Genomic DNA, 285942 nt, shown 5'->3' with positions numbered 1-285942 from the left:
ATGATTGGTAGGAGATAGATATTGATTGGTAGAAGATAGACATCGATTTACAGAAGATAGATAAGCGTGTGTTTTTGTTGATTTTGTTGATTTCGCAAATGAAAAATTATTTTCAATCTGCAAATTTATAATGCATATTTTAACATTGGGTTTACAAATGAATATCGATCTATTTAGCAGCTTTGATTTGTTATGGCTTATCAAATCTCTAAGAATTTGTTTTAGTTTATTGCAACAGTCATGTTCTGGACCTTTGCTTTCCAATCAATTTATACAGCGTTATAATTCTTGTCAATTTGTTGCAATTTAACTTACAATCAATTGAGAAAAATTAGAAAAAATCTTTTATCTCATTATGAAATCGATTATAAAAGTAGTAAATGTTCTTAAACAAATTTATTCTGCATTTTAATTTCCCTTTTTCTTCTGACTTTTATTAATTTCAAAAAACAGTAACATGGCTTCCTACTAAGTAACAAGGCTCACAAATGTTTTAAAACTGAAACTGGTTGCAATTTTCTGCTCAATGTAATTTGACAGCAAGTAATATTCTAGTTTTTGAATATTTTTGAAAAAATTGTGATTTATAGACTAACTTTCTGCAAAACCATGTCCAGGTTTGTGAGAAAGGCCTAATACAGTTCTTGGCGTACCTTTAGCTGGGATTTTGTTACGTTCAACATTGCATGCATCATCCCAAGTTGCTCAAAATCCTCCTCCACATTGCTCCAGTCATCTAAATTTTTAATGCATTTGTCTAGTGTCGCAATAACGGCGCGAACGTGCAATTTCAGTTCAAGACTCTGGCCATTAAGCTCAAATTTGAAATAGCTCTGCAGGTTTGGCTGTGACTCAAACAATCTGCAAGAAATATTTGATTCCTGTTTAAGGCCAGAGCCAAGAAGTAAGGTGAACGAAAAGTCAATGTTTGTAAGGAAGATCGATGGAATTAAAATGAAATGCCAAAATCCAACTTTATTACAACCATCTTTTGAGGGCATTGTCCGGAGAAAAGAAGAAATTTTTCTGATCTCTGAATAAAGTCTATTCTCTATCACTCTTTCTCCTTGCCTCTCTGCTTCTTTATAGATAGCCATCTTTCATAACATCAGCAAACAGTACCTTGTCTCCTTTTAAGTCCATTGTGGATGCTTTGTATGCTCAGAATCCGCTCCCTTGATGGCAACCAGTTATTCTTAATCTGTGACTGTCTCTGAGGTCTTACGACGTATATTTGTGGGAAAGTGTATTAAAGCTTAAGGGAGGCAGTGCCGATTAAACACAGAATCTCTTATAGGAAGCCGGTTATTTTTGAAAGCGCATAAGATTGCAAGAAAACAATTATATCTTGAGGGAAGTTGGATAAGATGATTAATTTAATGCGCAACATACTTCGAGAACATCAGCATTCCTGCCTCTAGACCATCCTTCTTTTCCAACAATGTTGTCCAGCAATCCTTGATCATTTTCTTCTGATTTCCAGTCAGGTTGAATTCCATTTTGCTGTCTGCTTACTACCAAATTGATAGTAGAAAAACCCTGTTACCAGTAACAAATATTATTCATAAACTTGAAATAGGACGGTCAGAATATTCTTTTTGGTGACAGCTCCAATTGAGCTAGTGAGAGTCAGAGGGATTTCCATATAATCCCAATATTTCCAAATATGAAAGAAGAAATCAGAGAATCAATACTAAATGGTGGTTGGCACTGTTGCATTGTTTTTGTATTCAAGTCGTATAATATTAATTAGAATTAGCATCTAGATTTAATGTAATTACCAGTATAAAACTGCTACAATATTCTACGTCACATGAACTTGTTCCATGGATATTCAAATTAAAGAAAAACGAATCCATTAATCTGATACTGTAAGTCTGTAACCGCGTATTTTCAAATGTTACCAAACTTATACGCCTTTGGTTATGTTCACTATTATGCATTGAACTTGATTTGCACTTGATAAATATCGACCTATCCATATTGCAATGACGAGTACACAAGACTAGATTGATAATATTTGCATGTGTGTTAGTGTCTGTCTTTTTGCATCTGTAGCAACGGCTGATGCTAAACTTTCCTGATAACTCTAAGTTGAATAAAATACGATGCTCTTACCTTGGCATTAAACACGAAAATTAATCAAAGATGCACAATTCTGAGTCTGCATTAGAGTTAAAGCCGTCCAGAATCACCTTAACTGGAACAGAAAGATATTTAGGCTGAGAAGAAAGACTTACAGTAAGTTGAGTTCTTCTGGTAGTGGGATCAGCTTGCAGTTGTATCGGCTGCATCAATGTAACAAACGTTTGTCTTCTGACAACACCTTGGCATTGCATAGATAAAAGACCAAGCAATGACCTTTTGAACAAAATACTTTAATGCACAGATGTCTATCAGGTGTAAATATTTTAAACAGACATTCAAAGATATGCCAACATTAGATTAAAGGGATTTTAAACTATGCCAACATCACGCTGAGAATAAAACTCATAGCGTTTCAAATATAACTCAAGTATCATTTAACTGGTGACACTTGAAAACGTCAAAAGGAGCGTTAAGCCCAATCTCCAGTGAGAAGAAAATCAGCGAAATGCGAAAAAGTTTGCACGAAATTCGTCTTGGGCATGCGCAGTGAACTTTTGCTGGGATTTCTCGCGAAGAATTTCTCTGCGAAAAAAAGTTAAAATGAGTTTAACTTTCTCTGCGAAAAAAAGTTAAAATGAGTTTAACTTTCTCGCTTTTCGCTTGCGAAATCCTTCAGAAGCCAATCATATTCCGTGTCTCTTTGTCACGCTTCCAAACTCTACAGTCCAATATCGTGAGGTCAACAAAAGCATTCAAAGGTATTTGTTGCGTGAGGTATTTCGCAGCGATATTTCGCAGGACTTTTTCTCATTGGAGATTGGGCATTACGTTTCTTGTAAGCTGGCGTGAGTCTAAGGATTTTTCAAATCATTCAAGGCCAGTGAAATCTTTGATCATAAAAGCCATTTGACTCTCAATCATTCCAGTATGAGACTGACCCAGGGCAGTTGGTTGCTAAATTTCAAAGACGCTTGCAAACCTTAGGCCCAATTCAGAGTGTGATGGTGAAAATTGTTTAACCATGTCCACTTAAGGGAATTACCTAGAGATCCATTCAAAAGGCGCTTTTGAGGCAATCTTCATTTGAAATTCTAGCGAAAAGCAATAAAATTTTAATTCTATTAACAGATCCTGTCATTGGATAAGATTCTAATGCTTCAAATCAAGGAAAATTCTTCTCACACCTTCACGGAAATTGGCGGTCGCTACTTTGCTGCCCAGGTCAACCCGGCCCAGTGCTGCTGTATCATATCACGTTCCTTTATTAGATACTATTCATAGGCTCGGGTAACTTAGCTAAATGTTTAAAGGCGTAAGAGACATCGGTACTGGGATGGTTGCAGTTCCTCTAATCAAGCAAAATCTATCGCATATCAATTGTCAGACTGCATTTGGGCAGCTCTATCTCAATACAGCAATAATATTCGGGCAATAATATCTTTATTGGTTCTTATTAAGCTCCAATCCACCGTCATCAACGTGTAGCATTTGCTAAACACATGTCAATGTTGTCAGTGCAAGGTCGTTTTTAGTTTTTTATGGCACAAAAAAGGTCATTAAATATTTTGTGTCGGCGAATTAAAAATGGTTTATACATTTTCAGAGTTTTTAAGGAAAATTGTCTGTTTCTCATAGAGCACCATAGACTTTCGTAGACTAGGCAATCAGTAAAAAATTTGTTCCCAAGCTTTTTCATTAATATTATTCAAATATTAAATAAATATTAAAATATTATTCAACGAAAAGCTGAATAATTTTCTTGATTTATTCTTGACAGAAAATCGTTTTGAAGTAGAAGAGGTTCTTCAAGAATCAACTCGAAGTCGTTATTTGAGAGGTCTTCAAGAATCAATTCTTCAAGAATCAACCTCGAGTTTATCGTGCCGTTACTTTGGTTGCAGCAGGATATCTTTGCCCTAATTGTTTACATTGCAAAAAATTTCTTTAGGGTCAAGTATCAACAATTCAGCTAAGTGTCTTTAATATTTTTAGATCTGAGATAAATTTTTAGGGGCTCAAAAAAAACCAGTTTGTAATTCAGATATCTACAGATGAGCACAATCGCATTAGCGACGCAACTAAAAGAAAAACTGATAACTTTTTTAATGGCATCTTTATTTCAAATATGTGACGAATGAGCAGAGGGTATTGCAACAGATTGAAAATTGCAAATATTTAATAATAGGGGCAATTTTTATGCACGAAAGCAGAAAGTTCTTTCTTTTGCTATTCAGCTTGATAAAATCATCAAATTACAGAATAATTTAAAAAGGTATCAATATCAGATTTGGAGATAGCATGGGATGACAGAAGCGTAGCATACTAAAGTACTTTTCCTCTGACACACTGCAAAGTATGCACATCGTGTCATATCCAGGTGCCGATTGAAAGTAAAGTAATAAAAATAGTGACACGTTTGATTGGTTTCTTGTTTTTGATCTTGTTTCTTGTTGACAAAGGATTAGTAGATTGTTTTGACATAAATACATCAAATTAATGTAAACTATTTTGGAATAAAGGATAAAATCCAACTGATGGTAACCTCACGCATTGCACAATGTAACTAGCACCAATCAAAATAGGTATTTGAACAATTATACAATCTGCACTTATCACAAAGCATTTTATCTAAGAAGGATTGTTTAACTTTACAAAGATAAATGATAGTTTTCCAAAACACTAATAGTGTGCTTAATATAAAATTATACATAATTTATAAGTATATAAGTATTGATACAGCAACTTATATCATATACATAGGAGTCAATAAGTACATAGTGAAACACTGGAATGGTGCCAATAAGAGCTATGTTGATCAGTTAATCAAATACCTCTACCTCTTTATCAAGAGATATGCATCACGATCAATAAAAGATACTAAATGCACAAAAACTTACCAATTGTAACCGGTTTCAGTGATAAGTGCAATTATCCTGGATGAAAAACGTGTCTGTGTTCAAATCGAGGTTATTCCATTTATGCATGAATATTCTTCCGTGCTACGCTGCGAGGGAGTTTGACCTCTTGCGCCTCGCTTGTAATGCCATTAAACCATTATAGCATCAAAATCGAATCAATTTGGCCTTTGCATTATCAAATGAATCAAGGTTTTATTAAAATTTTTCCAATAGAACGCCAATTTAAATATAATTCTCATTCATAATTATGCATTTGTCTTGGGTCACCAAAAACCTACGAGAAAAATGACATTGTGTGTCTAAAGAGGAGGACTTGGCGAAAGACAGACATTACGAGGAAAAGGACATGTGGATATGTGAAGTGCAAAATAAGAAAATGAGTTTATTATGTTTAAAGAACATGGGCTTGAATTCCTTCCCTAGCAGAAAGATCTAACGTTTGGAGGAAATTGATTATCATAAAAGCATTGAGAATAATTCTCAAATTATAAACCTACTTTCAGAACTGTTTGAAGTTCAATAGCAATTCTTGATTAAAAGAATTAGAGATAATGAAATAAACTTTGGGAGAAAGCCATGATAGAAAATAACCTGTCACCAAAACAACTGTGTCTACACACGCCTTGAGAGTTTCTCTCCATTGTCCATCAACGACCACGTTGGGATGTTGTTTTTATTGCAGTTCTAGTGCAATTCTAGTGCCATATCGTATGCCCAAATAACCTCAATTTTTCCATCCAAACACAAAATTTTAGCTTTTTATTCTTTTGGTATGTTTAAACATATCAATGCTCATCAAAACTTCTGGTTTTGAAGCACACTCCTGTTTAATATGAGTATCGGTAACATTGTTAAATCTATCTGAAATACTTCGACCTAACAAAATTTTGCGTGAGTTATAAAGAATAAACAGGATTAACTTAAAGAAATGGATCTTTGCAAATGATTAGAGCAAATTTTATTTACAGCATACGTCCTGGGTCTCTCTAAAAACAACTGTGAACGAAGGTATGCATAGGAACAAAAAAGAGTCTTTTAAAAAATAACGGGTCTTTTCTAAGTAAGTTCATAGCCAAAGTGTTTTATGTTCATTGTCAGTCAGGAAAATGCTAGAAAAATTTCTGACGCATTCCACATGCACACGGCACAAAGTACAACGCCTGACGTAATGCAGGACAACCGTCGCGTGAAGTCAAAGAACAGCAACAGCAACAAATGTTTCAGTGACTTATCTATTTACAATATTAGCTTCAGCAATTGTTTGGGGCTAAACCAGTTTTGTATGTCAGAGCTCTTGCATTGTAACAAGTGACGCCCTTGGACGATCAGAGAGAAGAAAAGACAAGTTACCCTGTAAGAACCTGAACACGATACACTTTTGAGAAAAAGAGTCTCAAAAGGAAGTGAAATTGCATGCAATTGAAAGGCAGGGTGGGGAGAGAAGCGCTTTCTCTCCTTTCATTACTACTTGTTTTGGTTTTACTCCTTAGAGGCTCCGGTACATGAGATAGTTTTGTCTTGATTGGCATCATTCAAACCTTCTTTGCATTTGCCCTTGAGCTCTTATATACATCCACAACATCCAGAATCCACTTCTCCATCACCGTAACAATTATGTGATTATGACTGTCCTTTAGCCAAACTGCAGCCTGTAAGAATTAGAATATTTACGAACTCACTTCTCGTACTCTGCCTACCAATATACGCACAACGTTTCTCAGTCATTTCGGGTAACCTTTCTGAAGTTCTGAAAAACTCTCTTCCTTTTTTAGTTTCAATCTTTTAGTAATGATAATAATTTCACTTGGTTCGCATGCCAGATCAGCGTCATTGTGCAATAGTTGTTGCTATTATTGTATCTTTGTTTATTTCTGGTACACAATACTTTTGCGGATTCTAGTAGAGTCGTCAAGCTACTCTGAAGAATCCCATAAATAGCCTTAAGGATAAAGTCTTGAGCAGCATGAATTCACAGGCCAATATGCTACCTTTCTCGGAAATTCAATGTAGAAAGTTAATAACAGAGAAATCAACAGTGAATTAGAGGTAAGGGTAGATGTACTCTCGACAAACTTATTCATTCAATTATGATCGTTGACAAAATCTACAGAACATTAAGCAAAGAACAGTGACTATATTTTGCTGGTCACGCTAAATACAAATTTGCAAATGACAGCCCACAAGGATGCAATACGCAAATAGATGCAGACATACAATATAGAAATTACAGGCCAATTTTAAGGGTGGTTTTGAAAAATCTTCAATTTTTTTCAATTTTAAAAAAGATACAGGCTGAATACAAGTAGAAATTGGCTACTTTTCGGCATTAACAAGGGGACCTCGTCACCCTGAGCCCCCTAGCACTACACCCCTGAAATGAAGACCTTGCCTTGATAATTGATAAATTTTAAGGAAATTTAAAGAATCAATGAACAATTGAATGCAGACAAAGGATACTTCGGCTGATATACTAGACTCATTCAGGACTCAGTAACGTAAATGTCCATTTAATATCGCAATTTCTTGTCTCTTTATTGTTTTTATAGTCTTTCCATAGCTCCATAGTTGCTTATAATGGAACATTGAAGGCGTCACAGGCAACAGTATTCAAATACACATTGCTAACGGCAGAAGCGGAATCTATGCAGTTGTTTCAAACATAAAAGAAGTTGTAATTTTGTCTTATTATTCGATTTTTTGGAAGCCTCACATGCTTTAGGCCAGGTTTGTAAAGCCTATTTTGGCTGAATTTGCTCTATATATGAGAGGATTATTTTTTCATAGTATGCCAAGGTGAATTTAATAGCTTCTACATTCTATTGTGACGTAATTTTACAATATGATTGTTTCGATAATATTGAGCATTTACACATATATCGAATACACTTAACTTAACATAAAAAGTCTTCATTAATACGCAAGGCAGTGCCAATATACAGCAACTTCAATACCTTTGTATTTTCCTCAAGTACAATTCATATTGTCAGGTTGAGACTCATGGCCAGTTACGTTATCAAAAAGATATCTTTTAGGAGTAGTCCATAGATAGTCGATTGCCCTTCCTAAGCGAGAATTCCCTAATTTTTGTAACAGACTGTTTGTTTGACACCAATACTTCATTAAAGAGACCTGGTCAAGGAACCAATCAAACCAAATCGCTCGAAGAAACAAGTTGAGTAGCAGGTTTAACGGTGTAATAGTATTATGACTATGACGTCTAAGAGTTTCCATCGCTTGAATTTGCATGTCTGGTTCATTAAGCCGATATGAGCATCCGTTGTACGGGGCGAAATAAGCTGTAAAGCCATCCCTTGGACTGTGTTTGAACAGAGACCAGTAATCTGGGTACACACAGCTGATTTTGGCGATATCGTCCAAGTACGTATATCCTTCAACAAGTGTTTGAAGCCTCTGTGACGTATTCTTGAAGTAGTTTGACCAAAATTTAGCGTCTTCCTTTATTTCTAGCGCTCTTGTCTTTGAATCTGAAAGTGGGATTTTATTACTCCAAACTTTAGCAACCCACTGGGCCTGCATTTCTGCGATGCTTGGAATCGATCCAACGATTGGCCTAACAAACCCAATGAACGCTAGGCTTGGATCCTCATGACTGAAAACAAACTTGTAGTTTTCTCTGAACTGCACTGATTGTAAGTTTGAAGGCAGGAAAGGGAATTCAGTTATATAGCCACTACAAAGAATGATGTGATCTGCTTCAAGGATATCACCATCCACGAATTCAATTTCTTTTCCTTTCGCAGATGCAATGGCTCCTTTGGGGATGACTCGTTGGTAATCAATGAAATCCAAAACATGGGCATGCTTGTTTATGAATGAGTGAAAAAACGCGGCATTATTGCGAAACTCTGGTATGCCGTGGCCCTGGTATGCGAGAAGAGATCCCATCGTTGTCCACTTGCAGACCCATGCCAGACCTAGGAAAATAAATGGATGTTGAGAGGTTTTCGCCATTTCAAAGCAGTTTTGAATGCAAATGATATTAGGTTAGCTAACAGACCGTGTCTTCTAGACAAATCTAGACAAGAAAGCTTACTCTTCCTGGTAGAGGTAGTGCAAGAAGAAAAAGTGTTTTTATATGAGGTACGTTGAGTGGAATTTTCCAATAATATGTGCATTGCTCTACAAACAGTTGGTATTATCATCCCGCAAGTTCTATTCTTTCTTAGATAGATTCATTATAGAAAATATGAGGCATTGTACCTGGTTTGCTCTTTGCGTGGGGAGAGACCAATTTCAATGCTCTTGAAGAAGCTTTGTCCAGAGCCTGAGGATTCCGATTAGGAAGAAGTTTGGCGTACTTTCTGAAGAAGTGCTGTCCACGAGGTATGCACCAGATGATTTGCTCGCAATGTGGGTACCAGGCATCTAAAATATCACTTGCCGTTTCACCACCTCCAATTATCAAAACTTTTTTGCCACGGTGCTCTTCTTGGAATTCTTTAAATTCACCCGAATGGTTTATTGTTCCTGTGAAATCTTTCAGCAGAGATTCCTTAGCAGTGAAGTCTGGACGCTGATGTATTCCTAATATGAGGAGAAAACGTTTGTTAACTGACCCAGATTGAGAGATGAAAGTAACCCAAAAAATTGAATGGCATAATAGTTATCATACTTTTTTAACGCACAGAGCCTCGGCTGTTTAACGATGTATACACTGATGCTTAATGTCGATGCTAAATTGTGCAATTTTTGTCGTTTGTTTCTTTTCATTGCCTTTTTTCAGTCATTTCCAAGACCCCATTTTGCAGTCGCATCATTATGAAGTGAATAGCTAAAAAAAGGTTTCTTTGCGTTTCAACGCATTGCTCTGCGTTTTCCTACGTTTCCTTGTGTTTTCCTACGTTTGCCCGCGTTTCCCTGCGCTTCAAAGTCTTGTTTCTCTTTTTCAGCATATTCAAAGACAATCCAAAAGCCCTTGACGATTTTCTAAGTTATCTTATAATATTTTGATTGATAATGCAACATGTAACTGAAAAGAGAGCACACAGTATAATTAGATAGACAGGGCTTAAATGGACGTAGAAATAAGTCATTTGACAACCGTATCCTTTCTCCACATACAAACATCAACTTGGGCCTATGTGCTTACCGCTACAAACTGCAATATTCTTTGATCTGTAAATCTGACCATCCTCTACCTCAATGTTCCAGGATGTATCATATTTCCTGACGCATTTGACCTTGCAGTTGAAACGAAAATGATCCTTCAGCTTGAATTGTTCCACGTATGAGTTCAAGTACTTATAAATGTCATCGTGTTTCGGAAATTCTCCGATCTTATCTGGCATGGGGAAGTCACTCATCTCAGTTGTCGTGGCTGAAGAAGACGTTTTTGTTGTTTTCATCACCGTGGTTACAGCTGGATTTTCGGAAAAACACCAAACGCCACCAATATTTTCGCGCTGCTCCAGCACTGCAACCTTGAGACCGTGCTCCTTCGCATACTTGCAAATGAGAATGCCCGACCAGCCTCCGCCAATAACGACAACATCGAGGAGATCACTGTGAACCGAGGCCATTTCTTGAGACTAGAGTGTCAGCATCCCTACAGATAAAACAAATGCATTAAGCAAAGCAAGGCGGTTTCCCTACGATTCTGCATGCAAGCAAAGTTTATTGTGCTTTTGTAACTTTTGCTTAAATCGTAAAAGTTCCAATTGATTTCCGCGACGTCCTTGAGCAGAAAGGTATTACTTGCATCTGTCCTCAGTAATTCACAGCTTTTTAATCGGCCAAAAGATCCTTATACTTACTATACGCATAGTCTAAATACTAGATTCTAACGAGCTGACTTGCAAAAAAGAGAAACATTTACGTTTCATTTTTTGATGAGTATCAGTCGCGAAGCTGCACTAATTTCGAAACTTTTGCTTGACAGCAAAATCCTTCATGACTGATGACAGGCATCATTTCATCATTGAAAATGTTTTAAAATGTACAAATTTTCAAAAGTGTGCCGTAACTCTTGTTAAGCCAACATTTTCTAAACATTTTTCAATTTTGGGCCTAAATATATTTTAAAATTATTCTTAAACAATACCGTAGGTAAATTCTCAAAGTGTGAAGTCCAAGTGCAGTATGTTTAAGACCTGTTCAAAATTTCAGATAGTGTTTTGCTGTTGTATTATTTCAAGTTTGAATAAATATCGAAAGTTCACTAACTTTATGTAAAACTACCAAAAACTATTGATAGATACTTTTGAAAAAGTTTGAGCTTGGCGAAATATTCGTAATTTTAGCAGCTTTTTTTCTTACTATTTTTCTAACTTGATATTCTTACTGTCTACTGTTTTGCAAAAAATTGTCAAGTTATGAATTGGAAAAGGTAATCACACCACAATTATTGCGGAAAAGGTAAATATAGATCCCTGACATTAGAAAAAACATCAAATAAAGTATCTAATTAAGAGAATAAAAACGATTAAAAACTCATTGAAATCTTTAGCAGCCAAATTATCACAAATAAAAAGAGAATACCAAAAATTTGATGCCTTTAAAAAGTCTATATAAGACGCATTATTGATGCACGATCACAGAGAACTAAAATTAAATTTGAAATTTGAATTTATTGTATAAGTTACATCTAAATACTAGAAGCAAAATGCCTTTTTCAAACAGTTGATTGTTGTTAAACTATTTAAAATCGAAAACGGAATGAAATGAAACACCCTAAAGCTTTTTCACCCTTAATGGCTAACTGATATTCAAAAACTTATCTTAAATTCAAAAAGTAATCTTCAAGGGAAATCTTCAAGGTAAAATGTATCTAGGCTGTAACCCGAAACCAATTGCCAATAAACTCTTTGGAATGCATGCTGATTGTTCTACTGTTTTAGTCTTTAGATTTTGCAATACATTTAAGAGAACTAGAATACTTAAGAAGACATAACATAAACGGCGCGATCAATACTCACAGAGGTTCTACTTTGTGTAACATTCAGGACATTACCTGTTTTATCAAAAAATGGTGATGCGGCCTACGTTAAACATGCAGTAAACCACACATATGACCCTTTCAAATTAGCACAGCTTCGGGTTGTATCTCAAATGTGTTTGTTCAAATATTATCATACTATATTGGATTTTTGATAGGCTATCAATTTTATTCATTACAAAAGGGCTCAAATATGTAAAACATTTAGAGTCAACTTAATGTCATAAAATCTTTCACATTATTGATGACCCGTGTGGTGAACATACAGTGGCCCACAACGGCCACGGCGCAATCATTTTTCACGGCACAGTTACATATTTCTCATGCATAAAGTTTTATTATTGGCATAGAACAGCAGCGCCTCCCCCCCCTCCCCTCCTCCAATACAACACCCCCCCTCCCCTCCTCCAATACAACACCCCCCCTCCCCTCCTCCAATACAACACACAAATCTCGATTTGGTGAGATGCAAAAGAGAGACGAGGCAGTTTCATGCCATATTTGGCAACCATTTTTATTCACCCTTATTGTTCGGCGTTTCGAACAATTGTTCTACCATATTGTTTTCATGTTCCTGCTGCACCGTAGAAAGAAGAGGTTGTTGGAGAGGCACCATTATTGACAGAAACAGAAGCAAAAAGGAGCAACAGGAGCAACAGGAGCAAAAAGCATTGTCCGTCTGAAAAAAGGAATGTTACTGTTCTTAGTGGGGCACGAAGCCCCGATAAACAATAGCAGTTACGGCATTATACTATGGCCTGTTTACGTTTCAAAATCAGAATAATTTCAATTGCAGGAGCCGAGACCTGAACTCCAAAGATCATGGGTCAGCGAATAGATAAAATTTGATTTAATCAATAACTTATGATTATTTATCATCTCAATATATTTTAAGACAAGTATTTCAGTCAACTTCACAACACAGAGTTTAACCTCTTTTGTTATGAAAATCTATTCCTTCAGAAGAGCTTTTTTTGAAGAAATTCAGAATACTGTAAACATTATCCAATGGCCACACGATGATAGACAGCTGAAATAGAAACACAGTACACATTGGTAACAATTAATGAATTTAATTAAATACTAACCTTCTGTGTGGTATATTTCCTCCACATGAGTCTCATATGTGAAGGTAGAATTCGAGGTAGGTAACAATATATATGCTTTTAATAAGAACAGCTTTGTCCTGTAACAATACGTTGTCATGCTTGGATGTTCTTGTTGCAGGCATAAAAAGAAAATTCCACCCCTCCTGCAGATCCATTGATATCCCCAACGACAGCAAGCTCAAAGATTAAAAGGAAGCCTTCGTGATATTTCAATCAACGTTTTCTTAGTTGACAAAGAATCGTGACTGTAGTTTCAAGAAAGGAATGACAGTAATTTGAAAGTCGCATTTCATTTTATAAAACACTCTCCTGCGTCCTTTAAAATGTTTACAAATTAAAACAATGAAACCATGAATAGAGCTTGTATGTACTAAAAAGATTAATTAGTTTTGAAGGATGGGTCTAAGATGGTTCCATGCGAAAACCAAGCTCTGTTGTTGAATAAACATTGCCACTATGAGAATCACGCTGGCCACCATACCAGGTTCCCAATTTTTGCTTTTCTATTGCAGGACAACGCCATCACGATCTTGAAATTGTCAATCAAATGTTCTCTGAAAAGAAAATTGAACCTTCTTCGGGGGCTTTAAGGCAGGTTTAAAATTAGGGAGAGGGGAAGAGGGGACTTGCAATTACTACAAAGACACAAAAGGAAAAACTTTAGTGTACATCGAAACGACGATCAATGTAGTCACTAAATAAATCCATCCATCGATTAACGTGTCTTTTCCAACCAGTGCTGTGTTTTATTTTACATGCAGAGAACACGGAGCCAGAGAGAAACGATGTGCCTATTGCGTGTCTTGATTCTAACTGAACTGAACTAAATTACAATACACATAAAACGAGGGGACGCTACGAAAGTGTTGTTATGTTACTGTGGATACGGAGACAATGGAAGGTGTTAGTGACATTGATACAATGGAAGACGCTATATCAACATCAATGCTATATTTTCTAAGATTGGCGAAAATTCAGAAAATTATCAAATAGATCATTTGATAGTCCATAAGATGATAAGATGGAAGGAGCATGATGTAGCAAGAAGTTTGATTGTAACAAAAACAGTTATTGCAAATTGAATTTGCGATTATATCATCGTTTATATGATCACAGTTGTCATGCTTAAAACTCGTTTTGAAAATTTCAAACTGGTATTCAAGTAACTTAAATCAAAAATGAAATTTCTTGATCTGAAAAAGAGAGTGAATTTTGAACAACGGTTTAAGCGGAACTTAATATAGTGAAACCTGCATTGGTGACAAAACAGAAATAGATTTAGTTTTCAATAGTATAAAACTGCCAATATTCTTTAGGAAGTTTTTTGTGTCTTAACAACGTATAAAGCCTGGTTCCCACTTGGTCGTTTGGGTCGTTTGAGTCGTCAGACTCATTCCTGAAAGACACGAACGACCCAAAGAACACTTTGGTTTCCACTTGGTCGTTCGAGTCTTTCGAGTCGTTTGTTGTTGATGCTGTTCATTGCTTGCACCATGCATCGCTCATTCAATTTTGACGGCATGCGTGGAAGGAACGATGGTAGCATTTGATAAACAACAACTGATGTTGCAAAGTAAACTATTTCTACCTCTGGTGACTTTGTACAGACGACGATGCTAGATCACTAAATTTCAGTGCAATAGCTTGCCATGATTTGATATTTTTGTATTTATTTTTAAAATATTTCCAGTAATTGTTATAATGGCACTCGTATTTTTGAACTTCTTCCACAAAGCTTTCTGTGAAATATTCAGCTATCTTGTTCTTGTTCTAGTCAAACACGCGGTTACAATAAAATCTCCTATTCTTGAAGAAAAAGTTACTAAAGCGTGGGTCGTTTGAGTCGTTTGTCGGTTTCCATTTGCAAAAATCATTCATGCGTGGGTATTTTGGGTCGCGGAGATAGAATTTTTTCTATCTCTGCGACAACTGTCGTTTGAGTCTTTCGGGTATTTTGGGTCGTTGGCAGGTCCGTTCCCACTGTGTCTTTTCAGTCGTTTGGGTATTTTCCAACGACCCAAACGACCCAAACGACCAAGTGGGAACCAGGCTTAACACACAAGATCTTTTGCAAAATCTTTTGCAAAATTTTTTGCTCAAAACTTTACGTCACTGCGCGAAAATTTTCATATCTTGTTTTGGATACCACATCTACAAAGGCAAAAAGTAAAAAATCTCAATCGAAGACTAAAAGCAAAAAATCAACTCAATCGACTTCTCTATTTAATGATTGTAGAAATTCCCCCTAATTAAATTCTATCAACATCTTCTACGTCAACAACAAATTATTAACGTGCTCTACTTTTTCCAACATTCACAATATCTGACATTTATTACTTCTTTTCGAAAGGAAATTAACGTTTTCAAAAGCATTTAAGAACGACCTATTAACGAAAATTTTATAATACTACTTCGGATTTAATGTCTTCAAATTCAATATATCATATAACTGACTAACGCAAACAGAGCATTGCTAATTTGTTTCGATGGAATGTTGGAAAACCTAGAGGTACAAAATTAATCAAATCTTGATGAATCTATTTACAACATTTAACGTTTTGTCTGCGTCGATAAAAAAATCAAAAAATTACACAAGTTTAGCCATAACGTGGCCTTTTGGCAAGACTGAGTCAATGCATTCTGTGAAAACTATCCACAAAACTAATTTCTGCATGGAAAATTTTTAACGAACAACGCTATTCTTATAGCTGCTACAAATCTAAAAACGGAGGATAGAAATGGGGAAAGAAGGGGACCCGATTATGACTCTGGACAAATGATTGTGAATCTCGTGACTGTTAGGCCCTAAATTTTCACTGCACGATAATAAGCAAAATAATAAACTATAAAATCTGAATTCTGATGCGTTGTAATGAAGAATCAATCCAGTAAGGAGCTTGAATGTTGAATCAATGTTAAGGTAACTATGCAGGTACCGAGCGATCTTGTTGATGGTTGATACTTTGAGCTGCTATTTGATCAATAAATCAACAACATTCATAGATCATGGTTTATAAGATGATTGAGAGACAAAGAGAGGTGCCCATTCACAGTCCATATTTAATGGTGAACTAGATCTCTGGCTGAATGTACCTATTAAAGCTGGCAACACGAAATCTACCTCATTTGGTCGGTAAATAACTTCTTATTCAAAAGATTAATTTTTGTGAATCTTTGTACATAATTCAGACAGTTTTCAAGATATTTTGTTTTCAAACAAATAATGTTTTGTAGCTCACAAAGTCTTTTAGGTGATATGAAGAACATTTTTCTTTAACTAAAAATTATAAATGTTGGGACATAAACAAAGTTTTACGACGACATTAATGAGAATGCTATAAAATTAACAACAATCAAATATTCAATTTGAAAATCTCCCCACAAATTTCTAATATACAAAAATACAATAAGTTCTCTTGCTGTTCGTTGCTTTAGTGCCTGACCAAAATATGCAACGCTTAAAGGTCTTAGCAGACATAATTTTGAAACGGAAGAAAGCATTTTGCAAACGGTTTGCAAACGGAATCGGCTAGCACATTAATTATTTCAGCCACCCATTGCAGGGTTCTCTGAATTTGTCGGGCTATCGATGCATTAACACAGTTATGCATTCAAGCATCCATGTATCCAAAAAATGCTTTCCAGACAATTCTCCGGATAGGAATTTTAACATGCGGTATCAATATAATTGTCAACTTAGGATCATTTTTATGAGGTATTGATAGTAAGGCAGGCAATTGCAAACCCTGTCAATTGTCCATACACGCCTTGGCTGAATGAAAATGTATAAAAGCTGTTTTGCATTTTAATTCTTTGCGAAGTAAATATACAGCCTCTCTTTTTATTTCAAGAGCACAATTTTATATTAATGTACAAGACAGCTAACTTAGAATATGAATCAGTCTGATAATTTAATTTCTATTTCAAATCAGCAAAAATAAATTGCCTAAATCAATTTGACAAATTTTTGCAGTAATCCCCATCGATCTTCATTCAGACATTTGTTTTAGATGATCTGGAAAGAAAAACGAATTGACATTAAGATATTGTAGAAAAATAGCAAATGAGCTGTTAAAGGGCTCCATAATTTAGATCCGTTTTGGTACACATCCATTGTGAAAATTCAGATAAAAATTTTAACTGAAAAGCTGATTCCTTCTAAAGAGATTTCCAAAAATGAAAAGTAAAGGGAAGATGCAGGCATTTACCTTAGATATATATTTGCATTAATTTGAGGGCAGAATTGCAGGCATTGATCGGTCGTTGGTAATCGTTTTCTTTAGCTTAATTCCAGCAAAAGGGTTATCATCAGCATTTTCATTGCTATCACTGCAAAGGAAGAAAATAGAAAATATACGCAATGATTCTTCCAAAAACGTACTAAGGTTTTCAATGTGGCAGCTTTCCTGTCATTGACATATTTGTGGCATTCAGCTCAAACACCATTCTGACTGTACTTTCTAACAAACCTACAGCTTAAAAATTGTTTGCTGTGATCAAGAGCTTCTATTCTACAAAAAGTTGAAACAACTCTAGGGTTGACTGTGCTCTTAAGATATGTATGGTATCCCAAATAACAAGCTTTTTTTGGGCTGACTTCGTAGACTTGCAAAAATTCGGTCTATGTACGACACAAGCTAGCAAATAGTGGAAGTCTTATTTTAACGAGGAAAAAGCTCAAACAGATCCCTGTTAATGAGGTTAAAAGCAACAGTTCAGAATTCGATAACACAGTTTTCTGTCTATTAAAAATTAGTAGTTCTAATCAGTTGAATGCATGACCAAACTGTGGTTCGTCTCCTACCCTGATATCTGTAGATGTGTTTCATTTCTTTCAATGTTTTGGCAAGTTCCTAATGGGTAAGTACATTTGTCCCAATAAGTCAAATTCAATAAGTATTTTCATTATGTTTCTCGCATTATACCAATTTTAAGGTTTCATGTAGCTACAGAGTTGATAGAATGGGGTTTGGCTACGTTTCTGAATATGGCGAAAGCCTGAAAAAGGCACATCTCCAACCTGGGCAGAGCTAAACTCGAGGCTTCTTTTAGGTCCTGGTTTAGAATTATGATTGTCGCGAACGTAGGGTAAATTGTGTAGTAGGTTAAGGACTAGTTTCTGACACCTCAAAGCAAAGAAAAAACAATACAGGGTTTTATGTTACATATAATGTTTCATTTACAGACTCCTACAGCTTTGATCTAAGGTGTCTTGAAAAACACAAGCATTAAACATTTAAGATTTTAAGATTGTCAACATAATGAAGGAATTGACAAAAGACAGATAATGCATAGAATTCATATCAGTTTAATTTAGTTTATGCGTACCTTGTATTGCAAGCTAGGCTCTTTGTGAAAAATTATAGGCCTGGGCTAAAAATTCTACCTCTATATATATATCACAATAATCAGATGAAAAAAGAACGCAATACTTACGGGGTTTGAGGAACGCTTAGATCAACGTCCGGGGGCGGTGGCGGGAAAGGCATGGCGACAAAGTCTGCTGGCGGCGGCAGTTTCGGCGCTTCATTTACATTCTCTCGAAAATCTGGCGGAGGTATAACAATAGGTTCTTCATCAGCAAACGTGACAGTGATCTCTTGGGAATCAGTCAGGCCCGGGGCTGAAGCAGACTGGTGAAGTGCCATACTCTTGGCTGAAAGAAGAAAAGATTTCTTCAGTTGATATGAAATTTGAAAAGCATTGTGTTGGGATTTTCCATTGATGCTAGCGCATTTAATATAGCACTGCAGTAGATGCTTTTCGTGTAGAGATTTGCTTTTTCTTCTTGTTAATTCATAGAGTTGCTTGCGTAATTAATGTTTGTGTAGGTATCCGTAATAGACTTGGTTAACGGCGTTTTGGGCTGACTCAGGCTAATCATGGGCTGACTCAAGCAATTCATCGGTCTAAACAAACAGCTTAACGACATTTATTAATCCGTATATGCATTTTAAAGTTATTCATAAAAAATCTTTGACGTAAAATTTGTATCCTGTTTTTTTAAATGCTGATTGGTAGACATATTTAGTTCGTGTAGATTAAAAGTATATTATCGTCCGATTGTAAGGTAAGAAGCAATAGAGACGGCGATAGAGAGATAGGTAATCTGTACTGAGGTGTACAATGAAGAAGGATTGGATGCAACTGTTGTGTTTCCTTTAGCGTTCTCTTGGTGGCACTTTAACATTAAATCTCTGAACCAGCAGATAGTTCTGGTGTTGGTACACTAGATAATTTCTACACATTGTTAAATGAATAATTATTGAAATATAACTGCAGACAAAATTTTGCAGAAAGAAGGATATAGAGATTGAGGAAGGAAGAACGAGATTGAAGAAATAGAGAGATAAAAACTTCGTAAATGCTTGCTTTTACACTTGCACACTTGTCTCAGAGTTTTCAGACCTTTCAAGCTAGAGATTTTAATATACCGATAGTTAATATAACTTTTCCAGCGATCTGATCGACAATCGTGCATTCAAACCGGAAAATACCTTACTCTACTTTACTGCCTAGAATAAGACATAGAAGGTTTAATAAGATAAACATCTGATCTGACTAATTTGGTACACGGAACGATAAGAAATCGAAATGGTCACAAACCTTTGCTATTGTTTTTAGTTCCATTTACCAAGGGTGCCTTTGATTCACCAAAATCATAGTCTGGAGCAGGAATGTACGGTAAGCTGACCGTGCCTGGCGTAGACACTCGACGCGTTTTCCCCCTTTGGGTTAAAGGCGAATTATCTTTCAGGGAACCGTGAATCACTGGAATTATCGGGCTTGGCACAGGCCTAAAAGAAACGCGGTAAGGTCGCTTTTGAGAAACCTCTTATTCATAGTGAGAAAATTCATCTTCAGCAGTCCACTTAAATGCGTACACCTTAAGCAAATTCCTTCAGAAGTTACCATGAATTTAAATGAGTCTCCAGCAATCTTTTACATCAGAAAAGGTAATTGTTCTACACAAGAGGGTATTTATGAAAGATCATGTCTGGGTCCTAGTGGTGTAAAAAAATGTGTTTTGCTTACTTTTTCGGTATAGCCTCAGCATATGCTGTAGGAAACCAGCCTGACCTGAAACATAAGAAAATGTTAAATAATGTTGCAACATGATAACAAAAAAAGGGAAGAGGAAGATGACCATTTAGTTATTGTCGAATTTCGTGAAACTTGAAATATGTCGGTACACTTGAGATGATGTAAACAACCTGTCTCCATTGGCATTTTTAGCAAATTGATATGAACTACGACTTGCTCTCCTACAGAAAATTGAAGATTCTTTCACGGTTAACCACTGGTGTACCATGTTAAAGAATCAAGAGGCCCTGGAATCGGAGTTAACTCCTTGCTTAGGCATCAGGACAATTCAAGTAACGGGTAAGAGGGCAAGCGACCGTTTACTTCGTTGTAACAGAAGAATCAGTCAAAGCTAGCCAGGTAGCCACGACAGAATTTCGCAAAGTTCACATATCAAGAGTTTAAAGTATTGTTTTTTCATGTAGATAGAACATGACGTGTGTGGGATATCTATTACGGAGGAGGCTTATTCAAAACCTGAGGCTAACGAGGGGGCCTGGCTTATTTGTGAGAAGGGCTTAATCAAGGAGGGGGGCAATCAAATTGTCACTGTGTATAGCCAATGCAGGTTGCATCTCACTGGTGTATATAAATCCAGTTGGAATCTGATTCTAATCTAAAACAACTTCTAACGGTGTGGGTAGACATTTGTAATAAAAAACATGTAAAGCATACGACCACATGCAGTGACGTACTTTCCAGTTTTAGAATTTGCACCATATTGCCATCCTCCCGTTGACTCTCCCATTGCATCCAGCAAGTCTCCCTAAAAAGTTCGTTTATAAATAACATCAGACGTACCGACAACATACAAAAAACATCATATATATTTCGTTGATATATGGTAATTATACTTATCTGTTGCGTTCTTCACTTTAAAGAGCCAGTTCATAATATAAAATATAACATTTCAAAACATTGGTCAGACAAAAGAATTCATTCTTTATCAAACCGAAATAAATAGTTGCTAATCAGCTTATACAAAATTTGAAGCTATAGAAGTCTTACAAACTAAGATAAAGCTGACAAAAACGGAGAGAAGATTGTCGGAAGCGCAAGATGAATCCCCAGTGAGCTGCAGGCCGAGCTATATGGTAAAAGAGTATATATTACACGCTGTATACCACATAACATAACGAAAAGACCCGTTTTCTTGCGCTCTACACTGTCAGTAATCGCTGAAAGGACAGCGTTAAAAAAACATAACAATGAAGTGAAATAGATAATAGATCCGGCCTATCAATTCAAAATGAACTAAAATGCCATGGAAATTGTTACATGGAAAAAACTTGGGAAACTCCACGACTTTATAATGACATGATCATAATGAAAAAGGGCAATAGTTTGAATCAACACTTCAGTAAACTTCCTGGTGCAAGAAAAGAACAAGAGGATACAGCCCGAGCTTTTAAGTCCAAGTACACATCTCAAATCCCTGGGCTCAAGTTTGACTGCAAATTTGATATCTTTCTTTGCTGTCCTAGATTTTCTGATTTAATTCAAGTATGATTTCCCAACGATCAGAGCCCTTTGCATCCTAGTATAAGTCGCTTTACAATTTTACATCTTTGACGTCTTTACATAAATGATTTCTTTGTGCAAATACCGTTTGAACATGATCCTGTAGCTGTCATCTAAGGCACAGCTATTGTGTCTGACTCTCGAACAAATGTAACTATACGAAAAAGATTCATCCCCTTCCCCCAAGCAGGGTTATAGCTATATAGATTTCGACCCCCAACGGGGGGGGGGGGGATCGAAATCTTATTATATGTCCAGTATTGTAGGATGTGCTTACGAGAATGACAAGAACGTCTCAAAACAATATATTCTAGTATTGATTCAGGGTGATTTGCTGATAGAAATCTCAGATTACAGTGCTATAAATGAGTTGGTGCTACATGATCAACGAATACATGTTTGTTAATGGTGAATGATTCGTGGAAATAAAAACAAAATGAAACAGCATGACATCCAAACATTGAAATGCACGAAAGGCGAAAAACTGTCTAAACTGAAAAATGACAAGCAAATATGATGATCTAAAACTAACCTTGCAAAATGACAGCTGTGAATTGTCCTTTCCTTTGTGATCATAAATGGCCTTCAGTTGAACGCTGAATGAAAAAGAGAAACAAAAAATGGAAAAACTTTTCGGCCTAAATTAGCTGAGAAGCCAGCAGCCGTAAATTGAGCATTCATTTTATCTCCATTAGTTCAATCTAACAAATAGATGTTAAAGAAAACGCAATGAGAATGAATGGTCTATTTACGAAAATCAACAAAGTAATCCTCGAATCATACCCACAAATACTTAATACCATTACAGAGCTTTTCATAATTAGTACCAAAAAGTAAAAGAACAAGTCTAATAATGTCAGCAGATGCTTATTAGATACATTTCGTCATTGATCTAATACAACTTGACCAATCAGTTTTATCATAAACCTAACGTCATTGTATAGCAGCTTAAACGGAATATTATAATAAGGAAACTGACGCGTTGGCCTTGGTGGGGCTCTCCCTTCCCATTTTTGAGCAGTTTGATCTTTCACAAAAATCCCCAGCTCAAATATAGCAGAAATTACCATTCACATTCTTTTCATGAGAAAAAATAGCTAGCTTATGAGCCATTTGCAAACAAAATGAGTGAGCTATCTTTTATTTGTGGGAAAGTTTGAACATTCACCGATTAAGTACCCCTGAATAGCAAAAAACTATACTCAGACTAAATCATCTCTAACTGTTTTTCCAAGCAATCTCGACAATAATACCCGGCAGTAGTCATACTTTCTTTTAGAATTGTGTTTTAATTAGTTTAAATGCTTTGGTGGATAACCAGGAAGATTCTAATAATCCTCCGACTGGCAGCTCTGGGTTGCCCTGTTGTATACACTAAAAGATGTACCGTACTGTCATAACAGATGCTGTGTCGGCATTGAGACCGACACAACAGACCGGTTAACTGTGATCTTCATTAGGTTGTATTGTAGATGTATAGTTAGCACTATGGGTTATCTGATAAACCTTATTGCAATAGTCGTGTTAAGCACGGAATCGAACTTGCAAGTGAATGTCAGCTTACCTCACTTTGCCATCAACAGCCAGCTCATTTTCTTCCAAACGATCTGCAATCATTGAAAATCTCGCATTTCCATTCAGTAGTTTTTGATTAACTGGCATCGCCTGGCTTTGGGAGCTAATATGACCGTTTCCAGGGTTATTGATTTCTTTGATCTTTTTGTTACTGTCATCTTTGGCCTCTTGACTTGCCGGATTCTCGACTCCATCAACAGCAGAATTATCTTCTGTGGTCTCCCTTCCAATCACAGATGGCCGACTGCTATTCATTCGCACGTCAATAGTATTGTAGCGGCTTTGACTTATAGTATAATGGCGCTGGTCTTTTCTCTTCATAGTGGCAGTCGTGTACGATGATGGATTCTAATAAACAGGAATATAATCATTTTAAATGCAGCTTCATTCGACAGCATTTAACGAGAAACCTCAGGTTGCCTTTACATTAAAGACTATTGAAAGGCAATAAAGTGACTTAAGGTATCTGTCTATTAACTATTGACCAATCAACAAAACTGAGTGGTATCGCGTTAAATGATTGGCCAATGGCTTAAGCAACTTCAGTGTCTGATGAATGGCGTTAAGAAGGTGATTGCACGTTTAGGATGGAAGGTTGCATTTGTAAAAAGAATAATCCACATACATTTCTTGCAATTTTACAGTGAAGAGAAATATAAAAATTGTAAATGAGGCCACTTTATACTTCGCATAAAGTAATGGCAATAACATGATAAACAATCATTTGACAAAAACAGTTGCAACATACAACAAGAGTAGTGGCTTGACATGGAAACAGGAGAGACAGAAATTTTGAGACAAGTATGGACAATCAGACAAATAGGATCTGGAAAAATTTCAGTGGACATTGCAGCAGGCAACGATATGTTGTGGTTTGAGCGCTCTAAAAAATGTTACCAGTTTAAACAACATTCTATAATTATAAAATTAACAGCTAAGCAACATTCTTTAATAACAGACAATATGAAATTACCGTTATCATATTTTCACTTTCTGAAGGTAAATCATCAGGGTGGCTAACCACTTTGTCCCATATCGCCATTTTTTCAGTCAACATGGCTTCGATCTGTTAAGCGAAAGAAAATTAATGATTTTCAAATGAAAATTTTAAAAATAAACTAAATATCGCCCCATTGGTGTTGAGCGTGGATTTTGTATACAAGTATATTTCAATATCAGCTGGTGGAAACATTGATGTTCATATAGCGTTTGGCACTAACTTATAACTTTGCAACCCGATAGTTGTTACATGAAATTGAAAGAGTCGAAAACCGCCAGAAAATTACAGCTTGAATTGTTCGTGAATCGGGTCTTAAAGGCAATCGGTCTCGTTGTGGATTGGTTAACGAGAACAATAGCTGGAACAATAGCCTAAACACGATTCCAGCGCTCCGCCATATTTCTTACAATGCGATAAATTAAAGGGGGACTGGAAACAATAGAAATCCCTTTGTTCTTATAACCAATCAACGTCGTGACAGATTGCCTTTAAAACATGATTGAAATTAATGGTAATATGTTTGTTATCATTGTTTATTAGCAATTCATTTACAATGAAAAAAAAGTTTGGTTTTAAAACGCTAATAAACAAAACAAAAATTAAAAGGAAAGAATATTTATAAAACAAGCTGAAATGAGCTCTTCTACAACTTTGAAAATTTATTTTTTTGGCTTCCAGGTACCCAGTCCTTCCTAGCCCCTAATCTGATTTCCATTTTCTTATGTAGTCTATTGTGAGGTCCGAGTAGTGGGCTGCGGGGTTTAAGGAGTAAAACCTACTCAAGACCTTGCTAGAGGCCCGATGAATTGAGAGCGAGAGGTTTCATGACTTGAGAGCGAGAGGTTTCATGGCTTGAGAGCGAGAGGTTTAATGACTTAAGAGCGAGAGGTTTCATGACTTGAGAGCGAGAGGTTTCATGACTTGAGATCGAGAGGTTTCATGACTTGAGAGCAAGAGGTTTCATGACTTGAGAGCGAGAGGTTTCATGACTTGAGATCGAGAGGTTTCATGACTTGAGAGCAAGAGGTTTCATGACTTGAGAGCAAGAGGTTTCATGACTTGAGAGCGAGAGGTTTCATGACTTGAGAGCGAGAGGTTTCATGACTTAAGAGTGAGAGGTTTCATGACTTGAGAGCGAGAGGTTTCATGACTTGAGATCGAGAGGTTTCATGACTTGAGATCGAGAGGTTTCATGACTTGAGAGCGAGAGGTTTCATGACTTGAGATCGAGAGGTTTCATGACTTGAGAGCAAGAGGTTTCATGACTTGAGAGCGAGAGGTTTCATGACTTGAGAGCGAGAGGTTTCATGACTTAAGAGCGAGAGGTTTCATGACTTGAGAGCGAGAGGTTCATGACTTGAGAGCGAGAGGTTTCATGACTTAAGAGCGAGAGGTTTCATGACTTAAGAGCGAGAGGTTTCATGACTTAAGAGCGAGAGGTTTCATGACTTGAGAGCGAGAGGTTTCATGAGTTGAGAGCGAGAGGTTTCATGAGTTGAGAGCGAGAGGTTTCATGACTTAAGAGCGAGAGGTTTCATGACTTAAGAGCGAGAGGTTTCATGACTTAAGAGCGAGAGGTTTCATGACTTGAGAGCGAGAGGTTTCATGACTTAAGAGCGAGAGGTTTCATGACTTAAGAGCGAGAGGTTTCATGACTTAAGAGCGAGAGGTTTCATGACTTGAGAGCGAGAGGTTTCATGACTTAAGAGCGAGAGGTTTCAAGACTTAAGAGCGAGAGGTTTCATGACTTAAGAGCGAGAGGTTTCATGACTTAAGAGCGAGAGGTTTCATGACTTGAGAGCGAGAGGTTTCATGACTTGAGAGCGAGAGGTTTCATAGCTTGAGAGCGAGAGGTTTCATGGCTTGAGTATGTATATGATAAGAAAGCGTTATACCCGTTTACTATTTGCTGCCATCCCTTTTCCAAAAATGCATATCTTTTCTGCGACAAAACAATAAATTCTCCTCTCTCCGATCAAAGCCTGAGCAAAGAGAAATAAGAGAAAATTTAAAACATGAAAATCAATTCTTCTTTTCATGTCTTCGATAAAGTATTAAAATTTTAAGAAACCTGAAAAATATTGACTTGTTAAGGTATCATAACATTTCTACAGTACTAAGACACAGAAAAAATAACAAATTAGTAAATGTCAACAGAAAATGGATGATTTGATCGAAAGGTATATACCAATTTGATGGATGGCTGCTATCATGGAACGATCGTGTTGGCGAATTTAGCTGATTCAGTGTCTTTTGTGTATTAATACACTATTAAGAAATTCTCAGCGTAAGGCAGAACTTCCATCTTTAGGCATATTGCCATCAAACAGAAAAGTATCAAATACTTTTCCCGGCAAAAATTTATACTCTGGACTTGATGCGAGAATCGATCCTTACCCTTCTTAAGCCATTTTCCCTCAACTCACGCAATTTTTTCTCTGAATTTTGAAGCCCTTCCAGCATCTAGAATCGAAAGCCACACTGTAACAGGGACTCAATCTAAGAACCGATTTAAAGCAGAAAGATACGAAGTGGTGCCCACATGCCCACATGCAACCATTTCAAAACATTCTAGTGGAAAATTATCATTATAATATAAACATTGCATGGCCTGAGGTTGTGAAATTCTTGTACATAAGTGGTAAAACATATTGGTCGTTAAACAACACGTAATAAACTTACAGCCTAATCACGCAATTAAAGAAGTAAAGCTTTGGTATGCAAGAACTACTTGCCCAACTAAGTAACTACCTTAATAGCATTTTTCTATCGAATAGATCCCGATTAACAAAAGGAGATTTCGAAAGGGATAAAAGCAAAGTGGGTGAGGTGGGGGTGTAATGGGAAAGGGGCTTTTTTCAGGATAAGTTCTTTTGAGTGGATAGTGACACTGCATGAAATCTAAAGCGGTATTGTCAGTTTTAGCTCGAGCACAGTGTGCCTACTGAGAAAAAAACAGAAGGGAAAATTCTGCAAGGGCTTGCTATCGACGCAACTGATCAATGGGTTTATGACCTCAAAAGACGGTTTCATAACACCAAGCATTCATTTCCTATAAAAGACATTCCATATAAACTTTGGTTTGAAAAAGATTTAGTTTGAAACTCCATATAAACAAATTGAAATGAAAATATATGGACCTTCCAGCTGAAATATGAGTAAACTCGGGCCTATATTTCTGACTGAAATTAAAAGAAAAACAAAGTAATTGCGATGAAAAAGCAATCCACCTCTTCCTCCTTTTTCTCGTATTTCCCCGCCTTTCCTTTTCTTCTCTGGCTTTTCTTTCGTAGCTTAACGATTTCTTGCGTGTATTTATTCACAACCTATCAAAAACCAAACGTCATTTTAGCAATTTTATCATTATAATACATAAATTAAGATAGTGCTAGCATCTTTAACTTAACGAGAGGTGAGTTGGGGGGGGGGGGGCAGCATCCTGCTAAATTAAACAAAAATAAGGGGAAAACAAAATCTGGGAATTCAGAAATTTTTTGAAAAACACTGAATTCAAAGTTTTTGAGGGGAAGCTGTAGGCCATCTGTTCTTCTGTCAGTACAAATGATAAAAAAATCTTCAAGGAGAATAAAAAGCGAGTATATATATAATGTGAGTCAACTAGACATTATATCATGTTGAGCTTATAACCCTATTTTTTAAAAGACCAAGAATTGTCAGTCAGTATTCAAGTTCTACCCTCGTGCATTCATCAAAGGAAACAGGATGCAATTTCTAATAAAATCGTCGACCATTACTTTGCGATTCATAAGAGAGTAAATACTGTCACATCCCACCGGATTTAATCTGCATTCAGGATAAAATCTGATTGGAAACTGCGTTTTGACAGTGTTAGACAAAAGTAAATGTACAAAACCTCTTTATCATTTAGCATTCTATGAATTGAGAATTCTGTGAAGTAAGCAATCCGAAGCTGAGCCACATGGAATAGAATTTCATGACGTAAGAAATCTCAATTAATCCTTTTGCATCACTGGTGGTGAACAAAAGCCTACATGATCGGGAAATTCGCTACTTAATATTAAATTACATCGCAATATCTTTAAGACTGTACTGCCAAATCCTTATATTTAATAAGTCGTGTTGCTGTATAATATAATGCTATGATGGAGTGATCCCATAATTCTCTTTAACTCGTAGAAGTCTTGTGTTGTTGCGACATCAATTTCACAATATTATTCAGCGTCTTTTTAGAACATTAGTACGTAAACTTGAATACGCCTTTGTGAAATTAAACACAAGCGTATCGTGCTGATATTGTACACAAGACCAAATTCAATGGCTTTGAACAATAATAAATAAACATTTACACTAATGGGGGTACTTTGACATAAAATGAATGGGGAAAATCTTTGATTGAAATGAAAACACAACAACTAAATGGGAAGCAAACAGCTAAATGACTCACCGAAAATTTATTAATTTTAGCGAAGAGCATTGTCTTTGTTAGTTCAAGTCATTTATTTTAAAAAACCTTATTATGAAAATGAGCAATCATCACTTAGAAGAACGTCACGAAATCAAAACTATATTTCTGCAATTTAAAGGCCCGCGCGACAAGGGTGGGGGGGGGGGGGTCAGGAAAGATTCAGATCGGCACAGATATTTAATAGATAAATCTTTAGATAACAACAAATACATTGAACCAAAGTAGCTAGACAATTAAAACAGCGTCAGGAAAATGTTTGCCACAATTGGGGCTAGAGGAGGTAAGAGGAATTTTCGTTATATTGTTGGTCCCTCCAAATTAGGATCCGTGGAAAATCACCATGCGGAAAATAATATATCAACATTTTGGAGTCTCCAAGCGTTACTTCTTCACAGAAACTACAAAACTGTCCCTTTCCGGACCCGTATAGTTCTAGGCTTTAGCGAGTTTCCAATTCAACAGTAAATTTATAGGGCGGGTCAAAGAGGCCAATTTTCTGACAAAGTTTGTAAGAAGTGTTCGAGAAACAATCAAGTGTTGATACAACCCTTTATTCTAGAAACCCTTCATGCGAAGTTCATAATTTGAAACTTTCGAAAATCTAGGTCACAAACACTGACATGAAGTTTCTATGACAACAAGTGTTGTTTAATTTGAGCCCACGTGTCTGTGTTAACCAACGATGCTTTTGAGTGGGACTTTTTTAGGGTTTGATCAAACGGACTTAGGTCAATATGAACATTAAAACAGTTAAGAGATTGAACCAGACTGATATTTCTTTAAGGTGGAGAGACCTGATCACCGCACTTCTCCGTCATTATTCGACTGCATACAAACCGCGCGCAGCTTTGAAACTTTCCAAAAAAGCGGAAAATATGTAAGGTCCACATAGGTTACACAGGAATTTGATAAAAACACAAAGCCTTTTTAGAGATAATAAATTCACAGAAAAACATTGATATCTCTTACCAGTCGTTTAAAGACGGAATCCCACAAACAGGGACCCTACATTGTACAAAACTTCGCACGTTTGGAAAAGTCATTTTCTAAAACTTTCTGAAATTTCTAAAAACAGGTGTTTTGTCAGTTTGAGCGAGGTGTGAAACCACAAGTTGAAAAGACTGCACATACCTCTGTTTGTATTTTATTGTCTTGCAAATATTGTTTATGCGCAAGCTACAAAGCAAATACATTTTATGGCTTGATAACAGGTATCAAAAGCTAAATATTGCCAAGTTAAGAAGTGGGAGGCTATAGTCTCTGTATTAGAGCAGCAATAACGAAATTGTTCCTTTAGATAGAGCTGTAGGGCAAGATGAATTTAAAGTAATATTGATTATAAACATTTCAGAGATAAACAACAGATAATGTATAGTAAATGACACTGATTGTTCTTTATTTAGAATTCTTAACAACAAAGGCTGCCTTTTAAAAAACCAGGCAGCAGATATCATTTGGAATTATGTAGAATGTAGAATTGGTTCTATTTGTTGGGTTGATTTAAAAAAAGATTGTGGGTGCTTTCTAGATTTGTTCACCCATCTATAAACAATTACTTGTTTGTACTAAAATTACAAAATTACTAAAAAGTGATGTAAAAGGGTTGAATTTTTAGGAGCATCATTGTCTGAGGACAATAAGAGCCAAGGAATTGTTTATTGGAAAAAAAGTTTTTTCCGGAAATTTTTTTGGAGAGTGGTAGAATCCTCAAGAAAATCAGTAGCTACATCCCTGATAAATGAAAAATAAGCTGTAAGCTGCTATACCTTTGACATATTAACCTCTTGCTCAGCTCGACTCTCCAGTGGAGCAATCACATCTTTAGCAAAGAGATTCATCTGTGAAATTAGAATAAGAACTTAGAGGTCATTCCAAACATATATACTATGTTTTGTTTAGAGCTTTGTGTAAGTAATAGTTATGGATAATTTTTTATTGACCATACTGCATGGTAAACACAAGTAGAACTTGTACTCAAATTGAACTCAAAAACTTAAACACTAAAAGGAGGGTGTTTAATTGGACACATGACAATATTTTAACAGCTTGATGACGTTGATTGAGGATCTTTACAGTCAAAACAGCGGGGCAGGTCTTCACTTAAAATCATAGACAAAAATAGCTCCTTACAGGCCATATGGAGACAGTTGACTAGTTCTGAGTGAGTACAGTAGCCCTATGTATCTAACTAAGTTTGTTGTAAACATTTTATTATGTCATACATTGTCTCTTCTTCTTAACAAGAAGAAATCTATTGTTTTCGACTTCAGGTAAAAAATGACTTTTGAAACACCCTTACCAAGTCACCTTTCATAGCTTCAATTTCATTGAATATACTTATGATGTCTTTCAGAGTTTCTCCTATTTGAAGAAAAAAGCAATTGCATATAAAAAGTTATAAAAATTAAACAAAATCATTGTTTTTGCAAAAGTGAAAAAGATCACATCTTATTTATACACAAATCCAATTCACTTAACTTGAATAAACTTTGTTTGTTAAATCCTTGTGTTGTATCATTGTTTGAAGGAAGTGGGATGATTTATTCAATGTTTTAAAAAACTTCTATATATAGCTCCTATAACAATGAAACTAAATATAATCATAGCATTTATAAATGTAATACCAGAATTATGCTTATTGCAAACTCAATATGATTCAAGTTTCTTTCAATTTATGTTGAATACAGTTTTAAAGTCCTAGCCTATAAATATATTTAACAATTGGTTTAGATGCTTGTTGAAATGGTCATGTTATACCAAAGAACTTACCAATGAGTTTTGTGGCCCCATTGGCACACAATGCTGATTGTGCAAATGCATCTAAAGACTGAATGAACTGAGTGCCCAACAAAATTGTCCCTTTGAGGAATAAAAACAAAGTGTCTTATATTTAATATGAATGGCAAGATCAGGTAACACAATTTCATGCAGCCAGTGGATACAATTTTTAATAAGATCAACAAAATAGTTGTCAATAAAGTTGTTTCCAAAATTATAGGAAGTTCTTGTTTTCATTTGCTAACTTTTATATACATGTTGAAGGGATAATTATACCAGTGACAACAGATTGCCAAATGTAGATTTTCATGGTATCTTTATAGATATAAAACTTTATTAAAAGCAACTGGCCAAACATTCTTTCAAAATGTGTGATGTCTCCTTGCCTTACTCACAAATAAAAATAAACAACCAATCGAATCTCACCTTGATATGATCTGTGAAAAGCTTTGGAACTTGTAATCAAATTTTTTATATTTGGGGTTATTCCTCCGATGTTCTAGAATAAAGCAGTCACCGTTGCTAAACATGGCAGACATTTCAAAAAATATCAAGGAACAAAAAATATCAATATATCACAAATTTCGATGGCAGATTGATAATGTCAATTTGATTTCGTGAATATTTCATTAGAGTCTTGAGATATATTTCAGAAAAAAGTTACGAGTTATTCATATCTATGTCACTTCGAAGGACAGTGAAATGAGACCCTGTGGTTTGATGTAAGGCAAGTCACTGGAAAGTAACAGTTCCTATGGCGAGGCGAGCGGTTCTCAGTACAGTACAAAGTGCGAAAACAAAAATTGAATTACTAGACGGTAAAGCTATAAAATATAATGCATCTGGATTAATCAAAAAATCATTAAATCGTTGCCAAAGCTTCCTAGCTGAGGAAGTAACATGATCAGGTGACAATCAGATTTATTCTGAGATAAGGTTTCGTTAAGAAAAAGAACACGAATATGTACGTTTTAAAATTTTTCGAAGAGAAATGCGAGGTTATGTATGGGAAGTGGTTCAGTTTCTACTTGGCCTTGCATGAAAGCACAATACCGGGTTGCGAATTGGATAAAGCCATACGTAAGGTGGGTTGTCAAGTAAATGGGTAAATGGGCTCAAGTAAGGGTGGAAAATGACGATCGTTTAAGATAAAGCATCAATACAAGGAAAGTTTATTTCCTTGCATTCGAAGATCTTTATCAGACGGTGCGCAACAAAAACCTGTCTTTGCATGATGATGACTTCAATAAAAACACACGCTGAAGTTATTGTTTCTTACCGTAAACACAGACGTTGAAAGCTGGTGGAGATCGTTTATTTCCTCTTCCATCTTCAATAGAGTGACTGATTACAAAATAATAAACAAAACAAATGCAAGATGTTATTTCGCAGGCTTTATTCTGTCCATCACAGCGTTCCTTCCGATATGCATCCAAGACCTTTTGACCTGGTAATTATAGAGTGAACAGATTTTAATATGAGCTTCGGCCTCAGACCTTAGCCCTCTCGCCCGCTCTCACAAAAGCCGTTGACTCATTAAATTTTCTCGTTGGACACAGTGCGTACTGCTTAGCAACGCAACTGAGGATCTTTTCTGGGCCTTTGTACCAGTAGTAGTGGTACAAAGTTTGTACCAGTAGTAGTGGTACACTGCCAAAGTTTGGCAGCGTAGAGCCAAAAAATGTAGAGGGGGCCATAGCGCTTTCTGTATATACTATACAAAATGAACGTTACAATTGTTTTTGTTTGCATGCCTCCTCAATATCAATTTCTTCCCTTTTTTCTAGGGTTAAATCATATTTCAATGTCTACCTGTTACTTGAGTAGAAAATCTTAAAAATAAAAAATTTAAAGTAGTAAAATTTTACCAGCATTTATTTATTTTTCAGTTATCAATAGGGCTATTTAGGTCACTCATGAATGCAAATTTAAAAAATTAATCAAAGATTTCATCTTGGCAGAAATTAACCATTATATTTTGGAACTATCCCGAAAAAAGAAAAGGGGGTGCAGCCCCCTTCGAAAAGTTAAAGGGGGGCTGAGTCCCCCGAGTCCCCCTCTTCTACAGCCCTTCTTTGCACCCTTATTTTTGCAAGATGATACTGATTATAGTATTATGCGTTCCCCAACTTGGGGACTACGGGGCATATCACGGAATGGGAGGGAGCGAAGTTCTACAGGGGCTTAAACTGAAAAAAGCAAAAAAACACGATCACTTTGTATCATTCTAATTTTACATTATCAATATTAATAAGCATACTATGGGGCCTGGGACTTAGGCCCCGCAGCCTCTAAGCTTCAGCGGTCATTGCACCAACTTGTTTTGACAGCCATTTTCCAAGACCACTAGGCGCAACCAAACAATTAAATCCTATCAGATAAAATTCAAGGTTTATATTTCTTGTTTCAAAAGAAGGTGGTTTTTCGATTAGGTTGTCTGAAGCATTACTTTCGAGTACAGTACTACCTTTCGAGTACAGTACAGTACTACATTTCGAATTACCTTTATAACGGACCATTGGCTCCGACGCAGGTTGAAAAGTGGAGGGGGCCAAGGGAAAATTTAACGTCCCCCTTCGTCAGATGCCCTGCGGACTATTTCTAATGAAATGATTGACTATCATATCAGTTGGTGTCGAATTTACGGAAGTGGCGGCTTGAGGGCATGGTAACTCTGAACCGCCTGCCATACGTCACAGGAAGCACCAAGTGACTCGATGTTCAAATGCCCTCTTCGTGTTGTGACATGCCAGTGCCCTACCAATGTGGGCATCCTTTTGCTGGAGCCGTAACCAGGACAAAGCCTTAAAACGAGACAATAACACAAAAATTTAATCTTGAGATACTCACCAAGCAACGCAAATCAGTCGCACATAATCACAGTCTCTCATAATAATGGCAGGAGTCACAGACGGATCAATAACAACAAAATAAGAAACGTCGAAGAAGTAATGAATAGTGGAGCTTACTGGGGGTACAGTACTCAATGTCTGGGGGTACTCGACTTATATTTCTTATAAAAAATTAGTGTTAGCATTTCAATACAGAGATCAAGATGCTCAAAACTGTTTCTTCATTTTAACGTTATTTATTCAGTGCTTCACTACGTTAGGGAAAATGTACTTCAAAGATCAACTCTCTCTTTACTTGAAGATCGTCAAAAAAGAAGTAAATTTTGCTTCTGAAGTAATTATTTCTTATTCAACAAGAAATTAAATTGGATATAAACCCATCGGCAAGGAAATTTCTTTTCGAGGCTGACGCAGAACAAATAAAAAGGCTCTAAGAGCCCATGCTCCCAAAATTTCCCATGACAAAATCACTAGGCGTGCAAAAATTCCGGGAATACCATTATTTCTCTTTATTATATTCAAATACCATATTAAATTATCGTTGACAATTTTGACGTGGGCATAGAAATGACGTAGACTTGCTATAGAGTCATCAAAGGTCCTTTATCTTAGGGTGCTTAGTTACAGACATCTACTTACTGCCCGACAAAAGCATAATTACTATTTGCAATGCAGCCTCACTTAGATTAGCAAATATATGACGTTGCCTATTGTGAATAATCAATGGCGATAGGGTCCTCTGTTTCCATGGAGCAGAACAAATCCCGGTTTCCAGGCAGCTAGGGTCAAAGCACAGGATACATAATATAATATATAATACACAGTGATAGGAGATGAGGGACAGTACCCTAAGGTACCAGAGCCTCGAAGTAACTAGGAGTAAAGTATTGTAGACCAATGTGGTGGCGCAGATTGAGTGGATCTTAAATAAACATTTCTGTGCTTAGATTTGAACTACATTTCTGAAACTAAATTATGGAGACATGGAGCACAGGGTTGAGGGACAGAGGCTGAGATTGCTCCAATCTTTTTCTTATACCTGCCATATTTTGGGTCGCCATCTCAATTCCTAGCACTACATAGGTTGAAGAAATTATAGGGGGTCGGGGACAACTGTCTCTTAACTTAACACATTTTGAGAAATATTGGCATACAAACAGAACAAAAAGTCCGCAGAGACAAAATATCTGCAAAATTCACAGTACTCAGTCGTTCCATCTCAGTGAAGCTTTCTCTTTAATCCTCCTAGTTTCAGTGATTCCTATTAGCAGTCGAGAAATGTTCAACTTGAAACCGTCACTTGCTTGCACCCATAGGGCAATATGGTTGAAAATTATTCATAGTACTTCGATATGATGGGGTCCAACACAGATCTAAACGGGATTCTTTTGTGAGGTAGGAGTGCAAACTATAATGGCGACATGTTTCGTATTATTGGTAAAGCCCGTTCGTCATTCCATCTAGCAGTTTTTGAATCTATCTTCATTAGCACGAAAAAACCGCTATTTTGTAGACAAAAGGAGTTCGTTTTCATCTTAGGACTCCATTGGTAACATTCTCAATAGGCAAGCGGCACTGATTGGTCAACCTCAACAGTCATCTCAACAGTGCTCGCGTTTCTGATTGGCCTATTTCGATCCACAACTGGGTATATATATTTCCTAGGGTAGAGTTTTCGATCTATGTTCTGACGTTTTAAACTCTGAAGAGTGTCAGACGAAAGCTTTAGTTTACTCAAATGTTTGCTTTTTTCAAAGAAAAACTCTGACAAAGTAAAACCAGGCTTGAAAGGCTTGAAAGCACGATTTTTCCGAAAATGATAAAAACGGGGCTTTAAGGTAGGATAAATGGATTTTAGATATGCATTAAGAGAGACTAAGGCAAATGGTTCACCAGATAAGCCGCTGTATCCCAGCCTCACAAAACGAGTTCTTGCTACTCAGAGTGATAAACAAAAAAAAATTTTTCGCTCTGGTGACATCTTAGTTTTCAAATAAACAGTTTAACTGAACATTAAACAAAATATTATATACCAATAACTGTTTAGATTGACGAAACACAATGCTGTTAAGAAATAAAAACTATTATATATTATTTACAACTTAAATCTAAAATGTGAAGTCGTTGTTTTGTGAAAGAAAAAACAGAGCAGTAGAGCAGCCGTGGTGTAAGCAGGACCTGAATGGGCCGGAACTTTGATTCTGTGACGTGGCTAAGCATCCTTGGGTCTTCTAAGATTATATCCACTGTTAGCATTACGGCAATATTAAAATAATGCTGTTACAAAAGTAAGCTAATTGTATTCTTCCTTTAGAAACCAGGTACCCTCCCCGTTTTCTTTTCTAAAATAGCAAACGTGCTTGAGCATCTCTTTAAAAAGAGCATTTTTGTGTCCATCAATTTTCGCTTTGAACTCTTTCAAGATTTCTTGCGTCGTTGCCTGCCCTGTATTTCTTGCTCGTAGTGCAACAAAATGCCTGATCTCTTTAATTAGTTCTTCTTCTTCCGAACCGTATGCTTGACCTTGAATACGATACTGATTATAGTCCAATTCTGCCTCCGCTGAACGTCCTTCAAGTGCCTTACGAGCTCGCATTTTATTCAACAAACTTGCCGATGACAAGTCTTCAGTATTTGCTTTCTCTATTAACTCTGAACCATCGAAAGAGGTCTTTTTAGAAGTTGAAGAATCACTAGTATTCTGCACAAGAGATTTTCGTTTCATTCCGAACCGGGGTTTCTTTGATGTAAGCCCAGCTGATCCGTTATTCCCCGTCCAGGTAGGGACCCCAATTTCGGCGTTTCGACACAAAGCGCGGGACTTTCGAAGAGCATCGGCAGCATGTTTCGCCACACGCTTTGCTTCGTTTTCTACGAGAACATAATCTGGGTTTCCTGATTCTTCTATTTTGTCATGCTTCAAAGCACTGTGTACACCTAGAACAAACAAGATTCGAAAATGATACTTTTCGAAATCAAACCATGAACTTTGAAACAATCATGGATGAATACTGTATAGTGAGAAGGTATAAGACTACAAGTAGCTAAATATCAAATGTCCAGAAGAAGGTTTGTAATGTTTACAACATTTCCAAAGCGATATAAATTTGACTAACTTCGAGTTTGATTTAAATGAATTAAAATCATTACGAAAAAATTCAGGAGTAAATTGAAAAAACAGGTGGATCAAGTACAATTGTACACGATTTATCAATTTATCAAGAAAATACGAAAACGAAGAGAATCTCGCTGACGTCATCAAACTGGAATGCTGACGTTGCACCGACGTCATCAAATGTTAATATTGGTATGTCCAGCTTGAGCGCAGCGTAGTGATGGCCTACTAGACAGTACAGCCTTACGTTGCTGATTGGACACGTAGCAATAGGTCTATTGTGTAGTCTAAACACTTGGAAATTCAAATGGCCATCAAAATGCGTCGGGACATTGCGCGTTTAAGTATCTAAAGAAACTTGAAAGATGATTATCAAAAGCAAGTCCTACAGGATATTGGCTGAAAAAGTACCTGTTTTATCAAATATTGCCATTAAGACATCTTCATCCTTTTTCTTAACATCTTGTTCTTCATCTTTGTGTTGATGCCGCGTGTTTTTATCTAAAAATTCAATTTCTGTCCCTTCGACTTCTGCATTTTTGCGCTTTCGTTTCTTCCTTTTCTTCTTTCCTTGCTCAATTATACATCTCTTTGAACTACTAGCTTGAATCGAGTTCTTTGCTAAGATCAAGTTTTTGTCAGTCTCAGAGTCTTTTTGTGGAAGCTCACTAGCTTCTCCATTCTCAGAGATGTTTCGAGGTGTGCAAATAAACCTATCCGCAATTTTTGAATGTGCATTACCTGCATCTTCACCTACAGCACCATCTTTTGAAATCATCTCACCTTAAAGATTAACCAAATATCATTTTAGAAGTTATATTTTGATTCGATTTAATGTGCCATGGGACTGTAAAAATCGCCATCGCTCCATGCTTAAAGGCTCCGCACACTTAGTTTATGACTTGTGGCATGGAAGATGGACAAAAGCAGTTAGCAGAGAAAACTAAATTTTACAGCACAAAGAAACGCAAAAAATATGAATCAAGGCAAAAAGCTACAAAATTTAAAGCGAGCTTATGGACTTAGTTCAAATGTAATTTTCAAAGGTAGCACATTGCCTTGGTAAATATTTTTGAGTTGCTAGAATTTTGCCAATTGAGGAAATATTTTTCGATTTTGTCTCGATATTAGACAATTCAATTTTGGAATGAATATTAATTCAATAAAATATTCCCTATCAGATATTTTACAAATTTTTGGCTTCAGCTAAAAGCTCAGTAAAATCATGTTACCTAAATGTGAAATTTTTCTTTAATAAAAAACAAGCCCCAGATTTTTGATCTCAGAAAGTAAGTTTACTCACATTGAGCAGGAATGTCATCCCCTCTTATCGACCAAACATCTTTTTGACAGTTCGAGGTGTCCTTTTGTATTTTATCTGTCTGAGTCCTTTCTCTTTGTTTTTTATCGGGATTCTCCGGATCTTCGGTTGAAATAACAGTTGACGATGTTGCTTTAACAAATCTCTGTTTTGACTTTTTCGTAATATTTGTCCTAATGTCTTTTTTTATTTTCTTTACTGCTTTACTTCCTACTTTTTGCAATTTATCCTTGTTTCCCCCAAGTTTTATTTCTGACCCAGTGCCTGCAAAAATTGCATTCGTCTCTGTGTTATTCCGGGGTCCTTCGTCTCCCAAACAAAACAGTTCATAGAGGTCATTTGACTTGAAAAACCTTCTTTGCGCTGGATTTTTCAAAACCCGATTGGTGAGAAATTGTTTGAATATTTGCCTAGAAATAGATAACAGTCATTCAGAATACATTTAAATGATAATAGCGGGACGAAGAATTGTTTGCTACAGAAATAGTAATTGAGAAGTCTATAGGAATGGTAAGTAGACCAATTTTTACAGAGCTTCTGACGGTAAAACTGAAGTAGTTAAGAGTTTAAGTTATGGAGTGGCCACTTTTCCCTCATCTTTGAAGGCTCTCTCCAGCCTGCCCGAGGCACAAACGAAGAAAGCATAACTGATCCGGACAATGTCGAGCTGTACCATTATAACATGCTGATATCACTCACTTACATAAGACGATCAAAAGCAGTGACAAAGGAACAATTTTAATGGATTCCAATTGATACATGTTACCAGGGGCGGACACTTATTGGGGGGGGGACAAGCCTATTGTTTTAATAAGATGACGTCACATTTCCCATTGTTTTGGAATAAAAGACCATTGTCCTCTAAAGTATTGGGGGGGGGGTGGTCGCCCCCCTCGCCCCCCAGGTGTCCGCCACTGCATGTTACAACAAATCAGCATTGGTTTAGGCTCCACTGTTCAAAACTGGCAGTTGAATTGCTGAGGTTTTCACAGTTTTTAAATTAATATTAGAATAAAAATATTTTCAATTTACAGTATTCAATTCACTTTAAAATGTTTTTGAACACTATCAAAAGCTTTTCAACAAAAGCCAAATCACTTTCAGCTTACAAATATTTTCATCGAATAGAGTGAAAACTCGCAGTTAAGAGTCTCAACAGAAGTCGATTTTGAGCTCATAAAGGAGAATACCTGCATGTTTCCTGAACAAAGCAGTAAGGCAAAGTTGTTTATTCTGAAAAAGAGCGGTTTTCCTTTAATCATTGATGCAAATTGGTATAAACAAAATAGAATGGTTGATATCATACCTATGGTAGATTTTCTCTTCAATAGTCCCGGTTGTTAGCAGCCTGTAAATGGTAACATGCCTCTCTTGTCCTATCCTCCATGAGCGCTCTCTGGCCTGTGTGTCTGTACTCGGATTCCAGTCCGGATCGAAAATAATCACACGATTAGAACCGACCAGGTTGACACCAAGGCCACCCACGCGAGTAGTAAGTAAAAATACAAAAATTGATTTGTCCTGTAACGAAGAGAAAATGCATGGAAATTAGGTATAGATACGGAAAATAGTCCAATTATTGTGAAAGTCTAGAAATCTATCTGGTTATGTGCCCTCTATGAAGACAAAACGCTACGAAAAAGTCTTTCTTAATTATTTCCCTTTCAAAATATTTGCTGTACAAGATGGAAACAACGCTCCCTGCATCAATGCTTTAAAATTCATTCGAAATGAAACTGATACGGTACCTGGTTGAACTTTTCAATCAAAGGTTGCCGTGATCCAACAGATGTGGAGCCATCCATTCGTAGGTAGGAATAAGACGATTCCTTGACAAACGATTCCAAAATGTCCAGCATCTAGAATATCAAGAAACAAATGACTTTGATTTTGACAAGACTCAAAATTTTGACAAGACTAACCGAAAAGTGTATTTACTACTCTTGCAAGCGTAAATTTCAATGATACATACTAAGTTGGTGATCGTTTAAGAAAAAATTGCCTATTTACTGATAATCAATTGTGGGGATACGAGCTGGACACAACTGTGAATGTTGGAGTTCAGTTTCTTTCTATTTTCATTGCATTCATCGGGATTCATTTTCGTACCAAAGACAACGTCAAGGTTTGACTATATGCAGTTCTTTTTTCATCTTCTTTATTTCCAATCTACAGACAACGGAAACGTTTTAATAAATCTAGACTTACCTGTCTTGTTTGGGAAAACAATAATACTTTGTGGTTCTGCTCTTTCCATAATCGCAAAAGGGATTCTACAACTATCATTTTTCCTGACCGTTTCCAGAATCCATAATCACCTCCACGTTTGCCATCAACATTTGTTTCAGATTCAGCAGATTCTTTTGATGAATTCATCCAGTCAAGTGATCCAGCAGAACTAGACAAATCTGGATGATTGCATATCTTCCGTAGCATAATCAGTCCAGGGAAAACCTGAATCATAAATCATCACTGCTTGATAATCAACAACAAAAAAGACGAGAAAGCAAATCAGGCTTAGTTTACCTAAGAAAAACAAGCATCACTGATAAATCTGAAACAATCTGCGGATATTCATGGATTACACTCCTTAATACAATGCATCCCATCTACTTCTACCATGGTTTTTATTAATTTTGAGGGTAGAAGGCTCACATTTTAAAGTGGGGGTCTATAAGTTTACTAAAGTTGTTTCATTCTCACTAAAGTGGGGGTAAAAGTAGGGGCGATGGTTTGGTGAGTAAGCGGAGGGACTCGCCGGTTGCCAGGTTCTGATGAAATTCCTGGAACTGGGCATCCATGAAAAATTGCTTCTAATGGCAAAAGAAAACACTAATCTGCCAATTTCTTCGATTTCATATCATAATCCAAGTAATTACGACTCTGCATTAAAGTTGAGGCAATAAAAATTTGATTTGCAGAAGGAAAGGACACAAAACATTTCTCAATCAATTCATCTTTTGTATAACCAGGAAAGCAGAAACAATTTTTCATGCATAGCGATCAAGAGTGAATTTTATTATGCAAATGTACCTTCATCTTTCCAGATAGAATTGAAACGACATCTCTTGAATTGATATATCGTTTGTACAAATCCCTTTGCTCTTCCGTCAAGCGACAAAACAGCACCTAAATTGGGCAATTTTTTTGTTTACAATGCTACTGTGAAGCTGGAATAAAATGGCTTTTAATAGCTTTGCATACCAGCTGATATTGTTTAGGCAAAACATTGACGTAAAATCGTTAACCAAAGTACAAAAAAGGGCACTATCTATACACTCATTTTTTATAAGGACAATTTTTCAAAGGAACAAAGATCACGAACCTGAAAATTGGTTAAAAGTTAAGAACAAATAAAGAACAAATTGAGGCTGAGCAACTGGAAGATGCAACTTTGAACAACGCTTTATCTTAAAAACGAGGATTTTTAGCGATGTATCGGTGCTTTTTCGGTGAATATTCAAACTTGTCGGCAAATTAAGGTTGTCTCACTCTCTTTGTTGGCAAATGAGGCCTGAACACCTCCCTAGAGCGAAAAGCTAGCAATCGCACTGCTAACACCCTATTAATTTAAGAACAATTAAGAACAATCTCAAATTTTCGAAGAAATTGAGAACAGTCAGTCTGAGCCTAAATTTACTGGTTCTTATAAAAAAAGAGAGTATGCGATAAACAAAGAACTTTTAAACGAATCACCAGAGCTTATCGTTATTTACCATTTCATTTATCTCTTTAGGGGCAGGAAAACTCAATGGGCGATATGTAACAGACAACACGACGCTGCTTATTATTATTTCCATAAACACAGAGCCATCCAAGGATACTTCTTTAAGCATGTCTGACTTCGATTTCGAATGCAGGCCAAACTTAACTAACACAGAGAAGAGAACCTTAATGTTCCTTCTTTGTTTCTTGCAATCTTATCATGACGTTGTTACTTCTTGTCAACTATAAATGAAAACAGGCCTACCTGTTCGTTCTTAGTTGGCAGATTAAGACTCGTGTTTACATCTTTCTTCATTCGTCGCAGTAAATAAGGACTGATAGTGTCTCTTAAAACACAGGCGCATTTGTAGGCTATTTGAACCTGAAGTAAGAAAAAATCAGGGTTCAGATTTGAAATAATTTTTTTTTGTTAAAAATTGCCTTATTCATCAAAAATAGACAAAACAAATAAGTAAATAAGCTTGTGAAATGAAGAGCTCAAAAAGAAATATGAGAAGATGTGTTTGCAAACAGAAAATCAGCATAACAGAAAAACCAAATGAAAGCAAGAAATGACAAATGCAATTTGAGTTTGAAAATACAGATTTCGGATCCTATTTTTGCAGAAATCTAAGTTCTGCATACAATGTATTACTTGCTTGGTTAGGCTAATTGCTGAACTCACTTGAACATCAGTTGCATTGGCATATCCACCTGCAGTTATCGGCACTGCGAACTCCGACATAAACACCGGAAGGGTCCCCAGTTTGCCAGGGTATATGAAATCGAACAAGGACCAAAGTTCTCTGAGGTTATTTTGCAGTGGGGATCCAGACAGAATGAGACGATGAGAAGTTGCAAACTGATTAAAAAAACAACTGTTAATGTTAGCGAAATGTAAAAAGAAATGTTAGTGCACACTTGCATTGCCAACGAACATTACAAAAAGTCAAATGATTATTTAAGGGAAGAGATCGCTGCGCTTCTCATTCAAAGCATAAAAGAAAAGATCTGTCAATATGTGGCAATGTATGGCACTGTCTGAGTGCAAAATTAGATAAGTAAACAGATGCCAAGCTAACGAGACATCAGTTCGAATAATAATAAGAAAATATTGCATTAAGATTTGTTTCAATAGGCAAACAAGATAACTCTCTGCTCACAACTGAAAGTTTATTTGAGGATGAAAACTGCAGCGTAAATCAGTGAAAGTATCAAAGCGGAATGATATCGGAATATAAACGCTTTTGTGACCGTTTAGTCTACAATATATTCTATTTACGAGCTGAGAATGCACCTCCCAACTAGTCAATACAGAACAAATAAAAATTTATCCACCCTGTCAAAGAAATGAATTGGTCTAGCAATTGATGCCATGAAATCACATAGTAATCCAAAATCTTGGTTACCTGCTTACAGGTAAGAGTGATTTCCGCATCCGGATTTCTAATTTTATGTCCCTCATCCAAAATTATGTATTCCCACTGATATCGAAGCAGCTCATCTTGGTGAATTCGCAGGTTTGTGTATGACGTCACAACGACACCTTTGTCCTTCGCAATGTGGTTTATGAGAGCTTCCTGTTAAAATAAGCATAGGTCTGAGAAAGGAAACGACAAATAAACTGCTTTTTTCATGTATTCATCATTGACATGATCTACATAGAGATCTGAGCAGAAAACGGGCTTTGATAAAAAATGATGAATGTTTACCTCACGAAAAATCTCAAATATATGACATTTTTCACTAACTTCACTGTAACGACAAAATGTGCTTTCAAGCTAGTTGTACAATGCTAACGTGCGAGAAAGGAAAGAAACAAGATGAGGAAAACACCGTAAAATGAAACTATTTGTAGGTAGAACGGGTAACCTGCATTATTGCTTTCGTCCTATATATGCTTGCTTTACAAAAGGGGTTTCTTGAATAGAGAAGAATAAGCTCTAATATAACGTTTTATTATTTTGAAAAACCGGAAAAAACAAACACCAAAAACTGGTACAATAATTGTTTGATCTTGTATCTTAGATCTTTACAAAGAAATTGATCATGAATTTGAAGGGACCGGAAGACCATAAATAAGTGAGCTAACCCTTCGACCAGCGAAAGAACCAGTTTCATGAAGAACTGCAACTCTGAACTCAGGAGACCACTTGTGGAATTCTTTAACCCACTGATGAAGTACAGTTGCTGGTGATACGATAATTGTCGGTCCAAACCTGAAGAAAAATCAAAATAACAGTTTTTCCACTGTTTATGGAATACTACCACTACGCAAAGTACCGAAGCAGAACTCAATAGCTGCTAGAGTTTCTAATTTACTACCAGCTTTACTATCAGCAAGTAGAAGAATAATGCTACCTTTACTGAGTGTGAAAATGGATCAGAAAAAGAAATCGGTTGCTGACATTGAAAAAATTATCAAGGATTCAGTTGAAGGAGATAACTAAGGACAGAGAAGGAGGTGTGTATAGTTTGAAAGGACATAGAAACGTAGATTCTCAAATCATAATTTCCATTGATATTGCATGAGGTGATAACTTAAACAGCAACAAATGGGAGAATAAAAATTCTACTACATATATTAGAACCATCTTATGAAATTTTAATTTGTATTCTACGACAGAAATGTGTACCTTTTTTATTTTGAGGAGTGGCCAAGATGATTTTAATAAAACAAGTTACCAATTAAAAGAATAAACTTTGAAGAGAAACAAATTCTAAAATGATTTCTTCGAGCAATTTATGATGATGATAATTAAAAGAATACAAGTAATTAGGAAGCTAAGAAACCTATATATGCAAATAAACTGTTGAAGTGCTAATATTTTCTTTCTTCATCTTTCAAGATTTGCCTCGAGCAAAACCTCATTATTTGATGCTATGGTAACTGAATTTAGATCAACTATATCACATGTCTGTTTTTCTGCTTCCTTTAATTTCATCTCCATCTTCTGTACTCTTTTTGCAGCCTCTTTTCGATACTTGGTCCCCATTTCCATCAGCTGTTCCAAATAACTGCCCAGTGCTCCACTCTGCTCAACCTGAAATTTTGTTTCTGTACACAATGTCTTGTTTACATTCACCAGCTTCAAATTCGCTTTGGCTAGATCCAGTAGCTGTTTCAATGGTTTGAAGATATCTTTTTTTCTCTCTTCTTCTAGCGATTCAAGTTCTCCGTGGTCAATAAAGATTTCAGGGACTATTTCACTACACACCTCTGCTGTTGCTTCGTTTACATTCACTGGTTCACGAGCCTCTCTTTTCAATTTTATACTGTCTTTCAAATGAGACCAAAATGTTTTCTCGATATGTTTGCCATTTTCGACAGGTCTAACTGCATTAGAAAACGTGAGAGATTGTGATTTTTGCTGCACTTTTTGCAAATTCCTATCAACTTTATGTTTTTCTTGAACAAAATTAGCGGTGTTTTCCTCCTTATCCATCTCATTAAATTTCGCTTCACATCGTGCCAGTTCGTCTTCAATCAAAGCTGTTCTCCTTTCTGTTTCACTAATTCTCTTTTTCAGACTTCTTACCTTCGCTTCAAGTCGATTACCCTTAGTAACCAGGTCCTTTTCGTCTTGTTTCCAACAATCTAGTGTACTCTTAATACCTTCATCGATGCTTTTTTGCTCCCTCATTTTTATTTGCATTTTCTCATACTTTGCTTGGCTTTCGCTTAGTTTCAACTGCACTGACATTAACCGTTTTGTCAGATTTCGCTTTTCTTCCTTCAGTTTCTTCACTTTTCCAGGCTGTTGAAGCTGCAGCTCTACGTTGATATCCTTCTGAATATTTAGCATATCTCGCAAATGGGTTCTCTCATGTTTCTCAAATTGTGCCTAAAAAATCGAAAAAGTGTTGCAAATATATATGCAAACCAAGACGAAACCCAAAATTCCTCGTTTAGACACAACATTCAGTTAAAAACTCATTGATGCAGAGGAAGGTAAACAACATTTACATCAAATTGGCAAAAACTATTTGGAAATAATAACTCCCAAGGCAACATCAAGTAGCCATGAGATAAGAGACTAACCATGATTTCTGATGACTATATTACGCAATAAGACCCAGGCTTTCATTTAGATACATAGCGAGAAAAAATTATCTCATTTCTATTCAGACCCTATCCATGAACTAGGCTTATATGAACCTTAAAGTTCGTCGCGATTCGGGGATTCATCAAGACATTTATAGTAAAAAATTAAACAAACTTTGAGTAAAGAATCAATGCATCTCAAAATATTCCTACACATGCAGTGAAAACCATGATAATTTACTACCTCTAGCTCTTCTTTCTTTTTCCTATCTTTCTCCTCCACTTCTTCAATTTTTCTAAGAACAATGAATCGATAATGATCATTTAAAAACCATCAAATTTAGCGAAATAAAAAGGGAAAGAAGTTGAAGAGTCCATTTCTCTATCAATAACAAAGATGAATACATCGTGTATTACTTACTTGGTTAAAACAAGATTGATACGTTCCACGCTGGACAATTCCAATTCCATTTCTGCCAAATCATTTTCATATCTTCTTATAGAGCTTTTCACAATGGTTTCTTGCGAATTATTTGAAGACATCATGCACCATGTATGCACAAAATCGAACGAAATATGAACACGTTGATATAAAGTAACAGTGCTGCCATAAAGCGTTCGAACCTTGAACTTAGCTCAGAACACAGAGGCGCTCGATTTATAGGATTCTTAACAGATATGACGTCAAATTGAAACAGTTCGACGCATCACGTGACTCTATGGAAAATCACTCACTATCTGTGACGGCTGATTGTGTGGAAACAGATTATGACGTTGATGTTGGATATACTAGATTTCGTAATGTACAATGTAATAGAATAAAACTTGGAATTTAAGTAAAATTTTACTAGGAAAAACAAACGAATTTCTATATAACGTTTCGTATCGAGATGTCAAAGGAAGGGTCATGCACCAAAAGATTTCAGCAAGGATTTGGTGGAAACTAGCAAGGATTTCAGGAATATTTTTCTGTCTTTCAGAAAATTTATCAATAAATTTTCCAGTGACTGTTTATGACTTTCATCAAGGAAAGCAAATTTAACAACATTGCTTCCACTCATGAATGCAAATTTTACTTTGTGCTCTCTGATGCCTATAACTTTACATATTTCTAAATGACATAAACAACATATAATTTTGCTGATTTACGAAAAGCTTTTCAATTTCATGTTAACTATAATGAAAACTAAATGCAAAGATAGCTAGGCCTACCTGTTATCTTTATGCAGCAAATTCCTAAGGCCAGTTAAAAATGCGATAATTTGGATGGTTTTTCCCAGCCCCATTTCGTCCCCTAATATCCCTCCAACATCCTGACAGTGAAGCTCCCAAAGCCACTTAACACCAGTCCGTTGATACCTTGGACGAAAAGGATACCTGTAAAAGCTTGCAAGAAAAATTCAGCCACAAAAGCATCCGTGTACAAAAGCATTCACAACAGATATAAAATCGCCAAAATGGACAACATAGTCCAACCACAAAAACAGTAACATTTCTGGGAGTGAGGGGAGAGGAATATGATTCGAAATAGCTAGCATATGTGATTCCTTTGATTTTGCTACATTTGTGGAAACTTTTACTTATTGCCCTTTCTTCTCAAGAAGACAGAAAAACTGGAAAATAAACATTATAGCAACCCAAGGGTAATAAATCAATTAGGCGACCCCCGCAATCATTAGCTGGAAAATTGGAGGTTTAGTTCAGGCTTCTGCATCTTTCAGACTGTGACAACTGTCTACCCAGCTTGGTCCATCATAATGTATTTGGCTTGAATACCAGAAGTTTTAACCCTTAAAAAAGCTTTCTTAGCTTCGGTTAACAGAAAAAACTGCATTCCTGCAATGCTCTAATTTTAAATTTAAGCTTAGTAAAATCATGCGCTCCATAAACATTTTAATAAAGATTATAAATAAAATGCATCATTTCTCTGATGCAATGCATTTTAATTTATATGTAACAAACAGTAATAAACAGTCCAGAAATAAACAGTTTTCCTTCTAACCTTTTGAATTTTAATATGCATTGGATAGCTCCAGGTTGTACACTGTAACTGATGCTGAGTACCTTTTCATATGAATAAACATATCTGGCACTGCTCTGTGACATTCTGGTGTTTACAAAACAGGTCCTAACGAACTATCTTCTTTTTCTTCCTTACGCAAATTAAGTATTATATACATAAAAACGATGTTCTCTGACTTACTTGTAAAGTTTCCTCCATAACTTAACAGGGAGACTGAATCCTCCTTTTAATGCGATCTCTTTGTCATCGTTTTCTTCGTCTTCACTCAAATCAGAATCTGCAACTGTATCGAAACTACCTGTCTTTTTAAGACGGGTTTTCAGCCTCAGTTCTTTAAGTCGTTGTTGGTATGCAATTATATTTCCATCGTCAACAACTTTCTTTGGTGTTTTAGACTTTTTAGATTTAAGCTTTGCTTTCATTGCCTTGTGGTGCATTCCTATTTCTTGTTTTTGCTTCTTTTTAGGGATGTAGGTGGCTTTGGATCTTAGATTATTATCTTCTTCATCTCCTTCACTTGTTAGATCGTCACTTACTTCGTCTGGGTATGGGATATACTCTTCTGATGATGAATAACTATCGCTGAACTCATTTCGAATATCTAGCTGCCTTTTTCTTCGTTTGATTCTGTCATATTTATCAACAAAATCGTCTTGCTCAAAACTTTCCTCTTGACTCTGTTTAGACGTAGAAGGTTTGTTCACGTGAAATTCTGTATGTAACTCTTTCGTACCTTCGAAGTCGACCATTCCAAATTCTTCCAAATCAAAATTTCTGTGCTCTTTAACAGAACCATCAACTAAAAGGCAAGTAAACTTAAACCTGGATAACTTCATCATGTCAAAAACCTTATATGTCGCAATGGAGGAAAATATTTGCCACAGTAATGATATCAAAGGGGCACAAAAATCAAGCATTTTAATTTCATTTCCATACCTTTATTCTCATTGATCTTTGAAATAAGCTCGTCAAGGTCTTTGCAAGCATATTTTTCTCTGGCACGAAGCCTCTCAAGCTGCTTTACCTGGAAAAATAAATTTTTGAAGCATAGATGAATTAATTTCAATCCAATATTGTAATATAATAGGGGCCTTTAACATAAAAAATTCAACATTATCTGGAAGTTTGCATAGTCTTTATGTTGCAAAGCAACTGAAAACAGTTGCTGCATAAAATGTTTTCTTAAGTCTCTGATCATCCAAAATGCTGAAACTTTCTCCATTTTCTAGTAGCCTTTAAAAATTACATCAAATTACATTACCAATTAAAACAATAATAACAGTATTGCAGAAAAGAAACATGTTTCACAATTGCTCACCTTCGTTTCTTTATGGCTGTTTAAAGAGGCCAAACTCCTTTTAACATGATAGTCATTAGAGGCAGCACCTTGACATGCAGATATTGCTTTTTCTACTTTCTCTATCTCTGCTTCAGCTGATCTACAGCATGGATCACAAGAATATACTTATAACAAACATTTTAGAGAATGCATCCTTAAATTTATCCACAATAAATGGGAGCAGTTGCAAGTTACACCTGTTAAACATAAAAGATAAAAAACAACTCACTTGATATCATCTTTTATATTTTGAAGATTCTTTTCTGCTGCTTTGATTGAAATCCTTCTTTTCTGTTCTTCAATGGCATCATCAACTTGCTGAAGCACACTCTCTTCAAATTCTTCTTGCTCATAAACGCTAACACCCAAGTCTTTCAAGGCAGTACTTTGCTCATTTTCAGGAATGCTCTTGATCTTCTGACGGTCTATTTCAATACCATAGCTTCTAACTTTTTCTCTTTCTTCAGCTTCATGGTCACCATCCATTGTCAGTTGACAAGTCTGATCCACTTCAGAATTCATATCAAGCTTTTGGCTATAAACAGAAGAAATTGATATCATATACTCTACTTACACTATGCAAGCTAGCTACCCATGTGCAGCACCATTGGCTAAGCTTTATCAAATGGGGCTGCTGTTATCAATATGTTAGGAAGTGTTGGTTAAACATTTGAATTTTTACCCTAGTATGCAGAGCTGATTTATTTTATTGATTCTTTCAAAGATTAATCTTTTTCGAAAGTTTGTCCTTTAATTTTTTTGGTAATGCTTTTTCAATTTGTGAGTTCCTACATATCTCTATTTTAAAAACGAAGAGGCACCCTTCTCTTGTCTTTTAACATTTCTTCACTGAAGCACAAACTTAAAAACTTGCTTGTGAAGCTTCAGAGTGATGCATATAGGATAGTATCACTTTCATTAAACTTCAATTTACAACTTCAAAATACTATTTTCAGCAAAAATCCAAAGTTAATTACAAAAAAGGTGATGTTAAGAAATACTACTACAGTACAACAATACTGACTATCTTTTAACAATAGTGACTTGCTATGTGTTAATTTGTGCTGACATACAACATGGAAACAACTAAAGTGTGGCCCTAATTCTGCTTTTCTCTTTAATTTAGAAGCAACTTTAGGGTTTTTTAACTACCATAATAATTTGATTAAGCACTGGGGAGGCTTATTAAAAATTTAATGTGGAAAAAGAGCACAAGGTAACATTTAGAGGAAAATGAGTGAATATGGATGGTGAGGGATATCTTTGAGATAAGCAGGTATGCCAGAGCCAGTGTAATAGAGTTTTATGTAGTTAGAGAGCAACAGCAAGACATGGTGTGCAACTCATATAGAGAATATAAACTGATTCTTTACAGCGATTACAACATATACAAACAGGAAGAATATCATAAGCATTAGCATAAATTAGTATTCAGGTTCCAGTCCTATTACACCTGGGGAGGGGGGGGGGCTGTAGCACTATCACTTCTTTGCTGAAGTATGTTATCATAATTATGGCACCAAAGATAATGATGACAAACTATCATAAAGGTTTGTAAACTTGTCTTGAGCAAAGTTGGCAATGATGGCAAGCATGGTAAAATGCTTTTGATATCACTCATAAAGTAAAATGATTTTTGCTCTCATTTGTAGAGCTTCCATCCTATCCTTTCAAACTTCGGCGGGAGCAGGCACAGATCCAGCCTTAATTCTGACCTAGGCAAAAGTTGTCAGAAAGAGAAGCCACGCCCTTTTCAGTTGGAAACAACAACTTTTTTTCTAAATAAAATCATTATCACTGATATTGAATAGGGGGCTCCAAAAAAGGAATCTAAGGAAACAACTTGCAAAGAAAAGACAAAATCTACCTCAATTCGAAGGAAAAAGCCTCTGAGCTGCCTGACCCTGGGAGGATATGAACCATGATCATCTACATCCCAAACACAGTGGTCATACCACAACACTACAGAACAGACACTGCAAGGCTGGCTGACTGACTTAGCTAGTTGCTTAGCAGGAATGAAACAGTGATTGTCAATTTCCATTTCATTGGTTGCAACAAACAATTGCATAGGTCCACTGTAAACAATTGCATAGGTCAACTTTGATTCCTATTGTTGTTTGGCTGTGCAGAGGCAAGCTCAACTTCTGATTTGATAAATCAAATCTTACCTATGCTCACTGCTAAAGATTGCAGAGGTGAAGTACACTCAGGTTGGCTTACAAAACGTTTGCATAGGTCAAACAAATGGTGATTGGCTCTCGAGGGACAAACAAGTTTCTGGATTCAGAAAATACAGACCAGATAAATTCCTAGAATCACCACTCAACTATTCTGTGTAGAGGCCGAAAGAGAGTCAGCAAAATAGATGTCTTGTCTTCTGCATGTTGTTGGTATCAACGGGGGCAGAACTAGGACAAACATTTATAAAGAATTTGCCCAAAAAAATTACTGATTAAAAATTTTGATAGTTTCCATTTTATTTTTTGTTCTAAAGATCTGACTCATGCTTCTGCATAGGTTGCTGTAGTCTGGATCCACCTTTGATGAGCCCCAGAAGAACTTAGGATGAATAGTTAGCACTTGATTTTGTATGAATAGTTTTGTTTTGTATCCATGTTTTATGCATTAACATTTTTAGCTTAATTTAAGTTACAGGCGTCAGCACTGTTATACACCCTAGGAAGTGATTGGTGGAGTTAAAGATGTGTAATCTAGTAGAGGACACATGTCCGCAATGATGATCCTCTCGACTTCACATATACAAAAATGATATCAACTGGATTGTATCCACATGACAGGATTTGTGTTTCAAGTGGTCCAGATAATAAAAGAAATGACAAAGCTTACGAAGAAGATAAAAATCTATTACTGGTGCCAGCTAGCTCTTTTTGTCTGAACTGAATTCTGATAATAGCGGGAAATAATTGGAATTTGTCCCTCGCACATCAAAGTAGAATCTTGTCTTTTTTATCTCTCTCGTATTAACTAGCATCTTACAGGCCAATGAAAGAGGTATCACAAGCAACATACCGCTTATTATCAGCATAACAAATTTAACCAAAGAACATGGAATGTTATCCACCTTCTTGTCTCGTGGTCAGTCCTCTCCTTTCTCCCGGTTATTTCTCCATGTTGTGCAACAACAAACCTGGTTTTTGAAAGCGAGGCGAGGTAAATATAGCTGCCAATCAGGCTCGAGGCTGCAAAACATGGAAGTTGCTCGCAGTTCATACGTCTCTTTGTTGTTTTATTTATGTATTAAACTGCATTTAGAAGCCTCTTCAGTAACCATACAAGGTAGGGTATGCATCAGAGTAGTTTAAGTAGTTTTTGCCATGTATTTTCAATTTCTGTTATGAGTTAAAATGAGCTGCGCATCCATGCTGCGATGCGAGCGATGAACCATCAATCCAAACAACTAAAAGCAGACAGAAAAAGGGAGTGATTTGACAGGAGATCAAATGGCCAAATAGACTATTTCAACTCATTGCAGCTTTTTAAGTTTTATAACTAAGATGTGCTTGAGTCTTGCAAATCCAAATCAACATCCATATTTTATTCTGTCAAGCTACAAAATGAATATACTATAATGTTATAGTCTCGTATTTTGTTTTGTTTTGTATGCATGTATTAGTTGTAAAACTCCTAATTCTTCAATTTCACGAAAGAGCTACTATTTGCTCTAACTGATGGTTGAATTTTCAATATTTTACAAACAACTCAGTGGACACCACACCAGCACTTTTTTTAAACATTGTACTTAATACTTTACTCTCATTGTTTTCATCTAGCTCTTCTCTGTCCCTTTTGTAATTATTTTTTAACTATCCTTTAAAATCAATTTTCAGTACCTCTTTTATTTTGCAAAAGATGGTCTTATATGCAGGTTGTTTGACTGCATTTGCTGAATATCATAGATTTGGTGTAAAACAAATTAAAATAGAGATGTTATTTTCACTTTGCAAGCAGCCATAATTTTCCCCACTTGGAAAAGCAAAACCCTTTTGCATAGCTGCAAGGAAAAATATTTCTGAGCTGTCAGTGAAGGTGCCCATGCTTTGCTATTACTGAAACAGCAATCAGTCAAAATTCATTCACACCCACCAAACCCACCTGTACCTAGTCTGCACTGCATCAAACATGAAGCCAGCTGTAGCACAGGGACAGATACAGAATAAAAGTTGACAATTGCACATTAAAATTACTCAACAAGGGGTTTATGGGGCCTCCCTCATGGTCAAGGGCGGTGACATAATGGGGGCCCAGCTCCCGGGAACCAGAGCAACTAGATCTGATTTTAAAGGCAATACCCTTACCTTTACCATGTTGATTATTTCAACCACCAAAAATTGAAAAAAATCACCTTGCTCAAGAAAGTCATCTTGATTTCTGGTCTGAAATATTATTTTCATGTCTTGTGAGCGTTGATGTTTGAAATGCAATTTGTCCTGCTAAGCAACATTGATACACCAGTGGTATAGTGCTATCAAAATAGCAAGGAGGGCTCTTGTAGAAATTAGAAAGTAGATATTTACCAATTTTTGGCAACAACAAGTCAAGTCAATTTTAGGCATTCAAATTGTCTTTTTCATCAAAAATTTCTGCCCTTAATAAGGTTTTTTCCATTCCCCAGCAAATCCAACATGCAGTTGAAAATTTCTTGAGATCCAAAAGTTTACACCTCCAGTGCACCTCCTCAGTATTGATAAAGGAAATTGGAAATATTCGCCTTTACAACTTCTAACCTAGTCAACTTTCTTCCCATACCAGCAGTTGTGCAGCACAGTAATCTAGCATAGTCTTTACAGACTTTTTGTACCACATAATTATTTACAGACTTTTCAGACTTGAATCTTTATTGGTAAGATTTGGTAAAATATTTGCATAACAAAAGCACTGCATATTTGTGCGGCATGAGCAGCATGCTTTAAAAACCATCCTGCTCACAGTCTGGGATGATCTTTGAATTTCTTATATTTTGAATAAAATCTTAGCATGGGTGTTATTGGGTAAAGAGAGTTAAATGTATTAACTGTAAGGAGGAAAATAAAAGATTATGGTAAAAATAATTGCCTAATTTTAATGACTGTGCAACACCCTGTATTCACCCATGCTGCAGCAAGCCTGTTCCCACCTCCACAATCCTGAACATGTACATTTTAGACCCTTTCTCTAGAGTTGTTACTTTCAAGCTTTTTTACAGGAAGTTAACATCTGATTCACAGCAATGACACATTCTTGATAAATGGAAATCCCAACTGTTAAAATAAAAAATCAGAAAGCACCGAAAAACCCCCAAAGGCAATACCCTTTTAATAGGGGTGTGAGGTATGATAGTTGTCTTGGAAGAAAAAATATTAGAATATCCTAAAATGATATCTTGCTGCAACAAAGATCAAATTATGAATTTATGATAAGAATGATAAGACTTATAAAGTAAATTTGTGGTAAATTTATTTTGAATATTTTTTAGCTTTAGCAACACTTACTTCACTGATGCTCCAATGCAAGCTTACTAATAAAAGTATGATATTAACTCAGAATTCTTTGAATTTCAGATAATAAAAGATCTCCAGAGCTCACAGAGTCTTTTCAGGATCTTGCTGGAAATGGATTCCATAGGTATGATTTTACAGATTTGTTTACTCAAACAATAGTCACCAATAGCTCCCCTACGAAGCCCGCTACGCATGCTTGCCAGTGGCCCTACGGCAGGGTACATAGATTAGCCTCGGAAAAGACAAGAGGTGTATTAACCTCGATTTAAAAACAATTGGCTCCGCACAGGTCACGTGATCAAAAAAATTGCTTGCACTCTTGTGCGCATTAAATTCGCACTCCTGTGACTATCGCTAGGAAGGGGGGAGCCTCTACCCCCTTTCTATTTAAGGCTTACTTTACTCCTTTACTCGGTTAATACACCTCTTGTCTTTTCCGAGGCTAATCTATGTACCCTGCCGTAGGGCCACTGGCAAGCCCGCGTAGCGGGCTTCGTAGGGGAGCTAGTCTTCCGTTAATTGAAAGTTGCTTCAAAACATTTGCAAGCCCAGGTCTATTCGTGTTCTTCGTTTAAATATTTTAATGGTTTACCACCTAAGTAAGCCCCCCTTGCATAAGCCCCCCTCGAATTAGCCCCCTGGGGGCTTATTTATTTTTGATATTTTTGGATGGGGGCTTATTCGAGGGGCGGGCTTATACGAGGGGAGGGGCTTATAAAATTATTGTAGACATTAATGATGGTTAAAAAAGAGTGAAAATTACATGCTTTTAGGGAGACTGGGTGGAGTTTGCAGCCAATAATTTTGAATCTACAATGCATCTGCCAATATATCAGTGAAAATTTTAAGTTTTTGTTATATAGAGGGTGTCCCGTGGGGTACCCACACCACAGCATGGGCTCCAACACAGGTTGAAAAGTTGGAGGGCCAAGGGAGATTTTAACAATCACAACAAAAGATTTAAAAAAGCTTCATTTTTATGCAAAAATGGGGGGCCATAGCCCCCTGCCCCCTGCCTTGGTGGCACTGCATAATGGCTGAGCTAGCAGGTATATGCTCAGAATGAACTGTGGGAGCAATTTACAGTATTTAGTGGAAGTATTCATTGTCTAAAGAAAAACATTTCTCCACAAAAATTTGATTATTTTAAAAATATCATATCTATGTCATGACAAAAGGCTATTCATGTGTTGAAGAGAAGAAACTATCAAGAACGTTGAGAAGTCCAAAAATGATAAAAATTCAAGCAGCAAACCAGGCAGTATAAAAACACGAACCTAGAAACTCAGGTGGACACTGAGATATCAATCTAGCAGGAAAGTCAATACACGCTACTAAGCAGTACAAATTTCTAGTTGGTTACAACATTTCTCCATTTTATTTCAATAGGAACATCTGGTATCATTGGGTAGTACAAAATGCTGAAAACAAAAGCTGCACATTTATGATCAAACAGAGAATTCCAGCTCATATGTACATAGATATGGATAAAATAAAAAACTTGGTGGTATATGGTGGGTCAATGGTTGGTAACTCAGTAAAGCTATCTATAAATTACTTTGGTATTAAAAATACATTTGTTAAAGCAAGTTTAGATAACAGTTTTGTTTTAATTCCTGTAGGTGCGTTTTTGCATGTGACTGAAAAGTATTTAAAATTGGTTTAAACATTCTTTTCAGGATGACATTGAAATTAATGACTTTGTTATTATGATAGTTTGCAAATGTATATTTTGATGAAACAGTCTTGCGAATCATATACCAGATTCATTCAACTCAATTATTTTGGTTTAATTTGTGAGTGGCTACAATCTGCTTGCATCAAAATATTTTTGTTATACAGCCAAAAAATGCTGAACACTACTTATTCTAAAAAATTCTAAACTTGAATCTAAATGTCAGTTAAATTTTGTTCTAAATCCTAATCATGAAATTTAGGGGTAAGTATGCTGTGAAACTGAAAGTTTTAACATTCATATAGTTTTAAATCAATTTAAGATCTGTCTTCCCTGTTTTTTCTGATTATTAAGCACTCAGTTGTTTTGCTGTTTCAATAAAAGCACTGATTCTATTTTTGCAAAGCATGACACATTTAACCTTTTCATCAACTTAATCCAATTTTTTCAATTTCTGATTTTTAGGTACTGACAGAGTACCATTTCAACACAGAGAAGCCAACTTATGAAAGTGATAATCAAATTGTAACAATTTACCCAAATAAAGAAAGGTATGATAGGTATGCAGACAACGTATTTTAAGAACAGTTTTTAATAAACATTTTCTAATAATGTGCAACATAAATTATGAATTCACACCTTGTTATATCGTACCCTGTTTTGCATGAATACTGAATTAATTTCTTTACCTACTATCTAAAGTTTTTGTCTGAAAATTCCTTTGTTTTTCTTGTTTTTCACATGCCCGTTTCAGCATTAGATCAATGTGAAGCATCCTAGAGCCCATGGTGAATTTTTTCAGGACTAACTCACTTCTTTGCCCTGTTAATTTACAGCATGTCATCAAACTTTACTACTTCCATGCCAGTACATCTGAGGTACCTAATGCCATCTGAAAAAGGTGGGCAAGTAACCCTGTCGCTTGAGGCTGGGTCTCTGTACAGAAGAGTCACCAAAAAAGATTCAAAATGTAAGGATTCCTTTAAATATATCCTATATCATTACTAAAAATGTTCTGATTTCAAAGATTTGTCATAGCAAAACATCTGTGGTTATGCCTATCATGTTAGATCGATATATAATTACAGTTTGCATTTATTCACATATTACACTTACGTTCAAAAAGTATTGGGACGAATTCGATAAACGAATTGTGGCGTTCCGTTGTATTCGGTTTTGCAACGGAAACTTTTTCAGATTTAGGCAGTCTTTCTACAAATAATCTAGGCCCAAGTTACCCCAAAATGGAATAAAAAGTTAACAAAATGCTTCAACTTATGAAGATTAACCAAGAAAACACAGGATTCTTTCGATTTTCCTGATTATAACAGCAAAATATGCAGAAGGGCTGAATGGCCTAACAATGGCAAAGTCACATGACCTTCCAAAAATTTTAGAGCTGTCCAAACAAATACAACTTTTTAATTTCACGTTTGCATAACAAAAAAAATTATTAAAGAAATTATAAAATCAAACTTTTAAGCTTCAAAAAAAGTTTACTTCATCGACGAAAATGCTACAAATTTATTAAATTATTGCATTTATTCAAGCTACTTTTAAAATTGCGTAACATTAAAGGAGAAGCCATTGTACTCATCATCGATGAGTAATTTTTGCTTTGAGAGAGCATTTGTTTTTCTTATAACGCTGGAAAATTTGTATTTTTCATAACTTTATAGCCATGTTTTTGCTTATGTTCCATTATTTAGCTTCTTTTTACATGACAACACGATGCCTGGTAAGGATTCAAACCTATTACTTCGCAGTTCCCTCAGTAAAGAACTGTCGTCCCTCGGCGTCGTAAACTTCTTCGGTCTGCCATCCCTTGGTAAATTTTTTCTGATCTTGTACCGAAAAACTTTTTACACACCAGAAAATCTGCACTCAATGAGCAGCCGACAATTGATGCAATTTCACGAAATCCATTTGCTTTATTTTAGTAGAAAGCAATTTGTAAGCGCTTCTCCTAACTCAGTTCTTGAGTTTTCAGAGCTTCCATGTTTTCGTCTCGAGACCTATAGAAATTTTATGGTCGATGATTTTTTAATTTTTTGGCGTACATAAAAGGCTTCAAAATATCAACAATGTCTTGTGAAAATTTCATGGAAATAGCTGCCGTACTTTTTTAATGAGAAGGATTTTAAAAAAGTCTTTCCAAATTTGTTGCATAAAATGTCTTTGAAGTTTCGAAGTGTGTCCCAATACTTTTTGAACGTAAGTGTAGATGAATAAAATAAATCATAGAAATTTCAGCAGTTTTATGAGCTAGAAGCAAGTCAGTACATGGTAGCATTTGAAAAATTTAATCAAATTTTCGCGAGAGTCTGATATTTAATCTCTCTTTTTGTTTAATGTAAAATGGCAAACACAGTTTGAAACAAATTTAGTGAATAATGTTTCTTTGGTTTCGCTAGAGGCAATTGATACCATACATCAACCTATTAACTGCCATTTATTTGTTGTTTTTTTTATTTGTTCACTCTCTATTTTCAAATCCAATTTTTCTGTTCACTCAGGAAGCAGTATCAAAGAACAACTTTAATCATCTTTGAATACTGCCTCATCACATTGACTCAGTTCCTTCAGAAATCAGCATTCCATAATCATGTTGATATCAGAAATGGTTTTTAGACTTACATAAGTTGTTTATTATTTCGTTTAGCCATAACCATCAGGGACCAATGTTATGACACTTCTAAAAGCTTTTGCGAGTGGGAATTCTTAGGCAAGTTTTCATTGGTAAGTATTTTCTATATTAGATCCATTTTTTTCGATTTATCATTTATATAAGCACTTTTTTGTTCGGTTATGGAACGTTAAGAAGTATTGACGTATGTTTGCGTCATAACACCTTATAGTTAGAAATATTTATGCCTCTGTCATTCCAGCTTTTTGCTTTTAGAATGGCTAGCAATCTTTATTTTTTAGGATGGAGGTGGCAGGTCTTTTATCTTACCAACCGGCAATTTGGGTTGCACAATGACTGTTGTCATAACAACGATTCTTGTGAGTTCAACTGCATCTTTAATCATTGTACTAAAAACGATGAAGTCATTAATTTGAAGGAGATTGCCAAATGACCACTCTTTTTAAACATTAATGAACGTTTTGAATATACATTGTAAATTGTGTTTTTATATAGTTAAGTTAATTGAAGGTTAATTGAAGGCAATAAGAACCTTTATGCTGTATATTTATTAGATATCAATTTCTTATAAAAATCGACCTTAACCTGTCACCGGTTTTTTTCTTAAAAAATGTGGTTTTGGAAGTTCTGCTATTGTTCATAGAAAGTTCGAATAAATTTTGATTTCCAAATTGCATCACAGAAGATGTTAAGTAGTGTTTTACACGCTTGTATTTTGGAAAATTTCATATGTTAGACACGAAATGAATTTGTGTCGTGTCGATTTACTACAACCTATGCTGCCTGGAACTTAAAACATGGTAGATGAGATGAAAATAGAGAGAGCTATGTAATAATGGCACCGAAGCAACAACATGCTACTGAAGGCAGTTCTAGTTTATAGATGAGCAGGTAGGATACTGGCAGCTTGCAGCTGATGTGTAGTTGTATCGAATAGCGCTATAATAGAATTGCTCGTTTTATAGATTCCTTGTTTCTGACCAGTTTGTGATTGTCAATGCCTGACATAGCCAAAATGCAACATAGAGAAGACAGACTTGTCCTGTCTGCACAAGTTTGGGTCTTTCGTTGTAATAAAGACTGATACCAAAACGCCTTTATGCGAAACGACATAGCTTCCCCAATAATTCTGAAGTGTCGTTTTAATAATAATAATAATAATAATAATAATAATAATAATAATAATAAATCGAATATTTTAACAGGATAACCTATCAGTACAATATGTACTGTTGTCATTAGGGTCCTGATACTTAATAAATTAATGGTAAGATCTAAAAGCGGATTACAAAAGTTCAATACAGTCCAATCTAAAGATAAAATAATTTTACATCAATTAAAATGAGTTTCTAAAAATCGTCTAAAAATAGTTCTAGATTTAATCTTTCTTGCACTTAGTGGCAGGTCATTAAATTCCTTTCCTGCCTGATAGTAAAAACCTTTGCGTCCAAATTCTGTTTTCACTTGAGGCAACTTGACTAGATGTTTGTCATTTCTAGTATTTTTCCCATGAGCATTTATAACGAAGTAATCTGTCATTGCATCACAAACATTGCCTTGTAAGGTATCAAACACCAAATTACAGGACCTCTTTTTCACTCCTGCATTGATACTGGGCACACGCAAGCTGACAGACGTAACCTTGGTCGATCTAATAACATCAAGGCTTCTACTCTCAAGACTTTCAATTCTTTTCTTGTATGATGTAGACCATCCGAGGGACAGCGTACCACAATATCCAAAAACAGGCATTATCATGGTGCGATAGATCTTTTCAGCGCTCGCAGCGTCAATGGAGCTCCTAATGCGTCGAAGCAAATTTAATCTTCCTGTAGCTTTTTTAAAAACCTTGTCAAAGTGGGTTGCAAAGTTCAATGATTGATCTAGATGTACTCCAAGATATTTGTAACTTAAAGTCCCTGCAATCGATGTTCCATTTACTTCAATTTTCATCTCCTTTTTCTCTGTTTTACCTAGTCGTTTAGCTGTGCCAAAGATCATTGATTCTGTTTTTCCCTTTTTCAAGTTTATCAGTAGTTCATTTTCATCGAACCAGGCTTTTAGGTGTCCCAGGTCATTATTTAGCTTGCCTTCAATTTCATCTATGGAACTGCCTGACACAAATATTACTGTATCATCAGCGTATGTTATGATTTTAGAATTCTGTAGAACAGTGTGAGCCGCATGAAAACAAAATTTACCTGCAATACATAATAATAGTTTGATATTTACATACTTATGTCCAATTACTTCCAAAATAAATCTTTTATTTTATAAACAGCGACGTACTTTGCCCCTATCCTAATTTGTTTCTACATGCACAATTTATCAAATAGATATTTACACCTAGTCTCCTGACTGCTTTAAGCGACTTACAAATTGTTTCTTGGGTAGTTGTTACGATCTTTCTCCTCGTATTCGTCGTGCGAGTTGAATGTCTTTAGGCATGATAGTGACGCGCTTTGCATGGATTGCACACAAGTTTGTATCTTCGAAAAGGCCGACAAGATACGCCTCGGATGCTTCTTGAAGTGCCATGCGTACCACAATATCCAAAAACAGGCATTATCATGGTGCGATAGATCTTTTCAGCGCTCGCAGCGTCAATGGAGCTCCTAATGCGTCGAAGCAAATTTAATCTTCCTGTAGCTTTTTTAAAAACCTTGTCAAAGTGGGTTGCAAAGTTCAATGATTGATCTAGATGTACTCCAAGATATTTGTAACTTAAAGTCCCTGCAATCGATGTTCCATTTACTTCAATTTTCATCTCCTTTTTCTCTGTTTTACCTAGTCGTTTAGCTGTGCCAAAGATCATTGATTCTGTTTTTCCCTTTTTCAAGTTTATCAGTAGTTCATTTTCATCGAACCAGGCTTTTAGGTGTCCCAGGTCATTATTTAGCTTGCCTTCAATTTCATCTATGGAACTGCCTGACACAAATATTACTGTATCATCAGCGTATGTTATGATTTTAGAATTCTGTAGAACAGTGTGAGCCGCATTAAAATGCATTATAAACAACAGAGGACCAATAATCGATCCTTGTGGTACTCCACAAAATACTGGCGTGATATCAGAGGCACATCCATTACTTTGAACAAACTGGCTCCGGTTAAACAAGTAGTCAGTGAACCAGTTTAACTCAGTACCATGAATCCCAAAGGAAGGCAGCTTGTTTAGAAGGCTTGAATGACTGACCGTGTCAAAAGCTTTTGATAAAAGGATAGTAGGCGCTAACAACACATCAAGTTCATCAGAAAGTCTCAGACCATCAATTTTATTGGTGTAAATCATAGAAATAAGAAAAATGGAATCAATTATGATTCCTCAATCAAACTTTTGCAATATGCTAATAATTTTGAATTTTATTTTAGTTTTATTTTCTAACTTAGGAATAAACTACCAATGCAAAATAAAGTGCAAAAAGCTCCATCAGGAAAATATGAATTAGACATCAGAAGGCCAGTTATGAGGCTACCTCCCAACATCATCGAGAGCTAGTTGAGTCGTTGTTGTATCGGCGCAAATCGCTCAATCTACCATTAACCTCTAAAGGAAGGGATTTCTAAGGAAAGTTACAAAAATAATCCCTAAATTTCATCGATAACTTATGAACAAGAAAAGCCTCTTTCCCCACAAAAAGCCGATGCACAATTCCTACCTAATGGCATTAAAGAACGTTTATCAGCTTAAAAGATGCCTAAAGGCATGAGAGGTTTTAACGATGCCATAAAAGAAACTCAAAACTGAAATCTATACCGAAAAATAATTTGCCCATAAATGAACAATGAGGGAGGGAGGGTTGGAAAATAAACAGCAAACTTGCATTGAGGCTTCACCGCGCAAGCTGAGACCCACGCTATGACAAAACCTTAAGTACCCATAGATTAACCAAGGGAATGAAAACGCCACGAACCACACATCTTACCCTAGTATAACAAATGAAATCCTCAGGAGACGGAAGACTCCTCGAAATGCAATAAACTAGTAGAGCGGATACAAGAAAAGCGCGAGGAAGCGTGGCACAAGAGACCATTACGAGTAGCAAACAATAGCAATCGCAAGCGAATTAGTTAACGGTCAAAACTTTTGAAAGCCCCTCATGAAACAACTCTGATTAAATTTCATTCAATCATCATGTACAAATCTGATCTTCGGAGCTAAGTGGTTGGATGTTGGCTGAATCTCCAATAAATTGTTTCATTAATTTGTGCCTTTTCGTTGCTTTGACCTACATACTTACAATAATTTTCAATAAATGTGAACAATTTGTCAAAAACTTACACCCCAACAAGTCAACACGATAAACGGATAGATAGCGGTACAAATTGGGTGAAATAAGATGAACACTGATCTCAGGATTTAAAAAATGCCTGAATTTGATTTTTCTGCCTTCTGATAAGATAAATATGAACAAGTTTATGAGGCAAGGACTTTTTGATAAACATGATTTTCTGTTTATGAATTACATTTATAATTTTAGCTCCATGTCCAGAATGACCAAAGTTATTTATTAAAGTAGTTCAAAATATAAGACAAATATGAAATATAAGACCAATGATCTATTCCATAGGTAGCAGGACTGTTCTCATTAGCGTTTAGAGAGACTCTGTATCTGAGATTAATAAAAAATTGATACAACCTTTTCACATATAAATATGTCTGAAACAGGATTTCATAATTTGAAAAATAAAATCGTTTGTTAACTGCTGGTATCTTCGATAATTGTTTCTTGCTATCGGTTTTCAGTTGACAGTTTAACCCCAAATTCCGCGAATGCTAAATACAGTTTCAGAACCTAATCACGAGCGTATATTATTTTTATTATTGTTATTCAATTAAACCTTACCACTGATTGGCACTTTTTATTATTGTTATTCAATTTACCACTGTCGGACTTCAAAATTGATTCTAAGCAATGGTTCCAATTATTCTGATGATCACAAAACAAACTAAAGATATAAGGTCTTCAAGAAGTTTCGCAAGGTTTTAGTTTTAAAGAAAACAACAAATGATAAAGGCAACACAGCACCATGTTTCGCTAATGTCTTATGAAAACAAAATTTACCTGCAATACATAATAATAGTTTGATATTTACATACTTATGTCCAATTACTTCCAAAATAAATCTTTTATTTTATAAACAGCGACGTACTTTGCCCCTATCCTAATTTGTTTCTACATGCACAATTTATCAAATAGATATTTACACCTAGTCTCCTGACTGCTTTAAGCGACTTACAAATTGTTTCTTGGGTAGTTGTTACGATCTTTCTCCTCGTATTCGTCGTGCGAGTTGAATGTCTTTAGGCATGATAGTGACGCGCTTTGCATGGATTGCACACAAGTTTGTATCTTCGAAAAGGCCGACAAGATACGCCTCGGATGCTTCTTGAAGTGCCATCACTGCGGAACTTTGGAATCGTAAATCTGTCTTGAAATCCTGTGCTATTTCACGAATCAGTCTCTGAAATGGCAGTTTTCTTATCAATAGCTCTGTTGATTTCTGGTAACGTCGAATTTCACGAAGAGCCACAGTGCCTGGTCGATATCTGTGTGGCTTTTTCACACCTCCCGTCGCTGGAGCACTCTTTCGAGCAGCCTTTGTAGCTAACTGCTTCCGTGGGGCCTTCCCTCCTGTTGACTTTCGAGCAGTTTGTTTCGTTCTTGCCATTTTGTTACCTATATCAATGAAAAGTATAACTGCTTAAAGCGCGAAGATGCTCTCGAGACCCGAAGAGCAACAAAATGCAACAGCATGGTAAAGCTGAATAAATTTGAGTTTGGCAAGCCCTCAGAACAAAAAAGCGTTTCAAGCAAAAGAGACGAGTTTCTTACCTTCAAAATTATCAAGACTTCTCCAAAGGCGGCAGCAGATGCAGTGTTGCCGCCAGAAAACATCTGCTCTTTTATTGATGCCGATACCACCTCAAGGGACAATTGTGACCTTCATGGTTTGCCTTAAAAGGAATGGACTAGAGAATGCAAACAATCAAACTGGCCATTCTCTATGCGTTTTCACTTAGAAATGGCGTTTGTTTTCTCAACTGAATTTAATCTGAAGCCGTGTGTTCTGCCCTTGAGATTTGAAAATCCGTGATATCAAAATCAGAACACTTTTTTCCAATCATTCATTCAATCCAGCAATTGATGCAGTTCTTTTTATGCTGTTCATGTTTTCAACCTGTGCTGAAAAGGTGTTTTAGTGAAGTAAACAATATGTTCTCTGAAAATGGGTTTTGTACTGAACCAGATACATCACCGAATGCTAATGCTGTGTACGTTTAAATGTGCTCCTGAGACCTTGAAAGCTGCCAGTTACATTTTATCTACTTGTTCTATTTTTGTAATTTATGCATATTTATGCAGGGTTACAATTCATACATTACTACCTGCTTCACAACTGGTTCTGTGAAGAAACCTAATTTTAAGATGAATTTTTTAATATGAATTTGATAAGCTTAATAAATAATTACAACCTGAAGTAAAGAAACGAAGATAAGAACGGATTTAGTTCACGTTAGAGACCATTGTATTACCCAATCTAGATTTGAAGCAGTGGATAGAGGGTGCAAATTTGGTTTCTGTGTCTAGATCGTTCCAAACTTTGGCTGAACGACAGACGAAAGACTTTGTCCCATCATCGTTCAAAATGAACATAGCCTTTTTCTAAGAGAAATTAGCTGCGGGGCAAACCTGTGTTTATATAAACGATAAAAAGCCACTTGGGCTACAGTGGCAATTGCCCCCTAGTAACTATGCTAAAAAAGGCCTCGTTTTGCAGCTTGCAGTGGCGAAGCCAAAGGTCCTGCTTGTCCTCTGGGCAGGAACACAAATTTCCAAAGATAACAATTTTTAAAATATTAAAAATTTATTCATTTTATGAAATCATTATATGCCTGATTCAAAGGCATTTCTTGTCTTATTCTACACTTTTACTTCGTGGCTGTGCCCTTTTTCAATTTTGAGACACAGGGTGACTGGAATGGAATTTCGAGTATCCCGTTCATAAATTGATATCGTCAAAAATTTAGCCCTGTGGTCAGTCCTGCCCAATACTCGTAGGCAGGACTAAACCCTATGTTTGGTCCTGCCCAACAATGGGCAAACGCCTTGTAGCCCTGTTTTTGGTCCTGCCTCACAATAGAAGAAAACAATGGCACTCCTGCCCTTCAAAAATGGCAGGACCTCAGGTCCTGCTCTTTCATGAAGGCAGGACCTAGACTTTTGGAGCCCTATGTTTCGGTATAACTTGTTGATTTCCTGCACCGTGGTCAAAGGTCACAAAGAATTTTCACTCAGGCCATAGGCTTAACTATTTTGATATCATGGATAAAGCTAACTGTAACCGTCATGATTCTGCTGCTGAAGAAGTTTTTGCTGCTAGAAGCTTCGGCCCTACACTGCCGTCACTTGATTTATATAAGAATCGATCGTTTCAAAACAAGTGGTACTTATGGAAATCAAATTGTTTAGGGTCGTTCTGTTGGTCGTATTTACTGTTAAAGTCAAGAATATCACAGACATCGCGAGAAACCTGACATGCATATAGTTTTCTCTCAGACTGCAGAGAGCAAAGGAAGTCATATTCAAAGGCCTAATTATAAACAGTAGAAAAAGTTTGCCGACGCTGCCGAGAGAGAATCTTCGTTTTTTGTACCAGGAAAGTCGAGATCGAGGGGAGATGGAGTGTGCATTAAATTCAATTTCAGCAGTTCGTCCTCCTGCCTTAAACAGGAACTAACATACAATTCAGAGGTCCTGATCAAAAGGACGCTTTGAAAAGGATGAAAAGGAAAACAATGGTAATTACTGGGAGCTTTTGTACTCGGTGACTCAGATTGTATTGTACTGGCAAAATGTCAGGGGTCTCCTCTGATATTCAAAACAAATTGATTCAAGACCCCAACTACCGTGCATCAGACATATCCATGTTGTGACAGAATATTTTTACTTTTTTTAAATAATTTGAATCAATTATGTTTCCAGTATGTATTACAACTGTATATGCCTATCTAGTACAAGCATTTTCTTTTTAGTCAATGATTTCAAAATTTCCAATCAATGAAAACATTTTCAAATGTTACTTATTTTAGAAAGAATTTTTGTGATGCTCTTTTGACAAGGATCCGAATCTTCATCCCCTTCTTTCAAAATGTGGCAGTGAAAAATGTTTCACTGCAATCTTGATTTCAACATATCCAGAAGGTCGTTTCCCCCTTTTCCGAGGGTCTCTAGGGCGTGGCTTCACGTGTATTTCTGGGGGCTACGCTCCCAGACCCCTTTTGGGCAGGACCACCTGTTCTTGGTTAGCTTCGCCACTGGCAGCTTGGCGTCTTCGTTGCGAGCATTTTCATCGCTTAGTTCTGAAAACAAGCATTCAATGCAGGCTGCTCAATATAGCATTGCGTGGACTGGTGCGCAGTCGATATTGGCTTTTACCATAAATGCGCAGATGCACAGACTTTGTTGAGACCGACTTTTTCGACGGTCATGTAGACAAAAACATGATATTTCTAAATGTTGAGTCAAAAACATGTTTTGATCCTACAATTTTTGGACGGTCACAAAGGGGCAAACAATTCTAGTTGGGCGGGCAATGCCCCCACGCCCCCCCCCCCCCCCTTGGCTTCGTGCCTGAGTCAACATTTGTGTCATATGTTTTCGTGTCAAGTATGTCCATGGCTTCACGTATTCCAGAAATTTTTTCCATTTGTTTGCACTCGGAACGCCAAAAAAACCAGAGTGTACGCCGAAGATCTTCGGGCCTTAGTACATGGAATGCACCCTGGCAATCAATTCAGCAGCTTATTGTTATTAAGATCGATGTGCACTCTGAGCCAAAGGTCACCCTTTCTTTCTTTCCCCAACGCATGAATCCTCCCCTCCCAAATCTTTTCTGAGAATCAAAGATTAATGTGACGTTTGCGACGTTGCTACAGAGTGTGCTTATTTATTGTGCATTGGAGTCAGTGTCTACAATATATGGTTCAGTACTGCGACGCTTGCTACGTTGCTACAGCGTGTGCTTATTTATTGTGCATTGGTGTCAGTGTCTACAACATGGGGTTCAGTACTGCGACGCTTGCTACGTTGCTACAGCGTGTGCTTATTTATTGTGCATTGGTGTCAGTGTCTACAACATGGGGTTCAGTACTGCGACGCTTGCTACGTTGCTACAGCGTGTGCTTATTTATTGTGCATTGGAGTCAGTGTCTACAATATATGGTTCAGTACTGCGACGCTTGCTACGTTGCTACAGCGTGTGCTTATTTATTGTGCATTGGAGTCAGTGTCTACAATATATGGTTCAGTACTGCGACGCTTGCTACGTTGCTACAGCGTGTGCTTATTTATTGTGCATTGGAGTCAGTGTCTACAATATATGGTTCAGTACTGCAACGCTTGCTACGTTGCTACAGCGTGTGCTTATTTATTGTGCATTGGTGTCAGTGTCTACAACATGGGGTTCAGTACTGCGACGCTTGCTACGTTGCTACAGCGTGTGCTTATTTATTGTGCATTGGAGTCAGTGTCTACAATATATGGTTCAGTACTGCGACGCTTGCTACGTTGCTACAGCGTGTGCTTATTTATTGTGCATTGGAGTCAGTGTCTACAACATGGGGTTCAGTACTGCGACGCTTGCTACGTTGCTACAGCGTGTGCTTATTTATTGTGCATTGGAGTCAGTGTCTACAATATAGGGTTCAGTACTGCAACGCTTGCTACGTTGCTACAGCGTTTGCTTATTTATTGTGCATTGGTGTCAGTGTCTACAACATGGGGTTCAGTACTGCGACGCTTGCTACGTTGCTACAGAGTGTGCTTATTTATTGTGCATTGGAGTCAGTGTCTACAATATATGGTTCAGTACTGCGACGCTTGCTACGTTGCTACAGCGTGTGCTTATTTATTGTGCATTGGAGTCAGTGTCTACAATATATGGTTCAGTACTGCAACGCTTGCTACGTTGCTACAGCGTGTGCTTATTTATTGTGCATTGGTGTCAGTGTCTACAAATGGGGTTCAGTACTGCGACGCTTGCTACGTTGCTACAGCGTGTGCTTATTTATTGTGCATTGGAGTCAGTGTCTACAATATATGGTTCAGTACTGCGACGCTTGCTACGTTGCTACAGAGTGTGCTTATTTATTGTGCATTGGAGTCAGTGTCTACAATATATGGTTCAGTACTGCGACGCTTGCTACGTTGCTACAGCGTGTGCTTATTTATTGGTCATTGGTAGACAGGGAATTTTGTAGAAAAAACTAAGAAACTGCCTAACCTCAAATTTTATTACACAATCCCACTAAATCAACTATGGAGATTTCAAATTCAAGATGGGCCAAAAAAATTTTACCGGAAGTTACTTGTTTGATGACATTATGGGGGAAGTTTATCTGTTGGAAATATCTGATGGTGATTTGATAACTGAGGTCTTTAATGGCGAGACAAAAGGAACTGTAGGTCAATTTCGATCAGGGTATAGTATCGACATAAATACAGTGAATACTTGGGTTAAAACCTCACACATCCATTCACGGCTTTGGACGGAATTGCGAGAAAGAATAAACCTTCAAACATCTGCAGTTCACAAAGAGTCTACATCAGCAGGAAAGCTGCTTCATGTTAAGCACGTAGAAAAACTTAAAGGACAAGTGACACGCTTTTGGCGCCAAATTTTTTTTTTAACTTAAAGTAAAATGCTCTATGAGAGTGTTGTTGAAATATTTTTCCTTTCTGATTTCATTTTTCTACTTAAAAACCCTTTTCAAATTATGGCGGGAAATGAATCACGTGACACCGTGACGTAGATTGTGATAATTTGTTATTGCTGCTACTGGTATACAGTGCAATATTAACGTTTACAACACGCTTCTAAACGAATTCAGTTCGTCTGGACCTGTCGCGCCGTGTTTCGTAAACTCTCTATCAATGGCAGGGAAATTCCGAGTTATCACAATGTACGTCATAGGGTCACGTGATAAGAACCAAAATCGCGCCCCCCGCGCCCCCTGATTAGAATTTTTTGTTCTAAACCAGAAAAAACTCACTTCTAAATGATGATCTATAAGATAATGAAAAGAAAAGATAGGGTGAAAAGTGTGTCACTTGTCCTTTAAGCAAAACCTGCGAGATTATAACATAGATTAAATGGGTAAAGGACCAGCTCGACATCTTACAACCGGTAAGAAATTAGACCACCGAGTTGTCAAAGACCTTCTGGACGCTCTTGTGCTTGGTAACGAAAAGTATTTTCAGTTTCTGGAAGATCGCTTAGTAAAAGAGGCCGTGAATTTTTTTCAGCCCATAAAGAAGATGAAACTTGAAACAGGATTGTCCAAGAGGGTGAAGCAGCAAAAGAAAGTTTCAATTCTAAAGGAAGATAACCAAACTTTTGGAGATCTGCTATCCAAATCGATCAATATTGAAGAGGCTTTTCAATACCCACTTACCTCTGTGCCCTTGTCTATTTGCAACCCCCGATGGAACTTTACGGCCATAACAGAACCACCTTCGTCGAGCCTACATAATTGCACAGTCAGAGGCAACGACACAAGATTGTCCACAAAATGCCAGATGGTTGATAGATTGGATGGCTGTGAATGGTTCGTGTCCTTGTTAAAGGTCGCTGTTCCTCAAGGCGACCGTAACCCCATTCAAGTAGAGATCATAAACGACACTTATCACAAAGAAAGTGTCAAAAGCGGCACAAGAGCCAAGAGAGGAGATAAAGGACGAAGAGTTCACGTTCAAGGTTTGACCAAGAGATGCTGATAGGCAACGAATGGCTATCCTTTTTTCACAATATTGAGAATAAAGCAGATTTGATAAGAGTTCGTGCTACTTTTTTAAGAGTCAAGAAACAAAGAAGCATATTTCTATCCCGCTACTCTTCACAGACAAAGATGAAACATGGAAAATTACGAAAGAAAGCACAGCACCGTTGTTCAAGTGTAATCACGAAGAAGCGGACACACGCTTAATTCTTCGTGCTTGCTTAGAGGATACAAACGTAGTTATTGTCGCAAAAGCACAGAATTCTTCATTCGTATGGTGTACGCGTACTGTATTGACAGGCCCAATCGGAAATCGTACATGAAGATCGATTATGGCAGATATATCGACATTGAGAAGGTGGTGCAGTTTCTAGGAGAGATCTCAAAGCAACTAGCAATACATGCGCTGACAGGATGTGATACAACATCTTCTTTTTTGGGATTGGGAAGGTCAAGTTGCTCAAAAAAGCTAATCAAAAAGAACAAAAGCTTAATCTTGCTTCAAAATTTTGGTTTAGAAGAAAGTTTATCTGAAAATGCAATTAACGATGTCTCGAAATTTGTGCAAACATCCCTGTACAAAGCGAAGTTGGATGAAAAGCTCGTTCAAGCTAGAGTTCGACTGAACAAGGCACTTAATGTCAAGTCATCGGAAGCCATTCCCCCTGATCCTGACCCTATGCGACAAGGCATCTTACAGTGTATTATCAATTGTACTATTGGCTGCTTTACAACGACAGGATCATAGATGATATTTCTTTGAAAGATTATTGGTGGACTTATAATGCAGAGATTGAGCAAGTAGTTCCAGTATGGTTTGTAGGTATGACACCTTAAACAAAATATATTTGCTAATTTGGGTCTTTCTAATCCTGCATGATAAGCCATAAGCTGGCCCAGGGTTTCCATTTAGAGCTAAATGTTTCCTTATGTACTGCTTATTGCCCTAAGTTATATCATTCGTAAATGCCAATTGGTGATAAGGAACTTGACATAGGAATATTTACATTACGAGTTATTTTTCACCGAAATATCTAAAGTAAAAATAGTCAGTTGAGAGTTGAGCAAACCAATCAGAGACATGTTTGGGGGGACATGCTATCCTTATCGATTTTTCTATAATGTCTACTGTTCAGATCTTAAAGTTTGTTGTAATTTTCTCATAGATAAGGGCTGCAATGTATTTAGAGAATTACCTGCCAGGAATCACTACTAAGATGTAAATAGTTAAAGTGCCTATCTAACCAAATTTTCAATATCGGTGTTAAAACTTTTTTTAAATCCGATGACTATACTTGTGACGAATAACCTTTTGTTTAAATTTTTACGACTTTTTATCTCTTAAAATAAGAGGTTCAAAGTGCTACTTTTTGGAAAAATCGCGCTTCTAAGGGTCTGAGTCGAGGGAGGCGCGTGACGTACATTCCGGGACACCGCTCCCTGGGCGAATAGGCAAAGATGTCTTCCGAATCGGAGTGTGACGACGCCACTTCAGTACAAAGCTCATCAAGCGATTTTGAACAAGAAGTTGAGGGTGCAACTGCAGCTACAGCCAACTTGAATTTAAACGGTAACGAAAGCTATGGGCCATATGCTGATGAACCTCGCGCGAATCAGGATTGGATCAGAAATTATCGTAGGAGAAGAAGGGAGGAAAGTGAGCGGACAGAAATGCTAGCTTTGCGACTAAATGGCACAACCCCAATAGAGCAATGGTAAGGATTTGTCTTTCAAAAATAATATGAATGTAGCTAGTTTCATTCATTCAATTTGTATGAGTGTTTTCATGACTAATAGCCCTTTGTTTGCAACGGATTATTGAAGAAACTTGATATGGGCCTAGAGGCTACGGGCTATCGTAAAGTTACGACACACTTGCAGCAGATCATGTTGTATAATAAATCAGACTGAGGTTAACTATACTGACTAAAAATTCATTAAGCGTGACTTAAAATTCATACAAACCATGGGAGGTACCTCGAATCATTGAATTAGGCCTATGAGGCTTATTAATTTGCAACGTTTTTTGGTGTGAGGATTTATTCTAGTACAAGGCTTTTTACAGGGGTGGCTTATAAAGTATATATTTATTTATATACATATATATATATAATATGAAAGTGGCCATAAAAATATTTTGCAGGAATTAAATTCTTGTAGATCATCATAAATGTTGTGTTGTCGTGAAAATGCTTCGTTTGTTTTTGTTTCTTGTTTATCTGTTTTCTTTATAATTGGCTAAATCATGCATTGCAAAAATAAGCATGTAGGGGTAGCGGTTTTTCACATCCACAGTAGGGGCTGATTGGATGGGGCTTATTTACAGGGGTGCATTTGAAAATATTATTATATGTTTCTGCCTTTTTGTTTGCACTTAAATTGGATACTTTTTGGTGACTGGCAAAGGAAATATCTAAGCTTTGTCATTTCAAGAGATCAATCTCCAGAAATTAAGCTTTGTCAATTTTTTGTTTCCACATCTCAATTGTAAAAAACAAACAAAAAGAAGCAAGGGTAGACACCATTAACACTTTTTCTGTCAGAACCATCATTTTTATAATACTTTATTCCTAACTTTTCACTTTTTCCTATATTTTCATTTTCTTCACTTTTTCCTATACCTTAGGTGCAAGTGTGGTAATTGCAATTTGACTAAACTTGCAAAACCAAAAGAGTGTTGCTGTTGCAGTGATCTTGAGGCTGTCAATGTTTGTCTTTCAGACAAAAGAATTCTGGCAGATCTCAATGATGTACCCAAATGTGTAACTGAGCACCCAGCATTTGAGCCAGTAATTCTTGGAAAATGGTCACTGAGGCAGGCAGCAGATCGATACAGGACAAGAGAAAAAAGCCATTATAAAAACACTGGTGATGAAAATAAGTATGTACAACATTTGTTGGATACTTATTATATTTGCATACTTGTGGACATCAGTTATTATATCACAAACTGAACAAAATTTAAATGTAAGGTTTATCTATTAAATCTATCTTGGCAATTTGTACAGAATTTAGCTTCACAAAGCTTTCTAAACGTTTTCCAATTCAGTACTTATTTATTGTGAATATGTGCATGTAAAGCACAAGAAATCAGTTTGTGTTCATGCAATATTTCTAAAATTGTTGATTTCTGGACATATACTCATAGTTTATTATTTTGAATCTTTTCTAGATTCCTTCGCGCTATCTCTTATAGAGAATTTACAAGGCTGGTGCATGGCAGAATAGGAAACAAAAGAATCCCTCTCCCAGCCTGTGCTTACAACAAAATCAGGCAGAAATTTCCTTCTGAAGAGATGACTGGCTATGAGTCCGATAGTGACTGAGTAGCTCACAATGTTATTTTACATTTTAATCAAAGTTTGTTTTATATGATAAAGGTCTGTAATATCATTCAGACAAAGTAAGCTGCTTCAACACTTTCCGATGATTTTGGGTCAATACAAAATGTAGAATTGAGTTCCTCATAGAGGCAAACTTGAAAGCAAAAAAGCAAACCACTTCTAAGATAGTTTTAGCAAAAAGAAGCTTTTTTGACTCAGCTAAGGGATTTATTTATTGGTTTTTCGGGCATGTCAAAATGTTTTTGTGACCTTTCATTGAGTTATGACAGATAGAACATTGAGGGGGTGCACGTCGATTTTGCTGTTGTTTCCTGCTCACTACTTCATCAACTGAAAAGATAGAAAAAGAACCATTCATATATTTAAAGCCTCCCTTGATTATCATGGTAAAATGGTAAAACTATGGTTCAAATAAAGAAAATTTGGTACCTGATGTTGATGGAGGAACTGGAACAGTAACTGCTGATTTACGGGCAAAATGCTTTTCAATGGCAGCAAACCTATCTTCCTTTTCTATTGCTGAAGACATTGGACAAGGAGCGAGTTTATTTAAATGTTCAACTGTAGCATTCAGGTTGTTAGCAGCTATGGCATCCACCAATGTCTCATAGATATCAGGAACGTAATCTATGTTTGGGAATACAATGTCAGTACTGCACTTATTGTGTTACATATTTTCAATGTTGATTCTTTCTATTGTTTGAGTTTATTCAATATCGCAGACAATTAAACAAATGAATATACTAAATTATATGCTAGTGATCTTCAAATGCCCATACCAAATCTCTGTTTTACTTTGACTTCCTTGACAGTTGCTTCTCCGTTCTTGAATTTTGGGTAGGTGACCTTAACTTGGGGTGTACCAGATCCATCCTGTGTTGTTTGTACATCACGGTGCAAGTTTAAATTGAAGTGAACAATTGCCAAAATATGTCTTAAAAAGAAAGGAATATTTATGCAACAACAATGATCATGCCACTTTTACAATCTTAACAAATTCTTGAAAAGTGATATATGACAAGGATAAAAATATGCTTAATACAACCTACCTAATCAACATTCCTGTATAACTGAAAGCAATCATTTTCGGAGCAAAATGGTTCAATACAGAGTGGAAACCTTCTAATGCACTGGTCTGGGAAAGTGGAGATGCCTGTTTGATCCCATTTTGAAGGCTCTTCTTGGTCAAGGCCTGCCTCAGCTTTTCGTATACAGTTGTATCTGTTCAGTAAAAAAGGTAGCGCATTAAAATAAAATATGTACAGATGTGTCCAATTTTTTTATAATCTAACAGAAAAACAATTTATCAATATAAGTATGCTATCTAAAATACTATAGGAAGATTTTCCAAACAGTCAAAGTATTTTTTTTAGTTTCTCATAGGGAAGAGCCTAGTGTCTGTATTATATTCCTCTAAGAGAAAAGAAGGAACACTAAACAGAAACCATTTTTGACAAGTTTCGGTATAATTTTTCTAGGGAGACCAAACAAGACCAAATCAAACATTTACCTTTTTCTAGCCATTTTCTTTCTTCAATGTCTTCTCCGTGTGCGCAGTGGTCAAAAAGTGGATCTTCAAAACCAGTATGCTCATCCAAAATGTGCCAAAGGAAGGAAACAAATTTTGCCCAGATAATATCTCCATTGCCATCAGGTGTTGATGTGGCACTCCAGTACAAATGCCTTTCACAAGCCTTGATCCATTCAGACAAGTCTCCACAATCTTTGGTATTTGAAATGCTCAGAAGAATCTTTCGAATTTCTGAAAATAAAACAAGAAGATTCCTTAAGTTAGGGTCGCTGAACTACAATTAATATTTTCTTTTGCATTAAGTGGACTAACTGAGGGTTAACTGGGGAGTGAGATTAGCTTTTTTGGCAATGGAATTAAGAATGATCATCAAGCAACTGGAGCTGGAAAAATAAATTCTAGTACTGGGACCATTATTTCAAGGAGTGTTGGACTTTAGTGACCAATCTGCAAATAAGGTAAACAACACCTACTTTTCTTCAAATGCCAAAGATCAAAATAGTGCAATACATCTTTTCGCTCCTCTCTGAAGTATTTAGCGATGGACAAGTGTCTGTCAGAGATGAATGTTGTCACATTAAGTCCATTGTTCTCCAGAAACTGTAAGCTGCGCTTGAAACCCTCAAACTCCATGGCAGTACTACTTCCAATCTCATTGCGCTTTCATTGAGTATAAAAGGTAATAACAATATTGTGAATACAAGAAAACACCAGAAACTAAAACTAGCTTTTAACCTTAAATGTTATTAGGATCTGTGATGTATTTTGTTGTTATCAAAGAGAAAACTGAATCAGTGAATGTATTAGTGATGAAATATAAAAATATACCACAAAATTTAAAATTTGAATTACCTTATACTCACAGAATAGTTTATAGTCATTAAACCATATAGTCAAAGTTTTCTGTGAACACCATTTGTTAGAGTCAAGGAAAAGAAAGATACCTGAACAAGAGAAAAGTGTATGATTTGTGATGTATTGCAGCAGAATAGGCTGTAAGCTCCAAACTTGGCACTATGGCCCATACTGTCATGCCTCCCATCCCCAGAAACCACCAGTTGTTCTCCAGATTCTGTTAATGATGAAATCATTCTATTTTGGGTATTTATCCAGTATTGGTAGACAGCTGGGAAAAGCTTTTCCTAAAAAGTGAAGGAGGGACATTGATTACATCTTGGACCACCTCACTCAAGCAAGTTATTGCATTTTGTTTCTACAGTGATGGTAAATATAAGCAGTGAGCATGTCAAAATGTAAATACTGTTCACCTTTTGATGTTTGAAAAATGTTGATAATGAGATGCAAGCAAGACCCATATGATTAAAGATGTGTGAAACCTTAGTAGCTGAACTACCACCAACAAGTATTGCAAAGGACAAAAGGAGGTTTGCAGCAGGAATCTTTGTGCCAGGAAAAAGGGGTTGACTTTGCCATTTGTTTTCATTTCTTATACAGTCTTCATTCTGACAAACAGTCTTGACCTCAATCATGGTTCCAACTCTCCGCATGGTAATTTTTGGGTCATCTGATTTGCACAGAGAGCAGAATCTGAACAGAAGAAGAAGCTGCGACAAGAAGACAATAAATTTGGGTTCTTTTTTATGATCAGATTTCTCCTCACTGAAAAATGAAACAAAATCAAGTTGAGCTGAAGAGTGGGAAATGGTTACATTGCAACATTGACTCTGATAATTTCAGAACAAAACTACCTTACCTATATAACACAATGTTTAGAGTAGAATTTAATAAATTCCCCCAGACTTTAAGATTTTGAATAATCTTGATGTTTTGCCTTTCAAACTCTTTAAAGGCCTGATTCAAATAAAATTCATATCATTTTATAACCTTATGTCATCATCACTTCCAACTGCTTGCAACTCTGTTTCTTCCTCAATGTCAAAATAGTCCTCTGATTCAGAGATATTGTCCATTGATTCAGCTTCATCTACTGGTGACTCTACATTGGCAAAAGACGCATTAAGATCTGCCTGCATTTCTGACCACTCCAACTTTGATAATATTTCTAAAAATGAAAAATTCCAGTCAATTGTTGAAACAAGGCAACAAAGATTTTCCTAATTTGTTAATGCAAAAAAGGTCTATAATTTTTGCGGATGTATAATATCTTTATCAGAGCGAGTAATTCTATTACTTTTTATCATGGCAGTAGCTTATCAATTATAGTATATCTCACTCAATTCAAATGTTACATTCTGGGGCATTTTGAATGTATTTATATTAGTTTGTCTTAACTTACCATTTTTAGCCTTAATTTCTTCCTTAAGTTTAAGAACTTCAGACTTCTTTGCTATCCACATGTTGCGTGTTCTACGGTGTCTGCTCAAAAGCCATTTACAATTTAGACAACCAGGTGTCTGACTTGCAAAATCCTCCATCTATAAAAATAGGAAAGCTTCATGTAAATACAATAATAATTGTGATTCGCATATATCGCCATTAGGGCTTCTGGTGAAAGCATTTCAGTCTAGAAAGTCACATAAAAAGCAAAGCAAGTCATAATATCATTACACATCAACTCTGGCAATTCATTCAAACATGCATGCATACACACATATATATTTATAGTTCTTTGTTTGCTAACTCAGGTCATGCTAAGGCAAATAAAGAGAGCTAACATGCTAATGCTAGTGCTCTGATGCTGGTAGGATAAATTCTCAACAATAAAATATCCACCTTGGTGCTATTTTCATCCTGTGCTAGATATATTTGACTATCATTTTCTATGTAGTCTTCATCTTGTGTATCATCGTCCTCGTCATCACCATCAAAGTCCTCTTCTTGTTCCTTGTGGGTTTCTTTCATTGCATTTCTAATGAACTGCAAGAGATTCAAATGAAGGATTACTTCAAAACTAGAAGTAATTCAGCAAGGGGGTCACACTAGGGTCTAGAAAGTAGCATGCTGACTTTGCTAATGTTAAGGATTTATTGAACCTTGCCAACGAAATAAATTTATACTCAAGCAGAACATGAATTTAGCAAAATTCTTTGAAGTTTCACAAAATTTGTAGCTGTATCTTTTGCAATACTATCAAAAATTAGGTTCACCCCCCTGGTGGGATGCCAATGGGGGAGGATCTGCCAGATCCTTTTCATATTCACAGATCTCAAAAAAACAATTTTGCAACTGAAACACACTAAGAATAGCTTCAGAGTACTTATGTTAACTTTAAATATTCAACGGACTTCAAATATTGGCATGAACCTAACCCCCACCCCTACCCATTTTGAAAGGTAGCGAGTATGAAATTAAATAAATGAAAAGAGAGAATCTGTCAAACAAACCATTCGATGCTGGCGTGAGGTCCTTGGCCTCTTGACTCCTTTATTTGCAGCACTCTTTCCTCCTTTGGCTGGTGCCGAAGTGCTAGGCCCATCCTGATCTCCGTCTGTTTCGCCCGTCTCCACTTCCATGCTTGTCGCGAATATCGAAGGAACCGCACTTACCCCTAAATCATCTCTAACAAGGCTCCTTTTTAAATTGCTAGTAAAACCTTGAATTGCAAAATTCTGCCTTTCAAAGTCTTCCGGCTTAAAGTGAACGGAGCATACGGAAGAATACTTTGATGGCTGAAAATTCGCTCTTTTGGTCCTAATAAAGTTGACCCACAGCTTTCTTCGGCGACAAGCTGCTGGATTTTCATCCTGCCAATATGGAATTCTATGTAATGAGATGCCCTTTACCTTAGAATTTTCATTGGAGCACCCATAAACGACACACCTGTCCGGCATTTTGCTAATTCGTGTATAGGATAGACCACACTACTGCAATTACCGGGAAGTGTTTACTTTGCGGCTTCCCGGAATGTACGTCACAAGAGCTCGCCCCATGCCTTTTAGCAAAAGCGCGAATTTTTGAAAATTTGGTCCAAAGCCGCGGTTAAAAGACTGCATTTCTCTTGAAGAGGAAAGGATTTTCGAAAAATTAAATCAAAATCATAATCAACTGAGCATTTTGCAACATTTATGATCATATTTAAATTGGGCTAGATAGGCACTTTAAGATCTATTTACTTGGCAGGTTAGAATTACCATATAGGTTCATTCGTCTTGAAGATCAAGTTCTATATCAAAGTCAGAGGACTGTATAATTTCTTATTCGAATTTAAATGCAAGATAAAGTATAAACATCAGCGAATATAATGACATAAACAACCACGAATTATTAATCAGAGAGAAGAATTAACGTCCAGAGAGAAGAAATAACGTAAGAATTTTAACGAAGTCACCTCGGTCCATCAAGGTCTTGGTTTAGTTCTATTCTAAATATTGTTCTTTACGTGAATCGTTCCATCGACCTTCTTTCCTCGTGATTGGCGTTCGCATCTATCGAGAGTTCCTTTTGAGATATAGATCACGTCGTTCTCTTCGAGTTCGTAAGCAAGAAATCTTCTATTCAACTGAATGCAATCGCAACAACAACAACTATATACAAAAGAAAAAGAGAGAGAGAGAGAGAGATAGGAAGGAGAGCTCACAATTTCCTACAATGTATAATATTTTCCAATATTTTATTTAATATCACTTAAAATACTACTATTAACACTTGAATTCGACTACAGTCAAACAAATGTGAGTCCCGACCCTTTCCATGTCCAAATGTATCAATCAGCGCATTCATGTCACTTTTCAAAACTACGTTTGAAAATTTCCTCTCGATGCTAAGTAGTGCCAAATTGCTCAGCCGTTCTTGGCCCATGTTTGATCTGAGATATGTTTTCAGCCGTCGAAGGCCACTGAATGATCTTTCAGCTGAGCAAGATGTTGCTGGAATCGTTGCTAGCAATGATGTTGTTTTATACAGGAATGGCAGTACTTGATGCACACCTTCTTGAAACATCTTCTGGACAAGCATTGCTGCATTATTACCATAAGATTCAGAAGCGCTTTGCTTCTTGTAATTTTCAAAAACCATCTTATCATTTTAAAGGCACTCTTGGTCGATTTGATAATGCAACGATATTGACTCGTAGCTTTCAGTCTTTGGGTTATTTGAAGATACCACGAATGTTCAACCAAATTGCCTAAAGAAAGTCCCATCACTTTCCAGTGTCATTTCTGCCCGACTATTTGCGGAGAATTCTTGAAAATTTGCCCGACTGACATGGTTTTTCGAAAACTGGGGGGGCTGCCGCCCCCAGCCCCCCCGGCCCGTACGCTTATGGCGATGAAGATAGCATTCATGCTGGAATTGAATGTGAGCACGATAATAAAGCTGCTTGTCTGAAACTCCAGCAAGTCTGTCAGATCACGAAATCCATGAAATTGAGATGGAATACATATTTTTTGGAAGTTCAGATGATGAGGAGAATGAAAGCGATGAAGATATGTGACTTCCTTAACAACGAAACTGGAGTTTCTGCAGCAAAAACACACACTTTTAGGAACGCGAGTTTTTGTTGAGCGGCGTTACCTGCTTCTGTGACGACCCTCCGTTGACGGGTAGAACTTCAATGTAGTCTTATTTAACGTGCAGAGAACACGGAGTCAGAGGAGCTTCAGTAAGACGTGTGTTGACTTGAACTGGGGTTATCGTTACTAAATTAAATGAATCTATCTACATACATATATACTAAACTGATTGTTCTAAGTATAATCGAATGACGCCAGGAAAACAATGCATAGGTTGGGAGAGGCAACGTGACGACAGATGATCAATGGAGGGGAAATGCCATGTGGGAATAGCAGTGTTTTGATGCTGATGATCTTCATGGTGATTAATGATGATGATGTCGTAATTGCCTGTTGGGAAATGTCTTACTTGTTAAGTGGAATGTGATGAATAGGCAGAAACGAGTGTATGGCGTAGGATGGAAAATAGGCCAAGGCAGGGTCACTACACACTGATATATTGCATGCACACTTTTTCTATTTTGTTGAAGTAAACATTTGTCACATTGTGTCATTTCACCGAAAGGCTCTGTTTTACGCTAATATAAGCAGGTCTTATATTAACTGGCAAAAAACATCTACTACGGAAACCGTTTACATTTTAAAGATTTTTTGTCTAGTTTTCATGACGTCATCAAAAAGTAACTTCCGGTAAAATTTTTTTGTCCCATCTTGGATTTGAAATCTTCATACTTGATTTAATGGAGGAATGCAGTAAAAGTTGAGATTAAATCATTGGCTGATATTTCAAGAGTTTTATCAATTTTTTGATGACGTCATTAAAAAAGTAACTTCCGGTGAAATTTTGTTTGGCCTATCTTGGATTTGAAATCTCCATACTTGATTTAATGTGGAAATGCAATAAAAGTTGTGGTTAGGCAGTTTGCTAGTTTTTTCTACAACATTTCCCTGATGTGAATGCGTCATGCATTACGTTTAGGTATTTTCTGCAATTGTTCTTTTTAAAATAACTCCTATTGTCATGCAAATTAGATTTTAGGCTTTCATCAATCAGCATGGACCTTGTAAAACTTCTGGAAGACCACAGAATAGAAACGCGCAAACCTATTGTTTCTTACTCTGACCACCTTGGGTTGGTGCACGCAAACTTCTAAGGTGCCGACCGAGAGTTCACCTTTGCGTATTTCCTACCCAACGTTTCCAACCACTCCGTTATCGTTTGAGCTTTTGCAAGGAAAAATGAGTCTGAATCAGATAACGGTTTACTGTGGATCAAATCCTGGTAAGGATCCAAGTTTTATAGAAGCTGCAAAAGGTGAGAGGCACAGGATATTCCATTTGCATTTCACGTAAGGCACACGGCATGTCACGTGGGTCCCAGTCTGTAGAGATTGGCAGTTCTCGACAAGATCGTGTGTGTAAGAGTAAACAAAAAAGGTGTGTATGTGTGCAAGAGTGCTGACAAGGCGTGTAATCTGGGCACGGTATTCAGTTTATGCCAAATGGGATTATATTTTTGCATGGGTTCATTCATATATTTTGACAATTCTAGACCCCATCCCCTTGAATTTTGGCAACTTCTAACAGGGTAGCAACAGTTGGGTGGGATTTAAGTGTGGGACTTGTGGGGATCTCAGTCAGTCAATTTTAACACAATTCGGTCAACATAATGAGCCTTATGGAGTAAGTTGCTGTCCCTTTTATCATAAATTCTTATTTACTGCAAAGAATTTGGTAAAAACAAGACCACACAACAGGGCCGCCGGAGCCAGGGGGCATGGGGGCACTGGCCCCCCTGTTTGCAAAAAGTATAAACATATGCCCCTTTTCGATAAATAGATTGCGCGTATTTTTTCAATGCCAGATATTCTGCCTTTAGAAACTAAGTAAAATAACATAACTCTGGACGTTGTTGGAGGACCATTCACTGAAATTTCCTTAAATTTTTACTTGGCCTTGATGCAAAAAACTCAAGCTCCTGTGATGAATTATATCAACTGTGAAGGAGACTGCTATTTTTGCGAGAAAATTTCCGTAGTATGTCTTCAGCAACAAACGCATTAATGAAAGGTCCGCATCAAGTACCTGGCAGGCACAGTCAGTTGGTCCAATTTATATCGTGTGTGTTCCTGAAAGTAGAAACTGGACCCATATCTCTGATTCTGGGTTGTGAAAACTTACCCTATTCTGTGACTTTGCCAAAATTTTGTAACCATTTTCACTGAGAATATTCAAGCTTGAGCAGGGATTTTTAACACCAATTCATGTTAGAACCATTCCTTTTCTTAAACTTATGTCAAGGCAAGTTAAAAAGCAGAGTTCACTAAATTTGATTTTAGCAACAATCCCTTATGGTTCTTAACAAAATCAGACAGCTGTAAAACTATAACTACAACATATTGCTTACTTCACAACATTATATTAAATTTTTTTATAAACATGAAAAAGTTGAGTACCTGCAATGAGTACATGCTAGCAAAGACTTAAATAAAGACTTAAGTTTCTTATCTAGGATTAGAACAATATACAAGACTAGATGCTAAATTTGTTGTACTTTCTTAATGCCATCATTTTGCCAAAAAATTATCTGTAACATCATATCAGTAAATTCCTGCCCTTTTGTGTTTTCTCTGACTGATTAAAAAAAGCAGATTCTATGCTCTATAATTCTAGCTTTCAGACCATCCTTTCTCAGAGTTTTTGGAAGTCAGATGTAATACGTTTGACCAACTGACTGAGGTCATGCTGGGATCAAGTCTAAAGAGAGTTTAAAACTTTTATCGTTCGTAAGACTGATGAGATAAACCTAATCAATGATGCAAATTAAATTTTCTATGGCAGTGAAGAATGTCCCCACACCTTAAGCCAATTGCGTAAAGATGACTTAAACATAAAATTTTGTAGCCTTTAAAAAGTATTCCATGGAGGCAAACAAATTATGTGCTTTAGTGGCCATGGGAAGGCGCAAATACCAAGGGGGACTAAATTGTTTAAATATAAAACTAAGGAAATTCAAATCATTATTTGAAAGAGCTTTTGATAATCATAGAGACTGAAACTTTGCTTTGAAAGGGAGAGGGATTGGAATTGGCATTGAAGTATATAAAGACTAGGAATTCGAAAATTCCATTCAGTTAATATTTTGGGTTATATTCATTGGTATGTTCAATAAATTTGAACATTTGTTGAGTATAGTTTTCCTGCCACAAGTATGAAAGAAGGATGTGTGCTCGCTTCTTACCCAGGGCCAAATCCACTTACAATGCAAACTATATGGAAAAATAAGTACAGCGTATTGTAATAGAGGTACAAATCATACATGGAAGAAAGATTTACACTCTCAAAAGAATTTTGAAGGCCACAAGAATACAATTAATTATGATCATAGTCAGTGGAAAAACTTTTCAATTTTTCTATTGACTATGTTATGATCAAGAGTGCATGGTCCCTAAATGGAGTAAGTAGCCATGTCTACTTTAAGCAAAGATAATTCTCAATATGTCCAACGTGTGTCATTTTCTTATAAATTTCTAAATTACCATGAAATCTGTACCATTTTTGACACTTACTGATGTTTCGAAAAAAAGATTTTTCTGCCCTTTTTATTCGTTTTGGCCTGCCCCCCCCCCCTGTTCAAGCCTGTGTCCAGCGGCCCTGCACAAGTAATATGTTATTCAAAATTTAAGGCTTGAAATCTTGCATACATACCCCCAGTTTCAAGCAAGTTTAAATAAATAAGATCACAGTCTCAAATCTCTTTCCTGGCCTCTAGTGAAAATCCAGCTTTTTTGCAGACAATAACCAAGAAAGTATAGGCAGACCAGAATATTGCAAGTGATGCTTGGGAAGTGGTGTAATGCTATCAAAAGAACAAGGAGGGCTCTTGCACATAATATTGCTAAAAACAAAAGCAAAATTATAAATTGGTTATATATTTGGCATTAACAAAGGGGGCTCAACCCCTCCTGGCCCCCTAGTGCTACACCCCTGTACTTGAGCATAAGTCAGATTAATATGTAGATTCCTGAAAAGTTGTATTTTCTTCGATTCAAACCTTTTTATGCATCTTGTTACCAATGGGAAACTCGTCTCTTGATAAGCCATTGCTTAGGAAACTGACATTTTCCAGAGGAGTTTCCAGAGAACTGCAATGAGCCTCAATGGCCTTAGCATATCATGGGTCATGAATTAAGAATTATATCAAATCAAAATATCAAGATACAAGATGATTCCAATTCTACCATAATCTATAGGGTTTGGTCCTTAAAAATTTCCCCCTGGCCTCCCAGGACCCCCCTTCTCCTTACTAATATACCTCAGGTATTTCTTGCATCAACCCCTCAAAATAAGCAGCTTGCATGCTTTTTATATTCTACCTGGGAAGCCTTTTGTCGATTCTTTTAGATTCCAGAGCTTCTGAGATCCAGAGTATCATCAGAAAAAACATGATCTGCTCACACAGTACACATGTGATGCATGGTGGGTTATCCTTTTTCCATTGTGTTTAAGGAGACCGGATCGGCCTTAAAATTAACAACATAGATGGTTCTGATGCTGTGGGAAACCCTCATCAAGTTAAAAAAGTTTAATGAACACAAAGAATCCAAATCTATTATTATCATCTTTATATTTCAGAGAACATGTTGTAAAAATGAAGATTAGAAGGTTGTCCAATCTTTTGGAAAGGGTGGCAATGCATATAAATTTTTTTCTGTACCCAAAAAATGCGTGTGCAGCTCTAACTTTTTGTGTGTGTTAGACAAGCCCCTGAAAAAATCTTGTGTGTTCACATGCCACACTCCACAGACTGGTGTGGGCCTCTATTTCAAGTCATAGCACCTAATGTCATAAAAATATATTATTTTAGAATTTTTTTCTTTTGATCTTAAACTTTTGATCTTTTGATGTAAACTTAAATAACTCCACTGAATACTGCTGGAAGTGCAAAAATTAACAACAGTCCCTCAATATCAGAAGCAAAACCTATTTTAGTACCTAGTGTCACTCTATTTTAGTGTCATTCTATTTTAGTGTCACTCTTTTTTTAGTGTCACTCTATTTTAGTGTCACTCTATCTTAGTAATTGTGAAATAAAGGTGCCATTGAGGGGGGGGGGGGGGGCTCGAGGAGGGCTCAATCCCATTGTCAAAATCAAAAGACACTTGAGGGTCAGCTCCCCTTAACAACCCAGTTTATGTTTTGTTGGGCAAATTAAATTAGTCCTTAAATGCTTGAATAGGCAATTTATATCAGCTTTACATTTGGGTTGGTGAATAGTTCAAATAATTTAAATAATTTCATATACATAACATAAAATCTTTAACACATTTCAAGCATATTGCATGTGACAATGGGTGTGGTATAGGGTGTGGCACCTGGAATTTGCCTACAGCACAGCCCCCTCCTAACTTTTTAGGACAGTACCCCAGCTGTAAAACCAAGCTTGGTAAATATTTTTCTTAATTACAGAGCTTGGAGGGTTATTTCTACAAAGGAACATTGCTCTAATATATGGAGGTAGCTGTTCAGGCCTTATGGGATGTATTGCCCAAGTTATAAGCAATGGAGGTGGGAAGGTCACCGGTGTTATACCTCAATTCATGTGTGGTAAGTCTTATTGTTATTAAACCTCATAATAAGCTAGTTTCAGGGCCCATTGTAAATTTTCACTTGTTTTCTTTTCATGAAGCAATTTTCAATTCAAAGGTTTGTACCATTTTTTATCAAATCGGTTCTAAATTTCCCCCTGTTTCTATGATGCAAATAGGATCTCTAGCATAAACATAGGCAGTAGCGTAGTGAGGGGGCAAAGGGGGCATCTGCCCACTCCCCATGTGTAATGGGGTTTGAGTAGATAGAGATCGACAGCAAGAGATTGCGTGCAACTCGTATTGAGATAATGAACTGACTAATGATTCTAAACAGCGATTAAGATATATACAAACAGAAAGGTTGTTATAAACATAATTAGCATGAATTAGCGATTAAATTCCAGTCCTATTACAAATGCTCAAAAAGTTGGCGTCTGAGAAAAGTGCAAATCTGCAATAAAATTAGTGCCTTAGGGGGGGTCAATATTTCAGACAAAAATGTTTGCAGACGACTGCAAGCAAAGAACTGTAAGGAATATTCTAAAATGTATTTTAGGCTTGTAATATATTCTAATGATAATAGTTAACCCCCAGGAAGAACGGTCAGTGGTGAGAATGATATTGCGAACTACGAACTACAACAAAAACGGCGTAAACAACTTGCCTGAAGGTGTCAAAGTTTATTGTCCTATTGAATTAATACACAATATATGACAATGCTAATCTTAAGGGTGTGGTTGCAAAAATTTTCACCTTGCTTTGCTCATAGAGGACCCTCATCTATGCCTCTACAGATTTTTTTACAATTTCCTCTCAATTAGGGTTTATTTAGAAAAATCCTTCCATTTTCTTGACATTCCTGATAAATGGAAACTGATCTGATAAAGCTCTTCAATCCTTTAAAAAACTTAATTCTGAAATACTTGTCAAGGCTTTTGCAGATTTTGCTCCAAGGAGACTGAGTTATTTTGAAACTTTTGAATGCTGTTTTTTATATTTAGATATTTGCTTACAACTTTGGAAAGTTAGTTTTTACATGTAGAGCTTCATCCCCTTACACAATTGAGCATATAACAATTAGAGAAATGGTGAAGGAAATAGACAGTTGTAGAATGGGATCAGCCACAATAAAGCTACATATGACAGTTAAATTGTTTTTGATTAGCCAACAATTGCCATGTAAAAAAGCCTTCCTTATCTTTTTAAGACGCATTTACAAAATGGGATGTGTTCCCAAATTCATAAGGGTGTGGTCAGCAATAATTTTCCAGTTGTAAATCCCCTAGACCCACTGCTGTTAGACCCCTTCTATGCCTCCTAATCTTCAAACTCTGGCTACGCCACTGAGCACAGGAGGCATATTGGCTGGGAATGCTGCAGCTCCCATAATCAGGAAAACTTTATTGCATTTGAGGTACCAAATGGTGCTGGGAAAAGATCTACAAGGGTGTCAGAAAGGAGTTTATCATAGAGAGAGAGACCAAAGTACGGGCAAAGACCCACCCCTGGATGACATCTAAGATAAGGAAGGACAGTGCTGAGGAGAGGGGTGGTCAGGAGGGTCAATGACCCGGGGGCCCATGACTTTAGGGGCCCATAGATAATAACTTAGCAATTCAGCGTCTCCATTATCAAAACTTGTCAATAATAGAAAAAAACCTTTAAATTAAATGAGTTAGAAGCAGCAACAGTATTAAAACCCCATTATGTTTGTCAAACAGAGCTAGTAGCTTTAGGTAATTTTCTAGTTAGTTAACAAAACAATTTCCAAGTCTTTACATCTGTAAAAGGGTCAATTATTGAGCTCTAGTAAAATTTTTGGAAATTTAAGTTTCCTTGGACAATTTCAGTTTCTTTGGACAAAACTAGCAAGCAAAGTCAGAAACAATCTTAATGCAATGAAAACATTGGGAAATAAGCGTTGCAAATTCAAATGCTTAAGCTTGTTCAACAGCTGCAATGGTTGATCCTTAGAAAAAGTGACTACCCGGTGATGTTAGGAGATATGTCATCCCTTTTTGCTGCCCAGAATTTTGCTCTTTTTTGCTCTTTTTTGCTAGGTCATCAACCTTGTGTATAATCAAAGAATACTGAACCCCTCCCATATCTCGCCAATTGACGTGAATCACCTAATCATCTTTGCTGTAACACTATCAATAATAGCAATGCCGACATTATCTTGAATTTTACCAAAGACCTTTTCCTGGTTTCACTTGAAGATAGAGACAAACTTGACTGATTTCCGTTAGTCTTCAATTTTTTGAGACATCAAGCCCCTCGTCTAAACGAGCTTCTTCCAAGATAGAATCAACTAGTTTATTATTGACATTTAAGGGTTCCATTCAGATTTCTAGATGTAAAGTTTTTCAAATTATTTGAATAGTGAAAATCTATTTGGTGCAGCGTGTCCGTTTTGATCAAATTTAGTATTTAAACGTTTTTCACTTCCTAAGATTTTTAAGTGTAAAGAATTGCATATTTTAAAGTTAAGAAATACGCATGCATTATGACGATAGAATACCAGTCATGCTTAAACTATATTGAAAATAATAAAGAAGTAATAACCACCATCGCAATTTCAGCAACCAAAATAGCCGCAATTTTAGCAACCATCTTCTCAAAAATTTTCCCCGGACCCCTTAAAAGGGTCGCCTCCGGCGTGCCTTGCTTTTTTCTTTTGTTTTGACCCGGGGCCCAGAAATCCTCTCCGCGGCCCTGAGGAAGGAAATAAACTAAAGGTACAAATGTTTACAAATTGCATTGCACACTAACAATCAAAATGACTGGAATGCATACAAAAGAAAACGAAATGAGGTCACTTCTATCCTAAGAGCAGCTGAAAGAAACTACTGGAAAAGTAGCCTAGCTGAGGCAAAGCAAAGTGGATCTAAAGACTTTTGGAAAATTGTCAGAAGATTAACAGGAAAGGAGAAAGATAACAAGAGAAAAGGGCCAATTGAGAATGACGAAAAAGTCCTAGTTTACTCGACAAAGAAAAGGCAGAAGCATTTAACAATTATTTCACGGACATTGGCAAGAATTTAGCAAGTCAGTTTCCTTTACCTGATCAATCTGATTACTCTTACATTACCAGATTGCGCCCAACCCTGTTGGAAGTGTCAAACATCCATGATACTCTAAAAAAGCAGTTGGACAAAATGAAGCCTGGCAAAGCACCGGGGTCAGGTAAGATAACACCAAGAGAGATAATAATGTGTAAAGACGAACTGCATCATGGTTTATATAGTCTCTGTTACCACAGCATGAAATCAAGGCAGTTTCCCTCAGAATATAAAATAGGAAAACTACGCCTGTCTTTCAAGAAAGGATGTAGTGTAGATCGTGGCAACTACAGACCTCTTAGCATGCTAAGCACACCTGGTAAAATTATCGAGAGCGTCAGATGCACTAATGTAGATAGTCACCTCGAAACTTCTCCGAATCCGCATCAGTTGGGATGTAAAAAAGGTTTATCTACTGAGATGATGCTTGTTTATCTCACAGAAACTTGGAAAAAACTCATGGATCAAAGGAAATATGTGGGTGTATTGTTCATCGATTTTCGAAAGGCGTTCGATAAAGTTGACCACATAATTATAAAACACAAGCTTCAGCAAGCAGGATTCTCGGGAAATATAGCACTGACAATTCAAGATTATCTGAACAATAGATTTCAGTTCACAGAAATTGACAAAAGCGTCTCAACACAAATTGAGTACGGAGTACCACAAGGCTCACTCCTTGGGCCAAGACTGTTTTCGATGTATGTAGACGACTTCCCTAAAGCCCTCAGTAAAGGTCAACTTGAGATGTATGCTGACGTCACCACCGCATATTGTGATAGCAGTACCATGGCCGAAGTATGTGAAGATTTGCAGACAATGCTGAGGGACATACACCAATGGTGTGTCAAAAATAGGCTAACTATTCACCCTGAGAAAACGAAAGCCATGATACTAAACAGGCACAAATCCATTGGTCCCCTGAATGAACTTAATTTTGGTGAACAGACGATAGAGTACGTGCACACATCTGAATGCCTTGGTGTTTTAATCGATAGCAAACTGACATGGAAACCCCAGATTGAATCGATACGTAAATCATTTGGTGCAAAAGTGAAAAAGTTAAAAATCTGAAATACTTGTTCCAAAATTTCTTTGAAGAAATTCACTTCACAACAGTAATACCAACCATAACATATGCAATAACTTCATGGGCTACATGCAGCGAAAGCCTATTTGAAGAATTAGAAAACACCCATGTGCAGGCCGCAAGAGTAATTAAGAGGATTCCACCAAATGTGAAAGACAGTGAGATGTTGAATGTTGTATGCATCAAAATGGGACTCATTAAGCTACCAATATGAATAAAGAATCCTTATATTTATGCAAAAGTAAAATAAGCCTGCCAGCTTCCTTCGATACGCTTTTTGAATCAAAAACGGAAAGACATAGTAGCCGGTTGAATCATACACTCAGGATTCCTAGATACCGGACAGAAATTGGCAGAAACTCAATTTCCTTCAGAGGTCCTGTGTTGTGGAATCCATTAAGCGAAGAAATGAAGAATACAACCATTGAAACGTTTAAAAAACATCTTAAATATGAACGAAAGAAGATAAATGCCATTTCATTTACTAAAGGAACGGGACAATTTTTAAAGAAATATTCTGATTTTATATATTTTTAACTTTAATAGAAACAACGGAAATAGGTGAAATGTCTTTACTTTAGTTTAATAATTTTTTTGTATTTCTTTAAATAGGAGGTCCACATCAGCTTGCAAAGCTGCCAGCATTCAAGCAGTTCTACCTCAATTAAGCAGACATATTTGTAAGATCCATCTTAAGCCCCCCCCCCTCCCTCTAAATTTTCAGCATCTGCTACACCCATGATCTCTAGAGGCTAATCTTGAGATGGTCTACGTTTCTCTGATATTTATTTATTCTGGACTTTTTGCTTGTCTTTTGGGTGATGGATTACCCTTACAATAATGCTTTGTTTCAAATGAGAAGCACCAAGTGCAATTGGTTACAAATACAGGATCAAAGTACAGGAAGTATGTCACATAATCGGCAGGAGCATATCTGATTTGTGTGAAAGTGATGTGACACTTTCCAGGTTTTGTGAGTTTGTTGGTGAAACTTCATCATGATCATTAGTTGTTTATTCATGCAATGGTAGGTGAAAATTGTCTTAATCTAATGGCTTTGTTGGTAAACTTTACTTTTCATGGCCCCATCAATCTATTCTGGAAGGTCAAGGTACTGTATACAAGACATGAACATTGTTTTTTCAACTCTTGAAGTTTAATAAATGTAGCAGTGGTTATCATATAGCAGATCTCACAGCCAGATCCATTCTAACATCGATGCATGAAGCTAGTATAAAACAAGAAACTCGTAATTTGTCAAAAAAATATTTTATGTTATGCAGTTTTTAGTGATTGTTGATGAATTGTCAGAAGGAACTGTAAATGAGTGTGAGTTCTTTAAAAAACAATATACCTTGTTCCTAATGTTTTGGCCATCCTTAACTGGTGAATTTGGTAAGTTAATTTTGTTTTCTACTTTATTGTGACTTTTTGTCGTTTTTTCAACAGACAAGGGTCTCTCTGGCAAAGGTCCAGGAAAACTGCTGTTTATGGAGAGTATGCATCAAAGGAAACAGTTTATGTGTGACCAGGTTATTTTTGATAAACTGTTTTTTAAACTAACAACACATTAACAAACCATGTCTGCCTGCATTTTCGTACCAATCCAGTACATAGGCACAAATCATTCAACTTAACATTAACCTCTAACAACAAGAGGCTACTAAATGAAGTTACAAAAAAATCTAAAATTTAAATGATGTTGGGGAAGGAATGGACAAGAAAAGTCTCTTCCTCCCCCCCCTCCCCCAACTAGAAACCAATGAAATGGTGCAACCCTGAATCTGCAAATCATCAATAACACAAAAGATTCCTTAAGGTATGAGAAATTTTCTTGATGCCAGAAAAAGAAACTAAAACTGCCAAAAATGATTAATGCAGAAAAAAACAAATCAAATAAGGAAAGGAACATCCGTCTTGAAATAAAAGGCTTCACCAAGCAAAGTGAGACTCATAAACTGCTATTTCAAGCCCATAAACAGAGGCGGACCCAGAGTGAGTTCCTTGGTGCACAGAACTCAGTCAGTTTTCCAACATATAGCTAAAAATAGTGTTGCCTTAAATAAGTAATATTTAGGCTAAAAAAGTGAAACCTAGAAATTGTAAGTTTTATCGCAATCTCTTCAAAATCTTAAAATTGCCAGTTTGATGTGATTCGTTTGCCCTTTTTTCCTTCCTTCTCTGTCGTGATTTTGAAACGATTTACCAGACGCTGTGGAGGACAACAGCAGTCAATCCTAGAACTCGGAAATAAACGTTTTGTGCCTCGGAAGTGAATGAATTGAAGCAATGAAATTTTTGTTTGGAACACGGATGGAACTCAGTCAAAACAGCATCTGAAACTCGGAAATGATACCATATTTGTAAGAGAGCTGTACATTAGCCAGTAGTTGATTCGCTACCTATTGTTTTTGTTCTATTGTGGAACTGCAAAACATTGAATTCGAAATGGCGACTGCACATGTCTTATTTTCACGATCCTCGCAGCATTCTAGCAGATTATTAAGCGTTTGGGATAAAACCAGGAAGTATCATTAATTTTCCAGGAGCATAACTACCTTTATTTTAAATTGCAGTCGTTGATGGCAAGAGAGACCTATGGTCAGACGGAGCACCATATTTTGAAAAATAGGCTGATGTCTACGTGAGCAAAACAACAAAGTGCGAGTAAAACAAAAGGGAAACCTTTGCTGTGGCATCCCAGACAAAAAAGAGGGTATTTAGAAAGGGAGGGGTTGCAGAAATTTTCACAGAGGCACTGGTTTCTGTCGGAAAAAAATCTATAATCTAGATTTATTGAGTGGATAGTACCTACCAACCCCTCCCCCCCCCCCCCCCCCCCCCGGTACCAGAATGCATAAATGTGAATAATAATGTTGGCTTAGGCACAATTATCAATGCATTATCTGAAAAACCCTAGCCTTGACCTGGAACTCAGTCAGATTTTTTGCTGGATCCGCCCCTGCCATAAATACCGCTTGTTCAACCAATGTAATAGAAATGCTATTAAACTAACTGACCTTATGCTAGTGTTCTAAGAAAACACCCCAAGATGCCAAAAGACTCCAGAGCATATTGTATATTCCTGTAGAATGGGTGCAAGTAAAACACGAAGAAACACGTCACAAGGGACCATAGCAAAAGCAAAGAAGTATCATTAGGGTGAATCAATTAAATGACGAATGCCTCTCATGAAATCAACTCTGATTAAATTCCAATTTGTCATTATATAAACAGCATGTGTTGTTTTGTATTGATACAGGCTGATGCATTTATTGCCCTTCCTGGTGGATTTGGGACCATGGAAGAACTTGTTGAAATGATTACTTGGTATGTTGATGTTTTGCATCAAATTCCCTATTTGAAAGTGTTATTTAATTTCATTCAGATGAACCAATCAAGTATAACCATCCACCAGTTTACCTCACTTTACCAGATTGTAATCATATTGCTCCCCTGAAAAACCTGGTGTTTTTTATGTCACTTTGGCTACCAACTGATCAAATATCTATACCATTAGACAGTCGATCGGCAGAAAATTGTAAATTATTCAAAGCTGAAATTAAACAAACGGATCTTACTTGCTCGTGTAGACTATGCACACCATATATTTCTAATATTGGATACTTGTAAACATCACAATTTCCTATATTTGTTATTCTTGCAAGTTGGTGTTAATTCGCTGTTTATTAGCTATTATTTTGTAAACCAACATTAAATAAAGCGAATATAAAAAGACAACTAGACCCAAAAAATGGGCATCAGAAGTGTGGAACTTATTAATTGGCAAAACGAGTTTTAACCCAGAATTTCCGCATAGAAACAGCAGGGCCAGTCAAAAAGATTCAGAAGATGCATAAATATTTGCTATGTGTTGTATGATACAAAAATACATACAAATTTGCTTTGGATTCCTCATTTACCTTTAATAACATATTCTAAAAGTACTTCACAGTGATATCCAGTGTTTTTCAAAAATACTTTTGTGTCTTACGAGCATAAAAGCTGATTTCCATGAGGCAAATTCCCACTATTTTTTTTGGCTCTTACTATTCCAAAGTTGCCGAAATGGCGAATGTCAAGGGATAATTTTCTCAGAAATGAAGAGCATTTACGGTTCTGTGACTGGTTATAAGTTGCTGCTAAATATTTCATCATGAAAATGTATTATTTAATACTTTCTAGCAAATTCACTGCCAAATAAAAAGTCAACATCACATGCCTTAATACAATAACTCATTGCAAAATTTGCCCATCTGGCCCTAAATAAATATTATTAGGTACTGCTTTCCGCTGACATTTAAGGTATGAAGTATTGCTTTCATATGTTGATTTCCTTCCTGTACCATTTAGAAATATTCAAATTTTTTATCCTAGTAAAAGCTAATGAAAATTTCCTTTTCACCCTTACTCCCTTATTGGAACAAAGGGTACAGCTTGGATTACACAACAAGCCAATTGGAGTTCTAAATACAAACAATTATTACAAAGGTTTCATAGAATGGGTACGTGATTTTAGTTTATAATTAAAAATTTAAAGTCTTTTAATTCGCATTTTCAATGTTTAACCCTACGAAACGTAAATATACTAGCTTGCGTGTCGTACAATACAGTATAACTTGAAATTAAGGTAGAATTGTACGAGGTTAAAAAAACGAATTTTAAAAACGACATTTCGTCTGTAGCCCGTTATCGAGTGAAGAGGCTGCTAAACAAGGTTGTGTCAACGTTTCAAGTCTTAAAATGGCACATAGAGTAACTGTGCGAAAATAACCTTTGTTTAATTTTCCGACCTAGGTAGCGAAGGCTGAGGAAGAAGGGCTAACCTATAAAAAAGCAGAGACATTTTTTGTTGTAGCAGACACTCCAGAGGAACTACTGAATAAACTAGATGCAGTGAAAAAGGAACGAAGTTCAGAAGTTAATTAGAAATTGGCTTTTTTATTGAGCAGATGTCCACAGACTGGCCGATAAGGTCCGGCTGGTTTTAAACTGTTAAATAACTCATTGGCTCTTAGGACTAGTCCCTTGTAAAAGTACGAATTTGTCCATGAAATATCCATGAGTTGTGATTTGCTGCATTTTCTGCCATTTTTTGTCTTTTTGGTGATTTTCGGTGACATGACACCTGACACTGATACTAGTAACTACAGTCCTGGCCAAAAGGTTAGTGTGACTGGAGAACCCCCCCCCCCCCCCACCCCTCCCAATAGCAATCGAAATGAGTTGCAATAAGCATGTCAACATCGCTTGTGTGGGGGAGGTGAATAGAGAGTGTATTTTATCAAAAAGGCTGTAATTTGCCTGCGAGTCCAATAACTTTTGCCAGGAGTGTAGTTTGTAGGACTCCCTGTCAAACAGTCTGCTCTTCTTTTAGATTATAATTATGGTTCTGGATTTGAATTGTTTTTAAATTTTTCCCCAGAAAGGTAAGCCTCAAAATATCTTCCATATTTATTCCTTTTAAATAATTTGACGTTTCGGTTGGTGATGATTCAAAAAATAATTTTTTTGCAAAGGAAAATTGTGTTTTCTGTATATTTCTACAAATATCCAGTGGTGCAGAGAGGGGGCAGGTGGGGCAATTTGCCCCAGGGCCTCGGCCTGAAAGGGGCCCCCAAATTATTCTGAAAATTTTTTTAAAATATCTTTTTTTGAGAAACTGAAAATGCATTCAAAGATATATTTGTTAATATCGAAAATGATGGCAGTAATTTCTTGGGTCCGTACTCTGAGTCTTGTTTGAATTTAAGGCCTATCAGCTGTATTTATTGAGTCTGGGGCTCCGAGAAAAGCTGAATAAACCTCAGATTACATATTGTACGAATTCATATTTTAAGCTGAGTTTCCCTGAGTTTTGCAAAATCGTACTTATTGGTCAAAGGGAGCCCTGATAAAAATTAGGTAACCCATATAATCTTGTTTTAATCTATGGCCCGTTCAAGTGAGTTATGTTTGCATTTAGACTCGTTGCATAAAGCTATATTATAATTTGGGGGCCCCTTTCAGCAAACTAGCATTAATAAAGAACCGCTTACGTTCAACAATGACTCAAGATAGACTATCGAGCCTCATGACTCTTTCGATCGAGCACGAACTAGCAAGACAAATTGATTACGACAATATCATTAATCAGTTTGCAACTGAAAAAGCAAGAAAAATTAACTTTTGAAGGACGAAAGAACTGAAAAGCATAGTTCCATGGGATTTTTTAAAGTGCGTAGAAAAAAAGTTTGCTTTCATTTTAAATTTTAATATTGCGTGACTCACCAGAAAAAAACAGTCAGAATTGAAGGAACACATTTTGAAGTCCTCTTTAATCAGCTAAAAGGGTGTGGTCAAAGAGCGTATTTAAATCGCTTACCTTTAGAATTTATGCTTTTTATTACATTTTATGATATTTTAACCATATTCTATAACGTGTGCAAACGTTTGGAAATAATGGGCGTTTCCCATTTGAAAAAGGGCGTGGTCTCGAAAATTTTTTGTATCCGACTCTAGGGCCCTAACCGGGACTTTGCCCCAGGGCCCAGGCCGCCTCTCGGCGGCCCTTCAAATATCTTGACCAAAATGTCAAGGGTTCAAGGGTTAGCCTATAAATAGGCAGAGACATTTCTGTTATCGGCACAAACAATATCCTGGATTCGGTTTAATCAGTCTCGCCCTCTTAGGTAAGCCCTCTTAGGTAAGCCCTCTTAGGTAAGCCCTCTTAGGTGAGCCCTCTTAGGTAAGCCCTCTTACGTACAAAGATCGTGAAGAACTTAAAATTGTGATCTCTTTTGACGGAAAAGTGTTTTCATTCAAGATGATTCCGGCTGTGTTTCATTTGTATCAAATTTTCTTTCTCAAACAATTTATTGCATGTTTGGGTATCAGTTTTACCAAAAATGAAGCTCGAGTAGCAAGCGTAAATAAGTTTTTGAAAGACTCGAAACATCAATGTATAAGTATTGAAATGCATTTGACTACACAATTATCATTAGTTGAAGAACTGCACATTCTAATTAAAAGCGTTTGTTCGTTTACTGACTCCGTTGGATAGTTCAAGCTTTATAGAAATTACTCTTCTTTGAGATGAAGACATTTCTTTCTGCAGTCATCAATGGTTTTGAAGTTGTTTCTGTTTCCTCCGCACCCTCCATATTGGAACCTCTTGCAGTCTTCTGCCTTGATGTCATAATAATACCTTTGGATAAGTGCACGGCAGTCCCCTGTCTCAGGCTGCATCTTGCATATTTCGCATTCAGATTCATCCGCATTACCTAAGATTTGTGATGAAAACATTTCTTAAGCATAGTTATCCAAAAATTTTATCAGAAGAACTATTTTAGCAAGCGTCATTCTATGATGTTTGCATGTCATGTGCTGCAGATTTGTACTAACCTAGAAGCATTACTACGATTTTTGACGGGGAAAGGCTATTTTAGAGATGAAAGCCGCAATATGCAAGCAGCAAAAACTCCACTGAGATATGAATTAAGCAGATAAACTGCGTTCCAAACAAGAACCCCCTCTGGCTACGCAACTCTAAGCTGCTATTTTGTACGTCCATTACTGGCCTCGGACTCCCCTAAACACTAGATAATAGGACTCTTTGAAACTGAATTCTTAATAAAGTTTACATTAAGAGCAAACATTCAAGTTGAAACTCTAAAGCGTTTTAAAATATTACTCACCCTGGACTGTAGAAAATATTAGCACTGCTACCACGAAGTATAATATCTTGATGAAATGCATTGTGAATTTTTGATAAATGTGCGCTTCAGGTTGGCAGTACGATTTTTAAATGATTCTAGTATTTTCTAAACAACAAGTTTATTGTCTCTCTCGACCCTGTGGTTTGTTTGATCAGCTTAGGCAGAATTTCAACTTCACCTTTTGCTTTGACCTCAATATTTCTACAGCTGTACAACCAGTCACTCACAGCAAATCTGTCCTCAAACAGGAATGTCAACAATCAACCGTACTTGTCACCAGAACAACGACATCTAAACAACATAAGTAAATTTATCTTGATGACATCATTGAGTTTCGATTCGCTCAAAACCTTGCTGCATAATGTATTTATATGATTTCTGGAACGAAAAGTACATAACCTTTCGGTACCTGTCACCGTTAAATTAGAATGACCCAAAAGTGAATCGGAAGGCATAAAATATCGAAGCCTCAGGCTTTCAAAATCTGCATTCTAGAAATGTGTTTCCTAATATTAAAGGCAATCGACAGATACTGAAGGGGCACTAGCCAGCTTTCGATAAAAAATTGACCAATCAGGGAGTGTGATTCCACACGAACGACTATTGATTGGCTAATATTGATTGACAGATGGCTTAAGACACATTTGTTTCTGTGAATTGCCTTTATGTATGGTGGTCTAATTAAAGATGGCTCTTTAGCCAATACACCGCTAGATGCTGCGATAGATGCATCCTACATTGCTGCAGTTGATATATATTATGCTCACTAAAAATGGCGCGCATTATCGGCTGAGGTATGAGAAACCTGAGAAAAATTTACGAAAGACAAATAACCAGGAAGAGGCAGAATTACATATCCATTTAGGCCATATTTAGGTAAAGACTGACCTCCTTGCATCGCATAAATTGTAAGGCTTCTGGAAATTAAGAAGGAAATAAAAAAGTAAAACAAGATGATTTCCCATCAAACTGTACAATGCTTTGGGTTCCCATGAGGTAAAATTCTGTTTGGTGTTTTCCAAACTCGGGGATTAGGGTATAATTAGCAAATACTCACTAGGATGGACCTTTGTTTGGTTACGCTCTCCAAGCACGGTCCTTAGGGTTGATGGAGAATTGTCGACTCCTCTAACGAAGCTGCTGGGATAGCGCGATACATTAAGTCCTTGATTCTTGTGCAAAGGTGACTGGAAAGCAAATTCTTTCTTGTTTCAGAGACCCCTTTGTTTGTCACACTCGTGACAGAGTTAGCTTTAATTGGTCCTGGCTTTTCCTGGCCCAAAGAGCTATCACCAGCTTGGAAAGCTTTGACAGCCTTTTGTATACATTTTCCTATGTCATTATATATCTGTTCTTTTCTAGTGAAAAGAAATTTTTAATGGCAATAACTAAATACCTAGTTAAGATATTTTTGTTCGTCATCCTTTTGTCTCCATGTCTTTTCTCATCTATTTGGAATGTTCATATACCTGCTCGCTGGCATGGTTCAAATGATTCACTGGGATCATCGGCCTATACCAGCAGAGATTTGCAGTGGTCAAGGATACTGAGAGGACATTCCTGGATTCCGTAAGGTAATGTATTACAATTGCAATTTATAGTCTATAAGCAACTTTTGCGCATGACACCAGACAATTTCTGTCTATCACCACAAGCGGCCATTTACTCTCTTTCACGCACACGTGTTTTTGCAGTTCCCACAACGAGGAATGAAACACTTACTGCTCGGACTAGTTCATCTGTGGGGTAATTTAGAGCAAACGGCTTTTTACTCCACAAGAAATCTTATACATGCTCTTTTTATGGTCTCTGCCACAGCTTAGAAAGTAGGGGGACCATGGAAAATTTAACACCCATTACAAAAATTTTGAGAAACTTTCTACTGTTCCACAAAAAATTGGGGGCCCTGGCCCCCCTACGTCGAAAGCCCTGCTTTGAAATCAAGGTCTTGAGAATTTTTTTGATTAAGTCGCAATATGTATTCTGCATACATAGTATGCTTATAGGAGCCTAAAACCAATTCGATATGACCTACCTTCTGCACTCATTTGGTTTCACAGCCGTTCTGCTAAATTTGTTTGAATGCCCCTCCCTCGAGTCTATGGGAAAGCCTCGCTTTTCAATAAATTTTATGGTTTTGTTGGTTTTAGTGATGTGCATGATTCTTTAGATATTTTATTTCGGGTCAACCAACTGCCAAAAAGATGAAATTCAGTCACTTCTAGCTATTGATGCTTCCTCAGTTTCTTTAACTACGAGACCTTTTCTTTGGTATTTCATTTATCGGATTTGAGGATCAAATATAGAAAAGTTCATGGACTGTCTATTACTCCTCGTTTTTTATTTTCATGGTTTGTTGGATTTCATCAAGAAACGTGTGAAATTTGTAACCAATATTCTTTTAGTTAAAGAAATTCTTGAAATTTTGTCTGTTTAAAGTGATGATTATTCTCCTTGCTATGATGTTTCAGTCTGAGTCTTATTTGAATCATATAATCCAATATCATTTAAAATACGACAAGAATGTCTTATTCATGCAAACGCGATATGTTCGTCTCCAACGCAAAAATTGTTCGAGTTTTATTCAAGGTTTCAACTTCTAAAGCGTCAAGGTTCAACCTTGTTTCCTTTTACATTCCAATACAATGTTTGATCCGATTTTTTTCGAAAATTCCAGGTAGAAATAGGCGTACGGGACGCTGATTAGGGCAGCTGGTTATTTCGGGCAAGATTCGAGCAGGAGCCTTCTCCAAAAACAAAAATTATAAGAAAAACTACATCTTGAAAAAGTTTATGAACACTTTAAACAAATCTCTGAGATGAAAAAAATCAAGTGGTCGTAATCGTAAGCGCTTTCGGAAGTAATGGAATATGGTAAAAATCTATAGGGTGAAAAAACATAAAAAAGCGACAAGAACATCAACAGCCCAATTAGTGCTTGAAATGATTGTCGAAGAAGTAAAAGAAAGTGGCTGTAATACTGCCATAATTGATAAAACATCTGTCTTTCGTCAGCACGAACAAATATCAGTTTGTGCCAATTTTTCACTGAATAGTGTCCGAAAGGAAGTTTTTGCTAAATTTTACAAAACTCGGTCTTCAGCAATTGTACAAAATCGGCTTAAAAGCGTATGTAGAAACTTGTTGGCAAATGCTTCGACAGTCTAAAACGAGCTGCAAAGATGAGGGTTTGGCAAAGCGAATGGATGATTGTTCTCCGCTGAGCATCTATGTCCACTACCTTTGCCATTAGTTGAATCTTGCAAAAAGTGAATCAGAATGGGTGTTGTTCAAGGTCTCTACAATTTCATTGAGGCCACCACGAAAAAACATATATTTTCAAGAGAAAAATTGAACATGAACTGTCATATAGCTAATAGGGACAAAGCGCAAGGCACTGGGCTTGCCAGAGGGGGAAGGCAGTGGACACGACACTTATTTTCTTTGCAAGGATAAAGACCCCGAAACGCATCTAGAAAGCAAAGCCCTGTTGCATTGTTTCTACAATGTAATGAATAAAGTTTTGGAAATAATCTATGCACGATTTAGTGATAGTGACTATCACATTTTATGTGCTTTGGTGTAACTGAGGCACCTTGGGTCCCTTTTGGTTGGGGGCCTTTGGGTGTTTTCAGCCACTGTTTCACGACACACTACGCGTGCCTTGAGGTATTGCCTAGTATGCCCTAGAAAATTTCACTAAATTGGTCTATGAAATTGAAAAAAATTAATAACTATCCGTAAATAATGTGCCTTGGATAGACAAGGTTGCAAAACGCTGAATCAAGGTGCCCTAAACTGTGTTACGCCACTGGCCCGTGATTAGGGAATGCAAGTGTGAATGTTAACCCTTCGACAGAAATTATCATAAAGGTTTGCTCCCTCTACAAATAGATTGTGAGCTTCTGACCTCCCAAAATGAAACACAAACTGTTCAATAATCACAAGAATAGGCAGGTAAGCAAAAACGTGTGTGAATTTCTGAAAATGATCCAAATCATGTTCACAAAAAGATATCTACAAAATAATCAATATATTTGGTTGATGTCGTGAAAGAGATTCGCTCATTTAAATGAAAATGTGTGAAGTTTTCAAAATGCTTATTAGTTAACATAATTTTAAATACGTCGAATTTTAATATTTTCTTGACTTGTATGGGCTCGCATGTATTAAAGTATACTCCTTAAAATGTTGGGCGTTATTATTTTTCAGCCCCCCCCCCCTTTCTGAACTCACCCCGTACGTCTATGCAAGTAAAGTCTATTTCTCAGTAAGAAAGGTCGTGGAAGCAGGGATTGAGGAGGGCACAGTCCCCGGATTCATTCCAAAATTTCCTTAAAACCACACTCAATATCACCTTGCTCTTAGTTTTTAGGTTGTAGAAAAGACCTTTGAGTCCAATTTAACCTGGTATTAACTCCACGGTTTGGTAAATGCAATGACAATACTTTTAAATTTTTTAACTAAGAACTAATTATTACTATCGAGAGGTTTAATGTCTACATGAAATATTCACCTCTCTCTTATGGCAACCTTAGTATACTGCGGCTATCATCTTTTATCCGCCTCCTCTTCAAACTTACGACAGGGAGCAAGAATTTTGCTAAGATATGTGCGTGTTTCACCTTTTTAAATCTGTACCTGTGTATCACTGCAAAATATTGATTAAAACGTTTACGAAATTATGTGGCTCAACAAAACCCGAAAGCAGACAGATATAAAGAATGTAAACCCTAAGTTCTGTCAGTTTCCAGCCAAGCAATGGACGCTTAAATGTTTCACTGTCAAAGAATGGCCCCTGCTTCACGATGATTAATCTTAAGAAAAAAACTTAGTCTCCTATCTCACGATAACGTCAAATCAGTCTGGATTCTTTGGCTCCAGATTCCTCCTAATAATAATTCAAAAACTGCAATCCACCATCACGTCTCTAAAATGTCACAAATCTCTGAATCGTATCTTAAAAGTAGAAAAGTGCTTAGTCCTCATCATACATTGATTTCTTTTGAAATCTGACGTCTTTGCCCTGTAATTCTCACACCACATGCTAGAAATGGCTGCAACTGCCAGGAATGTAATCGGGGCAAAATGTGCCCTTTTAAATAAGCGTGTAGCCCAATAACTCAAAAATGCGAGAATGTCTCATTCTTTCCAACATTTTTACCTCAGTCGCTCTATTCCCATCTTTCAAGTTACAGTAATCTTGAAAAATTCACCAAATTAGCATGTATTGAAAACAAAATTGGCTTTTTCGTATCTTAATGCCATAATTTCCATATGTTTCAATTTTAACTGGAAAGGTTTAGCAAATTGCTGAGCGTTAGTGATGCCGTATCTAATTATTAACTTCTATACCTTTTCGCCTCCTGAAACTAAATAAACCCTCAACGATACTAGCCTTTTCCTGATCTCTTACGTCATTCATTTTTTACTCACCCCAGTCCTTAAAGCTTCATACCCTCTTTCGGATAATTGAACAGCTGTTGATGTACTTTTTAACCAAGTAAATATTGCTGCTGTTTTCATTGCCGATCGTTCTATCGACCTTAATACTTGATTATGGTTTTCTTATATATATTTTGGGGGAATTCAAAATATGCTCAGACTGAAATTATCAAGGTATTACTTTAATAAAATGCATTGCAAAAAAGTGCGGCTTGACCAAAAATCTTGTCTTCGATTAGGCCTAATACCTTTTAAAATACATTTTGGTATGCGTACGAGAAAAGTTATAAAATAACCACCAGCTAGGACAGCTAGGTGAATCGGATTCCTTTGGTACATGATCCCTTTGTTTCTGAATGCTTAACCATTTCAAATCGTTCATTTTTTTGGTAAAAAACTTATTTTGGCCCAAAATTGACTTAGAAAAATAGAATGCGAAGTATCATACACAGAAGAGATTCACTTTCCCATTCATAAATCATCAAAATTAATAAAAACAGTAATTCTTCAGTCACTCGAGAGTATAGCTTGCTGTGGAATCCCATGAATTAGGGGAAAGTGTTCCTTGTTCCTTCCTCTCGTTTTGTTTTTCACTTGAATTCAGCTGCTTTGATTTATTCAAATGTGACCTTGAAGTACTGTTATCATTTTACAGCACATTTTAAAACTTTTCGTAATAATGGTTGAAGAAAATTTTTGGTTTTTGATGGGTGCATGATACAATTATGCACAAAATAAGCGATAAGCACAAAAATTTATATTATTTATGAAAGAGACATTGGCTAAATTATCTTTTTTACCACTTGCTCTCGAGCCCTCCTAATTGGAATAGGGAAATAAAGATACACGTTGGTAAGGTGACATTCTTGGCGCGATGAGATGATTCATTTGTATAAAAAGAGTACACGCGGTTGTTCGTTCTTTTTTTCTAGCAAGAATTTATTGACCCACAGTTTTCCGCTTTGCCAAAGTAACTGTGAAATCAGTTGTCAAGATTTAGAAACTAGCTGTAAAATTTTAGTTGCACCTCTCATTTTTAATATAAATTTCAAGCGATACGGTCAATTGGCAACAGAAGGAGATTTGTTCTAAGTTTATTCAACAAACTAAAACAATTTCACTTGGCTGTCATTAAGAGGATCAAGCACGAATTCGATATCTCTGAATCTTGTTCTTACAGCTTAAGTTTGGATGGAAATTCCCCCATAAACCTTCGTTATGTTGACTAAACCAATTTTTTGGATTCAGTAAAGAATTTGTTGAACAGGACTCGACAGCGACTTTTCATACCAAGCATATCAGCAACTCAGACGGGTTCTTCAATGACATGAATGCTCGATAAAAATAGTTTCGTGTCCAGGTCTTTATTCGCAGAGCGATGACTGTGAAGTGATTAACAATGTTAGCCAATAGATAGCACCAGACCTTTCACAAGCCAGTCATTTTAATAAATATGTGAAATAGATCTCAACTTTGGCACCCCGTTGTCCATAGCGCGCGCCAGAAGAGCTTCATTCCGACATTATTCACCGCCTCCAACATAGACTCCACTGACGTTTTCAATTCATTGTTAAACCCATTCTCGATAAAGTGTTTTGCTCGGTCCACTGTACGACGACCTATACTCAATCTATTACATTTTTAGCAAAATGCAGCGATATAAACAACATTGGATTTGGAGGAAAGGCAAGAAGTCGTGTCGTGGTTATGATAAAGAAAAACTAATAAGGTATCCACTCTATTTTTTTCCTTAATGGCCTAGATCCTTCCGTGATTATTGCGTTTGTGGCGTTTATAGTACGAATTTGAATTTCAATTTCAAGCCAGGATACGGGCGAATATTTTATGCTCAAATTTAGCAATACATCTTTAAATATGGAAACAACGGTCTAGGAAACCTGAAAATGGAAACTTAATTGTCGTTGATAATTGACAATTTATAGTAAAACACGTCCACAAACTAAGAGATGAAAAATTTTACTTTTCTAAAATAACCAGGAAAGGAGATGTTTATAATACGGAATTCCGTTCGTATTGTCAGGAGCATCGTATTTTTTAAAGCTTTTTTGCCGGTTATATCAATTTTATAAAAAAGAGATCTGATTCTAAAAGATACTTGACATTGTTTGCGCTGTGAGGTGCCTTTTATTCACTAGTGGAATTTTCATAGAGAAACTACAATTCAGGGCATCAGTATGCACGAGTTTGTATACTCGTATAACATGATTCCTTGCACATTTCCTTTAAGATGATGCCTTATTTATAAGAAATGTTGGTACATCATTCTTATCGATGGACGTTAGAAAAAATGATTTATTCGGTACCAAATGTGGGCTACCATTACCAGAACAAGCTACAGAGCAAAAACTGCTTCTTTTAAAACCACCATGTCTTATTAAAAAAAATAACAAATGTATTTTCCCTTGTGAATGAGCAGGAGCTTCTCTCTGTTGCTACTATGAAACTCAGCCAAGTTAGATAAGCCAAAGTAGATTTATTTTTATACTCATAATCAAATATTAGAGGTTTGATTAAAGATGAGACACGTTCGTTGTTACTCCGAGTTCCAGTGTAAGTCTTTCTTATGAATGCACACGAGAGGCAATTCACTCTTGCAAATAGCGTATGATATTTTCCCTGAAACAAACCGATTTCTGGTGATTTCCAGATAAAACAATAGGATTTCCACCAAAGGTGTACGAGGTTTTTCGGAGTGATTTGCCCCTCAAGTGCACAAGCATGTGACTCGGGGTAACAGCGAACATGTCTCACTTTTGATGAAACCTTTAATATTTTACTTGCTCTGTACCCCAGTGCAGGCACTTTTGTGTCAGATTGGACAACGCAGAAAATTATGTTTGTATTTTGTAAGTTATATTTACTTCAAAGCAAATATACGTTACTATTTACTTTTGTGTAACGTTGACGTTTGACGTAACTTCGATCCAAAAGCACCTATTACCTAGGTACACTAACGCTCAACAGCTATTGGAACTTTTAGATATAATAATTTTGACTTAACATTTGATTAGGTTTTGTAACGGAGACTTTTCTAGATGGGAGAAGTATTTTCTTTGTGTAATATTGATCTAAGTTCTCCCCCCCCCTCCCCCCGTAATTTTGCGTGATGCGTTATTGGCCATATTTTCGTGCGTGAAATCGTTAAATCTTGATTTTTATGCGTAATTACCTGAATTACAATTCCTGCGTGAAGCGTGAAACATGAGTTTTCCTTGCGTCAAGTCGTGAAAAGGCTTTAACTATCCGGGAATTCGTGAATGAAATTTTGAGTGATAATTTAAGAAATTGCCTCAATTTGGTGCGTAATAAACCAATAATAATTAAATCTCAAATTAGTATTTAAAGTTTGAAAGTAGTGTTGTAGTCCTTCAAACAGGGCTCTGATGAGCAATAGCTGATATTACATTTATTGTTTGCGTGAGCGTGAAAATCCAAGTTTGCATTGCGTGAATGCGTGCAAGCCAGAAAGTTGTGCGTGAATTACACGACTACTAGCGGGGGGGGGGGAGGGGGGGTGGCGGGTGTTGGTCTATCTAAGTATCCTCAAAAAGCTCTTGTAAGTTGGAAAACAACTTTTGCCTTTGATTTATAACCATAATATTATAGAACTCCTGCTTGTGAACGGCATATTTCAGCAAAACATTAACACAAAATATCAAAGATTTCTTGAGCAAACAAATTAAATGTTTAAAAGGCCTATAAATAGAAAAAAGTCATATTTCAGTGAAAAGATTTTTGTCCGAAATTTTGTCACGACGAAATTTTTTGTAATTAATGTATCTTACTTTAAGAGGACCATTCTTTCTACATTATATCGAACAAAAGCAGCTCTGCGTTTTTTATACCAAAATTCACGTTTTAATGTCAGTCTATAAGAGAGACTAAGTTACGAGACAAAATCTGGAGCAAAATATATTTGAAAACCAAACATAGGTGGCTTTGAGAGAAACACAACAATGTGTATCTTCGATTTGCATTGGTGGCCCATAAGTTCATTGTGTTTGAATGATCTCAAAACGCTATTAATAGTTTGACAAACTGGCACTGTAGGATGCTAAAAAGGACGACTGAGAAATTGTTGCGCCATTTTTTATTCGTCTTCCTGGAGATAGCTGGGTCAGATTGCGGATTGCATGAGAGCCAAAGTGTCAACAATTCAGGTATATATTTTCTTCATTTGCTGCAGATAAGTACAAGATGCTTATTGTTTTTCTTGCGAAAAAAAGTAATTGGTATTATCAATGCAGTTGATGAAATATTGATTCATGTCAGAAATTACAAAGATCCGAGGAAATTGATTAAAAACTCAAAGAAGACAATCGTTTTATTATCTAACAGGGAGGTTTATATACAATATTTGGGAGTAAGTTGGCTGTACTGTACCTCAGGTTTAGATGCAAATCTAAACGTTACGCAACTAGGGCGTAATTTTATTTGAAGTATCGCGATTAAAGAAATTATACTTCTAAATAGCACCTCAAATCTGTTAAATATACCCATGTACAGATTACGTTTTATCTAAACTAGATGATCCTTTTTTGCCTTGTCCTTTCTTTCGTTTACTTTCAATTTTTTTTCAAATGAAACCGCGCAAGTGCTGCAAACGGCGAGTGCATCATCTTCATTAGATAGTCTTTTTCTTCATTTCAATTAATTCTTTGCATCTTGCAGTAAATGTTGCAACTTGGGGTATTTTTATGCTATTCTTTACAAGATCAGATTATTGTAATCTGTATATCTTTAAATTCAATGTGCATTTGAATAATTTGAAAATTGCACCGTCCTGACTTTCTCCATATTGAAGCTTTTCAATTTCAGTAGGAAAATCTCTTCCCAAAGATAAAGCTTTTCAGCTCAAAATGACTAAAAGCTTGAATTAATATACTTTTGATAATACAAAATCAAAAAATTAAAGTTTATATTAATTCCAAACACAAAAAATGAGTATCTTAAGCCAAAAGAAAACGCAAGAGAATTTTGGCTAACTTTTAGTATATGTATATAAAATGTTTGGCATGTTAGATAAATTGTTTCTTTACATTTGCTAGCATTATTTTGAAACTGCACGTAAGTCGACTTCGATCATAGACACTCTCCTTTTAAGTCATTCTCTGGCTACAGCTTACAGTCGCACTCAACTGACAGCCAAAATTATCATATAACGTTTCATGTGACTATAACAGAAATCGACTCTAGTTCTGTTGGACTTCGAATCACTGCAAGCTAGACATTCTTACTGGAACAACAAAGAAGATATTTGGTATACAGCGAAAACAAGCATACTGGACTTTAGATAATTGATAATTGTTTCATTCATATCAAATACACGATGCATTACCAAAAGGAGAGATAAGGTATTTTGAAGAGATGTTGAGAAGTTTAATAATCCTTCGTTTGTATCTAGTTGCTGTATCAGTTGCCACTGAGCACACAACCTGTCTTTATAAGAATAATTTATAAGAAAACGAGCCTCACAATTGACCAGAACTAAAAAGCAAATTAAGGACTAAGGCACTGTGAAACGTAATTTTGAACAAAATAGCTAAACCCCTATAAAAAATACAATCTCAGAAACGCAAAATAGTTAAACCGTCAAGGGGTGCTTCGCTGGTGAATTTTCAAACACTCCCTTTGAGCACAATAGCTAGCGATTGCACTGCTAACATCATAATAATCTAAGAACAATCCAGACTCAAAGTTTTGGAAAAATCAAGAAAAACCAGCTGAATCAAAGAAAAATTTTGAGGTAATGGCCATATTCGCCATTGGAATATAGGTTTAAGAAGATCTTGCTGGATCATTGTTTGCTAAAAGTTGGGTTGCGGGAGTGTAATTTCTCTCTCCCCAGTTTTGACCTCGCAATTGCTCATAGCAACGGGCTGTGAATGTCCACTACTTTCATACGTGAAATGGTAGACAATAGAAATAGAAATTTACAGTGAAAAAACTGAAATATTATCAAAACATGGGTGAATAGGAATGAAATGAACTTTCAACCCATAAGAGAGTGTTTTTTTCAGTAAAATCCGATTTTGTTCGTTTATATTATCAAAATCTGAATGTAATAGCAATGATAGGCCATAATTGTTCCTTAGAGATATACATTTTGCCGAGAATATTTTCTTGTAAGGAAAAAAAAATTCAGTCGTCTCAATGAAAGCATGCATGAAATTCAAAATATTTCTTGCTGTTAATTTCCTGTAAAGAGTAGCAGGCAGTGTATCATCACATGTGGGAAAGTCCTGTAATGCAAAACGAATTGGTTATGCATAGGGGTATACATTTAAATGGATTACTATAAGTTCAAAGGAAGGAAGCTGAGACGGTAATGATACATTGAGTTATGGGTGGATCAATGCGAGGTATTTTGTATCGAACAGCAAGGCAGAACTGTTGTGACGTGTTGCGATCATAGTTGTGCATCTGTCGTGCGAAAAAGCCCCGTGCGGAGTTTTTGTTGCGATTGAATCGCATTCAAATGCTCAATTACTCTGAAAATCAAAATCTCCATTTTATACAGATTAATTGATTACAGCTGTTTACATCAAAAGGTGCATTAGGTCAAATTTCAGCCCAGGCCTTATGCTTGAGATGTATCTGCCAACCATTTTGCCATCGACTCATTTTACAGTAGTATGCACTGAGAAATTGAAATCTGAAGAGGTAAAACTCGAGAAAGCGGTACTTTTCACAATCCTAATTCTGTGCCAAACATACAATTTAGAACTCAAGCCCCTTATCCCCTCCCCCTGTTTTTTGGCCCTTGTGCATTAAACAGATTTAATTAAGCATGAATTAGGATTTATCTTGCTTTAGTGTTAGGCTTAAGACAATCTCACAGTTCTAACTAAAAGCATGTACAATCTTTATTTAAGAGGTACTTGCCTCCTTATAACTCACCAAGAATATGTTGATTTTTACATATTAATAAATTCTTAAAAACGAGGATCAGTTAGTTGAGTGGGACACATACGTCCGGTCAGGATTGCACAAACGAAGGGTGTGGCCTGAGTAACTTCAAGTTTGGAAGTATTTAAAAAAGCACAAGAATTAGTTTTACGTTTCCCCAAATGATATCCTGAAGCTAGACGGGTATCATTTGATCATGGTTTGATGGGTCACCCAAAGCACATTCCATGTAACTAAGCAACGAGCTCAACAGACTCAACATCCAAATCTGTCTTCACTGACATAATGTTAACTGGCAAAACGCTTTTGATAGATTGACATTGTACCTTGTTTTTCTCAAACAGATTTGACTTAATGGAAATGATTTTGGCTTATGCTAACGGTATTTGCAAACTCCATGAACAACAAATCTCCGAATCTTAGGTGACTATATTATTTCGTATGCAATTGCATCCACAAAACTATACTTTTCCATATCAAAAAAAGAACGGATCAACCATAGAATTAGCACTTTTCCTTTGGAACAATACTACATCACCTTTAACTGCATTTTATGTGTAGTTGTTTCCAACATTATGACAATATTCTAGCTGTTTTTACCGCTTCAGTTGATGCAATCAGCTTATCTCTATTTTACATTTTCGTCTCTAAAACACTGTACCTCCCAAGAAGACTTATTCACAACATGCTTTTGCATTTTCCCTAGGTTCCTTAACTTTGAAGAATATGACCTATAAGAATTCTCCAAAATTTCTGAGTTCTTGCTTTAAAAAAACTTTTAACACTCGTGAGCTGATTGGCGTTGGCCATTCAAGCAGTAACACTGTTTTCAATTTTGGAAATTTCGCTGCAGGAAATAACCCCTCAGTTAGCTAATTTTGTGAATCCTGTTTTTAATTTTGATTCTCTCTGGCAGCATTGCCAATCATTGTATGTTAAATTATTTCTTGTTTACTGTTTTTACCTGACCCTTTCAGGAAGCTATTTATGTCCCACTCTATCCGCCATTATGCCCTACACGTGCCTCGTTTGCGCACAAACTGCCAAGCACAAATCTTGTAGCAATGTAAAAAAGTAAACAAACAAAAACGTACTCGATCGATTTCATCTTATTTGGTCATCTAAATTTATTCTCAAAAAGTACTAAAAACAAGAATATAAATTTGCTTTTTCTGCGGAATAGTAGAATTTTGAGTGTGATAAACATCAAGGCAACTCGGGCAGTCAAAGTAGACCAATATAAAACTTTAATTGAAAACTAACATATCTAATTGTTATCAAAATTAGAATCAACCTAGTAAAGACTCCTGACTATTCATTCAACGTACTATCTACAACATAGCATATAAAGCTGACAAAGCCTCTAGAGTTTTCCAAATGTTTCCATTGGTCCTTTGTATTTCATATGGAAAAATCAAAGCACAAAGGCTGCAGAACTATCTATACGAAATTTAATTTTTGTATTACGTTCAAAAACCTTTAACCATCTCAATTACAAAGAAAAATGCGATGGCCTAAAATAAACAACGTTGTGATGAAAAATTAACTGCGTTTAGAGAGTTCTGCAGTGTTTGAGCTCCTCCGCTGCACTTTTAATGCATGACATGGAGATTCCTTGGGTTTTTCTTTGATATGCACTCAATACATTTGATCGAGTCTGTTTATCTGGTTTAAAGTTTTATCCGGCGATAGGCCGTTAGTTTATAAAATCAAACCATAATCAAACCGCAATAATTTCTCAAAAGGCTGCTTGTTCATACCTTTTTAGCAAAGAACCACATTTGAAGCTAATTTTTTCTTCTTATGACCCTGAACATTTTCACACGAGCACTCTTTTTCTACTTAGAGCATTCAAACTCTTCGTTGCTCTTGCACCATCTCTCGAGTCAGTGACAGTATTTTCTTACGGCCCCTGCCTGGATTCCATTGAGAATTTGAGCATGCATAACATACCAGCCAAGTTTTTACAACAGCAATATAGCAATACTACGTTCACAGTTTGATTCAAGAGAATTTTCTCCCACATGAATGGAGCTTTTGAGTTGCTGTTGATAGTAAGAATGTCTAGGTGACAATTTTTAAGCTGTTTCGTCTTAATATCAAGGCAGCTAGTGATCTTTACAGTACGGAATTCCCAGTCACACTATTGACCCTAGATATCTTTCTGTTTATGTTTAGGCCTAAAGAGAAGTTACTAATGATGCATCGAAGAAACAATCTGTTCATCTTTTTGCTGGGCATCCCTTTGCTTGTCTGCTGTCAAACAGTGCCTACAAATGGTCTTGCAAGGTTCTACCTTAATACGCCTTCCTCGTTGACCCCAAGGACGAACTTCACAGTGCTGTATCATCTCATGAGAAAAAGCCAAAAGTGGCCAGATCCGAAAAATGAGGACTTGAAAGACCAGAGCTTGCTCCGTATTCTTGGTAACTACATAAGTTCGCATTTGTCAACAAAAATGCCAAAAGACTTCGATAATATCCAGCGCGAGAACGAGGTATCAGAGAAAGAGCTTCTAAAAACGATGCCACAGTCGTTAAAAACCATCAAGTTTGATCTGCCTGAAATGCCAAGAAGGCATGCACGTTCCCAGGCACTGACATCTTTGCTGCAGCTACTACTGTGGCGACGATCTTACTGCCCTGTTGAGTACAAATGGATGGACTTGGGCAAGTATGTGTGGCCTAGATACATGAAAGTCGGATACTGCCCAAAAAAATCATGCTCAATTCCTGTCGGGATGACATGTCAGCCTTCAAAGCAGGACGAGAAAGTTAGATTACTGCTTTGGTTCTGTTCAAGATCGAGAAAATGCTCGTGGAAAATTTACAGTGAGAGCATTACGACAGAGTGCAAATGTCAGTGTCAGAGATGAGCTTTAAAACAAGCGAATAATTCTTATGCGCAGGGCAGGTGGTTCTATAGCCTAAAGCTACTGGCACACCAATAATGGTTTGTTGAGACATTTCCCTGCCTGTCTGCAAAAAGTCTTCGTGTTCTCTCCTTCTAAGCAATACCGCTGTCGATATTCCTATTGATAAACTTCACAATTGATATTGTTGCGATTGAGATTTATTTAATGTTAAAGAAAGTTATATTATGATAGCCCCATGAATTATTCCGGCCAGGGGTTATGATTTCTTCAAATAAGCACGTTTAAAGATTCAAGCCTGGTTTCCATATCTTTGCAACAGACAGCAGAGGGGTCTCCGCCTCTTACGACGATATGGAATCTAAGATTTACAAGTTTTCGTAAGATCTTGGCTACTTGGATGGTTCTTCAAGCATCAATGGCGTGTTATTGAAACAAAGGTTAAAATATTTGCTTCATACACGTCACTATTCCTGTTTGAATAATTTTTTGTGTTGGGATTTTTAAACTTGAAACTAAGTGATACATTCCCACCGTTGATTAGTGCCATTATGATGTTTGTCTCTCAGTAACCTTGTGCTCTTGCCCCCAGTGAGCCATTGCGTAGACCCATTATTGCTTTAAGTTGATGCTTTGTATACTCTTGTAGATAGCTGCTAATTTAATTGTGCATAGTAATGATAATGCATTTAGTATCCAACATATTATGTATGGGTAATGTTCAAAACCTGTGATATTAGGTTTTACTTAATGTCAAGATGTTAAGTAATGTAGATTTGAAAATGGAGAGTGAACTGACATTCTTTCTAGCGTTACCAACTGCTTTGAGCTGACTACTTTGCAGAATTTAGAATATAAAAATGAAGAGGAATCTAATTGAGCTTAAGTCCTACCTGACAGGTTTAGGGTGCAGATATTATGGAACGTTCAATCGACCTACAACAATACAGATGAAAGCAGTATTTTCCAAAATTTGCCGGTCAAAAGCTGTTTTTGAAAACAAAGTAGCGATACCAGCCAACTTTTAAGGACTTTTGGGGTGTTACTACTCCAAACTTCGTTACAAACTTCTTTCTTTAAAGAACCCAGATTTGGAAATTAAGTGTGTGCGCACTATATGGAAGTTTGTACTGAATCGATTCCCTCTTTGCACTAGTTCTTCAGATAACAAAGAGAACTAGCTGTTTTTTTCAGGATAGCATTACGCCTGGTAGATTCCGAGTGAATACAGACGCCTGTATTTCAGAACTGGTATAAATCTTCCCGAGAAGATATCGTTGGATTATAGTGAAAAGTTTCAGATCCACTGAAATTGGTAAATATTATGTAATTTTCAAATAAATACCATCGTTCATAGAGAGCAAGACTGCTTATAAAACAGATAGGAGATATTTTGTTCGAGAGCTTTGGGTAACTGTTCCTGTTTGTATATAAAGACTATTAAGCCTGGACTATTCAGGTTAATGTCGTAATTTGTTACTATTTGTTGTATTTAATATAAAAAATAATGTATTTACGCTAATTTTTTTAGTTCCAAAAGTATTCTAAGTAAGCAAAGTTCCATGTAGATTTTGCAAGCTTTTGAAGACGGATTTTTTATTTGAAATCTTTGTGTTTGTCTTTATGGCAAGATGTATAAATATGATCAAATGCGATTAACAGTTAGGTTCTTCCTGTGCTTTATTTAATGTATTTTATTGAACTGATCTGGACTGTTGGAAAATATTCAAGAATTTTTGTATTTTGTAATTCAAAGTTTAAATGCATGAGGTACTTCGTATCTGCGAAGAAAAATCCAATCAAGGACCCTAAAACCACTTTCATTTGACAGCATTGGAACAATCTTCAGAAATACGAAAGGGGGCTACGAACTCTATCATTTAGATTTTTGAATTCAATTGATCACAATATCAAAGTAAGAAAATTGGTGTCATCGATAATTTGACAGTCTGCTTCAGGGAATCGGAGTCATGATTCTTTGTTTACACTCTGATGACACGCAATATCACTGGCAAATGGCAAAGCACAGGAAATCATAAAAAACTACAAGATACTAGTTACGAGAAATATGAAAAGTAATGAAAAGAATGAAAGATCACAAAAAGTAAAAGCTATGAAGAGAATTCACTGAAAAAAAAGATTTTTCAAGCAAAAATATTTTTGCTTTGGGGCCACTGAAGGAAAAGACAAAATTGAGTGAAGACCACGTTAGTAAAAAGTAGAACAAATCAATGTTGTAAGGTGATGGATGATATTATGAAATGTTCTTTTTTAAAATTGGACAACATAATCTGAAAAATCTTCATTTCCTTTATCTATGAAGTCACTGTAGTTTTTTCTTAGCTTTCGAAACTCCTTTGCTAGTAAACTCCTTGAAACTAGGGCTCAGATGCTACTAAACTTTTAATAAGACCATAACAACAGTATTAATTACATGGGTAAACATTAACTAACCAAATCTCAGCTATATATAATGTATTTAACTTTAACTTAATATTTTTCTATTAACCATTGGCCAGAAGTGTTAATATGAAGGGGGATATAATTTCAACTATGCCAATATTTCTTCTACAAGTCAACAAGTAGTTTAACCCAGCGTTGACTTCCATAAGATGGCGTGGTTGTAAAGAACCCACTGCGTAAATTAAAATGATATCACCTTTTACTCTATGGTACATTCTAAATTTTGTGATTTAATGCTTTTAAGAAATGTAAATATTTTCTTTGCTTGAGAAGCAGAAAACCACCCATGCATGCTATTGTTACAACCAAAAAATTTTCGCGAGCACGAATAGCTACTAGTGACTTCGTGAATTGTTTTTGAACTATAATAGCCTCCAAAGAAAGAAGTGTCCAATTATGAATGAAATACATGGGCTAGATTTTCTATCTTGAGCAAATTTTCTGTTGTGCATTCATTCTGTTAAGATTTGGATTATCAATCAAAGAGTCTCTTGCTTGCTAATCAGCTCTGTGCAAATAGGCCCCCTTTCTTATGTATGGAAAATAACTATGAAAGTAAGGATGTTAATAATTTTAAAGGACTTGAAAGAAACTTTGCTTTATCACTAGGCAATGATGCAGATCAGTTGCATCATACTTTGCTTTGAACACCACACCACAGCTTTAGATGGCGGAATGATGTAATCAAGAGGAGGGGCTCGCGAACTCAGCACCCCTTGTTAAAATTCAGAAAGATTTTTATTTGGGGGCAGCCCGTCACAAGTCCGTGTATGTTTGATTGGGCGAATCTCTTACTTTGCAATGTGAACTAACCCTTTACTGCCCTATTGATTTTTCATAGATGAGCGATTTATAATAGCCTTTTAGAGTCTGTGAATTGTTTGAATGATTTCTTATATACAACAACTCCAACAATCTTCAACACGAATAAAAGGGTGTGGTCTTGTGTGTGGCTTCCATAAGTTGCCTAGAGCATAGCCACCCTTCCTAATTTTCTATGCCAACAACGTCCTATTTTCAGGCACCTACCTAGTATACTTTGCAGAAAAACGACAGTTTATTTCGTTATAGGAATCTTCTTTCGTTGAAAACTTCTCTTTTGGCAATTGGGTGGAAACAAAGTTTAGCCTGACAGTTTCTTAAATCTATACTTTTTGTATTTGTAACAATCTAGCTTCCCAAGGTAATACAAAATGTTGGTTTTAGGCCACTGAGAAGCTGTGCTTATCCAGCAGTGTCCTTGCCCATTCTATCGATTTGACCACACTTCAAGATTCCTTCACCTGGAGTAACAGGGAACTGGCTACTCTCCTAGCTCTAAATGAGAAAGTATGGTCACTTTCTTAGCATTATAGTCTTTTATGAAAAAAAAGAGTTTGAGTCCCTTATTATGTTCTTCGTCGCCTTTATATCATTGCTTATAAAACAGATATTTTCGATTTCAGCTACGCGACCCAACTTACAGGATTTTTTTTCAGTTTTTATTCTTTTTTTTGGATCTTGAGGAAATTGTCAGATGAAACAGTACTTATGTCTTGCTTTTTTGAATCTCTGTGTAAATCTGTGACAAAGCACTGGGGATGCGTTTTGCAAGTCATGAAACATCTCCTACACAACATTGTAACTCTCCAAAATGTCTTTTTAACCAACTCAGTTTTCTGTAAATACTGCACACTTGAGGAGGTCCATCAAAATTTAAAGCGTTTTCAATTCCACTGTCTTGGCAGATCTCTGAACACCCAAATCCCTAACTAAAGTTACGTTCAAAGAAAAAGTCCACAAAAAAGAGGCGAGTAGAATATGCTTGTAGTTATAGTTGAGTGATGTATGAATTAATATCCTTACCTTGGTAATATATTACCTCGCTACTGTTTAATTTTATATATATTTATATATGGACGAATAAAATACATTTCCAAATAATGAGTCGCTATTTCCACAACGGGAAAGAAACTGAGAGAGATTCCAAGTCTAATTCTTTCAGCATAGGCCTTTTTTGAAGATAAACAATAAATTACAATTAATTTAACCCAAGTGGCATATTTTTCCACTTGAAATTATACATGATGTTCTTACTCGATGCAGAGTCCCCAAATAATGTTTCCAATGGTGCACAAATTCAACTGAAATAAATGTAACCAAATTTTAAGTAATGGGGTGTAGATCCAGAGAGCATAAGGGGCTGAGCCTCTCTATCTCATGACAAAAGGCAACCCTTTTTAATATTCTCCATTATTTTAAGATGCTAGAATCTCCTTTTTTATAACAACCCCCGCCCCGAAATACACCCCAAAGAAAGTACGATTCCCAATTCTTCCCGACCATATATGTTTACAAAAGGAAAAACCTGCAATGCTAGGATTAAGAAAAATATCCCCCACACAGCGTAAATCTCTGAAACTACGTTTTAACTGAGATGCTAAAAATTACCTTAGCAATTTGTGGTAAGCATTAATAATGGCCATGCTGAAGAAAAGGTTACTCAGGGGAAGAGATCATGGCTGTCTTTAGTTGAATTTGAAAAACATTTATAACTTGTTTTTGGGATAAGGAGGAGCTTTACGAGGAATTGGAAATGGTGGGTCTTTCAAACAAAGGCTAACGACTTCAAGAACGTACGTATTACTGTACAGTATTGTTTTTCATGACATGTTGATTTCTTTTGATTTCAAGCCAAGGGTGAGGATGGACAATTTTCTTGTAGTCCGGGAACAGAATTGTAAGATGTTGACTTTTTACGATATCTTTAAATCAAAGGGGTTTTGAAATAATTAGCTTTTGAGCAAAACTGGTGGAAATAAATTCAAAAGCAAAGCATTAAGTTATATATTTTCGCACAGTTTCAATCCCAAAATTACTTACTTCCATATTTAAATGATAAGCGTTTCAATACATTTACTTCCATTTATACAGAATTCGTATTTGTACTGATGTACCTAGTACTCAAGTGGGTCCCATCGCTACTTACGAATATTTTCGTCATAAATAATTCACAACCTTTCTGTCCTGTAATTTGATGCTGCTCACAGCGTTGGAATCTGTATTATATCATTTACACAAGCTCGTCTCTGAATGTCTAGCATCCGATTGCAAACGATTCTCACAAGCTGCGTTTGCTTAGAGACATTCACGACTTGTGGTATTGACTGACAGCCTACAGCACCTTGCGAGAAGGGCTACTCAGCTCCAATTCAGCTTGGGATGGCATCAGACTTAGCCAGTTCAGCCTTGATGGCAACCACACTCGCATGACTTGTGCATTTGTAACGAAAATGGCCGCCATTTGCAGTTACTCTTAGATAAACATACCCATAAAAGGAGACTTAGGGTTCTCGTACTTCTGGGTCGACATGTCATACCCTTTGGAAAGGAGCAAGCCTTTTCAATACACTCGCCAAATCTGATGTGTCTTGGAAAGAATTTAGGTCCGTAGTCAACCCAAGAATAATTAATTGGACACCGTGAAAGTTCCCAGAGCCACTGCCTGAGCTTGCTGCTGGCACGGTAGCCGAGAACTCTCCCGCGCTTTTTACTGCTTCGCTTAACCTCGAACTGAAGTTGACGTATGTGCCAGGGCATTTTCGCAAAGGCTGCATCTTGTCTTCGGATTAAAGTGGAGCGCATTGAAAGACCAACCCCATTATTCCGTCTGCTGCTCTTTGGTGGGTCTATTGACATGTAAAAGGAATCATAGTTCTTCCCCAATTTCATAAGTAAATCGGTTTTATTCACGTCTTTTGCCTCAGGATCATGCCAGCCCTTTACCATCTCGAAAATCTTGTTTACGTCACTGATCGTCACCTTCGATTCCAGTACGTCAGGGCCTGGTAGCATTGGACGTGAATCCGGGAACATAAATGGTCGACAATCCAACCCAATTATTTCAAATAGCATGAAAATAAGCATGACTTTACAAGAAACACCTTGAGTAGTTGGCGCTTTCATCTTTGACTCTTTCTCAATGCTGCGACCTCTACGAATGAAAAGATAATATGAGTATATGTAAATTCTAGAGGCGATTTATAATGAGTTTTAAATTGTCTGAAGTGATGGGAAACCTGTTGCTATTGACTGATAAGACCATAAGGCAAAACCAAACTACTGGTTGACAACGACGCCTCTCTATGGTTCCATTCATTGACAAACCTACGTTCTCTTGTATAACCAAGAAAAGAGCAACCCAAGGAATCTGTCAGGATATTAAAGACTCTTACTACACCCACTGAATTAACTCATAAACGCACATTGAACTTTCACAAGACTTTCATTCAATTTGTTATTTCTCGCCACAATCATTTGCACCACAATCGAAATCACCATCAAATCACATCACAATCATAATCATGATCAATATGAAAATCACAATCACCATCAATCACAGGCTCGGCAAAACTTCAGACTGAGACATGACGTTATGGTTCACATCATGTTTGTGAAATAGATCGCTCATAGATGACTAGAATACAACTATTCCTTCGCGCATCAAATGCTTTGTTGAAAAAATAAATAGGACAACTTGGATTTATTTAATCGTACCTGCAAAATTCACATTCAAGGTCAACCACCTCAACTTCTTCTGTATTTAGACTTGGAGTTAATCTTTGTAAGACACCCCTTACATACTGACGTTTAGCTGCCCGTCTATAGATTCCTATTCACCTAAGCGTATCATTCAGTCTATATAAGCATAAATTTAATTCCCACAGTCCTCATGTTGATTCATTCATTGCTGAATAACCCCTTAGGCCTAACGGTGATCGGCCATGGGAAGTCACAATGATTCTGGACAAAACAAACCCTTTCTGAGTTCCGTTAAAGGAAACCCGTTGGCTGGACGTTTGCTGCATACCAAATCCAATAGCAACCTAAAAACATCGCTAATTCCGATGTAAATATGTCAAGAAGCGGCAAAATCGTCTCTGTTTTTCTGTTTAGCGTATGCCGCTAACAGCAACAGGGCGCTGCGAAGGAGAACAGATGGAAATCCTTGTAGCGTAGCCAAACTTCAATACTTGGAAGGTGTTTTGAGTACGCTAATAATGGAATGGAAGCTAGACCAAGGTTAATCTGAAATCCGATTGTGGGCAATCAATTAATTGAATTTACATCAGAACATTTGGTAATTTGATAGATGATGCAACCTTGACCATTGCAATCGTTATTTCGTATGCACAGGAGGAAGGAGTCACGTGGCTGTTCGCAAGTAGCCGAAAGGGGTCCGCTACACGCGCTAATAAGATGAAATATCTTAAGTGGCAAATTAGAAATGAAAAACGTCAAGTTGTTATTTACTATAGTAATGCCTGGTGGACCCACTGCTCTCTTCATATAACAGGGCAATTATCTTTCCATTAACGATCTTTTCCCAGCTCTCACTTGCAAGACAAGAGGAATATAATGTTTAACATGGCAAGAATCCCTCTTTTTATTGTCCAGCTGCCACAATTGTTTGTGGAAACAGTAATTAAGACGACAGTTTGGCATGAATCAGTTTTTAACTCGAGATAAATATCATTTATCTGATTCTAATGATCTAATTATGAGAAATCTATCCACAACCTGCTTTCCTTTGGCGTATCGATGTTGCGAAAATCTTTGGGTCACAAATTCTAATTCATCTGTCTTAAATCGATCGAAACTTCAATATGTCCAATAAGGACGATAGAATGAGGAAATAGAATTTCGTAGCAATTTTCACTGAAATGCTTTATCAGGCATGTGTACTAAAGTTTATTGTTTAAATCACGGAGTTTATTTTCTATGTAATGGAAAGGGCGTGGTGAGGCCTTTTTGCTTATCCATGACAGCTTATCAGGGCTGTTGATGCTGCCGAGGAAAAACTTCATTCTTCTTCTTTATTATTTTGCGATGCAAGGTTGCTGATGGTACACATGCCACAACGTAGACGGATCAAGTTGTAGCATTAGTCCACAATCATACGGTTTAGTACATTATAATACTATACAAGCGGGCATTAAAGGTTTAGTGAATTCTTCTAAGCCAGTCATTTGAAGTGACATCTTTATTGCCACGCTTAATGTTAGGTATAAAACGGATACCATGAAAGAACAAAGTTCTATGAGATTTCATATCAAAGTCGATGGTTTTAACCACCAAGGTCAATTATATTTGTGACTATCTGTTAATCAAAATGAAAGTCTTTTGCTCTTGATCTGTGCGACTGAGTAAATAAGTATACTTGGCTCTGTCGATTTTCGCAAAAAGCAAAAAGAGACCAAGAGCAGTTTTAAAAAGCGTTTCCGAGACCTGGCGTGAAAGGTACGTGGCCACTCAATGCTCTCTCCTACACAACATCAATTTCTTGTCAATACGATTGCTCGAAAATCCCTGGTTACTTGAGTTCATCCCCTACATGAAGTAAAAGAGCTTTAGAGAGAAATGCCAGGGTGCCTCTAAAGCCCGTAGAAACTTTTAGTCTGATTATTCCTCGGAGTAAAATCCTTAAATTTGCCATGTCAATACGGTAATTCATTGCAGTTTAGGGTTGGAATCTTGCATTTAACTCCTTAAAATAAACACGGATTCGCGGTTACCTTTCTGAGATTGCCCAAAATGTTTTGTGGTAGGCACAAACTTTGTTTTTAATCGGCGCTTTATTCATCTTAAAGCCAACGAAATGTGTGTGATGGGCAACAGTAATGGCTGGCACACATATGAATGGGCTTCCTCGAGACACCAAAGTTTCTATCATGGTTGAGGCATGTTTGGAAATTTTCCCTCCCTATAAGCAGATTGCTAGAGAAATTCTTACTTATGATTACCCACCCCTATAGCTAGAAGAGTCCCTAGTGCTTCGAGTCCACACGTTCGTGTCTCAGTCCATTTGAAAGCTTGTTAATACATCGTAAGAGAATTGGGATTTCGAATGATCAGAAAAAACTTATAAAATGGGCAATTAATTCAAGCAACAAATTGAGACTTGTGCGTATAATTTAAAGATTCACAATAATGCATGTTTTCGAATAACTATATGCAACTTCGAATAATATTGTAAAGAATTAATTGCAAAAAGAACAAACATACTGAAATGACATAATATGGAAAAACAGCGCAAAACCTCAGATTTCGCTTCGAAAAATCTTGGTTTGGGTGGAAAATTTCTCCCTTGCATTGCAAAGAAGAAACGAAATACCCTTACAACACTGGCAAGTAGAAAAGAAGAGCATACACTACTCTTGCAAATTCAAAATTTTCGTCAAGTAAGATATCTTTACCTTTCTTTTCAATAAATGTCCAAAAGTAGCAAAATCAGATTATCTGTGTCCTTCTCAGAAAACCTTCATACGAAAACGTGATACAGCTGATACAGCTCTCAATGATCATACACTAGCAGTTATCCAGCCTCTTACGTTGGGTGTTGTCTTTCGAAAACGTTAAGAGTAAGAGAATTTATTACAATGCGCGGTGATTTAGTTTGGAAATTTATGCAAGCACGTTACGCCCCCGTCTGACCGTCATTACGAGGACGTGGCATGACAATGGATTCGACTTTCGGAATGGGAACGACATTGATACAAGCTGGTATGAAATAGAAGTGCCCTCCCTTTACATCGTTTGTGGTTTCATTTGATGTCTTACACCCTAAATGAAATTCAATAGAAGCAAATTTTAACAATTTTTGATTAACCGTAATTTAGAAAATTCATTTTAACTAAATGATGAGCATGCTAAACTGCCCCAAGAAGAGGGCGCGACAGCCGGCACCATTAAATTACAGTAATTGGTAAACCGATTTTTATATTGAGAAAAATAACAGATTCTGCAATTATTAGCATTTAAAAAAGAAATGAGTGCATTTTAATGCATGTGAAGTCAATTTGCAGTGAGAATAAGCTTCAAGGAATGTGACTGTCTTTTAAAGAGCTATTAAGTAATATATAAGCTACATACCTTGAAAATACATAATTGTTTTATCAGTCTTATCACACAACTTTTACTCCTAACTTCAATCTAAGCTTTCTATCCCCGGGTTTATCAAAAAGGTTCCAAAGTTGGTGATGTTGGTATTTTTTAAAGCGCAGTTAAAATTAACAGACTTGCTCAATACTTTCATGTACGCTCTTTGGGCTAATTATTAGCTAGAGACATTAAGAAAACACGTCATGCGACACCGAAACAATATAAAAAAGCATTCAATTATTCACATTGTCTGCGCACAACTGATAGTGAAACAAATCAGAAAGCGCCAAAAATCATTTAATTTGATGCTTTGATTCCCTAATTGGTTATCTTATTAGCATTACGTGTCTACTTTTTAACAGAAGTGTTACCTAAATTACATTTCATCGTGGTAAAAGTACGATTTTTCGTAACGGTCGTTTTCTACTTCCAGTTGACCAAGCTAATTAAGCAAACGGTTTTATGGTTTTTGCCTAGTTATTTCTCTCGCATTGTTACCCCAGCTGCTACGTTGTTAGCAATCAAAATTGGTGTAACACCTACTTGCCCTTCCTCCAAAGGTGTGGCTTGCAAGAAACGCATCCTAAATTATGCCTAGATATCATAAATAATTGTATCAATTACAGAGAGCTGTCATACGTGCTAGCTAATTATGCTTTATCCCTGGGAATGCTTTGAGCATTGTCTCATACATTCGAAAGTAGAAGAACTATTTTGAAATGACTGATAAATGGTATTTTAAAAGCTAACTGTGGGAAGGAAAAAGAAACCTTGTCACATAGAAACTACGAAGGATATTTCCTGTCCTAGAGGCTTTGTTGATAGTCCCTTAACACTTGCCTATCACTTTTCATTGACACAGTTTAAACTATTACTGAGGGGACCTCGCGAGGTTATACGTTCTTGGTTACGCAATAACACAAAAATATCGATGTTTATATGAAATTGTATAGCATCCTTTGACCGCTCCACAAGAATGACAACTAGCTTCAATTGTTTTTATCTCATAACCCCTTGGATTCTATTGTCCACCATTTTGTTGCTTGAAAGCCACAAGTAGCTCAAGAAAGACTTGTTGACTGCGTATGTTTCAAAGGGATCGAGGCTCTTTGCGAAAACCATGACCAACTAAGCCTAAATTCCAACATAATTCCCGAAATGATATAAATGCGCCACGGATAGCCAAGAGCTTATTAATGTTTCCAGAAGGACTTGCAAAATTTTTCTATGCTTAACAATAATTTCAGGAGATTTCTTCGGCAAACGAAGCGAAAACCACGTAGCAACAAGAACAGCGAGTAAAGCTAGTTTTATCTCTTACAAAGATGCGGCGTCTTATTGAGTGACAATACTTGCGCCAAATCTGTCATTTACCTAAAGGCAAACTGGTGCTAAATGTATCGACACGTGCCTTGAAAAAATAAACCTTTGCAATCATTATTGTTGCTATTATTTCTCTTATGAAGTAGAAGAAGTGATACAGTTATCATACCAGGTTGTAATAAATATATTTGCCCCTGCTTTTCTTACAGTATCACCAAGGCCATTACGATCCAAGGAGAGTCACACAATCTATTTATAAACGGAAGGTCCATCTACCTGAAAGTGTCAAGAACCAATTTAACAGACCCAAATTAGCAGCACAAAGGCGTTGATAAGACCCAAAAGTATAAAAATGCAACTTCTTGTTGTTAAGCACATAAGATACCTTTGGTCGTAGTAATTTAGACTGGTTCCTTTAATCATCAGTTCAAATAGATCTGTTCTCTTATTCCTGTTTTTTTATTGTTATGTGATAGTTGAGTCCACCAGTATTAAAAAGGTATACAGTTAAATCAGGTATAAGGTGTTAAATGTTAATATGAAATAAAATAATATGAAATGTATAACATAAAATATATGTCTATAATGTATGGTGACAAATGTATGGTGCGAAGTAAATGATATAGCATCGAGTAAAATATAAACTATAAAATATATAGCATGCGATGAATGGTGTAAAAGTTAATTATGATATGCAATGGTATGAAATGTGTGGCGTACAATATATGGTATGGTATGCATGATCATTAAAAAACAATTACGCGTTTAAGAATTTACAGCTATTTTAAAATTTCTCGCGCCTGTCCTATTCTTATTTTATCTCTTGCCCAAGTGAAAGATAGCAAGAACCCCAGTCAGTGCCAGTGTACCTCATATAACCTCCAATTACCCATAGAATGGTCCATATCTTCGAGGCCTAGTGATAAATACTTTAATGCTTGTTCTCAGAGCTCTTTCTATAGGATTCTGATACCATTTCTTTTTACCCAGAAAACGTTGTTACTACAAGTCACTAAAATCAAATTTAAATCACATATAAGCGTTAGTTGCATCCATTGAGACGCACTCAAAACCTTTAACCCTGAAACAGAATAGCTCTGTCTTATCTACATCGTTAGATGAATAACTGATCACTGCTATACAGCCTTCTCTTCAATGAAACTGTCTCAGCAACATAGAAAAAAGCAAGTTAACTACGAGAGCCCTTTTCATACGCAATGATTAGTTTGTGAGAATTACTATTGACTGATCTGCCATAAAAGCTGACGGCAGCCTACACACTTTCTTGTATGGAAAGGGACTGTTTTGGGTTGAACTCAAAATCAACTAAAAGTTCCCTGCTCAATGCGATCATAAGGTAACTGTAATGACTAGCTTTGATACGTACCTTTGATGTGATAGCTCTCTTACAACAAGATTATGTAGAGTGGAGTTTGAGTTGTAATTCAAGACGTAAGCAGTCACTATGTCAATGGTGTTCTTAAGCTGTTGTAATCGTTACGCGAGAATTCCTTTTCAGCATTTACAAAGTGCCTAATATCAACCAAGTAAAAAGTTTATCTGCGAGCTGGCAAGTTCACGCCGCTAACTGCCAAGTGGTTCTAGCCAGTACAGCTCAGAGCGAAATTCTATCTGCTTTCTTAAACATACCATCGCTTAATACAAGCTGCACCTATGAATGAATTTCTTATCAACCGAGAACAAAACAGCGGTAATCACACAAATCTGTATACACATTTAGCCTCTGATCAGCCAGAATTTATGTTCATAATCTCGCGGAGAGACGGTGGCTTAACCTTACGTATAACCTGTACTCAGATACGCCGTACAATAGTCGAGTGCAGACGAAAAATAACTCTCAGTTTGAGTTACTAAACCTGAATTATTCACCGTGTGCGCCTGGGCCGAAAATACGCATGCCACTAAAGACGGCTAACGTGAGAGAACGACGGACGGATTACCAATGGATAAATTTTAGGAGAATCAACTAATTATATATTTATACAGTGCAGGTCGATACAAAGAAAGTTAGGCACGGCCATATTTGTTCTACTTCACGGCCACCGCCCTTGTGGACCGTATCAATTAACATCCAAGCCAAATTTAGTGAAAATCTTGGCTCTATGTTTGATTTTCTGGTTTCGAGGTATCTGACAGGATTTTCATATCATTGATTTTGAGGGCGTTTAGAAACAGTGAACGTTCAACCAACACTAAGACCTTAGAGGCTGACAAAAGGTGCTCGTTGTTAACAGCCACTCTTCAAAGCCAAGTGCTTTAAAACCAAACATTTTTTATTTTCTCATGCAAGAAGACAAAGTTTTGGATTTTAAATTCAGGTCCGTCCCAGGCACCGGAGAGAAGGGAAGCTGGGGCTATAGCCCCCACCTTTTGCCAAAATGCAAAAGATTTACCAATGAATCGCCAGTCAAGCCACTTTTCATACGGTTTAAGCCCCCCCCCCCCCCCCAATTTGTAAGACCGCCTACTTTTTTAGACCTCCCACTTTTCTCAACGCTTTGCGACTGCAGTTACAACGGATAGAGCGGATTGGCATGAAAGAGATGCTACTTGACGAGAGTTCGGCGATTCGATTCGTCGAATAAAGCGTTTTGTAAACCCCTGAATTTGACGTGTCAAATGAAACTATTCCAGAATGCTGCTGTTATTCCTATATGGTTTCAGGTCAAGCTAGGTCCTTGGAAGTTGTTGATGATTGGAATGTATTTGAAGAACAAACTGCACTCGGATACGAAACTATCGTTCTCTACTCCATGTCAAGGGAACTTTTAGAGAATTATTCAGTCTTCTCCCCATGAATCTTTCCCCTATAATCATTGATCTTTTGTGTAGCTTGAACTCGAATTCTAACGGGAATTGTAACTTTTTAGCAATTAAACGACAGCCAACAATTTAATTGATACCTCAATCTATGGCGACGTTGGTTTTGCGTCAACGAATCGTTGACCGTCGCCCTTTGACACTTAGGCCTTGCTACATGTTACACAGGACGTCCTCGCAAAAACTTCTTGGTACCTTTTACGGAAGTTATACGCATAAAATCAATCGTAAACCAAATATCAAACTTACTGAATTCTTCTAGCAGCAAGCTGACGTGCCCAAGTATTATGACGCGAGGCGTGACCGTGAACTGATCTCTACTGGCTTGCTTTCGTGATGTACTATATACAATTATTGACTACCTTTTTGCCAATGTTTGCTGACAACTCATTTCCCTTAAGGGCTATAGACGCAAAGACTTCACAAAGCTACGAACAAAATCCGAGCCCACATACTTCCTCCGTAAATCCAAAGGACAACTAGTACACCAATAATAACAACATTGATAAACAAGTCTATTCCCATCAAACAAACCAATATGTAAACTAGCTAATTTACTATTCTTGGCAGGTAAATCTTTGATTGGCTATTTTTACTGGCGCCGAAGATAACGGAGCAATATTTAACTGTCCCTAACACAATATACCAATTTCCGAGGAACCTAAATATTCCCACGATTGTGAACAGAGTGAGATAATATGAGAAAGTTCGGGGCAAGAAAATTCAACGAAATCAATTTTGGCCTACTCGCCCAGTTTTAAACAAGGGGATAATGATTTAACACAAATTGCACCATAATATGGCACAAATATGTACAAGGTCAAGCCTCCCCCTTCCAGTTACATCGAAAAAGCCAGAATAGCACCAAAGACTGGCGAATTCTTCTTTAGATATTGAAATCAGAACGGCAGTAAATACAGTTATTAAAATGTTCTCCTCTAATTTAGATAAAATAAAATATTAATTAAACCAATCTAGAGGCGTCTTAAAATATAACTAGCCCTTGAGCAATTGTGATTCTCTATTTAAAAAATGCCGCACAAGAAGTACTTACTTACATTATTAAAAACCCTACTTTTAATAATTCAAAAAATCTTCTTAATTTTTTGCCTCCAATATTTTTCATTTTGTCCAATAATGCATTACAATGTAATGAATACTTGATCGTGAAAATAACACGTGACACGTGCCACCCAGGTATTACCTAATATTGGTCTGAAGATATATTCCATGTTTCAAAAGGGATCACATGAATGACCTCGATTAGAAATTGTTCAACTTTTCCCCTTGCTGGGCCTATTCTAAAGATGAGGACCCTTCTTTTGACCCTAAAGCCGGGTTATCCCCCCCCCCCCCCCATCATGTATATCAAAATGAATTTATTCGGAAATTGCTTTGTGATCTAAGATTGATATTGATCCACAGGTTATTACTCACAAAACATCAAGATAAAAAAGAGAACTTTTATTTTATCTTGCAAATATGGATTCTACATTAAAATATTGTTTCTGCCTCATCAAGTGCTACTATCCCAGAATCATAGGAGTACTGAAAAGCGAGTTGAAACTAAATGAGAATTATTTTACAGGGAAGACCAGAAAATTATGACCCCCTCCCCCAATACCAGATCACTTCAGCCTACCCAGTCCCTATTGACGACGACGTCATTAATAATTAATTACTTACACCAAATTGGTGGCGTCGAATTTATGCACATTACAGGCCTAAAAACAAGGGTTAATTGATGCTAATTCAATCCGTGGTAGTCCCTAGTTTGAAAGGTCCCGATCGGCCATGTTCCATAAAAATGAAGGGTATTATTGGATCATCATTTTAGACTCGAATCTAGCTATGAAAATGAATGACCAAATATGTAGACACAAGGATCGAAAAAGGCTGTGTACGCTATCACGGACGCACAACTTTTTCCTTCCTAGAGCGGCACCGTGTTATGCTACGAAAACCAAGCATTAGTCCCTTCATGTACTTTTAACCGTTTGCTCAAAGGAGACATCTTCTCACAATAGTTTCGTTTGATATTTCCGGAGTGTGAATCGCAGAACTGCCGTATTCTCTGAAACGATACGTCGATAAGACAACACGACAAACATTCGAAAACCTAGTATTGTGCTTAGGGCCGCCTTTCGTTTTCATCCTAAATCGAACAACTTCCCTCCATCTCGTTCCGAGTCCCAATAGTTGGGAATTGTGGGTAAGACGTCAGCAATAAGATTTCCTTCCACATCGGCTCTGTTTAAGCCGAAAAACCTCAGATACCTCAAAATAGCATCATCATCACTGAGCAGAGCTGCCATGCCGTTGCATACATATGATGCAGTATGCTTACCTGCTAGTAATTAAAAAAGCGGTATAAACAAGAAACGCTCCGCCGACTTGCTAAGTCGGTTCTGAGACTGAAGGAGCGAAATTCATGCACAGGTGCATCAGATTCACGATGACGTTGGTTGAAATAGCATCTAAGCTAATGCCGATCAAATCACATGCATTAAAAACTAATCTAAATCTAAAATTGGTATCCATAGTATTATGGGATTTTGAAAATTCGGACAAAAATCTTTGTCAAATACTATTGTTAAAGTTAAAGCCCGGCTATTATTCTTTATCTATTCTTAAACTTTAAAAGTTTCCTTATAAACTAATTTATTAAAAGGCTATATACAAATGATTGTTTCCAAGTATAAAATTGGTCGACATTGCTCTCTGTTGGGACTTTTCACATGCATTATTCTTTTGTTATCAAAATCCGTCTAATGGTAAATAGACAAAAAGAAACAGAAACCTCGTATGAAGGGAGCACACTTAATTCATTGCTTACTAAAGATTTTTAAATGAAATTTGATAATCATTAGATTCCTAAATAGGAAATACACCATTCTTGCTGATAAAGAGCTTTAGGTATATGGAAACGGTCTGTTTAAACAATGTTTGAAAGAAAGTCTTGTGCCCCACTCTAACTTCCAGTTCAGGCAAATTAGCACGTTTATGTACCCATACTAGATTCCCCAAAGCATAAATGCTGAAAAGATAGGCCAAGTCCTTACTCAATTACTATGATGCACGCCTGTCACTATTATAGCTCTGTTTCTTTCAATGCAACTCAGTTGAACTTTTCAAATAGATTTCTGTTGCAGATTAAGAAATTTGAAGTATCATAGATACCTGGTCTGTGGTTCTCTGAAATAACAAGTATCTTCCTTCACGATGCTGGTTGAACAACAAAGGTAGTAATTTTAGAACCCACGAGTCTCTTTTTATACCTGTCATGGCATTCGTGTCTGGAAAATTGCATGAGCGTGGCACATATTACAACATCATTATGCCAAGATTAGGTGCCTATACATCATCAACTGGTTCTTTAAGACCGTGCTAGATCTAATCACGGAAGATTTATACAATTACCTTTTCCTGGGCAATCGCCTGCAGACCTGCTTGAAATTCTTTTTAATATAATAAGTAAGCAGCAATGCAACACTCTTGTTTGTTTTTAGCCCAGCGTTACAACAAGGCAAACTTTTATTTAAAAAAACTATTTCCAAATTGAGTTGATCTTAGCTGTTTCAGAGTACGGCTTCCATCACTGACAAGGAAATATAAGAAGTCTATTAGGAACACGCCCTTTACTTGTTTATACTTATACACATTTCAGAAGGCTGCTTAATTTCACACAATTTTTCATTGCTCTTTGTGCCATGTGTCGAGAGTAAGAGTAAATAATGAAAACCATACAGACAAGGTACCCCTCTCTAGGCCCTACCCCTGGTTGGATAGACAGCCAGTAGCAACGCTAGTAAAAACATTCCACTTTTACACGCCTCATCTCTTGGCTTGCTTGTCTTTTTCGATCATATGCTTCACCTGCCTGTTCACAGACAGGCTAGCCTAAAGAATGTCTACAGATGAATTTATTTAATACGCCGACAATATATAATTAATTAAAAAAGATCATGGGAAATTTTGAGAAAATCAGGCTGTCGCAATCGAGCGATTACTATACTTTATCAAAGTAATAGCGGAATCAAGCCATAGTTCGTAAAAAGGCCTTGCCTGCTGCCAATGATATCTGAACGGCTAGACAGCGAAATGAACAGCAATGAAATTTTTCAGTAATTATAGCAATAAAAGAGACACTTCCAACTTGAAATTAGAGCAGTAATATGTCTCACGAGTTTTTAAAGCTTCCTTTTAGTAGCAAAATGGGCAATATCCTTACGCTGAGGCAAAGTGCATTGGTTTGACTTAATGACGTCATTCGTGCCAGACCCCCCAGGACTGTATCATGGTAGAATTTGTGTCGCTAACGTGCGAGGAGTTTTTGCAATGGCGTTCAATGGCACTGCTTCAAAATTAAGGTGACAAAATTCTTTGTAGATTCAATGGTCAGCGACCAGAAAATTATATTACCACCACCGCATAACCATATACAAACAAACGCAAGTGCATCTGTTAAAGTTCTTTTTCTTAAAAATATGCTGATTTCCAACAAACATGAATTATTTTATTTTTTTATTGTATCTAAAACAGAAGCTATCTAGCTATCTAGCTATCTACCCCGTGCAACCGATTGCAAGTTAGGTAGTATAATTGGCATCAAAGTTAATTCTGGTTTATTTCCGCTTGGTTTGAAAAAAGGTAAACCATTCGATCAAAGATCGACAGCTCCCTCCTTACCAAGCTGCCATGTAATTAATTGTCTTCTAAAGAATTAAATCTTGGCCAGTTCCATGGCTTATCATCTCAGGCTTAGTGTCTGCATAATCTTCATTAAGGTCGTTTAAAGCAATTTCCAGATACCATTTAACAGACATTGCTAAATATTTGATCCGGAAAAGCATAAACACAAATCTGGAAATTTGTCTCGGAAGGCTGATTTATTGCACACGACATTTTGTGAAAGTTTATTGCTTCCTTTTACATGAACAAAAAAAATTTGTACAGTGACCTCTCGCCCACGTTGCTGCTAAACCAGCACGCAGTGACAAGAAAGAGGATCGCCTTATGATTGGTTTACTGCATGATTGAAGAAAATAATCTCACATATTCTCAAAACTTATGGCAACTTCCTCTCTAATTAATAATTTAATATTAAATCTTTAATTATGTGATGATATTTTTCCATATCAATAAAATTGACTCGGCAGTTGCATATTGATTCTTATAGAGGGCAGTACAAATTTGTTCCACACGATGTTAAAGTTTACGTCAGAGGTACAGTGCCCAGTCCCTCAGCAGTGAACTGTTCTGTACATAAGCAACTTGCAATAAGCTAGCAAGAAAAGAACGCAGAAGTCATTTGCCCAAAAAATTAGGGTACGACGACAAATTCTGTAGCTCGTGACTGACAACCTTTTTCTTCGTTCAAGTTCTCTTTGTGGATTGACCCGAGTGCTAAGCTTGTAATAAATGTCCTTTCGAAAAGGTTGTGAATATTTTGATGTAACAGTGCTCTCAGAAGATCAGCAAGGTGAAGCCCGCAAAATGTCGCCAGTCAGCAGAAACGAGCTGCTCAGACATAAGACCTGCGAACGACGTGAATATTTGCCGTCTAATGCCAAAAGTTCATTTGTAAATGATGTGTCTTTTAACATTGCGCTTTTCCTGATTTTTAATCAAATTTAAAGGAGCAAAAACATCATTTTTAAATGTGATAGTTAACCAACAGTGGACAGTATCGCTTCTGGCTAAAGTCTTCTAATAAGGAACTAAAGAGGTAAAATAGAAGTAATAGAGTGAAAATAATCGATTTGAATAAGACAGAAATGCAGCAATTGCTCCAAACCGTCGATGATAAACATCAAACCTAGACAAAAAGAGTGTTGACGGTGAAAACCTAGTGTTCTTAAAATACAGGAATACCACTTATTGGTTTGCAATTAGTAAGAGTTTAGTTGAGAGTGTAGAACCTCATCCTGGTTCCATTCAGCCTCGATTGAAAGAATGGCCTAAATCTCGTTCCAATTGTGCCCATATCGCCAATTGTTTAACGTTCATAAGCCGCTTAGAACTATTCCCACTTGGGGATGGTGCAGATTGTGGAACTTGTAATACAGCTCGTCTTGATCATAATCATAACAGGGGTTGTATTTCATTTTGCAACTCATAAAACTTTTGCAACAAGCAGTTAGAGTGCAAGTTAACTTTGCTGCCACTAGTACGACATTATTTTGCTAAGTTGCCAGAAAGATTCTTGGGTATCATCTTGCAAAGATGATTCGTCCTGAAGATACTAGCCGATAGTGCGTAGATGTTCTGATCCTCCATTTGTTAAGATACTTTCTTAGATCATTCTTTAACCTCTTATGCAGATATGGGTTAGAGTATGATATCATAACTTGATCCGAAGTAAAACGTTTGCTTTTGTCAGGACACGTCAACAGAGTAAAGTTGACAGTGCAGGATAAAACGTACTAGATTTATTTAAGTAAATGCTTGGGAAGGTATTAATAAGCGAATTGCTATTAGCACTGGAATTAAGATTGTATATCACTGCCTCTCCGATTATTCTCTTGGACTCAAAAGCATTTACCTTGTCCTACATAGTAAACATTTACTAGAACGAATCAAATTTCTTTACTTGTTTTGCATTTACTCGTATTCATATATTTGACTATAGTGCCATTTTGTTCTTTTAGACAATTGGCACTTCCGAGACAAGGCCACGATGGAACTTACAACTGAGTTTGTAGTCATGTTTATGCTTAGAGAGCTGTTGTTCCGAAAAGCTTTCTTTCGCTGAACTAGCGATCTTGGTTAGGAGCCGCTCACATTATGCTACGCAATAAATGGTAAAGATCATCAGAATACTTCTTTGTCAATAAGCCTTTCGAACAACAAATTTCAAGATGGCACGAAAAAGTGGAAAAATCATGCAACATACTGAAGCTCTAACCGTCTGGCATTATTCTATAAGAATGAAAATATAAAACAGTTTTGAAAATGAGGTTTGCCAAGCAAAAAACGATCGTTTTATGATCTGATGTTCTTTTAGGGTTTGTGGAAAAAATCAAGGGAACTGACATGCTATTCTACATCTGTTTCCAACATAAGATCTTCCTTGAACCAAAAGATATCCAAAATTCTAGTCAAGCATCTAAAATACATAACTTAAGTAGTTTCTAAACCTTTTCCAGCAAATTTGCCGACGGAGATGCGTCTAGGCAATTTAATATTCGTTCATCAATTTCATAAAGACATGCAAAGTTTTTCTAAAAATATCACGCTGTATGCTGCAAAGCGCTTGAAAAATACGGCGAAATTCATTTGTGGGTGCTTTCTGTCTATCTGTCTAATTTTAAAAAACATGAATTTTTCAAAGACTTTTTTGATACAAAGAAAAGTGGTACGAGGAACCATTCTTTCCAAATTTTCTATTACTAATTTTTTCATTTTGTTGTCTATGTCGTTAATATACTGTTACTATGGTAAATGACAGCTGTAGTTCGCCTCTTTACAGTTTTAGTTTCTGCTACACTAAATAGAAGCTTAAGAAAATACACTTTTCCAATAAGCCTTCATTCTTCAGCAACGAATATATATCAGTCTAGGCTGATCTTTAACCTACTTAACCCTTACAAACATTTAGAAAGCGTTATTATAGACCGGACAAAAGAAAATTGCCTCTTTAAATCCACAATTTGCTTTTTCGTTATTGCGTTTCTTTCTTAATAAACCCAGAAAGTATGAATAACTTCATTCGAGAATATAATCAATCCTTTCTTGCATCTAATTTTTTTTGCTGAAATTTAAACGAGCCCACTACACCAAATTGCTTTCTTAGTGTGGCCACAATCCTCACAGTAGCTAAGAGAGAAGTATAAGAATCAGAGAGATTAGCTTTTAATCTACTGTTGAAAAAGGCGAAAAAGCGTTACCGAATATTCATAAAACATTCCTCCTGGGCAGCGAAGAGTGAGGAAGATCTAAAGAGACAGAACAGATCAGGGGAAGAACTCTCGTCAATAACAACTTAGTTGATTAAAATGAAGCTTTACTTTCAATAGGAACAAAGGAAGAAATAAAGAGCTAGGGTGTTTCAAAAGTATACGTTTTAGGGTAGTGAGTTCATCGTTACATTTTATTATGGTGCATCAAGATAGAAAATGTACCCGTTGGTTTGCTAATCAATTGAAGTCACAATCAAAACAAAACCTTCAAAGCTTTGTCGCTCTCTTTAAAAGGCAATATAGCAGAAACTAGGAATTCATAGCGATGCTTTCTCCTAGCACATTGGTAATAATTCAAAATTTAATTCGGCTACAACTATTTCAGTGGCTTAAGAACGTTTATTACTTGCTGGACACCGCGGCAAAAAGGCTAACCCAACTTTAAACCCATTTTCTCATTTAGACAGACAGGCATAAATATTTGTGTCTTTAAGTATGATTATAACCAGACATATAAAGCCTAGTTTAACCAGATAAACAGTGATATTTCGACATAATAGTGTGCTTCACCTCACTTGCAATGTACCAGCACGGGATAATTGTTGTTTCACTCTTCAAACTAAGATTAACAACTTGCTACACTAAAGCCATCTGATCTAATTAGCAGATTGTGGCTTCTTTTCTTCTCCATGCATGTTTTTGTTACTAGCAATCTCTTAATCGCTCATCTAATCAAAACGAGTTTAGACGTGAGATCTCATTGACTCTATTAGCGAAGCTGGCGTAGACATGCTAAAAAGTTTGTTTTGCAAAGATGTCTTTTGTCTAGCAAATGCGTAGACATGAATACCATAAGAAGACATTTTTGAGACTGCAAAACAGAGATTTGGTGTTTGCAGATCCTCTTTGCAACATGCGGAATCTTAGAGAATTTGTACGAATGGCAAGTCAATATGGGTGGCGTGCACATAAAATGTTGCCTTTAGATTCAGAGGAAATAGTTTGTATCCTTTGTTTTGTGATCCATGTCTACAGCTGACAAGATAATTGTAATGTCTACGGCTGACAAGATAACTACATACTAGACAGGTGAAGAATGTGTTCCTCTGAGTATCCACAAAACTGTCACCTTTTGGACCAACAAATTTTTTTTGGCTAAGCAAAACCTGAGCTGTAGATGAAAAACTATTCGTTTCAGGATTCCCATACAACCAGCATTGATAATGGGTAATCAAGAATAACTGGAAACCTAATTTTAAATGTTAAATCAACAATTTTTGTACTTTGTGGTAGTCAAGGCGTCTGCAAATTCGAGGAGGTTGGAGGCATTCAATTTTATGAGACATAAGAGGGTTAGTCTCATATTTTTAGTTCAATCGTCTGTCAAATCTAATATTCCTAGGTAAAAAAAGAGAGTAAAGGGGAATATGCTGTTACTTGCTTCGTTATAATCGGTGAATTGATCATTAAGAACCCTTCAATTTCAGCATTTGTAATCGTTTGTACTTGAAACAATAGGATAGTGCAGTAATGTCGATTTGATATATCCTGTTCCTGGTATCACTAGTTTAAATGTGATGGCTCATATTGAAAAGGAGGCTGTGTAAAGTAATTATTTGCCATAATCCTTATAAAGTTCTGTATTAAGCCCGGACTATTCATAAGCAAGTTATGCTGTTTTGATATCTTGAAATAACAACTGATATTTGACATAATCTATAATAGGATATTGTTACTGTAACAAGCGCATTATCTGGCGTTTGGTGGATGCAGTACATAACTTGACTTCCTGACGACTGACTATTTACGTAGAAATTATGCTTTTTACATTAAGCGGTACTAAATTTACATTAGGGCTTAGTGCTCGAAATTAATTCCAATTAACCTACAACCTAAAGACTTCTTGTATGGTGTAAAGGACATCAGTTCAAAACAAAACTAACGATATAGTTTTAGCTGGTTGTCCACAAGGAAGAGCAGATCTAGAGAAAGAAAACAAGCTTTGTTCCACCAAGATATCCTGAATTTGCTTCAAAAACCAAAACAGAGACAGAAGGTACAATACACAACAATTAAGCGATGAAATCTTGTAAAACGTTCACATCTTTTGTATCTCTAGACAAAATAACGTGCTTCTGCTTTCATTTTTAATCAAACGTTCATCTAAAGACAACCGAAGACGCTCAAGAAGGCGACTACTCACACTATCGGAAAGAAGGCATGGAAAATATTCCGGAAAAAGACAGCTGAATGGGATGGTTTACCGAGTCGAATGAATGAGACAGGAGAGAATGGTCAGTGATACGTCAGCTACTTTGCACCGTCGTAAACAGAATTCATCTGGAAAACCTGCCACAACGAAAAGTTACATCTGAAAATGCCAACAGTAGAAAAGGCGAGGGCATCTGCTGTGATGGGACTTTAGAAGGGGGTGTATTGTGAGCAAGCACACCCCTGCGTCAGCCGACTAGTTGGGCTTAAGAAGTCATAAAATGGAAAAACGTGAAAGCTCTTTCGACAATATATGGAAACAGAAGAAAATCATCGAGCACCATCCCCCCCCCCCCCCTCCCATTTCATGTCTCGTTTTTCGTACATAAAAACACGTTAAAGATAGAATCGTATTATAAAGTTTTCTCACCGATGTGGATATTTGAGCCAGAAATCTAAATTTAAATGTCCTTGCAGGTCCAAGAAAAGTTATTCATTCTTGCCGGTAGCTGTTTGACTAGGACAGTTATTCTGCAAAAGGAATCGAATGTTTTCGAAGCCAATAATGGCCTTTTTCTGGCTGACAGTGATAACGAATTTGGTTCAGCTAATGAGATGTTTTACCTCATTCTCGTTTTCAAGCCAAGGTCTATCTTGAGCAGTTGTGTAAAACCCTGAGACCGTTACATGAGATTCAATATCCCGACTGCTAAAGTAGAAGTATCATGTTACGACAAATAATCTTGTCTTTTCAGTCACTTTTGTTAATTTGCTGAGGGAGACAGTGTGCAAGGCCAACTCAATAATTCGCAGCAGTTTGCCAGGTTGTCAAGTACACATTACTTTCCTCATCCAAGAGAAATTATTTCACAGTCTGTTCGCTATTGATATACACAGGGACAGAGGTTATCAGTGTATTCGTCAGTAAAGATCATATCTTGACCTCGATTAAAGTCTTTGTCGTCAGAAAAATTGGAAACAATTTTCATTCAAATATGACCCCAACTTTCATGTGGCCTCGTTTCCAGCGCATTTGGATAGCAATCGTTAGCGAGGTAGTGAGAGAAAGAGCGTTTTCGGCCGATGATGCATTGATCTGAGAATATACTGGGCAATTCATCACTCATTGGAGAAACAGTAATCATCAATTTTTTAATATGGTTGGCGAATTTTTTGTTAAACCAGGATGGGTTGAGTTGGTTATTATTTTTTTATCTTCTTACGAAAATTGACGAAACCTGTGGTTTACATACATTGTAAGGAGAATAAAGCTTTCTTTGTGAGCTATATCACTGTGAATACTCACTGTATCAAACTATGTCTTAAACTTCATAGCATTTTCTAAGAAGTTGAACCGGGGTTCCTCATTAATATCGTACAAAATTGAGGACAATCGTCTTCTGTATTAAACACAGGGCACTTCTGTGGCTTCTTTTATTGTTGCCTCATACAAAGGAAGGTCCTTGGGCTAGAAGCCCTTCTTTATTCTTACCCCTTCTTTATATGTTAAAATGGCCTTGATATACTAGATAAGAAGGATAGTCCTTTATATAAACAATTGCGGATACATTTAGACAGACTTTTATACTCTTTGGTATCACTGTTAACTATCATGCTGCCTGTATAGGTGCCTGCTGTTACGTCAGGTTCCTACCAAGAATCTCTGTTTGGCCTTGTGCATAAATCGCAAACAATCGCATAGAAATTATGCTAGTCGAGACCATCGCACAGTGACAGGCTAAGATGCGCTGTTGTTTAGGGATGTTGCTGACGAGCCGTCTTGATAGGATACCTATGAATTCGAAAGTGCATTATCCCCAACGCAACCGAAGCTAGCTCGATTCACAATGCGCTTTCCTTTCATACACAAGAAGTCGCCTATAAGTCCGACAGTGCACGCAACTAGTGATCAAAAGGAGATAAGTTATCAAATCGAAGAAGATACTTGATGTCGCCAGTCAGAGGAACCCCTGCAATTCTCAAATTTATATTTTCACAACAGGTTGATGCAGGTAGAATTTTAATGACTTTTATGAAAGCAGAGCAAAAGGTGTTCCAGCCAGGTCTTTGTAAATTTATTTCAATAAAAAACATTAAATTGAACAACTAACAAGCCTGAGTGCTACAAATTTACGATCAGTAGCAAGTTTTTGTTCTTAAAGACAAAAGCCAATGTTACATTGTAACGGGCAAGGTGACCGAGTGCAGGTTACAAGCAAAGTAAGAGGAGATGTCCCAAATATCATCTGACCAAATTTAACTGCACCTGCTATGGTAATGTATTCCACAAATAGAGTAAAAAGCTGCATAATCATTTATATGGCACCCACACACATTTGCGTTACTGGTTTTATAAAGACCAATTCTTCGACCAATCCCGGATGTAGTGCGGGTTTTCAATTTTAAGGTGAACTACGTTTCATATTTAAGTGCTAACTGAACTCATTGCCAATGCATCGAGCATGCTTGCCATCACAAAGATGAATTCAATCTCATGGCGCTAAAACAACATTTATTATCAATAAAAATATTTGAATATGCAAAATTCTTTCATCCTGCGTTTTCCTGTTCCGATTTCGAAAATCATAATCATAACAAGGAAAAAACAATTCCCAACTTTAGCACAACATGCTCATATCAGGAAATTATGACTCGAAGGTATATCTTGAATAATTTGCTTTGATGGTCAACTTGTTGTGTCTAGACTCTTTGATCAAAGGGTGAAATTATTGGAAGTAGGTTCGTGATTTCGACAATCATGATACAATTTCCCACCACTATCGCCACTGAATTGATTTTAATAAAATTGAAAAATCCAGAGTATAATGAATGTCTCCCAACCCACGTCTCAGTAGAGTAGATTATAGGAAGTCCACACAAAAGAATGTTCAAAAGCGTCAAATTCTTCATACTTTTGCAGCTGATGTGAACAGTTTATGTTCAAGAGTCTGTCGTGGTTTTGTTTTGAACTTACAGCCAAACGTTGCAATCCGTTGAAATATCTCGCGCTATAAATTGGGAATTCTTTAAAAGCTCTACGGCCTTCTCAAACTTTGTCTTAACATTCGCATGATGTCGAGTCAAAAATGACATGAATCAGTTTGAGGTACCTTCATATACTAGACCGAAAACAAACATAACTTCACTCAGTGTTAATCACGACTGCCTCGACATCTGACACGAAATCACAGTAAGCTAAGACATTTCGTGAACCTAACCCCCAGATATTTTCATTTAGTGTCAGCTCTAACAAAAATCTCCAAATATCAACTATCTACGAAGCATTTGCAAGTGAAATTCCCTCACTCCACTTCATTCCTTCACGTTGCTTTTACACGTATCAAAGTTCGATATTGGCGAGTTCAATGCCCTTCAGGTCTCATTTTCTTTCAGATCACACTTTCAAAGCATAGGTTTGACGGAACACTCACTCGACATCTAAAAACCTAAGGTATAACCTAATACCCGTCTCTTTAATTGCTTTAATTCGTGTTGCTTCTTACTTGAAAAATGTTTGAGGTTAACATATGATGAAGTATGACTAGTTTCAAGAGGTAACTAACCTCTCTTTTACGAAATAGACTCATTCTTTTTTTTCGGTAAAAACTGTGCCATACATTTTCAGCACCTTTGCCTTTAAAACCTAAAAAGTTCTGGAGGTCAAGGGTTCACCCAATGTTGACAAACACGCCGCCTTCTTAGAAACTACAATGTCCGAGCATGTCCGTGAAACATGCCCGGCAAAATCAGTTTCATTCATAAATAAAAAAAGCACTTAGAGCCTGGACAGATCTTTTCAACTTGCTTAAATAGAAAACAAACTTTCTGTTTGTATATTTAAAGGATGTACTGTCTCCTATTTGATCAAGGCTGTCGGCAGATATTCCGCGTTGGTTGAATCGTTATGTAGAAGTCTTCAATGCCCATGTTAAAAATATCTATCATGTTTAATTTACACGAAGGATGTCAGTGTAGAAGATCCAGGCATCAATACACATATTTTGAAAAAAACTTGAGGATTTAGAAGACAATTTTGGATACTAATGATAGAAGACAACGTACCTCACTTGTCTGCAACTCGGCGTCTACTGTTTCTCGATTTTCCCACGATAAGTTGTGTTTCGCGAGTAGAGTAGTAAGTCGGGTACTCCAACTTGCTTTTAAACAGACACCGACCAAATTGGAATGCGCAGTTCAATAATCTGAGGCGGCTTAAATACGTTGAATACCTCGGTTTGTTGTCTATGAGTTTCGACAGACGGCAACTGAGCGATGAACTAATTCGAAAACCAGCTCTGTTTAGAATAAGCCACGGACTCCCGTAACAGCACAGCAAATTGAATAGAGCACAGCAAGCCGGTTGAAACCTAGGAAGGAGGGTACAGACGTTGTATCAACATACGGTGGCGCCAAATTAACAACCACATAACAGATCCCACAATCTCTGACGTTGAATGGAAAACCTACTTGGCTGTCAGTGTTTGACCAGTAGACACGAAATTTGGTAAGGGAATCACAATAGGCTCTACTCACTTGATTTCTAATGGTTTCTGATCCGATATAGCATAAAAACCATGAGCATCCTCACACTGATGACCTTACACAGCTTTCAGCATGTTCACAATGAAGAAAGACTTATGAGCAGAAGCTTTTATACAAAATGACCTGCGCATGTTCAGAAGTGATTCGTATCCCTGTGGTGTTATGAGGCTTCCTAATGTTGCTAAGTATCCGAGAAGTTGCATGGAGCTGCCGGATCAGAAGAGCTAATTACGTGAGAAAAGCTATTGATCACCTAAAACCAACTGGATTTCATCGTCTGCTTATGTGAGGTGGGAGTCAGGAATGACGTATTTGTTTTCTTGCCAAGAATATTGAGCAGCCAAACGGCTTTATTTTATAAATATTTCTAGGATCAATGGCATAGGGGTCCAGGCGGCCAAGTACCCAGCCCCATTGCTTATAATATGGGCCTAAGAAAATCTAAGAAAAAAATAAAAATAGTAAAATGGTATTCAAGGTGATCTTCAACTTTAAATAGCACGACCTAAGTAGGGCTGCTTCTGCTTTGGAAGGTGTGTTTTGCATCCTAGGTTGTTAATTTTCTAAATACAGCCATTATAGCAAAAATATCTTGCAATAGCTTATAAATGATGTTTGATATTAACATGAATTCAAAAAATTCCCATTAAATAAAGTCACGTATGTATTACCCAGAGTCCGTTTTATTACCCAGAGCCCAAACTTTGCTATAAAATTGACTTGTTTTTTCTCCTTTCTGGTGAATTTGGCCATATACAGTATTTAAACTGGTAGACACCTCATGCGTCAGTTGTTTAATTTGAAGGTTCTCAAACGCAACTTCTCAAAAAGAAAAGTGCTTTTTCTCCATTAGGCAAATAAGTACAAAATATAAAATCTTTGTCAAAATTAAAATTTGTATTTCTTTCCATTAGTTTTCACATCAACCATAGAATTCCCGAAAATTCCCATTTGACAAAAGTCATTGAATTTATTATTGGGTCGAAAGCCAGCACCGATCTCGCTTTCGTGTGCTATTTCCGCAGTCTTTATGGCATTATTACAGGCGAGAAGGTGTAAAAATAGTCACTTTTTCAACCATTTGGTTATTTGGCCACCCCACTCCCCCAAAACCAGAACAGTATCTAACGGCCTTGTGGTTTACCGGCCCTGCTGTTGCGTAAATGTATTTTCCACTACATCAATGAAAACATAATATAACCAACAAAGTAATGTAGCTAGCAAGGAAACTTCATATCTTGATCGTGCAGATGTCCCTATCTCGTGAATATCGCTTTGTGAATGATTACTGTCTACCTTGGTTGATATTCATCATTTACAAGAAAGCTATTAAATCGTAAATATTATGTCAGGTGGTGTGAACGCTATTTGTGTAACTGTTTCTCAAAGAAGACTTATAAATTTAAGAACCAATTTGCATCTAGTCGAAATTTATTCAACTTAGCTGTCTTAAACACGTCTTTGACTGTAGAATTTCCTTTTTTTTAAACATTTAAACTTCGACTCGATTTATCGAATAATAATATTTAATCATAATAAATAAAGCATCGAATTATTATAAATCGATTCATTTGCAATTATACCTTAAATGACTTGAAGTTTACACGAAATGATAATTTATTATCGTTAACTAGGGAAAGCTGGGTTATTGGGACTTCAGTTCAAGAAGTTCAGGAAGTTTTTCAAAATGAAGTGTGCTTGAGCAGAGTCTTGAAAACATGGATATAAAAGTAAATATGGGCGCTCCTTTTGATAGGGGGCCCTTAGTTATCCAACTAAGGTATCCTAAACTGTGTTACGCCACTGTTTTTCTTATTATCAAGAACCAGTAACCCTGAATTTACCTCTTCTAAAGAACCAACAACTTGGATATCTCTGTTCTATTTTGTGGGTTTTCTATAGTTTTATAACATCTCCTGGATTAAGAAGACTGTGACATGAATCTTAAAATTGGAATTTAGATTTTATATCTTACTAAAGATAGGTGCACTGGCAATGGCGCCTGTTGGTACGTCAGTCCGCCCCTTTAAACCAAAGGTTTCTATGGGGTCAAAACTCATTGAATTTAGGAGCACACAAATTGGCTACACAAGGGAGACTCCGTGTTCTTTATTAGTAACTTCCTGAAAAGACATGTTTAAAGGAATACGTTGTAATAAGAAAAGCATTGTTATCCCTTGATACTGTTATGACAATAATAATTGTGTAATCAAATAGAGAAGTATTCTAATCAAACATTTTAAGTAGGGAAACGGTTCCTCGCGAGATTATTATTTAAATTCCTTGATCTATTTAAATATTTTGCAATGATGTCTGACTCATGAGTGGCAAAAAACCAAGGAAATGAACCTTGTTTTTTGAAAGAGTTGTTGATCAGTGACGTAGATTGGTTTTGCACAGAGGAAGATTGAGCTGTGAGTTTTCCTTTCTGAGTAAACTTCGGCGAGACAGGTGCAGTGGCTATTGGCCTATCCTTTTGATATTCGAGGAACTATAAATAAAATATCTCTACAATATATCCTTTGACCCCCAGCCACTTTAAGCCTGTTTTTGAAACCAACACTAGTTGTCACGTGGGAAGGTTAAGCATTTGAATACAAGAAGGTTGGTTAACCCCCCATCCCCCTCACCCTCTTCCCTCCCTCTTCCAGTATAATGTTCTGTTATCTTCACAAGAGAGCCTTGAATAGTAAGGAAAAATAATTACTCAGCTCTGCTGTCAGTATCTATCACCCTTTCTCCTTAAACGTAAGGATCGACCCAACGACCCTGTATAAATAAATCAGTAGTAAATATTTGTATTCATAGAATTTGATAGCATATGAATATCATTGAAGATACTAACTGGCGCTGACTTTAAAAGTAGTATGGTTGGTAAGAAGGCGTGGTCTTTGGTTAATTTTTTCTTCTTTGATTTACAAGGCTAATCAATCTGAAGCCAAAACTAAATGGAAAGGTAAAACCGCCCCTTAAAAACGAAGGGTTTTAGACAACTTGGCATTTTCCTCTTTGTCTTCCTCATTTGCCCTAGCTAATTATTGTGGAGCGTGGAACTTTGATTTCTTCCGAAGCTGTAAACAATGGCTTGCAAATAAACCCTGTTTCCCGATTGAATCTCAAGCCCCTTTGATCCCTGTATTTAATGTGCAGAGACGCTTAAGCATGTTTCCTTTCTCCAACCTATGTTTTCGTAGCCGTTGATCAACATTGACTGTTGGACTTTAAATCAGGATATCCATCGGGTTGGATTATGTCTGCATAAGGCTAAGTTGACAAGCAGCCTCTCTCTCAAATGGTAATCATGAAAACAAGAGCAAAAAATTTTCAGTTACGAAAGCAGAATCAATCAGGGGTAGAGGTTTTCGAATATTGAAAAAGTTCTAGCATAAATCACGAAGGTTTTTCTTACTCTCTAACAATTAAGAGCCCCTCTCTTAGATTTCCAAAAGGCAGAAGTACCAAAAGTGGTATCAGATCTTTAGTTTTTCAAGATACTTAAATCTGGAATTTACTCTGACAATTCAAAAGTTTGATTTAAACTTGGTTCCCTTAAAACAAATGAAACAAAACATATTTCTGCAGTAAGTAATCTGTCTCATGCAATCCTTGAAGTTTCTTTGTGTCAATCTGAATAAGTGTACATTTTAGTTCTTTAAAAACTAACATCAAATAATTTGTATAATGAAATTTAGTAGTATTTTGACATTCCGTCAACATTCCTGAAACTGCTTTTTGCGTTGCATTTGTGTATCAATCGGTAAAAACACAACCTGGTCTATTTTACAGATCCCTGCTTTAACAGCTTCAAAAGAACTTCATTTCACGAGAAACATGCAGGTTCCATTGCTCACTTGTCTTGTCGTTTCAATTCCAATTATGATCTCAATTTTAATATCAGAGTACTCTAATTAAAACCTTATGGATAATCTTGCAAACACAAAGTAGAAAAAGGAAACATTCAAGTAGAGTAGCCCCTGAAATTATATCTTTGCACGATTCCGAAATTTAGAAAATATTGCCATCTTTGAACTTCACAAATTTGCTTTCAATTTTATCATTTTTACTCTATGTCATTAAATCACGGAGTTCTCGCAAAGCAAAAAGACGTGAGTAGAGCACTGTCCTCAAATGATACAATAATGATCCAATCTCTCATCTTTGATCAGCTAAAAAGAACATAAGAGGCAAACAATAGTTATGGTTTCCCGCAATTATGCTCCAGAAATTTCGTCAAAAAATTTATTAAACGTTCATTTCGAACCGTTTTCAAAGATATTCTATTTTCAAAAACTTTTTTAAAAGAGAATAGAATTTATAGCAAACCCCAAGAACCTTTAATTGGTGGAGAGTAAAGCGATTTTTCTTTATCATAATCAACTATATAACTTTAGGCCATCATGCTAGAAGGGGAAAATTGCAATTCTTCATTGTTTCCGGATGAATTAATCCTTTATTCATGCATAAGATTTATTCCATTGCTGGAGCAACTGCTTGCAGTGTTATAAGCAATCGATTTGGAAGCAGCTGTATCTTCCTTCCAAGAATTGTAAACAAATTCAAAACTGTATATTATTAAGAAAGGCGTCAGTTCACTATCCCTGCACCTGAAAGTATTCCGCCAACAGTGGAAAAGGTTTTGAAGGGCATAAGGTGTATCGAGCACCACCTCCCCGTACAGCTCTGCCCATACGGCATCGAGCATTTTATGACGGACCAGTAACCGGTACTTCTCATCACATTATTTGTCTTTATATCATCTCTTTGCTGTTAATTTGAATAATGACCTACAAATGTGCTTTTATACTTTTTTTATTCTCTGGTACCTATTTGTTAGTGAATAAACTAAAAATTACTGTTTGAAGTAGTACTGCAAGCAACCAAATGATTGCCATACTGTATTTTTCATTTTTAACAAAGTACTGGATATGAAGCAAAATATACTTTGCTCGTCTCTAACTCAAATCGCCACCCCTGTTTTTTCAACGTTGTTTTTTCAACAAATCTTCAAATTTGTTGTCGACAATTTGGTGCATAGGTTACTTTTTTGGATGAAATCAAAAAATTTGTCATTTATTTTTATAAAGAACTTTTCATTGCCCTTGTAACAAAGTAATTTTACATTCTGACAACTGCTTTTGTTAAAGAACACGACGGGCTGAAAGCATTATATTCTTATATGTTAGCTTTCTGCATCATGCTTATAGAAAAGAGTTCAGCATATATTCAAACTAAATCATATAGAGGAGTTCACTACTCCTTTTGTAGCAACTTTAGATCTATCAAGAGAATAAATCTGCAAAGGCGAGAGCTTGAAATTATACTTGTTATCACGAGTAATAAAAATTCAATAAATCGGTATGCGGTTAAACTAAACCTTGAAAATGAAAATTTCAAATTATTGGAAAAAGCAGTATCATTTAAGCGGCTGTTTGAGCATCTTCCCAGCATGCTCATCAAAACGATAAATGATAAAGTTCTTGCTGTAGAAGATATAGATAGCCTTTACAACGCATAGATGCAATCGCAGCTGGCCGGTGAATGCTTTGCCAATACAGACTGACGTTTTCGTACTAAACAGGGTGGGTATTGATGTAAATGAATATACTTGCATGACGTCATCATTAGTGGTATCATGATGATCAGCAATGATATCTTGAAACGATAAAACGGTGAATCTATAACACACCACACCTAGTTTAGGACATCCCTGTACATTCTCTAGGAGCATCTATTGAACAACTGAGCATAAATTCCCCACAGAATTTTACGTAGAAATATTGCTTACTGCAGTTGAATTTCTGTCAACAATACAAAGACATATGAGCACAATCGCCATGTTTTTCAGGCTAATCCATTTCATAAAACATGCTGCTATTCTCCTCCAACTACAGCTCTTTGAAAATAAGGAAGAAGCAAAGAAACTTAGAGTTTGAACCAGAAAAAGAAAGAAGTCATTTGACTTCTTCATTATTTGACTTCTTCATCAAATTGATAGAAATTGAATTATAGCGGCGCAGAATATTTTTTGACCTTAAAAATAGTAACAGCACTACTATTCTGCTTGTATTTCATCATAGTCATTATCTCTCTTATGAGTATGATTTAATACATGCAAAGTTTATTTAAAGTACATTTCAAGCGAAGAATCTTAACGTAGAGGTGCGAAAATGGCTTAGTGGTTAGGGTCATGAGCTACAGATTTAAGGGTCTGGGATGCAAATTTATGACCTGACAAGACCAAACTTTAACCCAGAGTGGGAGAGTTGCCAGCGCTCAGCAATTCCAAGCGCAGGAATTGCGAGGTGTAGTACATCAGGAGGAAGGAAAAAGACTAAGACACTCCTTGATAGGCATAGCTTCTCATCAAAAACTACCTTCAGATGCTAGGTAGAAACAAATACAAATACAAAAAAAGAGTAATTTTATTTCGGAAAAATGACATTTCTGGCCTTGAATTTTATATCTTAGAAGCACATTTCAAATATTTTGCAAAGATGGCTAGATGAAATTGCACGTTTGTAATCGTTTATTGGAATTTTTAATTGTAGATATCTACAATAATGAATCCTACAGTCAACATTTTCTGGAGAGATGTCTAGCAGTAGCATCTAATTGAAACTTGTTATACCAAAGGTTTTAGGCAAAATTTATGTCTTTAGTTTGCTTATTTTTCTTTTTATTTCTACAAGGATGACATCTGTCTCTAAGCCAAAGCCTCTTCCAAATGTTTAATATTGCTGGCGTTAACTCGTGTCCTGTAATCAACTTTGATAGGTTTAGTTATAAGATTGCTGGTTGCCCTGCCTGGGAAAAGTGAACATTTTACCATTGATTATCAGCTGATTTGCCTCGGAAGAGATCTTAATCAAAAGCATATCAACTTGGTCGAGACATCAGTGCTAGCAAATCATATTCTTCAATGCAAATTTGCTTCCATGAAAATGCATTTGTTAGATTTTATCAGAAAAGATTTGTTTGTCGCCGAACAGAAGACAATGAAATACCACACAAGAGTCTTACTGTCGTGATATTTCTTTTCATAACCATAGCAATATCCGTTTTGTTCGGATTGTATATCAATTGTAGATCAGATACGGTATCGATGCACCTGTTCATGATGTAAAATAATTTACATACTGACAAGAAAAAGACAGTTTTCTCAACTTTTGACGGACCAGTTCGATAGGATGATGGTGGTATGCTAATTGATTGAGACAGACAATCTTTGTTATCACCCTTAGAACTTTAGGGCTTGGTCATCGTGCAGTGCAAAAATGTGTGATTTTGCAAGTGCCATCACGTTTTCACTTTGTCTTAGGAAATACAAACAACTTGTTTTATGAGTTGTTTTATGAGGACATAGTAAAAAACAAGTAGAAATTTTTCAAAGATAGCCCTGATATTTTCTTTAATTTGCATAACGCTCTTCTTATATTTTGTTTTGTATGATGCAATTCAAACATCTAGGTATTCATTATATTAGTACATGTGGTGTTTTATTCGAAATTCCTATTCTTGATGAACTCCTGTTAAGGTCTTCTATCGAAGACAACTAGCAATAGCATAAGCATGAAATGTTTCTGATCCGCAGAGCTCCAGAGTATTCAGATTTACATTTAGAATATTTATTTGAAGCAAGGCATTGAAATCAGTTCGCTGTTGCATTGCATCAGCCTTTTAGAAATGCAAAGCTCCGCATACTAAACGAAAGCCAGTCAGCACAAACTAATAAGACTCGTCAGATCTTCAGAGCTAAGAAGAGCTTATCCACCAGCTCATCTATACATGTATAAGATTAAATTATAATTTCATGTGCAAAAGATGTGAGCCAGATCTATATACCGGATGATGCCAACTTCAAAATGTACTTGTACAAGCCGTTAATTGATCTGATTTTGGGGTTTAGCCCCGCAATAAACTTACAACCGCATCGATCTTCTAAGCCAGTTTAGCCTTAACAAAAGCGGTGAAAGAATTATAGCACATAACAATTGCAAGTTTTTTATCTGCTGGCTTGCAAATACCAACTTTAGAGCTAAAATGCTTCTTCGAAACCACTTTTGACATTCTGGTTTTCGTAACAAATTTTAACCTTCTTGTTTCCATTTAGCTAATCTTTGTAATGCAATTCGCCATGTCAGATTATACTTGATTTCGTTTCCTTCAAGAACTTAAGAAATTACAACACGAAGGAATGACTGTATGCAGGATTTTGGATTGAAAATTGACTAAAGACGGGGAATTTTCTCAAACTAACACAGATATATAAATGTTGCTAATTTAGCAACTAAGGACAATGCAAAAGTCCTATAGTTGCAGATCCTTGCAGAATTGTTGGCACAAAATGCTTCACTACATTAAAAATTATCTAGGAAAGATATTTTCTAAAATATCTATCATCTCACTTTCTAAAAGAAAGAACACATATTTTTTCTAACGTCGTAACTACTTTATATGGAGATATGTAACAGCTATAAAGATAGTTTTACAGCCAATTGTTTGAGCCCTTTTTTCAGCTTTACATAAGTTATCTCAAATCAGTGGCTGAAATTGTTTTTCCATTGGGAAACAACTGCCCACAGGTGGAAAAGGCTACTTGGACAAAGGAAAATTCACAGAGCTGGCATCACTTTTTTAAACCGTTCTTGGTGCAATCTATTGGTCTTGGATGCATGTTTCTTGTCACATTTTAACCATTGTGTATGCTTCACATTTCTTTTGTATTAACTGTTAATTTTTGTTTTACCTTGGGTACCAGAGCCTCTAAAAAGTGTATGCTTAAGGTTGAATATCAAGGTGTTTAGCAATGAGGCGATCAATGAGCCAGTCTTGGATAACACTACGCTCCATGGTACCCAGCTAATCAGCTCCAACCAATTCAATTTGTGACAACACAGTACCTAATTTTAAAAGACAGTTTTGACAATGATATCTTTATGCCAGCACTATCTTAAGCTGGCACCTACGCCCGCAAAATCCTGCTTCATACATCGTTCTAGCAATCTCTTTGTGCCTAAACCACAAACCGACACGTACCTCGTACGAAGACTGGCACTAGAGACATATCAATTGATGATATCCTTTTCGCCTTTTTTATGGCTTGTAAACCTTGATTTTATGACGTGAGTGAATGGGCAAAACTATGAAAAACCGTATTTGTATGAGAATCCCAGAACACATGCTAGATAGCAGGGGAAGTCAATTAAACAGAACGATGTGAATACACTATAAATGTAACGGTAATTAGGAATTAACGCTACACATAGATTTGAGGGGAGTTCATTGTCTGGCTTGGGTTTATGAAGCTATCATCTTCTTGGTACTACATTGTAATGAAACGTTTTAAGAAGTACGAAAAAAGATCAACCGGTGTATTTTTCTGTCACCGGAAGCGAGGAAATAGCTGCCATCCATATCAGACTTTTACTAATGAGGTATAAGCCAAAATTTCTTTTCATGAGGTATGCAAGTGATTCCCCATCGAGAGGCTCATGAAAGACACTTCTTTTTGTGGGTATTTACTCGATATTTTTGTGTTTAACCGTGATAGAATTCACAGGAAGCCACCTGATCGACACACTATTATGATCTAACGATCTTTAATGACCTTCAAAGCCCCTGGCGACTCTTCACTTACTCTGGCGAGGTGGAAGGAGCCATCTTCCCATCATAGATATTCTTACACTGGTTTGTAAGTATGCAGCTATTTTGTAAAAGTAAAAATTAAATATGTAACATTCTGTGAAATATGACCCAATAACCTGACAGAAAGCAGCCCATATGTTTGAAGGAAAATGTCATCTTGATTGAAACCAGGTAAAAAATCAAGGAGATTCACAAATCCAGAATTTATTCTGGTATGTTTTTGAATTGGTTTCTATGTAATTGTGTGTGAATCCTAATAATTTATTGTTCATTTTCCTGAGCATCAGTTGTTTTACAAACTGCATTCAGAAACTCTTCTTGGCCTTCAACTACCGATTGTGACAAGATCTTTCTTGTCTAAAATCAGCGCATTTTACAAATGGTATAAAATTCAAGATGTACTTTTCTCCAACTTGATGGGCACAGCATCTGCCACATTTGGAGTACTAGCCAAAAAGGAATCTGAAAAACTGTGAATTGTTTTGTAATAACCATTATGTCGACAAGAAAGGTACATATTATGTCTTCAGGTTGTGGCAATCTCCTTTCCTTCAAAGTGCAATGAACGTCTGCTAAAATTGCTTTAGTCAGACGACAAATTTTCATAATCTTTGAAATTTTCTTAAACATTATTTTTTCGAAACTTTTGCTTGTTTGTCCTCTAATCGGGGGAGGGTAATTCTATCTTAGGCTTCACCTAACAGGGGGCCCGGTCGGTTTTAGGGTCTTACCAAATGGCCAGCAAATGGCCCAATTTAAATAATCAAAAATGGCACCTGGGGATATTTTAAGTAGTCGCTACTTCGAATTGACTGCTAAGTTAAGATTACTATTGATAAAAAGAAAATGAACAAGACTTTGACTTCCTCGAATCAACGACAGTCAAAAAAATGGCAAGGAAAGATAAAGTGAGGACAAGAAATTGATGCTATCAAATGGCATAATTTTCGTTCTTACGCTTCCAGTAGGGGGTTATTGTCAAAAAGACTACTATTTGAGGGTAGTTTTAACATTCTAGATAAGGCCTGCTTTGACTCTGACTTGACACCCTACTAGGCCTCAATGCAAGTATCCAGGGTCCCCTATCAATGATATATAAAATTTCATAATCAGATCTGTAATATATCATATATTTATGATGTGCTATGATGGACAAATATCACGCACTTTTTCTTATGTTTAAGAAACATTTCAATGTATCAAGATTTCTGGAGATAGGATGCGCTAATTAATAAGATTTATTTACATAAATTACTCCCAAAAGTTGCTAGATTTGTCGTTTGAATTATTCTTTACCTGAAAAGAGGCAGCTTCAATTAAACTTATCTATTGCAGTACCATTTTAATACTTGACTACGCTCATTTTTCACGAAATACAGATGGACATTGTCTACTCAGTTTTCTAAATGCTTCAGCAATTTTCAGCACTCATTGTTTCTGAAGAGTTTCTCCCAATGTAATTAAATTCAATTTTGAAGGTTTTAGGGCTTTTCATGCTTTGGAGAAATTTCCATTTAATCTTTTATTCAAGAGACTTCTAAGCTGGCCGTGGAGACTTTCAATGATTTTATTATTGGCTTCTGAAGTTTATGCCAACCATGATATTTCATATTTCTGCACAAAGTTAAATTTCAAATATTCCTTATAAATTTTCCTTTCAATAATGAAGTTTTCTAATTTTTCTGAAAGTCTATTATTTGTTTCTTGTGAAAACAAATAGGCCTACTCCTGCTGCATGGATTTTTATCTTTTTTCCTACTACAATTCATTTCCAACTTTCCTTCCTTTCTTGTTTCAAAGCATGTGGCTTTAGAACACGAAAATTGTCCTGGTGTAAGAATTAGCGTTAACCGTGCTTTTGTTTTACATGTGTAACAAACTCAAGCTGTTTCTATATTTTATATTCGTTTGACGACGGGCAGTGTTAAAAAGGGATAAGATTTATGTTGCTAAGTTGGCGCTATATGATGCTTTTATTGTTACTAGCAGCTAGGGTTAGTGAAATAACGGAATTACGTTTTCATTGCAATTAGAGACAGCTGAATAACATCCCCATAGGACTTTTAATTGATTATGCTGTGCTGGTCTGTCTAGACGATAATATAGGATAAAGTCTGGGAAACGTTTGAAAAATAAACATTTTAAGGACAGCACACTGGGTAAAGCAACGGAACTTATTTCCGCTCACCAATGCTAATCAAGAAAATGCGAGAAAGTGGATTAGCTGCTTTTGAAGGCCATTCAAGTCTCATTTCAAAATTGAAACAAGACTTTCCCTATAACAAAAAGATTTCAGAGGATTTTCAGATAAAACAATAGGATTTGCACAAAAGGTGTACAGGATTTTCTTGGAGTGATTTACTCCTTGATTCAAGTCTCATTGCAACTTGTGATTCAGTCACAATCATTTTATCTGCAAGAGTCAAGTATGCGCCTGTCACGGTAGCCATTCATTAAGGAACCTTTTTACAAACAGAATTAAAAGTACAATTTTGTTACTGGTGCCATGAATATGAGCCCCATGCCAAATCAGAACACCATTACATGATCAGAGAAGATTGAATCGGAAATAAAAGCTTGCCAATGTCCCTAAATTTGTGAACTGTTGAGCCCAGGCCGCAGACATTAATATTCCATGTTTTGGTATTAATATTGATTTAATACCATCGATCCTTCGTCACTATGCTTGCTTAGTTAACAATTCATTTTAGGAGGACTAATATAATTTAAAGGAAACTCTGTAGGCAATGCTGGATATCCTAAGGTATCTTTTTATTCAAATACTTGCTGAATATTGGTCTCTTTTAAGGCTCTAATTCCCCGCGAATCCCTTTATCTCTATTTTGTGGCTATGTTAACCTCCTCTTCTCTCCATTCATTTATCCGTAATTTTTTTCATACTTTTCCTGTTTTTCTTCTTCCAATCACCGTTTATTTGTGCTTCATACAGCAATAATTCCTTTTTATCTGAAATAGCATTTAGATACTCTGATATCTGCAGTCAACATTGCTAACTATTTTTTTGCTTATTTCCAAGCGCATTCAGGCACTCAAATTAATTGATTTTTGCTAGCGTGTTTTCTTTTTCACTTACATCTTAGTCTTCATTTTAAGTGATCTAGATATCTTAATCGAATCGTCTATACATTCCAAAACTCGAATTCATATTGGTAGCGTTGTTTCAGGTTACTGCGAAGTAAACGGGCATACCTATCTAGTAAAAGGCAAGTACAGGCAACAAATTATTTTCCTTGTATGGCAAGCAAATGAAAGGGCTATCGTGTTGCAGCTTTTAGACTTGAAAATTGGCTTTATATGCCAGGACCCAGTGATTAGTTTGCACGTCAAAAAGCGATATGAAATCAAATCAAATTCCTTCCTTGTCAATGTATAATCACAAGCCGCAAAATGTCACTGATAGAAAATATTGCTACAAGTTGATTTAGTTCCGCTATCAATCTTTTTGTGAAATGAGCAATGATGGTTTTATGGGGTATTTTAGCGCCATCGTCACCTCTTTCGCTTGGTAAAGAAATATGTACGGCAGACCAATTGGCGACAAAGCAAGTCGGTTGTTAAAAACAAAATTTAACGATGAATGGCCGGGACAGTTTAATTAACCGACCCATTTTGATGACATTATAGCAGTCTCTGACAGTGCACCGTATTATACATAGTTTTTACACGATTTCGTTACATTAAAGCTTGCGAGGACGGGTAACTCGCAAGATCTGGCTTTCCGCTTCACAACTTTCCTCAAAATTACATGAGAACAAGCAGTACCTCGGCCTCAATTTTTCTTCAGTTTTGACCCGTTTTGAGGCACTTTTTTCTTCAAAATTAGTCTTATAAAAAAGTGGACAAGAAAAATTTCAGAAACTCTTTTCATGCTGTGATGCGTAAAACAGGACGGTTTTCAGTTGCTTTTAGTAGCTTTACCCATAATACCATCATCAGGCAATTGAAAGCAGTTGCACTGTAACTAAAAATTGAGGGCAGGAGTTGTAATAAACCAAGGAGGCAGCTTCAATACCCGATATTCAGATAAAAAATGTTTCTGACAAAATAGGCCTATATCGTAGCTTTTCTTTTTCTCATTAGCCTTTCTTATTTTTTAGATAGAATAATCGGGGAATAAGTTATTTTGCCAACCCCCTTAAAATTCTGCTTGCTGCTTGCAACTACAATCTTAAATCGCAATTATTTGTTCATCAATTTCTTTCTATGGTTAAGATTGTAAATCCGAAAAACATTACGGTTCAACGGCGTTGAGCCGGAGGAAGGGTATCCAAAGACGCTGTAGATTTGAGGATTACTTTTCTTAACTTGAAAAGAGAATATAAAGTGAGAAGAATTTAGCGTTATGCTGGAACTGTTCTTTTTTCTTGGCAAAGCCACAAGACCAAACTATGGATGACTTTGCTCAAATTCCATTTTTAAGAAACTTTTATTCGCAAGATACAAGGACAATTTCAAGGTCAATGAAAATGAATAAGACAAAACTTCTTCTTGAGGAATACTGAGGCCTTTTCTGAGCTCTATGTAAACCAAATAAGAAATTGTACCAAATTAAAAAATTATGTTGCAATCTAAATTACGAATGTTATGGTGATTGTCTAGTGATGACGTCTTTGCTACGATGTGGCTATCTTTTAAATTTCTAGCAAAGGTGTCAAAATTAAAATTGTATTGAACAGCAGAGACCCCAACATTGATCTTTTAGGGACAGCAATATCAGTTTCTTTCCAAGCACTTAAGTATTTCTATTTGCATTCCTCTTTTTAATTCATTCTTGATGGCGAGTTATGGAAATGCTACAGCACACTTTGTTTCTCTAAGCAGTTGAATAATCCCTCAGGGTAAAACCTCACCATAGTCGCTATTCATTTTCAAACCCTTGATAAATTTTTATATCGTCATAAAATAAAAGTCACAGATGCTACCATGGTTTAAAGGCGTATGTCCACAAATGTGAAAAAAATTCAAATTCAAAGTATTTACCCAACAAGACAATATGTTGAATTGTTGAATTATCAAGAAAACTATTGGCATTATTCTTTTTAAAGCTATGTTGTTCCAAAAATTTGGATATTTGAAGAAAATATAACTTTTGGGATGTTCTTACCCCAGAGAAAGACCTTCAAATCAAAATGGTGCTCAAGGTCATGTTTAGGCATCATATGCAATTATTTTTATTTTGTAATAGTCATTTGGCCTAAAAACACCCTTACTCTGCACACGGGCAACTTTCTGCTGAAAAAGGCTTTGCTTCCGAGATGCTTTCATTTCCTCTCCCTTTCCATTTTTTATAAATAATCTGTAAAGCTTAGTCACCAGAGAGAGTCAATGGCAACAGGGACACAATGACCAGTAAGCATATTGGATACAATGAACGTCTGATTTCTTTGCTTGTATATCATAGAAGATTCTTTTCAACGTAGAAGGGTAGTCAAAGACTTTTTAGCTTTATTCCCAAGTACTAAAAGTTTGAAGTTATCCGTCAGTTTTCCTTTACTAGACCCTTACAGGCGGTGCATAAGGATTCCAGACGAGGGATGGATGGAGGGATGGAGGGATAGAGGGATGGAGGGATGGGGGGATGGAGGGATGGAGGGATGGAGGGATGGAGGGATGGAGGGATGGAGGGATGGAGGGATGGAGGGATGGAGGGATGGAGGGATGGAGGGATGGAGGGATGGAGGGATGGAGGGATGGAGGGATGGCGGGATAGAGGGATGGAGGGATGGAGGGATGGCGGGATAGAGGGATGGAGGGATGGCGGGATAGAGGGATGGAGGGATGGAGGGCGGGGTATGAACTAAGGATTACATGGATGGATCTTATTTGAAAAGTTGGATTTGTAAAGTTACGCAACTGTGGATTGGTTAGTGAGGAATCATTAGCACAATAGAGTGTTCTCTTTTTTCCATTTAAAGTTGTTGTAAAAGACTAAAAACCAAGATGGATTATGATTAATTATATGATTGGATGAGATGGTAAAGACAGGAAGCCTCTTGATGATTATCCGTCTAGGGTAATAAATTTATGCTAAGTCTGCAATAATTGAGTGAATACGGATGGAACGACCGTCTCTGGGTTAATATACAAGTGCTTTGTTTCACTGTATTCAGTCAACCTTTACTTGACTGTTGTTCATAGTTTGAATATAACTGGCTCAGCATAGTTTCCGGGACACATTTTTCAAGATTGAACCGTATAGTAAACTTCTGTTCAATATACATATTGTTTCATTGTGCAGTGTTTAGATCCATTTTTCAAGATATATATGAAGCTACCTCAAAAGCAACTATTGTGTGTCGAACTTATTAATACCTTTTAAGCTTTAAGAAAATTATTCAAATTTACTAAATGATAAGTTCTGAGAGGATATTAAACAAAGAGATTGCTTTGAAGGTTGTTGCTTATCGAATGTGTTGTGTGGCTTCTAAACTTATGAAAAGAAAATTTACGAATGAATGTTCAATTTATCACCGTAAACAACCAGTCAATTACATTTGGAACTAACAAAAACATTGTTTCAAACTGACCATTCAACTAGAAATATACGTTTTGCTAATAAAGAGGATGTTACTTTGTTTTTGTAGCCCATTAAGGTAGTCTCTTCAGTTATTGCTGCTCGTAGAAGATTTGAAAAATGATATCAGAAGCACAATTGGAAATCAAAAGAACGCGCCTTTGAAATAGAACTAACGTAGTATCCCAGTTTTGTCGAAAAGTAGAATGTCGATATTCTGAAATGGATTCACGTCAATAGAAGATGGAATACTACTATCGCGATGTCTTTTTCGTCGACGTACTTCTGTTTAATCACCAAGCTGCTTCCTCAGTATTTTGCAGCACTGGATGCTCAAGGTAGGCCTTGTTACAACATTGAGAAAATTCTCACGAAGGTCGCCCATCACGTAAGAGGGAAACATAGAGTTCTTGGCGCTAAATGTTGAAAAATGCTGACAGGGCAGGTTATGCTGAGAATCAATCATAGTTGACTAATTGCACAAAAAGCGACAGACAATCACTTAAAACAAATATTGGGTTTGCAGAACCTTACATTTCGAATCATTTCAATATTTCAAAGATATCGAAGCAATTGAATTTAATTGGTGTGGTGAATATGGGAAAAATGATTTAAAGAATCGCTTTTGGGACAATGCTGAACATATCTTTTGGAATGCATTTTTATCGGGCTACGGGTGCAAAATAGCATTTCTCTTCTACTTTTAATTTTTTTCACCTGAGTACCACGCAAGAGTACTTCATCGGTAATGGCATTAATTCTGATGCATGGAATGCCACATCACATGCTGATCCATTCATTACATATTGCTATTATCAATGTATTTCCCTGCAATCTAATGCGACTTTCAAATGCCTCTCTAATGAAAGCAGCAGGATGTTGGCCTTGTTAAATGTGTTCCTTACGCATTGCATTCGACGTATGCTGCATTCAGTGCAAGTGTTCTTGGAGGTCAGGCGTCAAAGATGTCCCATGGATTAACATGGATTACGGTGCATTCAAAGTAAATGGAGAATGCAGAATTCTTAATTGCATTTGCATAGTATCAATAACGCAATGTGAAATTAAAAGGCACGGGTTCTGTGTTGGCAACATTATTGAAATACTGCACAAGGTTGGCCTTGTCAGAAAATAATTATGATCATTGCTTGCGAGCTTTGGATGGGGTCAACCCCCCAAGACAAATGATGGTGATGAAAATTTATGATGCTAATGATAATGATGATTGATTCATGATTGTAATGATTGATTGGTTGGCTGATTGATTGACTGTTATGATTGACTGATTGATCACACTGAAGAAGGATAACAATGATGATGTTAATGATATTGCTAATTATTGATTGACTGATAAGTTGTTTGATTGATTGATTACGATGATGATTGACGATGATTACACGGGTATTGCTGATTCTAAAGTATGGAAGAAATTCTGTTTAAGAAAGGAAATAGGCAATAAGTGCCTTTAACTGCGGAATTTCACGCGAAAAATAATAAATGAACAGAGTTCTGACTTGCTCACTTACCTTGTGTCGATCAACTGGACATGGACTATCTATCTTGATTAATTGTAAATTTCAAACAAAAATAATTAAAAAGGCGCACTAACCTTCAAATGATAGCTTTCTAAGACGCAATAAAATGCCGTTGCAACAGTGTCAATATTGCCGATTCCTTTTCTTATGAATCCAAGATTCTTGCTTGCTCATTTAGATGTTCAAACGTCTGCTAATTAAACTACCTGTTCTTGGCCAAATCGGACTAAATACTAAGTAAGCTTCTGCATAAACCAGGATATACTAAGATATGCATTGCATGGCATTCCTCCGTGCAATTCATTCGACTATAATCCCGTTAGTAACCCCTGCTGCATATTTGTTTGAAATATCCTTTTCCCATTGCAGAAGAAAGTCGCACAGCGAAGCTGTCTCTGAACATGCCAGCATCTAGAACCTTCTATAAACACATATTTATTCTCCACTCAGTAATGTTCATCTAACAAATACCAACTAGCGAAACTTTCTAAAACTTTTGCACCTTCCATTTTCCTCTTCTTTCATTTTCATACCCTGTCTAGCTTTGACTGTTAACAGCTTAATTTTTTATTGTTAATTTGAATTCATGGGTGGCCTAAAAATTATTGTGAAATCCACCATTTGCCATTTTCTTATACTTTTATCATCTTTCTTCAATTTGCTTAAACCTTTTTTAAGCTTCCTAGGGAATTTACAAATTTCAGAATATAGTTGAAAATTGTCCGCTAATTTGATGCAGCGGGGTCAGCCAATACAAATCTTTAAGCAAGTTCATAAACTTGAAACATCTAAAAATAAAACATTTCCAGCATAGAAAATGCTTAATGAGACATTTTGAACTTTTTCAAATAGGCCAGTCCTCGCCTCCTTCTCAGGCTAGATCTCAAATTGAAACACTCTGCGCAAACTAGGTTGAATAATTATTTCACTAGCGACAGCAGATAATTAAGCCATCTTTAAGAACATTGCAAGAACCTATTTATGTCTAGTCTCTATAACTTGCCACTGGTCCTGTGGTAAGCCATTTTACTAGAAACCTGGCAACAAGCCTTCCTGGCTATGTCGTCACCATTGATCTTATGAGAGCCTAAAATCCTTTCATGATTTATCACCGTTTGCATTTTCGTGTCCGTAAATGAGCTTTAAACATCACATTTAAATCTCAATAGGACAGATGTCACAAGTTGGAGAATTTCAATCAATCTTGAATTTTTTAAATGTTTTCATAAAGTGATGAAGTGAATTTTTGGGCTTCTTGCTTCGAAGAGTTTAAAATTAAGACTTTGTAAATTGGCTTTGAAAGTTTGGACCATAAAGAATGAAAAATCTTCATTTTGTAACTAGTTATCTTACAAAATGGTTTTCTTAATTCAATTTTCAAAGAACGGATATATAGCCTTAATCTTCCTTTTATGTCTTTATTTCCATCATTTCAATCCAATCTTAACTCATGGCAGCAATACAATCAGTAACAATAATTTGACTAACACAGCATTCATTTCCATTTTCGCTTTTTTAATTGAAAACGTATTTCCTCGAAATATTTCTAAGCCAGTTGCATCATGGAGAAAATGTCCGGGAGCTGAATTTTTAGATTTCATCATAACGGCCTTCTGTAACAGCATCGACAACTTTTATTAATCACATCATCTGACGTTATCAGTCTATGTCCATTCAATATGGCTGTTTGACTTGCAGTGCTTCTGTTATTTCAATCAAATTGAGCGGGTATCTAACGGTAACGGCGCTGCGTTCCTACGAGGCTTTTCAGTTTTGTTTGCGGGACATCTCAAGACAAAACGCCGCTCATGAGAGAATAACATAGGCTGCAAAAAAGACTGAATTGCCACTGTGAGAGGCAAGTCATCCATATAATTTCTCAATCATTTTCTGAATAACATCTCTGCAACAGTGAGGTTTCCGTACGTGCAGTCGTAAAGAACTGAGGTATAGAATCTGATACAAACTACTTGTCTTGTAGAAAAGAACTAACTCGAGTTGTTTAATGACAATACCTGTACCATTTACGCAGAAATCATTGCTTTTCTAGAGCAGCGTTTTCAACCCTTTTTTATCCACGGCACATTGTTTTAATTGAAAATATCACGAGGCACACCACTATCAGATAAAGTTAAAAAAGAAACTATGTAGCCAATATTCAAAATACAAAGACGTTCACATCAAAGTATCTTGAATAGGAATCAAACAAACACGAAAAAACTTTTCATGATAAAATAGAATATTTTATTCACTTAGTGTGAAACCTGGACCTGTTTTTTGACCAATTTGGTGACATTAAAGAATTTTCCACGGCACATAAGACAATATCTCACTGCACACTAGTTTGCCACGGCAAAGTTGTTGAAAAAGACCTTTCTAGAAAATTTGAATCTCTAATATAAGCAAAAATAATGTGCCAGGTGGCAGGCAAAGATTGACCCGATGCTGCTGTGAAGGAAATTCTCAACGTCAAGCCATTGTCTCAAGGTTGAATAAAGAACTTCTTTTTTATTACCGCGGTCGTTCTCAATGAGTTTGATATAAGATCAACTTGAAACTGGTACAATACATCAAAGGAGCTGCCTTTGAGACAGCTGAATGCGAATTTTTTTACCACTGAGGGTCAGGTATGGGTCATGACTGGAGCTGAAGCAATCAAGTTTCGTGTTTTGACCTCTTCTGATGCAATGCACCCTAATATTAATCTAGGAAATCCTAATTTCAAGGATTTTCTTTTAGAATTGTAATATCATTCCACCTTTGATTAAAAGTTTCATCGAAATTCATGATTTAGCTGTTTTGTATCTTGTAACATAAAACGAGACAATGAGGTCATTACCTTGAAACTAGACCCCAGACTTTCATCTGGCAGTTGATTGGACAAAATTTTGCAAGTTGATTGGCTGGTGCAGTACACGTGCTAAACTTTGATTCACGACTGCTTGAATAAAGAAAGTCCGCTGAAAAAAAGAATACCAAAGATTTTTTAGCAAATCTAGGAAAATAATCAGCAGAAAGAAGGATTAACGCTTTATCGTGGCATTGTACATCACTCCCAGAGAGTGGTAGTATTTAATCTTTAAGATTAAAAGAAGGAAACGAGAAGACTCGCTCGCCTTCTTCTATTTAAATGTGGCGGCAATAAAGAGAATTCCGTTTTCGGTGTCTTTGCATGTTGAGTTGATGCTCCCTCACGCAAACCAATGTCCTTAGAATTCATATTTTCCTTCTTTCGGTACCTTATGTAACTAATAGAAATTCAACGCGTTTTCAAAATTGATTTAATGACTCAACATTCGTACACCTGGAATACAGAAAGGCTAAAGTACGAAAATTAGGTCAACATCTCTAACTTAGGTAAAGGCGGGATCGATTCCAATTGATGAGACTACACTATATTAATTGTTTAAAGAATGGTTGTTGGTATCAAACTGAAAGTAATTCGTTTAATTGAAGCTTTATACAGATTAACCTACGTTATGCAGTTTTGCACCCAAAAATTTATAATGTGCGCTAATAATAACGGGACAGTCACTAAAGATGCGTGACAATTTGCAGAGAAAATTTTTTTTGTAAATAGTTATAAGGAGAAACTATTTTTTGGCAATTAATTCTTAGATATCATCAAGACAGGTTGTAAACATCCAAAGAGTTAAATATAAATTATACAACGTATGAAAGGTTTAAAATAGTCTTCCAGCAATTTTTTGATCACAACATATTACAGTTGTGATTAAACCGTATCGTTAACAGACGTCTACAGCTGCATCGCCAACATGAAAAAGCAAAAGAGGCAACGCTGTGTAGAAGAAAACAGAACGACGTCATGCTTAATCTGCGCCGAATCGCCTTTTCGAAATCACTAGTGGTGGTCTCTTGATAAAGACTTAAATGTAACGCTCACTGGAGCTTCATTGATAAGGGAGCAAAAACAGCCTCATTTTGAATGGCAAACTCAACAAACAATTCCGCGCGATACAAAATGCCGAAAAAGGTCTCAGAAATAAATATTTACCACAATGGTGGGAGTTATATATAAGAGGGAAATCCAGAGAGAGGTAGACTTGGCAGAAAGATTACTTTGTCACCAAAAATAGAATGCGCCTTTTCCGCCAACAAACTAAAACTAGTTTTATTTAAGTGTACATTGATACTAAATCATATTTGCCAACTCATGGCTTAATCTAGTGATAGTCACAATTTAAACAAGTAGAGACGTACATATTTTCAAAGCAGATATGATCGATTGGAAGATTAATAGACTTCCCATCGGTGTGCATGTCCAATTAGCTACATTATTGCGGAAAATGATTCAGAAAAGGTAACACAGACATTCAAGCAAGTTCGTAAGCTCTTAAACCTTCACTACCATAATCAGTCCAGTGCAATTGCTTCGAGACCGCGAAGGAAATGTGAGCATCGCTGGTAACAAAATAAGTTTTCCAAAAACAGTGTTTACATTCCATATTGAATTTTTTTAAGTATTTCAGTAATCGTAGGCAAGGCCAGGCGTCAATCAAAGGCACTCGATACAAAAAAGAACTTCTTCGTATGCAAGGAGCCAAACAACAGCCAAACAACAAGCTTTCATGGTGCTCGTATCATGGCCTAATTCTCTATGTCAGAGGAAGCTTTACTAGACTTTTAGGTAAAGTTTCTTTGTTAAGGTCACTATAGGTGCCGGTATTTGTCTTGACTGTGAAAAAGATGATACTTTTTTTGAGACAGCATCATTTACTTTTATAAGCATACTTAGGATATCTTCTTGTGAAACATATTTCTTGAAGACGTCGACCAGTGCATCGACAAACCAGGAGCCGGTTTCAAAATTTCGCCAGGCGGCATGTCCAGGCAACGTTGAATACGACATGAGAATGTTTGCTTGCATCGGGGCAACAGCATCTTGAACAAATAACTCAGACGATTCTTGTGCCTCGTTTGCAGTTGTCTGCTTTGTTGTGCAACCAGGATCGCCATGAAGGACAACTTCATACGAGTCGATCTTCTTTTTTTCAGCTTCGCTTGCATCTACAGTTACAATTTTGGAGACCCGACATGCCTGTATGAAGAATAACTTCGGCTTATTAGCCAGCTCTGGATTGTCTTCACACCTTAGAAGCGGATTAAGCAATTCTGAAAGATGTATCAACTCTCCATCTGATCCATAAATTTTACCAGAAACCCCATGGCTAAGAAGACACACTATCAAACAGTCAGTTGTAACATGATCCATGCTGGCCAGTTCCCATATTAACTTCTTCATATCTCCAACTGAGGCATTCTTAACCATTCTTGTGGTAAAGTTTAAAGAAGAAAAAAGCTCTTTTAAATTCTTTGCATCTATGTCAGAACCAATTCTATCAGAAATGTCACCCACGAATTCTTTGTTGTTTATTATCAAGCAAGTTCCACGAGGTGTGTGTGTCATAGGGTACCTATCAGTGCTTCCAGCTGTGGCTTCGATTTTCTTCCCTTGCTCGTGTTTCTTAGTTGCACTGTCCACTTCATCTGAAACATTAACAGTTCTCTAAGAAAACAAGGCATCTCTTTTCTTTCAGATGATATATAATGTAAAGGTGATAATGGTTCATGATTCGCTACAAAATCATTTGGCCTATTTATCATATAATGAGGGCACCCATTATATTCAAACTGGAATAAAATTTTGAAAGAACAGTTTTCAGACTGAAAGCAGTGGTGTAGTAAAGGGGCAAAGCAGCATAACACAGTTATGTCTTCTAAAATATTTGGGCTGCAGCGTTATACCTAAACAAGCAAACGGTAGCGTTATGCTTCTTAAATATCAGTATCATGCTAGATATAAGTAAAAATAGCCAAATTTTTATTAGACCATATAGCAAATTGTTTAGGCTTTCAATACTTGTCTCAACCAAGGTTCGAGTGAGTATGAAAGTGATTAAAGTCACATGAAGAACTCGCAATTGCATTTTCGACATTTGCTTATGTAAACTGAACATGCTGGTTCGGAAGACATTTGTTCCTGATTGTACGCAGCACTGTAAATAGAATATTGTTTATTGGTCAAAGCAGAGAGAAATATCATAGAAGAAGTAAAGGAATATGGTTACGTTGTCTACTTTTATCCGAAACGAAACAAACAAGAAAATTGACTGAAGAATAGCTGCAGGAAGGCAAAGATTTGGGCAATATGTCAATTCATGAGAAAAAGTCAATGCTTTAAATTTGAAGAAAAGAATAACAGATGGAGTTATAATACTAGCAACATACCATGTGAAAACATGGGCACTGGCATAAACTGGCAGTGACACAGGGAAGTATAGAAAGAGCAATGTTTAACATCACATGCCTAAGCATGTGAACAAATGAAAGTTAAGATCATAAACCAAATGGCTTGATGTTGTAGTCAGAGAATCAGAGAAATATAAGTGGTGAATGTGCAAGCCATGCAGCCAAATGGACCCAAAAAATTGACAGAGAAGATAACAATTTCAATAAAGAGAATGCAAAAGACTTAAAAGGGACAAAAAGATTATCTGCATAACCAAGTTGAAATGAAACCAAGTTGAAGTGGACATGTAAATAAATCTGTCTACTAGACTATGTTGCAGTGAAGAAAACATGCTGTTCTCAAACAATTTTTGCATGGTGAACATACAAAGATAATCAATTTTGTAAAAACCAAATGGGGATCTAAAGAGTTGCATTTTTCTCTACTGATGGTCACAAGCTGTTGATGACATCATCAAATCAAAGAATTCATTGTAAGCATCATCCAGTGGTGTCAAAAAGGTATAAAACCTATCAAAGTACTAGCATTTGTGCCTAAGCTTTTTGAAAACATTAAAGTAATTAAATTTTATAGTCTGTATCAACCAGCGTATGCGAGAGCCAATGAGAAAAACTTTTGGCAGTTGACTTGGAAATGAAAGGAAATAGGAAAAGGGACTTCAAATTAGCATAACATTTCCTGTTCAAAAGCTTTGAAGAAGGGTTCACAAGTTAATAACCATAAAATACACTTTCCGACGATATAAAATTTTATTTTTACAGAGTTTTTCCAGATTGACCATCTGATCAAGGCCAAGATACCTCTTTGTTGACATCATCACAGCATCTGATACATAAAATCAAATCTGTGCAGGTTATTTACCTGTTAAATATAATTTTAAAACCCAGAGATTATTTAGAAAGAGCACCATCTCAATTTGATTCAAGACAACATTTAGAAGAAAAGCTTCTTGTATGTATAAGAACATTTGCAACTTATAATAGTAATGTGGGCAGATCTGTTTCAAAATGTGTTCCTTTTCACTTATAACCATTCTAGACAAACCAAGGCAGGAACTCCTGTTCATCTTTTCAAAATGTGTATAATTTTTTGGTATTTTATCTCAGTGAAATAGGTATAAAATGTTCTCACATATAAGTCAGAGAAAAGGGAACTTCTTATATCTCTCAGATGAACTAGGGTACACCACTGAATAAGAGTGGACACGCTGGGAATACTCCAAAAGCGTTTTTTTAATAAAAAAGTCAGAACAACAGTTGAAATGAGGGGTTAGAAAATGTATTTATCTGGTCATTGGTGGTTTGATGTAAAGAATGGTTCTAAGTTGCACTTGCACTGCACTCACTGGTTCTAAGCTGTTATCTGAAGATGGCAATAAGCATGAAACTTGAAGTTGGAACTTAAAGCAGTCCCGTTTCGTTCCCTAAAGTGCCTTACAAAATAACTAATGAATGGTATTTCCTAGTTCCTATTCTCAGGGTTGTTGTTAATGGTTATATCATTTCTCTTATATCTAAATACTTGGTCTGTTTATAACTTTAACAAATAATTTTCTAAAAGCAAAATACAATACTCTTGCCCTAATGGTAGCTTAGAATGCTGCTAATGATTGTAATACCTGCTATGTTCTGCTGACACAGATCATTTTCTTAAAGACAATTTTCTTGATAAATATACGGCTGGCAATAGTGCATAAAGTTTCATCCTTAAGCATGAAATTCCTATTTCCATTTAACCATTCGTTCTTAGAAATAACACCTGTTCTAAAACTTTGCCTTAACACATCCTGCTTGTGTTTGTTATGACAAAAGTACCTATGGCTCAAGGGTAAAAAACCAAGAAGTGCCCAAGCTTAACAAATATACAGGGAATGACGATAATGGAAAGAATATTCAGTATCAGGTGTCAAGGGCCACCTTGGCAAGCCAGAACATGCATTCACAAGAAAGTCTGTATTACAGCTATAGGATATTACATCTACATATTACATCATATGTAGTCTGAAGAAGCAAGAATGTGTGTGGAAACAAGTCTAAAGCATTTTGAACAAGAGATGTTTGCATCTTTGTCAAAATGAATTGAGCAAGAGATGTTGAAGAGGAAGTTAAGAGCAATGTTATAACTTGTTTTGTTTGATGTGTTTTGTTTTGCTTTCTAATGCTTATCACGATTTGGGCAAGGAGATGAACACTCTTCAAGTATTCAGGCCATAATCTAAATATCCTAGGTTTGAATCCAACTTGGGATCACTTTCCTCAATATAGAAAGTATGTTACATGCAGGTGTGTGATGTTATTTATTGCCTTCTTGTTACCAAAGGCAGTACTTTACGTGTACATCTAAAAATGTTACTGCATGCTTTCTTTACCAGCTAAGCATAATTTCACTTGCTACGAAGAGGAATGATTACAGCTGATATCACAGTGATAAAAGTCTGCAAGGGGCACCCTCTTGCAAAAATTTAGGGTACTAATAACACTAACAGATCTCTACAACTTGATGATGATTTAACGACAATAGTATCGGATTCATACCACTTCCCATGTGACTGTCATCAAGAATTCCAACTAAATGTCTGGTCCCTACATTTTGCTGTAAAATTTTTACAAATTCGGCGAACGCTTTCGGCCCTTTTCTTGGAATTGTATCGAGGAAAAGTTCCGCCCTTGACCGTCTGGTCTTCTCAGCTTTAATCAAATCTACATCATTTTCAGTCAAAATTGTCTCTTGGAACAAGTAGCCGACGATTTCATTTGGTTCTAAGTCCTTTACAAGGTCAACACGCCTTTTCAATAGCAACTTTCGATGAGCTTTCAACATATTTGGTTTTCTGCTTGTCACTGGACTTCCGCACAAGCTGAAAATGTTGAACAATAGCAAAGGATCATGTTTGTTTTGCCTCTGAAACTGAAAAATCTTGTGACTCCCAAAGGAGGCTAGATTCGAGAATGTCGAAATGGTTGAAATGGTTCACTGATCAGTCCCAAATCTCCCTAGCAATAAGGGATGTCATATTTCTCAGAAATAACACAAAACCTGAAAGTGCTTCCCCTCGGCAGACCGCTTGAAAATCGAAAGGGAAGGCGTTTTTCATAGAGAATCTCGACTGCTAAGAATAACTTTCTTATTTCCTCTTTATTAGTGGAGAAAATCTTCTGCTTTTCGCTTTTGCCTAGGGTGGCTCAGCCCTCTTCTACATTCTCCCAAAGGGTGCTCAAGCCCCCCCCCCCCTCAAGCCAACGACATAGTTAGCGATAGATAAAACTAAATAAGGATACGGAAACTTTCTTTTTTAAAATGAGAAATGTTGGGTTTTAGTGCGCAGAGTGGTTTAGAACCTAGATTACTCCCAATTATAAACTGGTGGGGGGGGGGAGGACGAATTGAAAAATTGTCATACAACCACCTTAGCCACTGTTGCGACGGAATTTCTGCTGATGCTGCTTCACCTTTGAACCCAAGTCTCAATAATATAGGCTACAATAATGTGCAGTCGAGAAATAGCGTTGGTTTCGATCAAGATATCCGGAGTTGGGGGTATTTTCGATCAAAAAGAGGCTTTGTGACGAAAAATGGAAGATTAGCCATGGAAGAAGATTCTATTCCTAAGGCTCCCTTTGTAGCTAATTTTGAGTAAAATAGTTGTTGACTGAATCTTGCTTCAGAACTTCAGTGCCAGACTGTGCCTCCTCATCAGTTAGCGACTAATGTTTAGGGCGTAAGTCTCATTTCTTCGCCTCTACTTTCTCAGGTAAGACAAATTTGGTTCCTCTGTGACAGAAATAAATTGCAATCAATTATTAACTTTGAAGATGGACAAAGAATGCAAATTCTTTGCAAGTTGAATTATAGCAGAAAACCTAGATTTATTATTGCTAGTTACTTTTAAACTTTTATGTTGTTAAATGAAATTAATCAGTGAGACTCTTGCTCTCTCATTATGCAGCTTGTCTCTACACAAAGAATCATGAAGAAACATGTAAGGTAACGAAATTTTTTTATTATGGAAATGTCCCTTTAAATTTGTTTTTCTGTTTTGTTCTTTAAGATAAGAGCGTCATCGTTTTTACAGGATGCTGAAATCTTCTTACTCAGCTGTTTTCACATGGGAATAACCTCCTTATGAAAGATGACTTTTAACCTTTGACGAAGCCATTGTGTTGTTGCTGCAAGGCATCGGGTACAAAAAGAGCTTTTTGGCTTTCAGATCAACATTACATTTTGAAAATGACAGACAAGAAGTCACTGAAACCAAAAAAGCAAAGATGGTATCTTGGTGGCTTTGCTGGCTCAGGTGCTGTGCTTTTCACGCATCCGTTAGACTTACTCAAGGTGAGTGAAGAAAAGATTTCGACCATACAGATTGCTGTGGCTTCAGAGCCAAAACAGTGATTTAGATTATTTTGTAAACTTAAAGTTGAAGGATAAAGCACTTAAAAAAGTATATTTCAAAAGTTTTAAACGATATCTTTTCAAAGGCTGAATTTATATTTCCTAAGCTTTTCATCAAAAGGAAAGACGAATTTTTGCGTGGCCCACGAGAATGGGGCGGCAGAGGGTTACCTGTTTTATATTTTGCACACCAATGGAGATCCGACCATGCCCCTAAACACATAGAGTCTGACTGAAATTTCGAAGTGAGGGGGCTACATGCAATTGAAAAATTTATTACAAATGCTCATGGCTCCAAGCCAGGCTTCCTCTACAATGGTTTAACTTATGGAGGGTTTAGAGGGGTAGGTGCCCCAATAGACGAGCCTGCCTACGCCCTTACCTTTTTGTCCACTTTACATCGCAGCTTTTGATTAACTTGTAATGGTGAATTAATTTCTCTTTAATGTTTTTTTGTAAAGGTTCATTTGCAAACACAGCAAAAGGCAACAGAAGGTTTGGTAGCTATGGGTGTAAAAGTGTACAAGAATGAAGGTTTTCTTGGGCTTTATAATGGTGTCAGTGCATCGATCTTGAGACAGGTTAGCTTTCCCTAGTATTTGGTATATTTATTTATCAAGAGATGCACATGTTGATCAAAGTTTCCTGATGATGGAATTGTGTATAGAAGTTTGAAGCATTACACAGGAATGGGCCAGCCTGCAGATTATGGCAGTGCTTGATGAGATCTTGTACATGCAATACTCATTAATGCCATGTTTTCCATGTACAAACCTCTTTTACTATTCATTTTGGTGGGTAATTTTGGCATGCAGCACTATCTTGGCATCACACCTGCATCTGTCATACTCTATAGACTGTGGAATGGGAGCCATTCTATGCATGAAAGCTCAACACAGGAGTGTTGTATTCTATGCATGAAAGCTTAAGATTTCTTTCATATTCTTAGCAACATGCAGCAAAGTCTGAAATTACAAAATTACAAAAAAAGAAGTTATGTTGGACCTAGTACCATACCTCAGAAGTTCTTTAGATGAACAGTGTTTCAAGCAACATTTTTCTGTGAGAAATGGATGAGACAGAAACAAAACCCCTTTATCTCCTATGCTGAGATAAAAATAAATGGTCCACCATGTTGAGTATATATATTCTTTAGATTAATTTATACAACCACAAGCACATCTCCTTTCATGATATTTTTTTATTTGTCTGCAAGAGAGGGAACCAGTTAAGAACTTATTTCTAATTATGCTTTGGGAACCATAAAAATTGCCTTTTGATCTTAACCTGATAACTTTTATTTAGAATAAATAATTTGCAATCAAGAAACATTTTCTTATTCACAACCAGGGGCCTTTTTCTTTCATAGATGACATACACAACAGTGAGATTTGGTTTTTATGAAATCGCATCCTCTAAATTGCTTGAGGGAAGAGATGGTAACCTTTTATGATTATTCTTTTCATATCATGTTTATAAAATTTAAACTACAATTTTGGTCTTTGAATTGGCTAATCATGATCATGATCTTTGCATTGAATGAATTTTTATTTGAAAAACTTTGTAGCTAATTTGAATCTACCATCTTCATATTAATTGGCCATCATATTATTTTCATCATTATCGTCACTGTTGTAAATATCACAATATTCAATCTTTTTCGACAACTATAATTCTCAAATGGTCCACCTTAAAGATACAAGCCATTGTTGTTATTTGTAGTATCCTTTGATCATAGCAGCTTCCTTGTAATATCTTTCTTTTACTCCTTCATTCATAACTGCTTTCTTACATTTTCTGGTCTTTTATTCCTATTGGCTATTCCATCAAGCAAACTTGTATGAAATAGGGGGCATGGGGGCACATGGTTTTAGTTTTAAGAAACATGGGTAAGGTACCTATTTGCAGCTCACAGAATTGCCCCTTTTTTGCTACATATGCCCCTCCCTACTTTTGAAATTTTTCCTATGTCTATGCCACCAGAGTTTACTCTTTAACATTAGACAATTAAGACCAGTTAAAGGCATTGAGTCATGATAAAAGGAGAGTGTAATGATAAAAGATACCCAAGTCTGCTGAGTCATGATTTGTGGGCTGCAGTGCTTTTGGTTGACCTGAAACTTGTCACATGAACGCACCTAGTACGATTAACAAAACAGTTTCCATTGATAGCAAACCGATATCACATGAATCTGCAGCGATGACTTCAAATTTCTTGTTCTTTCTTGATTCTTTTAGCATTTGTAATTTTTATAGGTTTGAAAGGTAATATAACCATTTTTTAATGTTCATTTGCCCGTAGACCCTCTTCCATTTTATCAGAAGTTCGCTATTGGCTGTGTATCAGGTATGTTTTGCTTTTTTCAATATTTTACAAATTTCTGAATTTTCTTATATTTTGTTAAACTACACTTAAAGCTTGGCAGCCAGTGGCAGACACCTAGGGGGCAAGGGGGGGCAGTCACCCCTCAATGTTTTGAATAATTACAATGGTCTTTTGTTTTAAAACAATTGGAAATGTGACATCATCTCATCAAAGCAATAGGCTTGCTCCCAATTATTTGAGCAAGAGTCAGCCCCTGTTGGCAGTGAAAGGGCAAAGTAATTTGCTTGGAGGGTGTAGAAGGGGATAACACAATTAGTCAAGCAAACTCTTCCCCTAAATTATTAGTTAATAAGCAGTAACAATCAGGCATAGCCAAGGCCATAAACGTTTTGTTAATTCCCATCCCCCAACTTTGCTTACGTAATATGTGAACATTTCATACACAATAGATAGATAGTTTGGCCCAGTGACAACCATTCTGAATGGGAAGCAATTGGATGTTTGACATTTATCTTGCTCCAATTGTTTTTGAGGAAAAAAAGTTCATCTTTGCTCTTTTCATCAACTAAATGTAATTCCTCTTTGTCCAATATATCTATTCCTCTCTCAGCCTGAGTGCACACAGTTTAAAGTCTGAGTTTAAAGTCTCTCAGCCCAAGTGCACACAGTTTAAAGTCTCTTTGCTTCAGAAAATTTCTTTTTCTGCTTCATCTGCTCCAAATTGTGAACACCCTCAGTTATTTGATATTTGGTACCCAATATAATTTGTAATAGTCATAAGTCATTTAGTCATTAGTCTTGGGTTTTTATCCAAAATTGGCCATTAGTCAGCAAAAGGTGGAAGAACAGTCTATTAGTTAGCTAGTCAAAACCCCTTCGACATCCTCTGTGTGGGTGACAAAGATAGAATCAAAGCTCTATACCAAGTGAAAAATTCGTATTTAAAGCTGTCCTTTCACTTTTTCAGTATTGTTAAAAAGGAAGTTGATTGGAACGTAGGTTAGCAATTATTTGAGGCTGCAGCCCCCCCCCCCCCCCATTCAAACCCTTACCACCTCTTTTTCCCCTGTTTGAAGCTTGAGGATCATCGTTTTTAAAAAATAACTGTATTTGATTTCCTGTGTTTATTATTTTTGAAGAAACACCTTTTTCGCATTTTTGTTGGGTCTTTTTATTGTTTAATTTAATTGAATTATCAAAAAGTTCAACTTTTGGGGGGGGGGGCTGTTCTGTCAATAATACATTGGAAACCAGAAAAAGTGAAAAAGTTTGAGATAGCAGGACTTTGACTCAAGTTGTATTCACCTTGTTGAGTTTCACCCATATAATCGTGTATTATGTTCATTAGATTTTTTTCAACTAGACATCAAAGACGAGATGGATAATATTTCTCAAATAACCTTTTTTAGATATGTAGTATGGTTTGCTTTAGATGCAAAATCGTTAATCAGTGTCAGTTTAATGCTTTCCATTAAACTGACACTGATTAACACATATTGGCAATCATAGGTTTTATCGGTGGAATTTTTGGAAATCCTGCTGATATGGTCAATGTGCGGTATGTTCGCCATTTTTGACCTTACATCATTTTTTCGCTCTTTCTTAGATGTAACCCATTTACCAATTATTACGTGATATATATATTCATTTATTTATTTTTATTGTGTCAATGTTGAAAGAAGTTCAATACTTGCTCATTGGTATTGGTAGCTTAACACAATGATGCTGTTGCAACTTTCCAAGTTTGACAAAAACTGTGACGATTTTCATTTTTATGTATACTCAATTGAAGATAAAAATTACAATTCAAATTGCTTATAATGTTACTTAAAACTGTTTTACGATAACTACTGTAGCTATAGGCTGTGTTTACCCTACAGTTATTATATAAAGGTAATCATTACTGTGCATAAGAACTGGGTGATGTATCAGAGAAGTCTCATCTACTTACTTCAAAAGAATAACAGAATGTTCAGTACCTGCAATGCTTTCGTTTGTTGGAAACATTCAATTTATTGCGTTATATTTTTGAGTTAGCAAAGTCACTAAAAATCTTTTATCTCTTTATTGTAGAATGCAAAATGATATGAAAATCGCACCTGAGCTTCGCAGAAAGTAAGTACCTTTAATTTTCAAGTGTAGCAATTTGAATTAGTTTGTACTAGTCCTAAAGGGTTTTGTCAAAAATTTCGAATAGTTTTTTTATTTCTATGAACTGTATGCTTCGTTAAATATCCTTTTCTAGCTGTCAGTAGAAGGTTGTCATCCTCGTCGATCAGAATAAAAAGTCACACAAAAAGAAGGAGTATCTAGAAGCTGCGAGAAGGTTTTTGTGTGACAGGAAACGCCCTTTGGAGCCCGTAGATGCTTGTGGCTGCATACCTGGTCTGTTGTCATGGGATTCATTTAAAGGTTTTTCGGTCAAATGTTCCTATTAAGCAGTGTGTATCAAAGTGTTTCAGGGTAAAGCATGTGATATTAATAAATAATGAGTTGCCAAAAAAGTGCCATTTTACGGCTTTTCGGAGATGTTGAGCTCATTATGGTTTTGGATGAGTCACAGCCGATCAAGACTACTGGATGGCCTTTTAGTATTCGGTAAAGTATCTGTTGCTCACGGTTTGCTAAGACTTTTTGTCTTCAAAAAGACCAATCACAGAAAGAAGACAAGCATACAGTGTATCGGCAATGTTGTTTGCGTTTCTCATTCGATTTTCATTTTCGAATGAGAATGGCAGGCATCATTGCTGATTGACCTAAAAAGAGACAGAAGAATTTCACCGAAGCTGTGAATTGAAGGAGGATGTTGTGTTTTAAAGACGTTCCAAAGTGTTCTTATATGAAACAATAGAGCGATGCTCGTGGGATGATTGCAAATACAATCCGGAAAATTAGCGAAATTGTTACGAGACATTGTTGGATGCATAAAAGGTCAAGAAATTGCCTGCTTTTAGCTTGTTCATAATATAGCTTGGTGCTGGTAAAGCTTCAATTCCGTACTATGTATGAAAGAATCCTGAAGTAGCCAAGTTCTTGCTGAAAGAACCCAGGACATTTCAATGCGTAATGTTGCCGTTTTTAGTTTTGACTCATAGCGATTTAATAGTTTTCAGCACAGTTGCTGGCATTTCTCGATCAAGAGTTTCATTAGTTTAGCAAACAAGATTGTCGAGTTGCATGAAAGCTTATTTTTTTTTCCTAGCTACAGAAATGTACTTGCTTTTAGAATGAAGAAAACAGATTTCTTTATTCACAAAGCGCATCTTCGTCTCGGTTTGAACTGATCTTGACACAATTTTAGGCCATCCCATCCTGTGCTTTCCTGACGAGGACCTATCTCGTAGCATATGGCAGCTGGATTATCACACTTCTTAGCAGCCTAACATGAAATCGCCACGAAGACGATGCTCTGAAATCAAATTCGAGTCTTATAGATGTGGATTTGTTTTTTCATTAAGGTCTGTTTTTCACATCAGGGTTTAGTTGTGTATAAACTTTTTGCTCAAATGGCCTTTGGCTTTCTGACTTTTATTGATTCTATTGATATCCTTGATCAAAGAACTAACGGAACTGTCGATAAGCTGTTTCAAGCACATCCTGCAAGGTATAAGTTTAAAACATATCCTACAAACTCCCTGTAGTTAGTTTGACTGACTTATATTCTATTAATCTCGTAGCTATAAGCATGCAGTTGACGGGCTCTACAGAGTTGCAGCCGAGGGTAATTTACATTTTTAATAAAATCATCTTTTGTCAAATGCCTAACGATTGTTGACTTGTTAAGGGTGTAAATCAGTTTTCAAATCAGTTCAATTTACCTCCTTGCTGTTTATTTTTGTCTAATTGAAGTTCTTTTTAATTCGTGAGCATCTGAAAAATATCCTTACAACTGAGCTTCATATTGGCAGCAACTGATCAATTCGTTGACGTGAAAGATATTCTGACAGTTGAGTTTCGTATTGTCAACGACTGATTCGTAAAATATAGGCAAAGATGCTAGATACAGATTCAGTTAATGCTTTGTAAATGTTTTGGTAATTTTCGGAAATATTTGTTTTAGAGGGAGTATCAGCGTGGATGGCAGGTGTGACCATGACAGCAACAAGAGGACTTCTTATGACTATGGGCCAGGTGTGTAGGCAATCCATTCGTCGTTCCCACTGCGCTTTGCCTATAACATTATATAAGTTGTCAAAAAGGAATAGATCACCGAAATAATTAGACTGATAAGTCAGATTAAATTTCGTACCATTTCCGCTAAGGGAAGCATAGTAAATTTTTACAGCACGGGGCAGCATTTTAAATCACTTTGAAACTGTAGAATTAATATTTTGTTGTTTGTGCGCCATTATTCTGGTACCTCGTTGCGATACGACAACACGAAAAGGCCTGTTTTTTTCTCCCCTGTTTTTTATGATATAAGGTACATTTGAATTTGCACATTCAAGTTAAAGGGTATCTGAAATCAAAAATTATTTCTGTCGGCTGTTATCACAATGCTGTTTATCTGAGTTTTTGCACTTTATATTTTTTGAAGTAACAGCAGTTTCATTATTAAAGATTTAAGTTACTTCTGAGCAGTAACACAGTGTCCTTCTCTCAGTAAGTGATCAGGTAACCTCCTTTTCCTTAAGGTCGCTGTTTATGACCAAGCCAAGCAAATGCTGATGTCAACTGGGTAAGTGTGCCTGTCAGCGCAATACGTAAATCTATTAACTAAAGGAATGAAGACAAATCTTGATTGGCTGTTAGCGAGATCTCCTTCTTGGGAATTCTCCAGAAAAAATATACCAATCACGTTACTAAGATCAATTTATTTGCTATGCTCTTTGTTAGCGAAAATATGCCTGGAACTGCAATCTCTCCAAACTCGCTTTTTGGGGCTCTATTTCTTGTAGGCTACGGGCTGTATTTCTGATTTCACGCTTCACTGTTAATTAATTCTGTGTTATGCTTGCTTTTATTTATATTTAACTTAACTTAGATTAACACTGCTTTGTTCTTAATGGACCAACACTAAGCGATCCCTCCTCTTCGTCGGTGATTAGGCCTCTTTCGGTATATGCAATGCTTATTCCTTTACTGACTTTACTTCTCCGCAGCTATTTTGGTGATACTGTGCCCACCCATCTAGCCAGCAGTGTAATTGCGGTAAGCATGAACCATTTCATCTCAGATGTTGCTTTTACTAGCGAATCTTTGCAAAGAATGTTAATGCAAACTGTGCTCCCTAAATTATTTAGGCCCATTTTGGTAGAAATTGATTCCGTTCCTCTAACAATTGACCTAATGATTTTTATGTTCAAATCAACAGAAAGTCCCTCGGCAAAGTTTAATTCAGCATACTGCTTGCAATTCTTTTCTTCCATTGGCATTTGTTGTGTTTCAATTTGCTACATAGTCCCAGTTTTCCAGCTGCTTTTATTGAAATACCGCTTCTTTGTTTTCTACTAAGCTGCTTTCGTATTAGTCGACATCTTTGATTACAATTTTCTATCTAGGTGGGATTAATGTCACTTTTCACACGAGGTCTTAGTAGGCATACCAAACTAATATAGCTAGCAAATCTTCTTTTTGTCTTCAGCAGGAGATGTTTAAATCCTGCTTGTTTATATGCCAATAATAAGGTGCATCGGTACTCGGACTGGTCTTCTCAAAGAATCTCAATTCGCGCCAATGCTTGCTGTGAAAAATGAGTTTAAAATGAATTCATTAAGATTCTAAACCACAGTTATCGCAGCTTGTGTAGAATGTTTTCAAAAATAGTGACACGCCATTAAAATGCGAACTATTTTAGATGTTATACGTAAACGACAAAATTTATTAAAACAGTAATTAATCCATAATCCATAACATTTACTAAAGTTATATCGTTCATTCTTGTACAAATTTAATCCCATGAATTTACTTTTTTTGTTATAGCAGACAATTTTGACATAGATCTGACTTAAAGTAGTTATGCCATGTCATACTGTCTGATCCCAAAGCTATTTTTCAATGGCCGTTGATAATCCCAGTTGAATCGTATATTAGCGAGATTTTGCGTTTTTCGTTCAATAGTATATGATATGAAATTTAAATTTCCTATTCCTTGGCCTTGCTCGCCGCAATTGAACTTTGTTCTGTTCTTCAATACACTTACTTTTATAAGAAATTTGCTATATGAACCTTTAGTATGCTTCATAGTATACGAATTTTGGCAAAAACAAAATGGGAGGGTTAAGGGTATATTTCAAAGGATGATTTGAAGGTATATTTCAAAAGATGAGTATTGAAACGAACCTTTAAGAAACTGTTGTACTCAGCTTCGACCCTTGATTCTTTAAAGCAAGTAAATAAAAATCAAGTTTTATCTTCCTTCATTATATCTTTTTAGACAGAAAAGTTTCTCACCCCAACTGGCTTTTTTTTACAAGTAGTTGCTAGACTTTAATGGATATGCTACTTTAACTTTGATGTGCCTAGCTTATTTTTTAGAAATTTCAACTTCTCAATAGCAAAAGATAAGTAGACTTGCTTTAGAATATGAAATGTAGCAAAAGAAAGGCAATGCCCTTTCTTATTTGCCAAGAAATGACAGTTATTTTGCAAAGGCGGGCAGGTATTCATAACTAAATTACTCGGCTTCCTTAAAATTTATTTCACCGTTATAAAGAATGGTTCCCAGCTTTCCTTTTTATCAGCGAATTTCGTGGTTCTCTTTTCAGGGAACCATCGCAACGATGGTCACACAACCTTTTGATGTTCTGAAAACGAGGTTGATGAACGCAGCTCCTGGTCAATACAAGGTAAGATCTATGAATGAAAACAAGCTCTTAGATTTCGTTTATAGCTCTGCTTGATTTTGGGTCAATTGTTTCAAAGAAAGGAATCGTACTAGTCTTAGAGCTCTGCTTTCCGTTCGTTTAAAGCTCTGCTTGATTTTGTATTAATTGTGTCGAAGAAAGGAATCGTGCTAGTTTCTTTCTGGGTTGCCTATTACTATGTTTTCTTACAATATTTGTGAATGTCGGTGATGTTGAGGTTTTGATCTCATCCTGTTTCAGAGCGTTCTTGCTTGTGTGACCGAAACTGCCAAAGTAGGACCAATAGGATTTTACAAGGTACAGTACAGTTTGATTTTTTGTTAGGGATTCACATTTTAGCAAGAAATGTTGGTTTTATAGCGTGCTTGATTGAGGTTTCGGTGACTAATCATTGGCTGGTCCCCAGTCTAGTTGTCAATGTCACTTTCATACTACTTTTGCACAATATAGATTGCAAATTATTCCTTAAAGTTTTTTCGAGTATTGGCAATCAAAAGACTTTTATGTAAGGGTTGTCTGAATACTAACAGATGCAATATTGTTTCTTGATTAAATTATTTTTCTTCTAGCTAGAATTATCTGCTAACTTTCTTGTTTGTTCAAAATTCTTTTGTTTTTTAGGGGTTTATTCCTGCATGGGTGAGGCTTGGCCCGCAGACAATCTTGACTTGGTTATTTCTAGAACAGCTTAGAAAAATGTTTCCAGTAGAAGAATAGATATTTTAGAAACAGTAATAAATAATTACGTTACAACTTTTATATATAATGGAATCGATTTATATTTTGTAGCAGTTTGTTGCATTAGCTGATGAGCGCTTCCAAACTTAAAATTTGTCCACTTCCAAAGTATCTTCTTCCTTTATTTTAAACATGTCCCTTTTAGAATTCAGTTACTGTCTGTGTAAGCAACCTTTTGTTCGAATTTACTTATATCGCCAAGTTTTAGTACATGCATTCAGATGTTGGATGTGTAGAGATAGAAAACCTCTTAGGAAAAGTGCCAGCTCTGATCTTTTTGTAATTGATTGTATGTAGGGAAATTAACATGGTATATTTCATTAGGGTTTATTATTGGAGGCCCTGTGTGCGTTTGGGCTTCTCTATGGCAATTTGTTTTCCATATAGCAAGTATAGTACCACTCGGTTTAAATTGTCAATGATTTCTCAAGGGTTAAGCTAGGAAAGATAAACGTAACGTAAAATTCCCAAGCTTTAGCAACCTGACAGTATTTCAAACAAATTTAATATGCTTCTTTTGAATCATATCTGGGGATTATGTTTTGTGATGTTTCTGATGGTTTCCGCAACGAAAAATATTTTTTGTCCTAACATATGTCAGTGTACTTCGGATGTGGACAAGTTAGTTAATCTAGCTTATAATTATATAATAGTAGATATATTGCTGATTTATATAATGAATAAATGGTTGATATGTGTGAATGTCGGATGCTTTTGAATGTTTATCTTGATTTCCTACACTTGGACTGACTTCACGTTCAACGGTAAATGGCGCCTAGATGCAGAGAGACAGGAATACCCAACGAAACTTCAATATATTTTATTGTTTATTATAATTTCAGTTTACAAAAATCATAAATAATTTTCAAAAAGTATTTGTTTTGACTGCCAGGAATATACGTTATGTCAAGGTTGACGATGCGAGAAATGATATATTATCAGAGCTGATCAATTTGCATATTTTGAAAAATCGTAAATTAATGGTATAAAAAAGGTGTTGGTGCAACGACAATGCAAAGAAATGCAGTTGCAGTAGCTGATATGGTGCAGGAAGCTTTAACATAAGCCACTGTAAAAGGAGCCCTGTTTTCCTGGCGCCTACCTAGAGGACAGGCTACAACTAGCAGCAAACTTTGTTTAAAATAGTATGAGAGACTCAACTGGAGAATTCAGGGCTCCCGATAACCTGGGGTTTCAAGAACTGCGGAACTGGGTGTGGCTTAGGGGGCTAACCCGTTTCTTTTCTCGTAATCCTTCAATTTGCCCTGCTCATCTAACCTTCCACCTTGCACTCGAGGCGATGGAATTGCTTTGCTTGTACTAACAATCTGTTGGTTCCTGTCGAATTTAGGTTCATTAAAGTCACAAGGTCTTACCCTTTTCATTTTCCACTGTGAACCGAATCTGCTGCACAGGCGCTTCGACCGCTTAAATCCAATTCAATTGACAACAATCAAACAATTGTAAACAAAATGGCGTCCAGAAGACAACGGCCCCTGAGCGCCAATTTTGTTTCTGTCGGTAGTTTACGAGAAAACAAGGGTACCCCTCAGCGTTCTGGCATCAGGACACCACCAAACAAAGTGAAGACACCACTGACAACATCGAGGTCAAATATTAGCCAAGTGAGTTCTTTTGTTCGATCTCATTTAAATTCACATCAAAATGCTTTTGTGTTAGGCATTAATGCAATAGATTGAATTAGTATAGATAGATTGTGCCCATATTGGCAAATGCGATTTATTATAATTTGAAGGTTCTTCGCCCAAATTATTTGGACCGTGAGGTTGAGAAACTTGGTGAGCAATTTGAATCTGTGTACCTCACGCCAGTGAATTATAAACCTGTGCTATATGAAAATCATGCCTAAAGTTCTTGCAAGAATGGAACAATAAAAGAAGAGAGTGTCAGGTTCCAAAAATCTCAATGATATGTCACCAGTTTTATGTAAATGAAAGTAAAAGCTACATTTGTAATGGCTTAAGCAATTTTACTACTACCACTTCATTCAACATCATTTTCTGTTTTGTCGACTGAAAACTCTACACTCCCCTCATGAAAGTATTGCACCACCTCGAAGGAGGGAGAGTGGCGCAAGAATTATCGAAAGCTATTGTTGCGCGAATTTTTCAAATGGTGAATGGGAGTGTGTCGGAAGTGAAACAACCACCAATCAAAACTTCAATCTTTCTAAAGCACATTTTTTTAAAGGGCCTCTCCAGCCAAAAAAAAATTTTTTTTGATTGACTAAAAAGTTTGCATCTGGTGCGTGTATTATGGAAAAGTCATTGTTTTTGAAAAATTCCAATTAGTTAAGAAGTTATAAGGCTTTAAAGTTGCACCTTTCCGAGAAAAAAACGACAAAAGCTGAATCAGTTTTGTGACATTCTGACGTCACAATGTGCGGCTTTCATTCGCCATGAATTTTGTATCTCTTCCACCGAATCGTGAAGGAGTCATGGTCACGTGTTGAAAACGTCATCTAAATCTACAGCAGGAGCTTTTTAGGAACGAAAAATATTAAACGTTTACAATCATTCTAAGTTTGAATGTGTCCATGCTGTGCCATGACTTATTTTTGATCACCTGTGTAGGCCCACAAAGCTACGGTTTCCTGTTCCAGCTCTTTCCTCGCGTATAATTAATTGAAATTGACACTTCAGTTGTTCTCCAGAAACGATGAACAACTAAAGGCTTCAGAATTGATCTGAAATGCTCAATATAAAAGCTGGTGGAACAGAACTGAGAGTACCATCACTTACAGTGTTCAATTTGCGAGTCGCCGTCATTCGATTCAGTTTGAGGCAAGACTAACAAAATATACTGTGACGTCAAAATTGCGTCACAGTGTCACCAAACCGAAACAAAATTTTTCAGTTAATTCAATTCAATTATCGAAATGCAATAGCTTATATCTCACAAACTGTAAAAAATATCGAAAAACAAATAACGAATTCGTGATCATCAGGTTCAACTCCTTTAGATTAGCCAATAAAATGCAAGTGCAAAATTTGGCTGGAGAAGCCCCTTTATTAATAGTTTCAAAACGTCTTTTAACAGTTTCAAATTTTAATATTTTGATGGGAGCTATGAACTTTTGAAACCGCTTTATGCCTTCTTGAATTGGTTGCATATAATTGGCAATGTATAAGTAGAATTTCATTCCAAACCTGAGGAATTCTTTTAATTAACGATTCTTTGGTTCTTCAAGAATCTTTCAAATCATGGTTTGTAATGTTTTTCATACGAAGCCAAATATTTTTAATGATGTACAAATCAAAGTTTCTTCTTGCCAAATGGTATATTTCAAAAAATTTCCTGCAGAACATAATGCCTCAAAAATTTCCCTGTGATTGTGCAGTTGCATGTTTGATGTGTCTTCATACCTTTCTCTTGACTGTGACTTGCTCATAAAGAAGTAAACCACAGTTGCTTTTATAAAACTAAACTATGGCACTGAATATTTTATGTATATATAATATTCAATAATTGTGTTTCACTGAAGTCTTGAAAGTGTATTATTGTATTTTATTGCATGTTGAGGTTTTATTGTATTTTATTACATTGCTAATGTGAATACTGCAATAAACACCAAATTAATACTTCATCAGTAATTATATGTGGTTGAGGTAATGTGAAACTTCTCCAGGACTGATATTATGTTTGCATTAGAATTATAAAGACAAATTGATCACAGTGACACAGTGACTTCAATTTTGTGATTCCCTAAATGAGCTAAATGCTGAATGATGTAATTTAAAGACAATTCCGGGGGAACAAGACAAAGATTCTGATAAAAAAAATAACCTTTACATAATGCAAATGCCAAGGCACATGATAAATTGTTACTTTATGAAAAACAGGTGTGTGACAAAATGCGCACCTTGTCTCACTTTGAGAGGCCTTATGTGCTCTTCTGTGTTATTTTTGATATTTTGATTTTTTCAAAATTTACATAAACTTGTCAAACATTGTAGGCCATTTTTTGTTTTCCCTGCCATATTAAAATCCTTCAAAACATCCTTGCTATAAGCAAATATTCTTTACATTTGACACCTTTGCTTTTCTTTCCAATTGCAAATTTTGTTTGGTTATTGTTTTGCAGTTAAGCTTTACTATAGATCATGATCTTTTTAAAAACTTTTTATTCAGACTTCAAATGATCCTGCTGATGGATTGTCTATCACTGGTTCTGGTGTTGGTTCAGCTAGAACAAAGAACAAAAGAGGTATTTGCTTGATATATCAGATCAATATTCTGCAATGCTAGACACATGCTTCGCATGACAATCTTAAATGCCTACAACTGAGAACATTTTGCAGAAATAGATTTTATGAAAAGGGTTTAGAAAGTGGAAATCACTTCTTGATTTTTGAAAGATTGTATTAAAATGCACTTTTGTCTTAAGGTGTAATTTGTATGCAAAACAAAAATCTCAACTTGAATATTTTTCAGGTGAGAACTTGAGGGGATCGTTGGGCTCATCACTGAGACCAAATGAAGTCCAGAAACCTGCTCCAAAAATTATGCAAAAAGATTCTAAAACCCATTCTGGCACAAAAGGAGGGTAAGAATTCATGTTTTTATATTAGTCAAGTATTTTTTAATGGCAACCTCTTTGATAACACTTTTGTGCACATAGTCTTTGAGTGTGCTGGTTGGATTTTTAACTTTTCAATGAGAGCAAGGGCTTTTTCATTATTTAAACAAAGCAAAAATTTTCGTAATGCAGCTTTATTCTTTGTAAAAATTTCTATTTTTTTCTCACATGAATCTTTTATGATCTGTTCTTTCAAGATTTGCTTGATAAAATTGTCATGTGCTTACTTATCGACTATGTAACTTTTGTGGAAATGTGTGCCCAATTTATCCGCTTCAATGTTTTTGTTCACCTATGTGCTGTGTACGTGTGTCTTCTGAGTTTGTGCATTTAAATTTTCTGATGAATTTCTTTGTGGAGAGCAAATTCCGCTTGTCAATTGAATAGGCTGTGATCTGACCACAGAATTCCCTACTTCTAAAGTAAAAGAGCAAACAAGCTGCAAAGGTCCGGTCAGATCCAGACACTGCACAGAGCATGCACGAGAGAACAAATAAATTGAAGTTGAAATATGTGTATAATTACGTCTTAAACATTTGGCTGACAAATGATTAAGCTGCTTTGATTTAATCACACTTTTCTGTACAGAAGTGCAACGTCCCAAAGGGGTGGCAGTGCTAAAAATCTCTTGACCAAACCAGCTTGGTTTGTTTCTACCGATGGAATTTCAAATGAAACGGTATGTCTTGATATTTATGCAAAATGTTCTATCTATTTATATTGCAAACAATTTTTTTGCGGTACAGAATTTGAAAATGGCTTTCAAAAAAGCAAACATTTTACAACATACTAAAAGCTTTTTCGTCTGACACTCCTCAGTGCATAAAACGTCAGAATAAGGGTCCGAAAGAACACAATGAAAAATATATACCCAGTTGTGGATCGAAATCGGCCAATCAGAAAAACGCAAGCACAAGACCGGTATAGTTGACCAATCAGTGCCGCGAGCCTAAAGAAAAGTTACCAATGGAGTCCAAGAGAGAAAACGAACTCCTTCTGTCTACACAATGGCGGCTTTTTCGTTTGTATGTAGATCGACTCCAAAACTGCTAGATGGAAGGACGACCGGGCTCTGCCAATTATCCGAAACATGTCGTCATTATAGAGTTTTGCACAATCTGGGTTGTCTAAAAGATGTTGACCGATGGCAGAATCACTTGTTTTAGCAGTGTTTCTAAGAAACAAAACTGCCCCTCAAAGAGAACAGCCATCTAGATCTTTTAGGTCTAGAAACACTTTCGGACCCTTATTCTGACGTTTTATGCTCTGAGGAGTGTCAGACGAAAAAGCTTTTAGTATGTCGTAAAATGTTTGCTTTTTTCAAAGCCATTTTCATATTCATATTGCATTCACGTTTCTCTGTTTTGTTGAAAGATCGATGCATATTCGTAAATAGGGAACAATCGACACATTTGGTAAGGCCTATTCCTCCTGATTTTGTTTTGCAGCCACGCAGTGATACCTCAAAAGCCACTTTCAGTGTCATTCCACCACGCCCTTCTGTTGACGAGTTCTTAGACTCTGAAGTCAGGGAAACCAAGAAAGAAAGCCCGCGCAGGAATGAGTTAGCAAGAAGTTTTTCAAATCCTGCTAGGTATGAAGATCAAAGTGCTTCGGTTGGTTTCCTTGATCAGGCAGCTCTTTCAAAAATTGGCCATCTTTTGGAAAACATCAGCAACGACAGCAAGCTAAGTGACGTCAGGAAAGAACCTGAGTTTGACAAACCAAGCAAGTCATTTGGAAATAAAACAAGTGCAACAACAGATAGTAATCATTGGCCTAATTATAAAGAAGATGGTGGGGATCCGGAGGATTTGCTGTTTTCACAAGCCAATAAAAGAGCCACTAAGACGCGAGACTCTAAAACACATGTTAATAGTAAGGTTGGGGGCGGAAAGTCTACGGTTCATAGAAGCTGGGGAAGTGTTGAAGGAATTGAGACAAAAACAGATGATTATTTAATCGCAAGAAGAGAGAAAGCAGCAATCGTTATTCAAAGATGGTACCGTCGAGTTAAGATAAGAAAGACTGCTGGGGCAGCTGCAATGAAACGAATGATGGATGCAAAAAGGAAGGAAGTAGAAGCGAGGATGAGTTATGAAAAAGAAGAGGTAATCAGCTCAATTCTATGGGTATTAGATAAAAGTGGTGTTCGATTGTATTAAAGACTCTGTCCTTGCTTGACCTGCATAGATTACAAATAATCATTATTTTTGCAATACCATACCTTTGATTACGATACAATAGCTGGTATGCAATTGCCTTATTGGTGCATAGTTTCAGTATAGAATAAGACTATGGTATTGCCAAATTTGCAAATAGCACGGAAGAGCGGAAGCGTAGCATATATTCTAATAAAGTAATTTTCATCAGACATTCGTCAGAGTATAAACGTCGGATAATGTCCAAAGGAAAGCAGACAATGTTTTCGGTCTTCCGTGCTAATTTCAGTATTGAAATCTGTGTAGGTTTACATGTATGCACAATTGATACAAATTGGGAGATAATTGCAATGCTATAAAGAGCAAAGGGGGAGTTCGCCAGAAATCATTTCAGATCGAACCTTCTAAGGTTGGAGGCCTAGCAAGGTTTTAAAGTTTCTCTCATGGAAGTAATTGAAAGTGTTCTTCGGATGTAATAGTACAATGAGCCATTATAGGTCTGGATGTGTTTTTGGGATGCTTGATTATAAAACGTGCTTTCCGAGATAAGAAACTAGCCACTTGAGTCAGAAGTATTCTCATTGTCTGTTTTTTGCATGACTTTCTGAATGTTGGGAAATCGCCATGTAAACAAATATGCTAACGAACCAACTCTGGAGTTAGCTTGAATCATTCTTATAGAATTTAGCTGTTATTCTACAGTTCTTTCTCTGATGAGCGTTTGAGGAAATTTTGTCTTTCTTTTTAATCAAGATACTTTTACTTTTTCGTACCGACCTGAAGTGTATCAGGTCAGTCTAGATAATTGATGACCATAAACCGTCGTAATTGTAGCAAAGAACTAGTTTTCCAGTTTCTTACAGTTTCAAAAGCAATATCTTTCATTCGATGAAATTTCCCTTTTGATGTAAGATATTATGTTGTGTTGAAATATGTCATGTATCATTTACTGCATGAAAGATCAAACTATCAGCTTTGACGTGACAGGGGGAACCCAGGGGCTGTTTTGTGTCTGAAGACAAAAATGGATGTCAGGGCTTACCAAGATACAGAAGCATTTTAAATGTGATCCTTTAATGCCCACTAGCTTCTTTATATGAATTTAGCGATGATAGAGTTAGTATAATTCCAACATAATCTATTGCATTAATTTTCTCTGTAAACTTGAAATTTGCCTGTCTTGTTCTCTTAGTTCCAAGTGCAGCATAACGCTGAAGTGGATAAAATAAAAAGAAGAGAAGAAAAGGCAAGGTTAGCAAGACAGGCCGCCATTGAAGATCTTCAGAAGAAACGCGAGGAGAAGAAAACAAGAAATCAGGCCATAGCACAACAAGAAATAGTAAGTTTGCTGGAGCTTTTCTTGATGCTGAATGAAAACGAGACTGCAGAAAATGCATTCCAGAAATATTTTCTTGAATGTCTCTGCGCATCTAATAAATGGAGTGACATTTCTACATCTGGTCGCAGCAATGGCGTGCCCTTTTGTTTAGAGCAAATCAAGTTTCCTCAAGATTTACACAATCTTGCATTGGTTTGATAACAAAGTAACTATCAATCATTTAAATTTTCTTCGTTAATTTTGGCTTCTTGATTGATAAATATTCTTGGATCTAGCATAAATGTGCACGCTAATGTGCACGATGTAAGTGCAACTTATACTTAAGGGCAGACTTTGCTCTTGCACACGCGAAATCTTGTTTGAAATTGCCGTACTCTGCTGTCCTGAAAGACGGCAAACTTGTATTTTGTATTGTGAAAGGACAATGATACTTATTTCTTTTAACAATTATAGAAATAAATCAAAACAATTGTCTTGATGGGATGGGACAGACCTAGAGAACCTTTTTGTTTAATTGATTGTTTATATCTATTTCTTTATTTAAGTATGTTTCTAAATAGTATTTCTTTCTTGTTGGAGTGTTTTGTTTCTTAGAAAAAGATTCAACCTGACTAAAAACATTTGAACTCTCTGAGTTATAACTACATGAGCACCATAAATTATCTATTGAAAGAAATGACGCAACCAGAATGTGTGAGATCGGGCATTACTCGTGTTAAATGATGTGATCTCATGTTTCTTCGGCTCTGTCTTGTGACACTGCGCATTGCGAAGCAAACCAGTAAACATCAACTGCAATTTTGATAAATCATTATAATTATTTTCTTTGTGTATATCGGCTTGACGCGTGAATACCGACTGTTTTCATGAAAATACCGACTGTTTTTGCTCTATCGAATGTTTCATCGTTTCTTCAACTGTTACACTTTTATTTGTAGGCTTACCTTCAAGAAAGTGGGAAGATATCAAAGCAAAAATCTCAACCAAAATCCAGGCCAAGACAGAAGAGGCCCGATAGTGCAAGCTCTGCTCAGTCAATTTCGAATGGCAAAAAAGCAGACGGGGAAAGGGATTTAAGACCCCCAACTGCAAGCAGCGTGGGAAGAAAAGTTGACGAAATATTTGAGGTCAATACTCTGAATTTGTTTTATACAAGTAATTTACTTCATTTATCAAAAATCTATTCTGATGCAAAAAGACATTAGATGTGACCCTTTTCTTCACTGTTCATCGAATGTTCACTCCAAACCTGTAACAAAATTAAAAGTCGCTGATATGAACTGATAATAACTTGATCAAGACAACTTAATTTTTGTAATTGAAAAGTTGTTTTGCGTAATGCTTCAAAACCAGGGTCAAGATTAGGCTTTGTTCAAATTTGTTCTGCCTTCGATTGCTCTAAGTGCCATTTCCTTTCAGAAAGAAAGGATTTTCCCTTGTTCAAAACGTTAACAAGGCAAATTTTCGTTTACATTCTTTTTTATATATTTAACGAGTTTCAAGTGATTATCAATAAAAGTTGTTGATTTTTGAGTAAATGACGAATGAAGTAAAAAAGAGAGGAATTAATATGTCTGCTTTCCTGTTTTAACTCAGGGTCAGAGTTAAATACTGAGTCAGTTTTTTCTGTCATTTTATTGCTAATTAAATCATCAATATATTACATTTTTTAGCATTCTTTGCGAGGTATTTTTTCTTAACTATTTTAAAGGGCTCGAGTCATACACGCAGTCATAAAGATGAAGACACTGATATCATGCTTACAGATCGAACAGCAGGAAATGACGAAACAACCGTCAGGTAGGTGATCGTTGTGTTGATAGATATTGAATTCTGAGCCGCAAAAAGAGCAAAACAGATTCGTTTTGGTGTTATGCCTTTGTACTTCATTCAGACCTCTTAAGCACGTGGCTTCTGGTATATGCGAGCTTTACAACAAAAGCTTACCCTTGAAATTTAAACTTAAAAAAATTCAGTTTCTTGAAGCTCTGTTAGCCAGCAATGTCCTCTATTATAGATTTTAGTAAGTGAGGATTTGCATCAATTTTCGTTCAAGATAACCCTGCTAATGTCGAATCAAGCCAAAAAGCCCGAAGTAAATATAAACGAAGACACATTGCTGACCGAGTTGATTAAACCAATGCCAAGTTCTAATTGAATTGTAATTGTTTTGTTTCCAGCAGCAAGGCTGAAGAGGAAGTGAAAGGAAGTAAGACGACATTCGAAGATTTGCTAGACACTCTGAAGGAGCTGGAGTCTGAACCGCCTGAACTTAGTAAACAAAGAAAGTCGTACAAAGATGCCTGGAGTAAATATGCTTTTTGTAATCCTTTACATACAATCAGTGTCTTTAAGATGGGCATCTGCTGTTTACTTGCCAGAAAATATTGATGAATTTAAGCAAGGATTATTTAGAACTAAAATAGCAAGTAAGATTTTTCTACAACGAAATTGTGATCATTGCATAAATACAGTGTAAATCATTAATTGATGCTCGGTTGAAGTTATTACCAAGCATTATCAACAACAACAAGAATTTCTTTGTGTCACTGAAATACCTTTCTTGTGATGTGGACATTGGTCAACTGCGCGTACACGATGACAACGAATAACCTTCTGACCGTTTACAAGTTTTTGAATTTTATGCTTTTTCTCTATTGCTTCTGAAAAAGTTCTTTTTTCTTTGCAGTTAATGACACTGATGGCAAGAACGAAAGGGTAAAGCTTTAGATTTTAGTGTAATTTTGGTGTTATTGCTCTTGTTTTGTTACTATAACGTTTTTTCAAAAAAGATCAAATCCAATCTATAGTATTTAAATTTTGTCTATCCAGCATTCGTTGACAACGCAAAATCTTCGCACTTTATCGTCCTCAAAAGATGACAGGTACGGTAACTATACTCTTGTGTTTAATGTTCATACTTAACATTTATCAATTCTGTCCTAATTTTCAAGGTGATTCCAACTGCATGTTCATTTTCAACTTCCCCACAAGATGTAATCCTTCAATTTTGGCTACATTTGTGATATGACATCTTTCATTTTGTTCATATAAAGTTTATGTATCCTGGTTGTACTGTTTCTAATACATATAAAGTATAGCAGATTTGGCAGTCTCAGGGTTGTGATCGATACTCACTTTTATTTAACTCTCCCGTGCTCTACAAACCTTCACACCGTATATGTGCCCTGACACGCGATAAAGTCACGTGTGCGCTACATTGCACTGGTAAAAATTCACCAAACTGTGTGTCCAGTGCATTTCGTCAAACTTTAAAAACCTTTTGCCATGAAATATTTAGAACATTTGGTTCTACAAAGTGGATTCCCATATTAGGTTCAAATTAGGTTCTGCTTTTCTTCTGCCTTTCTTGTCATTTACAATTGCAAAATATTCCTTTTCTATTCTCTTTCTTTGCATGTTTTTTGTGTCTTCCAGTTTTTTCTTACTTTCTGAAATAACGATTTCCGGAGTTGCCTTGGTCTAAAAGTCTTTTTCGAGCATTGTTTGTTTTTCATGGAAAGTGTAAAATTTATTATTTGCAATATTTATGTTTGCTTTTTTTAGAAATAATGTTTGCTTTTTTAAAATCCACTTTCAAAATGTTTCCTTTATTTCCTTTAGAATGACGAACAATCCACTTTTAACTGCGGATAAACTGAGGTTTGTTTATTTCATTATTTCACATGCATTACTGTTTACTTCTTGTATTTCACTTAATTTTGTTAACGAACATATGAAATATGGAAATAGTTTTTATCTTAGAAGCAAACATCTCTGATAGGCTGGCAAGAATGTTCGTTGATAGCAACTTTTGAAAAAATTTCGAAGGCTAAAAAAAAGTCTTTGGATTTTGATATTTGATTAACTATTTAAATCAGTCGTCTGATATTGTGTTTATTCTAAAAACTAATTCGAGACAGGGTCCTTATTGATAGCCCTATTTTGATTTAATAACTAAGCTATGTTTTTGTATAAAATTGGCTTTTTTATTATCATGCACGAGCCGATTGAAATATACTTTTTACCTTGGTCATGAAAATACAGGACAATTTGTTTTTCAACAGGTCAATTATAGACTTTCTAGACGAAGTCGAGCAAGCCGAGCAGGATATCCGAAGTGAACTTAGCAGGGTAATAATATCACGTTCATTTTTTAGTCTCTTCAGTTTTGCTTTTTTCATTTTATAAACAATATTCGGATCACATCTACAAAGACAATTTTCTAGAAGTTATCACGATGTAAGTTCTAATCACTTACATCAGTAAAACTTATAAAAAATGCAGTAAGCTGAAGATAAACGAGAAAATTTAGTTAGAGAAAATTGATTTGGACCAGAGATAATTTGTATCTTTGAAAGTTGTTAGCACTAGAAGGGGAGACCACTGCTATTGAGACCTTTGTGTATGTTTTTGTGGTTACAGTTTCTTGTTGTTGCGTATTCTTTCATACTTGTTCTTTCTACAGTCCAGGGTGGTTGACTCTGTAGTTTCAGAGAAAATTTCTGATGTCTTTGAGGGAGTCCTTTCACCTGAGTAAGTCATGCTTACGTATGATTAATAGCTCATAATGTTTTCTCTATTAATGGAATACCTTTACCAGACCAGACTAAATAATAGCCTTGAAAATGTATTTTATTTGACACTGGGGAACCGTTAGGTCCCGTTGAAATCTCAGAGCGGCTAAGTTCGTTTGTTTAATCTCAGTGACTTCAAGGCAAGATAAGTCTTTAGTTTTCTTTGTGACTTGTCTTATTAAATAGTTTTCCTTTCAGGTTTTGAGTGTAAACCGCTTTACAGATTTTGACTCATTACAAAGTTCAAGTCAAGCTGTATAACTTTTTTTTTGCATAACATTTTTTTCAACCATGGGAAAATTGCGGCAGAGTCGCTTACTATGAATCGTGTCTTTCTTTCTGTGTTACCTTCACGCCCAAAAACATGATGTTTTGCATTGACGGTTCCCCATTATAATGCTTAGCATCACTAGCGTGGATGACGTTTTTCTGTCCTGGGAAAGTTTGCTGTTTTGTCCCTTCGGACATTTATAGATTTGTCTAGTAACCACCTATACTTTTTGTTGTCATCAGGAAGGATATGGATTCTGCCTCGCAAATAGCAAGCGAAATAAGCAAAGCAATTTCTGAACAGAAGGAACAGCTAAATGACAAAAATCGATCTGTAAATTTATTGCAAAAAGCGTTGGTAAGCTATTATGTTGCACGTTTTATGATGTCCATTTTTCTGCTATTGTTACTCACCTTTATGGCTTGATCCTTTCGAATTATTCCGTTAGATAATTATACTGTCGTAGTTTCCGTTTCTGTAAGCTATGATTTTAAAATATAGCCAAAATTGGTAACTGGTCTAGTTAGAGAGAAATGTCACAAGTCCACGCAACAATGTGAAAAGCTAAAAGTGCCCTGTAAACGATTTTTGCATTGTACCGGCCGGCCCAAGAATTATGTTTTCTGGGGAGCATATGGTAATCGCTTGCTGATAGAACTTAAATCGCACACTTATAATCTTTAAACGATGCTAATCGATTTTCTGTTGTAGGAGGAGGGGTATCATAGATTGAATTACATGTAAATCTAAGATAAATCCTAACTGTCATTAAATTTTTAAATTGCAATATTTTATTAGATTTCACTTCTAACCCTTTTATTCTGAAAACGATCTGTTTGCAGCAACAGCAACGCGAATTCTCTTCGACACACATACAGGAGGTGAGCAAAGAACACAAGCAGCAGTTGAGTCTCCAGAGGCAAGAATACGAGAGCACTATTCAAAGGCATTTGTCTTTTATTGACCAACTGATTGATGACAAGAAGGTTCTGAGCCAACGCTGCGAGGATCTTGTGAAAAAGCTGAAGGAGACAGATCAAAAGTATTCAACGAAGCTGAAGACAGTTGAGGAGAAGTATGGGGTCCTCTCTATTTTGGCGCCTGTATAATATAAGAGGGGCTTTGTATTGTCACATGCAGTGGTATTGCAGAAAATCTCGTCTGAAGTGTTCAGTTGTAAAGAATATTTTATGTCTTTTGTATGAACACATAGGTCAAGCTGCTTTCTCTAATAAGTAACCCATTCGGGATAAGACGTGATAAAAGTACCGACCTAAACCCTGTTTTCAAGGAGATTTATTCGAGGGGCTTATCCGAGAGGGCTTATTCGAAGGGGCTTATTCGAAGGGGAGGGGCTGGAACAGATGTGATAAGGTTGGCGGTTGACGAAAAATAGCTAACAGTTGCTAAACAAGGCTAGTTTCAAAGTGGAATTATCACTGATGTTTTGGTTCTACACTGTCAATGTTCGTCTTTCCTTTCAGTCATGCAGTCGAGCTTAAAAAGCAAAAGGAGGTGATGGAGGCTGCTGAAAAACTGCGCAGAGAAAAATGGATACAAGAAAAAACGATTCAAATAAAGGTATTTCCTGATTTCATCCAGTTAGAAAATTTTGTCGTAGCATAACATCGACCGTCTTTTATCAGTTAGCAGTTAGTTTGTCTCTTCCATCTTTTCCCTAATTGCTATATTATTTGAGATTCAGCAGGTCTTTTTATAAAGAAAAGTCGAACATGTTTGAAATTTATCTTTTATTGATGGTATACTTTCTTATGTGCTTAGGATAAAATTCATCTCCTACTCCTTTGTTTCCGAGTTATTTTATGATAAGTCATGAGAATGTAGGAAATTAATGGCTTTGCCTAAAAGACACAAAGTCGCATTGCTCTTTACAAGGTGGATTTCGATGTATAACGAAATTCAGTAAGCGTTACGTATTGTTTTGTTTTGATAGACCAATAAACAGTGTGACAGTGTGTCTTTAACACGTGTTTTTAATGAAACTGGCTGATAAAACTAAATTCATTGCCAAAATTCGCCACACTCTTGTAAAATCCGAAACTGTTTTTGAAAATCTCTGTTTCTGCTTGCTGTTGATATTATCAAGTGTTTCAAAATCAGAGACAATTTTTATAAATTTTTCAATCTAGGAAATGACTGTGAAAGGTCTGGAGCCTGATATTCAGAAGCTGATCGCCAAACACAAAGCAGAAATAAAGAAACTCAAAGCTATGCACCAGGTTAGGGCTATGTCTAGCTATGAGTAAATTTATTTACTTTTATCCAAATGCGAAACCATGTCTATGTAGGGCTAAAATTGTGAGTAAGATTCAAGACCAAAAAACCCTGCGTATGAAATCAGGTTGAGGTGTACTTAGCTGCTGCGTCATGATTTTATGTCAAAACGTAAAACTCGGGCAATGTCAAGTATTATAATAGAACAATTTTGCAGCTGCCATCTAGAGTTCCATTTGAGTTATTATGGTTGCATTCAGCTATGAAAGATTGTCATAAAGCTGGAAGATCGTGATTATTTGAGATGCTTTTCCTTTGCGACTCTTTGAGATGTTTTCCTTTATGATGTATAGGGATTAAGAAATTTCCTCTAAATGCAACCAATTCTTATTTTAAGGGTGAATTGCTGGAAGCAGATGAGAGAGCTGGTAGGAAATACATCAGACAAATTGAAGAATTGAGAGAACAGCTAGAGATCGAAAAGGACCAAGCAGTGCAGAGAGAAAGAGATATTGCAAGACAAAGGTTGGCTTAAATGTTCAAATGTTGTATGTCGATAGACAAATACTTGGTGACTGATTCGAATTTAAAACTTATCTGTGATGCCTACGGTTGCAAGACAAGGTGTTGTATACATACAAACTAGCTTTGTACTGGTGCGTGTGTATCTAGAGCTTGTCAGTCGTGTCGTGTCACAAGTTCTGAAATGTTTCTGTTTTTGTAGGTACGAAAAGCAATTGGAGCAAGGAGAACAAGCTTACCAGCAACAGCGTAGGCGCCTGTACTCTGAAGTTCAGGAGGAGAAAGAAAGGCTCACAGAACTGCTGCAAAAAACAAAACAAGAAACGACCCAAGAGAAGAACGCCAGTGAAGTGGGGATCTTCTTTGTTCTTATTTATATATAGACTACATGCTTTTTTCCTTTCGTCTGCCTTTTTTCGTGTTTTTCTGTTACTTCATTTATTTTCTATTATTTTTATGTAGGAATCATATCGTCATACACTCCTTGCCATGCAAGAGGACCATCACAAAAAGCTTGAAGAAATCGAAAGGCGGCATACTGTAAATTGTTCAATTTTTTCTTATCATAATTGTTATCATAATACCTGTCATAAAAGTCTTGTCTTTCACCCAAGATGTCTTCATAAAATGCCATTCCCAGTCCATATAGTTGCCATGTTACGAATTTACTTTTAAGGTCTTTAATCCTTTCTCTCTTTTTTCGCTCGCTCTTGAGCTATGCGAAGCGTGGCTATTCTCTTTTTAACAAGATAGTAAATTTTAAAGTGAATGATCTGAGCCAAAAGGCTTGTTCGAGAAATGTTCTTCAGTTCACTGCGGTTCAGGCATAACTGTACGAGGTGTTGTGATAATCGATGAAAGAGACTCTTGCATAAACGTTAGTTCATACATCTTGATAGAATGATTATCACATCTGTTTTTGGCAAACAGAGAACGCTCGAGGATTTCTTCTTTGAACTCAGACCATTCACTTTGGACAAGGGGTGGCAATCTTTTTGAAATCATTATATGAAATAATTTTTGAAAAATCTTGATATGAATTTATTGTCTCGCGGGCCACAAAAATTTCTTCCCGGGCCGGATTTGCCCGCGGGCCGTAGGTTGTCCACCCTGTTCTAGCGAAATGATTTGCAAATCATTACTGTAAACATCCGTTTTTTCCTTTCTTTCTAGTCAGAAATGAGCAATCTAAAAGAGCAACTAGAAATCGAAAAACAGCAGTGGATAGAAAACTACATGAAAAAACAGGTTTGTTGAAAGTCTTCCCTCGCAGGCAGATTAAACATAACTATTTCCTTGCGTGAAATGCTCAACTGTTCCTTAGATTTTGATGATCTAACTTTTGTTTTTATTTCAAACATGTTGCATTCAAAACATACCATTTGAGGTCCTGCAGTCTTTACGTAAGGTACTGATCTCAAGCAGTTTTAAAAGATTCCCTTTCTTGTCACCTTCCAGACAATTCTCAAGCCAGCAATCCTTATCAAAATGTCTTTCACTCATTTTTTCTTAATTTAGCCTCCAAAACAAAATTTCATTGCAAATCGTTTTTATATTACACAAATTGCTTTTTGCGGATTATTCTAAAACTACTTTTAACTATTTCTTGTCCATCTTAAAACCCTGTATGCGTGTATTTTCTAAACCTTGACTACTTTTTTATCATTTTTTCATATAACTGTACAAGATAAAGTTTTGCTTTAGGATACATACTTATTGGCAAAAGAAAGAGAATTGAAAGAGGGTGTCAGAGAAGCAAGAGACAAGGTATGTACTCGAAATGGTAATAAATGTTGTATATCCGAGACCGAGTTTTTGTGAAACTCAAACCAAGGCTTTTTCGCAAAGCTGCATCCGCGTAAATATTTTAGATGATTTGTTGATTCCGTTTATTAGATTTCCAGTCATTTTTCAAATTGTCACTTGTTGGATGCTAAACTGTGCTTGTCACTTGTTCGATTTTATTTCAATAAAACATTTTCAGTTAGCGAACTATAAAATTAATTGGTAAAATGGGAGAGACGCTGGGAAAAGTTCGTCCACTAGATTTTATAAATTTCACAATGAAAAATTCAATGATGAATGAGAGATAGGCAAGCTCTTAAGTGCCGAAGAATAATCCAACCTAACTAAGTTAAACTTGAAAACTAAATTTTGAACGATGAAGTTAAATAGTTTTTGCCCTGGCCTACAGAGTTGTGAATAAGATAAAATCATTTCTGAACTAGTTTTGGATTTTACTTCAGAAAGCACGAGCATTGAACTAAGCGACGACTTGTCCTTTGTTTTAGGAAATTGAAATGGTAATTTCGAGACTAGAGAAAGAAACTGCGGAGGCAAAAGAAGAATGCGAAAGAGCAGCAGACAACCGAATAAAGTTTGTACAAACTTATTTTGAAAATCTCTGTTCTACGAATGTGTTTAACTGCCAACTAAACACTTTCATTGTAAAGATATATACGTGATAGATTTCACTTAATTATTTGAGAGGTTGCTCGTCCTTTTTAGTGTTTCTATTCCACAACATTCTATTTTCTAAAACACGCAATTTTTTCCTTTTATTTTTTTACTGATATTATCGACAATATATCTTGCTAATATAATAGCTAAATTAATTTCTTGTAAATGATTTTGAAGTTTTAAATAATACGGGGTGGTATTTTGTTAAAATATTCCAATTAGAGAATGGCTTAATTATCTTTTCTTCTCTCAGTTAATACTAAGGAATACTAAGAATATTTCAAATTCTTCCATTTGATTTCTCGTCACAAATGACAACTTTGCAAATTGGAGAACGTTTTGTTTCAATTTTTTTCTACAGGAGAATTAGAGACAAGTATGAGAATGAAATGAAAGAATTGGAAAACTCGGAGAGGTCTTATCAAGAGAGATATGGTGCTGCAAAAGTATGCTCCATTTATTTGACTAATTTCCTTCTCTTACGTTTTATTAGTCATTTTTCTCAATCATAACCAATTAGGTTAAAGATATAGATCAAAGAGGGAGAAAGTTGAAGATGTTTTGCAGTGGCATTGCGCTTCTTATTAACAAACCTATTCTGAAATCCTGAAAGGGACCAAACGGTGATAAAATAGTCCATTTATGAATCTTTGTAAACCAGTCGCAACTGGTTCACCTAATTGCCTTCCTTATCAGCTGACGTAGATAGGACGTTTAGAAGAAAACGTAAGTTCTTACTTCACATGCAAATAGATATTAAGAGGATGACTTTACTCAACTGATTATTCGAAGTATCTTATCATTTTACAATTACAGCCAAGCTGCTTTTTCATGCAGGTATTCTGTTAGGGCTTAACTGTAATGAATGTACCATAAGACCTCAAAATAGACTCTAGGGACATTTTTTGACAAGGGGCTAACTAGATGAGGGTAACTTGAACGAGGGTGGGGATGGATAAAAATTACCTGAAGGCCGCCATATCAATAGAGGTATTGTGAAGTTTAGCATTCTTGGGTGGGGATTTATTCAAGAGAATTGGAGTGAGAATAGCTGCAATTATAATACTTTAACTTTTCTGCAAATTCTTTTTAACTCTTATTTTCTGACCATCTTTCAGGAGCGATCTAATGATCTTGAGAATGAGACAATAAGACTTCGCAGTCAGTTAAAGCAAAAAGATCAAGAGGTTATTGACATAAAAAAGTTAACAGAACAACTTCAAAGTGAAAGGGGGAAGGCTACTGATATAATAAGACAAGAGTTTGCTGACAGGTATTTCCCATCTATATTTCTAATCTTGATCTTTACAAGCTTGTAACTGTAACAATATCACGACTAAAAGCTTGTAACAGCATTCTAAAGCTTTTTAAGCCGTGCTTGTTCTCCGTACATGCTTTCAATTGCTCTTCAAGTGAATAGATAGGAACTTTTTATTCATTTAACACCTTTTCATCTATGGGCACTAGCTTAGAAGGTACAAGCGCCAAAACTTCATCAGATTTACACCCTACCGTTAAGCGTTAAAAGTAGAATGGACGTAGCCTTGCTTTGTGTACCAGCACAAATATTGTTATTTTTACTGTGTCTTGAGACTCGTCACTTCAATAACTGGTATTTGGGTATCAATTCTTTTCTGGAAACAATACCAGAGGAAATGCGTATACTTGTTATCATATCTGAACAGCCTATTTACGTTGATTGTTACTCCAAAAGGCTTGTCACTACAGACGAAGATAACAAGAGGCTGAGAAACGATATTAGTGAGTTGAAAGCGAGGCAAAGATTAGAAATAGATAGGGTGGTTAAGGAAAAGGAGGATGAGATGGAGGAAGTTCATAAAAGGTATTCATATCTGTATCTTTCTAATACTTAAAATGATTCGTGTTACCCTTCTCGTAATCAACCTCTTACGAGTTGTACAACATTAGCGACTTTACAGATTTCAGTTCTTTGAATTTTTCTGCAATAAAGACTTGAATGTGTATTGTAATTTATATCTATATGTAGCTTATAATTTCTCTATATTCTGTATATATCATGTATCATTTTACATATATTTACATAGATTTCCTTGAAATGTCATCAATCATAGCAAAATTTACATCTCAAGGGTTCGTCTTATGGACAATTTCGGATTGATAATTTTTTGTAGTAAGCCCTTTATTGAAATTACGGCAGACACCTAGTACCGTCAATGTGCGCTTTTCAATGTTGATAAGATTAATTGCATCCAGCATAAGGATAGCAAGACACATTATCTATGAACCGTTAAAATACCATATTTTGCCACAGTATTGTCACAGCTTGGTTTTTTAACATTATTTCCTTGCCTATTCGAACTTTTAACCGCAACAAAGCCTATCAAGGTATAAAGAGATATCTTGAAACATTCATTTTTATAAATGGATGCAGCCGTAATATATGACAACCTATTAATCGCTTGCATATATCAATAACGGAACCAAGAGTTATAAATGCAGGGTTTTCCCAGCTTGACACGTGACCTGCTATGTTTTTTTTGACGATCTCTTGCTCAGAATCTTCTTGTTTTGAAAATGATTGTCTGACTACCTCTTGTTGTCAGGGTGAAGATGGCGATTTCAAAGAAAGAAGAGACAGTTCAGATGTTGCGTCACCAAATGCAGGTATGTCCATTCACAATTTACTGTTTCTGCATCCTGCTCTTTGTTTCTGTCACCTCTGCTTTGTTGTCATTCCTGTTTGATGGACACATCAAGGATTCGATTCAGAGTTCCTTTTAATTTTTGTGAAAATTGAAATTAAAACTGCAATGCGTTGTTTGCTCAACCAACTTAAAAACCCAGTTTATCAATAAAGACTTTTTTATATGCTAAAATTTTTCGGTGTCCAAAAATTTATTCATTTTTTAATTGTATATAGAAAATTTTTATGAAAATTTCGAATATACTCAAAACTTAGTCAATCTTTTATATGGCTCTTGAATTTTGGCTTTGAGCTGAAATAATACTGCTCTTTTTGTCTCCTCAACCAAGCTCATTGTTGCTTTACTGAAGTATTTTCTATTGTGACTTTCATCAAGCGTATACTTGGTTGTTTATGTTAGTATGATTGTAAATAAGTTTTACTGATTTTGTTATTAATCTTTGTAGTTTACAGAATAACAAGTTGTAAGTTTAAGGTATTAAAATGCATTAATGCTAGGCAAAGCAATGCTATAAGACATAAACGATTTTTTATTCTTTAAGGCTGCTGAAAAGAGAGCTGACCATTTGGAGATGCTGTTGGCCGAACAGCGTAAGAAGTTGATGCGATAACTTCGCAAGAACCTGGGTGTTATGACATCGGTGTAACAGCTCCAGCACGATTTAAACCCCCCCCCCCCTTCCCTCTCCCAGTTGCAATTTTCACAGGAGCTCTTTGCAGTTTTCCTGGGGTATGGCTTTGTTATCGTGGAGATTCTTAACTCAGAGGCTAAGAAGATGGCTGCAGGGTTAAAAAGATGGCTGTAGGGCAAATTTTGCAATACGTCACAGCTAGGACTGGGTAGCTGCTTTTTGGCAACCTGTTTTGGTTGCAGAGCACTTTTTCTGCATTGAGGATCAATTCTAATGAACATTGAGTCACAAGTTGTGTAAACTGGAGACAATCCGATTAAATATTTTTGTAAATATGGTTCATTATGTCCGGTTGCAAATATTGTGCGTCTATTCGATTATTTATTCGGGATTTTCCTGAAATAAAAGAAGGAAATAAGTCTATATTTTGTGTTTTTCTTTTTGTAAACGAAGAATCGGTAGAATATTGGAAGCAATGAAAATGTCTGGGTTTTTACATGAATGAGTCCTTTGGTGTACTAGCAGTCGCCTTGAAAGTGACTGATTCTGTTGATAGGGTGACTATAACCTGGGACAAAAAAGGTTGGCCCATATTTGTTTGGCCTAAATTTTTCTCAATTATGAGACAAATGGCTTCATATCCAACATAGATACGAAAGTTTTCGCATGCAATTCTAGTATCTCTGTCCTTTTGCAATGCTCTTTTTCTAAAATCACCTTTTGTGCGCCGTTACAATAATTAATGCATATCAAGTTAATTAAAACCTAGGTTTTGAAACTGAACAAAATCATTGCTAGTGTAGCCCGTCTCCTGGGTATAGCGTGTCTCGGCGATGGCAGGATACAACAGAGAATACAACTTCTTATCTTTCAGACGGTTTTTATAACGAGATCTATACTGAGGCCTTTTTTCACAGACACCTACAGCATGACACGTACTACACTACGGACTCTCTTTTTAACTACTTTTCGAAAGGGATACATATAGGCGATGGTTAGGAAGAAGGAAGTACGCGCGGGGGCTGTGTCAGCAGTTTCCTAAGATGCTAAACGATGATTTAGCAGAAATGATACCTAAAGGTGGGCATGAGGTAATACGGTTTATAAAAGAATACCATTTCCTCAGCAAATCCTATGCAGGGTAAATCCCAAGACAAAAGGTAGGCATACTGCGTCACGCACATTGGCGAACGTAATGCGTGATGAGGAACTACTAGAACAATAATATAACTTACGTAATATGCGTAATGCTGCGTCTGCAAATACTCCTAGAAGAAATATGCGATGTTCTAAATGAAAGGGCCTAAATAAACATAAATCATATAATAATAATAATAACAACGCGGAAGCTTACTTTATTAAACTAGGGTTACTCTTGAAATAATAGGATTAATTTACGACTTAAGCTGAACTAAGTACTTCCTTCCGAAGCATTTTCACACTTGAAAAGTAATAGCACTGTTTCCGACATTACCCTTGTTGCCGAAGTCTTAAGAATGAATCGAAAATCTCTGGTCAGGCACCAGAGATTTTCCCACTTTTTGCCAGAAAAGCATTAAGTTAACCTTTATATCAACAGTCAAGCCTCTCTTTTCAGAGCCCCCGCTTTTCTCAATGCTCCGCGGTGCTTGCTGGTACCCATAGAGTACCTAAGTGTGACGTCACCAAAAATCTATTTTTAGAATTTCTAAAATTTGGCCGCATAATCTGAAAGAGCGGCATAAAATATCTTGTATTGTGCAAAATTAGTTGGATATGTTCTAAACTGGGCGAGATATGGCCAATGAAAGATTTCAAGTTTGCTAACGGATCACTGTTATTCTGGCATGGTTCATAAAGTTATGAACCAAGACCAAATTACAGAGGCTTGATGAGGCAAGAGCTTGTCCTTATGTGGCCATATCTAAGCCAATTCGTGATGCCTTCAACTTAGTTTGCATACTAAGAGGTATTTCATGATGCTCTTTTAAGTTCCGGAATCAAAATTCAGAAATTCTAAAAATAGATTTTTATGACGTCATCACTTCGGTACTCTATAGTACCGAAGTCTAGGCAGCCAATAAGGATCTTTCACGAAAATTTGTATGGTATTGCTTTAGCTTGGCACCTTATGGCGTTTTGCTCCTCTGCTCTGGTCCCACGATAGACTTCCCCAAAGTCTATTTCTAAACTGCGAAGGTGATAAAAGAGGGTGTTAAAAGAAGGAAAATATTTTGGGAAAGCCTTCTCCAATGTGGAAGAAAAGACATCAATAAGGAAGCTTTTTGGAATTCAAGTGTTCTTTTATCATAAACAAAAAAACTATTGTTCGAATCGCGTTCTGTTGTGTTTGAGTAACATGCCTTTTCACCCAGCGTCTGGTACCCATAATTTCGACGACTGCTTTGTCTGCACACATGAGTGACTTTGCGGGTCAGTATATGGCTTTTAAACAACACAGTTTTTAAGTTTAATGGTATGCATTGGACACGAAAATGATTGTTTTGATGTCACGCACTATTTTCTTGGTATGTTTGTCTTCATTCCTTCTAAACTTTATCATCCTGAACCTTTTTTATAAACCTTTAATCTGCTTGTCTATTTATCGTCTTATCACCACAAGCAATTTTCTGAGCTATTGAACTCCACTAGTTTGAATTCCAAAAATTTCAGCATATTTGCAAGTTTTGACTTTTATAAAGGCCGGTTTTCCTCGTTATAGGTTCTTCTCGGCCTAGTAAAGTACGTTGCTTCTATTAATCCATGGAACGTATCTTCTTTTACAAGAAGTGGCAAGTCTTTATATTACTTTGAATTTTTTTTCATGCCTTTACTGTTAAAGAGCAGTCAAATAGGCTTTGCTTATATTTTGCATCATTCATATCTTATTCTTTCAAAAATTCTCTAAATGCTGATAGTTTTCAACGAAACACCGAGGTATCATTTGATTTTTAGGAGGAACTCCCCCTTTACACCCCGTAGCACTACCCTTGCATCTACATGGTCCCCGTATTCACTCCCGTATCAAAGCACAATAAGGTTTGCTTCTTATAAGGTTCTCTTGACAATGGCTCTTTTGCAATCAATCGTTTCAGTTGATTCAGAGCTGTTTGCCAACAAAAATCATTCTCTTCACCGAGAAACATTTGAAGAAGATACAAAAGTGTACCTTTAGGATAATTTTGACAAAATAAAAGAATAATAAACTTTGTGAATTTTAGTGCAAGATATCTAAAAATACCTGTTAATTGAAAAAAGCGAAATTTAGATAAAGAACTAATGGGGGGAGGGATATACCATCTAACGAATGACTTTCCGGGATTCATTGTAAATGCCCAAAGATAAGTGGGTACGGTTGATAATTGTATCTGCTACTGTAATTTAAGTTCTTGCTTATAGCGAAATTTTGGTTTCACTAAACGCAGTCGTGCTTTAAAGAAAAATTTTGTGGAAAGACAGTGATAGAACTAAATTATATATTTTTCTTCAACGCGTTTGATCCTTTAAACGAGGTATCACCATCCTATTTACAATATTCTTGTTTATATTAATTATTCAATAAATTTAAACTAGGTAGCAAAATAATGTGATTTTATTTGTGCGACTTCAAAATTACCATTTTTGTTACCATCTCGAAATTATTACTACGAATTTCTTGGATTAACCAACTGTGACGTGTTTTGTGTCGAAGAGGAGAGCTCTTGGTATGCACCAACATGGGAGTCACTGGATAGCCGACCCACACCATCTTGGTACGATGAGGCTAAATTCGGAATATTCATGCACTGGGGCGTCTACTCGGTGCCGGCGTATGGCACTGAATGGATGTGGAAGTACTGGGAAGAACAAGGTATGTACACTTTGCCGAAACTTCTTGCTCGGTATGGTAGTTGCAGTTTACTTTATCGCGCATGAGTTTTTTTGTACAACATTTTGGGACCTTGTCTAATATAGAATGTGACATTTTGTACACACAACGCCTACAGCAGCCAAAATTATTGTATTTTAATTAATTTATTCATTCTTCGTTATTTAGACACAGTATCCCCATATGATCATCAATCCGCTTTTCAAAGGGCGGTGGCAAACATTAATTACAAGTTGAGACGCATCAAGTTAATAGAGTAAACTTTAAAGTATTGTAGCTGATAAACAGTATTATAGAGTATTTATGATTCTTTTCTTGAAGATGGCAGGGGAGGGTGCCTGTTTAACGTCTGCAACGTTGGTTCTAAAGCTTAGATCGGCGAAAAGGAGCTGGCTTTTGTCTTTCTGCTGCAGTGCTGTTACTGGGAATTCTTAATGCATGTTCTATTTAATTCAAGACTTTACTGAAAGTAATTTTTATTTGATCTTTTGAAATTGAATTCTTATTTTTCTACTGGGATACCAACTACAGGTTTTGGAAAAGACGAACATAAATAGTTTAACAATTGTTCATAAAAAACCGGCTAGAGTAAGACCACATTATTTGTATATTTTCTTGCTAGCTCCCCCCGTTTAGCTATGGCACCAACTGTAAAAACGTGAAAAACTATACAAAAGCAACAATGGTTAACACTGTATTTATAAAACTTGGGTTTTTCATTTATTCTTTGATTTTAGACAACCCTCGCAACAATGAAATGAAGACCTTCATGAAGAAAAACTACAGACCAGGATTTAAATACGCAGACTTCGCAACTATGTTCACTGCAAGACATTTCAATGCAGAAAAATGGGCGAAAATAATAGCCAAGTCGAATGCGAAGTAAGAAAAACTTCTAATAAGATATACGTATGCAATGAATACTCTATACTTCTGCGCTTAATGACTTGATAATAATCTACGTACTAACGACTTGGGAATTTTTAGAATTGGGAATTTTGTTGCTCCTTATTACATCTCCTCGTCTGCTGTTGCACTTACATGTATAAGGCCTCTATTTAATGGCTGAATGCTACATACCTGCTACTGGTTACTGATATCTTCGTATATAGTTTGATCCGCTTCCCACTTGCTCGTCCTAATGACTTAAAGCATCTGAGGAGCTTCTTCCTCAACCTTTACAAACCTTCTTTTCCTGCATATAAATCCCATCATCATCTTAAGTCACGTATCCATTACATTGCACATACAATCCAGGGCAATAATAGTTGAGACTTTCCAAGAAAAAGTTTATGTTTTCTCTTCACTTCGAAAAAACTTTTCTCCCTCCCCCGATTCAATGTTTCCCTTCAAAATGTTATTCTTTTTCACAATTTTGTCCAAAGATGAATCCTCCCATAGCATTATTGTGTTCTCTAAAACCACTTTGGGGGAAATCTTGGATTAAAAATTTAGGTATCCAGTGACATAATATGTTTCAAAGTGTTAAATTCCCAAAACGGGTCTCTAGTTTGTTCTTCTTTAAATGTTATTAGACCACTTTCATGCACTTGGATAATTTCACTTCTCCTTTGACGAGGTAGCATTGTCAAATTGTAAAGAAATAATAAAATTCCTCATATCCTCCTTTATGTTTTGAAAATCAAGACACCTCTTATTTCAATTTCTGTAGCAATTGGCATTTTTAACCCCAGCCAGATATTTCTAACATACCTGTTGAGTTTTCACATTTTTATGACAAAGACGAGATCCGGAAATCTTTGTGCACCAAACTGTGCTCAGTTGAATTTCTTTTGCACCAAAATATCCTCTCCACCTCAACCTCTTTTTTTACTGGGTTGATTTTCCAAGATACTCCCGGATTCACTTTGCTAGACAATCAACCATCCCCACACCTACCCCCATCCCGATCCCCTCCCTACCTTAGCATTCTACGCCCCTAAAAACAAAACGAGTGAGCCGGTATGATGTAATTATCGTCCCCAGACTACCTTTGAATTCTACTTATGATTTATACGAATAATGTTTGCAATTGATTTCTTTAGGTACTTCGTCTTCACAAGCAAACATCACGATGGCTACACTAATTGGCCTTCAAAGGAATCCTGGAACTGGAACTCAGTGGATATTGGGCCTAAAAAGGATATAGTTGGTATTGTCTTTTTTGTTTGTTAAGTTTAAAGCATTTGGTTTCCAGCTTGGTATTCTCATGCGTGGTTTCCTATAAGTTGATTTGCTTTTTGTCAATGTACGCTTATGGTTTGGTCCTCTGGCTTTTAAAATAAGTTTTGAGGTTAAGTTGACATCCGTTTTCAAGGTGACATCGCTCTCTTCATGATATATTTAAGCAAAGGAATATTGCCTGAAAGTTTTTCTACTTCCAGGGAGCAGTACATAGAAACATGTTTTCTTATCAGGGTCATGACAACACCTCGTATGTTCTTCAGTTTCACAAAATCAAAAGTTTTTTTCTCGTTTGATATTCAGAACGTCATTGCTTTACTGTTTTATTTCTTTGTGATTTGTACTATGATTTAGTGATCTAAACTTCGATTTGATGATTTCCTCTTTGATTTGAAGATTTCAACTTTGATTTGATGATTCCCACTTTGATTTGGTGATTTAAACTTTGATTTGATGATTTCAGGGGCTTTGGCTGATGCGATCAGATCAAAAACTGACATGAAGTTTTGTTTGTACTATTCTCTTTATGAATGGTTCAACCCTCTTTACCTTGAAGACAAAAAGAAAAAATTCAAGTCGAAGGAATTTGTGAAGGTAATTCTTGATTCATTTTTCATTTCTTAAAGTCTCTGTGACTTGTTTCTCACAGCACAGATAGTCTAGATATACATTTAATGCAATGATAGAATCATATTTTGGGCCCTGAAGCTTTAACTGTTACGGGATACCCTTAACAGCTGGTAACAATTAGGCAATATGCTACTAAATTCAAATGCCTTTAGTATAAAGCCAATGGCTTGAAAGGCAAGATAAATGAAGAATATCAGGCTAAGGTGAATTGAGTGTCAGAAAGATCAATGCGAGCAATTCAAATTTATTGTGTTTTTAGTGGCAGTATTATATACTTCAGTTAACCCTTAATTTTCTTGAAAATGCCTTTGGAAAAAACAAACATTTTATAACATATTGGCTAAAAGCTTTTTCGTCTGACACTCCTCAGAGCATAAAACGTCAGAATGAGGGTCCGAAAGAACACGATGAAAAATATATACCCAGTTGTGGATCGAAAGCTTTTATCCAACATGTTTTAAAATGTTTCTTATTTTTATGATCATCTTCCTATGATAACGTCATTTTTATACCAATCAATTAAAAAATGGTGACACTCATCTATGGATTCGACTATAGGCAAAGACAATTCCCCAGCTATATGACATTGTGACCAAATACAAACCTGAATACATTTGGTCTGACGGTGATTGGGAGACAAATTCAACTTACTGGTTGAGCCGAGAGTTTCTTGCCTGGCTATACAATTCAAGGTTTGTTGGGTTTCTTTGATGTTATGATTCAAGCTCGAATACCTTAAAACGTCAGGACACTATACCTTTGATGATCTACTTCACAGTGTCATGGGAACAAAATTCGTATTGGGGAGGGGGCTGCGCAATGTATTACTACCCATTCAGTACACCATTATAAAGGCGTTATCATTGGAGGCTTTAGCCCCCCCAACAGCTCCCTCCCCCACTTCCAGCAGCCTTGCTTCGTTGAGAATTTTTAGTTATTTAGATTTTAAAACGCAAACGAAGTGAATCATTAAAAATATTCCGTACCAGAGCTCTACGAGACAGGTGACATCTAGGATTCCAGAGAGCGAGGCAGTTTCCCAGAATTTATGCACGGTGCTGCCCTTTCTAAATTTTCTATAAGTTTAAAGAATTAAAGAATTGACAATTAATATGCCTCTTGTAGCAGCATATACAGTAGGATTATTGAGGGCTGCTTTTACAATCAAATGAAAATGTATATCACCAATTTTTATTGATAATTGGGGAAATCTATGTTAGATCTTTAATTATGATCAAATGTTTTTACATGAAACGCTGTAAAGGAAGTTAAGATTTTGAAGATGGCTACGTATATATAAATCATTTTTAGTTCAGAGAAAGATAGTATCCTTTTTGACAGTTAGTCACCAAAAGAAAAATCATTCTTTGCTCTCTGCTGTTATTTTTCAATGTAATACGTTTATGCGATCTATGTTTTCGAATTTGATATTTCACTTAAAATAATGCTGCCTACTACTTCTCGTGTACCAGCCCTGTTAAAGACACCGTTGTCGTTAATGATCGATGGGGGACCGATGCCAATTGCAAGCACGGTGACGTCAAACTCTGCAAAGACCGATACAGCCCGAGTATGAATGTCATATTTTTTCATTTTCTAGCCGCTCTTTCCATTTCTTACATTTTTCTTGTTATTAAAGAGAGTTCTAACATTTTCCAGTTTCTAACTTCTCACTCAAAATCTTTACAGAGAAATTGCTGCCTTTTAAATGGGAGAATGCGATGACGATTGACGCGAAATCTTGGGGATTCAGGGCAAACGCCCCCCTCAGTGATTACCTTTCAATCATCGATTTAATTGAGACGCTTGCTGAAACTGTAAGGTATGCGCAAGACTCCAATATTTTTGAGCAACCTAATTTCTAATTTTATCTCGTGTACTGTAACCTCGATCCTTTATGCCTAGGAAACAGTATTTTCTCCAATTAGCGGACACCGTTGGGGCAAGAGCAAGGTGTCCGCTAATTGGAAATGTCCGCCTTTTGGAAAGTTTTTATGAGACTTTGACCAGAAAACGATCGATCGGGAAAAAAAATTTGTCCGCTAATCAGAGGTGTCCGCCTTTTAGAGTGTCCGTTAATTGGAGGGAATACTGTATCTCACTTGTTCTTTTTCTTTTTAAAAATTATCTTATAAATCACATAAATGAGCTTGATATTTAAGATTCAAACGTACTTTATGTCACAATTATTTCGTAAATTAATCGTAAAAAAATAATGTATTTATGCTACAAAGCTATGGAGGTAATCTTCTGATGAACATTGCCCCAACGATGGATGGAGTCATACCCCCGATTTATCAAGAGAGGCTGGAGCAAATTGGAGATTGGCTAGAGACGAACGGAGATGGAATTTTCGGAACGAAGCCCTGGAAGCACCAGACCGACCAACGTACAAGCAACCTTTGGTAAGAATCCTTGAGCGTGAAAATGAAACGCATCTTTGTATTCACGATTCATTCGCCAGACAACATCACTACTAATCTTTCAGCAACCAATGGTAATTCATGAAGCGTATTCAAATGAAATGAATAAAATATCCCTTTAGATTCATAACGTTCAAAGATTAAAATAGTTTAAGAAATAGTACTTAAATTTATGGGTTTTCTATAGGCAAGGTTAATGAATATTTCTGACCAACAATATCTTATCATTGAAACCGTAGAAAAAATATTATTGGCCAAGCAACGGGTTGACAAAGCCAACTCGAGTTACTTTCCTTGATCTAGCTCGAGTGTCTATTTATTGTTTATGAAAAGCTAAAAATTAGATGCTGTCATAGCTAAAGCTGCAGTTGTCAATGAACAGATATTCAAATGCATGAATTTCTTAGTTTGAAAGTTTGTGCTTTACCCTAGGTACACAAGCAAGAGCAAGTCCGTGTATGCCATTGTAAGTGAATGGCCTCGCACGTCGAAGCTACAGTTAATTTATCCGCGACCTACAAAGGAGACGAGAGTGACAATGCTTGGACTGAGAAAAAGACTAAAATGGAGCACCTTAACCGAAGATCGTGGCATTTCTATTGATTTAAGTGACATTAGTATCGCAGATCTACCAAGCACGTGGGCATGGACATTTCAAATGAAGAACCTAGGCAATAACTGATCCCGTCTATGTAGTATTTTAGCACAGTGCTTTCTTTGTAGTATTAAAGAAGCAATTCTGTAACCTTATAACACATTGATCTTTTTTATAGATTTTGGGTCCAATAAACCTCAGCCCTTTTCACTTTCAAGCTACAATCTTTTTAATTCTTTTCGTAGATCGTTTAATTCATTATCAGTGTCATTTAATGTATGAATTTTTGTTCAAAATAATTTATACTTTGCTGATTTTTGACTGCAATTTGATATCAATTAGATTAGGAGATATCCCTTTGCTAATTTTCTCCAGCCTACAACATTGTTATAATGAAAAAGGCATCTCATAGTTCTGCATCTTAAATTGACAAGAAGTCTTTGCTGAACTGGACTTGCAATCACACTCCTATGTTTATTCTAGATCATCCAATGAGATTCAAATTTTTAAGTTTTTACACTCTTAAGAACCATTTTATGCGAACTAGTCAATTGTAGTCACTGGCCGTTCTTTATTTTTCGAAAATTTTAGACTGGATTGTTCTTAATACGTTATTAAATTATAATGGTGTAAGAAGTGCGATTACTAGCTTTTTCGCTCTAGGGAGGTGTTTAGGCCTCGTTTACCAACAAAATGAATGAGACATCCTTTATTTGCCGACAAGTTTGAACATTCGCCGAAGAGCACCCTTAGATGGCAAAAGGTTTGAAAAAGAGGTATTTGATAAAGCTTCTGTTTTAATCCACTCATTTCATAAAATCAAGCAAATTTACTCTAAAACCAATTTATTAATATTCTATACAGTAGATTGTACAATAAAGTCGTCACGATTTATCAAGAGAGGCCTGTCTTTGAGGGCTGTCTTTGAGGAATTTTTGTGTTTTACTATTTACAAATATAAATATAGACGATAAGATTTCAATTCAGCTACATTTTCTGGTTTCAAAACGCATTTGTTCGTATGATTTGATCAGATACAATAACTGATTTTACAATCCAGTATAGCAAATCTGCAATTTCCCTATTTCAAGTGCAAAAATGTCGAATAAGGGTTAATCTATAACTTAATCTTTAATATTTTTCTTTTTAACGAATATTTACTACCTCGTGGAACCAAAGAACTTACAATTGTCCAACATTTGATAGTAAATTATAGAATAGTTTTGAGTTAAACTCAATTGTATTGCTTTTGGGCACTGTTTTGCCCAAAAACGACCATTCTATTCCAGAAACGATTATTTTTGCAACTTGCATCAAATTGTGTTCTGTGAAGCTATCGTGTTTTAATGGCTTGGTTTCTTCGATGTGAAGTTACACTCACACGCAGTATAATGTTCGGTTGAACCCCCTTCCTACAAACAAAAATAGTTTCTGTGAATTATCATTTAGAAATCTCGAATCTAGAATTTCTTATTAGTCAAGTTAATCGAAAACAGTAGCATGTCTTCAACTGATCAGCTACTTGAAATATACTTTTAGTCGATCTTGCGTATGTGACAAAACCAAGGACCAAATCTTGCTTCGTTATTAGGGATTGGCGACTTGCGTGATGATAAATGTTAATATTTCTTTCTTGTGAGAAGAATGTGAGTTCCATCTTTTTTCTGAATAGTTTATTTTTTCTTCCCAGTAATGATGCAAAAAATAAATAAAATGTTACAAATTTGATTGTTGGAATTTTTTTGGATATTCAAAGCAGACTTGATTGAATGAGGATTTTGTAGCAATAAAACTTACCTATTCCAGTTATTATGTCTTGGGCCTTTAATTGAGAGAAAACAAATACGTCAGTTTATTGAAAGAAAATTTAAGTCATTCTAGAAAATTGAGAAATTAAGTCTTTCCATTGATATCATTTTCGTCTTTTCGGGAGGCTAAATGATGCATTAAGTTCCCTTTTCACCTTTTGGTTTGTTTACTTCTTATTTGTGGATCTGATAGTCAAATGAATGGAGTAGGCCTCTTATGTTATAGGTAACGAGTCAAATGCAAAATGACAGAAATATGCAAGCTGGTCAATGAATAAGTCATGTTATGTTATCATCCCTATGTACACATACAATGCCTGCCAAAAGTCTTGGAACACTGACACTTGGAACACTCTCCAAGGTCAAAATCAATCACCTCCCTCTCCCCTACAGAACAATGTTGGTTTACTATCAAACGGGTTAGGATTTTAGGAAGCACTTTCTTTTGCGCTTCTTTTATGATATTTCTCTAAATTATCAACATTGTTTTAGGGGGAAGGGGGCGGAAGTAGTAATTTTTTTGATAAAAGGAATTCTATCTTTTATCACAGTCTCTTCAAAATCTTAAAATTGCCAGTTTCTTCTCTGTCGTGATTTAGAAACGAATTTCCAGACGCTGTGGAGGACAACAGCAGTCAATCCTAGAACCCGAAAATAAACGTTTTGTGCCTCGGAAGTAAACTTTTTGTCTGGAACACGGATGGAACTCAGTAAAAACAGCATCTGGAACTCGGAAATGATACCATATTTGTAAGAGAGCTGTACAATGGCCCGTAGTTGATTGGCTATCTATTGTTTCTTTTCTATTGTGGAACTGCAAAATATGAATTCGAAATGGCGACTGCAGATGTCTTATACTCACGACCATCACAGCATTCTAGCAGATTATTAAGCGTTTGAGATAAAACCAGGAGATATCGTTAATTTTCCAGGAGTGTTAACTACCTTTGCTTTAAATTGCAGTCTTTGGCACCGGCACGGAAAACCTATGCTCAGACGGAACACCATATTTTGATTATCTGAAAGTCCCTAGCCTTGGCCTGGAACTCAGTCAGGTTTTTTGCTTGATCCGCTCCTGAAATGCAGCGTAAATAGCCGGGTGTTCCAAGTACTTTTGGCAGGCATTGTAGGTATAGGATGGCATTTCTCCTCAAAATAGTTGTGAAATATTGGCCACGGCAGTTCCGCTTGTATTATTTTCGAAAGGATTGACTAATCAAACAAATATCAAACAAGCAAGTACTTTTTCGATAGAAGTTTCAGGGAGCATGTGAAATAATATTTTAGTATTAATATCATTATTAACAAGAAAAACAGTATGTTATGGCATTTAAGAATAATATGTGATTTTGAAATGAAAAATAGCATTATATGATTACCATTTCTGGGTCCGTTGCCCTGAACACATGACAGACAAATTTGCTTGCAAAGGAGCAGGTTGTGTCCCTAGAAATTTAGAACAACCCGCTGTCAGAAGTTGTCAGAAAAAAGCATATTTTAAGTCGACCTAACACTAAGAATATTGACCATCTTTAGGAAGACTTAATATGATAAGAATATTGATTATATAAAAGATGACTGATCTTTTTAGCAATAATGATTATGTCAAAGACGACTCTAAGCACTAGACATCGTAGATATAAGTACCGATAATCCTCAAATAAACCCTCAGGTTGCTTGTTCGTAATTTTTTGAATGGGTACTAATTCCATCTGTGTTAAACGAAGATTTCAAGATTTTGCAATCGCTAAATAAGTAACTCGTTTTCATCGGTTTTCACTCTTTCTCTCGCTGTTTAATATGTACTTTTTCATGGACTATAAACAATTTACATTTATTGCGTTACGAATATTTTATAAAATAATTTATCTAAGAGATGAGTTGCGTATGATTCAGCACTCACCCAGTTATAAACCCAAAGTAACTTTTATCTTCTCCTAAACCACAAGATGATGTTTCTGTATACGAATATTTGCCGATGCTCTGTTAAAGAAAAATGACTAGAGGTCAGATCATAGTTCTGTGATCAGCTTCGATATAAAGACTTGTCACACTCTGACTTGTCAAAAGCTTCGATATAAAGAGTTGTATCAAACAGTAAGAGTTTAAAACAGTTCGGGAGTTTAGGACAGTAACACAGGAGGTTGTGAATTGCATTTGTAACTCAAAGCAATCTGCAAATGAAGAAAACCATTCAATAAACATTCCTAAGATTAAAGAAGTGTTCTTAGCAACTTTAAACGTAACCAAAAGAAGAAAGAGGAAAGCTGACACATGGCCTACTACCTTCAGTGACATGTAGGCATGTAGACATGTAAGCATGCAAAATTTCTTACTTCCCCGCTTTTCCTTTTTGCCATTAATATATCTCTTTCCAATAAAGTTATTGTAGCTTCCTGCGAAAAAAATTGGAATAGCATTTGTATTTATTTAAAACTTTGTCATTTTTCTACAAAATCAAGACTCTATCTTACAGCGGCCATGTGGCTATATATTTTGTGTCCAGCGAATCTTTTGTAGCCTCTGACAAAGCCATTTGCCTTTAAAAGCCAGCCACTAAAGTGACGGTAAAAGCGAGTGCTCTGTTGAATGATGAAGTAGGCTTTCTTCAATGTATCAAATTTTGGTTTACCTGCGATGTGCTTTCTACGCCATTTATTTCTTCCAAAGCTTTTTTAATGCCATTTTGTACGATCTTTGAACTCCCATTCTGAAAGATGAGTTTAGATGTATAATTTCTTGGAATGTCAATTATCCGAAAAATAGCGAGAGTGTTTCGTAATAGAATTTTTAAGAGACATGTACATACCTTTCCAACATCCACAGATGAGATATAAACAACGTCAAACTTCGATCGAGACCTGAAAAATGATTTAAATAAATTCTTGATAAGAAATAGTCCAAAAGAAACTTTCCAGTTATGAATGCAGCTTTCCGGAAAATGTTTGGAAAAATTTTAATATTATATTTGAGAATCCTTGTTTTCTATGGACAAACATTGTTCAATGGACAAAATATTACACAAATATTTAAAAAAACCAAACGATTGTAAAAGTCAGATAAACAAATTTATTTAATTTTCCTTTTTCATCCACGGTGAAAACCAACCTCGATTCCAAAATATCTTTCTCTGTTTCGCCTTTTGCAATTGGTAGATCAATTTTGCTAAGGTCTGTGAGTTTAAACCGTCTTTGCAGCGGAGAGAACCATCGACCATCAGAAAATGTACCCTGTATATCAAAATTTACTATGCTTGAGTTTACCCGTTATCGTCTCATCTTTACCCGTGTAAGTTTATCATCAAAAAGGAATTTTGTATGTAAATGAGCATCAAACTCGATTGAGCATTCGATTGTGAGACACTCATTTCAAGAATCAGAAACTAAAATCCATCAGATTTTAATTACAACCCAACTGTATACTCTAAAATTTGACATTCTTCGGCTGCCAATTTCTTGTAGCTTATGATTTCAAACTTAGGATTTGGAATCGAACGTTTTGACTGAGTTGCATTTCCCAACACCAAAACATGAACGAGACTGATCAATCTTTGATCAAATCTTCAGTTTCAACTTGAGGGCAAACTATCATATAGTATTAGCATTATCATCTTCGTATAAACGTAACCTTTATTCAGCAGGCTAGAGCCCAATTTATGAATCACATTTCTCAGGAAATCCGGCAATTTGATGCTCATTTAGATACAAAATTGCAAGTAGATAGCAATTGAATTCATAACAAAGTTTTACTTACAGAAGATGCAAAGAGTCTGACATGGCGACGCTGAACCGTTCACCCGTAAGGGCTTTAGAGGTTTCAGTAAGACGTTCTAAGAACTTGTTCATGAATCTGAGTCAACAAAATTCAAGCAAAGCAAATCCTTCGTCCATTTGCTCAAATAACTGTTATCAACAGGTGCTTTGGACAGGGGGTGACAGGCCTTGCATATTTTCTGTACAGTCAGGGGTCTCGTAGCAAATAACATGTTCCTTTTCAATGACCTGCCACGTGTTAACACCCGTTTTATATCAAATTAAAAAAGAATAAGTGGGAGAAGATTTTACTGATTTTGCAATTTTTGTGGAAGCATTAATTGATCTATAGGACAATAAAACACCGCGTCATGGTGATGGTAACTGTTGCGCGTTTGTTCTTCAAAGATGTGATTGCGGATAGTAACCTAAATGGCAAATTTATAGATGGCTAAATTAAAAGAAGATTCATCTTCACCCCCTATTGAAATAAAGAGCATTCGCTTTCTGCAAAGAACTCGTGTTTGCTGTATTCTCGTCGAGCAGTTCAAAGAAAAATATGAAAGTGAAGCAGGTGTCTATATTGTGAACAGCTATTAAAAGCAGACGACGAAGTAGCACAGGGAACAATGACCTCACGTGATACACCTCTGCTTGGCTTTGGCCATAGATAACAATAAGAGATTCAAATTCTGAAACTTCTTATAACATTACAAATTGAAAGCTGAAGTATTCAATTAAAAGCATTGATAAGAAAATTAGCACGAACAAAATTAAGCATTGATAGATGAACGAGATCATTAATCTCCTGCACAAGAATAAATTCACTTCGGATAAAAGCATAAAAAATCATAATGAATTTGACCGCTTCATTTTCCTTCGGATAAGAAAAGCTTGATTAAACATTTTGTTTTAGGATTGTTGAAAGTGCTTAATCTAGAGTTCAATTATTGTTATATGTTTAAACACTTAGATTATCCAATTGAAATGGTGGACGGTTTTCTCAAATATACTTTTTGTCTTAAAGTGGTAAAGATTTGTAACCATGGTCATGAAGTTATATTTTGCACAGCAGGATCAATTTCTAATTGATTAAGGAAAAATACAAAGATTAAGCTTAGTAATAATTTCTTTCATAGCATAAGTACCATAAGCACGTACGTAAGGGCATCATTTTTTTAAAGACGACTAGCCAAAATATTTAATAAGTTTTGAAATTCTGATGCAAATATTCAGCCCCCTTTTAAAACATACCCAAATATCTGATGAAGTTATTGGGATTTCACCAATGATATCCAGGTTTTTCAGAACTGCCTCGAGAGTATTGAAGAATCGTGGGATGTGAGGGTACGGATTAAGAAACTCATTTACTGGCACCCCTCAGCTACCTACTGAGAGTCGGATTTCACAATATTATCGGTGATTTTTTCACCAAGAGGCGTACCTTGATTATTACTGCACAAATAGGTTGGCCTTTGTTGGCTTTCAGAATCGCAGACATCTGGCAAGCCAGTCTTTCGGTGATAAATATCCCGCAAAACTCGTCAAAACAATCACCTGGAGCTAGGCCACTCTGTTGAAAGATACAATAGAGAAAAGCTTATGATTCATTTATTATCTAAAGTGGAAATAAAACAAGACTTTTGCTACATTAAAAGCCTGCATAAAGAAACTCAAGATTAAGAATCACCTGGCATTATTTGCCAGTTTACCCCCGTCAATATTAGAATAACGATAATATAGTCAGCAAATAAATTTAGTACCAGAATGAAGATATAATAATTTGATTGTTAAAAACACGACGTTTCGAGCATGTACTCGTTATCAAGTGGCTAGAAAAGAAACGAGCCGAGCAAAGAGAAGGCGAGGTTCAATAAATAGAAAAGAATTCGAGATGCGACGCAACCGAATTAAAACAGAATAGGGGCATGGGAGGAGGAAAGTAAGAAAAGAGTAAGAAATAGATATAAAAAGAAATTATTGAAGGAAATTAAAATGTTTATTAAGACAATAAGGATAAAGAGTTTTTAGGCTAAAAATTGAACGTTTCTCCAAATTCTTCCGTTTGATGGACTATTAGAACCTTATATAAGAAAATAGGAGCCATTTTAGCCTGTTACAGAAAACTACAGGTTCTTTCTTTCTGGTTTTAATGTATTGCACGTAATAGGATCCTGTTATTACACAAGCATCCATGGATATTAAAGAAACTCTTTCAGGTAGGCTTCTTTTACATAACCGAATGTTTCCTACGCATCACCCATGCAACACCCCTGATTTCGATTAGCAGAAAAACAATTACCTCATTTGCTACACTTCCAGGCTGAACAGCAGCAACAACACACTTCGACTGAATAGAACTATAGGATGCAAACATCAATAATTTTAACATTGCATCAGTAGTACATTATAAGCACACCATTTAGATATGTCTTCTGCATTAATAATGAATTTAACAATAGTATATGCTTTTTCTGTTAATGGTATGGTGCGTTTATTGGATTTCAAATACAGAAGTCAAAACATCCCTGGTACAGTTCGTAATTGCTATTGGCATTCAAATTCAATCAGTTAATTATATTTGCACTGAAAAGTCAATTGCAATGAAAAGTCAAGTTAGTAGACCGTTTTTAATAAGATCGGAATTTAGTAATCAAACAATATTGCTGTATTTTCCAAAAAATATTAAATGAATTTTTCAGGACATACAAGACAGTTACACCCAGTTTCTCACTGGGAACCAAATCGAGCTTCATTGTTTTCTAAAAAAGGAAAGACATAAAAAAATTAAATTAGTGTAAAGTTGTTTTGTAAAGCAAGTTAAAAGTACAACTGTACTTTATTAAGTACGGTTTAAAATTAAGAAAATTTGCATATTTCAAATTCTTTAAGCAATGAAAATATATTTCTTTTTTTATCTATATATTGGCATGCTAACTTACAGGTATAATCCAATCTTCGTGGAGAAAACTGCAAACCTGAATTTGAGAAAAATAGTTATAAATACTACTTATATTACATGCAAAGAGAAAATACTTAATGTTAGAATATTGGTGTCGCTGAGATTTTACGAGATGAATATTTTAGAATTAGAACAGTTAGCGTATTTAGTTCATTGAAATTGTAGAGAAAACAATAAATATTTCCAATCTGGTGCAAATTTCCAATCTGGTCCAATCTGACCTTTTTGCAGAGGGTATGCGGTAAAAAATATTTAAGACTAAGAAGTCTGCAATGTGCATCTCTTTGAATGAAATAGCCTGCTATCTCTACGTTGTAGATTATTTCTTTTCAATGCAATACTGAAAATAATTGAATACGCATGTCTAAGTTCTCGGGTGTTGAATGGAGTTTTTTAGATACACGTTAATTTTTTAAAACTAACTAATGTTTTAAAATGTAGTTGTAGTACAGATGTCAAGCTTACGGTAACTCGCAGAGAGAATTTTATGTGACTCAGTGTCTTGATAATTCCAATTATGCATTCTGAAAATATAATCAATAGCAAAAATGTAACCAGAGCATACAGTAAGGCTACAAAAATAGCAAAAGTTAATGAGATTTAGTGAGAAAGAGATTTCATGGAAGATATTCTGAAATTAATTAAGACGTCCTATTGTTATTCAAAAACATCTAACCAATACAAATGATATGGTCAATACCTTCCCCCTTTAATAATAAACAAAGTCGAACAGTAAATGAATCATTCACTTTCATTTAACTTTTAAAATCCTTCTCAACGCAAAATCTTAGAACTGTTCCAAAACTAAATACTGGTAATATATCTAAGAACCTTCTCTTTTGAGCAAAAAGCTAATATATTCAAACCTGTGTGATTTTTGTCCAAAAATGCTGCTTCATCGTTGTACCAGTACTAAAAAGAAAGCAACAGGGTCAAAATTCATCAAAAATATTTGCAAAATAAAGTTATCATCAATTGATTGAAATTTTTGTATCAATTCTTGTGTGGAAATCAAATTCATAAAAATGACTTGAAAAACACATGATTTTTAATTGGATGATTCCAAAAATGAACTTTCTCAAATTCGTAATGTATTTTCACAAAGCTGTGGATTTAGATGTGTTCTGCCAACTTCGGAATAATGACAGATGACGTATCTTTTAAAATGATGTTCCAGAAGGCTACAGCCTCTTTCTTTAGGACGTAGCTTTTCAAATATTATCGATATATAGACATGTTGTCGCACCATAAAAATATTCTTATCATTAAACTGGCTTCAACTAAATGCTGGACATTCTCCTGTCGCCATTAAAATAACTTTTTCTCTTCCAACAGAAAACTTAACTGTAACATTTTGTCCTTGGTCAAGAACTTTTCTGAAAAGTTCCTAAAGAGGTCTTGATAAATTTACCCGTATATACTTGGGATTTTGAAGCAAATATTCTATCGTTGCTGCAAGACAATCTTTTACAAGGGCGATTCGGATGAATAAACGCCCACGGCCAGTGCTGGTGTGGACCTGAAAGATTAAAAAGAACATCCATGAATACAGAAGGATCGAAGAGAGGAAGGAAAGGAGAGAGGGAGGGAGAGAGGGAGGGAAGGAGAGTGGGCGAGGGAAGGAGAGAGGGGGAGGGAAGGGGTATAGAGGAGGCTTCTAAAGATAATTTACAATAATCTGAATTAAACGAATTTCACCTATTCATCGTTGCATTCCTCCCTGTACAGCAGGCAGATCATTTTATTATAGTCTTGAATGCAAAATTATAAAAAAAGGGGAAAAAACCTGTAAGTTTCATTGAAAATTTTACAATTCAGACGAATTTTGTCAAAATTCAGACGGCGTTAAAACATTTTTCTAAATTTTTGGCCAAAATTCAGACGTCGTTAAAATATGAATGTTGCAATATTAGAAGTTTCATTTCATTGTCACAATATCTTAAATAACAATCATTAACTTTGGTAAACTTACGACTTATGCCAACTGGCAAAAGTAGGGGTTTTGTTACTGTGGGTGCCCCTTTGCCTCACTGATCTTCTCTTCTCTCCACCCATCCACCCCCCCCCCCCCCCCATGATTTTGTTTTTTCTTTATTGAAGCTTTAAGCGACAATGTATTTCTTTATTTTCAAGCTTCTTGTAAAAAATACAGCTAAACAGCGCATGTGAACATTTCCTCACCTTGTCAGATTGCTGGATAATGGAAATGATATTTCGTATCGGTGATGGCAGTCTGCAAAAAATACGTTTTCTGTGATAGAGTTTGTTGGTAAAGATAGTTCCTAATCAAATTCTTACAAATGAAATCACATGGCTCATGAATTGATAGAAGGCTCAATCTTTTTTTAACTTAGATGAAGGAAACTTTCTCATATACTTGAACTTAGCCAATTAAAATCAATGCCAAGAGCATGAAAAGATATATGATGCCATACCCTTTTTCTATCTTTGTTGACGTCAAAAATCCTTCCAAGAAATTCCAATAGTCGCAATCTTTTAAGCCGATGATTGCCAACCCACCTGTTTTTTAAAATACATGATTAAAATCACTGCTTCATGACCCAGTCTTGTTTTTAAAACAGTGAATGTTTGCTTTCGTTACATCTACTCTCAGTAAGTCAAAAATCTACTCTCAGTACAGCAACATTTTCGAATCTAAGTCTAAGTTTTATTATTGCTTAATTTTGCATGTTTCCTCGCTTGGATTTTATCTTTTTGTATCTACTCATGAATAATTCAAATATGATTTAATTCATCAGTCTTATCACAAAGATATTTGATTGCGTTATATTTCATATAGCATCCGGTGTTGAAGAGTAAGTCCACTTTCCAGTCTTGCAATCTTAGGCAAAAGCTTTGCTTTAGACCCTGTTTACACGAGAGAAAATGGAACGGTTCCAAATGGAACCGTTCCAAAACTAGTACGGATAGGCCTTGCGTTTACACGGGAACTGTTGGAACCGTTCCAGTTTGGATCTGCTATCCGTGCTCTTTTGGCTCCGCTACAGAAACGGTTCCATTTGGAACCGTTCCGTTTGGCTCCCGTGTAAACGGGCAGAACCGCATGGAACCGAGCCAAAAGAGAACGGATAGGAATCGAGGCTACTATGCTATGAGATAGAGGCTAGTTGGAAATGATTTCTTTGTTTGCTTTATTGCTGCGCGCCAAAAAAGAAGAGAAAAAAGTTGATTTGTTTACGATCTATTTCATACATACTTCACGATGAACCGATTAAAGAATACTGTAGCATCAATTTTCTCAATTTTATTGTCAGTTTTGGTAGCTAAAGTTGAAATTATCAGTACTTTGCGTCTCCTTCATAACTTACGACAGCGAAGAATCATAACTTCATAACTTGGAGCGAATGGTTTCCCAGTCCTGTCCAGCTGCATATTTGGCTGTTTTGTAGTCCAAGACAATTTTCAACAATAGTGCAGTTTCTTCTTCTGTCCAAACGAAAAGTTTCTTGGTAATGTTTGTTGCTGCCATGTTGATAAAAATTGTCGTAATCGAGTCGAATGATGCGATTTACAAGTTTTGGCGCCAATCGAACAGAAGGAATTACTGCGCATGCTCTCCCTCCTCTGAAGCAATTTCTGGAACGGTTCCAGGATGCCCGTGTAAACGCAAGCAGAAAAAATTTGGAACCGTTCCAAACGGCACGGTTCCAAATGGAACCGTTCCATTTTCTCTCGTGTAAACAGGGTCTTAGACTGTCCAGGGTTGACTGAAATTGACTTTGGTGTTCAAAAAATCAATATTTATGTATCATCAAATCTAAGATGCTATGAAATTTCTCTTTTCCCAATCAAGGATTCTCTCACTCGGTTATCACTTTGTCTTTGTGGAGATTCAGGCAGTTGACACTCTGTAAAAGTATTAATAATTTATCTTATTATACGATAAACTTTTTATTGTCTTCTTCTATATGCCTGTAATGGAAAAACTGCGAAGCGTTTTTTTGCTCTTCCTTGCTGATATGGATGCCTGAATTTGTAAAACGGAAAAGAAGTCGTTTGTGAAAAGTTACAAAACTTCTCCAATCTATTTTAACAACATAAATCGAATCGAACAGTGGAGAGCTATGCCGTAAGAGGTGTGGGGAGGACAAAGACTCTACCTCTTCTTCTTTTATGACCTCTTCTTTTTTTATGACCCTACACGGTGCCACTCTGCTCTTCCACTTTTCGAATCGACTACTTTTTAGGCTTTGATATCTAGATTAGTTTCAAACTAGGTTGTCATTAAGCCCATGCAAGCGAGTGATGTTTCTTCTCCAAATTATTTTGAAAAGAAGAGAATTACCTTAGCTACCTTCTTAATTAAATTTATAAAATTTTTTCTAGTGAAGTATTTTACTTTTAAAGGAACAAATCCAAAAAAATAAAGCAAAATTAGCCCTTAAATGATCGTCTCTAGAAATTCGTTCAGTTTCTTGGAAAATATTTTTGATAGAAAAGTCGTTTTGGTGTCATTAAACCAAAAGGAATTCAAATTTTGTCAAAACATCGGGGAATTTCGTTCTATTATTGTTGATATGCAAAATATTATGTAAGATCCCTGTAGAATGTTGATGTATTTTCGAAAAAAAACTTTCTACATAATGGCCTACGGTTATCCCCTGTTGAGAACACTAAATAATAAATAAACGAGAAAATATCTGTGGAGAACTGTCAATGTTGATGAAAATCCACTGCTGCTGAGTAGGATTTAATAAAAGCCGTGTTTTGATCATCTGGTGAAATCTGGTTTATCAAGAGGAATAAGTCTTTAGTAATTCTGCCTCATGATTTATTCAAGAACTTTTTATTGAGCAAGGTACGTAGCTGTCTTTGGAAATTCGATGTTTGAAATTACTTTGGCTAAACAATGCATCAATTGAGTTGATTTGCAGGTTAAACCAAACTACATTTTATGCTATGTAAAATTCCTTTACTTGACTGATCAAACAAATTCAGTCTGGAAATTTTGGTCTCGTTGCCTTCAAATTCAAGGGGTCGCATGAGATGGCATAGATAGATGATGCTGATAAATGTCTGACAGAAATGTTTACATAAGAAATAAAGAAACAAGTTTCTTTGTTCCATATGAAGTCGATAAAACTTAGACTATCACTTACGTTTGAGGCCCCTTCGAAGAATCATTTCGGTAATCTCACAGAATGGGGCTATCAGTGAATTTTCGTCTGGCATCGGGTTACGCCCATCTTTCTTTATACAACTTGCAGCAACTGTAAAAGAATAACAACTAGAATTGAGCAGTGTTCAGTGGGTGGTAATATTTTCCTGTGCCATATGTAGTACATGAACGAGGTGCAACTTCAATGGCATGCAACAAGATACTTTAATAAAAGAAGAGAATTCCTTTGCTATTTAGATCATGCGTGTCGTAACTTATCTATAGCTTTGAAAGATTTTTGAACAAAGTATATATGCTTTCAAATCTCAGAGTTTCATGGGTAAGAGCTGACTTTGATTTGACTTAATAGTTGTAGACTGAGAAAAAAACTAAAAGGAAAACTTTTTAGGAAGCGGTTCATTAATGTTACGAGGGCATTGCATTTGTTTCACGAGGATCCAATGCTGTAAGAGTTTCGTTGTTATTTTGTTTATCATCGTAGATCATTATGTTCTGGTCAGGGTGTTCGACTTTCTGTTACAGGTTTTGATTAAATAGAAGACCAGAAAGCGAAGATTTAAGCAATCTTTAGGTGTCTTTAGATAGGAAATCAAGTTGATTGTCATGAAAGACTCTTTTCTTAATTATATTACTTTGTAATATTTTTCGAGAGTCAATTATGCATAGTATATCATTTTGTCATATGATCGGAACCCCTCTCAATCTAGAGCTAGTGCTTGAAGCTTCAAGAATATACAAAGCAGTTTGCTAAGTAATAACAGCCTTTGTAACATAAACCATGGAGGCGTTTATTAATTTTGCAAATTAATCCTTCCTTTGTGTACGCCTATATATTGGCACCTGTTCAGTACTAACTGATTAATCTCTGTGTCGGTGAAGTCTATTCTTGAAATGTTCAACTTAGGAAAGGATATGTTTATCTTAAAGGGACAGCAGATGTTATTGTATGGAAGTTGAAGCTGCCTTCGTACTTCTTCGCAGCATTATATGTTTTGATAATCAATCTTAGTTTATTGCAATGCGTTGAAGTAATATGTATGAGCAAGAACCGAAGCAGGTACAGAGATTAAGTAGCAAATGAGTTATTTTAAACGCCTTCTAAGGAAACTGTAAGAGAGCAAGAGCTTTGTAGAAGAAGATGTAGAATTTACAATCTTTTAAGTTATCTTTCTATTAAACAAGAGAGAGATGAGTTATAGAGGCTTCAGTTGACGTTTGAAAATGAGGTGAACTTGAGCGAAGTCTTAAAAACATGGAAAAAATATAGAAATAATTTGGGACCCCTTTTCTTCGGAGGCTCATAGCTATCGAACTAAGGTGCCCTAAACTGCGCTAAGCCACCTGTGTAACTAGATGTTCATGATTACGGAGAGGGACGTTAATGAGAACACAGACAAGTGGGTGTAGCTGCTGTTAAGGAGATAGTCATTATACCAAATTATTTGTAGAGGGGTCATGAGCCTCAATAGTTACGGATCAGACCCTTCAAATTGTAATTTATCAATTGTGTTAAATTTAGTAAAGAAAATCTTAACTGTCTCTGCAAACAGTCTTGTGTGAATTGTGTTATAATTAGCTTAAAATGCAATTAATTTATTCAAATATTCTAGGTAGACCATTCGATTAATTTTAACAAAATGAAATAAGAGGGCTCTCTTAAAGATAAGCGTTTTCTGCATTTATCTTGATCTTCTGATTTTAGAAAGGTTATTTTATTCAGGGTGATGAACGGCGGCAGATTTTTCTTTTAGGGTATCAAAAATCAAAACTATCGTTGGTCAATGAAATCAGCTAGGTGCATGACAACAAATTTTAAACACAAATTTGCAATTTTAGATTAAGATAGTTTAACGCTTCCCTTCACTGCCATTTTATGTTTCTGCCATACTCAAAACTTGAAATAGCAGTTTATTTGAGAAATGTCTTATACAGAAGTTATTGTTAAGAAGCTTTGACAGCATATATCGTCACACATTCCATGCAGCAGCGGCAAAGTAAAGCGTCTCGCAAATGTTACAGAGAATATTACATAAATGAATCTTTATTCTGTTTACATAGGGACAACTAGTGTTAACTACGATTGACGTGCCTTGCTCTCCACCCATGCCTCCTAGAACTTTTGAGTTTATATATTTGTTAATCGGACAGGTTTGAAGATAAAGCCACGATCTATTCTTTCCCAATTGGATCTGTTCGACATTTTATGCTTCATATCCTAGAGATGATCGTCTAAAAAAATTTAACACAGACTAGTTCGGTTGTTAGAAAAAGTGAAAACCTGGGATTTTGTGAAATGCGATATTTGATAAACCCGTTATCGTTGAATCTACTCATTTCAAGATACCAAACTGACACGATTCAAATGACCGAATGCAGTAATTCTTTGGTAAACAGACTCTTACAATCAGAATCTGACAATAGACTGTTACAAAAACAAGTTGAAATCTTCCTGTAATCTTATCTGAAACGTTCGAGTGACTGAAAAATCGACTGAAAAATCTTAAACAAAACAAGGCTTTAGTTCCGGTGGTTTGACTCCGTTTGACTTTAGTAAGCAATCACCGGTGTTCATTGAACACGCACAGTGAAAACGTCTCGCCGGCCAATTCATTTACACGCTGTTCATCATTTCAGTTTAGTCTTAACTTGATTTAATGCGTTAATGTTTATTAAATGTCCCCTCCGACCTCATAAACAACGTGTCTTTTATAAATGTACAACAAGTTTTTTAACTATTTTAAAGAAGTTTCAAGGTTATATGGAATCCCCCAAGTCTTTGAAAAGCTGCGATTTTTTCAATAATCTTTTTAAAAACAAAACATACTATAATTTTTGGAGACTAACGCAGTTATTTAGTTTTTCTTAGTGAAAGAGATACCAGGATCAATTTAGTTTTAGGAGGTTTCTAGGAGAACAACAACAAGCTTGGATTCTGAACAAAATTTCTGCAACTAAAAGAAAAACAACATTATCTCAGGTATAGTGTTGAAACTTGAGGAATATCTTTAGTAGGCTTCGATACAGTAATTGAATACTTTGTAAAGAAGTAAAAACAGAGTAATCTTAAGAGCATACAATTTACTCATTTTTTGAAAGTCTTACCCGCAAGCCGTTCCAATAACATTTCGTTCTCTATATCCATTATGCTTATATAAAATGCTGTTATCCCTGCTCAAATTGTCGCCCGAATTACATCGAATAGCTTCAGTGCACACGGGCAAGCCATGAGTGGGCTTGTCGCTTCTGACTCGATGTACTCTGTCTCCATGTGATTTCCAAAGAACATAAATTATGCAGAAGTTTTAGCAGCATTTTAAATTACCATACGGTTTCCTCTCTTTGTAAGTTAAGATTTTGATTAACCATCTCGAATAGAATGCCGTAAACTTGAACCTGCTCTGTTGATCGCCCGAAGTAAGAATAGAACTTGTAACCGCACCGGGCCTAGCTCGTGTTTCTAAGGAAACAGTCCCATTCCTTCACAGTAGAGATTTCGATTATCAATCACAGAAAAATGACAAAAGCTCTAAACAAGAAATTAGTTTACAATTCATTGCTACAATCGCGTTTACTATGGTTAGGCAAAAGGCTGACGAGCCATGAAGGGAGGCCGTCTGATGCCCCGATTCACAAACAATTTCAAGGTTTGGTGGAGATGGGGCATGCTCTTTCTAACCAGTTTACACTAGATAAAGCTAATTCCTTTGTTAACCTTTTGATGCATTAACCAGTGTGCATATGAACTGGAGGCAAAGGGGGTACGTGCCCCCACTTTTCTGCTTAGTTAAAGCATGCCTTTAATATAGATAAGAAGTGTCCTTCTTGAGATTAAACACGTGTCAGGTCATTTTTTTTAATATTCTCATAAAATTTACAACGACAATCAATTACAATACAAAAGCCTAGGGAGCATGGAAATGCATAACAACCCTAAGACTTACACTTAACATAGAGACACAAATATTACATAATAAGCTACAAATAAGTGATTGGAGTGGTGTCGCCCATCGTTCCAATAGCGTTGCAGATATGACAAATAAATGTCAGGTCATTGCTTCAATTTCATTTAATTGGCTCTTTATATAATCCTGAAGCTGACTTGCTAAACTATAAACTCATTTTTTTGCATCTTTTATTCTTGGATGTTGAATCATTCTATCGATAGCACTTTTTTGATGCTGTTGATGTATGCCTCTTAGCAATAAGTAGAAGATTTGATGTTATACCACATACATATATTTTTAGAAATATGGAAAAAGCCTTTATGGGTGCTGAAAATGGACGAGAGTTTGGAATTAGTGAGGCAAGTGAGGAATGGATACAAAACAGTCGTGGATTTTCTAGTCGACACCACAATGGAAACTTCTTCTAGATTAGTAAAATGCCTTGCTCCTGAGACAAAACGCCTTGCTCCTGTAAATTTGTGCGTAAGTTGTGCGTAAAACAAAAAATCAACAGCGATGTATCTAAGAAGTTGTTAAAGTTCTTATAATTAACCTTTTGGCTCCATTATCTTTGCCCCAGCTCAGCGGAGAATAAAACATTACTTGTGAAGTAGTATGACGGAACGGAGATTCAACAACAGCTTTTTGCTCATCAACAAAGAGCTGATAAGATATTGAAAAGGTTACAAACGATTTTATACAGCACAACGATAGTTACAAGCAACATTTTGGTAAATTCTAAGCAAGAAAGATTTTTAACAAGATCTTATCTAATGTTGTCTCCTAGTTAACAATGAGACTACTCAATTCAAAATGAGCATTCATTAACTACAAGAAATTGCGTCGTGACAAAATTTAGGACAAATATTTTGATAAAATTGTCTTCGAATATATATTGACAAATATTTGAAAGATATAGCATGTCAATTAGGTTTCCCTCTAATGTACATCTTTATCGTTGTAAAATGTTGTATTTTGGTCACGTATTGTATATTTGCATGTATTTTTGCACTTCCTCCATAAAGCAATTTGAAAATATTAACCTTTCTGAACATCTTTTCAAATGTATGATGCATGTTCAAGTCGCATCTATATACGCTGCATGGCAATCCAAGAAAAGGTTATAAAATGAAGATCAAAGAAAATATCTCAGGCAGCAGAAGTTCTTTTCATATGTTGTTATATGTTATTTCTTTGAGTTTTACAGGGAAACCCCATAGAGTGAGTACTTAGGCTCTAGAAGCTGACTCAAATTTAGTTAAGTATAAGGGCCCCAGAACACTACATACGACGACTGCCAGGTTTTAGAATTTGTATCAACCTACAACTACACAAACCAATACCGAGAATTTTATGGAGGTCACTATCCAATACAATGGATGAATTGTATTTTTCTGTATTTATTTTTCTACTTTAAACACCCCAATGACGATTTCGAGGGAAGCATCAGAGCCTCGATTTCGTGTTTTGGCCTACAACTGGAAGAGAGGAACTAACATTCAAGTTTTGAGATCAAGGTAATAGCATTTATTTTGTCTGGGCCTGGTTGGGAGAACATTATACACTAAACTTAATTCCATCGCGGGGGCCCCTTAGTTATGATATACAACACCCTAATCTCAGGAAAAACATTTTGGGCTTTTGGTGCATCAGCCCTTGTCTTGCCTGAGCAATGACGCAATTTTATGGTCGGTGTTTGATTCCAGGGAAAAAACTGCCTCAGTTTTTTACCCCGATAATCAGACTGATACACCTGTCACGCAATCGAATGACTGTGTGAGAAGAAGTGAGACAGGAGAAGGCAGAAGGAAGTATATGACGGGATATAAGCAGGAGGAGAAGTGAGTACAAGGGGACAGGGATGGGAGGGGAAAACGCGTGCAAACAACGCGTGAGTCTTGCTGCAAAATATGACATGACCCTTAGCTGCATCACTGTACTTAAAGAAATATGCCAGGAAAAGACCACCTAGAAAATACCACAAGGTGATTAGCAAATAGCTTAGGTAACATGATATCCACAGCCTACTAAGGATATACGTGTGGGACCACCCGATTCTAGAAAAGGAGAATCTGCGCACTTTCCCCGCGGGTATTAACTCGAATTAAACGATTAATTCCCATTAATACCTTATGTATTCCAGGGCAACGCTTGCATAAAATTTTAAGGCCAAAATCTAGAGAACGATAAGAAGAAAGCCTTTGTTGTTAGATTTAGATTAGTTGTATGTATATATATATATGTAAAGCTAGAAAAAATATCGAATTAAAATAAGGTTACAAACAAACAAAAGGATTTTCCGAATGAACTGCTTACATTCAACAAAAAGAATCTCAAAATTGCTTCTTTGAGTCCATCCACTATTTTAACTTAGATTTATATATTTTAGTGTTCAGCCATCACTTGTTTGTTAGTATTGCAAAAATGAACCTTTGTTGTATTCGTTGAAATCTTGAATTTTCAAGTTCCACACATCACCTCTAGGAACAATTTTCAATCAATGATTACGAAATATCTTTATTTTTAATTGCTTACTTGCCACAACCAAGGCTTAATTGTTTTTTATGTTTCTTCAAAAGATGGATTTCTAATGGTTGCTTAATCCCTGGTCAAACGCTTTCAAAATTTTTGAAGGATGGCACTCAACATTTTTAGGCTCTGCTTAGTGACATGGCAAAGCGGTTCTTTTTCATAATGACATTTATGAAATATCTTTGATAATCACATAGATATACCCTGAATTATAACACTAAATAGTTCAAACATTGTGGAGTGAGTCTGAGAGGATTGAAAAAGAATGTTGTTATGAAAAACCATTTGGGCAGAAAAGTGTCGCAAATTCTTTTTGCATGAGGCTTGCACAGGCTAGGCTGCGTCTCTGGGAAAGACCTTGAGGTGTGGTCACATAGAGAGGAAGGACCAGGACAGGTGCAAGTAACTTTTTGGCTTATCATTTGGTTACCTAAGCTTGTTGTTTTTATGATTTTCTAATTTTCCTTCTAGGTCATCATAAAGTTATGAAAATGCTTTTGTCACTCAGTTCCCTGATTCTTGTTATTTCATTGGCCATAGCCTTTGGCTACAGATTTTTAAAGTTGAAAAAGCACAGTCTTGAAAAAGTTAAAAGCTTTCTTTACAACAAAGACAGCCAAGGAAATGAGGCTCCAATTGTGATTGGTCACAGGGGTGGACAATATGAAGCACCCGAGAATACTCTAATTGCAATTAAAACTGCCAAAAGAAATGGATCCACAGCTGTAGAGCTTGATTTGGCCTTTACAGATGATGGGTATGGTATTATTATACATGATGAGACAGTGGACAGAACCACAAATGGGACTGGGGAAGTAAGCAACTTTAGGTTTCATGAAATAAGAAAACTGAATGCTGCAAGCAAACTAAGAACACTAAGGTATGCTGAAGGCAAGACAGAAGTAGCAGGCTTTGAGCAAATTCCAACGCTAAAGGAAGTTGTCGAGCTTTGTAAAGATATTGAAATGAAGATAATCCTGGATGTTAAATCAGATGCAATGGCTGTAAGTATTAATATGAAATTATGTGTCATAAAAAGGTTATACTTTTTATGTGAGTTTTGGTGCAGCAGTGACATATTGACTATTAAATACTATAGCAAACTGCTGTTTCCACTAAATTGCTGTGCAATGTTAGAAAGTTATTAAAACCAATATATGTTACAGCACTATGTCCGAAGAATTTTGATAACCAATGATAATATACAAGAGAATTTTGATAACATACTCTTAGTTAGACTATGTAGTAGACTTTTGTTACATTTTCCAATTGACTACACAGATCTAGTGTATCATATGAATTATATGTGATATTTTTTTAGACTGCAAATGCCATTTTGAAGCTCTCTCAAGAAATTCAAGACCTTGATAAATTCATGATTGTTACTTCATTTTATCCACAAGTTTTATACTCAGTAAGTCCCCTTCATTTTTATTGCTCATTCATTGTAAAACTTTTTGCTGATCAATAAAACTGAGAGTAGAGATGGCATGACTTGCTAGATTTGTTCTGGTCAGCCAGTTTTTTGCAATACTTATGATACTCAAGAGTTCAGATGAACATATTAGTTTTTCTTCATATTCAAAATTCTTCTTTATAGATTCTTTTTATTAAAAACATTCTAAATATCACTGTTTGAATTTTGATCAAAAAACACAATATCATAAATCTATCATATATTTTGTGGCCAAAATCAATCATAATTTGGTCCAGTGCAGAGCCGTAATTTCATACATTTGTGATGTTATGGATGATAAAATGTTTCTTATCCAAGGCTAACTTCATGTTTCCATTGTCGTTCATTAACTTATTCTTTTTAGGTTAAATGGAAGTGCCCTTCATTTCTTACTGGACTCATTTGGCGATATGATTACTGCAATTTGAAGATAAATGGAGAACCCCGTTTCTCTGGTATCCAACACTACCTCATGCATGTTGTTGATATTCTTGGAGAATTTCTAGTTCACTCATGGCTGCCAGATTTCCTTGGTCTTGATGCAGTCTCCATGAACAAAGATCATTTATCAAGGTGAGTTTTTAAAAAACCATTTTTCCAGTGAATTAATGAAATTATTTATCATTGCTAGTTTTTAATCAGAAACAATCCTCAACAATCTAAGATGAAAAACATTGCTTGGATGTTCAATCTTTTCATTTGTAATGGTCCTCAGCACAGCATTAGAATAACTCAACATTTCTCTGTGCAACTATCAGTGGAATGGGGCTTGGAGGAGTGTGGAATTCGTCGAAAGAAAATCACTTGTTAAAAAATTACAAAGCTTTTGCAATTTTGTTGGATAAATTAGAGAAATTTTCTTTTTAGCCCCTCAAATTCACCCTTATTTTTCCCCTGGCAACGCTCAATGTGGCTGCTTACAGCAATGTTGATTTCACTTGACCATTTTTTGTGTTTTGCTCTGGTAAGCATTAGTCAGCAGGTCAGTAATATTTCGTCTCAATGAAAATGTTGAGAAAGTTGATAGGAATTTATTTGACAGGCGCTTCTAGTGCATGCTCAGTTGTCTAGACACGCATCTTCAGTAAGGAAATTCAGGCTGCTATCTATATTTCTGCTTTTAAGGTATTGTCATCAAATTTCAAGTCTTTCCTCCGTTTTTCAATCTTACTCATCGCTGAAATAAACAACACCAAATCCATTTTTGTCTTATCTGATAACACTTCATTTTTCTGAAAACATGAAGCTTTAAGTTTGGATCTTAATGTGAGTGCAAGAAAGCAAGTAATGTATTGCTTTCACTGAAATAGTCCTAAAAGAAATTGTTTCAATGTAAAATGTTCTGAGTGTCTTTTTGAGTTTGTTTGACAAGCCTTTGCTCAGCAACCCTGATCATCACACAGCAATTCTGAAGGTTGCTCAGTCAAATAGTGTGTTTGTTTGAGCGTAACTTTGTTGGTTTTTAATGACACAAAAATAAATAAAGTGGTGCTGCCTTTAATTACCTTTGCTTCTTAAATGGTAGGATGTTCCATCCATCATTTTTCACTTTTATTAAATCAATTTTGTACTTTTATTATATTCTCAGAGCAAACGTATTGTTATCGAAAGCATTTTTAGCTTAACATTTCTATCCAAATTTATTTGTTCATTTTTGTATGATTTGTTTTTTCAATATTTTCTGGTTCCTTTCAGAAACGTAAACACCGCTAAACACTTAAACTTTTTTCTAGGAGATATATCAACAAATGGAGAGCGAAAAATGTAGAACTAATGGCTTGGACAGTAAACAACCCACTTGAAAAGGATTTCTTTCTGAGAAACCTTAAAATACCAATCATCACGGACTCTCTTTTGAATTTTGAAGAATGTCCTGAACAAGAAATTTAAATGAATATATCTCCAAATAGCGGAGTGATAAATATAACAACGTTTAGGAAGTAAATTAATATACAGCTCAATGATAACAGCAAACTAGATTCAAGTAGAGCAGTGATCAACTAGTTTAGACTCGTAACCTGGTCTTCAATGAATTTGAAGATGAAAATGCTGTTAATTCTAGGAAGACCATACTATTATTACTTTTATTTATATGTTAAAATGCTGCTGTTAGATACAAATTGTAAAAATTGTGCTAAAGAACGAGAACTTGATTGCAGATGAATCATCAAGCTATTGTTCAATCAACTGAGGTATATTATTTGTGCAATTTATTGACTTTACGTGGACACTTCACGTGTACACTTTACGTGGACACTTCACGTGCTGCGATGTGAGAACAGCCTTTGTCAGCCTTCGGCAGCTCCATCAACCCTTATGTCATTCTTTCTTTCTCATTCCTAACTGATCTACATTTTTTATTCATTCGAAACTCGTTCATTTATTGACGATTTTTCCTCGCAAGCTTAGTTGTAAAAGAAGGTACCCATATTGAGCCTTGTGTCTTAGATCGTGTATTCTGTTCTATGTTATTATATATCAACTACGGAGTCAAAATTTTGTCAATGAGCCATTGAAAAGGAAAAGGAAGTTTTAGATTTTTGTCGTTTAGCTAAGCCTTTCATTGAGGAAAAACAACACTCAAAAATTATTTGTGGCCCAACTGTATCCATGTGGGCAGACGCTTGGTCCCTGCAGTGCTACTTTCTTTCTGCCAATAATTGATTATTCTTAGTTCATTAGAATCTTCGACTAGATGATTTCGCTGCATAATAAGCATTTGAGTCTCTTCAATTAGAGATTGAGGCTCATTAGCGACTTTTAGGCTGATTAACAAGGTATTTGAACGTATTATGTCTGTATCATACGTATTGTTTTTATGATGATATATGAAGTCTTTTAAAGTACATTTACACGATCAATTTCATATCATATTTGCTTCCTATTTCTAACTTGAGAATTCCTGATGTTCATCTTTGATCGTGTAAACGTGCTTTAATTCGCATACTGTTTAAAATTCTAGTACTGAAATCCTATCAAACTTTTTTACTTGACCTCAAAAACCATTTCTTTCGTCGTGTTTTTCGATGGCCAGTTTTTTTCATGTTTTAACTAATTTGACCTCTAAAATACCTACTTTTTGCTCGTAATTTTACCTTAAATATATTGCTAACAATTTGATCCATACATTTGAATGCAAATCATAAGATTATGGTTGACAGGTTTTCGACTGCTATTTCGAATATTACCTTTAGATGAGTTAATATTGTCATATGTGAACAAAACTAGACTAATTTACACAAATCAGTTTCGCAGAGGCATTGTCAGAAGGTATTTGCAAGGTGCATCGTTTCGGTTCACATATTTCAGTCCTACATCTGTTGTTCTGAAATAAGAATGAATGGTACTGTAATGAAAATTCTTTGAACATCTGCACGAAAAAAACAGACAATTAACTACTTTGTGGGTAGACACGCGTTTTTGATGATTAATTATTAAAAATAATATGTAACGGCTGAAGTTAAAGCTGCTAAGGTTTTGTTGAAGCAAGGACTGTACATGCACTTTAAAAATTTTTAAATTGCTCTCTGTTCCAAGCCAGTAGGATATCTGTACTTTCTAGTTTTTTTAAAAAAAATCTACTCTTTAGCAGAAAAATCTTTAGCGGTTTACTAAAAATCTTGGCAGAATCCTTGGAACTCATTAAAGTTTTTAATCTTTTTATTTGTTCGGCTTTGCATTTGTTCTAAATGTGCCATTCATTGCAGAAATGGATGCTTAGGGAATTTCCACTACGAATGGCTCATTTGTAATATAATATAGCAGCTCATAGCAACATTCCTTACAATAGCCCAAGTAACACACTAGGTTTTATAAGAGCAACACAGATTGGCTGGCACAAATTTCAGGCATGCCTTGGGCAAAATACAAAGAAAAAGTGTTGTTATTTTACAGCTTATTGTGGCTCTATTTGCCTTTGTTTTTCAACTTTTCTTTGTGTTATAGACCTATAGGGGGGGGCCATGCAATAAAAATATTTTCATTGTGGATATGAAAATCAAAAACATTTTTTTACCCACAAGGACAGTGACAGAAGTTCAGTGACAGAAATTATGGGGGCTTGAGGCTGGGAGCAGCTGCTTTCTCAGTTGGATATTATTTAGAAAATATGTACAACTACAAAAGTACATCATTGAATAGTGATGGGAACTCGCACTTTCTGCCCCTCCATAAACCACCGCTTCTTCAGGGTTAGCGGTCTGAAGCTCAGAGCGGCTGAAATTTGATGGTACGTGCTATTTTGACTCCCGCTCACATGAATATTTTCAACCTGGCTTGAAAAGCAAAGCTCAGGCACGTGAATAACGGGGCGTGAGGGAAGTGATGCTCACCAAACAACCCCCCCCCCCCCCAAATGTTGGAAATCCATAGAGATGGGAAAATCCCATTCCATTGCTGTTCGAAAACCCAATGATTGATTGATCACGTGCCCACCAGCCCCCCAATTTTAGGTCCCCTGGCGGATTTTGACCCATCAGGATTGCATATCAAAGGAAAAAATCCCCGTTACCCTACTTGCTAGATTGCTCCCAAAATTTCCTTATCTGCAGCGTGGAGAGTGTTATCTTTTGCACGTGAACAACTGCAACAACTAAGCTTTGAACAACAACAACTTATGAATCGCCACATGCTGGTTCTGTGTGTAGCCCACTGGTGCTGACAAGAGAGCCAAGAAAATGCCTACAGCTATCGCGAGAAACGCTTTCCTTTGGTGTATCACTGCAATATATTTATTTGCTTTCCTTTCTTTGTACTTCCAAATACCAGGTCAGTTATTGTATTATTTCTTATCTGGGGCGTCAGACCTCTATTTTGCAAAGCAGTATAGGTAATTACAAACTAACAGAATAAAATCAGAACAGCGATAAAATCATTTGTGATGAGATTATTTTTCGTGATTTAAAGGCATTTATGATGAGGTTAGTAAACGGAACAAAGGTCAACTCATTTGCATGAGAGACCGAAAAAGAGGATCAAATTTTAAATTTGAAGCCAACTGCTATCTTTCGAATTCACCTTGGAGCTAAAAGCTAATAAAGTTCACCCTGGACTAATAAAAAGGGTTAGACACCTAGATATAATCAGAAGTGTTATTCAACATATGCTTTAATATGGTATATACGTATATATACAGCTGAATCATGCTACTAAGCTAAAACCATCAAGGAGGTGTGTATGGCTCCTTTCCAATGGAACATAATTTGCCAATTATGCGATAAATAGTAGCAGATGATTTGTCGATTTCGCTACCCTCTACAGCCCCCTCTTTGAACATCGCTATGCATTGAATCTAGATTTTAGTGACATTTGATTTAATGAAAGATGGGCCATCATGCATCTGGCGAGTGAGGTACATAAAATGTCACATGCCATCACATTCCTGGATGTTTTCAGGGGGGCGGTGGTTGGCATGCCTGCTATATCTTTCCCATTAAAGCCTGAACTATTAACAAGCTGTAAACACTCACTGGCATAAGAATATTGTGGAGAGGGGAGAGCTAAAGCCCTCTAGCTCCACTGCTATCTCAGCCCTTGAACATCACTGACTTCTGTATCATTGCTAAGGTAGCAGATATCACCACAGATATTCGTCGAAAAGATATCCTACTGTTCTATCAGGCTACTTTCCATGATTATATGGTAATCACAGCATACCTCACTACATTAGGTAATGTTGTTCAATCCCATGTGGAAACACTGCAACACCTTGGAAACCGAGAGAATTACCTTTAAATTTGCCAAGTTCAACTTCCAACTGCTTTAGAAACAATCAAAACTGGTCCAACTTATCCTAGGTATGACTTTTCACCATTAAAAGGCAGTGGTGGCACCAGGGGAGGGCTAGAGGGGGCTATAGCCCCTCCATCAGAAGCATCTAGCCCCCCCATTGGAGGAAATTTTAGGTTATTGTTGGAGCAAATTTGACAAAATAAGGTATATGAAAACTGCTTATTTTAGTCATTTTAGCCTCCCTGTCGGAAGCTCTAACCCCTCTGTCGGAAAATTTCTGGTGCCACCTCTGTTAAAAGGTAAGAAAATTCAAGTGGAACTGAATATCAGTCAAACTTAGTGAAAATCTGAGTTATCCAGGGTGTGACTTAACAGGTTCAGCTGTATCCTGAATACCTGGTTGTTTTCTTTAAAAATCTTTTACCCTATCTAATGGAGGTGAGCAAGACTTCATACTGGTGTGATTTGAATGCAAGGCCAGAGGAAGTGTTTTGATTTGAAATGGAAACTTATTTTTGCCCAGAATTCCCTAAAATATAAATGGTTTTTTTAGTTTTTGACAAACATTAACTACTCTTTGCTTCCCAAAGGTCTTTATGGCAAGGATGGTCTTCTTCCTGCAAGACTTCATCTCCAACAAGGTAATTATCTTGATGTCTGGTTTTCCACCAAGTTTCCACAAAACTTGTTACTTGCAAGGTTATTTGTTGCTGTCAGTATTGAATGCAAAATTGCACAATTAAAGAAGTGCCATTCACAATACTTTGGCATCATCATTATGGTGAATGGAATGATGAAATTGATGCCCAATAAAAATCTAGTATCGCCGATTTTTCAAGGGTTTTGCATAATTACAGTATAATTTTTGAAAGTTCATGGCAATTAATGTGACATTACATCCTGAGAAACAGACTAAGTGGTAGACAGGGCTTATTAATAGGAAATATGTTCCAAAGAGCATATTTATTACTATTATTTATGACTTTAGACTTTATTGAATCTATAATGACAGCTCAAATTCCAAATATGAATACCAGTGTAACTTTACAGTGTATTTACCTAACATTATAACATTTCATCTGGGCAAATGGTAACATTAACTGAATTCTGTCTGTATCTATATTCAGAAGATGTACTTTAATTCAATGAAAATGGTTGAGGCACATGGTCTAAAATAGAGAAGTTAGTGGCCTTTGAGCTTGAAAGGTTTTTCCATCACTATAGGTTTCTGAAGTAGGCCTCTTTTATGTTCAGATTGCACAGACAATCATGAAAAATGTCATTATTGGGCTTCAGTTGGTGAATGTCAAAATAACCCACAGTGGATGTTGAAAAATTGTGAGATCAGCTGTAATGGTTGCCAAGGTAACAAACTATGTATCAACTCACATCTGAAGAGAAATCTAACCAAAAGGAAGGATTTTCATAGAAGCAGAATTTTTTCAAAGCAGAATTAAATTTCTTTCCAATGCTTAGCATGATTAGTTTTAAATTAAAGACAATTTTCTCAATTCAAAAATTTGAATCTGAATAAAGGAGAGCTTGGTTAGATATTTAAACCTGAAATTTAAAAAACCCAGAGACAATCGAATAAAGGAGAGCTTGGTTAGATATTTAAAACCTGAAATTTAAAAAACCCAGAGACAATCAAATAAAGGAGAGCTTGGTTAGATATTTAAAACCTGAAATTTAAAAAACCAAGAGACAATCAAATAGAGGAGAGCTTGGTTAGATATTTAAAACCTGAATTTTAAAAAAACCCAGAGACAATCAAATAAAGGAGAGCTTGGTTAGATATTTAAAACCTGAAATTTAAAAAACCAAGAGACAATCAAATAAAGGAGAGCTTGGTTAGATATTTAAAACCTGAATTTTAAAAAAACCCAGTGACAATCAAATTTGGATAATGTCAGTCTTTTATTGTCTCGTTAAACCTTGGAAATACAAAAATATTTCCTCAATGCATCTGCAACAAAGACCAAATGTGGGTGAGATCTAATATGAAGAATAAAAGTAATACTATAATAAAATAAGGAAAAAGAATTGAAAGTAAGGGACTAAAACAAAATAAGGCATACCTAGGGTGACATTATAACTGTTAGTGAAATGACAGTCATACCCCTTAAGGCATGGAGTAGATGTGTCAGAAGAATTTATTTTCATTAATGGTTTTGTGATATTAATATAGTTAATAAGAATGTTTTTAGATGTAAAAAGACATAAAGGTAAGTGAATAAAAATCAGTATAATTATATTTATATTCAAATGCTGAATATAGATGTATTTGAGTACATTTGTATGAACTAAGTGTCACTTTTAATGGGCAGGATATTTAACATCTAAATGATTTCCTTGCACTGAGATTATGGGAAAAAATTGAAATCATAACTTTGTTGAGCCTGATTTTTTTATGGAGTGAAAATTTAAAGAGAAATAAAAAATTTTGAAATGCAAAGTGTGAGTTATAACTGTATAATGAAATTAAATATATAAGAAATGCTTTTCATAGATAAAAACATTAATGATGGCAAAACCCCCTAATCTTTGTAAATCACCTCTGTTTATTTTCTACTCATGATAGCTTTTTTATGCATCATTAATAAAAACAATTGATTATTTAAAAGTTGAAATAATTTTGTCTTTCTTTGTTTTAAGTATTCTGTTAGAAATTTTTTGACAATGCTTTTTTTGCTTTTATCACAACATTCATATTTTGGATCATTTCCAACATATTACCGGTGCTTGTTAGCATTATGTTTTTTAGAATATTGACAATGCATCTTTCGCCTAGTGATATTTTCTCAACATTCAAGCCAAATAAATTGGATATATTTTTTTACATTCTTATTGCTTCTGCTACCAACCTAACCCATTTAATGATTTTTTCTTATTATACAGGTAAAAGATCTCTTTATGACAGCTTCTTGCAGAAGCCAACATTACTGTGGTATGCTCCAGCTCTTGGTTTATCAGTTGACACCATGATGGATCTGCTGTGTTTGACTGGCACAATTCTGGCATTTTTTATGCTCATTTGGGAAAAGCTCAGAAATTTTCTATCATTTGCAATATTATGGATGTTCTATTACTCCTTGTATCAGGTAAGAAGGCATTTTATTTTCTCTTATTCCAAATCTCTTATTCCATGTTTGTCCAAATTGTAGAAGAATAATGCTCATTTTTATCAATACAATGTGCAAAATAAGTAGTGAGAAACGTTACACTTTGAGATATTTAATTTTAATTTTCCTTTTCTTACTGCTAGGCTGGTCAGACCTTTTTATGGTTTCAATGGTTTGTTGCAGTTCCTTTTCTTCTCTTCTTTTTGTTAAGCATGATATTTGACTAGTGGTCCTGTTAGTATCTTTCAATATCAAATTTTCATAATCATTATCAATCATCTTTCAGAGCATTGCTAAATTTTCCTTTCAACTTGATTAAATTTCTTTAGATATAAAATGAAAGACATCCCATTTTTCATTCATTATTATTTCTAGCTCTTTATGGTTGATTAAAAGTAAATATTTTGTTTGTTTAATGTTTCAATAACACCTGTATTACCAGTTTTTTTAGATTTGCTTAAAGTATAATCGCTAATTTAGTGTATTTTCATTTTTCTTCTACAGGGATATTCTGCTCCTGGAAACAGGTTTTCTAACTATATTTGTTGCCTCTTGGTCATGGAGATCGTCGCATGAATGCAAGTATGCCTCAGTTTTAGGATACCTTTAAATACCATCAACTGGTTGTTTTTGTATCTGAGAGGAGATTTTCCACTGGAAATTCGGGTCAAGAGAATAGCTACTTGCAACTCTGTCTGTACATTGACACTTGATAGTCGAAATCCCTCTTTATTTGCGTAGTTTATATACATGTAACATAAGGTTGCATACTATCTCATTTTAGGCCTCGAGATGGTCTGTGCTTTTGGCTTATCAAATGGCTGATATTTCGGTTGATGTTCCAGTCTGGTGTCGTCAAATTAACCAGTGAATGTCCAACTTGGTGGGGACTGACTGCATTAAATTATCATTATGAATCCCAGGTAGGTTGCTATGAACAACACAAAAATGAGCTTTTGCTAAATGGAAATTTCGATCAAAGACAAGGGATTCCTTCTGTGCATATAGCAAAGAGTTGACAGAGATGCCAAAGGAAGCCGTGGTTTTGTGTCGTTATTAAGTGGATGTTATGACCCCTGTCAGATTCCGGTTGCTTTTGATTATTATATACAAACGACTTGGTGTCGTAAGCAAGGACCTGCGGATAGCATTTTATGTAAACCCTACTGCTTTGAACTCGATGTTACAGAACTTCAATTTTGGCAAAGTGAGCCTTTTTTCTGTAAATTCTGTTGCGGTGAGTCCCGGGGGGGGCACTTGACTAGGAAAGCGACAGGGTGTGAAGAAACCTCTTTGCACCCTGAACCTGTCCCATAAATAAAATGGCCAAAAGCATACCCTGTCCCTTAAAAGGTTTGCCAAAATATACAAGATCTCATGATATTTACCACTAGCAAATGTAACTGAAACATGTTCATGCTGGGAAAACTCTAAAAACAGAGTAAGCTGTTCTCACATATTTCTTCTTTGTGGATTTCCTTAATTTTTATGCCCTGTCCTTAAATTAGGTACAATATATAATACCCTGCTCCATAATTTTTTATTGGAAAAGGATAGCCTGTCCCGCTGCATATCCTGTTAGGTCAAGTATGGGAGTGCCCCCTCCCTTCCCCGACGCAATGAGTAAACTGTCTTAACTACTCTATTACAGAGGTTGCTTCTAAATATGAACATGTTGAGTAAATTAATTTTTGAATACTGTCTTTCCCAATGCTTCAGTTAATGTGCATCTTTCCCCGTTCTGAATTTATCTGACCTCGCTTTAACTCTAAGGAAGCTTTCGAACGTAAACTTGCATGACTAAACCCCTCCTTATTCTTAGCTTCGAGCTTTAATACGTAATTAAGCCGTGCCATGTCAAGTTTTTTAAGTGTCTTCGTCATGGCCATCAACATTGTCAAGCAGATCTTGAAATCAGTCTAAATCTCCATCTGATTTTCTTATAATTTCTTTAGATTTTAGAGTTAAGCTATGGAGTTTCCTTTAACGTTCAACGGTTTTCTCCTCCGCAGTGCATCCCAACCCAACTGGCTTGGTATGCTCATCAACTTCCAGAGTGGTTCCAGAAATTTAGCGTTGCTATGACGTATGTTTGTCTCAATTTCGTATCATCTTTACCCAGAATTCGTCATTGTCTTGCACGTAGCTCTTTCCGCCATTTTTTTGCACGTAACTTTATTCTCATTAGTTTCTCTGTAGGTGGATCATTATATTGGTTTGAGATAATGCAATTATAGAATTCTTGATAAAGTTAATTAAGTATTGCTGCAGTTGTTCAGTCTGTGAATTCCATCTGTTGATACACCTCCTATAGAATAATCTTAGTATGGCCCAAAGCATTAACAAGCAAAACCAATTAACTGTAAAAATACCCATCGAATATGCACTGTTTATTTATCATAGCATGAACTATTTCCCCGTTCACTTTTACTGTTGATATTTACTTTAAAGGACAATTAGGTCTACATAGCTAGCGCATTATTTCTAGAAACTCTCCTCATTACCACTTGAAGTCTCTATCTTTCAAAATAATTGTGATGTTGTTGAATGTTTTTTTCCTCTCAGATTTATCATCGAAATTGGAATTCCATTTCTCTTTTTCTTGCCATGGAGATCAGCAAGAATTTTCTCGTTCTTTGCTCAGGTGTGCGCATTTCGTTGCTTCAACAACATAAAATGTCATGTCTCAACTGTAATTGTGGTTATCAATTAATGTCATCATATACCTATGTGTTCTTTTTTAAAAATTTATATTTAATTCAACATACAAATTTTATACTGCGTCTATAGAAATTTTATCTATGTCCAGGTAAATATAGAACTGAAATCCCCTCAAATTACTTCTTTTGCATTTAAATGAAATATAAATCTTCGAAGATACTAGTTTTCATTCTTGTCAAATAATATCATGTGTCCTCTATGACCCTTTGGCCTTTGCCTAGTTGCCTGATGATCGCATTAAGCATGAAATTCAAAGTCGCAACTTAGAACTCACTGTTCTATTCGCCAAATAGCGTGTACAGCTCTCCCTAAATGGCATGAAGCACTTTATGACAGACCGGTAAACAATAATTTTGGTTATCATTTGCCTATATAATTTTTGTTTATTTCAATTTGTCATTACTTTTTTTAATGGATATTATCTTTCATCAGGTGCTTCTTCAAATCCTCATCATTCTCACAGGAAACTACAACTTTTTCAACCTGTTAACAATAACTTTGTGCCTTTCCCTTCTGGATGACCAGTTTTTCCTCGACAATCTGCCATCATTTGTCATTAGAGGTAAAACAACGTTTTTGTCTTATAATAACTAAGATTTTGCTTCAAAAACTTTTCAGAACGAACATTTCTTTAAGTTATTAATTAACGTTTTAATGTCCAGTTTTTGAATTCGAATTTCTTAGGGTAAAAAATGTATGTACTTGATAGGAAGTTTTTCTTCTCATCTCTTTATCCAGGGCTCGATTCTAATCTGGCCAAAGAAAGCCAGAAAAAAAAACAAGCAAGCATGTTTGTGAAAATACTTTCAATGCTGGTTAATGCGTTTCTTGGGCTCTCAGTTTTGCATTATAGTGCAAAAATGTTTAACATGAAACTCGATTCAGAGATGAACATTCTCTCAAGCACTGGTGAGTGTTTTTACGTCTCATTAATTATTAAATAGAAATATTTAGTATTTGAAGCTGTCAAGTTTTCCGAATATAGAAGTGCTCTTCAAAATTCTCTTTAAGACTGCTGTAATTAGTTTCAAGTTCTAAGATAAGAGAATCTACTTTGAATTTATGTTATCGACTAATGCACCCATCGTTTTTTATTGCTGGAGGGGCTAAAAAAGGCAAGAATAGACAATTCTTATTTGGCGAGTTTAAATTTTTTCATTTGAATTCATTAAACGTATTTGATGTTAACTCTATCAGTTACAGCATGCTAGATCGCTTAGAGTTCCTTTTTAAGAAATATTAACTAGTCAAAAGAGCATTTTTGTTTTTTTTTAACTTGCGATACTTCTTTTTGTAAACATTTCATTTTTTCTACTTTCTTTTTAAAAGTATCTGTACAATGTTAGTTTTCTGTTTTCCTACTCAAATATAATAATTTGAAGTAAATACAAGTTCAATCTTTATTGATATTAGATTTGAACAATAAAATGATTTTTACGAAGACTTATATGTCATCGATAATTTTTATAAATGCCTTTAAATTCCTTATAGTTTTATAGGCATTTTGACTATAACAATGGCTATAGAACTAAAGTGTTTTTGGAACAGTTGTGCCAAAGTACTAAGTTGTGCTTGGTCTTGTTCTCTGCCATATGATTTTCCCTATTTTTTGTAGCATTCACAAAGGCCCAGTTTTCAAATTTTTTGACCATCGCTGTTCCAGCATCCATAGGCATTGCCATTGTTTCCTTCATTTTTGAGGTCATTGTTGCCTTTTATAAGTAAGTATCCATTTAAGCTACATACCATTGTAGTGAGATATTTACAAGCCAGCATGTTAATGGGTCACTGAAGTTTTCTTCAGGCTAGTTTTTCACTTCACAACTCCTGCCACCAATTGTTATGTGGCAGTGGTGTTACCTTTGTTTAAAGCAAGCTTCAGTTGTTGTTGTTGTTTGATTTCCCATTTTATGCAAGTAACCATAACAACCTTGGCATATCTACTGTGAATAATTTTGAATACATAAGTACATGACCCAGTGGGAAGCTAAAATCGTCTCATCTGCCGTAAGCCTCTTTAGAAGCTTTGGTTTCTTCTTGATTTTTAGGAGTTTCAAGGTGAAAGATACAAAATCCAAAGCCTTATCCAGTTTGCAAACACTGCTATTTGCTGCTGTAGCGACGTGGCTGCTCTCCATTAGTCTTGTGAGTCTTTCTCTGTATCTTTGTTAATCTATGTTATTAGTGTCTAAATGATATATTTTTAAAAGGTCTAAACCTAGCGTTAGGTCTGCTTTACTTGTCATTTCTACTTCAACCTAGCAGATTAAAAAGTAGGCCTTCGTGATAAATAGACCTCTGATTTGAAATTTTTCATTTTCATCGTTTGTTTCTCGTTGTTTGCCCTTGTCTACTACTAAATGATTTTTATTATAATAGCAAGACCCATTGAATCCTGCAGAGAGCATTTGATTCAGGCAAATGCTGCAACGTTAGGAAAATCATTTTTCCTTTGCAATTATGTTCCCGTTTATTAATATTCAAATTTATCATTCTGTCTCGTGTTGAAATTTATTGTCTGCCAATTTCTAGGTACCCTACACAGACATAGAGCATGAAAGCCAGTCAAAGATTTGGCCCGTCATCCATCGCTGGTATCGCAATGTAGATCAGTATCAAGTGGCCAATGCCTACGGCCTGTTTCGAAGGTACATTAAACTTAGTATAAAACGAACATTGTGTACCAATCTTGTGTGAGTTCTTAAATGTAAAGGTTTCAGAGTAAAGGAAACAGACAGGTTTCAATGTTAATTAAGCAATCTTTCTAAACATTAAAATTTGAAATTTCCTCGTTTTATGTTATCAACACACAAAACTGCTTATTTTTCTTCACAAAGATACCTTATTTCTCCCTGAATGTTCAAGATTTATTGTTCCAGGCACTGCAAGTACCTTCGAAATGCTTTGCCATCTGGCTTCTCAGCTCTGAACTTTGACCCCTGAGTTTCGACTTATTGCCTCTAGACTTTCATTTTCGACTTACCATTTTTACAGGATTTTAATGCGTTTTCTACCTTACATTGCATAGATCATTCGTGCTTCCTATTTACTATTAGATCCAATATACCTGAGATCTTTGAAGCCGTTTCTTCCATCGCTCTACACAAGTGCACAAATCAACGTCAGGATCATTGAGGTTTATCTAGATCAGCCCCGCTGCAGTGTAACGTTTTTGTAAACAGTCTGGCAAGACAAGCTGAAACGGTCAAAATGGGCCTAATTTTAGCTAGGGTTTGTTGTCAGAATCCTGTTTGTTGATTAGTCTATACCATCGGGAGAAAAAGGTGGTGAGACATCAGCTGATAAAGGCTGGACCGATATGCTCCCCCATGCTAAGTTGTCTATTTTATCTAAACTTCACTCTTTCTTTGCTCCATTTGTTATGTTCACTGTCACCATTAGGGATTCAAAAGAAGCAAGGTTTTACTTGCCCTAGTGGGATCCGGTTCCCAACATAAGATAACTCGCTCATCATACTCAATTAATTTTATATCTCTCTACATTAGTGCCCAGTTCATTGAATTGTGCCTGTTTGATGCTACATCTTTCTTTTGGTTTTAGCATGACCGGTGTTGGGGGCCGACCTGAATTAGTGATTGAAGGAAGTGATAGCCTGGATGGTCCTTGGAAGGTGAGCTTGATAAAAACAGTAATAATAATAATAATAATAATAATAATGATAATTCATATTTATACAGGATAGGCCTTTTCAGCACAATGAAGTATGCTATCAATAAGGGTCCTGTATAAATGATATTTCTGTTCTTTATAGCAACTATTAAAACGTAAAATAAAGTGAACCAGTCTGATCAAGATTGTTATTGAATTCTAATTAAATCGCAAAAAAATTCAAAAAGGCTTAAGAATTGAGTAGGTAATTGTTTTTCGGTGCTAGATGTAAACCTCGGCAGTGTCGAGTGAAGCATGGTACAAAATATGACCAACTGTTTTATTATTTTGGGGATTTTGTTTATGCCACAGGTGGATGTGACGAAAAATTTGAATTGAGCAAATAACATTATCATTTGCTATCATGCAATAAATAGAGAAAACCAAGTACAGTTGGGCCTGAATATTGAATATTAACGACGGAATTATGTACCACTCTTCAGAGTCTCCTCTTTATTTCAAATTGAGCTTTTTAATTAATTTTACTTTGATATGAGCCTCAATCAATCAAGTTTATTGTTAATGAAATATGCCGTCATGTCTATCTTCTTATTTTTCAGGAGTACCATTTTCTCTACAAACCTGGAAAGTTGGATGGGGCGCCTTCTTTTCTAAGTATGGAGTGATTGCTTAAATGTCTCAGCTTGGGGTCGAGGCCCTGAAAATATCTAGAAAGCTGGTCGTAATAATGTATATTTTTCATGTCATTCAAATCTTGTCTAACATAGATTATAAGCTGTCTTCGCTAATGTTGTGTTCCTGTCGATGCGAACAATCATCAAACGTATCTTCGTGATTCCCTAAACACTTTATTGCAGCAAGCACGGTAAATATTTTTCCGTCCCAGCTTAGGAATACCACATCTTAGTTTGCTTCGTTTGAAAAATAATTCAGGGCTAAGGAAATGAAATCATATATTTCATTCTTTTCTGTATTCAAAATCGTAAAATCATGATATTTTATTATCAGCAATTTTTTATGTTAGTTCCTCATCAACCAAGACTTGATTGGCAGATGTGGTTCGCTGCACTTGGAAGCTACCAATACAATCCTTGGTTTATAAGCTTGATTGACAAGCTTTTAGAGAACAAGAAAGACGTAAAGGCGCTTTTAGGACAAGATCCCTTTCCAGACGATGCGCCTCGCTTCATCAAAAGTACCCTCTATTTATACCATTTCACAAAATTACCAAAGAATACAACCAGTGTCTCTGATGGCATTCAAAAGTCAAGGTTAGTGACTAAAGACATCTTTTCGAGCAAAACAACTTACTCTGATTGTGTCAATTGTATTGTAATTTAAATCATTGTATTCTGAATCTACTGTGGGATTTCATGACAGACAGACGCTGGTCAAAGAAAAATTAAGACTGGGGGAAGAAATTTAGTTTTCTGTTCAGTTATTCATGTGACCTGTTCAGGCAAATGTAGAAGGGTGCCATTCTTGTGCCAGTTTCTGCTGTTGTTCTATGAGTTCAAGCTGCTCCATTGTTTGGAGCCTTTTCATAGAGTAATAACCATCTTTTTTTAATTTTCCTGAAGTTTTTATGAAACGAAATATCAAGATGCTTGACCGGAAAAATAACTCTTGTGCTTCTTTATTGAAAGACCAAATGATAATAATAATGACAATAAGCAATATGACACAAAAGATGATTAAAATATTGAAATAACAGCATAACACAAAAGCAAGGTTTTGATAATAACACAACTTTAAAACATGATTGTGATATATTGCTGAAAACAATTTTGTGTTCGAAATTGAATAGAAAAATAAAGAATTGGTGGAGACGAACGAAACCTACCGAATACACACCACCTTTGGGGAAAGACAACAAAGATGTGAAGAGCTTCCTACGTCACCACGGCCTACTGAAGGTATTGTTGCAACATTATACTAATAAATGAATCAACATAATAATGAATGTTTGTTTATAAATGAAATAACATATAGTAAGAGAGTTGTGGATATGCCTTCCAAAAAGACTTTTTTCCTTTCTGCCACAGCAAAAGAACAAATCTCTTGTACTGTGCTCGTAACTTGCATTTGGCGCCCAACTTGCAAATTTTTGTCAGACAGCCTTGTTATTCTCTGTTTGTCTGTCGATCAGAAATTTAGCTAGCCGCACCAGTATCTCGACAATTTAATTTGGCTTTGATGACCTGCCAATCTCATTTTTATCTGGCAGCAGTTTTTTCTGCATTTCCAATGACATTTGAGAATTTATTTCTACTTCATTATTACAATCTTAACGGCTAAATTTATGTCTTGGGATATTTCTTTCCATAAATATCACCCCTGATTGCAAGTCGTTATCCTTATAAAGGGATTTCCAGACAAAAATTCTCTCTTTCGCCAATGCCGTTATTTTGTTGTTTAAGCAAAAAATTAACGAAGTATGAACCGGTTTTAACAGTGGTTTAATTAAATGGTTTTTGTCACAGGATGGTGTTTGGCCAGAGACTCCAAGTGGTTTTCTCTACGATGTTCTCATTCAACTAAGGTCAACAATTCATGGATTCGATCCTACCCTCGCTATGTTACATGTTTTAATATTGGGTATTATTCTCTCCAAATTTAAGCCCAATACCGCCAGTTAACAGAAAATGTTCAAGTTAAATACCCAAGGGCGCACGTTTTATCTAAGCAGATTTCGAAAAATAAAGTTTTTACTTCTACAATGAGAATTTTATAAACAAAATTGTTTTTTGTATGATCTCTCTTGTCAGTCTGCTTATAGTATTAAAACTCATTTCCTCGTTGCTATTTTCCTACTCGATATGCTTTTCATCTGTTTGGAATGTATTGGCATAGTTTCTGGAAGCTAATGGCGACAATAATTCAAAGAATCTTGCTCAATTCTCTGGATACCACAACCTAAAAAAGGATTGCAGTCGAATATTGGAAAGCCACTGAGATTCTGGTACCACACATACTTGCTCAATGCATAGTTTCTTATTCTTCTAGCATTTGACTGCTGGTCGATCGTCGTTTTGTTTGCTTACTATTCATGTACACTATCTATACTTCCATTCATGCTTTAGCACCACGTTAGCTTTGGAGAGCTGGGATTGGATAGATTTTATCACATGGCAAAAAACTCTTGGTCATCGCAGGCAGTTTTCCCGAGACGTAGTGTCAGCCGTGCTTGCTTTTGAATTTAGATGTGAACCGAATTTGAAAATGTTATCGTGTCTTCGAGAAATAGAAACATCGTCTTCTTGCCAGACGTCGAAGTTGAATGGGCGATCCAGCGAATAGGCGAGCCAGTATGGTAAATCAAGTGAGGACCCGGATTACCTCTGATAACACACGTAAGAAAAAGCCTGGCAAAAATTGCGAAAATGATATTGTCGATATAATTAGGTCTACCCGTATATTCGACTGACCCGCTCATCAAACTTCAATTATATAGCATTGTAATATTTTGTTTTCCCCCAAAGAACGATCGCAGCAAACCATAAATATTGGTACTCGTTTGGGAAAAGCGACACTGTAAGTTTGGAAATACAAGTGAAAGTGAGCATCCATTTCGTAAGATCTTGCCACAGGAACTACCTACACTATAAGGGACCCTTAGGGATCCCTTCTAAGGTGACAAGCTCGTTGCAATCAAGGCACCAAGGGTCGGTCTTCAATTATTCCTGATTCAAATGGCTCCTTGTAATTCCTTGTAATTAATATAGGAACATTTTGGTGGACATTATTGTGATGGTAGTCTACTTGATAACTCAGCCTTTGAATAATAGCAAAAGAGTTTCTAGAAACAGTGATTTTCTAACTTTGAAAGTGAAATTATCTTTCTGAGGTTAAGAAAGTTTTAGTTGGGCAGACTAACTGAAGAGGAAATGTTGGTTAAATTCAAACTATTGCATCCTGAGTCTCGAATCTTTAGTTGTTTATAAGTTGCAAATCAAAAATAAAAGTGACTAAGATTCAATCTACGTCCTAACTGTTATCTTCGCTCTGAAGTATAATCACTCCATCGCCCGAGCTGGCTCTGATTGCCTCCATCTCTGCTTCGAACAAGATATCATTGATTCGTTTTTTGGCGAGAACCTGAGATATTTTTGGCAACGTCCTCAATGTATCTGCAACAGTTTTACCGAAGTTTGAAAATTCGTCCTCACCAAACATGGCTGCCATCGCTGTATGCGACTCTCTTTCTGTTTGGTTTTGTGACCGTTTTCTTGGAATATTCTACGACAAATTAATAGAGTATAACTTTCGCGGTCGTCAGAATTCACAGTAAAAACAAAAAATGAACAGACGTTCCGAAAGAAAGTTGAACAATAAGAGAAGCTGTCGGTAAGTAAAATAAGAGCTTATCTTAGAGTAGTCGCAGAATAGAAACAGTCGAGTAAATTCTACAAGCAACTACCTGCTGCATTGGTGTTTCCATTTATTCTATCGTCTACTTTTCATCATTGCATTTATTTTAAATATAATAACATTCAACCTTGTAATGTAAATTTTTCTAGAAACCAGTAAATTAGTAAAACTAAAGTGAAATATAGAAAATAACAACATTTATGAAACCTGTGTATATGTCATTACTGAGCTAGATCCACTTGTGGTAGGCGAAGCAGAAATTCCAATTGGCGCCGGAGAGTGCCTTATTGCCATTTCATCATCGTGGCTTTCAAGCGACACTGTATCCATATTCGAAGGCCTTAAAGAGCAATAAAGTATTTTTCAGTTTTGCAAATTTTCATATTGTTTCAAAGGTTCTAATGTCATTGGTCGCATGTCCCATCCTTCCAAGTGTACTTTAAAGCACTGCATTGCGGTAACAGTGCAATTAAGCCCCTCTCTTGTTAGCCTCCCCACCACCCCCCCCCCCCTCGATGTGAAACTGTTAAACAAGCCCCCTCTCTATAAAAGCCCTCCCGGCGATTTATCTGACTTATCCTCTTACCTTGATGATCCTGGTAAAGATGAGGACATTTTCATTGACATACTCTGCATTTGAACCCAGTATATAATCACCTTATTCTAGTTAAAAGATGCTAGTATTAGTTATTTAATGTTTAGCAGAAAAACACAGAGAAGCATCTTGATACACTTTCTTTACCCTGGGTTCCAGAGCGTCAGTGTCGGGGAAATGGGGCGTCGAGGAAATAGAGAGCGTCAGTGTCGAAGAAATAGGGGGTTGCGGGAGAAACCCAGGGTACCCTTTCTTACACTTTTTATTAACCATCCCCCCCCCCCCCACACACACACTTCTTTCAATGCTTCTCTCTGGACAGCGCAAAATAAAGAATTCTCCCAAGGAGGGAGGAGGTAATTAATAGCTCTAACGGCTAGAGTGCTGTAAGCAGAGACTGCGCACCACTCTAAAAGTGGAGGGGCTCGATGGGTGTGACCGAAATTTTTTTGAGGCCACGCCCTCTTGAACGCCGGAAAAACGCCCCTTTTAGAAAATACTCGCTTATTTCTATTGAATTTTTATAAACAGTCTGGTTCAGAGAAGATATCAATAACTATAAAAATAGATAGAATTAGCTCAAGGTTAATAAAAAACCAAGCTAACAGAGTTAGAAAATACATCATATCAATAAACAAGATGAAACACCTAGAAAAAGAACAAAAATGGTGCCTAGTCAATGAGAACTGCTACTACATAGGAGTAAACTATCCAAAGTTGCGTTAAAGTAAACCTTCAAAAAATGTTATAGCCTTGTTATTGCCAAAAAGTGGGTGGGCTATAGCCCCTGCTAGCCCAATGGCTGCGCGGTGCTTGGCTGTAAGGGCAGAAGTTGCAATAGAGATTTGCATATATCCTAAATAAAGAGAAAAAAGAGTTTTTACCCACATGGTGATTTCTATTGGCCTGTGTTTGACAAATGGTGCTAGCCAGGTCAGCATCGCAACATATTTGTTTGCTTTTGATAGCCTTCCGTCTTCCCAATTACCCATGGAAATTTTTCTTGACTTCACGTAGCATTCACGAAGATACTTCCACTTCTTTCTTACTATTTCAACTGTGACGTTCAAATTTCGCGATATTTCCTCCCATGAATTCTGAATTCTAACTGCATCTCTATATTCTTTCGAAGACGAATCGTACAAATGGGGGTGTTTTTGGACCTCTTCAATAAGTTTTGCTTCAAAAAGGTCCATAGTATTGCTTATGAACTTCCAAAATGAAAGCTCGTATTTCAGTGTGACTGACTCGCTGTCGAGTAAGAAATGAAAGGAAGCTCCAACTAACTCCTGATTGATTTCCAATTTGTTATGACACAGAGCTGGGTTGGAATTTCCTTTCTTGGTAATTTCGCAACTACAACTGGCGCGGAATTTCATTGTGATGAATGTGTAAGTGCTTTAAGGAAACAGCTGCACGCCTAATCGTTTTGCTTAAGCAAAAGTTTACGCAGCTCAAAGCATGGTACAAACTGTTTTCATACGATTATTGACTGGCGCCAAGCTGTCTGTTCTCTAATCTTCTACGGTTTAATTTTTCTCACGCATATTTAAGCAAATTTATAAAGGCGTAGGACAATTTCTTAATACATTTTTAATAAAAGATTTCAGAAGCTGAACAAATCCCAACTTTTCGCTTCACCTTCTACGCCTCAGCAAAGCTAGAAACGTGCCAATACAAATGAAATGGACCGTGAAAACGAGTCTTTCTCCATGTTGATTGTCCGTATCCTTTGAACTTCAGCGTCATATAGTCCTTTTTGGACTATGAGGACTGGTACCCTGGGTACCAGATCAGAACCTGAGAGAGCTGGTCGAATCCACTTGTTGTCCAAACAGCTATCCCACTGAGGCTCTGGTACCCAGGATAAGTAACCTGCACCTCTGAATCCTTCTAATTAATCTTACCAAAGTGATATCGGTGGAGCACTGCCAAATGTGATTATTGATTTCCTTGCTTATAGATTCTATTTCTTAAGTTGTCAGAAGCGGTATTTGAAAGTTTTATACCATACTATTGGACAGAAAATTCCAGAACGTCCTCTGTGATGTGGAAGCTCTTTTTAAATGACATTGGCATGGTGCTAATAAAAAATATGCTCAGAGAAAATAAGTGAAAACGATTTACCTTCAGATGGACCTCTAACACCTTAGTTGAGTGCCCCTCATGTTTATTCCCTAGCCCTGGTCAGCCTGTCAGCCAATCAACCACAGGCGTCATGGAAGGGCCGGGGGGATGTTTCATTGCAAGGGGGTGGCCGACTTACTTGAAATTCCGACGGGGAGGTGTGTTTCGTGGCTTATCAAGTCTTTGAAAAATTAATTTTTATTTAAGCAAGATCTAGCAATGCTTGCTGAGATTTAAAAGAAACAGAATTGTAAATATGATTTCTTCAAAATGAAAGGAGTTGTCGAAGGAAGTTAAAAGAATAATAATACTTGGGTCATTTGTTCCCTATCTCCTTACCCCCTGTTAACGACCCCCCTCATCAATAATGCAATCAGCCAGTTTAATGGCTCTTATGAAGATCACGAAGAAGGAGCAGATGCGTAAACATACTATTTTGACAGATGTTTGAAAAACGTCAAGGCCAAAAAGTATGTAAATTTACTCTTAAAAAATCATTACAAATAACGTGCAAACTGAATTTTCCAGAGAATTGTATGAGCGAGCTTTGAACGAGTGGATTTTATCGTACGTGTAAGAATCACGGGTTTAAAATAGAGTCTAGATTGACTGTTCTACAGTGGAATGTGAAATTCATGAATGTAATATTTTTTACAATTTTCCCCTATGCATTGAACCGCGGTACCTCGAGTAACAAAACGAGTTAGTTGCGGTGAGGGGGAGGGGTGTAAATAGCATATTTTCTTAAACAAGAATGGTCCCAGGAGCAGGAGGGGCAATTTTTCCATCAGCTACTATGTTAAAGAAAGTCTGTATAACCAACTTTATTTGATTTTTGCAAGTGTAGAGAAAGGGACTTGTGTGATTGCAGATTTACTCGTAGGGTCGTCGCATTTTACAAAAAACCATACAATATTTATGCTTTGGTGTCGATAAAGGAAACCCCAACTCTTAGTGTCACTTTTAATGTGATCATCAGTCAACTGCTCAATATAATATTTATAAACGTTCAAAAGTACTTTTAATGTGATCATCAGTCAACTGCTCAATATAATATTTATAAACGTTCAAAAGTACTTTTAATGTGATCATCAGTCAACTGCTCAATATAATATTTATAAACGTTTAAAAGTACTTTTAATGTGATCATCAGTCAACTGCTCAATATAATATTTATAAACGTTTAAAAGTATCGATAATCGATAACTAATACTTTTTCAAATCCAAGTGTTTGTACCAAGAAATATTTAGCACGTGGCATTTCATGCAATATATATCACCCATAGTGAAGTAGAAAAGAAAGAGCAGCTGAAAACTTGAAAACTGTATTGACGGCAGTTTGAAGGTACTGAGGGAAGGTGCAATCTTAGTTTCCTTAATAAAGCTGCATCCCTCAATGCGTTTTTAAGGGCTCTTTTTTAGAAACAGTTTAGCATGGCCAACTATTTCATTTGGAATTTCTGCTTCGCCTACCACAAGTGGATCTAGCTCAGCAATGACATATACACATATACACATTAATGTTGTTATTTTCTATATTTCACTTTAGTTTTACTAATTTACTGGTTTCTGAAAAATTTTACATTGCAAGGTTGAATGTATTCTAATTAAAACAGGGACATGACTTTATAAGTCATTGAATGGGGTTTCCCCCTAATTACACGAGAAACATACGATTTTGTGTTCCACTCATTCTAGGCAGTTTCCGAATTTACCAAGCTTCTTACAAGTTAGCTCATTTCTCCAACCTTTTCCATATTCTGCTGTTAACATTGCCTCGGGATCGTGCGGTATCCAGATTTTTATACCCTCAAAAGAGGATTTTTTAAGAGGAAGTACATGTGTAAAATTATGGATTTTCCATTGTGATGAGTTAATTCTTATTTTGTCCTTCCCCTTTCTTCTGAACGGCCATAAGTCAATAAAATTATGGTTTAGCTTACTGTAATAAATTTTAACTTTGTTCCAGCTCTTTTTCTTTATGAAATACCCATGTTCTCTTTTTAACTTTCGCAGCATGCTTTCAAATCGGCTTGAACGCCAGAAATTTAGGTCAACAAGTATGTCGAGATCATGGTCGTAAGGCACAACAGATCTGTTTCTGTACCAGCCAATCAGCCCCCCTCCGAATAAAAAGTATCTTCCACTATACTCTTCCATTCGTTTCGCAAAATTCCGGAAAATTTCAATCACGTGTCTTCGACAACAGGGGGGCGCGTTTATCCTCGCTTTCAATTTGTTATCAAAATATGGAAGATAACCACATTTATGTGTTGAGGATGTACAGCCTCGGTAGATAGCAGTTTTGTTCGCAAAAACTATTCGTTTCACCCATTTAAAATACTTTTGTTTTGAGCAATAATCAGGAGTACCCTTCTTGAATACGATTGTCCAATTCGGCCTGTCTTTTGTCACGTCCTTGCAAACAGAATGCGTAGGGCGGTGAATGGCGGCTTTGTTTTTGTTAAAACTTCCTCCGAGTACGGGGAGCGCTTTGTCATAAGACTTCTCTATTCTTTGAATATTTTGTGGATTTCTCGGATCACTCTCCCGTTGCGTAACCTCTGCTTGGTTAGGCCAAGTTACATGGTCTCGAACTTCTTCGATGCCGTTGATGTAATTATCTAAAGTTTCGATTGATGCAATGTTGTGTTGAACGTTGCTGACGTCTTTATAATTACGCAATTCAATATAAATAATCGTAACCAACAAACATCCAACGAGGAAGAGATTGACATGATATTTTCTTAGCCTAACATAGGGCCTCCATCTTGAAAGCTTCATGACCACTGCGCCTTTGTTTGGATGCGGCCCGAGTCATTACTGCACTGCTGCGTCAACAACTTTTATTGTTAACAAATTTGAGATTCTTCGCGTGGAGTCGTTGTGTATCATGGAAACCGGCGATCATATTTCGGTTTACAATAAATAGCCATGCTCTACACCAAAAGAACAATAACATAAGCTCTAGCAGGTGGTTTTACGTTAATTTAAACCCCCCTTGAGCACAATGGCAAACAATGGCCTTGGGTAACGAATAAGAAAACAATCCAAATGCGAACAGGTTTAGGACAAGTTTCAAAGGCAATTGTGGTGTAAGAGTGAAATATTTCAACAATACAGTAATGTGCTGAGCAGGAAACGACGTTTAGGGTTTTTGAGAAATATAGCATATTTTTTAGCATTCCATCTTCTCCATAACTGCGCATGCTTAGTAACGTAAACTTTCCCATTTTAGCTAGAAAGTGTTAAGAAAGTTTTAGTGCTGAAATTAGGAAATAGCCAGGGGCGGACTGGCCAGTCGGGCTACTGGGCGATCGCCCGGTGGGCCTTCCAAATTTGTTGCAATTTTTCTTCATTTTACCATGAAATGACAACTTGGATTATTTAGTAGGGGCCCTCTTCATTTGCATTACACCTAGACTCAAACGAGATAAGTGGATAAAGAATAAATAAATATATCACATTGCGGTATCTTAGTACTGAAAAGCATTTTCTAAGATTTGGGGCCCCATGTAAGCACGCAGTATTCTGGGCCTAGGGCTCACTGTTCCTAATGCAATAATACGATACTCAATGGAAGTTCCAAAATCGGAAAAAATTTCTCATCGGGCCCTCAGTTTCAATGTTTGCAAAGACATGACAGATTTTTGAATCAATTTGTGGAAAGGTAGATTACTTTGATGCTAACCAGGTAGATTTGAGAATATATATCAAAACAGCGGAGGGCTCAGTACCCTGGGTACCAGACTCTATTTTATTTCATATATAGTGAGTCTGGTACCCAGGGTAAGGGCTCAGCACCCCTCCTTGTTTGTGCTTCAATCAGACAGGAATCGTGTAACGCATAGGAAGCTGGAACAAAATTTTTGCTCCAGCACATGTCTGCCGTTGTAAACTAAACAAGAAAAGGAGACAAGATGCAACTGGACGACTAAGATGCATTACAAGCTTTATACTCATGGAAAGTCATAGGCTTGGCAGTTTTCCATCAAAACGTCATAGGCTTGGCAGTTTTCCATCAAAACGTGCGTGGATTGTTTTCTAACATAAACCTTGTTTCAGAACTTTTTCAAAGCTTCAGTGGGATCGATATACTAACCCTAAGTGAAACGCACATACAGAAAGACAGTGAAAATAATGGACTGTATGATATCCCTGGCTATTCGTTTGAAAGCCGGCCACGAAATTCTGGAAAAGGGGGCGGTGTTGGTGCCTACATTTCCAATAAGGTACCCTGGGACAGGCGAGAAGACCTCGAGGACAAAGAATTGGAAATTATGTGGATTGAGGTCTGGCCTAGTCGTGAACATTGCAAAGGTATTTTGATCGCAATAATATACCGGCCTCCAGATAGTTCCAAATACCTGCGAAAGGATTTCAACGCACGCTTTAATTCCTTGTTAACAAAGGCTGCAGAAGAGTGCAAAGAAACTATGATTCTTGGGGATGCGAATATAAATTTTCGAATTGAAAATGACAACAAAGAGCTGAAAGCAATCTTCAGTGTGTTTGGTTTGAAACAAATTATTGCAAAGCCTACGAGGATATCAGAAACTACAGAAACATTGATTGATGTCATCCTTACAAATAATCCTTCGAACATCGCAAAACATGACGTCATACCGACCAGCATTGGAGATCATGACATGCCTGGTTGCGTTCGTAAAATAAATAACAGTTCTTTTAGACCGAGGGTTATTACTTGTCGGGATTATAAAATGTATAATCCGGAAAATATGAAATCAGATTTACAAAATGTGGACTGGGCTCCATTCTATAACCAAATAAATGTGAACGAGGCTTGGTCGATGATGAAAAGCATCCTTCAAAATGTATTTAATCATCACGCCCCGAGAATATTCAAGAAAGTAAGGGGAAAGCCAGCACCGTGGCTAAACAGTGAGGTGAAGCGTCTTATGAATGAAAGAGATAAACTGTTAAGAAAATCAAGACGTACTAAAAATCAAACAGACATCTCAGCATATAAATGCATGCGTAATAAAGTGAATACAGCTGTCAGAAAAGCCAAGTCAATGTACCACAAGGATTTATTGAAAGAAAATTCAAGGGATCCAAATAAGTTTTGGAAAACACTAAAATCAATTTACCCAACCAAGTCGAGCGACAAACAAAGTCCTCAATCTTTCGAAATTAACGGCGATAAAGTAAAAGACCCAAGCAAGATAGCAAACGCATTTTGCTCCTTTTTTGCTAATATCGTAACAACCTTGAAGGAAAAGGCTTTCCCGTTATGTAACTTCACATGGAGAAATCAACCCAACTTACCCACAAAAACAGTTAGAAAGTTTATGTTTAGAAAGGTATCAAAACAGGAAGTTGAGCGTGAACTTAAGTCTATAAAGAGAAATAAAGCAACTGGCTTAGATGATCTGCCACCAGGTTTGATAAAGGACTCTGCTGAGTCAATATCGGCTCCCTTGACCCATCTTATCAATATGTCACTCATGACCAGTACCTTTCCCGCGGACTGGAAGGCAGCTAAAATCATTCCTACTCATAAATCTGGTGCACGCTCTAACTGTGATAATTACCGACCAATTTCAGTTTTACCGATACTATCCAAGGTGATTGAAAAGATTGTTCATCGTCAAGTTATGAAATTTCTAAACACAAACAAGCTCTTGTCAAAATACCAATATGGTTTCAGGCCCAAATTATCAACTGAATATGCGGCGACTATATTGTTGGATGACATACGGAGAAGCGTCGACAAGGATCAGCTCGTCGGAGCAGTCTTTGTTGACCTTAGTAAGGCGTTTGATACCATAAGCCACGCCATACTACTCGAAAAACTTGCGATTTACGGAATAAAAGATAACGAATTGGAATGGTTCAACGACTATCTGTTCTCCCGAAAGGCAGTGGTAGCATTCAACGGTTGTATTTCAGATGAGGAGAACTTGTTAACAGGAGTTCCACAAGGCTCAATACTTGGCCCTCTATTGTTTCTTATCTCTTTCAATGATGCTGTAGAAGTCATGGAGTATTCAAGCATTTTAAAATATGCAGATGATACTGTTTTGTATGTGGCAGGCAAAGAAATTGATTCAATTGAAAATAAACTATCGAAAGACATGGAAAATCTGTCAAAGTGGCTGAGATGCAATGAACTGATATTGAATCTAAAAAAAGGCAAGACAGAGTCGATACTATTTGGAACGGCACAACGAATTGCAAAACAGCAAAATGGGCCACTCAAAGTCACAATATCTCAGCCAACCCCAACGGTAATTAACAACACAACGCAATATAAATATCTTGGCGTCCTTGTGGATACCTCACTTAACTTGAACTCCCATTTCGACAAATGTTTCAAGCGTGCATCTGGTAGATTACGACTTCTAGCAAAATTAAGGTCGTTCATGGACAATGCTACAGCTAGTACAATCTATCGCACTATAATCCTTCCAACATTTACTTACTGTGGTATACTGCAACTAAAGCTCACAAAAACGCAAATAAGCAGACTTTCCTCATTTCATTCTCGTTCATTGAAGATAGTCTATGGTGATGAAACAGCCGGTAAAGGGCTCATGACAGTCATAAATGCGAATAAGATGAGAGCCTGCAAACTTGTGCGAAAATGCCTGGACAGAGATATCTGTGAACATTTTCAGAATTATTTTACTCTGATACAACATGAAAAGGAAACAAGAAGCAACAAATGCACTCTGCGATTACCTATTATTAAAAAAGAATATGCACGAAAATCGTTTCAATATATGGGCTCTAATGTGTACAATGAGCTACCTATAGACATACGTCGGACAAGGACACACAAAGAATTTGTTAAAAAACTTAAAAATCATTTTGCAGGACAGTGACAAACATTATTTTATTTCAATGTGAAATTAGGTTTTATTAGGTATTATAGATCCTATTCTTGTAAGTTTTATCAATGTTTTTAATGTAATAAATTTTCTTTCAATATCATTTAAGGTCTAGGGCACAGGACACACAGTGATAACAGCGATGTTCTAATTGTTGAAGTGTTTATCCTGTATAAATATTCGTTTTATTATTATTATTATTATTATTATTAAATATAGACATAGTGTTTAACACACTACTTTTGAAGATTTCTTACTGAGAACAATTAGTTACTGTCTTCTACAGGCTATACAGGGTTTTTTATTGTTGCATTTAGAAATTTGCTTAAAGTTATGTGTGTCAGAAATGTTGCGCTTGTCGCTTTATGTTGAGATTATGATCTTGGTTGTCGGTAATTGTGAACAAAGTTTCACCAGGGACGTCAGTTCTTGGAATTACTGAGAAAGTTTGAGGAGATTGGCTTTTCTCGAACACATTTCACCGGTCAAAAACTGTCGTCTTCAGCCACAAATAACTGTGCAAGGAAACGAAAGAGCCTTAGCCTTTTCTATATGCTCATTCGAGAAGGAAATGTTTATTTTTGTTGTACTTATTCCATTTCCCCCTATTTTTACCCAGTTTTGTTTTGATTCAGTCCAGATTATCGTAGAGTCAGCTCCTATAATTCTGACTCTCCACATTCGCATCGCTTGCACCTTTTTCAAGTCATTCCTCGTTGTTAAGCTTTGTTCCTATTCTGACGCTTGAAGGTTTATTATAAAACCAACTCCAACTTCTTTCCCATTGTTATGTCCAAATTAAGCTTCTTTGAACCATGGGAATTATTGTAAAAGAAAACTAACAGGCATTGCCTAGGATCCTCCTTTGGTCAAATTTGATGTTGTAAATATTTTTGATGCATTTTCTGGCCAACCCTATAATGTCATATTTTCAAACTTTTTCTTGAATTCGGCGGTGGCCTTTACTAAACCCCGGAGCAATCTAAGCTCTTTGTCCCCCCCCCCTTGCCACCTTCCAATAACGTTTCGCCAGCCCTGCCTATGCTACTGATGTTCCCATATTGCCTGCTGCTCAAACAATGATCGGGAAAAATATCAACCATTATGCTTTGAATGAAAAATTACGTATCAAGATTTACTTGAATAACTGAGAAATTCCATTAAGCACATGATTTGCTCTGTGGGTTGATACTATTTCATTGCGGACTTTTATGTTTGAGGGGTTTAACCATCCATCAGTCAAAAGTTTAGTGGTAGAAACACCACAGCAACGCTTAATGCAGCCATATTTAACCCTAAAAAATCATACACTATAGAAAAAATAAATTCTCGATCACAACTTGCCTTTAAATCTTTTTGCTTCATTTTTCTCCCACTTAAAAGTCATTTAGCTAGAAAACAATAATTTTTTCCCACAATAGCATGATTTTCTCTTTCCTCTTATCCTATGTCATAAAAAAACCCTGGGCAATACAGTGAAAATGATGCGCGCCCAATTAAAAGATTGTAGAACCCCCAATTTAAATTACCAATGCTAAGGATCAATCAAGTATAACCGAAGTTGCAAACGTATTCCTTGCAAAGATCACAAGTACATTTGAACGATGAAAAGTTGTTGAGTATTTTATTTCGTTTAGAACTGACTTTCGTATTTGGCTACGTCTGTATGATACGGTATTAAATCCATATAATTATCAATGTGGCTCCGCTGTGTTGAATCTGGAGTTTCTTAACTTATATGGTGGTAACTAATGAAAACTAATAGCAATATTCCAATAGCCTCTTAAGCAAGCCTTAAAAATGTTGCCACAAAAGACTTCGATGATACCCGTAAACTCACTTTGAATTTCGGGGCCCTTTCTCGACGAATTTGCCCGGGCCCTAAATTTGGAGCCAGTCCGCCCCTGGAAATAGCTAAGAAAATCGGGCTGCCCTGAAAAAAAACTTTCTTTTAAAAAAACGTGTATTAGTGGTATTTTTGCATCTAGATTATCAAAATGTAGGAGCGAGTGATTCGTAAAATCATTTTCTACAAAACATTTTGAAAGAGAAACGTTGCAGAAAATAAACTTCGTTTGTTTAGCATGTCTACTCACTTATTTAAAACATTTGGAAACCAAGGCTTTAATAGTTCCATATTCAAAGAAGCAAACCATTTTGAGCTATGCGAAGGAATAATGCAATTTTTTAACGAATTCTTCTGTATTTCAATGTACCTTCTACTGCGATTTTTGTTCAAAAGAATTATAAGCAAAATGGCGGTTAAGCATCTCTTGAAAATGCAAGTCATTTCAAAAAAATTTCAATTTTTATAGACATTATTTCAAACTTTGAAGAGAGGAAAAAAATTAAAGAGTCTACAATCCCGAACAATAATGTTAAGACTTAATGCAATATTTGTAATTTTCCACTTTTACCTTGCCCCTGTAAATTTTAATCCCCCCTGTTCCCCCGAAGCAATGTTGGATTTGTAGTTCTAGCATTTTTGCTTCAAGATCATGCATTCAACATTGAATTGGGGAAGGGAGGAAAGCATTTCTACAAAGGAAAAAAAACATTAAGTTTTCTTAAAAAGTCTTAACTATTTTTGTCCCGGATGTAGGTGCATGAGGTCGGCAAAACGTGAAGTCAGCAGGTAGCATACTGCAAAGGGTAAAAACTAAAACTTTCAGAAGCAACAAAAATAAAGCAAGAGACACAAAAATCATTGCTAGCCAACCTTTTTCGTTGCATGAAGATGTGTCGACATTAGGCAATGCAAAGCTACCAAGAGTTACGAGAAGAAGACAGTGACTTCATTGAATTGATGGTTAGAAAATGACAAATTTTCTTATATACGATTCATTTCATCAATCTTTTTTATATTACAAAAATTCACAAGCAGTTCGCTATAGAATCTATAAAGACATCAATCGAATAATATATTCTCTCTATATATTAAAGGAAATTTACGCGAATCTTAAAATTTACGCGAATCGCGAGTTTTAAACTTGCAATTATGATTTGAAATTGCTTTTTGAACGCAACTTTTAGCTTATTGCAAGAAACTTAAGGTAAGTGCCCACGCAAATTGCTACCAAATTAGAAAAGGGGCGAAAAACAAACCCTGCTGGTGAGGTACTTAACGACTTGAAGTAATATCACCAAACCGAGGTCTCAAATAGGCCTCAACATTTTCATAAATACCATCCCAGATCCAAACAATTGAAAATTTTTGAGTCTCAGCTAAAGCAATTATTTTGGCAAATATAAGAAGAATATTTTATTCCAGTTTCATGGTATGAAATATGAATGTACCTTTGATGTATGAGCAGCATGCATCATCATCTCATTATGTATAAATGTATGTGCATCTGCATACCTGCGTATGTATCGGCATACCTGCACATGTAACTCTTTCTTGAAAATACAAAACTAGTTCCCCCTCCAACCCCCTACCCTAACATAACATCATAAAATTGCACTATAGAACAGTCGCATCACGTATACGGCGAAGAGTTCTAGTGTTTCGCAGAGCGTCATTAAATGTAGCGGCTCTATACTGGTCCCAGTTGACTTTTTCTTGCAAACTGCTCTGGAGCTCGGTGTCATCAGGGTAAGGTGATACCTTGAAAAAAAATTCAAATTCAGTAATACGTGGCCTGTGTTACTGTCAACAAAACTTTGGCCTCGTAATCAGTGCTTCTATGTCACTGATCAGATGCTTGCTTGTTGACCTAGGTCACAGTACAACTCAACAGTGGCTCGTTACCAGTCCACTTAATGAAATATATAAAGTAATGGTAAAACGAAAAGATCTGGGGATATTGTAAAATGACTGCGCCAAAAGTTGTGTTGTCCTCTTTATCTTTAACTATTTTTAAAACTGGAGACACAACACTTTGTACACTAACGACTAAAAAAGCCATGTTTAGTATCATTAATCCCATTAGGGACATACCTACTTTTGCTCTTAGGAGGGCTTGTGCTACACCAAAGAATATAAAAATCCTTCGATTTCAACGAACAATCAATTCTATTCTGATTTTTCTCAATCATTGGTGCTTCTGAAATAACTATATCTTTCCTACTGTACTGAATCTATCGTTATATTTTGACAAGAAGCGAAAGGTTATGGGGTCCTCGCTTACCCATTTCCGCAGCTTTCCTTTCAAAGATTCTGTGCAATGTTCCAGGTAGAATTTCTTCGAAACCATTATGCACTCTGCACCATTGCTTACCTACAATAAATTCCATCTTCAGTTATAAGCAATCATTTTCAAGAATTTTCTACTAGGTAACTATTTAAGTGTTACTTTAGTGCTATGGCATTTGGAACTTTGCTTGGATTCTACGTGGCGACATTTTGCACGTAGCAAATTAGCTTTCAAATGGTATGCTAACAAAAGCAAGCTCTGCAGTGTATTTGCTGCTGAACGAATAGTGCATATCAATGGGCTAAAGGACTTCATGGCGATTTTCTCCTCTACAAATGATCAAAATTTATAATTCTTATATAATAATTTTATGCATTAGGAGGTAATGTCCTTAATGACGACTTTAGGTTTCATGAATGGAAAATGACACAAAAAGCATTGAATTCTACATGATTTGCAAACACTAAAATAGATAAAAAAGATAAAATAGATAACAAATAGATAAAATGTACTACGGAAAGACAGTTTAAAAGTGATATAAATATATCATATTTGGCCTATTAGAATTTTTCCAACTCCTCAGTCAGGTAGCTAAAATTTCTTAGATATTTTAGCTACATACCAAACTTAGACTAGGCTGGCTGTCGCAGAATATCGAATGCAAACCCTACAAGAAATGGCATTCAGAGTGAAAATTCATAGAAATAAGCTCATGCTGCTCTACATGAAAATTAGTCTCAACGGCAAAAGATGGCGGTCACAAACAGGGCCTAAAATAAAGGCAGATCTAACTCTGTTTTTCGAGCTGTAGTTGAAAAATATTGATTTGTAAATAAGATCTTATATTTAATTAATAGAGAGTGCAGGGAAATAACCAACCCGAACGAGGCTCGAACTCACGACCCCTGACTTTGTACGTCAAGTGCTCTAGCGGTAATTATCTTCAAAAATCCTGTTGTCTTTAAACCTTATATTTAGTGTTAATATTAAAGCTGGTTTGCGCAGAATGGAATGGATTCAAAATAAATAAATGATTCTATAAAAACTCAATCATTCAACCTTATGCAGCTTGGTTACATGGACCCGTTGAAAGGTTCTACCATATGAAAACCTATGTACTAAAATACCTAAAATGCACAAAATGCACATCTGATGCTCTCACGTACCTGGCTTAATATCAAATAAGTGGTAGGAACATTTGTGGAAGGGTTGGTAATCATCCCCCCTCCCCAATATAACATAATTCAATACTACTCCAAAATGCAGCACAAAATTTGAGCAGGGGAGTTGAAAAAGGCCAGTGAATCAAGAAATTTGTGAATTGTATGTTCAGTGTGTGTAAATAAATTTCTTTCAGGTGGATTGTATGTCACTTACGAAGACATCTCCTTTTTGTAGGACAGCAACTTGCACGAAGCATGGGTCCATGTCTGCTTCGGTTAGTTGGGCGGTCTACAGAGGACAGACATTAATTCTCATTAATAGAGATTCGTCAAAAATAGAAGTAAACATATGATACTGTGCCAGAGCGGGATTGCAAAACTATGCCAAGAGTAAATTTGAGTGAGTTTCACAAACAAGGGTGGATTCGAACATGCATACAGTTGTGCTAGTCAAGGGTGTCCTGCCCTGGTCGAGCCCTCACTCAAATTTTCTCTTAGAAATCGAATGATTATCAAAAATAGAGTGCGTTTTAGAAAAACAAATTTTGCATGTAATCGATGATTTTTATGACAATACTTATTTCTAATTTTTTGAAAATACTTCTTTCTAATGATATCTTAAAATTGCTAAGAAAGGCAGAAAATTTTTTACCAGATAGACAAATAGCTATTTATTGCTTTCTTTACGCCATTAATGATACTTCAACACGTTTGCAAAACCACGGTAGATACATCCTTGATAGTTTCTACTTAAAAAAATCTTTTGCAGCTTTTGAATTTTAGTTACCTCCTCGTGTTTCTTTGCCGCTTCGTCGATAATAGCAAGTTTCTGCTGGGGTGATTCCAGATTCCTTTTGTCTAAAACAGTTCAAACAGAGCACTGAATAAATTTTAGTTCTTGTAACAACTCCCACCCCGTACAGCTTCCAATTGTTAAAAAATCCAAGCAAAAGATTTCACAAACTGAACTTAATCTTGAAAATCCTTTTGATGGGTTTAGGGCTTATTAAATAGATGATAATGAACTGTTTGGCTCCAAAAATCAATATCCTTGAATGATAATTTATTTGACCTTAAAAATTGGTAACACAATTAAAATTCTAATGTAGATTTTCCATCAAGAGAGCTTAACATCGTGGTTACTTTATGCTTGTGCTGGCTTAAAATGCTCATTACAAAACAAAGGAGAAACATAATCTATCATCCCTTAAAAGGCTTTTGAAGCCTACTTCAATTGCGAAGAAGTCATTTACACTCTTTTCTTTTTATAAGAACAGTTTCATAAGAATACGAGCCTCAAAATTGGTCAAAAGTTAAGAACAAATTAAGAACAAGCTGAGGCTGAGCTTCTGCAAAATGCAATTTTGAACAACGTTTTTTCTCAGGATTTTTAGCCATGTGTGGGTGCTTTTTCGCTGAATATTCAAACCTGTCGGCAAATGAAGGTTGTCTCACTCATTTTGTTGGCAAATGAGGCCTGACTACCTCCCTATAGCGAAAAAGCTAGCAATCGCACTGCTTACACCCTATCAAATTAAGAACAAATTAAAAACAACCCAGCCTCAGATTTTCTAAAAAATTAGGAACAGCCAGCCTGAACTTAGATTTACTGGTTCTTATTAAAAAAGTGCATTAAAAAGCAACAAGGTATCAAACTAATCTTCTTTAGAAGTTTTAATGAATGCAACATGATGAGTCGCAATTCAAAAAAGGAAATTGAAATTACTTTTCGAAGGCGATGGTGTCTGCATATAAAAATTACTGCCTTTGTGTCGTTTTGAGCTTATGGAAAGTGCACCATTTGCTGCCTAGAAAAAGAAAGAAACTTAAAAGAATACAAGAATGTTATGTTTTAGCGGTGGATTAATTTTGACGATTCCATGAATGAAAATGAGAATTGTTTACTAATATAGCATACGTAGATAGTTAGAAAAATCTTGGAAACTGAGTTTACAAAAGAAGTAAAAGGCAGGTTTAAGTCTTGTTTTTAAGTGGAAAACCTTTTTCGATATGTAAAGTATCGGTTTATGTTATAGCCTGGGACTTTTCTAAATAGCCTGAAAAAAGAAGATTCCTTCTGATCGCAAAAAATAGGGCTGTAGCCATGGAGCTCTCTCGCTTTATAAAGATGGTCATCGTATAGAAAGAAAATAGAAGCAAATGAGAAAAACGATAAACATGAAAGGTTACGTACAGGAAGAGAAACCTCTCCGTCAGGAATGTCTACAGATGCAGTTTTCTTTCTTCTCCCAATATCATTACTAAATCTATCATTAATTTCTATATCGTCTTTATTATTTTTCAGTTGAACTAATTTTTGATCACTTGGTCTCCTCCGTAGAGGTCCGGACAATCTGAAACTGTCGATTGAAGTGAATCTTCGATTAACATCATTCGAGTCAGTGTCTTCGTCCGCAAATTTGAGATTTGATTTTTTACTGTAGCTAGCTGAGTTGGTTATGTTGCGAGGTTTGTTGGTGGTCAAGTTCTCTGTTTCCAATAGAAAACTGTTGCTTTGAGCGGAGGCCACTGCCTGAATAGCTGTTGCATGACGGTCCAGAATATTATGCCGTTTCTTGCGAGCCATGTCAACAGCAAGGTCATGTAGCCTCTCGAGTGATAATTCAGAACTGCTCCCTATGTCTTTTAAACAAAATAAAGAGAAAATAGTTACTAACGAAGGCAATATTTGCTTTTAGGGGGTCTTCTTAGTCATCTGATGGCAAGCGATAATGGTCAAAGTTAAATTCACATGGCATTTCAAAGGGGTATTTTGGCTTATTCTCTACCTTCCTCCCATAACTCCCCCCTTAACAAAGATAGTAAACAGCGACGCTTATTGTTTTCTTTACTCTGCTATTATTGTCATAATGGTTACACTCACATTATCGACCTAAAGTAGATATTAATGAAAATTTTTATTTATCGTTCTGTCATAAAGTGCTCGATGCCATTGCCTGGTGATCGCATTAAGTGTGAAACGAGCAGCAACTTTGAACTTAGAACCGTCCTGTTCTATACACCGAAATCGTGAAGTACATATCAAGTAGTAAAGAATAGGACAATTGTAGCCAGCAATACGTAATAACGGGTCTCTCCGTCAATGTCGTGGAAACTAGTAGGTTTTAAGAAAACAAGTTCTTGCAAAATCTTTAAACAAATTATAGCTCCTCCTCGTACCTGTAAACTTTGTATTCTGGTCTATTTGGGATTTCACTTTTTTCAGCTTTTTCAAGACTTGGCAGCTTCCCTGAGAACAAAGAAAATGCTCACTTAAAAACATTCCCTTTCTCCAGAAATTTCACAGCTTACAATACTTCAAGTCAACTTTCACGGAATTCACATGGCAACAGGGAGAGTACTTTCTGTGATCCTCCCGTGTGTTGTTTATGCAATTTTAAGAAGTGATGAATTTTTTTATCATGCATGCGTATCATGCGAATCTTTGTAAAGATACAGAACAGTTGACAGAAATTCTATCTGAATACTCCAATGAAATTTGTAGAGTCTTCTAGTCTGTTTAGCTCAAATACCCCGGCTCGGGCATGCGTTCAATTTGACCATGTGTTGGGAATTAATCCAAAGCTATGATCAAACATGGCGAAATCTTCACTGATTCAAATTTTATACTTGGTAGGAATGAATCATTCGAAGCTTGAAAGGAATGAAAAATGCACGCACTAGAACCTTATTTTAGACATGGCAGACTGGATGAAAGTATTTCTGAAAAGAAAAGCAGCTTAATGGCATCTTCACTTTCAGATTCATCTCATTGGACTTATTTTCCATTGCTAGTTTAGCTCCTTAATTTTTCTAATAACTCGCATCCAATTTCAAAAAGCCTTCATCGAAACACTGGGATTCTCAATTTTCTGTCCTTCAATTTATTGACTTGGCTTTTTCCAAACATAAACAACGAAGACAACGAAGAATAGAATAGATTTTTGCAGACAGAAGAATCCTAACATAAGTTGCATAAATGTAATAATTATGAAGCAAAATTGTTTTGGCAAGTGGGTAATTGTTTGGCAAATGGGTACACGCATCGAAAATCGCAGCCAACATTTAGAACAATGAAGGAGTTCAATGATGCCTTTGAAGGCCACCAGACAAGCAGCTACGTTATCATCGAGCAAGGCGGCAAAACCAAGGGAATTTTCAACAGAATTTAAACTTTCCAGTGAAACATTTGGCAATTTTGAAATTGGAACTTTCAAAGCAATGAAGCACTTACTGATTTCACAACATATATCCAGTCTGAGTAATTGCTGTCACGGACTAACACTGCACCTCTCCTAGATAAGGTAAAATGCATATTGATTTAAGAGCACCTTCTTTAAAGTAATCCACAGATATTTAAGTGGCTTAAAACATCTTTCAATCAACTATTAGCCAATCGATAAGCGGTATCAAGCTAAGCAACTGTAAAAATTGCAATAAAGGTCCTTCAGAATTTTGAAATTGAAATAGAGACATAAGAAGTTATGCTTGTTGAAGAAAAGAGTGGGTTTTTGCCTCCTTCTTGTAAATAGCGATGTCCTTCGGCTGTCTGGTATGGACAGGCAAAGGGTTGCAGGTTTGAGGTGCAGCAAATTAAAATGCTCGCTTGACTCCCCAAGCCCCTACTTATATGGCACTTATCTTCCTTCTTTTAACACAAAATTTGAGGTTGAAGTGACATTAAACAACAGCACATGATATCTTTTTGTACTCTAAAGGGCACTTCAAAGAAAGTCACCTCTGCCACAGAGTTCTAACATCACTGCAGGTATTAAAGCTAGCTGGAATCTCATGGTTTCTATGAATAAATTGATTCACCATGTTTATTTAGGTACAGGATAACCGGAATACATACCTGAAAAAGTTAAACAAACATTTCTTTGGATTTTTCGGAAGCTCTTCGGTTGGCCATCCTTTAAGGAATTCGAGGCTCCTAAAGATATCAATAAAAGCAGTGAGTTAAAATGATAGAAAAGCAATTAAAAACTTACCCAGAAATGTTTTAATGAAAGGCGTGTAACCCTTTCAGTTCAAATGGTATTTACATTGTGCGATTGACAGGTTTAAAGGCAGTTCCAGTTATGAAATGGGAAATGAAAAAGTGTAAGCTAGAAGTTTTACAAACAAAAACAGCTTGAAAAATAAGGTAAATTTTGGTACGCTAAGCAAAAATTGAAACATAAAGTGAGAAGCCTTTCAAGTGAATAGCATGGTTGTGGCTATAATATCAGAACGTGTGCTTGTTTATGTCCAGATTTAGCAAGAGAAGAAGATGATCAGTGGCGCCTGTGGTTTGCCAGTGAGCCCAGACTTTGCTCAATAGCACTCAAGGATAAGCATAACCTTTGGTAAGATCGGAATCACCTTTGTTAAAAGGACGCCCTTGTTCACAGTAAAACCTTATTGTTAAAAGGATACCACAAATAACAGACACCTTGTTAAAAAGTCCATCTTCGCAACAGACAACAAATTTGTGATAACCAACAACTCTCGTACAAAAATTTATTTACTGTCGAAGACTTTTAGCTGCAGTCCCTCTACAAAGGACAGTTTTTTGGGCTCCAAAGGTATTCGTTAACGTTTCAACTGTACTAGTTCAAAGGCATTTGGTACCCTATGAAAACTGCTGTTTCTCTACAATAACTTGTAGCAATTGTGTTTTAAATTATTGATAAGTTGTTTTTAAAACAATAGTTGACTGTTTGTAATGTCATGAATACTTCATGGCTCTCTAAATCTGTAAGTTTCATTCCAATACACTTCAATGTAGCAGAATATGAATGCAAAAAGCATGATAAAACATCTTAATTAATCTCAATCCCAGAGACTTCCAACCAATGAACCGATATATATGCTACTCAATCCTCCGTTACTGGTGAATGATTTCAAAATAGCCTTTATGTTTTGGAAAGAAGCATTAGTTACTGGGTGTATGATAGTCTTTAGAATAATGGGCTGGTTATCAGGCTAGGTGTATGATAGGAGATTAGAAAATCTGTTTTTGCAGAGATTAAAGAGCTTATAAAACAAGCAAGATATCTTTCTTTCGCTGATTGAAAGTAAAGTCAAACTGGAACCTATTTTGCAAAGAATGTAACAGATCATGCATACACTCATTTTTTAATAAGAAACAGGTTATAAGAAACGGTAGACTCAATTTTTCGAATGTTGAGAAACAACCCTACCCAAATTGAAAAAAGCTAAGAAATTTTTATAATTTGCCTTTTCCGAGTTGCCGCTCGAAACAGTCTTGACATTGAACATCACTGTTTATTGCAACACTGCACTTGAGATGCAGTTTGCATTCATTCTCAGTAAATTGCACACTCAAGAAGTTTCCATTTTAAAATTTTTTTTGACTTCAACTTGACCATGCTGAAGTTCAATGAGCTTAACTGTTTACAGATCTCAACAGAGTTAATCATTCTAGGAAACAAAATTCCTTGATCATTTTGTTAGTTTATCTCTGAATGTGAGTGAACTATTTATTTTACCTTGAAAGCGCGTTTAAAAATTCATTATCTAAGAAATTTAAAAAACATGTAAGAAACGTTTGATAGCAAAATGGCCAGAAAATTTAAGAAACTGACTAACAGCACCGGACCTTAGTTTCTTATAAAAAACGTGTATGCGAAATGTGTAATTTATACGATATCCAGTCTTCAAAATGATAGTAAACCTACTTCGGTAATATGCAAAATCTAACGATATACTTCAACAAACTAATAGCAACGAATGACAGCAATTTGTTTTACTGATCACAAGATGTTTAATTTACAAACTGCAACAAAGAAGCGAGACGTGACAAAATATTTCCAAGGAAAACGTTACTTACGAGATAAATTCTGCATGATCTGGGTCGTTGATGTTTTTAACACCTCCTGATGCCATGAAAATGTCCATGAAGTCCTGGGAGAATAAATCGAGACTGTAGTGATTCAACAAATAGAAATGAATAAATTATTGAAACCAGGGTCGTATCTACTAAGTAGACATTGCGTCACAGTATCTCTCTTTCTTCACGGGGGTCATAACATCCGCCTATTGAAGCTAACACATAGCGATTAATGAGATCTAAGGGTCTGGGTATGAACAGCATAGGGCATTATAGTCGTAATTCGAAGTTGTCCTTGCAAGGAATTTAGAGATTTAAGTTTATAACATAAGATTATTGAATGACACCGTGTAGAGGGGGAGGGCAACGAGCGTGACCCGTGAAGCAATGCCTTTTTGCCTAACTCTAGTTCCTTTTCTATTTCTGATTTTTAAGGCAAACCTTAAAAAAGTATGACCTATTTCCAATCTTGAAAAGGTATTCAGTGTTTCTTTGTCAATTTCTAGAAAGAATTATGTGAATCAAGCTTTGACAAAAGTGGGGGGGGGTCATGCCACCCTTTGGCGCCGCTATTGAATGAACAGTAAGCAAAAGGCTTGCAGAAGTGGAAAATGAGAAGAGGTTCAAAATCAAAGCCTTATGGAGATATGCATCAACATTCTTTTACAACGAAACCTCATGTGGTTTTGTTGTTTCCCGAGTTAGCAAAATAATCAAATTTTGGTACATATCCAAGATACAAGATACGGGTGGTTTGAGTAGAAATTTATCAGACATTGGCTAATAATTTGACCTATGCATTAGGAAAGTAGCAATGTCAAGCTAGTCAAAACAACAGCAGATGTTTGGAAGCACCGAATGATCGCAGATAGATCTCGAATTAGCTGTATGTAATAAGATGGTTCCTGAATTCCTTAATGAGCCTCCCAGTCTAACTATTTGAAAGAGCAGCATTGACATCTTGATTCCAAAATGAATTTAATAGAAGAAAGTATTCAAAATTTTCAAGTTGGATTAAGTGGTCCTTTAAATGCATTACAGAGTGGGTTTTTATATAGCCCGTCTTATGGTTCTCGGTCATATTGCAATCGATAGATTAATGGATTTTGTCGTTATGCCTGTCACATGTTAATGGTATTAGGGTGAATATCTGTTGTAACCACAGAGAAAAAAATCTAGACAGTCGTGAATTTCCTTCTGCTGACAAGGCTGCTACAAGATTTTCAAGCTCTGTTGAATAGATTCAACGCTTTGCTAGTCATGTACACTATATTTTATGAAATTGCCCAGTTTTTGCATGTTGTTGGAACACCAGTTTATATCACCCAACATCGTCCAACAATGAAATTGCCCAACTTTCGTATATCTGTTGCTGCATGAAAGTTGCTCGAGGTCAGAAGACATCCAGCTATTCCACGAAAACATGAACAACGATAGACAGTAACACCATTCCACAAAACAACAACAGCAACAAAAAGCAATTCGACCAAACATAGATTCGTTATTTATTAAACTTTAAGAGATATTGGCTCAAAGAAAGTAAAAAAATGTTGGGTGAGGTGTTATAAACTGGATCATAAATAAAATTGGTTACCGGGAAACAAATGTGCAAACATTACCTCCTTTGAGATGCAAAGAAGCTCAATCAGCTCTCTGCTTATTACAGTTGACTGTCTCTTTGTATCATGGAGTATGGCGAGTTCCTGGAAGGAGAAAAAGGCCTATCAGAAAACCGTAAGCACGTGACCAATAAAGTTATCCCATCAGTACCTTGTGCAAAAATGATTTTAAAACAAGATTGATCTTTGGAAGCAATGCTCTCTGATTTAAGCCAAGATTATTTAAATAATAGTAAGTTTTGAAGAGCCTACAGGCAAAAGGGTTTGTCCTCGGCAGGTGGAGGAGCAGAAAATCTCTTCTTTTTTGCCATCTTTTGAGGTTATTTATTGGAGGGGAAAAGTCGGACATCCCATGAAAATAGAAAACGATAGATTCCTAGAAAACAATCGATGCTAGGCAAAAGGGACCCATCAGGGAAGTGACAAAACAATACATTGATTTTAAGTGATGGGGTAGCAAGTTCAGGGTTGCCATTTGGCCATTTTGACGGCCAAATTGTTCCATTCTGGCCGTTTTTTAATGTTGTTGACCGACGAAAATTGATTTGGCCGAAAAAGCGAAAGTTGGCTGAATTTTGGCCGCATGTTGAAAGCCATAAAAATGCAAAGAAAACGACAACTTTAGCATAGAAAATATTCAAGGTATTGTTAAAATAATCTCAAAGTTGCAAATAACGAATCAAGAAACAAAGTAAAAGATAGCAGAAAATTAGCAAAAATATAGCTTTTTGTATATTTTGTTTGGCTGGCCGAATTTGGCCGCCAACCATTCCAAGCATCTGGCAACCCTGATCAAGTTGGCCTGGTTGGGCATTTGCCACACTAGTCATATATAATATTTTTTGTCCTTTCAGAGGAGCTTCTTGTGGATCTTGCCCGAATATTGATAAAGTGAGAAAGAGCTGCCCCACTGAAGCCTGACATATAATGCAGCTCCCCTCCCCCCTCCCCCTCCCCCTCAAGTCTCTTTGTGTCCTACGCATATGCTTGCCGTACAATCAAGGTGCATACTTTAAACAGATTCATCGAACTGAATGAAAATGAAATATCCATTGAATAATAATGATACTGACAGACAAACCTAAAGTGAAAATTCGATTTCTTTTAGTCTAAACAATTTTTTAGATTCAAAACCATCATTGTTTTTCAAAGTAGAGAACAACGAAATATTCATCATCGAACGATTTGCGTACACTAGGCCCAAACTGGACTATCAGTCGTGAAAAGAGAACATCGGTCTTCAACTTTACCAAACAGAGCAATAAAACTACTACACACTGCGTTTTTCATACCTCAAGTTATACTGCAGTCAACAAATGCCTCCTTACTTTTCCATTGAGTTTAAGAACGATGAAATCTGACACTGTTACAACGAAAAGTACTTCATTTACGATCGCTTTTCAGTGGACAGGCAGCCAAATTTCCGCTTTATTTTCTTTCAGTTCGACCTCTTTTGCAATGAACATGCACTCTAATCCCTATCGTAAACATCTTTGGAAAAATATTTACTTTATCTACTTTGAGTCAGCATTAAGCAATGTCTAGGCCGCATTTATTCGCTTGCCGTTGTTTGTAAGTGGCACAGGAATGTCGCAAGTTCATGACGAAAGGCATGGCTCAGCACCTGCAGATTAGGATTACTTGGAAGGCAGTGGCAGTGCAGTGCCTGGCGGAGGGATCTGGACGTACTTGCTCAAAGGGATCATCAAAAGCTTGTTATGTTTGCAGACCTGTTTTTAATCAATATACCAAAATGCGTGCGGTACAAAATAAATATATATATAAATGATTATAGTAAAAAATTTTAATTCCAGCAACAAATTCCATTGAAATGTATAGAGAAACCTAAATTTGAAAATGGGGTAATTCGCAGCCTGACGGCCCAAACAATTTGAATTTTTTGGCACAGACTACCAACATAAAGGTTCCAATTCTGTTATCCATTTTTGCCAAATATGAAGATACAAATTGCTCGAATCCGAGAATTGGGGATAATCTTACCTATTCTACGAAAGGGATGAAAAACGTTGTAATCAATTAGAAAATTAAATGAGAGAAGCCTTGATACCACTTATTACCAATCTAGCAAGAGGCTTGAGTTTTAACAGCATTAGAATGCCACGTTTCTAATATTCTGAGCATATATCAGTATTCCTTTTCAATACAATTTTGTGACTGCAGACAAGTTGATATAGAAGTAATAAGATCGAGAGAAGAAAGAGTTGCTCCATTTTCTGTCTAAGTATGACTTCCTTTCAGCCTTTAAATGAAGTGCAGAAATAACCTAATGATACCTCTGGCAAAAGGAAATGATGTCATGTATCGTAGACATGCATTGGTAGGGCCTAATTTCTACAAAATCATCATTTTGAGTAATCTACAGAGGCACTATTAACTTAGCTTCTAGACTTATTCTGGATTCGAAAGCTTGATAAAACTCCGTTTATCATCTTTAAAACTCTTTTTTTGAGAAGACACTTTGCTTCCTTTATTGCTTTCAAAACATCTCTCCTTCATGAAATAATATTTTTCTGCTGTATATACTAAAGTGAAACAAATTTTTCCTGCCATAGGGAGGACCATGCCCTTGTTTCCAGAATACCTTATGTAGCCACAAAGCTTTGTTATTGCTTTGATTTTGCTACATCATTTTGACTTCAAACATCGGCCTACGGTTTAAGAGCAATGCACAATGGAAGCTACACCCTGTTTAGTCAGTTTGCTCATCGTGAAGTTAAATGTAGTTATGATTGCAGATTTATATAGCTTTTTTATTCCTCTGGAATCTTTTGAGAGAAATGCTTTGCTTATAATTTATTTTATTGTTGTTATCAGTTATAACAGTTTTTGGATATTCATTCGTATTTAGTAGTCCCTCTCGGTCCCTCTTGCCTATTTTTTAAAAACAGAAGTTGATGCTGAATGCCCTCAATTCTACTTTGAAAACTTTTAGAAAAGCATTCTTTGCTAGCTAGGCTTATGACCAACTTGATACATCAGGGTGATATTTCACTTAAGGTTGATTTTCAAGCAGCTGAATATAGTTTTTTCATTTCAAATACTTCACTCTTTATACACACTGTTTTTAAGAGTTTATTTTATATGAATGTTGAGGCTCGAAAATTGATAAAATTGGAAGTTTATTAGTAACGTTTGCCGGCCTTGAATCTTACAGATATTTTGACTTATTTATCTGAGTTTTTTTAGAGGTTTGCTAGACAAGCTTATATTGTGCTGCATTTTTTCTTCCTACAAGCTTGAGTAGCAAAGATGTTACCTTTTTTCTTAAAGATGATTTAGGAATGATTTTAGGCACAGAATCACAATTCTTAATGAATATTGAGGCTCAGCAAAAAATTAGGTATTCTTATAAAAACGTGTGTATTTGAAAGTGATACATTGTTTGCTAAGTGGAAGCCATACATTGAATAGAAATAACACGAAATATTGCACAGTACCGAAATTTGTTTTAATATTTTCTTTATTTTTAGTATAAAAAACCTCACAGCAAGATATGTGACCTTAACATGAAAGCAGAAAAATATGTGCTTTCTCATAAAATTTTTTTTGGCTATTGTGGACCAATGTCTAAAACGATGACAACCCTATTTTTTCAACATCACAACACTGCAAGCAAAAGTAACTACAACAACAAGTTAAATTAGACAATATAACTAAACTTCTTTTTGCTAGATATAAATAACTGCTGTTCTAACCACTGCTGTTACTAATTTACAAAAGGGAGTGATCTTCTTTATTCCATTGCAAAAAGACATTTCCTCACCAATAAAGGCTAAGGAGTAAAGACTAAAGGCCAAAGAGTAAAGGCTAAAGGCTAAAGAGTAAAGGCTAAAGGCTAAAGAGTAAAGGCTAAAGGCTAAAGAATAAAGGCTAAGGAGTAAAGGCTAAAATCTAAAGACTAAAACCAAAAGAATAAAGGTCAAAGGCTAAAGACAAAAACGGGCATAATGCTAAAGGCCTGACTCCGAGTTCGAATCCTGATCTCACGCTAGACATTTCGAGTTTCAAGCCATTAGTGGATATTCTATTTTGGGGCCTGTTGATATGTTCAATGAACAGCCTTTTTAAAAATATACTATTTTCTAAATGTATAAGCTTCTTCTGTGATACAAGGCCCTAAAAGATCTTTTACAGGCTTTTGCCACGAGGGCCACACACAACGCAAAAAGTAAAGATACAAACGCTTACCCCAAAACTATCTCCTCGTTTCAGGAAACAAATTGTCCTTGCAATTTTCTGCTGGCGATCAATAATTTTGACAACAGCTGTACGAAAGACAAAACAATTCACGATCAGCTTAGATTTCAAAGAAATCAATTATATTTTAGAAACCAATTCTTGTGTGGGTCTGCGCCGATGTGGCAAAATATCAGTATTATGATGGCACCCAGTCAGTACAGTCTTGCATTGCTCGGACTCGCGACCAATATCTTGACCAAAATACCCCCAACATGATAATAACAACATTTTGCAGAATCTTAGAAAATATCCCTTGACTAAGTACTAAAAAAGATGTAATTAATCAAAGCTGTAAAAACAAACTTAGTTTGATAAAAATGGATTGCTTGTACCTGAGCCTGAGAGAACAAAGTAGAAAGCTTGTGGTGGATGTCCTTGACGCAGAATAACCCTTTTCGCTGGATGTCTGTTTAAAAACACATAAACATTACCACCATAACTACATCAAACTTGCAATATAATAATATGAAACGTATTGTAACAAACTGACTATATTGACGATATATCTTTATAGACATTTCTATTTGTCATTTATATTGTTGTTGCTACTAGGAGCTACGTTTGGCTGTCTGAAATAAGAAGGATAAACACCTTCTGCTATTCGGATGGGTCATTGCTGCACATAAATATACTTCTTAAAAACATCATGCATTGAAACTTTCCATTAATAATTTTGTGTCTTGTTGTTCTTAGTTTAGTTTCTTTGTTGGTTGTATGATAAACGTCCAATTTTGTGGTTGAAAGAATATTCTTACATAAAAAATTTTCACACTACTATTGACATGATAACAGGAGCATAGTACTCAAGGGGGGGGGGGGGGGTTCAATGGGGCTGAGCCTCTCTTGTTAATGTCGAAAAGTAACAACTTTCTACTTGTTTTTTGAATTGTTGATTGAATTGTTGAATTGCAATTGTTTTTTATTCTTTTTCTCTATTTTGAAATATCTTTGAACCTTTCATTCCACATTTAAATGCTTCAATATTTTGCAACTGGTTTTTTATGCATTACATTTTACTGTGCTATTTAATGCAGATAACGGTCATTTGGCCCCTTCTTGAAATAGCACTTACAGCGATGTCACTTTGAAAAACAATTGCAAAAACACTTAAAAAAATTCGCGAAGCTTATTACTTATTGAATATCAAATAGTCGAGGTCTCTAATTTCTTAAATTCAATAAATAAATCACAGTGGTTTAATTGGTTTTGTTCCTTAGTGACCCCGAGAAAAAACGGAGGTCGCTTTTGCTTCTATAATCGTTCTGTTTACAACTACGTTTAAATGTTAGGTTCCAAATAGAAGCAAATTGCTAAATGCATCATAATTCACTTTGTTTATGTTTCTTCCAAGGAATTTAAGCTGACTAAAGGGGTCTCTGCGGACCAAGTTAAACTGGTGGCAGTGCAGAATTATATGTTTATTATCCTCAATGCCTCCACATATGCAAGTTGGATTACTACAATCTATGATCATTTAATGCAACAAAATTCACACGCAGATTAGACCAACAAACAGTTGAAGTGGTTTTTTGATTGTAATTATTTACACAAAGTTTGCAAAATTTATCAAAAATTTCTGAGTTATCTCTCTAGAACAGGTGAGTAGACAAAGGTTTTATAATGTAGAAAAATATCTTAAAGGTACAATTGAATTCAAAATCAAAATGGTAGAATTATGAAATGTGACGGGATGCTTACTGTTCATACCAGCCAACTTTAACAAGCTTCTTCTGCATTCGTACAGGATATTCCGCAAATGACTGGATACTCCGAAGTGAAAATTGGACCTAATTCAAGAAAAATCGCATGTTGATAAGCAGATTTAGAATGTTCTGACAGGGTCTGAACTTTTAACTCAATGATTCAATATTTGTCTGCATATGTTCTTTTGCAGATCTGGAAGGTTTGACTGTAGAATTCAAAGAAGCTTATGAAAATTATCCATGGTTAAAGTACAATACTAAGATTCTAAAATAAAAATTAAGAGATGCAATTTTGCTGCTACTTTTCAAAATATCCAGCTGGTATTTTTCCAGGTGGGCGTGACAACAACCCCATAACTAACTTCGAAGCTCGTCCACTGCAGCATCCATTATATGTTGAAACGGGTCTTGCAGGATCCCTGTGGATGTTTTGGGAGGGCCAATGACAGTACTATTGCGTGCATACCTTGTGAAACATCATCAAACATTCTCATTACGTTGTTTGGTGTAGTAATGTACGATAGTTCTTTTACATCAAGCAACATATGTTTGTGGATGTTTGACGGAATTTGTGTGACGTTTTTTTCTCAAAGAACTTACGTAAATAAACTGATAGCTTTCACTAAAAATACATTTCTTCTCAAGGATTTCTTACTTTTGCCAGCTGCTGGTTCGTCCTTTCTTTTGGCGGTTTGGTGAGGATTGCCTTGATTTCTGCAGTTAAACGCATCTGAAATGCAAAAATGTGATAAGATACATCATAAACCGAAGTCGTCTTCTACAGGGTATGCATAGCAAATGACACTGTATCAGGCAAGAAACTTATGTTGCATGACAATGTAGCATTTCAAACTACAGCATATTATGCGCTTGAATAGAAAGCAGGCGGCTCATTAGTATCTTATGTACACTCATTTTTTGTATAAGAAACAAAGGTCGATGTTGAGTACTCCAGTTTCTTAGTGTTCTTGAAATTTCAATACTCATTGTTTCTTAAGAGTTTCATAATTATGTTTCTTAAGTTAACGGTCTAACGTGACCTTTTTTATCACGTCAATAGATTCGCTTCCGTTCTGATGCTTTACTTAGATGTGGGAAGTATATTTTTATCCCTTGTGTCTTGAGTTCCAGGCCAACAGGGCAATCATATTCTTAGATTTTACAAAGCTTCGTTGTTCTCAGTTTTATCACAATTTAATAGTTTCTTAAATTTTTTTGCTTCAAGTACTCAAGTTTCTTAATCTTTTTTATACATCCAGTACTCGTTTCTTATAGCCAGTTTCTTGTAAAAAAGTGAGTGTAGTCTAAATGCTTAGAATAATCGTCTTTATGGTCAGATCTCTTAAATTTTGCTTTGGTCATTTAGACACTTTGCTAGGTAGGGAATTCGACAGATTGCTAGGAAGGGAATTTCGCGAAACGAAGAGAGATTCTACAATATCCAACTTAGTCAACTTAGGGTACAACATAAGAATATTGTCAGACCTTAGAAGGTCTTTTTAATCAAAAGATCGCTGAAAATTTTTTTGAAAAAGTGCTGTGAAAATATGATACAGCTTCTGTTTAAAAAAAAATTTAATCATTGAGCGCTTTGAAAGTTGTCTCTGTTTACACAATACCCCTATCGTTATACTATATATCGAGCAATGGTTTATTGAACTTATGCAATGGTTTCAATGACAGCGTAATTTCATCTGTTTTTCAAATTTGGTACATTCCTTTAAGACCCTTTTTTATCATAAACGGCTCCACACACGTCACAAGAATGTGATAATATTTAAGTATTAGGTTTCTCTGGTAAATGGTATTTACTTACAGTTTTCTCTGGACGACATTTGCGTGGATTTACGTAATTAATGGAAGCGTAAATATTATCTTAGTAAAAGGTACTGTATAAACACCACGTGTCCTTTTTATGATCACAAAATTAGCTCATCATGTGGCAGAAGATTCGTGTTTATCACATAATAACATGTTTCACCCCTTGGAAACTATCTCCTGAATTGAATGTTGCTTTCATTCAAATTAATAAACAAGCAATAGACTATAAAACAAACAGAGTTCCTTCGTTAGCATCAAAATAAAAAATCAACCTATTTGGAAATTTTTCGTTTTCGTTTGTGTCCTTGTTCAAGAAATCCTACGAATTAGGTTTTTCTAGTTACGGCTGAACTACGAAGAGAGTTGCATTAAAATAGAAATTTCACAGCAATTACAATGCTTTTAAACCCATTGATTTCATCTAAAAATTTTTGGAAATTAAGAAAAATTCTTTTTCAGAGTGCATTGAAATACTGCAACTATGAAACATGCAATTGAAGCTTAACTTTCATTCGAAACTCTTCAGAAGTGAACACCTCGGATAATAAGCCAAAAGCTGCCTAAAAACACACATCCAGGCGAGGGTCCAGGTCCCAGGGTGGATTTCATGTACATAGGCCCGAAGATCTTTTGCGT

At 36.2% G+C, this 285942-nt stretch overlaps 22 protein-coding genes and 1 non-coding gene across 36 annotated transcripts in view; 10 read left to right on the top strand and 13 right to left on the bottom strand.

The window, feature by feature from the left end:
* The window catches only part of LOC135691925 (hemoglobin subunit alpha-D), a 9058-nt gene extending 3738 nt beyond the window's left edge, over positions 1-5320 (bottom strand). Inside the window, exons 1-4 of one of the 5 annotated variants that reach the window (XM_065209927.2) lie at positions 4986-5063; positions 2241-2361; positions 1393-1514; positions 654-861 (exon numbers count right to left, since the gene is read on the bottom strand). In XM_065209927.2, coding sequence (XP_065065999.2) covers positions 654-861; positions 1393-1499 — 315 coding nt within the window. In that variant the 5' untranslated portion in view covers positions 1500-1514; positions 2241-2361; positions 4986-5063. Of the gene's footprint in view, positions 1-653; positions 862-1392; positions 1540-2240; positions 2645-4985 lie in introns of those variants that run through there. The other 4 variants (XM_089112094.1, XM_089112095.1, XM_089112096.1 and 1 more) reach the window with 4 other exon arrangements.
* Positions 5321-6990: 1670 nt separating this feature from the next.
* On the bottom strand, positions 6991-13325 carry LOC135691563 (dimethylaniline monooxygenase [N-oxide-forming] 2). Its single transcript, XM_065209443.2, has 4 exons — positions 13050-13325; positions 10117-10572; positions 9228-9551; positions 6991-8941 (listed from the first exon to the last, which is right to left on the bottom strand). The coding sequence occupies exons 2-4, from the start codon at positions 10544-10546 to the stop codon at positions 7971-7973; spliced, it is 1725 nt and encodes a 574-aa protein (XP_065065515.2). The 5' UTR covers positions 10547-10572; positions 13050-13325; the 3' UTR covers positions 6991-7970.
* Positions 13326-15280: 1955 nt separating this feature from the next.
* LOC135691562 (BAR/IMD domain-containing adapter protein 2) lies at positions 15281-32928 on the bottom strand. Its single transcript, XM_065209442.2, has 18 exons — positions 32754-32928; positions 31901-31973; positions 31466-31555; positions 30996-31057; positions 30463-30534; positions 29828-29872; positions 27480-27575; positions 26647-26712; positions 26145-26231; positions 24223-24315; positions 23239-23597; positions 22207-22270; positions 20849-20919; positions 20106-20150; positions 19677-19867; positions 18507-18726; positions 17279-17399; positions 15281-17085 (listed from the first exon to the last, which is right to left on the bottom strand). Exons 1-17 carry the CDS (start codon positions 32802-32804, stop codon positions 17297-17299), a joined length of 1788 nt encoding a protein of 595 aa, XP_065065514.2. The 5' UTR covers positions 32805-32928; the 3' UTR covers positions 15281-17085; positions 17279-17296.
* An 865-nt stretch (positions 32929-33793) lies between these two features.
* Positions 33794-53030, bottom strand: LOC135691561 (DNA excision repair protein ERCC-6). Its single transcript, XM_065209441.2, has 17 exons — positions 52908-53030; positions 50104-50409; positions 49854-49974; positions 49472-49559; positions 48716-49334; positions 47725-47871; positions 44560-44686; positions 43877-44047; positions 43153-43329; positions 42733-42849; positions 41796-41891; positions 40971-41216; positions 40511-40621; positions 40069-40283; positions 38745-39172; positions 37853-38224; positions 33794-37263 (listed from the first exon to the last, which is right to left on the bottom strand). Exons 2-17 carry the CDS (start codon positions 50394-50396, stop codon positions 36620-36622), a joined length of 3972 nt encoding a protein of 1323 aa, XP_065065513.2. The 5' UTR covers positions 50397-50409; positions 52908-53030; the 3' UTR covers positions 33794-36619.
* LOC135691564 (uncharacterized) lies at positions 44735-47714 on the bottom strand. Its single transcript, XM_065209444.2, has 3 exons — positions 46934-47714; positions 46757-46808; positions 44735-46312 (listed from the first exon to the last, which is right to left on the bottom strand). Exons 1-3 carry the CDS (start codon positions 47056-47058, stop codon positions 45305-45307), a joined length of 1185 nt encoding a protein of 394 aa, XP_065065516.2. The 5' UTR covers positions 47059-47714; the 3' UTR covers positions 44735-45304.
* Positions 53031-53053: 23 nt separating the features above from the next.
* Positions 53054-60485, top strand: LOC135691565 (uncharacterized). 2 transcript variants are annotated; one of them, XM_065209445.2, is made up of 7 exons: positions 53054-53174; positions 55436-55499; positions 56765-56900; positions 57516-57610; positions 57887-58020; positions 59713-59789; positions 59979-60485. In XM_065209445.2, exons 1-7 carry the CDS (start codon positions 53087-53089, stop codon positions 60111-60113), a joined length of 729 nt encoding a protein of 242 aa, XP_065065517.2. In that variant the 5' UTR covers positions 53054-53086; the 3' UTR covers positions 60114-60485. The 2 variants fall into 2 exon arrangements, with proteins under 2 accessions (XP_065065517.2, XP_065065518.2); XM_065209446.2 differs by having other exon boundaries at positions 57516-57601; positions 59979-60478.
* A 4241-nt stretch (positions 60486-64726) lies between these two features.
* LOC135691972 (uncharacterized) lies at positions 64727-68909 on the bottom strand. Its single transcript, XR_016144515.1, has 2 exons — positions 65535-68909; positions 64727-65378 (listed from the first exon to the last, which is right to left on the bottom strand). It is a non-coding gene; the product is annotated as an uncharacterized LOC135691972 (transcript).
* A 738-nt stretch (positions 68910-69647) lies between these two features.
* LOC148958652 (uncharacterized) lies at positions 69648-82653 on the top strand. The gene is made up of 2 exons (XM_089112140.1): positions 69648-72711; positions 80379-82653. The coding sequence occupies exon 1, from the start codon at positions 70854-70856 to the stop codon at positions 71475-71477; it is 624 nt and encodes a 207-aa protein (XP_088968266.1). The 5' UTR covers positions 69648-70853; the 3' UTR covers positions 71478-72711; positions 80379-82653.
* On the top strand, positions 72938-74805 carry LOC135695443 (uncharacterized). The gene is made up of 3 exons (XM_065214532.2): positions 72938-73194; positions 74106-74360; positions 74652-74805. Exons 1-3 carry the CDS (start codon positions 72938-72940, stop codon positions 74803-74805), a joined length of 666 nt encoding a protein of 221 aa, XP_065070604.2.
* Positions 75017-80106, bottom strand: LOC135695431 (uncharacterized). Its single transcript, XM_065214520.1, has 12 exons — positions 79660-80106; positions 79049-79192; positions 78612-78750; positions 78200-78377; positions 77623-77974; positions 77299-77496; positions 76828-77014; positions 76334-76585; positions 75873-76044; positions 75603-75757; positions 75253-75450; positions 75017-75153 (listed from the first exon to the last, which is right to left on the bottom strand). The coding sequence occupies exons 1-12, from the start codon at positions 80104-80106 to the stop codon at positions 75035-75037; spliced, it is 2541 nt and encodes an 846-aa protein (XP_065070592.1). The 3' UTR covers positions 75017-75034.
* Positions 82654-82818: 165 nt separating the features above from the next.
* Positions 82819-96541, top strand: LOC135692082 (uncharacterized). 3 transcript variants are annotated; one of them, XM_065210107.2, is made up of 7 exons: positions 82819-83041; positions 86131-86205; positions 87196-87333; positions 92919-93001; positions 94732-94799; positions 95899-95974; positions 96267-96541. In XM_065210107.2, the coding sequence occupies exons 1-7, from the start codon at positions 82966-82968 to the stop codon at positions 96396-96398; spliced, it is 648 nt and encodes a 215-aa protein (XP_065066179.2). In that variant the 5' UTR covers positions 82819-82965; the 3' UTR covers positions 96399-96541. The 3 variants fall into 3 exon arrangements, with proteins under 3 accessions (XP_065066179.2, XP_065066182.2, XP_065066183.2); XM_065210111.2 differs by lacking the exon at positions 82819-83041 and adding an exon at positions 83104-83163; XM_065210110.2 differs by lacking the exon at positions 86131-86205.
* Positions 96542-98368: 1827 nt separating this feature from the next.
* Positions 98369-100238, bottom strand: LOC148958651 (kunitz-type serine protease inhibitor 2-like). 2 transcript variants are annotated; one of them, XR_016144514.1, is made up of 3 exons: positions 100224-100238; positions 99146-99457; positions 98369-98731 (listed from the first exon to the last, which is right to left on the bottom strand). XR_016144514.1 is itself a non-coding variant. In XM_089112141.1 (2 exons), the coding sequence occupies exons 1-2, from the start codon at positions 99204-99206 to the stop codon at positions 98529-98531; spliced, it is 264 nt and encodes an 87-aa protein (XP_088968267.1). In that variant the 5' UTR covers positions 99207-99357; the 3' UTR covers positions 98369-98528. The 2 variants fall into 2 exon arrangements, 1 of the variants encoding a protein (XP_088968267.1); XM_089112141.1 differs by lacking the exon at positions 100224-100238 and having other exon boundaries at positions 99146-99357.
* On the top strand, positions 99698-117035 carry LOC135692083 (noggin-1). 2 transcript variants are annotated; one of them, XM_065210112.2, is made up of 3 exons: positions 99698-100740; positions 106257-106340; positions 113720-117035. In XM_065210112.2, the coding sequence occupies exons 2-3, from the start codon at positions 106261-106263 to the stop codon at positions 114414-114416; spliced, it is 777 nt and encodes a 258-aa protein (XP_065066184.2). In that variant the 5' UTR covers positions 99698-100740; positions 106257-106260; the 3' UTR covers positions 114417-117035. The 2 variants fall into 2 exon arrangements, with proteins under 2 accessions (XP_065066184.2, XP_088968265.1); XM_089112139.1 differs by lacking the exon at positions 99698-100740 and having other exon boundaries at positions 105879-106340.
* A 42065-nt stretch (positions 117036-159100) lies between these two features.
* LOC135692088 (caspase-3) lies at positions 159101-170759 on the bottom strand. Its single transcript, XM_065210120.2, has 2 exons — positions 170135-170759; positions 159101-166837 (listed from the first exon to the last, which is right to left on the bottom strand). The coding sequence occupies exons 1-2, from the start codon at positions 170418-170420 to the stop codon at positions 165966-165968; spliced, it is 1158 nt and encodes a 385-aa protein (XP_065066192.2). The 5' UTR covers positions 170421-170759; the 3' UTR covers positions 159101-165965.
* A 977-nt stretch (positions 170760-171736) lies between these two features.
* LOC135692089 (mitochondrial dicarboxylate carrier) lies at positions 171737-182569 on the top strand. Its single transcript, XM_065210121.2, has 13 exons — positions 171737-171932; positions 172454-172573; positions 173362-173431; positions 174295-174339; positions 175828-175876; positions 176392-176433; positions 177996-178039; positions 178379-178449; positions 178953-178996; positions 179421-179469; positions 181026-181106; positions 181365-181421; positions 181746-182569. Exons 1-13 carry the CDS (start codon positions 171828-171830, stop codon positions 181839-181841), a joined length of 873 nt encoding a protein of 290 aa, XP_065066193.1. The 5' UTR covers positions 171737-171827; the 3' UTR covers positions 181842-182569.
* Positions 182570-183194: 625 nt separating this feature from the next.
* On the top strand, positions 183195-203764 carry LOC135692084 (centrosomal protein of 131 kDa). 2 transcript variants are annotated; one of them, XM_065210114.2, is made up of 29 exons: positions 183195-183487; positions 186015-186090; positions 186318-186429; positions 187051-187141; positions 187911-188573; positions 189817-189963; positions 190902-191090; positions 191675-191763; positions 192147-192271; positions 192653-192681; positions 192796-192848; positions 193588-193626; positions 194031-194097; positions 194432-194499; positions 195054-195168; positions 195654-195886; positions 196296-196392; positions 196962-197051; positions 197444-197571; positions 197771-197918; positions 198031-198108; positions 198742-198816; positions 199273-199335; positions 199860-199945; positions 200390-200474; positions 201147-201301; positions 201743-201871; positions 202614-202674; positions 203257-203764. In XM_065210114.2, the coding sequence occupies exons 1-29, from the start codon at positions 183335-183337 to the stop codon at positions 203323-203325; spliced, it is 3513 nt and encodes a 1170-aa protein (XP_065066186.2). In that variant the 5' UTR covers positions 183195-183334; the 3' UTR covers positions 203326-203764. The 2 variants fall into 2 exon arrangements, with proteins under 2 accessions (XP_065066186.2, XP_065066185.2); XM_065210113.2 differs by having other exon boundaries at positions 192144-192271.
* A 151-nt stretch (positions 203765-203915) lies between these two features.
* LOC135692086 (alpha-L-fucosidase) lies at positions 203916-213223 on the top strand. Of its 2 annotated transcripts, XM_065210115.2 has the most exons (11): positions 203916-205853; positions 206048-206117; positions 207017-207175; positions 207931-208075; positions 209239-209345; positions 209841-209971; positions 210566-210699; positions 211480-211577; positions 211697-211829; positions 212242-212412; positions 212863-213223. In XM_065210115.2, the coding sequence occupies exons 1-11, from the start codon at positions 205821-205823 to the stop codon at positions 213110-213112; spliced, it is 1431 nt and encodes a 476-aa protein (XP_065066187.2). In that variant the 5' UTR covers positions 203916-205820; the 3' UTR covers positions 213113-213223. The 2 variants fall into 2 exon arrangements, with proteins under 2 accessions (XP_065066187.2, XP_065066188.2); XM_065210116.2 differs by lacking the exon at positions 206048-206117.
* A 598-nt stretch (positions 213224-213821) lies between these two features.
* Positions 213822-230316, bottom strand: LOC135692087 (uncharacterized). 2 transcript variants are annotated; one of them, XM_065210118.2, is made up of 19 exons: positions 229790-230310; positions 226668-226778; positions 223983-224067; positions 223729-223780; positions 222959-223066; positions 222414-222459; positions 222013-222071; positions 221528-221563; positions 221295-221347; positions 220888-220945; positions 220030-220158; positions 217942-218063; positions 217643-217694; positions 217466-217543; positions 217170-217229; positions 216737-216816; positions 216213-216279; positions 214823-214847; positions 213822-214437 (listed from the first exon to the last, which is right to left on the bottom strand). In XM_065210118.2, exons 1-19 carry the CDS (start codon positions 229827-229829, stop codon positions 214403-214405), a joined length of 1296 nt encoding a protein of 431 aa, XP_065066190.2. In that variant the 5' UTR covers positions 229830-230310; the 3' UTR covers positions 213822-214402. The 2 variants fall into 2 exon arrangements, with proteins under 2 accessions (XP_065066190.2, XP_065066191.2); XM_065210119.2 differs by lacking the exon at positions 226668-226778 and having other exon boundaries at positions 229790-230316.
* A 1540-nt stretch (positions 230317-231856) lies between these two features.
* Positions 231857-237465, top strand: LOC135691858 (glycerophosphodiester phosphodiesterase 1). Its single transcript, XM_065209846.2, has 5 exons — positions 231857-232148; positions 233635-234167; positions 234485-234577; positions 234984-235192; positions 236353-237465. The coding sequence occupies exons 2-5, from the start codon at positions 233649-233651 to the stop codon at positions 236507-236509; spliced, it is 978 nt and encodes a 325-aa protein (XP_065065918.2). The 5' UTR covers positions 231857-232148; positions 233635-233648; the 3' UTR covers positions 236510-237465.
* Positions 237466-239228: 1763 nt separating this feature from the next.
* LOC135691852 (lipase maturation factor 2) lies at positions 239229-252596 on the top strand. 2 transcript variants are annotated; one of them, XM_065209837.2, is made up of 19 exons: positions 239229-239386; positions 240940-240990; positions 241604-241714; positions 243248-243450; positions 243615-243643; positions 243976-244053; positions 244256-244394; positions 245484-245557; positions 246037-246115; positions 246625-246754; positions 246931-247101; positions 247808-247913; positions 248241-248337; positions 248725-248840; positions 249754-249823; positions 250422-250476; positions 250847-251093; positions 251630-251738; positions 252306-252596. In XM_065209837.2, the coding sequence occupies exons 1-19, from the start codon at positions 239296-239298 to the stop codon at positions 252459-252461; spliced, it is 2112 nt and encodes a 703-aa protein (XP_065065909.2). In that variant the 5' UTR covers positions 239229-239295; the 3' UTR covers positions 252462-252596. The 2 variants fall into 2 exon arrangements, with proteins under 2 accessions (XP_065065909.2, XP_065065910.2); XM_065209838.2 differs by lacking the exon at positions 241604-241714.
* Positions 252597-253560: 964 nt separating this feature from the next.
* Positions 253561-257161, bottom strand: LOC135691859 (uncharacterized). Its single transcript, XM_065209847.2, has 3 exons — positions 255677-257161; positions 254401-254533; positions 253561-254061 (listed from the first exon to the last, which is right to left on the bottom strand). Exons 1-3 carry the CDS (start codon positions 256165-256167, stop codon positions 253810-253812), a joined length of 876 nt encoding a protein of 291 aa, XP_065065919.2. The 5' UTR covers positions 256168-257161; the 3' UTR covers positions 253561-253809.
* Positions 257162-258308: 1147 nt separating this feature from the next.
* On the bottom strand, positions 258309-259930 carry LOC135691856 (uncharacterized). The gene has a single exon (XM_089112120.1). It carries the CDS (start codon positions 259697-259699, stop codon positions 258605-258607), a length of 1095 nt encoding a protein of 364 aa, XP_088968246.1. The 5' UTR covers positions 259700-259930; the 3' UTR covers positions 258309-258604.
* Positions 259931-266311: 6381 nt separating this feature from the next.
* On the bottom strand, positions 266312-280481 carry LOC135691855 (uncharacterized). Its single transcript, XM_089112119.1, has 13 exons — positions 278815-280481; positions 277523-277606; positions 275904-275977; positions 273924-274001; positions 273303-273363; positions 272249-272318; positions 271263-271711; positions 270795-270876; positions 269856-269926; positions 269283-269357; positions 268528-268572; positions 267900-267989; positions 266312-267376 (listed from the first exon to the last, which is right to left on the bottom strand). Exons 3-13 carry the CDS (start codon positions 275969-275971, stop codon positions 267233-267235), a joined length of 1233 nt encoding a protein of 410 aa, XP_088968245.1. The 5' UTR covers positions 275972-275977; positions 277523-277606; positions 278815-280481; the 3' UTR covers positions 266312-267232.
* Positions 280482-285942: the final 5461 nt, after the last annotated feature.

Source organism: Rhopilema esculentum, chromosome 13, assembly GCF_057945365.1.
Source record: "Rhopilema esculentum isolate cy_ngs chromosome 13, ASM5794536v1, whole genome shotgun sequence".
In the NCBI taxonomy this organism is placed as follows: Eukaryota; Metazoa; Cnidaria; class Scyphozoa; order Rhizostomeae; family Rhizostomatidae; genus Rhopilema; species Rhopilema esculentum.
The sequence above is the reverse complement of the archived record's forward strand: the minus strand, read 5'-3'. Positions and strand labels throughout refer to the sequence as shown.

Bases quoted from the DNA above. Each gene is read 5' to 3' on its own strand.
- LOC135691859 (XM_065209847.2), bottom strand. From the start codon at position 256,167: ATGAAATTCCGCGCCAGTTGTAGTTGCGAAATTACCAAGAAAGGAAAT. The intron at 254,534-255,676 runs GTGGGTAAAAAC...TTGCTCTTTAAG, and splicing joins AGGCCAATAGAAATCACCAT to GCCTTCGAATATGGATACAG. The intron at 254,062-254,400 runs GTTTCATAAATG...AATTTGTCGTAG, and splicing joins CAGTAATGACATATACACAG to AATATTCCAAGAAAACGGTC.
- LOC135692082 (XM_065210107.2), top strand. From the start codon at position 82,966: ATGAGTCTGAATCAGATAACGGTTTACTGTGGATCAAATCCTGGTAAG. The intron at 93,002-94,731 runs GTTATTTTTGAT...GTATTGATACAG, and splicing joins AACAGTTTATGTGTGACCAG to GCTGATGCATTTATTGCCCT. The intron at 94,800-95,898 runs GTATGTTGATGT...ATTGGAACAAAG, and splicing joins CTTGTTGAAATGATTACTTG to GGTACAGCTTGGATTACACA.
- LOC148958651 (XM_089112141.1), bottom strand. From the start codon at position 99,206: ATGCATTTCATCAAGATATTATACTTCGTGGTAGCAGTGCTAATATTT. The intron at 98,732-99,145 runs GTGAGTAATATT...CACAAATCTTAG, and splicing joins AATATTTTCTACAGTCCAGG to GTAATGCGGATGAATCTGAA.
- LOC135695443 (XM_065214532.2), top strand. From the start codon at position 72,938: ATGTCTTCCGAATCGGAGTGTGACGACGCCACTTCAGTACAAAGCTCA. The intron at 73,195-74,105 runs GTAAGGATTTGT...CCTATACCTTAG, and splicing joins ACAACCCCAATAGAGCAATG to GTGCAAGTGTGGTAATTGCA. The intron at 74,361-74,651 runs GTATGTACAACA...AATCTTTTCTAG, and splicing joins AACACTGGTGATGAAAATAA to ATTCCTTCGCGCTATCTCTT.
- LOC135692088 (XM_065210120.2), bottom strand. From the start codon at position 170,420: ATGTTGAAAGCTCATCGAAAGTTGCTATTGAAAAGGCGTGTTGACCTT. The intron at 166,838-170,134 runs GTATGAATCCGA...TTAATGTTTCAG, and splicing joins TGACAGTCACATGGGAAGTG to ATGAAGTGGACAGTGCAACT.
- LOC135691562 (XM_065209442.2), bottom strand. From the start codon at position 32,804: ATGGAAGAGGAAATAAACGATCTCCACCAGCTTTCAACGTCTGTGTTT. The intron at 30,535-30,995 runs GTAAGGGTGTTT...CTAATTTCACAG, and splicing joins AAGCTATGAAAGGTGACTTG to ATGAATCTCTTTGCTAAAGA. The intron at 26,713-27,479 runs GTGGATTGCTTT...TTTCGATTCTAG, and splicing joins ACGAGAAAAAGGAGGAAGAG to ATGCTGGAAGGGCTTCAAAA.
- LOC135692087 (XM_065210118.2), bottom strand. From the start codon at position 229,829: ATGGATATAGAGAACGAAATGTTATTGGAACGGCTTGCGG. The intron at 222,460-222,958 runs GTAAATTTATCA...CTTTCTTTTTAG, and splicing joins AAAATCCCAAGTATATACGG to TACTGGTACAACGATGAAGC. The intron at 217,544-217,642 runs GTATGTACATGT...CTCATCTTTCAG, and splicing joins CATCTGTGGATGTTGGAAAG to AATGGGAGTTCAAAGATCGT.
- LOC148958652 (XM_089112140.1), top strand. From the start codon at position 70,854: ATGGGTAAAGGACCAGCTCGACATCTTACAACCGGTAAGAAATTAGAC.
- LOC135695431 (XM_065214520.1), bottom strand. From the start codon at position 80,106: ATGCCGGACAGGTGTGTCGTTTATGGGTGCTCCAATGAAAATTCTAAG. The intron at 78,751-79,048 runs GTGGATATTTTA...CTATTTTTATAG, and splicing joins AGGATGAAAATAGCACCAAG to ATGGAGGATTTTGCAAGTCA. The intron at 77,015-77,298 runs GTATCTTTCTTT...ACTCAATGAAAG, and splicing joins TACACTTTTCTCTTGTTCAG to CGCAATGAGATTGGAAGTAG.
- LOC135692089 (XM_065210121.2), top strand. From the start codon at position 171,828: ATGACAGACAAGAAGTCACTGAAACCAAAAAAGCAAAGATGGTATCTT. The intron at 174,340-175,827 runs GTATGTTTTGCT...TGGCAATCATAG, and splicing joins CGCTATTGGCTGTGTATCAG to GTTTTATCGGTGGAATTTTT. The intron at 179,470-181,025 runs GTAAGCATGAAC...TTCTCTTTTCAG, and splicing joins TAGCCAGCAGTGTAATTGCG to GGAACCATCGCAACGATGGT.
- LOC135691856 (XM_089112120.1), bottom strand. From the start codon at position 259,699: ATGAAGCTTTCAAGATGGAGGCCCTATGTTAGGCTAAGAAAATATCAT.
- LOC135691561 (XM_065209441.2), bottom strand. From the start codon at position 50,396: ATGAATTCTGAAGTGGATCAGACTTGTCAACTGACAATGGATGGTGAC. The intron at 40,622-40,970 runs GTAAGTCTAGAT...TTGATATTCTAG, and splicing joins TGTTTTCCCAAACAAGACAG to ATGCTGGACATTTTGGAATC. The intron at 38,225-38,744 runs GTGAGTAAACTT...TTAATCTTTAAG, and splicing joins GGATGACATTCCTGCTCAAT to GTGAGATGATTTCAAAAGAT.
- LOC135691564 (XM_065209444.2), bottom strand. From the start codon at position 47,058: ATGATGTCTTCAAATAATTCGCAAGAAACCATTGTGAAAAGCTCTATA. The intron at 46,809-46,933 runs GTAAGTAATACA...CATTGTTCTTAG, and splicing joins ATCAATCTTGTTTTAACCAA to AAAAATTGAAGAAGTGGAGG. The intron at 46,313-46,756 runs GTAGTAAATTAT...TCGATTTTTTAG, and splicing joins AAAAGAAAGAAGAGCTAGAG to GCACAATTTGAGAAACATGA.
- LOC135691565 (XM_065209445.2), top strand. From the start codon at position 53,087: ATGGAAGTTGCTCGCAGTTCATACGTCTCTTTGTTGTTTTATTTATGT. The intron at 55,500-56,764 runs GTATGATTTTAC...TTATTTCAATAG, and splicing joins GCTGGAAATGGATTCCATAG to GAACATCTGGTATCATTGGG. The intron at 59,790-59,978 runs GTAAGTATTTTC...TTTATTTTTTAG, and splicing joins TCTTAGGCAAGTTTTCATTG to GATGGAGGTGGCAGGTCTTT.
- LOC135691855 (XM_089112119.1), bottom strand. From the start codon at position 275,971: ATGGACATTTTCATGGCATCAGGAGGTGTTAAAAACATCAACGACCCA. The intron at 267,990-268,527 runs GTATGTAGCTAA...AATTTATTGTAG, and splicing joins GCCAGCCTAGTCTAAGTTTG to GTAAGCAATGGTGCAGAGTG. The intron at 267,377-267,899 runs GTAAGCGAGGAC...TTTTTTTTCAAG, and splicing joins AAGGAAAGCTGCGGAAATGG to GTATCACCTTACCCTGATGA.
- LOC135691852 (XM_065209837.2), top strand. From the start codon at position 239,296: ATGCCTACAGCTATCGCGAGAAACGCTTTCCTTTGGTGTATCACTGCA. The intron at 248,338-248,724 runs GTGAGTCTTTCT...GCCAATTTCTAG, and splicing joins GGCTGCTCTCCATTAGTCTT to GTACCCTACACAGACATAGA. The intron at 248,841-249,753 runs GTACATTAAACT...TTTTGGTTTTAG, and splicing joins GCCTACGGCCTGTTTCGAAG to CATGACCGGTGTTGGGGGCC.
- LOC135691563 (XM_065209443.2), bottom strand. From the start codon at position 10,546: ATGGCCTCGGTTCACAGTGATCTCCTCGATGTTGTCGTTATTGGCGGA. The intron at 9,552-10,116 runs GTAAGCACATAG...TCCTCATATTAG, and splicing joins GAATATTGCAGTTTGTAGCG to GAATACATCAGCGTCCAGAC. The intron at 8,942-9,227 runs GTACAATGCCTC...TTATTTTCCTAG, and splicing joins CCACGCAAAGAGCAAACCAG to GTCTGGCATGGGTCTGCAAG.
- LOC135691858 (XM_065209846.2), top strand. From the start codon at position 233,649: ATGAAAATGCTTTTGTCACTCAGTTCCCTGATTCTTGTTATTTCATTG. The intron at 234,168-234,484 runs GTAAGTATTAAT...ATATTTTTTTAG, and splicing joins TTAAATCAGATGCAATGGCT to ACTGCAAATGCCATTTTGAA. The intron at 235,193-236,352 runs GTGAGTTTTTAA...ACTTTTTTCTAG, and splicing joins AACAAAGATCATTTATCAAG to GAGATATATCAACAAATGGA.
- LOC135692084 (XM_065210113.2), top strand. From the start codon at position 183,335: ATGGCGTCCAGAAGACAACGGCCCCTGAGCGCCAATTTTGTTTCTGTC. The intron at 189,964-190,901 runs GTAAGTTTGCTG...TTTTATTTGTAG, and splicing joins CCATAGCACAACAAGAAATA to GCTTACCTTCAAGAAAGTGG. The intron at 194,098-194,431 runs GTAATAATATCA...TTCTTTCTACAG, and splicing joins TCCGAAGTGAACTTAGCAGG to TCCAGGGTGGTTGACTCTGT.
- LOC135692083 (XM_065210112.2), top strand. From the start codon at position 106,261: ATGCAGCGATATAAACAACATTGGATTTGGAGGAAAGGCAAGAAGTCG. The intron at 106,341-113,719 runs GTATCCACTCTA...GTTTATGTTTAG, and splicing joins GATAAAGAAAAACTAATAAG to GCCTAAAGAGAAGTTACTAA.
- LOC135692086 (XM_065210115.2), top strand. From the start codon at position 205,821: ATGATTGTTTTGATGTCACGCACTATTTTCTTG. The intron at 209,346-209,840 runs GTATTGTCTTTT...TGATGATTTCAG, and splicing joins GCCTAAAAAGGATATAGTTG to GGGCTTTGGCTGATGCGATC. The intron at 210,700-211,479 runs GTTTGTTGGGTT...CTCGTGTACCAG, and splicing joins GCCTGGCTATACAATTCAAG to CCCTGTTAAAGACACCGTTG.